At 40.2% G+C, this 275291-nt stretch overlaps 8 protein-coding genes across 23 annotated transcripts; 5 read left to right on the top strand and 3 right to left on the bottom strand.

The window, feature by feature from the left end:
- The first annotated feature begins 147088 nt into the window (after positions 1 to 147088).
- On the top strand, positions 147089 to 148493 carry C1QTNF4 (C1q and TNF related 4). Its single transcript, XM_063293337.1, has one exon. The coding sequence runs from the start codon at positions 147089 to 147091 to the stop codon at positions 148208 to 148210; it is 1122 nt and encodes a 373-aa protein (XP_063149407.1). The 3' UTR covers positions 148211 to 148493.
- Positions 148494 to 150404: 1911 nt separating this feature from the next.
- On the bottom strand, positions 150405 to 156971 carry FAM180B (family with sequence similarity 180 member B). 3 transcript variants are annotated; one of them, XM_063289760.1, is made up of 4 exons: positions 155513 to 155806; positions 154914 to 155106; positions 152149 to 152216; positions 150405 to 150928 (listed from the first exon to the last, which is right to left on the bottom strand). In XM_063289760.1, the coding sequence occupies exons 2-4, from the start codon at positions 154999 to 155001 to the stop codon at positions 150479 to 150481; spliced, it is 606 nt and encodes a 201-aa protein (XP_063145830.1). In that variant the 5' UTR covers positions 155002 to 155106; positions 155513 to 155806; the 3' UTR covers positions 150405 to 150478. The 3 variants fall into 3 exon arrangements, 1 of the variants encoding a protein (XP_063145830.1); XR_010066883.1 differs by lacking the exons at positions 150405 to 150928; positions 152149 to 152216 and adding exons at positions 153302 to 154804; positions 156347 to 156971 and having other exon boundaries at positions 155513 to 155621; XR_010066882.1 differs by lacking the exons at positions 150405 to 150928; positions 152149 to 152216 and adding an exon at positions 153302 to 154804 and having other exon boundaries at positions 155513 to 155860.
- A 3138-nt stretch (positions 156972 to 160109) lies between these two features.
- On the bottom strand, positions 160110 to 173393 carry NDUFS3 (NADH:ubiquinone oxidoreductase core subunit S3). Its single transcript, XM_063289758.1, has 7 exons — positions 173255 to 173393; positions 172326 to 172391; positions 170958 to 171055; positions 169286 to 169435; positions 164100 to 164225; positions 161537 to 161656; positions 160110 to 160363 (listed from the first exon to the last, which is right to left on the bottom strand). The coding sequence occupies exons 1-7, from the start codon at positions 173295 to 173297 to the stop codon at positions 160190 to 160192; spliced, it is 777 nt and encodes a 258-aa protein (XP_063145828.1). The 5' UTR covers positions 173298 to 173393; the 3' UTR covers positions 160110 to 160189.
- A 96-nt stretch (positions 173394 to 173489) lies between these two features.
- On the top strand, positions 173490 to 181810 carry KBTBD4 (kelch repeat and BTB domain containing 4). The gene is made up of 4 exons (XM_063289744.1): positions 173490 to 173633; positions 175089 to 175733; positions 179559 to 179665; positions 180321 to 181810. Exons 1-4 carry the CDS (start codon positions 173615 to 173617, stop codon positions 181179 to 181181), a joined length of 1632 nt encoding a protein of 543 aa, XP_063145814.1. The 5' UTR covers positions 173490 to 173614; the 3' UTR covers positions 181182 to 181810.
- Positions 181811 to 181943: 133 nt separating this feature from the next.
- Positions 181944 to 185589, bottom strand: PTPMT1 (protein tyrosine phosphatase mitochondrial 1). Its single transcript, XM_063289759.1, has 4 exons — positions 185198 to 185589; positions 183807 to 183887; positions 182477 to 182668; positions 181944 to 182252 (listed from the first exon to the last, which is right to left on the bottom strand). Exons 1-4 carry the CDS (start codon positions 185432 to 185434, stop codon positions 182013 to 182015), a joined length of 750 nt encoding a protein of 249 aa, XP_063145829.1. The 5' UTR covers positions 185435 to 185589; the 3' UTR covers positions 181944 to 182012.
- A 72-nt stretch (positions 185590 to 185661) lies between these two features.
- Positions 185662 to 234317, top strand: CELF1 (CUGBP Elav-like family member 1). 12 transcript variants are annotated; one of them, XM_063289752.1, is made up of 18 exons: positions 195865 to 195957; positions 198961 to 198991; positions 199186 to 199226; positions 199793 to 199852; positions 200621 to 200734; positions 210055 to 210242; positions 211178 to 211260; positions 211970 to 212018; positions 214054 to 214185; positions 214391 to 214470; positions 215206 to 215367; positions 216132 to 216213; positions 218655 to 218783; positions 220302 to 220412; positions 220564 to 220749; positions 221761 to 221904; positions 226307 to 226474; positions 231433 to 234317. In XM_063289752.1, exons 5-17 carry the CDS (start codon positions 200664 to 200666, stop codon positions 226432 to 226434), a joined length of 1545 nt encoding a protein of 514 aa, XP_063145822.1. In that variant the 5' UTR covers positions 195865 to 195957; positions 198961 to 198991; positions 199186 to 199226; positions 199793 to 199852; positions 200621 to 200663; the 3' UTR covers positions 226435 to 226474; positions 231433 to 234317. The 12 variants fall into 12 exon arrangements, with proteins under 12 accessions (XP_063145827.1, XP_063145817.1, XP_063145816.1 ...); XM_063289756.1 differs by having other exon boundaries at positions 195866 to 195957; positions 216144 to 216213; XM_063289755.1 differs by having other exon boundaries at positions 195866 to 195957; positions 216144 to 216213; positions 220299 to 220412.
- Positions 234318 to 239524: 5207 nt separating this feature from the next.
- RAPSN (receptor associated protein of the synapse) lies at positions 239525 to 259585 on the top strand. 3 transcript variants are annotated; one of them, XM_063289742.1, is made up of 9 exons: positions 239525 to 239617; positions 240838 to 241061; positions 246572 to 246895; positions 248966 to 249124; positions 249788 to 249886; positions 249962 to 250084; positions 251731 to 251784; positions 252728 to 252927; positions 258465 to 259585. In XM_063289742.1, exons 2-9 carry the CDS (start codon positions 240846 to 240848, stop codon positions 258535 to 258537), a joined length of 1248 nt encoding a protein of 415 aa, XP_063145812.1. In that variant the 5' UTR covers positions 239525 to 239617; positions 240838 to 240845; the 3' UTR covers positions 258538 to 259585. The 3 variants fall into 3 exon arrangements, with proteins under 3 accessions (XP_063145812.1, XP_063145811.1, XP_063145813.1); XM_063289741.1 differs by having other exon boundaries at positions 246557 to 246895; XM_063289743.1 differs by lacking the exons at positions 239525 to 239617; positions 240838 to 241061 and adding an exon at positions 244907 to 245057 and having other exon boundaries at positions 246557 to 246895.
- A 5068-nt stretch (positions 259586 to 264653) lies between these two features.
- Positions 264654 to 274949, top strand: PSMC3 (proteasome 26S subunit, ATPase 3). Its single transcript, XM_063289740.1, has 12 exons — positions 264654 to 264813; positions 264988 to 265068; positions 266606 to 266731; positions 267936 to 268040; positions 268811 to 268873; positions 269674 to 269811; positions 269979 to 270122; positions 271367 to 271515; positions 273453 to 273549; positions 273913 to 274058; positions 274503 to 274584; positions 274715 to 274949. The coding sequence occupies exons 1-12, from the start codon at positions 264787 to 264789 to the stop codon at positions 274823 to 274825; spliced, it is 1269 nt and encodes a 422-aa protein (XP_063145810.1). The 5' UTR covers positions 264654 to 264786; the 3' UTR covers positions 274826 to 274949.
- Positions 274950 to 275291: the final 342 nt, after the last annotated feature.

The following is a 275291-nucleotide window of genomic DNA, read 5'->3' as shown; positions in this document are numbered from 1 at the left end:
GTTCCTGCACAGCTGGAGGCAACACGTGCTTTCTGGCAGTGAGCAAAACGGGCGGGGATCGCGCAGCAACTCTACTGGAGGGGAATATGAAGGGAGTTGCCGGTTATCCCCGTTCTCCATGCGGGTGTGACTTGTTTTGATACTGGCCACAATGTGTAGCCACCATACGTGGTACCCTTTGACTGAGTTGTCTAACCCCCTTCTAAAACTGTCCAAGTTGTCAGTGTCTTGCGGTGGTAACTTCTACAGTTTAACGTATACAAGGAAAGCAGGGCTTGCTTTGGAAAGGTACATCCTTCCTGGAGGAAGTATTTCTATCCTGCTCATCTGGTCATCAACAAACAAAAATGCAAAACATAAAAGTACAATAGAGAAAAAAACAGTTTTTTTAATGGAGAACTGTATATTGAATTTTTTCCTCAAAAGGAAGCTTTTCGTTAATGGCTGAAAGGTGGTTTAGTGAGGAAATGAGGCAGAACTAGCTCCAGAACTAGTCATAGAGAAAATATCTTTTTTTTTCCTGTATCTAAATGGATCTCTGGAGCCAATGAGATCTACGCTGTGGCTTCTAAGATGATCCCAATACAGTGGCAGATTAATCTGGAGAAGTCGTCTTTTTTTTTCAGAATCTTGTCCTAACCATTCAGAAAATTAACCGTCAACAGCAGCACTTTGAATTGTACTTGGGATAAAAGGAAGCCAGTGCAGGTGTTTCAGCAGGGATCCTTCTGTATTCTCTAAATAACCCTGTTAACAATATTTGTTTGTTTGTTTGTTAGATTTCTTGGCTGCTGCACTCCCAAGACTCCATAGTTTGTAGCAGTGTTTCTCCACCATGGCAACTTTAAGACTTCAGTAGGCTTTTGTAGCTAAATATAGGCCACATTTGCATTACAGGTGACTTGTAAGTAAATCCTGTATCATTTCGTGGGTTGTGTATTGTGTTTTTACGGTTTTTAATTAGGTAAGACACCCAAAGTCACTGTGTGTGAGTTCGGCAGCCATATAAATTTGTTAAATAAATACATAAATAAATTTCCTCTCCCCTCCCCTTACACCAACACCAAGCCAGGCACCATTAAACTCAATCACATGCTTATTTTTTGCAATTGATATTATTGACTGTATTGTATTCAACTACTGTCTTTGTTATACTCTTCCTGACTATGGGAGCAACGCTGTTCCTTCTTTGTTTTTTGTGCCCTGAGTAGTAAGCAGTATAAACTTCTGGCCTGAAGTGTCCTATCCCAATCCATCTTAATTTGCTGATGCCTAAGATGTGAATGCATAGTTGTTTCATTTCATCTTTCACTGTGTTGAGCTTTTCTGTGTTCATGCTTCTTATGTTCCATGTTTGTTTATTCATTTATTAAATTTTGCCACCACCCATCTACCCTCAAAGGGGGGACTCTGGGCAGTTTACAATAAAGATAAAAACATTAAAATACCATAAACATAAATAGATATAAAATACAAATATAATATTGAGCATAAATACAGTATAAAATCCAGATGACGATGATAGTTATAGTATCTCTCATGTATATCTAAAGGGCCATTTTAGGACGCTAACTATCTCTAGGGGTGATTACTTCCCTTCCCACCCCAAGTGAGGTGGCAAAACCAGGTCTTCAGTTGTTTTCAGAAGGCCACAACAGATGGAATCTGTCTTATTCTGGGGGAAGGATGTTCCAGAGGGTGGGAGCCACTGCAGAGAATACTATACTACTATAATTCTGTCTTCTCAGCTTCAGATTTTCTTTTCCTGCATGGCACCATCAGCAATTAGACATCCCAAAGGCTTTAATCTAACTGCATCATAAACCATTAGCACTCTGAAAGATCCTTAGCTCTTTCTCAGTAGCATGTTGAGTGCTATCATCAGGCACTACATTGTCATTTATCATTGTCTTCTCCCACTCAGAACGAAATAATACCTTTGCGGTTGTCACTAAAGTCATCATCCACCTCCAGCAGGGATGACCTTCATCCCTTGGATGGCCCCACTGGGAGTATATACTCTTAGCATACACTCACAGCATTCTTTACTTCTCTTTCCAGAAACATCTGCCCTCATCTTGCCTGCCATGATGTGGCAGTGCGGCAGGACTTGAGGAGGACTCTTCAATTACTGGTTTCCGTTGTATTTATATAGAAAATTGCCATATTGATAGAGATGCAGTGGGTTTAACACTTAAATATATCTTTGGATAGTGTCATATATTTGTTCCATTTTGGGAGGAAGTTATTACATGTATTAATTCAACTCTGAGATAAGATTTACTCTTCTCAAATGTTCACATTCTTTTTAACTGTATTGTTGCATGGAAATTGATATCAGGACAAAGAAACTAGATTCTCTGTGCCCAGCTTCTAGCTAAAAGATTCATTCTTCAGTGTTGGAAATATAAACATGTGGTCCCAACTACTCAATTATCTGCAGAGTTGATGTTATGAAGATAGACAAACATGTAATTTTGGTTTCTCTCATTTTTTCCAATCCATAATTTGCCCTGTTTCTGTCTCTGTTTGAAAGTTTTATGCATTTCAAAAGAATGAAAAGAAATGATGTAGCTCAAGGATGCTATTTGATTCTGCTGAAAGTAAACTAGATGCACCTTATGGAATGAAAATATTGCAAAATTCTCAAGTTGACCGTTTTTTCCCAACAAAACTGACACATAATTTTGTCAGGTACTCTTTGCATTATTAAATGGAAAAAAAAGTATAACATAAGGCCAAGTTTGGGCTTTACTGAGTCCTTCTATATGCTTCCTGAACATTTCAAATGTTTATTTTACAAAGTGACAGCAAGCATCTTTCTGTCTGGAGTTAATGACTATAGAACAGTTTTGACTATTTTTTCAATTTGTTTTCAACTGACACACCCACTCCAAGTTCTTCTGTGTTTCTACAACACATGAGAAACTCAAGAATGGGCCTGATTTTCAATTTGGTTCCACTAAAATGTATTGGACTACAATAGCATTGTTCTCAGCCAACTTGGCCAAAGGATGTTTATGTCCTATGATTTTTTTAAAAAAATACATTCTGATTGCTGTTGTTTTTAGACTAGATGATCAGCCACTTAAAGCTAAACCTTGGATGGATGTGAAAGTGCAGCCCAATGAACCAGTAATATTAACTGGCTCAGCAAATTCTGATGACAACAGAATTGTGAATGATGAATGGACTCTTCTTTCTGGTGATCCCTCAGTGGTAATGGAGGTAAGGCACATCAACTATCTACTAAGATTCCCTCATGTAGCACTTTTTAAATCCCCACTTAAGGTAGACTTTTAAAATCTACCACTTAAGGTAGACGTAAGAAAAAAATTAAACTTCAAATTGTTATTAAGATAACAAAGATTATAAAATAGTTGATGATTTTTTTAATTCTCTGGAATCAGCATGTCCTTTTAGTAGAGAATGTGATACACTTGAGATAAGGATGTTATTCTCTGATAGTACATTCCATCCATCTAACAGGTAAAGCTATCTTTACCCTTCCAGGTCCTTTTGGATCTCTCAGCAGGATCCGATACCACTGATCATGGACTACCTGCAAGGTATTGAGAATTTGAGGGCATTACAGTATGCTTTTGTGGTTTCACTTGTTTCTGAATCTACAGGACCAGGCAGTGGGTAAAGAGACCAGGCAGTGGCTGTGGGCTCTCACCTGTAGGTCCTGCAGGGCTGTATTCTCTCTCTCTGCTGTTTAACATCTATATGAAACTACTAAGAGGTGGTCTGTCAGTTCAGATACCACTAGTGAAATACCATTGGTATATTGATACACCCAGCCGTACATTTCTACCGTGGGCTGAACCAGAGTGCCTTGGCAGATAGATTTAATAATTCGCACCTTCTGTCATCTTTTCATTCTTTTTCACTTTTGGCTTTTTCTTTGTTTTCTTTTTTCTTTTCATTCTCTTCTTCACTTTATAATAGTTCTTGTTAGTTCTTAATCTTTTTTTTAAATTATATATAAAAAAGAAAGTTTAATGCAATATAGACACATTTCTCCTAATACACACATTTAAGTTGACTGGTTGCCTAATATGTGTGCTAATTCTCTTTTTGAATCTTTTTCCTTTTTCTGTGTCTATGCTGGACGCATTTTTAAAATCATTAAAGTATAAACAGTGAAGGATAACTGCATTATGGCTCAATTTATTAAGGAAGGGCAAATCTGGGAAGCTGCTATCAGAAGGAAGACTGAACTAAATGTTCTCCCATCCCTCTCCACCTGAAATCCCACCACAACATAAGATATATATCTTCAGCATAACCAAAAACACAAGTATAATACTGTTCTATCTTCTTTAATATTTTGTGGATTTTATCCATGTTGAAATTTTGGAAGCAGAAATTAAGGACCACCTTCACCAGCCCCTCTCCCATTCTGAGATTAGATTGATAGTAATGGGTTTGTCTTTTTGTTAGTGATGCCTTGCTTTTGAAGTGTTTTCCCAAGGGTGGTTTGTTCAGTCTCTACTTTATATTCTGTTTGGCAACAAATAATTTGTTTTTGGTTTTGTTTTGGTTTTTTAATTTTCCTAGGCACATTCCCATCATAACTGAGTTTTATCCTGCTGCTATCCTGTTTTTGCTATTTCAGTTTGCTCTAAATTGGTTTAAAACTTTTCCTTGTCATTTATTGATTTTATTATTTTGATATCATCAGTGAGCCATCCTAAGACAGAAATAATGAAGGGTATTTTTCCTGTTAGAGTAGAAACTGACCACTTCCAATAAAAATACTTTTCAAGTTGATTTTGTATGACTTTTCTTATGCACCAATATAAATGTCTTGAGAGTCATCTTCTCAACAAATAGTTTAGACAATTTGGACAAAACAAATAGAACCAGGAAGCAGCCCTAATATCAACATCATAAGATAATTTCCTGAGTTTTAGAGATCTATTCTCACTGACACTGTGAGCTGCCATTTTTAATTTCTTGCCTACTTATGGCTCAGTCTTAACAAAGGTATTCCCTCTCTGTATTCTAATGGCACTAAGTAATTTTTGTTTTAGATCAGAAAAAACTATAAAAGCTTTCCTTCAGTTCTGTTTTTAAAGCTGCTCTGATTGTGTTTCAGATATTCCAGAAAAGAAATTCTGGTGATGTTTGAGGCTCCATGTACTAATTTAAAACGAAACAGACAAACGTATAGGACATGGAAATGAACACAGGTAATCTTAGCTGGAAGCATCACCGCCTGCGATTATAGTAAAGGCTCTCTGGTGAAATTGTCTCACCCAAGGGAAGTGCGTCTACCTTTAGTTACTACTGATTTTCCCAATGTAAAATCAGGTTACTAAATCAATGCCAAGGAGCCAAAGACTGCTTTTTGAGGATAATAAAGTTGTTTGAAAAATAACAGTTTGTTTTCCTTCATATTGTGTGTATGGGTATCAGAGAGGATTCCATGAAAGGCTGAAATTCACAATATAAAATATCTGTTAAAAAATTATTATCGAGCAGATGAATTATGTGAATCCCAAAAAGGTAACTCATTATGGGGATATTGTATATTACTACATATTTCAATTAATTTGTAAGTTAATGATGAGCATCAATGGCTAGTGCCAATATCAAAATTCGACACTTTCCAGTTTACCCTGATTTTGTTCCAACTTAAAGATTTTGCTAACATATAATTAAATCTTTACTGTATAAACAGATTTGTCCTACCATTTCCACAGGTGAAAATCATGTAGCATATGAATCTTCAAAGATTAGTCATAAAAATAACTGATTGCATGGATATGTTTGCTCTGGGAATTGTCAGGGCCAGACCATCACCAGCAATCTGGTATGCAGTCTGGCATGCAAGCCAATCAGGAGCAACAATGATGATGCTATCCATTCAATTGTGACCAATTCTTGACAATTCTATGGGTCAGCTCTCTCCACATTTTCTGATCCTGTATGGCTTCTTTTACTTGTTTTATGCTCTGGCTGCCATCAGCTTTGATGGTGTCAAGCCACTGTGTTTTTTGGTGGCCTTGTTTCCTTCTACCACTGACCATTCCAAGCATAACTGCCTTTTCCAGGGAGTTTGAACACATGACATGGCCAAAAAAAGTAAGGCGGGAATTTGTGATTTTGCCCACCAGCAATATGTCTGGTTTTATACACTCCAGTACTTGCTTGTCACTTTTGCTGACCAAGGAATGTGCAAGATTCTCCAACACCACAGCTCAAACAAGTCGATTTTCCTCCTGTCTAGTTTTTTCATGGTCCAACTTTCACAACCATAGGTAGCTATGGGAAACACAACAGTACGATTAATCTGCATTTAGTTGCCAGGCTGATGTCCTTGCTTTTCCATACTCAATTCATGCTCATCACTGCTGTGCAATCTAGTGCAATTTGACACTCTATTTCTGGACTACATTCACTGCTTTGATCAATCTGCAATCCTAGGAAAGTGAATTCTTGCACACATTCAGTCTCTTCACCATAAAAATTCATAATCAGTTTGGCCTAGTGGTTAAGGTTCTGGACTAGAGACCAGGAGTTCATGAGTTCTAGTCCCGCCTTAGGCGTAAAAGCCGGCTGGGTGACCTTGGGTCAGTCACTTTCTCTCAGCCGAACTCAGTGCAATGTAGACTAGCCGCCTCATGGTGCACCCTGGGCAACATGACTTGTCATGGCTAAATAGTCTACGCATCTGGCTGCTGGACCTCACAACGATTTCCCAGCAATTAAAAAGCAGCATGAACACTGAACTGCTATGCCATATGATTAAAAAAAACCCATCAATTGTTATTTTGACATTTCCATTCTTCACAGTGGTCATGCGATAGGTTGAAGCTAATTATCATGGCCAAAAAACCAAAGAACAAACTATCTAACCTGTATTACCCAAAACTTTGGAGAATATATGAAAGGACTGTGCCTGATATCCTGAAACTCTTTGGAGGGTAGGCTATTTAATCAATGGCTACTGATACAGAGTGAAATGTTTTCTGTTCCCATCTGGCACCAATGGGAGGAGAATTCTTTGTACCACAACTGTGGCTAACATAACGTTGTGTCATTGATATAGATAAGGTAAAGTATTGAAAAATTACAGGATATATCATATGTATACTCTCCGATGCTCCTGACTCTAATTTTCACTACTGATAAATGGATATAGACTTCTGAACTATTTCTCAGGATTCCTCTTCTGGCATCAATTTTGTATAGCTTCAGGCATCAGCCTATAAGCTTGTTCGTTAAAATGTTTAAACGTGGATGATTTTAGAAAAGTCAACAGCTTTACTTGATTTACTGCTTCTATTATTTTATTTCTTTTGGCTTAAATATAGTTTTATTGTTGTACGTCTTGTTGATGTAAAGGCCATTACACTCCATATAAACTCCCAAGTGGCTAATAAAATGAGCATTAAGGCCCATTTCCAGAAGGATGAAAGAAAGAATATTTAGCATAAAACTTACTTGGGTATCCAACATGATAGGCAATTAAGAATACTAGAGCTATAGTCTGGTATAGACATAGACTCATCTAAAATTCTTTAAAGCAGCTGCATATTTCTTGGGATTGCATAGGAAAACATGCAGATGCCTTCAAGAGTTGCAGACAGGTGCTACATTTGTGTCCCTGTGTGCTCTGAAAATCTTTTTGGCCTAGAATGTGAAATGCTGCATAGCCCTAAAAAATACGCAACAGGAAGGGGATAGAATAATGATTGGAGCTATGTTTTTGCTAACATTTTTCACAAAGTTACCCCAAAATATGAATATTGAAGCTGAGAAGGGGAACCTGTTCATCTCCAGTTATTATTAGACTACCCATCCCATCATTAAAACAAATCATTCCTGAGAACGGATTATGCTGACTGGGGCTGATAGGTATTGTAGCCCAGCAGTACAATACCCATCAGCCTATAGATCCCCCTGTCATTACCACCCAGACTGAAGGATCTAATCTTCGCCAGGTTCTAGATGTGTGAATATTAGGCATAGCCAACACTCAAAAGCAGCAGTTATCCATTACACTTTTTTGTTTGTTTTTTTAAAGAAACATTAATTGTATGACTCCCTTTAGGCAAATTTAGATAGTAACAGCAGGATGCTTAAACTTTTATTACCATGTATTTTTGTATGCAGCTCTGTTCTCCTGTTTTAGGTTATATTGCGGTGCCTACCTTGAATGCTTATGTCTACATGAGGAGGAAACAGCAAAGTGTTGATATCTAGGATGGGTGCCAAGAGAATTCACTGGAATCTTTGCTATCTAAAACTTGTTTACACCTTTTGTAAAAGCTTGCACGTTCAAGACAAAACTAGTCTGTATAACTGTATCCCTCCTGCCAAAATTGCCCTTGATGTTCCTCCTCAGTCTTCATTTGCTTGTGTTAGTTTCTCTGCGTTTGTGCTCACATCAGGAGCTGGCAACCATTTTGGCAAATGTGCTATAAGTGGAGTTCAAAATATAAGAAGGAGCTACACTAGTATACACTGCTGTAAATAGCACAAATTCTTCCTCTGCATGCTTTGCAGGGCTGTTGAGACAAGAAGAGACAACAGCACAATATTACAAAGGCAGGCAATACCCAGACTGGTTATATGTAATAGCCAGGCCTACATGACTTCCTGCTCACCCCAAGAATGACAAATATTGAAGCCAAATTCTGTACTAAGGCTTACTAAGAGTGAACCCTTGAGGGGAAAAGACCCATCTATAGCCCCAAAATCTATTCTCTCTTACCACTAATTTATTTATTTCGTGTCCAGATCAAACTTTGCTCTGCCAAAATGTAGCCACCACCACAGTTTTGTCATTAGCTTGCTGTAGGTCATTGACAGTACAAGGCTCCAGCAATAATCGGCACACCATCAGATGCGCCGGGTCTTGGATTTCTCCACATTCACATAATATATTAGCCAGCAACCTCCACTTAAATAGATTTGTCTTACACTTTGGTACCCCCACCCTCATCCTATTCATTGTCCTCCAAACTGTATGCAGGAGAGTGCTTCCTGTGGCCATTTCTTCCTTTGGTAGAATTCTTACATTGGTGAGCTCATTCCTCCATTTACTTATTTGATTCTGTTCTTTGAGCCCCTCTGGGGTTTTAGTTCTTGCCATAAAGCTCTTACTTCCCTTCTAATCTTAGGTAGAGCAATGCCTACATGGGGATATAATTTATTAATAGGCATAGGTTTGAGGCATCCCATCACTATGCACATTGCCTCCTTCACAGCGATATCTACTTGCTTCGCATGTGCCGATGTGTTCCATACTGGTGCCGCATATTTGGCAGTAGAGACTAATCTATCGCTAATGATGTATGGCTTTTGCTTATTTTGAGAGCTTCATTCTCACAATTCACCTTCATTTTCTTGTTTGTAGTACGCACTGTGGTTTGGGAGATTTTTTAAAAAGTTTTTTAAAAGAAGTATGCAGCCTTAAGGGCCATGGAGTTCTGATTTTTGTTAATCAGCCCACTAATTTTTCTACTTAATATGCTGCAACTGTGTAGTTCAAATGTAAATGTAGAGATTCATCCACAGAATAGCTATGGACGTACATAAGTGTACATAACTCTGGACTTTGGACAGAATACAAAGATAAAAACTGATGAAAAGCAGGTAAAAAAGAAGAATAGGAAGAATGCTTATCATTATATAATAATAAACAAATGTTTATTGTTTACTATCAGTATTACTTTATCATAAGGTAGATAATAAAACTGTAGACAGTACTACAACGGTGTTAAAAATAAATACCTAGGCAATTACTGTATATGGTATATAAAACATAACGATCAGGTAAATCAGGGGCTTCATAAAAGAAAGATAAAGAATGGCAAATCTCTTTACTACAAAACAGTCACTGCCAATTGGTAAAAAGCTCAAGCAGCATACAACATGTATTGATTCTTCTGATAGATTAATCCTGTATGTTCAGAACTGCAACCATCCAATTTGTAATATGCTAGGCAGGATGGTGGGCACTGGATTTCTAATACAATATTTTATCAGCATTCATAACAGGGAACCATTGCATGTTATTAGTCGTTTGATTGCTGCCTCAGTAGGAAATATATTCTCCTCCCCTTCATGTGAATTCATGAAGAACTCATTTGAGGTATGCTAGCATATAAAATAAAGGCAACAAAAAACATTGAGGAGGAATACTTTGTACTGCTGAAGCATAGTATTGCTAAGTAATTATGAAGAGAAAGATAAATAAAAGATATTGAGAAGGCCAAGTTCTGACGGATTAGGGCTCTGCATCAGATTACCGCAGCAATAATTTATAGCCAGTGTTTTCTTCTCCAGAGCTGACAATAACAGAATGGTATATTGGCATTCTTCAGAATTACAGCCCATGGGTGTGGTTGTGCCTGGAAACTGGAGTCATCATTCTTAGTGTAATCAAGTAAAAACTTACTACATATTAACAGATGCTTGTAAACTGGTATCATCCAGGTGTACTACAGCTCTCAGCAGTTTATTTCAGCTATGCTGGCTGGGAATTCGAGGAGTTCATTTCCAAGATTCTGAGAGAAGCAGCTTGGAGAAGGTCAGGGTAACCATGTCTAATTTAGCAAGAAAAAATTTAGGCTTATGGAAGCATGCATTGTTATTTACAAATCAGTATTCATGGCACTACTATTGTCCTCTATGCTGTCTACCTGCCAGGAACGCATGTGCAAACAGAACCTTGGCTTCAGTCCTGGCCTGCAGATTTGACCTGGTCCATTATCTAAACTACTTGCATCAATATCCTAAAATGGGACAGTGTGACAATCCAGTTCACAGCTACACACAGCAGAACTCACTGATAAGGTGGATACAGAGCACAAGGCTCTGTAGCCCTTAAGCCAATCTGACAATGCTTCAGCCATTCAGGGTCAGTCCAAAATCAGATGGCACTTTAGGCAAAGAGTACCTTTGGCACTCTCCTCAGGGCTTCAGTTTATGAATAGTGCATTTATAATTGCATATATAGCTCATTTCATGACTTTGCTGAAGACGGTGCATGCATGATATAGCCCTTCCAAGCAAGACAGTAAAAGAGCATATAGCATTCTAATCACTGTATAACATGCATGCCACACACTATTTGCTTGAGTAGGCAGTGGTGTTGTTTTTTTAATTCCTTGGGTCACCTGCCTCTTGATACAATCTAGTAGTAAAGCCAGAAAATGAGACTTCCCTGCTATCCTGACAAGGAAGAGAATAGTGAGACCAGCTCATTTTACTGCATGATTATCATCACCATTCCTGGACCAGAGAGAGGATTCCAAGACTGACATCCAAAATCCAGTGCCCATTTTGGAATTTGTTCTTATTGTTATTCAGCTACTAGTATTCTCTGATTATAGTTTCAGTTGAACAATACACCAGCAGTTTTTTTCAAAAACGAGTCTACATGAGTGCATTATCAAGCAGCAGAGTGATGACAGATGAAATTAAACACCCTGTCATGAATGTAAAAAAAAAAACTAATTTGCAAAGTTGTCAGAATTCTGCTCCCAGTCTGTGCAGATGATACAGAAGGCAAGGATGTCTGATTTCAGAACAGGCGATAATAATCCTGAAGTGTCTTCATTTTGGAACTATTTGTTAGCCATTTCCTCCACCAAAACACCCTTGTTACATAACCATGGCTGGGATACTTAAATATAATCATTTCAGACAAAATGCTTTCATGTATTCCTAGATTGCTACAATTAGTGTTACTGTAATGGATCCTTTCCCAGCCAGGCACCCTCCAGTTACATTGGGAAAATAATCCCTAGAATCTCACATCTAAAGGGCTCCAGATTGATGAGCTCTTCTATGATGAAATCATTTTATTTGAACTTTGAAAATATCTGGGGTTAAATTTTGCTGGGTTTTACTTAAGCATTACCAAATTGGATATTTTTATAATAATAAATGCTACGGGCTTTTCCTCAGGAGCGATAGGATGTGTATATGGTTACCGTTTTTCGTTCCTTATAACAAGCTGACATAATAGACTGCAAGACAGTGATGGACTCAAAATCATCCAGGGGGCTTCATGGGTGGAACAAGGTGGAACCTTGGTTTTTCTATTCTTTAAGAACAATATCTTAGCAATTGCACTATACTAATATAATGCAATAGATGTACATATATTGCATGCTTGTATATTGGAAGTTTATATTACTTTCCTTTTTTCTGTCAAGAAAAAGGAATTTAAACTATCTCCAGATGTTAAACCACTGTAAACTACATCTATTCTATTTATATCTCCTATTTCCTTGAGAGTTGGAGAACAAGGTTGTGTACATATTTATTACACAAGTTGCATCATGATCCTTGATGGGAACTGATGAATATGAAGCTAATCAGTTACTTCATTCTAGGAGTGATATTTGCAAGCTATAAGGGTGTGGTACAATCAAGCAAACCAATTTGACACCTAAACTTGTTGGGTGGATCTGAAATCACTGCAAACTATAATGGCACTTTTTTTCTTTCTCTTTTGCATTATTCTGGCCAGCAAGTACTAATAAAAGGCAATGTAGCTGACAAAAGAAGTGCTACTTTATTTGACTGATTGGGTTTGTTGAATCACAGCAGAGGCTACTATTCAACAATTTTTGGTCTGTGCATTGGGGCTTGATTGCTTCGGCTACTTTCCCCTGCTGTCCAGTTGATCAGCGACCAGTTGAGTGATGAGAAATAACTGATCAGTAGTCTTTGGCAGAATCATAGGGTGGGGATCAGGGTTTAAGCTCTGTACTTCCAAACTGTTTCAAAATCACATAGCAAATATCTTTTCTGCCTACTTCCGAATGCCAAGAGAATGCAGAGAACTCTGAGTCAATCAATGCTCTTTATTATTATTTTTTTATTTTAAAATTTTGCCACTGCCCATCTCCCCCCCACAAGAGGGACTCTGGGCAGTTAGCTGATCAATAACAAAGCACGAAAATAATTATTCAGTCCGTATTTCATTCCCTGGGTTAGGAAGAAATCTAGGGAAGCAAGAATCTCCTCTCCCCAAAAAAGATAAGTAACACCTCTTTCCCCATACATGAGGGATGGTATTTTGGGAGGGAGAAGGGGAGGGCTTAAGATGCCCTGACTTTTTGATATCATTCCTTTCTTGCATTTATCAAACTTTGAAGATTAAACAAAAATATATTAATTTTGTAGCCAGGCATTTCCTTCAGTATCTCTAAGCCATGGAGTGTGAGAGAGGCTCCAAGGATAACAGAATGGTCCTTGGGTGATGGAGAGGCAAGAGGAAAATATTAATGTTTGCTTGATCCCAGGATGTGGGACAAGGTGGGAGTTCCCACCAATGAGAACCTAAGCCACCCACAAGCTCTATTTAGGTGAGAAAAAAATCAAACATTGCTTGGGTTTGAAATAAATCAGCCCAAGTGTAGAAAAAAACCCAATTCAGCTCTTTTTAAAAAAAGGCAATGTTCTACAGTAAGGTAGCACCAAAATCACCTTCAAACTGACTCAAATGTTCAAAAATACATAGTTTTCTCATGCTTTTCATAGTGATTTAAACTTAGAAAAGTTGGGTCAATTTTCTTAAAATTGTCATTTTGGGAAGGAGGAGATATTCTTACATTGTACTGTGCATGACTTCTTCTCTGTGACTTCTGAAAATGCCATGTACCCTTCACTGAATATGAAAGGGCTTATGTGCTGTGACAAAAAGGGCTGATGTGCTGTGCTCTGTCTTCTGATACAGCTTAGTTGCATTTCTTGAAGCAAGTGGAAAATTGAGTAGGTCAAGTTGTACTGTTTGTTTCCCAATTCATATTCAAACCTCGTATTGTTTCTGAATACACTCTGAACTCAGCTTAAGCTAATAAATAATATTCTACAGCACTGGCATCAATAACAGAGGTTAATGAAGTATTTGACAAAGTAATGGTCTCCCTCAAGAGGCTATCTTTCCCTGATCTTGGAAAGATAAATAAGTGAATGAGTTTAAATCTTTATACAAAGAATATGTCATTGCTCACCAGTAAGGAAACTAGTACTTTCAAAGCTCCATAATGTGTTTGGGCAAAAGATCACCTAAACTATTTGAAGAACGTTTCTTTAAAAACAAAACAAAAACTTAATATTACTTGAATTCTTAATAGCCCTATAAAATATCATGCAAGTTAGAGTCTTCAATCAATAATAACATAAAACCATAATTCAGATTTTTAGGTTGTGTATGTGTGTGTGTGTGTGTACAGAATGTGGGTGTGTACATATACTGTATGTGTGTGTATGTGTGTACTGTGTGTATATATATATATATATATATATATATAGAGAGAGAGAGAGAGAGAGAGAGCCTTGTGTGGCGCAGAGTGCTAGGCAGCAGTGTGTGTGTGTGTGTGTATACTATGTGTGTGTGTATATACATATACACACACACTCATACACATATATTTATACACACAGGATGTATGTATGTGTGTGTGTGTGTATATGTATATACACACACACATAGTATACACACACACACACACATATACACATTGTCAGACTCCTCGACCAAATGTCAATACAACATCTGATCGAACTCGCTTCCATTTTGAAGAAATCCAGAAACCCGTGTCAGCAGACTGCTAGTCACCAGCAGGGAGGGGGAATGAGATTGAAGTGTGAATTATATTGTTTAGGTTAGATGCCCCTTGCCAAGGTCAACAGGCAGAAACCGTTCAAGCCATCTGCTGGTACCAGGGTGGGGTGCATGCCTAGGCAGGGAGTGGGGGGGTGAGAATCAGAGGTTTGTGATTTTAAACTGTAGAATGTGTGGGAAACGGCCATTCACAACCTTTTCCTTGTATCAGAACGCTTTGCTTCATTAAACAGTTAATTGAGCCCAAGTCTCTAGACTGTCTTTGAGTGAATGCCTGTGCATGCTGGTCATTACACACATACTCCTAAGCTGGGAGAGTGGCTCCAACAGATCCCAGGAATAATATCAAAGCTGTCTGTCCAGAAGGGTGCAGTGCTAGGAACAGCTAAGATACTGTACAGAACCCTCAAACTCCCAGGCCTCTGGTAGAGGACCCGAGGTTGAGGAACTCACAAAGGGGTGATAAGGGATTTTTTTTTAAATAAAAACCTCTTATATAATGTTCTGTAAATTCTGTGTGCTTTATCTAATATTTTGGTGAGGTAACTCTCTAATAAAAAAGTTTTTATAATAACAGAATAAAAATGATGTCCAATTCAATCTCAATTTGAAGGTAAAAGGAACCAGATGTTTTTTGGTGCTGAATATATGTCAAGTGTGCTGGTATATTCCTTTGCTATTGATTTTGCTTGTCCTCTCCAAGTAAGGTCTGATTTATGGCTTATTTAGAATTGTATACTAACTGGGAATCTCTTAACAGGTTACAGTCAACAAACAAAAACAATTTTTTTAGGAGAAGAACAAATCTTGGATTCCACTTTGTACATAATGTTATACCATGGACAAGAACACTAGGCGTATCATTATTTATTTACTTACTTACTTACTTACTTTCTATCCTGCCTTTATTATTTTTATAAATAACTCAAGGCGGCGAATATACCTAACACTCCTTCCTCCTCCTATTTTCCCCACAACAACAACCCTGTGATGTGTGAAGATCAACATTTTCAACCAGGATTCAGTAACATGACACTGTAATGGTTGCCTATCCTAAAATACTCTCAGACTCACAAGCAAGAGCTTAACAAAATCTGGTTTATTTAAGAATAGTATGCAAGTACAAAGAAAGCTGAGAATGAGAAAAGCATGCCAAATGCAAACTAAAAAACCCTCGGTACAAACGAGATCCCTCCCCCCGTAGAATCTTCCCAGGCTCACAATCCCAGGTGCTCCTAACGGCTCCTGATGGTGCGGTGGAAAAGTCCTTGAGCTGAGCACATAACCCAAACACATTCCATTAAAATGAACATAGATACAGAGCTTGGCACCAGGTCAGCAACATGGCATGTGAAACATTATGATGCACAGTGCACATTGGAACAGTGAACATGACATACCGCCCCCCCAAAAAAAAATTCTAAGCAGAAGGCTTCAAAGGGTAAGCTAAGTGGAAACGGTTTACTAAATTAGGAGCATTGATGTGGCGAGCAGGCACCCACTCAGGGTAGGGAAAGTGTTTCCAGCGGATAAGATATTGGAGAGTGCCTCGAAGCTTGCGAGAATCAACAACCTCCTTGACTTCAAAGTGTTGTTGCCCGTCAATCATGATAGGAGCAGGAGGAGGAGGCTGGGGATGCCAGTGGGAAGACTGGTGGACAGGCTTGAGTAAGCTGCAATGAAAAACAGGGTACAAGCATTTCAAATTGTGAGGCAAGTCCAACTTAACAGTAATCAGGTTAACAAGTCCAACAATGGGGAAAGGACCAATGAATTTGGGAGCCAGTTTTTTGGAGGGTTGTGGGGACTTTATGAACTTGGTAGAAAAGTAAACCTGATCCCCAATTTTGAAATCATGTTGCACAGACCGGTGTTTATCGGCTTGGAACTTGTAAGCAGCCTGGGCATCAGCCAAAGCCTGTTTAATTACCAGCCAGGAATCGGCAAGCTGAACAGCCCAGTCAGAGGCAGAACAAGACTGGGGAGGGGCTTGTGGAAGCTCAGGGATGGGAACAAAGTCGTGCCCAGAAACTATACAAAAAGGGGTCTGTCCAGTGCTCTGATGGACAGCATTGTTGTAAGCCACCTCAGTGAAGGGCAACAAATCAACCCAATTGTCCTGATGGTAATTTATGTATGCTCTAAGGAATTGTTCAAGTGTAGAGTTCAAAACCTCTGCAGATCCATCAGTCTGGGGATGCAAAGATGTGGACAACGCCTGTTTGGTGCCAATCAATTTTAAAAATGACTTCCAGAACTGGGAAGTGAACTGTGTCCCGCAGTCGGTCACCAAATGGGAGGGGCAACCGTGGAGACGGTAGATGTGGACGAGAAACAGGCGGGCCAATTGTGGGGCTGACAGGATGGAAGCACACGGAATGAAATGGGCTTGTTTGGAGAAAAAATATTTTACAATCCAGATGACAGTTTTTTTCTGACTGGGTGGTAGGTCCACGATAAAATCCATAGAGATCTCCTCCCAGGGATGGGATGGGCTGGCCACTGGCTGCAGAAGTCCCTGTGGCTTTCCCCCTTTACGTTTTGACATGGCACAAACAGGACAGGAAGCAACATAGTCTTTCACATCACGCCTTAAGGTTGGCCACCAAAATTGACGCCTAACCAAATGCAAGGTTTTGACGAAACCAAAGTGCTCAGCAAGTTTGTCATCATGGGAATGCTGCAAAACATCAGCCCTCAAAGCTTCAGGCACATAAAGGCGGTGTTCCACCCACGCCAGACCATTTTCAAAAGAAACATTGTTTCTATTAGCTAGCAACCAAGTGTCAGACTTCAGTGCCTGGAGAAAGTTCTTCTGTAACTGACAAGGAACTTGCATTTTCCGCCTCCCAGACGGGGCTGGGGGCAGGGTTGCTTGCGCATGGGTCTGGCTCCGGGTGACAGCAACCAAGCCCAGTTGTGGTTCAGTGAGAACAGTCCCCACTATATCTGACACGTGTTCAGAGTCCTGAGGGAGACATGACAAAGCATCGGCCAGAAAGTTTTTCTTCCCCGGAATAAACTTTAATTGGAAGTTAAAGTGACTGAAAAATTGAGCCCAGTGAATTTGTTTAGGACTGAGACGCCAGGGGGTGCGGAGGGCTTCTACATTCCTGTGATCTGTCCAAACCTCGAAAGGGCATTTAGTGCCTTCCAGGAGGTGATGCCAGGCTTCCAAAGCGGCCTATACAGCAAAAGCCTCCTTCTCCCAAACATGCCACCAGCGTTCAGTTTCAGAAAATTTTCTGGACAGATACGCGCAGGGTTTTAGGTGATTGTCGGAGTCCCTTTGTAATAATATAGCCCCAATTGAAAAGTCAGAAGCATCAACTTGGACTACAAAGGGGCGTTCAGTATCCGGGTGCTGTAAAATAGGCTTAGCAGTGAAAAGGGTTTTTAACCTCTCAAATGCTGTCTGGCATTCCGGTGTCCAATTCAGCACTGCCCCAGGATTTTTTACCTTGCGTGTCTCCCCCAAACCCTTGGTGCGTAGCAAGTCAGTGAGTGGTAGAGCAATTTCAGCAAACCCCTGGATAAAGTGGCGATAATCGTTACTGAACCCCAAAAATCTTTGTAGTTGCTGCCGGGTGCGGGGGCATTCCCAATTTAAAATCACCTGAATTTTTTCAGGATCCATCTCAATGCCCTTGTCAGATACCCTATAGCCTAGATAGTCAAGATGTGCTTTGTGAAATTCACATTTAGAAAGCTTTGCATAGAGTTTAGCATCTCTAAGCTTGCTTAACACCTGTTTGAGGAGGCGTTCATGCTCCTCCTTGGTTTCAGTGTAAATGAGAACATCGTCTAAGTAAACCAGGACCCCTTTAAACAAATGATCATGCAACACCTCGTTAATCAATTGCATGAAGACTCCTAGGCTAACCCAAAAGGGAGGACTTTGTACTGAAATGAACCCAATGGGCAATTAAAAGCAGTTTTCCACTCGTCCCCTGCTCGTATGCGGATGTGAAAATAAGCTTCGCGAAGGTCGAGTTTGGAGAAAATTTTACCCATTGACAAATGGGCTAACATGTCTTTCAATAGAGGCAGGGGATATTTGTTGCAGACTGAGATGGAATTTAACCCCCATTAGTCTGTACAGAGTCTAAGCATGCCATCCTTCTTTTCCCAGAAAAGGACAGGGGCCCCAACCGGGGAATTTGCAGGTTCAATAAACCCTCTTGACAGATTTTTGTCAATAAAGTCCCGCAATGCTGCTAGCTCCTTCTGGGTCATTGGATAGATTTTCGGCTTGGGCAATTGAGCGTTGGGGACCAACTCTATTGCACAGTCAGTCTTTCGATGGGGGGGCAGCTGGTCCGCTTCCACTTCCCCAAAGATGTCTGCAAAGTCTCGGTATAGGTCGGGCAAGCCTTCTAAGTGTGGTAAGCTGGGGCGCGGTGTGGCGATCGTAGCTCTCCCCACCCCCACACATAAAGGTCTCTCCACTGTAGGAACTTGGTAAAACTCATCCTTAAAAGTGACAGTCTGGTGCTCCCAATTTATATATGGGCTGCGCCAAGTTAACCAGGGAATTCCCAGAACTACCATGGGATTGCCCACAGGCGCCACAATAAATTTTAAAGCCTCCTTGTGGCTGCCCATTTGCATCGCTACATTTCCAGTGAAATGAGTTGCTGGACCCCCACCCACCGTTGACCCATCTAGCTGGGTGAAGATCAAATGCTGCTGGAGAGGAAAGCTAGGCAAGTCCAATGCAGAAACCAGATCAGGGTGGATGAGACACCTTGAACACCCAGAGTCAACGAGAGCCCAGACTTCTGTAGTCCTAGTGTGGGAGCCCAACTTCACTTTCACTGCTAGAGTGAGGCAGTCAGCACTCACCATAGCGTCTTCGTGCCCATCCTCCTCCACCTGCCCGCAGGTGCTTTTCAGGGCAGGTGGCTGGCGTTTCCCGCCGGCTCTGTAGAGGCAACCTCAGCCTCTTCTGAGAAGTAAATCTCTTCTTCGATGTTGGTAGCCCCCTTGGCCACTGTCATCCGTCGCGATGGGGGGGGGCGATTTGGTCGGTGCTGTAGTCACTCGATCTCCAACCCTGGTTTTTGGGCAGTCTGCGGCTCGATGTCCGACCTTTCCACATCAGATACACTGGCCTCGTGTGTAGCGTCGCTGCCTCTCCTCATCCCATGTTCGGTAGCCTGATGGGGTAGCTGTTGCCCCGGTTCAGGGTCCTTGCATCGCAGTTGGTGGTCTCTCGTGCCTTCTGGCTTGCATGTAGGTGCGTTGAGCATGCTCTGCCTTCCCGGCCAGACAGATCCAGTCGTGCAACGACTCTGGGTTGTCTCTGCAGAGCGCCCATTTTAAGACGTCCCAATTGAGTCCATCTTTGAACCTTTCTACTAAGGTTGACTGAGACCAATCGGGGACCTTGCCTGCCAAGGCTTTAAATTCCGTGGCATAGTCAGCTACTGACCTGGGGCCCTGGATGAGATCCTTTAGTGCCTCTTTGGCTCTTGTCTTGGCCAGAGGATCCTCAAAATGCAGCTTTAATGCCAACAAGAAGTCTTCAAAGGACTCGAGCTCAGGGGCATCAGCCTCCGTTAATTGGACATACCAGTCCGCCGCTCTGCCTTTTAGCTTGGTGGCCACTGCCGTTATCTCAGTCTTTTCAGAAGGGAAGCATGGCCCGAATTGCTCCATGTAGCTCTTCGCATTAGTTAGGAAAAAGGATAGTTTGGTGGGATCCCCATCAAATTTGACAGAAAAGTCCTTCACTGCCCCTCCTGCTGGAGCAGAGCCGGCGGCAGGTCGAGTGGTGGGATCCCAGGTCACGGTAGTGGTTCCTCTTTGGGACGGAGATCCATCCCGGAGTCGTCTGCGGCCCCGGTCTGCCGGTGGTTCGGGGGGGGAGGATGGGTGATGGTTGCATGAAGCTAGGACTTCCATCGGATCTCGCCTGGCCGCCCATCGCCAAAGACAGGTTTTTTAGCAGATACTCCACCGATTCTATTTTCGCCTCCAATACTCTCAGCCTCTCAGGGGTTTGAGATTCCTCCCTCTGTCACACGCCAGGTTGCCTCCCCGTTGCTACCGTGGTAGATTCCACCTCTGGGGTCAGCGGGAAACGGTGCTTCCACGATGCCTGGGATGTCCCTGGCTGGGGCTCTCCCATCGTATCCCAGGTGATCAGCTCCTCGGGCGGTCCTCTTTGTGCCGGTTGCTCTGGCTCTCCCCCATCGCTAAATCCCCCCAGCTCAGGGCTGGAACTCGACTCCTTCGGGTAATATGAAAGTTCGGGGGGCGGGCTTGGCTCTCCACTCCGAATTGTCAACTCGGGTATTGGGTTAGTCGACTCCTCGAGCTCCCCAGACGCTAGTTTCAACTCTGCCATCGCTAACTGTTTCCCTCACAAGAATTTATCTCGGTAAGAGCTAGCGGTGTACTTTGGAGATTCTCAGCTTTATGTAATGGTTGCCTATCCTAAAATACTCTCAGACTCACAAGCAAGAGCTTAACAAAATCTGGTTTATTTAAGAATAGTATGCAAGTACAAAGAAAGCTGAGAATGAGAAAAGCGCACCAAATGCAAACTAAAAAACGAGATCCCTCCCCCCGTAGAATCTTCCCAGACTCACAATCCCAAGTGCTCCTAATGGCTCCTGATGGTGCAGTGGACAAGTCCTTGAGCTGAGCACATAACCCAAACACATTCCATTGAAATGAACATAGATACAGAGCTTGGCACCAGGTCAGCAACATGGCATGTGAAACGTTACGATGTACAGTGCACATTGGAACAGTGAACATGACAGACACCCACAATATTGCTAGATAGCACTCACAGAACCCCAACATTAATTTTTTAAATAACATTTAAAAGGCCCAGATCTCAAAAGATTTCTAGTACTCCCCTTGGAAGGAAATAACCAAAATCCAGCAAGATCTTGGGGATGAGTTCTATGCTTATTTTTTTGGTGCCCTCACAGAGAGATATTACCAACAAAACAGGTTAAAGGAGATTAACAATAGAGGATAGAAATAATATGAAAAAACAGCTTGTTGTCTTAGGTAATTCTGGCTTTGCATGTACTTGTCCAAAATAATAAAATATAAAAATGTTGAACTCTTCCCAGTGCTTGTGGAATTATTCGTATGCATAGTGTAAATGTTTACTTCATTAGTTGCCTTGCTATTTTGAAGTATATTAAGCTCTGAAAGTCTTCTTTTGTAAAATGGTAATAGAATTTATTTCCATTTGCAGTAGCTAGTTTAAATCTAATATAAACTTCATTGGCTCTATTTCAATTTTGATATGTGAATTTCTTCTTGTCTTTTTCAACAAAAAGTCAAGAGAACATTGCAACACTGTTTGTTCATTTGCAGATTCTTGAAATGTATATAAGATAAAAACTTGCTTAGAGGTTAATTAATTGTGGGCATTAGCCAAAAGTGAAAATGTTTTAATGAAATCGAAGCAGGCTACCATGCTGTTGTAATTGTTTTCTAATGTTACAGAGAAATTGCTTGGCCAAATTATCTAAAGGTTCTTCAGATCATTTACTGCAAAATTCTGCCGAGCTACAGAGAAAATTGAGGAATCAATGAACATTAAAGATGAACTACAAAGGCTTATGAACATTTAAAACTCAGGACTGAAATAAGCTTAAGTGTAATTTAATCCTTTTATTTAAAACTTGATTGAGGATTATGGGAATAGTAATTTCACATATATAGAAGGGTCCAGGTTAGGGAAGGCTTCATAATGAACAAACTAATGAACTTAGATTAGAGAGAACAGGGTTCAAACTTCTGAGCAAGCATGAATTTACACAGATGGCCTTTAGCAGTTATATGGTCTTTTTAGCTTAATTTACCTTGTGACTTGGAGAAAATGTCATAATCTTATTTAGCTTGGATTAATGCAACAGGAATTAAAGGGGGAGAAAAAAAATCCTTAAAATTATCAAGCAAATCAGAATGCCACAGATGGGTAAGGGAATTGTGATGTTTGATCAATAATGTCATTTTCTAGCTCCATTTCAGTCTGACTTCTGGACTGGCTTTGGAACAGAAGCTGCTTTGGTCACCCACTATGATCTTTCCTTGCATGCAAAGGCTTCATGCAGCCCATAGGGGCCTATCCCAGCTTTTTTTTCCCCTTCAAACTGATATATAAGCTGCAACCATGTATGGCAAGAATATCGTATCATCAATTATGCATGCTCTAGGATTGCAATCCATTGGACGTGGGTTAAAGGCAGTATGGAAATTTCAAACTGTCAAAAATGAGCTGCAAGGTAACTAACTATGACTGGACCAATGAGGCCAGCACTTTGTCAGCTATACTGGCAGCTTGTCTATTTTCAGGTCCCAGTGAAGATCCCATTGCCGTAATGTATTGTTTCTATAAGGCAGTTGTAAGTGATTGTGACTCAGCAAATGCACAAATATAAATTAACTTCTTGGCTTTTCACCAGAAGGTTTGCTTCTTAGCTATTCCTGTTCATCTGTGTCCTTCAGGCCTTGATCATAAAAGTTTATCTTGAGAAGACTTGGATGCTTCAGGCTTCTTTCATATTTGAGGAAGCAATAAACTTCACAGTGTTGACTTCCAAAGACCTGAGTGGTTTGGGGTCAAAGTATCTCAAGATTACTTTCTTCCATCTGCCTGGGCTCATCCTCCAAGGCTGTGCTCTGGGTACCATAGCCATTTGAAGTGGTGTGGGAGCCTTTCAATTACAGAATGCCCTTCCCAGGCAGAGACATTATTTCCATGCATTTCTGTAGTGTGGTAATCAGTTGCTTGTTAAGTCCCCCACTCTGTAATGGGCCAGTGTGTTATATATCTTATTTATGTTATCTATTTCTTAATTGCATTTAATTGTTCATTGATTTTCTGCTTTTCATATTATTTCTGGAACATTTAAAGAGTTCAGTAACTTCATGATCTTTCTAGACAACTTCAGTTACTAGAAGACTAAGTAATAACTGATTGGCATTAGGGAAAAAGCATTCAGAAACTTAGGTCAGTCCTCTATATTATGAGCTATACACTGGGATTTTAAAAAAACCCTAGAAATGTCATGAAGCCAGATTTTTTTGAATAAAAATCAGCACCATTGTGTTCATTTAGTGTTCATATTTAACTGTCTAGGCTGTACAGACACAAGTAGGCTTATCAGGGCTGTGAGAAAAATCCTAGAGAACCTTTTCACATGCTGTCGTATGCATGTTGAAAAGAGGTGGTATGTGCATTGGCAACACAAGCTGAGTTGACCGGGGACCCATCTCCAGCTGACTAGTCACTGTATGGTGCTCATGGCAGTGTGTGTGTTTGTGTGTATGTATGTGTGTATGTGTATGTGTGTGTGTATGTAGGTATATGTATATGTATGTATGTATGTATGTATATGTATGTGTGTGTGTGTGTGTGTGTATAAATACAATTTATTCCCCACCCATCTCACTCAGAGAGCAACTCTGGGTGGTTTACATAAAATAGGAATAAAACACTAGTTAAAATACAATAAAGCAGTAAAACAATAAAACAGTACAATAAAATAATAAAATAAAATAATTATAATGGTGAGGTACAAATTAAATAAATACCAGCAATCAGAACATAAAAATGTTTTACCAGATTGAAGAAAATTATCCACTCACTATGGTATGCAGCACTTGGGTTTTATTCCAAAGGGTGCTTTGGAGCACATCCTTCAGGGAGAACTACATGGATTAGGAGTGGAAGGAAGGGTATTATGGTGCTTACAGTAGTTTTCCTTTCTCTCAACTCAGTTCCAGTTGGTGTTGGCAGGGCAGAGGGGGGAGAGGGCAAGCCTTCAGACCTTTACTTGTGGGGTACCTTGGGGTTCAACTGTCTCAACTCTTCCGTTTAACATCTACATGAAATTGCTGGGTGAGGTAACCTGTTGGCACAGGGTCCAATATGATCAGTATGCTGATGATGGTTATACAACTCATGCATTGGCCAACAAAGCAATGCTCTCAAGGTCTTGTCCTAATGACTAGTAGCTATAAAGATCTGGATAGGGAGGAACAGGCTAAAACTCAACCCTGATAAGATGGAGTAGCTGTCAGTTATCAACTCCCCTGTAATCAGAGATATGTCATCTTTAGTTCTGGATAGGATTGGGCTACTTCATACAATACTGGTGCGCAATTTGAGGGTCATTCTGGATTCTCAGCTCCAGCATGAAGATCAGGTAGCAGCTGTAGCCAGGACAGTCTTTAACTATGTCTGTGGCATGAATTCCACTCTTTTCTGGCCCAGGACTTTCTTCTCACAGTCACTAATGCCTTAATCTCCTCATATTTGAATTATTGCAATGTACTCTACGTGGAGTTACCTGTGAAGATCACTTTGGAATGTATTTGGTCCAGAATGCAGTTTCATAGGCAGTTATGGGCATGCCTTGGCATGCCCATGTGATACCTCTGCTGTACAAGCTGCACTGGTGAGCTCTTAGATACAGTTCAGTGTGCTGATGGCAAAGTATTAAGCCCATCATAGCACAGAGGCTGGTTACCTGAGGTACTGCCTTTCTCACACTGTTTCTGCCCATCCTATAAGATCCAGTAGAATGGGCATGATCCAGGTCTCATCCTTGAAACAATGTCATCTAATGAGTGCTAAAAAGCATTGTCATGGCACCTGGCCTCTGGTCCTGGGATGAGGTCTTGTTTTTCTTGGATGTTCTTCATGCTGAAGTCTTATCTCTGGTTTCTTGGGAGGTGGGGGTTGATTATTGGCTGATTTCTTGTAATCACCCAGAGTTCGTTGAGTTGGGCAGTTCTTTAAATTTGATTAAATTAGTAAACAATCATAAATGCAGCACCTATCTGGAACTTGAAGCCACATGTTTTCCCAGGCTCACAAGACATACCTGGACTTTAGCTGCCAGTTATCAGGTATTTAGAAAGCATCCCTCTGCATAAGTAGGATCTTATTCACATTTACTCACAAGGAGGGCTGTTTCTTTGTCTAGTACTATATTTTCAGCCTGCACCCTCTGATGCCTGTATTTCCTGCAGCTGGATAATGCTTCCTCTAATCTTGTCAAAGGGCTCAGGAACTTCCACAAGGGTGGTTAACAACACCAAAATAGTGGGAGCAACCAGGCAATCTAAGCACCATTCCTTTTTAACATGTGTTAAACATTTAATATTGCACAGACATAAAAAAGGGCTGGGCATCTATCACCCAGTTGTGCCCACCGTTTTGAACTGTTGACCATCCCTGCAGACACCCCACACAAAAGGCCAGATTTGGAACTATGCCTCGGAATGGGTCTAGGATGCCCCTCAGGTTGAGAACCTTGCAGAACCAGATATTTTTGCAAGATGCTAACCCTTGTCCTCTGATGAGAATTTCTCCAGGTCAACATATTACCTTGCCTCTGTGATGATGCTGATTATCTTCCCTTCATATTATCATGTCTACCATCTCCTTCCTAATAGGACCACCCCATAGCTAAATGGCCTTCAGAGGAGAAGAATTCTGTCCTGATGCTAGGGCCTTTAGAGGTCAAGCAGACTCAGATAAATCTGGTATCTCTCCCCAAACATCACCCAGGGCAATGCTCCACTCAAAATGCCTGGATGGGTCTATTGTATACACTCCAGACACATCAAGATTGTATCCCAAATTCCAGGAACACAGGTAAGAGTACATGCCCAAAGCTGGAGACACACTAAGCAGGTGGCAGCATAATGGTTATCTCTAAATCTTAATCATGAAAAGAAATACGATTTGGATCATGACCTTATTATTACTATGATTATGATTATGATTACTTACTAATACCACTTCTAATGAAAAGCCAAGAATAGGTGAGGCAGAAAATTGCCTATAAAGTGGCTCAGCTGGAGTCTAGCCATTGCTAAAGCAATATTTTTCTTATTATACTCTATACTGGACACTACTTCTACTAATCTAAATTTGTATCCTTGACTCCCCCCAAGACTACTCTGAAGAGAGGGGTTTTGATTCACATAGCAGGGTTGATAAAATCAGAGTTCACACTTACTAGAGCTGGAGAAAAAAAGAATAACGGGGCTTGAAATGCTACAATTAGGGATCACATGTAGTTTAGCTAGGCCATTTCTGCTTCCCACAACTGTAGTAAATAGATACTGTACATCAGTGCTGGAAATACTGCTTTACCAATAATAGGAGTATGTGAGGAAAACGTATCATGATATATTAGTGATGGCTGAGTAGTCTGAGTGAATATCTACAAAAACCCACTGTTCCTGCAGAATATTGTGTTTTTCTTTAAAAGAACAAATTGAACCAATATAATGTATTTATAACTGCTGTGAAGAATACTGGAAGCTACTTCTTTGTATCTTTTTACTTTCTTTTCTATTTTTCTTCAACTTTTTTCCTTTTCTTGCACTTTTCTCTTTCTTTTTGCTTTCTTTCTTTTTCTTTTTTCTTCCGTACTTTATATTAGTTTGTATCTTCTTTTTTAATAGTTTCAATAAAAATCATTGTATGTATGTATGTATGTATGTATTCCCTTCTCACCTCTATGGGTATGGGCCTTCCTCAACCTCGGGTCCTCTACCAGAGGCCTGGGAGTTTGAGGGTTCTGGGCAGTATCTTAGCTGTTCCTAGCACTGCACTCTTCTGGACAGAGAGCTCTGATGTTGTTCCTGGGATCTGTTGGAGCCACTCTCCCAGCTTGGGGGTCACAGCCCCAAGTGCCCCTACCATCACCAGGACCACTTTGGCCTTCACTTTCCTCATCCTCTCTAATTCTTCCTTCAGGCCCTGGTACTTCTCCAGCTTCTCATATTCCTTCTTCCTGATGTTGCTGTCACTTGGCACTGCTACATCTATCACCACAGCTGTCTTCTGGTCCTTGTCTACTACCACAATGTCTGGTTGATTGGCCAGTACCTGCCTGTCTGTCTGGATCTGGAAGTCCCACAGGATCTTAGCCCTGTCATTCTCCACAACCTTCTATGAACCTTGGGTCCTGTCTAGTGTGGTAGAGCCCTGCTTCTATGGATCTGGTGCTTAGTGCCTGTTCTTGTGCTGCTATGATCAGTGCCTCAATGCTGTCTTTTAGTCCAGCCCTTTCCAGCCACTGGCAGGATTTCCCAATGTCAGCCACTTCAGCTGTCTTTTGATGGTACATCCCACACAGGGTCTTGTCTTGCCATGGCACTTCCTCTGCTTGATCTTCCTTCCATACCTGCTGCTGCCTCAGGCATTCTCTCAACAGCTCATCTTTAGGTGCCATTAACAAATGGTACCTATAACAATATGCCCATCTTCTTAGGAGGCTCCTGCATCTGGCAGACATAATATACACTTGGTCATGGATGAGTCACACTATTGCTGATCAATCGGGTAGCGTCCTTCAAAGAGTTCTTTCATGCTGGGAATAAGCTGAGATGAAGTCACCTTCTCCCCCCAAACCTCAAACTTGCAACACAGGTGCAATAGGGACCACGTCAAAGAATTACTGTCCAGATGGGTGTATGTCTCTCCAAGCTGTTTAACATTTCTCACTTCCTATTCTTAATATTACATAAGAGACTCCACTGGGCCATTCCTTGGACCCATTTGGACAGAAGGCTGTGTTCTGTTTTTCAGCAAAGATAGTGCCAGAACTGGCTTCTCTGCAGAGAACTCCTTTCCACTGAAACTAGGCAGATGTTCTTCTAATTGCTTGCTTAAATGTCAATGTGTTTGTCTTGGACCTTGATTCGCATATACAGTTCCATGCAAAAGTTCAGGTGCATCAGATCAAATTTATGTTTCAATGAATCCCTCAGTGAAAAGAAGCTGACAAAACCTCTACATGGTACTAAGTTAAACATGAGATCTTTCTGCAGATTTCTTTCTGCAGTAGTTTACAGATTCAAAATGTGAAGGTAGTAAATATTGTAGGTATAAAAGCTCCACCTACAGTCAGCACCCTATAAAACTTCCCTCAACAGAAATAAGATCTTCCAAAGATTTCCTATAGCCAGCTAGAAGTTTTTCTAATCTTGCTTTTGGAATTTTTTCCTCCCACTCTTCCTTGTAGAGTGTTGCATCTATACAGATGTTACCTTTGACATCTCTTGTCTTGGTGACCTATTCAAAGAAGGGTCAGCATGAGCTCTGGTAGAGACATCTCAGATTCCCACCCTTAAATGGCAGGGAAGGCTCTGCATTTGAATGTGGGAAGAACCCTCTTTGCAGTCCCAGACTCTGAAGGGCAGCCCATCTTGCAAAGTCACAGATGGCAGAGGAGAGCAGGGACAAATACTGGGATGCAGGAAGCTCCACCACATGTGTAGCCTTGCACCAGTTGGAGCCCTCATATGTTCCCCAGCATCTACAAAGAGGACTTTCCCGATGACAATAAATGAAGCAAATATCCTACTCCATCTGGGTTCTGTGGATATTTTCCCCCGCAGCTGCCTCAGGCAGAACAGAGCATTCCATTGCGGATCACAGATATATAAATAATAATGATGTGCATATACATAATATGCATGTATATGTACACGTGGCAATGTATACGGTGGCAAGGAGTGCACCATTGGGAGAAGAGGTTACGGATAGATCATCATGGGGAAAATCAATCTAGGTGGTTACTAGGAGCCAAAAACAACTTGACGGCACATAATCCTTCAATCAATCGCATCATATGCATAGATAAATAATCACCTTGTCTCTCTATGTAAGTAGTATCCAGAGAAAGAATACGTACATACATACATAGTAAAGGTAAAGGTTTCCCTTGACATGAAGTCCAGTCATGTCCAACTCTAGGGGGCAGTGCTCATCTCCGTTTCAAAGCCAAAGAGCCGGCATTTGTCCATAGACACTTCCATGGTCATGTGGCCAGCATGACTAAACGGAACGCCGTTACCTGCCCACCGAAGCGGTACCTATTAATCTACTCACATTTGCATGTTTTCGAACTGCTAGGTTGGCAGAAGCTGGGACTAGCAACGGGAGCTCACCCCGTCACGCGGATTCGAACCACCGACCTTCCGATCGGCAAGCTCAGCAGCTCAGCGGTTTAACCTACAGTGCCACCACGTCCCTTACATACATACATACATACATAATCATTGCTACCCCAAATCAAGTTGCCTGGGTCTTACAGAGTTTCTCAACCAGGGTTCCGTGAGAGGTCACTAGGGGTTCCCTGGGAGATCACGATTTATTTAAAACATTATTTCAAATTCAGGCAACTTCACATTAAAGAAGTAAGTTTCATTCTTTATTTCAAGTTGAAGAACACTGTTAATGCATATGTACAGGCCTGCACGTGAAATGAATATAATAACTTTGTAACTTCTGGGCTATATTTGAGCCTGAATGTGCAGGGGTTCCCTGAGGCCTGAAAAATATTTCAAGGGTTTCTCCAGGATCAAAACGTTGAGAAAGGCTGGAAAGTTAGTCAATTTATTTTGGCATTTATGTGTGCTTCATTCTGGGAATAAGAATAATCCAAATCAATGACTAAGCAGTTGTTGCACTTTCATGACAGCCAATTGATTGAGAGAAGCTATCTAGCCATTTACTTTCCTGAATTTTTTTTTATCTTAGAATGACCATCTTCAAACAAATATTTCACTTCCAGTTGCAGAGATCCAAAGAAACTACTGGGACCTTATATCTTTCACTTTCATTAATGCACCAGGTGCCTACTCCACCTGGTAGTTAAGCCCCAGAAGAAAAAGAACATGATTTTTTATCCAAGCATTTAACAGTAGTTGATTTAATGAAGTAATGGTGTTTTGTTCTGCTTTCCCCTGTCACATATTTGCTGTTATTTTCAATCATATTCCATTTGTTAGTTTCTACTTTAGATGGAATATTTTGTTTTTATGACAGTGTTATTTTAAAATAATAGATGTCTTGAGGATTAAACTTATTTTAAATACACATGTTTGATAGCTTTTCATATATGAATAGGTATAATAGTTACATGAAACAGCAGGTGATTTTGTATTTGCAATGTCCATTCACTATGAAAAATAATGCTTTAGGCTGAACATAAGAAGGCCTCTGCTAGATCGGGTCAAAGACCTATCTAGTTCTGCATTTTTTTGTACTAAAACCAAGTAGAGAAAAAAATACTCTGAAAAAGCAATATGAGACATAATACAGAAAATGCAAAGACAGCAACATATTCCACTGCTGAAAAATGTTGATTGTATAAGAAATTCCTTCAGTTTGGAATTCTAAGTACTTTGTGAAAAAACAGTATAAATGTAGGAGTGTGAGAGTTTACAGAGACAGCATAGATTAGCCTTTCCCAATCTGGCACCTTCCATGTATAGTCCCAGGTATAGTCCTATATAGGGGCAGTCCAGTGTATACAATTCAGCTTTCATGGGCATAGAAAATGGCCACAGCTCAAACTTCCATGAGAATAGGAATAACAGAGATTCTGAAACCTACTAACACTATAGATAATACTTCCAGTCCTGCATCATTCGTATTTTTACTTCTGAAAATAAAGTTATAATTTAGATAGTTATTTGATTTTGAAAGTGCTGTCTCACACTGGGGTATTATTATCTGTGTACCCATAGGCTACATCCATCTCCCCAAAGTCTTGAGTGAATTTCCAGAGACCTTTCTAAAGATTACTCCAAAATTTATTTTTTAATGTGGTCAAATAGAAAAAAATAAACAAACACATGGAAAGGAATCGTATTATCTGAATTCAATCCATTTAAATTAAGTTCATTCATTTGAATGTAGTCTTTGTCTAGCGTGTCACTCAAATGCCCACTGCAGACCTCAGTTCCAAACTGTTTGTGAAACTGTCATTTTTTTTCCCCTTATTATTAACAGTGGAAAAACTAATGATCATTTATTGCAGATAAAGGAATAAAATAAGACATGTATTTCCGGTAGATAATGTCCTTGATACAAAGCCATTTTCTATAGTTCAGAAGTAAGTACTGGTACCTTCACCTTTGAAGACCTTCTTGGAGCTGGCAGTTTTGCATAATGAAACAGAGCAAAATGCATTTGCTTGACCTACATGGGGTCTCAGTTGAAAGTTTAGCAGCATGAGAAAGAGAAAAAAGCAGCCGTATTCTATTGCAGTTACAATGATCAAATTTTATGACCACATTACAGCCTGACTCTCTTTATGAAAGGAAGGAAAGAGGCCACGTTTGAAGTACACAATCATTCATGAAAAGAATATCTGCTCAATCAAGTCTGGAGTTGACCATAATGTCGAAGGGGAGATAAGCCAACGAAACAGATCAAAAATGGTCAGAGAGAATAACAGCTGCAGAGCAGATGAGAGACAATGAATTCAATCATAGGTAAGGATATAAACCACATGTACCACAATAGTGAAAAAACAATACATATTAAGAATTAACTGCAACCTGGTACTTTATGAGAGATTAAGGAAAAGTTCAACTAGGAAATTGTACAGGGGAGAGAATTGGTAAAACTGAACGTAGGGGAGAAAAGGTGGTAGGATATAGCAAAGTCGCTTCTCTCACCTCAGAGATCCTCCTCCCCTGCAGCCCTCATATCCTCCAATCTGCTCTGGGATATTGGGGGCCCTGCTATATATAATTAATGGGGTGAATAAATGGTACTAACCAGAAAGGTAACGATGATGGTGTGTGGAATTGACTTAGGAGGTTGCCCACCAGAATGGCCACAGATATAGCCCCAGCTGGTCTACAGGCAGTGGTCTTGGCTTTAAATGAATATATTTCCCCTTAAGTGAGAGCCAAAAGAGGGTAGGGGAATAATGCCCCAGGTAAGAGCACAGGAAACAGTAAGGTTTTCTTCCCCAGGAGTGAGAGTCCTAGTGCGAGTGGAAGCAAGGTAGGCAGGCACCTGCTAAAAGGCAGCTCAGGGTGGGGAGTTGAGGCAAAGTAAAATTCCAGAGGAGACACTGAGGATGGTGACAAAGGGGATGCTCTGTGTGTATGATATTTGGCCACCCAGAACAGAAGGAGACTTAGGGAAGGCTAGAGATCACGCCAGGTAGATTGTTCAATGAAGGAAAGCTCTAGACGGGCCATTAGAGAAGAAGAGGAGATGGAAATTTGATGCCAATCAAATTTAGCCTATCTGCATCTTCCCAGGGTCCTAAACGTCACATAAGTGGGAACCTTGGCCTCAAGCTAGTGTTGTCAAGCCAGTGTCTGATCCACCATGCTTCTCCTTGATTTAATTATGGAGGACAGGCTAGATATAGCTTGTATCACCAGGATTTGGTTGGGTGAGAATGGAGTATTTATTTATTTATCTATCAAACTTTATCATTGCCCATCTCTCCCACAGGGGGGAGTTCCTCTGTCCAAAATCTATATTGGTGGAGAAGGAGAGATGGAACCCTTGAGCACTTCAATGTGTGTTGCCTTAGGGCATGGACTCTCACCCCCTTTAACATCCCAGCAGTGATGAACTTGCATCAGAGATAGCAACACTGGCTGCATTTGCAGGAGCTGAGGCTTGCTCTCAGAGCCAGCATGCTGAGAGAGATCGATCTTCTTGCAGCAGCTCATGGCTCAGCTCATGTCTGTTACTACTACCATTCAACAGAATAGAGGAGTAGATTGCAGTCACTTATACATGGCAGCATTTAGCTAACCTGAAGTAGATTCTGAAGCTAAGCAGAGTTGAGGTTACTCTCTGGATGGGAGACCACCGGCTAACGCCAAGTCTGTAAGCTGGACTAAGAAGTAAAGAAAAAAAAGGCTCAGAAGAAAGCAGTAACAAATCATTTCTGCACTGTTGTGAAGACAACTATATGATTGCATCTATGCAGTCATAATGTATGGAGCTCAACTGAAGGGTACCTACTTTAGTATATGTACTGATTGATGTTTGCTTCATGCAGATAAAGAAAATTGATGAAGGTTTATGATGAAATGTGATCTGTTTGCTTTGTATTGTGAAATTGTTTTCAAACATACAGAGTTTTTCTTGAAAAATGGAGGAGGAAAAGCATTTGTTTCCTAAACTAAACTTGGTGCTGCTATTTCCATTCAGCCACAACATTTTGAATATTTTATAAGACAGAACACTGGCCAAAGCGACAACAGCCATTTCCCCACCCTGGTGATGATAATTTTTATAGTGGGGGCACTGTTTGAAACTAATCCTGAGTGACCCTCTCTTCCCCAGGCTTCATTCTATTCTTCAATTAGCCACAGTGAGAAAGAACTGTGTCCTGAGGGCATTAGCATGTTTAATTTCTACAACACACTGGGAAGTTAGTTGCTGTGAGACAACTGGAACTGACACAAATCAAGAGAAGGAGTCCAATTAATCCCATAATTAAAACCAATAGCATAACATAGAAATGGATGGAAATGATGGTCCACTTCTTCTTCCAACAGGCATTCAGGAGGTCTACTTAAATCAGGTCTGGCAGCAAAAATCCACACACATCCCATGGAATCAGATGTCTAGTTTGGGCCTAAACACCTCACTAGTGCAGTGTTTGTTGCTGGGAGGCCTGCTTTTAACTCCAAGGACACACAACTCTGCCACATCACACAGTCTTTGAAACAAGGAAGACATTAAATCTAAATGGTCTCCACTTTGGGTGTGGCATATTCAAGTTTGACTGTGAGCTCAGCAACAGTATGACCATCCTGGTTCTTAACCATGGTCTCCTCCTGACTTGATCAGAAGACAATGTGAGGGAATGCTCGGAGCAATGTTTCTGCTCTTCTCCTTCCACAAATGCAAAAGCAGACATGGAACTCGCAACTTGAGAGCATATATGAAGACACCTAGAAGAAAGGAATATAAGAAGGTGCTTTACACCAGTTCATACTTTTTGTCCAAGTGATGAGCAGCAGCTCTCCACCTCAAGCAAAGTTCTTTCTCTGCCTGCTGTCTGTCCTTGTGACATTATCGATGTTTCTACAGAGCTGTGGGAGCAATTCCTACCTTCCTCCATGTTCACCCCACAGTGAATTTGGAATGATAGCGGAAGTTTCAGAACCCTTCTTAACTTGGAGAAGATTGCTCAAGGAACTTAGGAGGTAAATAAAAAGGGATCTTAACTGAGGACCTTAGAACCCAAATTTTTAAAGAAACTGGGCCCATATGGAAAGATAAACTCCAGATTTCCCCTCCCCCACACACATTTCCCTTGACTACTATTTTATATGTGCTTCCATAGGCATGAGCTTCAGCGAAAACCACAGAAATTTCTTCCAAATCCAGAGTTAAAAATATTCATGTAAGATTTATCAATTCAATTGCTGTGATTTTGTTCAAAAACTGTAACAAATTGTCACTCCAATCAGCTATGGTTAACCTACATGCCAGAAATGTAATGAATGGTTCTTCAGGAAAAGAAATTGCCCTATTTTCTAGAAACCCAGCTTTTAGGTATGAACACATCAAGCTTTATAAGTAGAATAAAATAGATGGTGAGTCAAGAGCCTTGAACTTTAAAGTTGAAAATTGCTTTGGCAATTCAAGAGGTAGTTGGTTTTGCAGGGGGTAGGTGGGAAGAGACATTGTCCCAAACAATCTTGCAATGTGGTGTGGGTAGAGGGTTGAATTTTGATTAACCATGGACATGAGCCATAGTAGACTGAACTTATTCAAACTCTTTACATTTTGTGAAAAGAAGAATGTCCAAACCAGTGTCCTGGCCAAATTCCATTGCCCACCTACACAGATTGGCAGCTACAGAGAAATGCATTGTGTTGTTGAAACTGTAGGGAGCCAAAAGAGCATGGGCAAATTAAATCACTGCATGAACAAAGGCTTTTGTCTTAAGCTTTCTCCATGAGAAATGAAAGATCCCTTTTGAAAAGAGTGACACCAGTGGAAAGCTTCTACACTACAAATTCAGGACACACTCCTTTGAACTATAGATCAAGGTGTTTTTACTCATCTCTTCCTGTTCAAAAAGAGAGATAGAGATAGATATGAAGGAAAAAGATCTATTAGGGAAGATAAGCAACTTGACTTGCAGGGTGGGGAGATCACCTCTGAACAAATCAGAGGTTTTGACAAGCAGGATTAAACTCCTTGTAGGAGATAGGACTTGATTAACCATCTTAAAAATTAAGTCAAGGAGCTGGCAACCAGCAAGAACTCTTTGAAAAATAGCAGTAACTTTGTCTGACTGGCTTAGCTTAATTAAGTAGAAAAAAGATTGATAAGTAATTTGTTGGAAAAGAACATTATGGATACAGCTAAATGAAAAAGGTCTTTTACCTGCAATTGTCAAGATGCTTGTTTTCTCTTTCCAGATGCCTTACATTAGTCCATAGGTAAACAGATGTGATTAGATGTTGCAGTCACTTTAGCAATGTGCCATAGTAAAGAAGTAGCTGAATCTAGCACCAATTTGTTAGTACCTCTGGATTCTTTCAGCTTCAGTATGCTTAATTTACCTGATTTCCTTAATCCTTATCATATAGGGAAGATTCAAGCAAGAGTACATATCAGATAGCAGATTCAGCTAAAAACCTGACCTGCATGAGTGTATTTGTATATGGTTACACTGTTGGTTGTTTGACTTTTTATGCCACCAATTATGCAAAACTTGCAATCATTTGTAATAGAACTACAACAAAAATCAGAATTAAAATAGGATGTTTATGCTTCTTTTATTTTGGAATGAGATTTTTTTTTTAGGTTGAGTTGGAGCGAACTGTAAAGTCACACCTGGTAACCAGATCCTCTAGCCAAGTATCTCAAACGGCTTAGATACACCAGCATGAACACAGCCAGTGTTCACACATTATAGTAATGAGATGTGCGTGGTTTGGGCTTGTGTGTTGTATGAACCCAGTCATTATCATTTCTACAACATGGTTTATGGCACAGCATGTTGTGCAACTCTAGTGGTGGCTTAGCAAGATATGCAGATCAGACTGACCATCTTGCATTTCATTTCATGACGTTTTGCCCTTCCTCTTGACAATATCTAACACATGAAAGCTGGCTGGGTGACCTGGGGCCAGTCACTCCCCCTCGGCCCAACTGACCTCACAGGGTGGTTGTTGTAGGGAAAATAGGAGGAGGAAGGAGTATCAGGTATGTTCCCCACCTTGAGTTATTTATAAAAAAATAATAAAGGTGGGAAAGAAAATAAATAAATAAAAATAAAATTCCCACTATAGAAACCTGAAGCTAATTTTCTATAAGAGCAAAGACTGCAGCTTTGAACGGCACCATTAATATCATGTCCTTGAGCTGATCACAAAGATTTAAGTGTGATGGGGAGTTAAATGAGGGACGGTGTCATTGTTCCGACCAGTGCTCTCAATCAAGAGATAGAGAGAAAACGCATCATTAGTTTCCATTCTTTTCCCCTCTCTCACCTTTTAGGCTGATGAGAATGGGAGGATATGGCTGGCACAAATGGGTCATCTCTTATTTCTGTAATTAAGATATGCATACAACTTGAATTTCTTCATATTATTCAACAAACTGCTTCTGAAATCGAGGGAGAGGGAAATCAGAAGTTATTTTGAAACAACAGACACAGTGGCAACAGATGCCATTCTTCTGTACAAAGAAGCATTTGTTTGCTTCTGTGATTTTGTGATTTTAGTTCACATCCTTGCTGCTGTTGTGCTAGGTGGGCATTGCTGTTCTTGCCCCCTGATCCTAAGTAAGATCCTGGGCATGCACACTGCACTAAGCCACAAGGTGGCTTGTCTGTGGCTGAGATTATAAACCACGTTTATGGCAAGGATGCCCAATTTTTTCCAGGGCCAAACTACACTTCTGAGCAGTGTGTTGGAGGCTAGTTGATGGAGCCAGGACAAAAATTTTGTTTAATTTCATTTACACTGAAAATTAAGTAAAATGCAGTATAGTTAATATAACAACCTTTTATTGATGTACTGGATAATTTTGTCTTTTCACACATTAAACATTATAATTTGGTAATAACTTGGGGGGGCACATTCAGTCTCACCAAACTCTTTGGAATTGATATTGGTATCTTCTAAAAGGGCACTGCATGTGGCCATGTAGCTCACATGGGGTAGCCTTGGTATATGCTTAGTATGTTGTACGAAACCAATCAATTATGATTGATTAAAAACATGATTAAGTACCCCACAGTTTAGCATAATATGTGACCCATCCACAAAATGTCCAACTGCTTAAAAAATTGGCTTACTCTATATGAAGCCTTTTTAGTTAGATCATGAAGTAACAATTGATTTTAAAACTCAGTATTTCACTGTTGCAGCACTTAGCCAACCTTGGCTCATCTCCAGAAAACTAAGCCGCCCAGAGTCACTTGTTGAGATCAGCAGCTATAGAAAATAAATAAATAAATAAATAAATAAATAAATAAATAAATAAGCAAGCAAGCAAGCAAGCAAGCAAGCAAGCAAGCAAGCAAGCAGGGCCAGACATGATTAACATTTTGGATGAGAGGCCACCAGGAAATCTCAGGACAGACTACATGGGGAAGGGGAAAAATCACAGAACCTAACAGTAGAAAACCAGTATTTCCATACTGTTGCTGCCAAGAAATTGCACGGTTTTATCTATGTGGCCGCCAGGTGTTAACCTCAGCTCCCCCCGGAAGCATTTTGAGGAAAACATACTCTGCGAAGTACATGGCCTAGGCTGAAGTTCAGCAACACTGTACCAGCCTGGAGAGCCCCAGTCAGTCTCACCAAACTCTTTGGAATTGATATTGGTATCTTCTAAAATTGTGTTCTCTGTGGCTACAGTTCTTCTGAAAGCCTCATGTTCTGTCTTAATTAAGTACTTGGTTCTTCCAAATACCCAGCAAAAACATACATCAAAATGCATACATAACTCTTTGCTGTCCTGGTTTTTCAGCCCAAATATGACAACAATACTCTTCTTCCAACAAAGAGAGGAATAGAAATAATTATAGAAAGATCAGGAACTAACACTTCCTAAAGTGTTTCTTCAAAGAGCAGTTTGGCCCTGTCCCCATCCAAGCTGGAAAGAAGAATGAGTAACCATTTGCAGGGAGAGGCTCACGGTTTGAGAGGACTTCCTGCGGCCTTGAAGCAGCACGCTCTGCCAGGCATGGCCATGCTTGGGTGGAGAGTATGTGGACATGAACAGGCCCACCAGATTGGCAGTGGAAATATCAAGAGCACCACTAGATGGCAGCAAAGGGGAGGGTTTTCAGTACATGTGATCCCAGCTAATGGCCTCCTGGATTTTTGTAGCCAAATTCTGGTAGCCCTAATTAAGGCTTTATACCTTAAAAGTATAGTTAGATACTAAAAATAATGTACTTTTACAGGTTATTCTCATATGCAGCGGCTTATGTTGAGTTTAACTCCTGCAGCCGTTGACCATGTCTCTGTCTTGTCTTTTGGACCTGGTGGTTTACTTTGTTTCTTGGAATCTCTGCATTGCATGAACCTTGTCTCTGCCTTTCCCTTCAAATCCAGGTCACTGAAAGCAACCATATGCTTTCATAGGGACTAAATTAGTTTAATAGCCTTGCCTTGCAAATTATCTGTTTGTTTTATTCATTTAAGCATAGTGGTAAAGCCAGTGACCTAGGATAGGAGTGTTACAAGTAGACTTATGTTGCAACAGTAATACAGTTGCGCAAACCAGCAGTAGAGGCAAAAAAGGGCTTGCCAAGGGAAGATCATCAGTAAGATAAGTTGCTATGATTAGCCAGTGTTGACACAATGGCCGGGTTTCACACATCACCCAAGTAAATTGTAGCTGCTGACCCAACCAACTACTGGTAGACAATGATTTGGCTATCTAAATAGATGCTGACTCAACCAATTGAACTGGTTTAGTAGACCATGATTTGGCTATCTATGAATTAGTGGAAGGCTACCATATCTCGGCTGCAAAAACCTGGGCAATCACTATATGGCAATCATTTTTTGCAGCAGAGGTATGGAAGCTTGAGGTTAGTGTGTTTGCAAATTACTACTCACTTGGTGTTAAGCATGTTTTATTGAATAACCTACAATGGCTCAATTCATATATCATGTTAAGCTAAACTCCAGCAAACTCCATTTATGCTTACAGCAATATGTGAACTCAGTCAAGGTTCTTCTCCTTGTGAATCATTTTATTTTGAATCATTTACAAGCACTAGGGGCTGAGTAGCACTCTAAATATCCCAGGAATAGAGACTTTGGGGCAGAATGCAGGGAGAGGTTCTCCGGTATACATCTATCAAAATGCATGAAGTGGTTCAAGAAGACTGCCACATAGCCCCCATTAATTTAAATGGATCTTGCATGAGAAAAAAATTCTCCCTAGATTGCAGCCTCAGGATTTAATTTCTTCTTTGTGATTGAAATGTTTGAGGATAGTAGGTGGCGATGTGCCAGCAACCCAGAAAATACAAAGCAGATCTGCCTAGAGTGCTAATCTGAAATTGTGCTTGGTTAAGTTTTACCTGTCATTTGCCTGAGCAGAGGCAGCCATGGAAGGTGTTCAGCACTGCTGGGTTGGTCTTTCACAGTAGATGTTTAATTAGCTGGTATCACCTAGATTTGCAGATTTTTGCCCTTGAACTGCATCACTGTTATTTGGGGGCTGAATAATATCTAGCTCTAAGCAGCCATAATTGCTAATTAGCACTCAGCTTTTTCCTTCTAACCCGGTAGTAAAATGCAACAAAAATAAATTATAACAGCAATTATGATTTCCCCTCCTAATGGATCTTTACTTGTATATGCCATTTTTTTCCTTAAAAATCTCTCCTTGATACAGAGTATAAATTTTATCAAGAATATAATTAGTAGTATTCTGAATGGCAACATACATTAATAAAAATGCTTTGCATGATCTATGTTTCTTGTTCTATAAATCAGATAGCATAGAAGATGAAACATACAGAAAATAATATACAGAGAGACAAATGTATGCACATATACTGAACATACTCTCTGACTGGTTTCTTCCTGTCAGTCGGATGTGGCAGCACCAAATTGCCATATTATGTATATTGTCTGCCATTCTTTGGATAGAAGACAGTGGTCAACAGCTTAGGACAAACTGACCAGTTTCACGTGACTATTATTCTGGAAGGGAACAATATCACCAAAAGAGGCTGAAAGAATGCTATGCCAAATATTAACATTTTGGCTGTGAATCTGCAGCTAAGTATTTTTCATCTCAGCTCATGGTGATTTCACCAAACATGTGACCGTATTGTGAAGCCAGTCCAGAGTAAAGGCAATGTTTCTTGCCTTCATTCTGAACTGACATCATGAAGAGACCAGGAAACCACATCAGCTGGGTTGCATTCTAATAGCATCACCTCTTCTGATAACTTGGGTGGTTGCACTCAACATAGTATAAATATCGCTGGGAGAGGTTCTTTGTCCCTTCAGTATTAGTGGAGCTCAGTTGTATTGCACGCTGACAATATGTGCATCTGCAAGCATATAATAGCACTATTCTCACTAGAGACTCCATATCACAATAACCAATGTAATGAAAACAATTTTAGTAGCTGTGTCTGCTTTTCTCATGCAACAGTCACTATCTTGTTCCAGAACACATTCAGGCCACATCAGACACAGTCATGAATAATTTGTGCCATTAGTTTTCTTTGAAATGCATATAATTTTCTTGATCACTGTGCATATTTTAAAGGAAAGGGTTGTGATCTAAATACCTTTCTGCCCTTCGTACCTGTTTCAATATATGCACATATTGTATCCTACTAGTGAAACATGGGAACAAAAACCTTATATCATTAGCATTCACAAGTAATGATGAGAAACCTTTCAAAAATCTTCAAACTGCCAGTTATAAATAGGACTGTGGATTATGATGAAATAAGGAAGCCCTGACGATGGTATCATGCAGCCCTGTCCAACCTGATGCCCTCTTGAGGTTTAGGACAATGACTCCCATCATTCCACACCAGCCTGGGGTGAGGAGAACTGCAGTCTTACACATATGGAGGGCATTATGCTGAACAAAGCAGAATGTCTCCTGTCCCTCAACAAAGAAGAGGAATATAAGAACATCCTTTCATAATCTGATTTTCATATCTATCAACAGTTCCCACAGTGCTCATATGTGATGCCCAGTTGAAATAACAATCCAGTGGTCTCTATGATTTTTTTTCCTTCATAAAGAATTAACAAAAAGCTTGTAGTCTGCAGTGATGCAGCAGAACCTTGAGCCAAAAGCTTTCAACAGGTAAGAAGCTGATCGTATGTACAAGTGCTTCCTGGGAATGCCCAGTAAGCTCTAACACACACAGAGAAAAGCCAGCTATCAAGAGATGGACATTTTCCAAAGATATCACAGAATTCTTAACACCCGTGCCAAATCCAATTAGGTCAAGCCATCAGGAGGACAGGAAAGCTGCTCATACTGGCACTCCATTGACATTATGCCACATTTCCCCCCTTTTCCTCCTCCTGCACCTATGCTGTGTTTTACAATGGCAGCAAAATCTTTCATGCTTGTACTATTCTTGTTTTGGCATTGGGAAGGAATATCACTTGCTTCTCTTGTGACTTGGTGGATCATCCATGACCTGTTCTTTCCAAGTATCAAACAAGCTACAAAAACAGACACTGCTATCACCATTTATCCCAAAGCAAACAAGCACCAAGTATGCCAATCAATAAAGTATTTAGTACATTATTTAATATTATCTTGTCTGGACATTTTTGTCTAGAACATCTTCTTTCCTGACTAAGACTTTTTGCAGCAGCTCTCAAACAGTTCCTTGAGGCTATCTGAGCTAAGAATCACCCATGGCCTATGGTGGCCACCTGGTTATGGACAATACCGTACCTGCTTTTGTGGTCATAGGCAGACTATTCAGGTTATCTATTCTGCTTATGATTTGTTGCAGCAGTTTTGGTGAACAAGCAGTTGCTCAGATATAGCAAGCATAAGGGTCCAGTAAAAAGCTTGTGCTCAGCTTCTGAAGCTCTTCAACCCATCCTTGTTTTTGGTGCCTGTTCATCTGCCTTCTCCAAATATGCAAGCAATTAGAGGACTATGGAGAAGTAGTAATCCTCCCATACTGTATCCTGTGGGAGGTGGTGCAGATTGAGCTGAGAGAAAGGGAACCAACAGTGATGAGGAAGTTGGAACACTCAGGAAAGGGTCCACCAAAACCTAAATAACATTGCAACTCAGCTGTCTCTAGAGCAGTGGTGGGAATCCTACCGACCCAGAATCATTCTACATCATTTGTGAACTGTAGTGTGAAAGGACGGCTATATACCCATTAGGTAAAAAGCGAGGGTTGGATAGTGATTAAGACCCATGGAAATTCACTGGTGACTTCACCTACAGCACAGGGTTGTTCTAGTGGGGATTTTTTTAAGAGAGAGACCTCCACCTTTGCCACCTTGTGAACCTGGAAATAAGGTGGGAAATACGTCCAACAAAAAATAAAAATAAAAATAAAACCATATCCCATCCTTATTTCCCCACAGATACAGTAATATAGAATGTGTGTTTTTACTGATTCTCTGCAGCTTAAAACAGAACAGCATATGCTGTGGGAGAAGATAAAAATGGGAGATGTGTAATGCTGGACTTAACAGTCAGCAGATTGTTCAGCGTGCATGTTTGTGTGTGTTCTTGTTTGTTTAAATAACAGCGTCTGAGCAGGAACAGTGAGAACTTGAAATTTCACCAGCTGTCACTGTCTTGACCCTGCCCAAACTGATTGCCATAAAGAACTACTATCACAAAAAGGAATAGGATTGGGTTGGATTTGCCCCAATTAACATGGAGAAAATGTAGATACTTATAGATAATCTGAAAAGATAGGGAGATTGGAACATATTTCTACAGATGTCTACAAAAAAAAGGTCCAGCCATTTCCTTTTCTTATCTGTATGTAATATGTTTTGAACACTAGAGTTTCTTTTGTCATACTCAATAAGGCTGTGCAAAGCGTGTGAAAAAGAGGCACTTCTCAAAGCACATTGGCACAAATACAGTTATGAAGCAACGTGCACCTCCTATGCACAGAAAATCTTCAGTCAATTTTCAACTCTGATTCATCTGAATACAAGTACAGTAGACTCTCAGTTAACCAGAACTCAAGCAACCGGCACACTCAAGCAACCAGGAAAAAAAACGGTACTCTCAAGCAACCTGCAAAATAAATCTGTATCTCTCTGCTGCCATCTAGTGGGTACTGGGGTTTAATAGTAACTCCATTTTAAATAAATAGAAACTACATTTATCTGGCATCTACCAATCCCCATGAGTGCCGGTTAACTGAGAGTCTACTGTAGTATGATTAGCTGCGAGGAGAGCCCATCTTAGCATAAAGGTTGTCAAGAGTTCATGGAAAAAATCTGTTAAGCAACCCATCCACAGCTTTCTCTGACTATGCAGAGATTAATAGAAAACAGTGTCCAAGAAAGCTAAACCTGTTCCACCCATATCTTCTGTTCTTTGCTACCTGTCCAGACTGTGTGTGCACGTACCGTAAAGTCAGTCCTGACTCCTGGTAACTGCCTGGACAAGTCCCTGAAGTTTCCTTGGCAAGTTTTTTCGGAAGTGGTTTGCCATTGCCTCCTTCCTAGAGAGAGAGAGTGACTGGCCCAAAGCCACCCAGCTGGCTTTGAGCCTAAGACAAGACTAGAGCTCACGGTCTCTCAGTTTCTAGCCTGGCGTCTTTAACCACTACACCAAACTGGCTCCCTGTCCAGACATAGTCTTAAGATAAACAGTATCCCAGGTGAGAACTGCAGTGCCCAACCACCACCTTATAACTTTCTACTGTTAGGATGATGATGATGGCATATGTTACCATTCCAAATGTACTGAGATTAGAACCAATTCTCAGAATTCCCAAGACATCAGTGGGGCAGTAAGTAGAGAAAGCAGATTTATATTATTCAGGCTATTCACTTTACCTCAATTCCCCTCACTTCTAACTAGAATGAAAGAAACTAGAAAATGAAAAAGAAATGTACTTTAAAGCAAACCAGTGGAGATTCATGTTTATACTTACCCCACCCCCACCCCCAAAAAACAATATCTGGGGAAAAAGTATTATTTTTATTTCAACATAGAAAGTACATTCATCACGAAATAGGCCACTATGCTAGCTTAGTAACCATTCAATGCGTACCCTGGGAAGAGCCCAGATTGTTCACTCCTAAGCCTGTCTATAACCTATATTGGAACATAAGCAAAATATACCTAAGGGGGGGATTTTGTGGCACTCTCTTCTAAGAGGGCTATAATGCCATTTATTCTAATGTTCCTTTACAGTACAGGTAGGTATTTGGATTCACTGAATACTATGATACCTGTATTTATATGTAGTACAGTAGACTCAGTTAACTGGAACCCACTCTCAAGCAACCGGCAAGAAATCAAATAAATAATACTTTAAATAAAATGTAATAGTAACTCTCAAGCAACCAGAAACTACATTTATCCAGCATCTACCAATCCCCATGGGTGCTGGTTAACTGAGAGTGTATTAACACACTTGTATAAGTTCAGTATGGGATAAAAATGTAGAATAAAAAATTTGAAAATAAATAAGGAGATGCTGCTGTGACATGTAATGCTCCAGGCCCAATGCTAAACCTATTTACCTATTGTAGAGTCCTTTCAAAAAAGAAGTTAATGAATCCCATTCAAATTACATTCAGCCACATTAACTGATATTGGAAAAAACCAAGATTTTTGTGTAATCTTGACAACTAATGAATATATGGGACCATTAGCTTTCATGTACCAGTGTCCTCCTTGTCATGGAAGTAAATAAAATGCACTCTAGCCCACAAAGTTTACAGCACACTCTATTGGTATTCTTTGAGAGGGCACAAATCCTTTTGCTTTTGTAGGTAACTAAATTCACAATCAAAACTGTGGGAATACTAGCTACTAATCAATAAGTCTTCCACCTTTCCAATACACTTTGAAGTGAAATCTCTCTGCTCCTAGAAAGAAAAGGGCAAGCAACGTAGTGGTCCAATCCATACTAATAAATCATTATTAATTTCCTGATTGAATGGGGTGAGGGTGGAAGGGTCCAAAATGAATAGCTTCAGACTCAAGCAATTTGAACAAAGCCAACCAACATTCTGATTAAGAGGAGTGACTCAGCTGAGCAACATTGGGAGGGAAGGGAGGGAGGGGACAAACTTTTTTCTTGAAGAGGCCACCAAGGAGTGATCTTAATCACAAAAGAAATGGTCTCTTTTAAATCTGTTTCTCCTCTCTGTGGGTAAGTGTGTCAGTATATAAATGCTGAGGAATAAAACCTTCCCTTTCCCCAAGGAAGGCTTATGGCCACCATCCAATGATGTGTCACTTGGACAGAGCAAAAGTGCAACAGAGAAGGACTAGTCTTTGGAAAAAAAGGGAGAACTGCAGTAGAAGGGACCCTAGACACCCAGATGAATAAGGGCAGAGGCAAACAGAGCTGCCAACTTAACAGTGATGAATGTTTTCTCTCTAAACTGTACCTCATAAGGTTTTCAGTGCTTCAGCACCCCAAGCGTACTGCTTTTATTCTTTCCCCAGTGAAACCACCAGTTCCCCAAGGGGTCATGTGAAAAGCTTGACATCTTCTTTATTCTTTCCATGATTTTGCCCATATCTCAAAAACATTTTTCCAACATCAGCATTCAACTTTCCTGACTGCCATCAGTAAGGGTTGTGCCTCTGGGCTTCTGCTCTTCTCTAATCAATGAACAGACACAGTGAAAATACATTTGGAGGCGGAAAAAATTAAATCCAGGTAATTAGGCATTTAGACCTACATTGTGAGCTCATTAAGTATAAACGATGTGATTTGTCAAGGCACCAGGAGCCTAATTAAGGATTTAGGAGGTTAACATCAAGAACAAGTTTTGTTTTAGAGTTTTTTTAAGCCCTGAGCATATTCCTAGTTCTCAGATGTTAAGCCACTGGCACAGGTCTTGCTCTGTTAGCCAGATAATGCAGACACCACATACATGTCCCGCCTACTTGTTGCAGAATGACTGTCAAACTTGGAAATCCCCAATCCAAGGGAGATTTTTTTTATTCATATTAGAACAATTGGCCCTTTCTTTCAAAGAATCCTAACCATTATAAATATCAGTAGGCTGAGCATAAGCAGCTCATGCAAACTGTCTGTTCATGTAGAGACTATGAAATACAATGAAAGAACTCACAAATTAGACATTATACAGGTGGTCCTTGCTTAATGACTACTCATTCAGCAACCATTCAAACTTGTGACAGTGCTGAACAAGTGGTACTTATGACCAGTCCTCAAAGTTCTGGCCATTGCAGCACCCCTGCAGTCATATGACCACGATCTGGGCACTCAGCAACCAGCCCAGATTTCCAACCATCGTAGTGTCCTGTGGTGACATGATCGCCATCTGCAACCTTCCCTGCCAGCTTCCCACAAGCAAAGTCAATGGGGAAGCTGGCAGGAAGTCAGAAGTCACGGTCCTTTCTTAATGACCCACAGTGATTTGTTTAGCAATGGTAACCAGGGACTGCCAGAACTGCCGTCATTAAGTGGCACAGTTACTCGACATTGCACTTTATGACCACATAGCTTAGCGATGGAAATTCTGGTCCTAATTATCATCATTAAGTGAGGACTACCTGTATTACAAATTAAATATCTATAGTGGGAAATGTGTGACTGGGAGTATGGCTTGCTCTCAGAAATTGCTCTACAGTACTCAAGCAAACCGTGGTCTTGTGCAGTTTGTAAATCCAATCTAAGTGGGAAAAAAATTGGCAGCTGAGGAGATTACGGAAAGATGGACAAAAATATAAATTTAGGAATTTAGGAAAGTAAATTAACAGGTATTTGGTTAAAAAGCAATTGATCTGGGATAGAAAGAAACACAGTGAGAAATTAGGAATTAATGATAATGAAAAGTTATTAGTGGGAACACAAAGGAAGTCATGGGATTAAAGGCTGAGAAGGGATGTCAAAAGCTAAGCATAGCTTTTAAAGAGTTTTGCCACTTGATGGAATATTACTTATAATTTTGATCACTTCTTCCTAGATTTTAATGAAAAATCAAAACATGAATATAAATACATATTTATAGAAGAATATATATTTAAAGTTTTTCTTAACTATGTTCTCATCTGGGTGGCTTCTAAATTACTATAGCTCACTTTATATGCTGGCTTGTATTACATTGTCAAGTATGTATCTCAGCAAATCAGTAGTGTGATGTGGCACATTTTTACTTGGGGTGTGGTAATTACAGGAAGTTTAGTTTCTGGGAATTCAGTGGATGATAAAGACTAGACCATCTATCTGATAGTCTCTAAGACCCCCTAGATGTGTCATTTCCATAGGGCACAAATAAAATTTTGTTTGCTACAGTAGACAGGAGAACCAAGACTCCCACATTGGTCTTCTTGCATGTTATTAAGTTGGTTGCACAGGCACAATATTCTATTTCAGTTCTAGTCATTCTGTGATGTGCTCACATTAATATAGGGTTGCACATTACTTTTACTATATAACATCCTCTTTAAGAGCCTGAACACCCACAAGTGTTTGATGGCTTCAATGAAATTTTGTCTGTAAAGAATGGCCCTGATTCTTGAATGATTAGATATAAAACACTAACTCTCATGCCAGAAATTGTGCCTTTTTACTGTCAAAGACACAGCATCTATTTTAAAACTTAATTTTTAGTTTCAGCATCCATGCAATGCTATCTTAAAAATAACAAAATAGAATCATGTATAATTTCTGATCTTTCCCCAATAACTCTAAAAGCATATAAGATCAACCCCTACAAATTCCTTCAACATTTAATCTAGGTTTAACTTGGATTAGCAATCAGCACTGTTTGGGACACCATGAAAGTATTCGTAAGAGGTTATGCATTAGTGAAATTAGATGCATAAATATACAAAATCAATAGATCCAAAAAGCATTATTGCAAAAAAGTTTTATTTGAAGAGTCACATCAAAAGGGGAAAAATAGAGCTGCAGGCACTTTTTAAAAAAGTGACCTTGAACCATTGGAAATCAACTCAATTTAAAAATTTATGGTTATACAAATCAGAGGTTCCAGTTTGGAAATAAGTTTTCAGAACTGCTGTATGGGCACTGGTTTTTTAAAAATGAAGTAATAAATCAAGCATCCAAACAAAAATAACATATAATGGAACAAATTCAGAGATATTAGTACAGCTTTCTGTATATTTTCAAAAGAATTGAACACATAGACAATTGAAGTATGTGAGTAGCTGTACTTAGCCAACCTTGGCTGATTTCAGAAATTAAATAGGATTGGCCCTGGTTATGAATTGGATGGAGAAAGTATTTGGGAATCCCAGGAAGTAAAAAAAAATCCTGGAGGAACAGAATAATAAATTAGTTCTGTACCATGCCAAGAACATGGCATGGATAAGACCATGTCAGTCATCAGAAACTGAGCTTAGCTTTATTTTATTTGACAACTTTATTTTATTTGGCTGTTATGAATGTAAACCCTCTTTCACAGCATGATCACAAAGTCCTTAACAAACAAATCTACAGTAAGTAGAAAACAAAAATGAGTAAACAATTGAAGAATTACAGGACCAAGTAATGCTGGTTTGGACTGTGAAATTCATAAACCGTTCCAGGGAACACTACGCTCACACCCCTTCAACCTGTTTAACCCAACTCTAGAGAGAAAGGGACAGTCCCATAAATATGGATTTATCTACCTTAAGAGTGACCAGTATTTTGTCTAAACTGTTATCCTCTATAATGGTCTGATTCTTTTCTACCAAACCAGACAGGAGCCATTCCCCATAAACATAAACAAAGCTCAATTATTTTTCAGTGTAATTTTTCTAAAGCCACAGTAGCTCTGTTACCACTTGATATTACAAAGCTTTTGATTCAGGGAATGGCCCATTATTATTTATGTTTATTTTCTTAATAAAGTTTTTAGCACTCTCTTTTTCATTTAGCTTCTCAGCGATACTCCCTATCTAGTGCCTTAGTTAAAACAAATGAGATGGAATCAGATAATTTTAAACTAGACAGTGGCACCAGACAAAAATGCTTATTATCCCCAGTCAGTTAACTGTAAGAATGGAAATCCGGGCCACAGTAGTTAGAACTAACCCCCAAATCTAAGCCATTAAAGTTATATGAAAATGTACATGCCATAAATATGTTTGATGATGATGCTCTATTGATCTTACACCATCCAGAAATTATGATGCCTGAAATCAAAAAGAAGTTTTAAAACAATGATGTTTAAAATTGGGACAAAATGAAATAAACCACATCATTAATCACCCAACTTCAGTCATTCAGACAAATATTGACAATAATATAAGGACGGAGCAGAAGAATCTTACAACATATTACAGATTTATTCGAAAAGAGGAGAAGCATAGAAATAAATAAGCTGCTCCAGAAACTTAGATGGAAGTAGAATCACTAGCTTGCCACCCCTAAAAAGGTAAAGGTTTCCCTTGACATTAAGTCCAGTCGTATCTGACTCTAGGGGGCGGTGCTCCTCTCCGTTTCAAAGCCGAAGAGCCGGCGTTTGTCCGAAGACACTTCCACGGTCATGTGGCCAGCAAGACTAAACGGAACGCCATTACCTGCCCGCCGAAGCGGTACCTATTAATCTACTCACATTTGCATGTTTTCGAACTGCTAGGTTGGCAGGAGTTGCCACCCCTACCACCCCAAAAATACATTCACATTCAAACATGACATAAACATGTGGGGCAAAGATGAATCAATAATCCTGCCTTTAAATGCCTTTAACAGAAGTTGATTTCCTGTGTGTACAATTAAAAGTAATCCAAAAGGCATTATTTCAAGACTATAATCCGCTATTAATACATAAAGAAAGAGATGCTTTAAGACAGGTACAAGAAACAGATTTTGGACAGATATATCTGAAGATAGTTGGAATACAGTGTGAAAAAAGCAGCCACTAAAAATAGCATTTGCGTACTTAAAAGAAGTATCTCTGGAAACAATGTACAGATGACACCATACCCCTATTAAATTTAATCACAGTAATCCAAAAGTGTCATTGCTTTGATGGAGAGGCTGCAAGGAAACAGCCATGTATCTTCATAGGTGGTAAACACATGATACAGGTAACTTGTGGGGGAGGGGTATTATTTCAAATGTCGTAGAATGCGCCCTTAGTCCAACATCAATTCTGCTTATTCTAAATGTTTTGCTGAAGTGCGTACCAAAGTATCAAAGACATTTTAGCAATTACAAGGCATAGGAAAACAGGCGCAGAATTTTACAAAACTGGCTGGACAAATTATGCCACTTGTTACTGCAAAAAAAGACCTACCAAAGAAGCACATTCCAAGGACAGCTACAATCCAACATGTCTATTGTGACAAGTTTCCTGTTCTTGTGGCTCACAAAGATACCACACGGCCATGCTTCACAGCAGCAACCATATTTATTCTGGAAGGATTTCATACGTAGCTGGTATATGATTTTAGAAAGGTATGAACTGGTATATGAGCGTGATAGAAACAAGGGTGGTTTGCCAGGATAGAAAGTTATAGAAAGTTACAGAAAATGGTGTTGGAGTAAATTCGAGTAAATCTTTTTCCTTTCCTTTTTTCTCACCTCATGTTTTTAATTTCTTTTGCTTATTACTTATACTGTAGGTCCTATTCAAGGCTATGCATAATATTACTTAACTTGAAAGGTGATCGTATAAAGGATATATATGTATTCGTGCATGTAAGGAAGAATAATGGTACACCTAACAAAAGGAAACAAACAGCAACTAAAGGTTTATTTTATTTTGTATTTTATACATGCTTTGTTATTGCTCAATTTATTAAGAGAACATTATTTTTAAATCATAGCTTCAAAGCACTAACAGCATAAATCTTAGTAATCTGCTTCTCTGTTGCTGAAGGAGAATATGTCAACATTAATATTATAAAATACTTACACCAGAAGTACCAGTGCCAGCCTATCTGGTGCCTCAATCCAGACAACCATTAGAAGTCAGCAAAGAGGCATAGAAAAAACTAGTTATTTATTAAGCTCCTGTGGCTGATAGGAGTTTTGTAGCTCAGATATGGTAGCTCTTAGTAGTACCAACTATACATCCCAAGACTACCTATGTCCTTAACCAGTATTATCAAAACCATTTCTGTATAAGGCAAAATGATCTGGTCATAAGGAATAATTCTTATTGTCTCCTGCTGCAGCATGAATGCTTGTATTGTTATCAAATGTCTAATCAACACACATCCTATTATATGATTACAGTGTTTGGTGGAACAATGAAATAAAGCAAACTGGATGAGAAAAAATGCACTTAAGAATGATTGCTGCAAAAAATTAAGAATGAGATACATATATACATGTTGTGCCTAGAGTCTGACCAGACTGAGTCAGTGTCTAAATTTAACAAATAAATAAAATAAATGAATTGTTGATTAATATCTGTAGAGGGGAAAAGCTATTTGCAAAAAAATGTAGCTAAAGAGTGCAAGAAATATTTAAGATTAAAAGAGGTAAAGAAAATACAGAGCTATTTTGAAGGAAATAGCAAAGGATTCCCAAGTTGTGTTGCAAATGGATGAAGCCTGAAGAAGAAGCCTTCGGCAGAGTGAATGGAATTTAAAAGAAAAGTGATGAAATTATTTGGGGATGAAGAAGTTCCAATCAGTAGCTGAAAGGAGTACTTTAGAGATTGTGTAGGAATAATAGTGATGTGTTTACCCACAACAGAGGAATGGTTGGTGAAGATGACAGGACTAGCAGAGATGGCAAAATTGTTTGCTTAAAGAAAGATAACTACATTATTAGTGACTGAAACACCCTTATGGACTTTTTGCTGAAAAAAGAAAAAAATGAACTGATGATTTATGGATTTGATGCTTAGAAATGGTAGATTATGGAAAGAAGATGTAACCTTAGAGAGAGAGGGTAAAAATGTACTTAATAACTGCTATTAAGAAGGTTGGAAGCCACTTCTTTATTATTCTTTCTTTTCTATCTCTTTTTCACTTTTCTATTCCTTTTCTCTATTTCTCTTATCTTTAACTTAAAATCTGTATTGTTTTTACTCTGTGAAAAAACTTGTTTAATAAAAAGTATACACACACACACACACGTACATACACACACATATATATATATACACACACACATACATACAGTATATATTTTTTATTAATATACTGTGTGAGTGTATTAAAAAGAACAATAGTGATATGTAGAAGAGCAGAATTGAAGCAAATCTATCGGTGTTAGTGCCCAGGAAAAAGGGTCATGTGAATCTTTCCTTCCTCCCATTTCCAATTTTGTTTGACTACATTCTTTAAACCTACCAACCCTTTCTCCAGAACTAATGATTGCTCTGTTGGTTTTGTCCTATAAAGCCCTACATGGCTTGGCATCTAGCCATCTCCAGGACTGCATTCTTCAACAGGAATCAATCCTCCCAACTTAATTATCCCAGGAGAAGCTGTTGTATCTCACTGTTGTGGGGTGAGAGCCCTGAGGCACGGGGCCTGCTTTCCGGTGTCAGCATCTACTCACTGGAGCACCAAACTAGCCCATGTGGTCTGTTTCTTTTGGAACCTGCTGAAGAGCAGAGCTGTTCCCAGGAGCTTTATGAACTGAACAGTTGCCATATGAGTTCCTGTCTTGTTGCTGGTTCTATTCTTGTTGGAGAGGGTCTTCCTTGTGTATAGATTTTTATATGTATATATCTTTACTGAGGATATTTTAGGTTAAGTGTATTTCTTAAGTGCTGGGAGTCCGAGTAGATTATAGTAGGTTATAAGTCAAATGAATAAACAAACATAATTGATTTGTGTTCTTTGAATGACTTTCCCTGAAACGCTTTTTAATTTCTTTTTTCTATCCTTTTTACCATTGTCACATTCAATGATATAACTACCTTTATTACTTCTTCTTCTTCCATAACAAAACTCAGCCCCTTGACGTGATTTTAACCACCTAATATTTATACATCATTAAATGAAAGTTATTTGATGGTGCAGCTGGCCTATTAATGCAGATCATCAAGCAACTCTATTAAGGAGCAGCTAATCAACATAGGCAGCAAAGTTAAGCCATTATAACTTAATCTTCATCAATTCTAATGTCCCAAACTTTACAATCAAGTGAACCTTTCAAATTCACTTATGTTAGCATTCATTTATATTCCATTCCTTCCGTATGAATGGATTCATTACAAATTAATTATATAGATTTTCTAGCATAAAACTCATTTTTTTCTGACAGGAATCTATCTTCTTGGTTTATAAAATATATTATTTTAAAAAATATATAAATCACATAATAGATTGATTCTAACTTTAAGAGTGATCTGCCTCTTCAATGAGTCACTATTCAAAGACTTGTGACCTAGAAAAGAAACCTCTATTCTGGTTATGCCATGTCTGTTCACTCCCCCTACTCACCAAAGACTGATGCACAGTAAGAACAATAGCAGCTTTCATTTATTTGTTGGATTTATGCCCCAAATTTCTACCCATATATACATTCAAGGGTTTAAACATGACATTAAAATTCATACATTAAAAGTAACTGAACAATTAAAAATTTCAGCTTACTATTAGTTTTCTAATGGTAAGGAAATTTTACTATTGGATAAGAATGATGAATCTCCACAGTGTCAGCTGTACTCTTAGGCCATATAATGCATCCACCTTAAGCACCAGGTTGTGTGTGACATGAAAAGGCAGCAAATTGTTAAAAGTAAGGATGAAATACTATCATAATTGTACTGCCTGGCCCCCAAGTTCTGCTGTGTTGCTTCATCATGGGGGATGGGGGTTGGGTCCAGCAAGCGATGAGTGAAGAACATCTGGAATATATACCAAGAGAATATATTCCCAAAAGGGTGGCCTAAGGCATGAAGGTCACCCCAGCTGGCCAGCTAAAGCAAGCAGGAATCTATATTGGACAGTAGCAATATATAAAGATGCTGGAGAGGGATGATCATTTTAGTAACAATGGCAAAGGCATCCATTCATAGTGGCGGGAGAAGGCAATGGTAAACTACTCTTGTATTTTTACCAAGAAAACCACATGGATAGAAAATATAAAATGATTAAGGATATAGTGCCTGATGATGGGCCCCTCAGTGTAATAATTGCCTATTCTAAAACAATATCAGACTCATAAGTAGAAAGTCAAAGATATCTGATTTATTAAAGAACAGCATGCAGGATCACAAAGAAAGCTGAGAATGGTGAAAGCGTGGCAAATTCAAACTAAAAGCCCTCAGTGAAAACAAAACCCCTCCCCCCGTAGAATCTTCCCAAGCTCACAGTCCCAGGTGCTCCTAACGGTTTCTGATGGTCTGCAGGAAAAGGCCTTGAACAGAGCACATAACCCAAACACATTCCATTGTAATGAACACAGATACAGAGCTTGGTACAAGGTTTCACAGAAGCTCCCTCCCAAACAGCAACGCACGTCAGCGCCATGGCATGAGAAACGTTACGATGTTTGAAATACATTGAAACAGTGAACAGGACACTCAGGTCAGATGGCATTCAACATGCTACTGAAGAAGAGCTGAGGATCTTTCAGAGTACTAATGCTGTTTGTGACAGGACTAGATTAAAGCATTTGAGACATCTAATTGCCCTTGGGAACAGCGTCATTCCAGTGCTCCTAAGCTCCCACCCTGATAATGTTCCAAAAGGGGTTTAAAACCTGGCTATTCTCCCAGGGCCTGGGGCTGGGTGGCAGGGGAGCCCCTGTAAAATTTTGTCTGGTATGATTTTGTTTTGTTTTGTATGATCTTTCTGGATGCATACCATCTTATTCTTTTTATTGTTCTGTTTTTTTAACTAGATAAAGCACCCAGTTGTTTGGAGGCTAGATTAATCAACCAATTGATAGAAGATTTTAAATATATAGAACTTATATATGAATATATTTCATTTTCATATATTTTACATGTAGTGTTCATATATTAGAGACCTTTGCACTTGTATTATGGCCCTGAAGTGTTGTATTTCCTAGAAGAATTTTGTTGACTTTCTTACTCTTCCTTTCTAGCAGGCCTTGATAGATAGCTATGCCCATAGAAACAAGGTAAGGTGTACATTCCAAGGATAGCTTCTCCGGAGGAAAGGCATTGTTTAATAATGGTCAAGGCGCCCTAGCAAGGATGGAAGGAAGTCCCTTATATGGAATGATGATAGAGGGAAGGAAGGAAATTCCTAATATGGAATGAGGTTAAGGTGGAGAATGGGTAGCTGAGTAAGGGGTGGTATTCTAAAGGAGGAGTTGAATGGAACGTATATAATGTGCTGTAAGGAGGGGGTCCTAACACCTTGATGTCATTGCTTTTGCTCTTAGGTGAAGAATAAAGAACTTAATTTCATGCAACTGCCTGTCCTTGGTCCCGGCTCAGAAACGAACCTGATAAGGAAATTAAAAAAATTCTAACACAATAAAGTGCTCTATCCACAAAAACACACTATGGGTAAAAATGTTTTGTGATAAAATACCTTTCAAATTGATAATCCAGAAATCGATCTTTTTTTTAAAAAAACTGAATTCATGTTTATTATTATATTGTTGCATTCTTAGTTGATTCCTGGTAGCTTTTTGTCTCTTCCTTGAATTTTCCCCTGCTTTTAATCTCCTCCAAAGTAGAATGATTGTCATAAGACAGTCCCACCAAAAGTCTCAGGATTCAGTGGAATATTAAACATATCCCACTGAATACATTTTCATGGAAGATTTATTTTCACTGAAAGATAATTATATTTTTAACGTTCCTTCAAACCCTGCAAAGATAGTGGATAAAATATAGCTGCATAAGTATTCCCAGCCATCTTTCAGTGCTAAAGGTGGGTAAGACAGATGGATGTCGTTCCCCCCAGCCCCGCCGCCCTGACTATACTGTACTGTAAGGCTGCTAATTGGAAAACGTGATAAACATTAAGTTCCGAAGCAGTTCCGAAGTAGTCCTCTCTTTCAAATATTTATGGTTTGCTTTTTGCATGAAAATGGGATTTTAATTTTTCATGTATTTGGAATTACGTCACCATTTCCTCTTTATGACTTGATCACATTTTGTCGTGAAGTTTGTGAAAATATGAGCAGAGAGACATCCGGTGAGAGATGCAGCCATCATTAGAGATCACAGATGCAGATAACAAAAGATGGTAAAAAAGAAAAAAAGCACAAAAGCAACCACGTATTGTGGCCTGCTGGCTGTTTGACAATCACTACTTTTGAGAGTCTTGACTGAGCAAAAGGACAAAAACAAAGACTTGTTGAGTCCCAGATGGGCTGCTATATTGTTTGAATGCTGTGTTGAGTTTGACTAGTCACAAATTATGCAGGCCTAATTAAAGCAAGCTCTTTCCATAATTAAATGTTGCCATTTAAAACAAAACAGAAATATAATCTGCATAGAAACACCTCTAACTGTGATGGGGAAGACTGCTGCCAGAAAAGGCTTTAAATGTACAGACACTATGCCACAAACAAGGAATTTTATGCGGGGTGGGGGTGGAGGTGGCAATTCCAAACAATATCTTGATTTGAAGCCCACCCTTAATTTTATCATGACTTCTTTCCTCTTACTAGAAAGGAGGTGTTGGAAGGAAATCTTGCCAGGTCCGTTCCGAGCCAGGAATGAAAGTTCTTAGGCGATTGCTTGAACAGAGATAATTTTATTTTCCAAGAGCATGTACAGAGTCTGCTGGTTGGAGGTGGCCTCACTTGTATTTCCCACACAAGCCCTTTATATAGGAGACCTTGGCTGTTGTTATATAAAAATGTTCCCACCCGCTAGGAACTTTTGAGAAAAGTGCAGTTTACCAGAGTTCAGAGAGGAGGTGCTCTGTGGTCAGGTCCCCCTGCCATTCGTGTTTCCTGTTCTGATAGTCCAGGTTCTGTGTGGGGCTGTGGCCTTGTCTACTAGCCTGGGCTGTCCACCTTGGAAGGAATCTTTTGTTATTTGGTTATGGAGATCTGGTTGGCTGTTCACCTGAATGGGCTCTGCTCAATTCTGTGAATGAGCGACCTTTTGTTTTCCAAGGTTTCTGATCAAACCTGAAGGGAATCCTTTGTCTAAACAGTTGGGCTTCCTTTTACATTTTAATCTCTGGCATCCCCTTTTGCACTGAACCCATTCTATTTTGTAACTTTTAACCTTTTACCTTGCTCAAGGGGAAGGTAATATTGGGGGAAGTGTTTTTGGCAGGAAGTGTCCAGGGGGAGAAGAGGCATTTTGAAAATGGCGGTCTGAGAGAGAAGGGAGGGGGTTGTCTTGTACCCTTCCAACAGAGGAAATGATGAACAGCTGGATAATGGTTTGACTGGTAGTAGCCCAAAGATCTTGCCTCTCCATCACACCCTAAACACACACACACACACACCTGGCTTTTCCTGTTATCACCCAGACCCCTTCAGTTCAAATCACCAGGGTGGTATCCTAAGACCACGGGACACGATGCAAACCAGCCTCTTTCTGACAAATGCCTGGACTGGCATCAGAACTATTCTCTGTTGCCCATGAAACCTGGAGGGGTGGAAGATGAATATTTTACATTTTATGACCTTTCTCAGTTAATTATTTAAAAGCAGGACATTAGGACTCTCCTAGGAAGTCCAAAGTGTCAGGGCCATTAATTGTACTAGCAGCAGGCTGGCTTGGAAACATTCTTCGGTTACCCCACTGGTTATGTGGGATGATGAAATGTTGCAAGAACAGAATATGCAGGACACAAAAGACTCTGAAAATTGGTGAGGGACAGATGAGGAAACAGAACAAAGAGATCCACTCTTTTAAAGATTATTTGAGGTCTGGTAAAATTGCTTTAATTAGGAGCCTAGCTGTCATGGAAAGGAGCTATTCAAAGACAATACAGTTGGACTCAGCTGTAGGTTCTGCATAAATCCTGCTTCAAGAACCACAGAATGCCCCTCTGCCTTTACCAACAACCTGATATGCAGGAATAAAGTAGGTGAAACATTCTCCATTCACGTTCGAATAATCTTCCTTTCTGCATTTCAGCTGACTGCTAAAAACATAGGATCCATGAATTGGGGTTGTTGCCTCTTCGTTTTAAATTAACTCCTTTCCTCTCCTTTAATGACATTTTGATTTGCAGATTTTTGCACAGATACTAATTAAATGCTTTGTGATCATGCAATGAAAAGTGGTATACTACAATTACTACCATTATTGTTGTTGTTGTTGTTGTTTTAAAATGTTCACTTTGTAATTTCTGTATATCTGGCTGCACAAAGCAACACAAAATGGTTAAAAGCATACGCTGGTGATCCTAATTAACTGTTTGTTATGTGCTCTTAGTCAAAGATTCAAATTAGACTCGGGCTACCATATCTAGGCTCTGAAATCCAAAGGATTGCTAGATTGTATCAAAGAGATATAGAAATCTCTTGTTTGGATTTTTCCAGATCAGAACAGGTAACCCTACCAAAAGCAGGTAACATTTCATTCAGCACTGCATCATGTTCTGTGGTTCTGTGATACCATCCAGGTGATTTTGACCTATGATGACAAAGGGAGAGAGAAAAGGGGAGATTTGCTCTTTCATGCTCTGTTGATAATTGAATAATCAGCAGACTCTAATTTATACAACCTAGGCAGATTCAGCAAGGAATACTGTTCGAATGTGCAGCTTTTTTATACATTTTCTTTGGTTTTGATTCATCTTTATCGCTCATTCAGTAGAACATGATTTTTCTTCAGCCTGAGCACTTCTTCCTCTTCACCTCTTTTTCATTGGACATCCTTTTATACCTCTAAAACCAAGTTGATTTTTGTCCTCCTTTTTTCCATTGGAGCAGGTACAGATCTAGGATTGATAGACAATAAGGCCATGGCTGGTTTGCACAAGGCACTAAGTTAAAATATGGGTGGCTGGTTTATGTGCAGTGAGAGCCAGTTTGTTATAGTGGTTAAGGCACCAGGCTAGAAACTGGGAGAACATACGTTTTAGTCCTGCCTTAGGCATGAAGCCAGCTGGGCGACTTTGGCCCAGTCATTCTCTCTCAGCCTTAGGGAAAAGGCAGTGGCAAACTACTTCTGCAAAATCTTGCCAAGAAAACTGCAGGAATTAGTCCAGGCAGTTGCCAGGAGTCAACATTAGCTTGAAGGTACACACACACACACACACACGTTTATGTGCAGACCTGGGGCTACCACTTCAGTGCTGCAAAAACCCAGATGACTGCTAGATGGCAGCAGGAATTAAGAGGCCAAGTGCAGTCTCTTCCTTTCTGTTGACACAGGCAGAAACTGAAATTTGACCTTCTTTTTGGCAACAGGTGAGTCTATCCAATCTGGCCTGGAAAAATCCACATGAGAACTTCCTATATCTTTTTGCTGCTCTCTTGTGGCTATCCTGATTTTTGCAGTGCAGAATGGGGACCTGTCATGAGTGCCGTTGAGCTGAAGTCATCAGCGCAATGGCACACATGACAATAGCAAGGAAACAGGGGAAGGGGCTCAAGATAAGTAGCCATCAACTCACAACGACTGAAGGTCAAGAAACAATAGCTAAACGGATCGCGGAGCACACCCAAGCCATTAGCGCTAATACAACGGAGATCGCCCAGCTGACAGCAATCACCGGAGGAATAGAGAAACCGATGATGGGCGATCCCGGAACGCCAGCGGGGCCTCGCAACCCCTCACCCACCGGCAGGTCAGCGTGTTGGACAAAGGGGGGTGACGTGACCGCGAGTGAGGGGGCGCTGACCGGCGCGGGGTATTTAAACCCCGCACCGGCGCGCTCCTGTCACTCTCAGCTTTTTTCCGATGCTGTACCTGCGCTGTGAATAAACCAGAGCCTGTTCCACCGAACCAGTGTCTGAGCATTATTCAGAGGTAGGCAACGCATGACATAAAGCTGAGAGTCATAAACTCAGCCTCGCCGAGCCCCACCGGACGACAACGAGCCGCGGGAGGAATAGACGGCGAGAAGACCAGAAAAATGAAGCCGGAGCGACGCGGACAAGGAGGGCGAGCCGCACGGCGAGAAACAGAGGAGGACCGACCGAGGCCAGAGGCACCGCGGACTCTCGGAGCCATGGACGCCCACCCGACCCGAGCCTCAGCTCCAACCCCAAGGGGAGATGGCGACGGAGGCAACCCGACCGCGGGAGGGAGCAACATACCTTCCGAAACCAGCAGAGGACCCCGCGCCCCACATCGCACCCCAGCAACGGGCGTGGAGCGACAGCCCAACGGCGGTCAGCACGGAGGAGGACGATGGAGACACCCAGCAGACGGCGGAGGAAGCGGACCAATGGCAGAGGGAGATTGAACCCCGCCGGCAACCCACCCCCGCCGACACACCGACGGAGCCGGCCCCAGCGGAGGCGCGGACCGTGGACGAGGAAGCACGAGCTGAACTCGCGACCATGCGGACCCAACTGGAGGAACTCCGGACCATGCTTCAGTCGCTCATGCCCCCCGTGCCGCCCAACGACGTCCCCGCACAGGCCCAAACCCCGAGCGAAGCACCGAACCCCCACGGGCCAAATGAAGGTCAGCAGACGGCCCAGGCGGACGACACCACAGGCCGGGAAGCGAGAGGAAGGGCCGCGCAAAACGCCCGGGCCCCAAAGGACTTCCCCATCTTCTTTGATGGGAACCCCACGAAACTGTCGTTCTTTATAACGAACGCCAGGGAGTTCATGGGGAGGCACGGACACTCCTACGACTCTGAAGCGGACAAAATCGCCGCCGTGGCGATCAAATTACAAGACAGGGCGGCAGACTGGTACGTCCAACTGTACGAGTCCAGCTCCCCCGCCCTCGCCAACTTCCCCGCCTTCATCAATGAGATGAAAAACTACTTCGAAGACCCACTAGCCAAAGTGAGGGCGAAAAGCGCACTCCAAAGACTTAAACAGGGCACACGCACTGTCCCAGACTACGCCCTTGAGTTCAAAGCCCTCGCGGGGAAGGTCAGCGACTGGTCCGAGACCACCCTGCTGGAAATGTTCAAAAGGGGGCTCAACCGCGACGTACTCCAATGGGTCCTCTACCGCAACGACCCAGAAACGCTACACGGGTGGATCCACCTCGCGGGGAAAGCTGAACACGCGCACCACACCTTCCTCATGACAACCACGGAAGACACGAACTATACCTGCAAAAAGGTACCCGCACCACACGTGGGGACGGCCGGCCCCACATACCCAAAGAAGAAATTCAATCGGGAGCCCTGCAGGAGGTGTGGCAAACTAGGGCACAAGACGGCGGATTGCTTCACCAACCGACTGCCGACCAGTGTGCCTAAACCCACCCCGAAAATTAGCCCCAAACCACCTCACCGCCGAATGACCGTAGCCACAGCGACACCAGAGGAAGGCTGGGACGCCTACTGGGGGGAAGAGGACAACGTAGACCCAGACCAGCCGGCGGGAAAAGCTCCCCGCCTGCCCTGAAACGCGTGGCGAGGCAGGCGGTGGGACAACAGCGCGGACCACCTCGACGGAACGGCGAAAGCTCCGTAATAATGGCGGCAATTAAACTCTCTGCCGGTAACGGAGACACCACGGCCGCGGCACTAGTGGACTCGGGGTGCTCAAAAAACCTCATCCACCCCGACTTAGTCGCCAAACTCGACCTCCGCTGCTTCCCCCTCCCCACGCCGTTGGCATTCCACCAGCTGGACGGCTCTACAGCAGGAGGGAAACCAGCTACGATGCAAACCGAGCCGGTCACCCTGCAAATGGGCACTCACACCGAACGCACATCGTTCGTCGTCACTCACATCGGACGGCCCATTGCAGTCCTGGGAATGCCATGGCTCGCGACAAACAACCCGCGGATCAACTGGGAGACCCGCACCTTCACATTTGGCAATGGCGAGTATCGGGCACCAGTTCCAGCGGGCAGAACCAACCCCACTGTGGGACGAGCGGAGGCGACTACACAGGACAACGCCGCTACCATAGCAGACCTACCGGAACAATACGCCGACTTCTCCGAGGTCTTCGGAGAGGCGGAAGCTGACCAACTACCCCCCCCACCGCAAGACGGATTGCCGGATCAACCTGCTGCCCGACGTCCCCTTACGTAGACCGAAGATCTACTTGATGACCCCGAAGGAGATGGCAACCCTCCGGGCGTTCATCGATAAAAACCTAGACAGGGGATTCATAGAGCCAGCATGCTCACCAGTCGGAGCCCCCGTCTTATTCCGGGAGAAGAAAGACGGCACCCTACAGCTCTGCACCGACTACCGGGGCCTAAACGCGGCTTCCTTGTCCAACAAATACCCCTTACCCCTGGTGAAGGACATGCTCGCCCACCTGTCCACGGGCAAAGTCTTTTCCAAATTGGACCTTTGCGAGGCGTACTATCGCATCCGAATCAGGGAGGGGGACGAATGGAAGACTGCGTTCAACTGCCCCCTAGGCGCCTTCCAGTACAAAGTGCTGCCGTTCGGACTCGCGGGGGCCCCTGGGGTGTTTATGCAGCTCATTAATGAGGTACTGCATGAACACCTGTTCAAAGGGGTCCTTGTCTACATAGACGACGTCCTTATCTACACTAAAACGCACGAGGAACATGTGACCCTAGTCAGGCAAGTCCTCGACAAGCTCAGAAGGGCGCAGCTCTATGCCAAACCTACAAAGTGCGAATTTCATAAAGCGCGCCTAGACTACCTGGGGTACCGAATCTCCGGGGACGGCATAGAAATGGACCCCGCAAAAGTCGAGGCGGTGCTAAACTGGGAGCGCCCCCGCAACAGACGCCAACTCCAGAGCTTCCTCGGCTTCGCGAATTTTTACAGGTCATTCGCCCGGGGGTTCGCAGAGATAGCCCTCCCCCTAACGGACCTCCTCAAAACCAAAGGGGTGGGGGACACCCGACGCGCCAAGAACCCGGGCACAGTATTGAATTGGACTCCCGCGTGCCAGACCGCATTCAACAAGCTGAAAGCGCTGTTCACCACGGAGCCAATCCTCGCGCACCCGGACCCAGAACGGCCGTTCGTGGTCCAAGCCGACGCCTCAGACTTCTCCCTGGGGGCCATCCTACTCCAAAAGGACCCCACGGGACTCCTGAAACCATGCGCCTACCTGTCGAGGAAGTTTTCCGAGACAGAAAGGCGATGGCACGTCTGGGAGAAAGAAGCCTTCGCGGTAAAATCGGCGCTAGAAACATGGCGACACCTACTCGAGGGAGCCACCCAACCATTCGAGGTCTGGACCGACCACCGGAACCTCGAGGCCCTCCGAACGCCCAGACGCCTCAGCCCAAAACAGGTCCGATGGGCCCAATTCTTCAGCCGCTTTAATTTCCAGCTGAAGTTCATGCCGGGCAAAAAGAACTTCCTGGCCGACACCCTCTCCCGACTGCCCCAAGACGAAGAGCCCGCCCCAGACACCATTGGGACGGTCCTATCCGCCTCGCAACTGGGGATGGCCGTGACCACCCGAAGCGGCGCTCGGAGACAGCTCGAATCTACGGCGCAACCGACGGCGGGACAACCTGCGACCAGACGAAGCCAACCGCAACTACCAGGGGGAATATGCACGGACATCGCCGCCGCCCTCAAAACCGACCCCTGGTTCCTGGCAAACCCCGACAAGGTAACGATGGCACAGGACCTGGCATGGGGGGAAGGCAGAATCTATGTCCCGGACTCGCAACGCCAAGCGATCTTGCATAGGTCACACGACGCCAAGCAAGCGGGACACTTTGGGTTCCTCAAGACCCTACACCTAACACGGCGTCAATTCTGGTGGCCCGCGCTCAGGCGAGACGTGAAAGCATACGTAGCGTCCTGCCCAACGTGCGCTAGGGCCAAACGGGCACCAGGCAAACCCGCGGGGCTATTACAACGGGTGGCAGAACCCTCCCGCCCATGGGAGGAAATCTCTATGGATTTTATAGTGGACCTCCCACCCAGCCAGAAGAAAACGGCCATTTGGGTGGTGAAGGATTACTTCTCAAAACAGGCCCACTTCATCCCCTGCACGTCGGTCCCGTCCGCACAACAACTAGCCAAACTCTTCCTCATCCACGTGTACAGGCTACACGGATGTCCCGCACGTGTGGTGACCAACAGGGGCACACAGTTCACCTCTAAATTCTGGCGGGCCTTCCTAAAGCTGACGGGGACCCAACAGGCCCTATCCACTGCCTGGCACCCCCAGACGGACGGAGCCACAGAGGTCCTCAATGCCACCCTAGAGCAATTCATACGCTCATATACCAACTATCACCAAGACAACTGGGCTGAACTGCTCCCGTTCGCCGAAGTCGCATACAACAACGCCGTCCACACGAGCACGGGGAAAACTCCGTTCGAGGTAGTCTCGGGGCGCGACTTCATCCCCATACCGGAGCTACCTCAACCCCCGGAACCCCAGGTGGACGCTAGCGACTGGGGACGGAAGATCGCGGAATCATGGCCAATAATCACGGCGGCGCTGAAGGATGCACAGGCAGCCTACAAAGAGCAGGCCGACAAGCACCGGCGCCAACAACCGACGTTCCAGGCGGGGGATATGGTCTACCTATCCACCAAATTCCTAAAGTCACCCCAACCCTCGAAAAAACTGGGGCCTAAGTACATCGGGCCGTTCCGAGTCACGCAAATAGTGAACCCGGTGGCAATACGCTTGGACCTGCCACACAACCTACGGAGACTCCACCCGGTGTTCCACACCAGCCTCCTGAAACCGGCAACCAACTCTCGATGGCACCCAAGCACGCCACAGCCCTCACCGGTGATGATCGACGGGCAACATCACTTTGACGTAAGGGACATACTCGACTCCCGCAAGCAACGAGGAACTCTACACTATTTGGTCAGGTGGAAACACTTCCCCCACCCGGAATGGGTGGCGGCGCACAACGTTAACGCGCCTGACCTGACCCGGGCTTTTCACCGGGCATACCCCGACAAGCCAAAACCAAGGTTAGCAAGCCGTCCCCTGCAAAACCCCTCCCCCGCGCCCCCCCACCTACCGTGCCCCAAGGGAAAGGGCCCCCCCAAGCCCGCGACTTGGGTGGACCTCCCCCCCCGGGACTCACTCCCCCCGCCCCGGGCCCACGAGGCAGTAACAAGCGTTCGCCAGCACCCTCCCCCCGCCCCGGGCCCACGGGGGAGTGGCAAGCAAGTCAACAGGGCAACCTGGGGGCAACGCCCAGGAGCACAAATAACAAAGGCGACGCACTTTGAATAAAAAAGAAGGGCCCTACCTGGAGCTGATAAGCACCCGACCAGCCACGCCTCTCTCCTCGCCGAACTGAGCCAAACAAACAGGGTGTGGCCGGAGCATGCGCACGCCAGGGCGTGACCTGGGCATGCGTACTAAGGACACACCCTGGGAAGGCACGTGGTAGAGGGAGGAGCAAAGGGAGGGGCGAGAACTACTCTGGCGGGAAATTAAAAAAAAAAAAAAAAGTTCCGTTTGACAGCTCCACGAAAAAAAAAAAAAAAAAAACCAGAAAACCGGGCACTATTCGGACAGGGGGCAGTATGTCATGAGTGCCGTTGAGCTGAAGTCATCAGCGCAATGGCACACATGACAATAGCAAGGAAACAGGGGAAGGGGCTCAAGATAAGTAGCCATCAACTCACAACGACTGAAGGTCAAGAAACAATAGCTAAACGGATCGCGGAGCACACCCAAGCCATTAGCGCTAATACAACGGAGATCGCCCAGCTGACAGCAATCACTGGAGGAATAGAAAAACCGATGATGGGCGATCCCGGAACGCCAGCGGGGCCTCGCAACCCCTCACCCACCGGCAGGTCAACGTGTTGGACAAAGGGAGGTGACGTGACCGTGAGTGAGGGGGCGCTGACCGGCGCGGGGTATTTAAACCCCGCACCGGCGCGCTCCTGTCACTCTCAGCTTTTTTCCGATGCTGTACCTGCGCTGTGAATAAACCAGAGCCTGTTCCACCGAACCAGTGTCTGAGCATTATTCAGAGGTAGGCAGCGCATGACAGGACCCTATGCTAACCCAACCAATGTGTGAATTTATGTTTCATGTCTTGTGATACTCCAGGTATTCAGATTAATTGAGTAAACCATGGTGAAGCACACCATGAGATAGCATGATATATGAGCAACAGAACCTAGGTTTCTTCCACCTCATACATCACTGAATAGCCAGGATATTGGAATCTCCCAGTACCATGAGAGGAGAAAGAACTCTTCCCTTTCTTTTCTTTTTAGAATTATCAACTTCTCAGCTAGGCCCTCTAACAGCAGCTTGGTTTGCAGTTATTAGCAAGTAATAATTTTTAACTCTATGCAACAAAATACTTGATTTGCCAGTTTCTGTATCTCAAAGTCTTCATTATACAGTACAGAACTAGGACAGATTATTCATTGCCAGCGCTCCTCACCACTCCCACCAGATTTCTTATTCTTCACAGCATGTGCCAACTTCCATCCCAGTAAAGATGGGGGTTTAAGGATTTTTTCTGGGACCCAAAACAGCATGGTTAGACAATTTGTCTAGAAACTAACAAACCTAGAAACTAGGCATGGAAGAAAAGATCATAATCTGCCACCATACATGGAAGGGATCTGTGGCTAGATTCCAATGCTGCCCTAGGCTAAAATGTGTTCTTGTCATTTGTAGCTCAGAGTGTTGCCAGAACCTAGCCACTGTGTTTGGTTAATGGCTCAGTGACATTTGAGCACCTAAGCTATTGGATTAATTGAGTAAACACTGGTTCTGTTAAATGTGGGTGGGTATATCACACATGCATAGCTTATTAAGTAGAATTTGTGGGCCTGACACATTTGGGCTGCTTTCCTTTCAGTAGGCCTCAACCAACTCACCACTATGACTTTTCCTGCTGGAATGCCACCTTTAACCCTATGGGCATTGTTGAATGATAGCTCTCTGATGCCTACTTAAGTCATTCAATTGCACTTAAAAAAATAAAACAAATCCATGGTCACCTGTCAGTTGAAGGCCAGCCAGTAATGATTAACCATGAATGACGGCTAAATGGAAATTCTATATTCAGATTTCACCAGACGATGAGCAGACATCTCTGAGGGAGATCATAGTTGCATTTTGCATAACTAAGACTAGTGTATCTGGGCTGCAAAAATCCAAATGTCAGCAAAGAGGCCCAGAAAACTCTAATTCTGCCCCTCTTTAGGGATCCACTGGATTTATGCAGCCCAAATTGGGTAGCAAAGCATGGATTGAAAGAGATGTTTTCCAAGGTTCCTTTCAGGCACATCATTCTGGACTAAGAGTTTACCTCTGACTGCCAGAAGTTGGGGACAAACATTAAAGTTTGCTGGGTAGCAGCCTGGCTTGTAAACCAGAGGAGTTATCAAACCAGTTCAGTCCTGGTTAGGGAAACTGATTATTAAACTGACAACCTGAAATTAAGCCAGGAATCCAAATGAAGATTGTTGTTGCATGGCTGGGTGGGATTAAGATATGCTGAGATTTCAAGATCCCAGACTATGAAACATAAAAAGAAAAATTTATTACGGTAATAGAATGGGTAATGAAAAAATAAATAAAATACCATTGAATATTTACATCTATGAATAGACAAATTCAATGAAGATCAACTAAATAAAATGTGCAATTTTTATTTTTCTTATATTTAGTGTATCTGTATTAATGTTTCTTAATTAACATATTTCAAACCTGACTTCATTTTTTAAAAAATCATAAGAACAGAGATCAGAAATTTAATTATAGAGATCAGAACTTATTTAATAGAAATAGCAAAGTAGCTTGTAATAAAATTAATCCTAGTACTCAGAACAAAACATATATCCTGCTATTATCCTATATAAACTTTGTACAGCCTTAAAAGAAAATCTCTTATGACTTCTTACTTAGAAAATAAGAAATGGTAGCCTTTTAATGTAAAGAAAAATGAGAATATGACATAGATCAGTAGTTAATTTTTAAAAAGCAGCTACATTAATCATAAAGCTGCTCTTCACACATCTCATTACATTTAAGTATGATTTCATTACTTTAAAGGAGCATAATAATTGATTATGCTAAATTATAAGATAGAATTTTTTTCATCTTCTTTGCACAGGAACTTTTCTTCCAATGGCTTTTGTCCTCAATGATAACTCATAGTTTTGTTACCACAACAGAGATGAAGTAACAGGTAGGACCAGTCACAGTGAGTGGCACTCAGTATATAAGCTTCTCTCCCATTTTGTGTGATCTTCCATGCCTGCGTAAGGTAGCATTCAGAGTTTTGGGATGGGTGGGAGAGTGGCAAGGAGGGGATTGGCAGAGATAACCTGGGACTGAAGGGACCTGTGAATGGGTTGGTAAGTAGGGTCCCCTTGTCCTTTTGAGGACTGAGTGACAGAATGTGAGGGTGGCCTTGGAAGATGGGGGGGAGGGGTTGTGGAGAGATGCTGCCTAGGGAACAATCAGATAAAAGAGAAAGAGGCCCGCCACAGAAAGGAACTTAGGAAGGTCCCATCTTAAAGTCGCCACATTTGAAAAACACTGATTTAGACTGCCCTTGGAGACAAGGAAACATGGTTTTTTTTTTTCTGTAATGCAACTCAGCAAAATGTCCTGTACTAAACAAATAAATCACACCCCTATTTATCTCTCTCTATACACACACACGCATATATAGTACATATACTGTGTATATATACTGTATAGATATATAGTACATATACTGTAGATGCACATGTGTGTGCACACACACACATGTGCACATGCACAGAGGCTGTGCAGCACTTCAGATTAAAAAACCAAAAGTTTTCTTTCTGGGAAGAGAGCCGTGTTAGCCTCTGGTAGCCAAAAATCAGAAGGAGTCCACTATCACCTTTTCTGACCACCAGTTTTTATTAAGAGGCATACGCTTTTGTGAGCTGCAGTGTATGCCTTTTGAAAAACTTGTGCCTTTTAATAAAATCTGGTAGTCAGAAAAGGTGCCAGCAGGCTCCTCCTAACTTTTGGCTACCGAAGGCAAACAAGTGCTTCAGAGCAGGGGTGTCTGTGGGGTGCGGTGGGGAGCCAGAAAGCCAGGATGGTGGCTAAAACTATGTGATCAAAATCCCACCCTTTTAATGTGTGTTGTGACACACATAAAAAGGGGCAGGGCTTCAATTGCGTTAATGTGGCCACTGTCTTGACTTTGTTGAGACACACACATCCCGCAGACAGCTCTGCTTCAGAGCATGCAGGGCCAGTAGAAGTAGCATATGTGTGCAACTCCTTAACCAAAACATATTTTGGATACATTTGAGGAGTTATGGAAAGCTGCCATGGCCAAGCCACCATGCTCTGAAGCATCTTGTTGCCTTTGAATCCAGCGTGCCGCCCACCTCTACATATACCATAGAAGTGCACCATTGTTCCTTCCTCAGAGAGAGCTGGAACTCTGAAATACCTGACCTCACCCAAGTTTCATGTTTTACATCCTGCCAAACCACAGGATAAACCTGCTGGCTTTCCTTTAACAATAGCTAATGAAAGATTTTTATTTATTACAAAGGCCAAAAGGCACTTCCTCATTCCTCTGCTCCCGTTTGAGATCAGTACGTCCAGAACTGCTGACATATGGGGAGTGAAGCCTCAGTACTAAATTTGTTGATATCCTTCAGAAAGATGACTATCTTTAACACATGACCCAGGGGAAGAGCCAGGGCCGCAACTAGGGTCACCTGGGGCAAACATGGATTCCACGCCCATTTTGGTGCCCCCCAGCACTCATTTTGGTGCCCCCCCAGTGTGGTGCCTGGGGCACATGCCCCGCTTGCCCTCCCATAGTTGCAGCCCCGGGAAGAGCTTCAAGGATTACAGCACAGTTATTTGAAATACTCACTCAACATTTGTGTTACACTGTTTGGTGCTGGAATTAAGGTGTTGGCTAGAAACTGGGAGACCACGAATTCTCTTAGGCCCAAAAGCTGGCTAGGTGACTTTGGGCCAGTCACTCTCTCTCAGCCCAAGCCACTTCATAGGGATGTTGTTGGGGGGAAAATAGGGGGCAGGAGCATTATGTATGTCACCTTGAGTTGGACAAAATAAAGGCAGGATATTGATCTAATCCTCCTCCTCCTCCTCCTCCTTCAAATTGAGGATGAGCAGATGCATGGAGGTTGCTTTAAACCTTGCACTACCACCACCTGCCGTGAACCACCCAGAGTCATTGGGAGTCAGGTGGTACACAGATTTAATGGAGGAGGAAGAGGAAGAGGAGGAAGAAGAAGAGGAAGCAGCCTGTTGTTTACCTTTTTTTCCAGTGGATCACATCCCTTTTTAATCTATTTATAGCCCCACTGGATCCTTGCCATTTCCCAGCAGCTCAATAGAAAATGAGAGGGTAATAATCTTTTTTTTCATGAAGATACTCTGAAATTATTCTTAGGTAATATGCCCTGCATCCTCTGCTCCCCTCCTGCCCCCTCACTCCCATTGCTTCCCTCAAGGAGCCAAGAAGGGATACATCCCAACTGATTTGCGCAAGTAGGAAGGCCGGAGGTTCAGGCAGCCGTTTCAAAGGTCCAGAGCAAAGTCTCTGCTAGCATGATCTCCCACTGGGCTTTTGCTAGGGGAAGGCCCTTGTGAGGACAGACGATTTGGAGAAAGAGGCCAGGCAAGGGATGCTTAACCTTCTCTCCACCCCTTGCTTGTAAGGATTGCCTATTCTAAAACACCATCAGACTCATAAACAGGATCATAAAGATATCTGATTTATTAAAGAATAGTATGCAGGATCACAAAGAAAGCTGAGAATGGAAAAAGCGCGCCAAATGCAAACTAAAAAACCCTCGGTACAAACGAGATCCCTCCCCCCGTAGAATCTTCCCAGGCTCACAATCCCAGGTGCTCCTAACGGCTTCTGATGGTCCACGGGAAACGTCCTTGAGCAGAGCACATAACCCAAACACATTCCATTGAAATGAACATAGATACAGAGCTTGGCACAAGGTTTCACAGCAGCTCCCTCCCAACAGAAACGCGTATCAGCACCACAGCATGTGAAACGTTACGATGTACAGTGCACATTGAAACAGTGAACATGACATTGCTTTCCTGCAGCAGCCCACCCTCCCCCCGGCTTTCCTCTCCTCTTGTGTGAGGGCCCCTGTCCAGGCGCATGCTTGCAAGCTGCAGTCCAGCTTTCATTACCACTGTTAACGGGTGGCAGATTTGCCCGATACTGCTCTCAGGACCTCCATCAACGTTAAACATTAAACCAACCGGTTGATCTTCGCCTCTCTGGCTTCTGCAGGAATGGAAACCCTGGGCCACTGGCTTCCATGCATAATGTGCTAATCGTGGAAGCTATGCAGTCCTGGAAAAGTGCTGTCTCTTGGAGCCTCCCCGAGGACAGAAAGAAAGGAATAAAATGAGGGTGCTGAGAAGGGGAAGTGTGTGTGTGTCATATCTACAAAAGCAAGTCTTGAAGAAAGAAGAATGGGATGATTTGGACAGAAATAAAAGTTCAAGCTGGGGGAACAGAATAAGAGAAACCAAGAGCCTGCAGGGCTGTCGGAATAAATATGGGGTTAAGCTGAGCCGATTGCAAAGAAAAGAGGCAATAAAGATGCTGGGGATTTATGGTAGTTTAGTCCTTGCTTTGGAAGTATTTTTAGTCCTTTTGAGTCTTTTCTATTAAAAAATCAGCTTGGATGTCTTAATCTTAGCAAAGAAAATGCCATATACAATAAATCAGTTCAGAAGAGCAAGCCCATAGCTACAGAGGAGATTTTTTTCCCCCTTAGATTTCTGGAATTTTTTTGACTATTTTAAGCCTTGTATATGATCTATTATTTTCTTGAGACCAAGGTTTAATTTCAAATGTAATATATTTAATAGAGAGCATTGTGTCATAGGCAATTGCAGCTTGTTTATGCTTCCCTTCCCTGTCCCTCTGCCAATACACTCTACAGCATCCCTTTCAAGTTTATAGTCAAATTATAGACTTTAAGTTTGTTACTAGAAGGTAAGTTTGAAAACATAAAACCATTCCGTTGAGTGAGGCATCATGGTTGATTGCTGACAGATCTTTCAGTAACATAGCAATTTCTCTCAACTGGAAACACAACCCCTTCCTTATCTATTTCCTCAGAAGCTCTGCTAAGGCCAAAGGCCAGAAGTGAGTTCTCTCAAGTTCTTCCAAGTTAGGAATTCATTGGAACCAATAATACTTCAAAGGCTAGATGTTTTGTATATAGTGTGTGTGTTTAGGTAGAAGCATGCCACCTGTGTGTGGTTCAACAATGCTGACAATTATGCAAGTTTCTGTTGAGACTGCAAGTACATGCAAGTATATTTTTCCCCTCTACAAAGGCACTTTCCATAAAAGAAAGTGCAGGATAGAATCAAGGAAAGAGATTTAAATCCACCTTCCCATGTGCCATGGACCTAGTCCTGGAACTGTTAAGGGAAAAGACCAGATGTGCTAAAACCACAGTTGCATTTAACATCCTTTTTGTTTTATTTGATTAATAAACAATTACTAATCGAAGCAAATATGTGTAGCTCAGGGCTGAACTGTGGAGTCCTTGGTGCTCTCTGAGACTTGTTGTTTTCTTGCAGACGTTTCATTGCCAGACTAGGCAACATCTTCTGTGCAAAGAGGGAGTGGGCCTTGCTCTCAGTTTCTATACTGTGGCTTGCCCTGCTTGTGTTCGTGGGGGTGTTGTTCTCTCCTTGGGGGTTCCTTGATTGGGTTGTTGTTTGCTGCTTGGTTGATTGCCTGAGTTAATAGTTCCTTGATTAGGGCTTGATTGTGCTGTTTGATGGTTCATCTGGTGTTAATCCTAGTGCTGATTTTTGCATATCTGGGTGTTGATTGCTGGCCAGGGAGCGTACTGGTCTTTTGGCTTTTCTATTGTCTCTTTTGAACAGTATGTAAATGTTGTTTACCTCTATGTGTCTGTTGATGGCTGCTTGGTCTGAGTGCCAGGCTTCCAGGAATTCTCTGGCGTTTTTGGAATTGGCTTGGTTTAGGATGCTCAGTTTCCCAGTTGAAACTATGGTTGAGTCTGTCCATGTGTTGTGAGTTTAAGGAGTTCTCATCATGTCTTCTGACTGCTAGGTGGTGTTCGTGGATGCGCTCTGCTAGTCTTCTGCCTGTCTGTCCTACATAGTGGCTGTTACAGTCTTTGCATTGTATGTTGTAAATAACTCCTGCTTTTCCTTCTTGGGCTATTGGGTCTTTTGGGTTGCTTAATATGTTTTGAAGAGTTTTAGTTGGTTTATGTGCTACGGTGATGCCGTGTGGTTATAACAGTCTTTTGTTGTTTTCTGAGATGTTTTTGATGTATGGCAGTGTTATCCTTTTCATAGTTTCCATTGGTTGGGTTGTAGTGGGATTCAGGATTCTGAACCCGAATCTCCTTGGCAAAGTGCAAAGTGGAACCCAATCAGTTATCCTTCAGAGTTCAAGGTTTTTTAAAACTATGCAGTTCAATTCTTGGCTGGAAAAACTAGCAAAAAGTATAAAAATTCATATTTTAGAATAAAATGCTTCATGCACATTTTTAAAATCAATTAATGTAGAAAAAGGCTGTAACAGATGCAGTACTAAGATGAGAACAGATTGAGCTGCTCCTCCTTAGGAGCAGCAGGTAGGACCTGTAAGAAAGAAGAGGAAATGCCTCTTACATTTGTTGCTATTTGAAGTTTCATTGTATTAAAATAGGAATTTTATTTTTAAAAAAAACATGTTGCCCTATTAACCTGGAACTTCTGTTTAATTAATTAATTACTTGACTAAGCGTTCAGTAAAATTGCTAATAAAACGATCTTGTAAATGTAATCTATTTCATAGGCAATCTTGTCTAGATTACATGTATCTGTCAGACCCAAGAAAAATTCTCCCAGTGAGAAGAATCAAAACAACATTCTTAGGGTACTTCCTGAAAGACAAGATCTAGTACTAGTCACCAGTCTTTGTGCAACAGAATTTTTGCTTTGTTCTGATGTTGTGGAAATGAAAAATATCAGTGGGAAAAGATGGGAGGGTTTCAAATGGAAAATAATACTACCTTGATCCCTAACACAAAATAGGATGAATTGACCAGGTTGATTATACGAGCTGTACCTTGTCTAGATGCACCCTTGGACCATCAGTTTGTAACAGAAATGCTCTAAACCAGTGTCCTAGACAACATTGAGTTCCAATGAGCATCAAATGTGCAAGCTACGGTATTAGGCCTACCATACCTGAGCTGCAAAAATCTGGACAGTGACTGGATGGCACCAGAGAATAACTCTTTCTGGATCTCTTTGGTACTATCTAGTGTTCATCCAGATTTGTGAAACCCAGGTATGAGAGCCTGAATGGCTATGATTTGTGCCGGGTGGGGCCAGAAGTCAGACTCAGGTGAAGGAAGAAGTGATTTCTAATACATGACTGCCCTCTGCTGGGGGGAGCAATTAAAGCCCCTTCACTCAGGATGTTCTCTTTTGCGTTTGCTGGGATTGGAGAAGCAAGTTTAAATCTGATACCTGAAGAGAGGAGGGGAGATCCAGCAAATTGAATCCAAAATCAGAGAGGAAAGCACCAATTTTGTCCCACCTGTACACTGGCTTTGCTATAGCAATTGTACCAAAGTCCTACAAAAAATAAAGATCTAATTGTCTATGTCATATTATTATAAAACAAAGCTGCTGCAGATCCCCTTATCCTTTCAACCAGAAGTCTTTCTCAGTGGTAGGTAAGAGATTTTCTCATCTCCTGAGCTTTGATTACTTCTTTTTTTCATGTACAAAAAATCTCCAAGTATGTTCTTATCTTTATCCTTATCCTTAGTAGTCTATATTTTTTTAAAATAAAGACTGTCTGTCATTTTACAATATATCTATTGATCACCAAGAGTCAACACTGACTGGAAGGCACAAAAAAATCATAATTTAAAATAAGAATTTAAAATTATCAAAATAGTTTTCTGTAGTGTCTTAAAAACAATGCAAAATCTATTTTTTAATTGATCCTACCAGGAGCATCTGCAAGTGTCAAAAAATTCCAGATGTCAGCTACAAAATCAAACCCTATCCCTTTCTTCTATGCATGGAAGATGCAGTGCATGTAAGAGAGGGGCAAGGTTTTCATCATTCCATTCTGCTGTCTAGCCCTTTTTGTCTCCCACCCCCAGCCTTCTGCTGCACAGATGCCCCTGGATCTCACATCGGATTCAGTTTTCTAGCACTTACGCATAATAACTGCAAAACAAAAGCACCTTTTGCACCCTTATCTGATTATCTGCAAGTCCTTTGTTTGCTTAAAAGAAAATTATATTGATTTTTATGCAATTAATTCTTGAGCAAGGTTTTAAGTCTTAGATATCTATTTGGACCAACAATAGCTGTAAAGGCCTGACTGTTTCTCCAGGCGTTAGCAGCCAATTGAGTGAGAGTCCCCTTTTGGTTCTTTTGTTATGTTGCTTGGTTGCCATTTTATATGTTGTATTTATATGTTGTACAGTATATGTTGGATGTATATGGTGGGTTTTGTTTTTTCTGGTTTTGTTTTATTATTTATTTTTCATGCTGTACGTCACCCAGAGCCACATTGTTTGATTTGGGCAGCCTTATAAATCTCAAAAATAAACAAACAAACAAATATAGCATGCTGACTGGTTGTACTTCGCAGGGGACAACCTCATTCTTCCACCCACCAGAACATGATTCTTCTTGTTGCCCCTTAATACCATAAAATGCTAAAATTGTTAATGGGTGCATTCTAAAAAAGAAAAATAAATAGCCAGCTATTTTAGCGGAAAGATGTCAGTTGGTCTTATTGTATGCTTGTCATTATTCTGATTGCAGATAAAACCATGTGAATTCCAAGTGCAAGTGGTCCTTAGAACATGATGTGCTTAGTTGGAATGCAAAGAAATAGCAACTGGGCAGACAAAACATGTGAATAACTACATTTAAAAACCAGACCATATGTGGTAGAATGTTTTAAAGCAATAAATTAGCACAAACTCTATAAATGCATATAATTTCCAGTCTTAACATAAGACCATATTCCACCTTACCTAAAGCAAGCAGGAGCCATCATGTTTGGGGTTGGCTAGTGCCCTAGAGTGCTCATCACATACAAGGACTGAGTTATTATCTGCCATTTGGGATTCTATTTTTATCTATGATTGTTGCTTACTTGTAATTATATTTTGAGGGATTATATTTTTATATATTGTAATTTTATTGTATATTTATTGTTTTATCGATTATTGTTGTAAACCGCAGAGTCCCTCTGGTAGGAGGAGATGGGCTGTGACAAATTTGATGAAAGAAAGAAAGAAAGAAAGAAAGAAAGAAAGAAAGAAAGAAAGAAAGAAAGAAAGAAAGAAAGAAAGGCCAAGATATCAGTATGCAGAGAGAATTCTCAGCATCTCAAAACAGAGAGCAAAGAAGCAGATTTAGCTCCCAACCTCTTTCCATTAGTGCCCCCTATTATTTTACTTTCTGCCCTTAAATGGGATAGTTCCCATTTACACTTAGAAGAATGAAGCAGCATGGCAAAATGTGTCTTTCTGTCAAGTATACATGTCTCATTCTTTCTTCCACTGTCATGTTTCCACTGGAAATATTTTTAATTCATGTGAGAACACATTTTGGCTGCTGAAGATAGGGAAATGCTAGGTGTTTTCATCCTTTTTACAGTTATGTTGTTAATTGTGTTTTATTTATATTATTGCTTATGTTTTATTAACCATTATGCATTAGATTTGACCAAAGTCCAGATCATCAAGTATAGCAGGATCATTCAGGACAGATTTTTATTTCCCTGGAGCAGAGGGGATAAGCCTGAACTATTTTGTTCCACTTCGGGGCTTCTACTAAGCTTCATTCTCAAGAGCTCCATTGTATGCTGAAGATAGTAGTCTAGCAACTAAAGCAAGAACTGACATTATTTAGATAGAACCTGTTGGAATGGAGTTGACAGATGGGGGCATTGGGATCAGGAATTGAGAGATTCGCCCTGAAATCAAAAGGACCCTTCCAAACAGAGTTAGGTGACCTCCATTGGTTGCCCTAATCACAGTGTCTTCCAATGTGGAAGAGCTTCAGACTGAGAGAGACCATTTATTTGAGCATTCACTGCACCACAAGGTTGCTCAGTCTCTTGCCCTTAGCAGTTCTCCGAGGAAGTTTTGCAACTGTGCTAGCTAATTGATCTGGCCTAGTAACCATTTTTGTTTTTTTTAATGAAAAAGATCTGTGAGTTAATCTCAACCCCCAGCAATCAGCTCCACCGCATTCAGGAAGGACATTATAAGAATCACAATAGAATACAACCACTACTTTCATTTGCGGAAAGCCCTTTCAGCCAGTTGGTCTGAAATCTGACAAAGTTGTTCGCTGCTGCAGGGAATATTATTACAGTAAAATTCCTCACATTTTATCCCATAACAAAAAACATTTTTTAATACCTAATACTGGGAGGCAAATAGACCAAGAACGTTTGCTCTGATTTCTGTGAAGGGTGGCATAACTATGCATTTCTTCTCCACCCCCAGGGGCTACCAGATCCTAAGCCTCCCTCCAAACCTACTGCTCAGTTCAGCACTTTTTGGGAAAAGTAAAGGCAAAATTGTAAAGGTGAAATTTGAAATAGCTCTACTGGGTTGAGGTATTAATTGAAACGTATTCCCCCTTATTGTAAGTTAGGACCCAGTTATTTGTGAAGTTCCCCTCTAAACCCAAGAGTACTGAGGCCATTGTGTGTCTTTGAAGGGTTGTAGTGGTCACTTCAAAGCCATTTCCTCATCTTCTGAGCATGCAGGGCCAACAGAAGTTTCTTTAGTCTTCTGTGCCTGCACATACTTGCTGAAAAGGCAGCTCTGAAACTGTACGCCGAGCCCTTTAGAGATATAGCCATCCTGGCAAATCCACACAGTACAAGAGCTTTGTGGTTGAACTCTTTTGACAAGAGATTAGCTGGCTGAGTGAAAAGTCATTAGTTGCTCAAGATTGCAAGCCAAGTGCATTGTACAGTTTGAGTCCCAAAGGTTCTGCAAATATTACTTATTATATCTCAACATTTGCTACAATGCTATAACAAATGCCTCTGAACTGCTTTTCCCCACTGTATCCTGCATACTTAGAGTTCCTGTATTAAGGAAAAGTGCTGTCAATTGCTTCAGTAGAGAACCTCAAAAAGTAAATGTCTTTGCACGTCACATGCCATGTGCATCAAGTTCTTCAAAGATGATTCATTTCCAGACAAAAAATGGCAAATTCCTAACTAAAGATCTGTAAAAGGGTATTTTGTTCCACCCCCATAAAGTTCCTTGCAATATTTAACCCTTCTACTAATTATAATCATGCACATTATCCTAGACAGAAGTAAAACAAAACACAAAAACATAAAATACATCAAGTAGCACTGAACTATAAAGATAAGATTTCTGATATGTGTTAAGGCTCATAACCCATAACACCAGCCTTGTTTTTCATATATCGCTGCATGAATTTTTGTAGAAAGAAGAATGGAATCTTAGAAACACAGTCTCATTTGACTGACAGCTACAACAAGCCCACATCATGGCCTTTCTTGCAGAAAGAGAAGTCATCCCAAGAATATTCTCTGAATACAGTAGATGCTGTCAACATTTCCTATGGCATTAGACCTCGACTCATCTGAAACTGGCTTGGACAATTTAAATTTATGCCTTTTTTTTATCCACCATCAAACACTAAGCCAATGACAACTGTCAAGAATGAGTCTAGTACTATTTGTGAATCTTAAGCTGCTTCTTCAGGCTCAGTTGCAGTTTGCCTGCCTGCCTGCCTGCCTGCCTGCCTGCCTGCCTGCCTGCCTGCCTATCTATCTATCTATCTATCTATCTATCTATCTATCTATCTATCTGTATCTGATCAATTTATATGGCTACCCAACTTGCAAAATATAAGGTAACTGAGACCAACCAACAGTAATTGAATTTCCAGTTATTACAGACAGGCTTATCTAGCACCCTGGCCCAATGCCCAGGGTAAAAGCCAAATCTTCAAGGCCTTCTGGAATACCAATAGAGACAAGGCTGTCCAAATCTCCAGGGGCACTGCAACAGAGATGACACTGTTTTATAGAAGAGATCCAGAAGATACCCAACCTGTTGGATCTCATGGGATGGACAGAGTCAATTGGAGATAGGCAGTCCCACAGGTAATCCAGAACCATGCTACGAAGAGCTTTATAGGTGATAGCCGTCATCTTGAATTGTACCCAGAAGCCTATTAGGAGACAGTGAAGTTTCTGGAGCAGTGGCATTCTATCAGCATTCCATGGTGTGCCCATAACGACCTACAGCACTGCATTCTGGACCAATTGCAGCTTCTGGATGGTCTTAAAGGGAGCCCCATGTAGATATCCCATTGCAATAGTCCAACTGGGAAGTGATCAAGATGTGAGTATAATATAGATCACTGTAATGAATCATGCCCTGTACTGATATATGTATGTCTGTAAATATACCTTTTGCATGTTTGTATGTTTTTGTTCCTTTTTTCCCCAGCTTTATTTTCTTCTTTTATAATTTTGCATATTTTTTTCTTTTTCTTCTTTTTATTTAAATAAAAAAATATAGACAAAAAAAGGTTGTTGGGGGGAAAAAGATGTGAGTGACTATGAGTTCCTGATTTAGGAATGGGTAGACAAGGGACGCGGTGGCGCTGCGGGTTAAACCGCTGAGCTGTCGATCGGAAGGTCGGCGGTTCGAAACCGCGTGGCGGGGTGAGCTCCCGTTGTTAATCCCAGCTCCTGCACACCAAGCAGTTCGAAAACATGCAAATGTGAGTAGATTAATTGGTACCGCTTCGGCGGGAAGGTAACGGCGTTCCGTGAGTCATGCCGGCCACATGACCACAGACGGGTCCTTAGGGACAACGCCGGCTCCAAGGCTTAGAAACGGAGATGAGCACCGCCCCCTAGAGTCGGACACGACTGGACTTTACGTCAAGGGAAACCTTTACCTTTACCTAGACAAGGTGGAATTGTGGAAAAGCCCTCCTGGCTACAGCTGCTACCTGTTCTTCCAGCATGTAATGATTGCCCCAGCCCAAATACTCAGACTCACAAGAGGCTGCTATATAAAATCTGATTTATTAAGGAACTAAAGGCAAATACAGAGAAAGCTGAGAATGAGCAAAAGCGCGCCAAATACAAACTTAAACCCTTGGTGCCAACGTATCCCGCCTCCCTCGTAACAACCCCGCCCGTCACAGGTGCTAGCAATCGTCAGAGCTGCTAGCCTGGGAAAGTAACCTTGAACGCAGTAGATAATGCAAATACATTCCAGAGCAAAGCCAAAAGATAACTACTCCCATCCTCCCAAGAAAGATGAAACACGCATCCAGCTAATGACATGCGAAACGTTACGATGTATCAAAGACATTGAAACAGCGAACATGACATACCGCCCCCCTAAAAATACTCCTAGGGACCCGGCTTAGTGGGATAAGCAGAGTGGAAACGTGCCACTAGGACAGGGGAAGCCACATCTGGTGCAGCGACCCACTCGGGATGAGGGAAATGCTTCCAACGCACTAAGTATTGCAGAGTATTGCGAAGGCGTCTAGAGTCCAAAATTTCTTTAACTTCAAAGTGTTGCTGACCGTCAATCATGATGGGGGTTGGAGGTGGAGGTTGGCGATGCCAGCGGTCAGAAGGAATAGTCGGTTTGAGCAAACTGCAATGAAAAACAGGGTGTAAGCGTTTGAGGTTATGAGGCAAGTCAAGTTTAAAAGTCACAGGGTTAATTTGAGCAGTAATTGGGAAAGGACCCACAAATTTAGGAGCCAGTTTCTTGGAAGGTTGTGAGGACTTTATGAACTTAGTGGAAAGGTAAACCAAGTCTCCAACTTGAAATGCCGGCTGAGGGGCACGCTTCCGGTCAGCATACTGTTTATAATCCAATTGTGCATCGGCTAGTGCTTTTTGAATCATCGGCCAGGAGTCTGCCAGTTGCGTTGCCCAATCACCCGGAGTGGTTGACCCGCCTGGAGGTTGTGGTAGATCCGGGATAGGTACAAAGTCTTTGCCTTGGGCAACACGAAATGGGGTTTGGCCGGTGCTTTGATGAACCGCATTGTTGTAAGCCACTTCAGCAAAAGGGAGGAGGTCTACCCAGTTGTCCTGCTGGTAATTCACAAAAGCTCGAAGGTACTGCTCCAGAGTAGAATTTAAAGCCTCTGTGGCCCCGTCCGTCTGGGGATGCCACGCCGTGGACAGGGCTTGCTTCGTTCCTAACAATTTGAGAAATGCCCGCCAAAATTGTGAGGTAAATTGTGTGCCCCTGTCCGAAATTAAGCGGGAGGGGCATCCGTGTAGCCTGTACACGTGTACCAGAAATAGGCGGGCCAATTGACGTGCCGACGGAATGGACACACAAGGGATGAAGTGGGCTTGTTTTGAGAAATAGTCTTTGACCACCCAAATGACCGTTTTGCGTTGACTGGGTGGTAATTCAACAATAAAGTCCATGGAAATTTCATCCCAGGGGCAAGAAGGGGCAGCCACCGGCTGCAGCAGCCCCTGAGGCTTCCCCACCTTGCGCTTAGACATCGCACAAACAGTGCAGGAGGCAATATAGTCCTTAACATCCTTGCGTAACGTGGGCCACCAGAACTGCCTCCGAACCAGGTGTAAGGTTTTAAGAAACCCGAAGTGACCCGCTAGTTTGTCATCGTGTGAACGTAATAACACCTCTTTCCTTAGGCTTTCAGGGACGTAGAGGCGGTTAGATTTCCAAGCGAAGCCTTGGTCAAAAGTAACATTGTCTTTATTTGCAAGCAACCAAGTATCAGTTTTCAGCTCTTTTAGAAACTTTTGTTGCAACTGGGAAGGAATTGACAAAGCGCTCGGCTGGGCGGCGTCTGCAGCGGGTGGCTGCTGTGCGCACGTTTGACTACGCGTCACAGCCTGCATGCCCAATTGGGGCGCCGTCCACAGGGTGCTAACCACCTCTGGCGCTGCCCCAGAGTCCTGAGGTTGCCTTGACAACGCATCAGCCAGGAAATTCTTTTTCCCCGGAATAAACTTCAATTGAAAATTGAACCGATTAAAAAATTGAGCCCAACGGACTTGTTTTGGGCTTAGTTTTCGAGGGGTGCTAAGAGCCTCCAAATTTTTATGGTCAGTCCACACCTCAAAGGGATGATTCGCCCCCTCTAACAGATGCCGCCAAGCTTCCAACGCGGCTTTTACTGCGAATGCCTCTTTCTCCCATACATGCCAACGTCGCTCAGTCTTGGAGAACTTGCGGGACAGGTAGGCACATGGCTTGAGGCATCCTGTCCCATCTTGTTGCATCAACAATGCCCCAATGGAATAATCGGAGGCATCAGCCTGAACCACAAAAGGTTTTGAGGGATCCGGATGTTGCAAAATGGGCTCTTTGATAAAAGCTGCCTTAAGCCGCTCAAATGCCATTTGACAAGCAGGCGTCCAGCACAACAGCGCCCCTGGATTCTTTACTCTCCGAGTGTCTCCCAAACCCTTGGTTCGGAGCAAGTCGGTTAGTGGCAAGGCAATTTCAGCGAATCCCCTTATGAATAATCTGTAGTAGTTACTGAACCCCAGGAAACTTTGAAGTTGCCTGCGGGTGCGGGGACTTTCCCAGTCCATGATAGCCTGCACCTTGGCAGGGTCCATTTCAATGCCTTTATCTGAAATTCTATACCCCAAATAGTCAATTTGTGTCTGGTGAAATGCACATTTAGACAGTTTGGCATACAATTCTGCTGATCTGAGTTTACTCAGCACCCTTTTCACCAGAGATACATGCTCTTCCATGGTTTCAGTATAAATCAATACATCATCCAAATACACCAATACCCCCTTAAACAGATGCTCATGCAGTACTTCATTGATCAATTGCATAAATACCCCAGGGGCCCCAGCCAAACCAAAAGGTAACACCTTATACTGGAATGCACCCAACGGGCAATTGAAGGCAGTTTTCCACTCATCGCCCTCCTTGATTCGTACACGATAATAGGCTTCTCTTAAATCGAGTTTGGAGAAGATTTTTCCCTTAGCCAGATGTGACAACATGTCCTTGATCAATGGCAGGGGATATTTATTGGAAACTGAGACGGCATTTAATCCGCGGAAATCGGTACAAAGTCTCAATGTCCCATCCTTTTTTGGGCGAAAGAGAACCGGCGCCCCCACCGGTGAATTCGCTGGCTCAATGAATCCGCGTGCCAAATTTTTGTCCACAAAGTCTCTCAACAGAGTCAGTTCCTTTTGTGTCATGGAATAAATCTTTGGCTTGGGCAATTGGGTGTTGGGCACCAGTTCAATGGCACAATCCGTTTTTCGATGAGGGGGCAATTGGTCGGCTTCCTTTTCGCCAAACACATCAGCAAACATCCGGTACTCCGGCGGCAAGCCTTCCAGAGGAGGGGCCGGGAAATGCGGAGTCGCAGCTGCCGCAACCCCCACCATCTCCTCTGGGGTACCCTTTCCTTCTGTCGCTTGGTAAAACCCATCCCTAAATGTGATAGTCCGGTAAACCCAGTTTATTTGGGGATTTTGCTGAACCAACCAGGGCACCCCCAACACCACCAAGGGACCTCCTACTGGAGACACGACAAAAGACAAACCTTCCTGATGGCTGCCCAGCTGCAAGGCTACCCGCCCTGTGAAATGGGTGACCGGTTTGCCCCCTGCCATGGACCCATCCAGCTGTGTAAAGGCGATGGGTCGCTGTAAAGGGAAAGTAGGTAGCTCCAGAGCCGCTACCACATCGGGGTGCATTAGACACCGGGAACACCCTGAATCAATCATGGCCCATACTTCTACAGCCTTGGATTGAGAGCCCAACTTCAACTTCACCGTGAGAATGCGGTAACTGCCACTCACCGATGAAGGCTCGCGCCCTTCTTCCACCACCTGCCCTGCGGCGCCCTTTAAAGCAGGTGGCTGGCGTTTCCCGCCGGCTGCAGTAGTTCGGGCTCACCCTCATCCTCGTAGAACATCACATCGTCTCCCTCGCTTTCAGCCACCACAGCTTTCTGCTTCCTCGGCAGGGCAGGGGACTTCGTCGGCGGCTTGCCGAGCCGTTCCTCTCCCTTTGCCTTCGGGCACGCCGCCACTCGATGCCCCTCCTTACCACATCTCAGACACAGGCCTTTTGCATACCGCTTCTCTTGCTCCTCGTCCCAGGGTCGTTGTCCTGGTCGCCCCCCGGTGCTCGGTGGGCGGCTGGGCTTCACCTCCCGCCCCGATTTGGTGGTCTTTCGATGGGCGAAGATCTCATGGGCATGCTCAGCCCTTCCCGCCAGCTGGATCCATTCGTACAGCATATATGGGTCGTCCCTCCCCAAGGACCAGCGCAGCACCTCTGTGTTCAGGCCGTCCTTGAATAACTCGATGATGGTGGCTTGGGACCAGTCATCCACCTTCCCAGCAAGCGCTTTAAACTCTAGCGCATAATCGGCCACGGATCTTGACCCCTGCTTAAGTTCTTTCAGAGCTCGCTTTGCCCTCTCTTTCGCCAGGGGATCCTCAAAGTGTTGCCTCAATGCCCAGAGAAACTCGTTGAATTTCTCCAGTTCAGGCACTTCCGACTGGCACATCTGGACATACCAGTCTGCTGCCCTCCCTTTCAGTTTGGTGGCAATGGTGATGATCTTTGCCTTTTCCGATTGAAAAAGCGACCCCCATTCTTCCATGTAGGCTTTAGCATTCGTCAGGAAAAATGAGAGTTTGGTCGGGTCCCCATCAAACTTGACAGGGAAGTCTCTCATCCCGCCCCCCGCCGGGCTGCACCCCGCCACCGGGGCTACAGGGGTTTGTGCTTCCCGGGTTCGCGGCGGCGCGGGGCCCTGGGGCGGCCGCACCGGCGATGCTGCTATTTCCATCTGGACCGTCTGGTCCCCCTCGCGCATCTGCGCCGTCCGTCGCCGCTCCGGGGACTGCCGATGGGACGAAGGGGTCGAATGCCGTTGGCTTGATCCTTCCCGGGTTTCTCTCAACGAGGTCACATCAAGACTCAGCTGCTTCAGTATAGTTTCTAACGAGTCCATTTTTGACTCCAGCACTCGGATACGATCTGGGGTGGGGGAGCCCTCCGTTGGCTGCACCTGAACCACGGTGGGGGATAATGGGTATCTCTGCCTCCAGGATGGGCCCCCCGCCACCGTGACATCCCCTTGGGTCTCATCCCAGGTGACCAGCTCACCCGGAGAAGTTACGGTAGTCTCCGGGGCAGTTTTCATGCCCCCGGCTTCACCCTCCGACTCGGAGCTCGCCTCTTCTAGGATGGCTGACAGCTCCCCCCCTTGGGACGGTCGGTCGGGTTGCCTCACGGTCGAGTCCGGTTCCCCTTCTTCCATCATCACGATGTCGGGTTCGGTCATCGCTGGCGCTCTCCCTCACAGGGTTAGACAACTTGTCTTTTCCCGGACAGGGGCCAGCGGAGTTGGGATCTTAGATTCTCAGCTTTATGTAATGATTGCCCCAGCCCAAATACTCAGACTCACAAGAGGCTGCTATATGAAATCTGATTTATTAAGGAACTAAAGGCAAATACAGAGAAAGCTGAGAATGAGCAAAAGCGCGCCAAATACAAACTTAAACCCTTGGTGCCAACGTATCCCGCCTCCCTCATAACAACCCCGCCCGTCACAGGTGCTAGCAATCGTCAGAGCTGCTAGCCTGGGAAAGTAACCTTGAACGCAGTAGATAATGCAAATACATTCCAGAGCAAAGCCAAAAGATAACTACTCCCATCCTCCCAAGAAAGATGAAACACGCATCCAGCTAATGACATGCGAAACGTTACGATGTATCAAAGACATTGAAACGGCGAACATGACACAGCAGGACCCAAAAATTTAAGAGGAGCCCAAACTGTACATCAGTTCTGTCTGGAGGAGCACTACCCAAATCCAGAACTAAAGATGGAAAATTCCTGGATCCAGGAGCTGAAACACACAGAGCTACTCGTAAGTTGAAGTCTGCCTTTTGCCATCCAGACCATCAGCCTCCAGTCACTGGGAAAGAAGCTTGAGGGCATCACTTTGTTGGCAGGGGTGGAAATGTATGGCTGAGTATCATCAGCAGACTGATGATACTTAATCTCATGGCAACAGATGACCTCGCCATTTAAAATATTTATATATGTCCCCTACACATACATCCTACCCTTATTTGAAGTGCAGTTTATTTGAAAACAGAAACGAAAACATACGAACATACAAAACGTATATTGATCTCTTATCAACTCAGTTTGCATACTAATCTCGTTATTCCCAATAAAATTGACTTTTTCTCTGTTTCAGATTAGCTGCTGTCTTATGATTTCTTCCCAGTTGAAAGATAGTAATCTTACCAACACCTGACCATTTGCAACATCTGCCTTTGCTCTGGCCTGTTTGGAAAATATAACCCAGTTCAAAATATATGAAGGAGTAACACCCAATAGAAAACCTAACCTTGGAACCAGCTTCCAGGACATGCAGAATTTGAAAAACAGACTGAATATAATACTAATTTAAATGGAGTAAGTTTACCAAGTGCATGCAACAGTAAGCATTTCACATTAATCGGATATTAAATCATGCTTCATGACAGAATTAGCCACAGTAACCTGACAAATGCTGGCTTGGGAACAATGCAGCAGCAATTAATTAATGCTGTTATCTGATAACTGTAACAATAGGGCACATTTTGTGCCCTTACTGTAAGCAAAATACTTGGTGATCTATAGCCATTGACAGTTGGTTCCAGTTGCCTCTATGGGCACTTTCAGAAGTTCAGCCTTTTTGCCTTCCAATCCCTGTATAGCAGCCTTTCTCAACTTTTTGACCCTGGATGAACCCTTGAAATATTTTCCAGGCCTCAGGGAACCCTTGCACATTCAGGCTCAAATATAGGCCAGAAGTTACAAAATTATTGTATTCGTTTCATGTCTGGGCCTGCATTAACCGTGCTCTTAAACCAGGGTTTCTCAACCAAAGTTCCATGGAACCCTAGGGTTTGGTGAAAGGTCCCCTGGGAGATCACAATTTATTTAAAAATATTATTTCAAATTCTGGCAACTTCACATTAAAGAGGTAAATTTCATTCTTTATTTTTAGTTTAAGAACACTGTGAATGCCTGTAATACAGGCCTACCCATTAAAAAAATACAGTAATTTTGTAACTTCTGGCCTATATTTGAGCCTGAATGTGCAGGGGTTCCCCGAGGCCTGAAAAATATTCCAAGGATTTCTTCAGGGTCAAAAGGTCGAGAAAGGCTGTCGTAAACTAAAAATAAAGAATGAAACTTACCTCTTTAATGTGAAGTTGCCTGAATTTGAAATATTTTTTTAAAATAAATCGTGATCTCCCAGGGAACCCCTAGGGATCTCTCATGGAAGCCTAGGCTTCCACGGAACCCTGGCTGAGAAACCCTGCCATATAGTGTCTAAGATTAATCTGGACTGTTTTAATTCTTTCCAAATACGTCCCTTGCCTTTCCTTTCTTGCAATTTTTATGTGTACAGTATTCATCCACACAAAAGAAATTAATCCCAATTAATTAGCAATAGATTAGCTGGGACTCCCTGTTTTTTCCAAGCAAAAGGAAAATGTCCCCCTTCCCTTCAGGAAGGACAAGGGAGTGGCCAAGCTTTTGGTGAGTTGTTTCTGGTTTTTGTTTGTTTGTTTCCTTGGTTTGTCAGTTTTGGAGAGGGCCACTGCCTTGAAAGTTGCCCATCCACAGTTGCCCATCCACACACACAAAGGGGCTACATTAAAACTGTACACAGCTACAAGCTCCTGGTCATGGTATTATTCAGTCACCAGGGAATTCATCTTACATGCAAACAGAAAGACATCTTTCTCTATTAACCTCCTGCATTAGTCATTTTCTCTGGAATTATTTCAAAGTAAGTATAAAAATGATATAAAACTTACATTTATATTATAATACATCCCAATGTTTTCTGTGCATTTTCTCTTTTTCACTTTTAATGCACTGCTGTCCTTTCCAGAATAAATCAGCAAAGCTCAGTTGAGGCATCTGGCAGAAAAACGATTTGTAAAGTTTTGCCTTTGCCCATTGTTTTCCTGGTTTGCATCATTGCTATTCTGCCTCGCAAGATCCCTTTCCGAGGCTACTTTCACAAACCCAGAATTTTCCATTAAAATCCCCTACCCATTCATTTGCTTGATTAACTATTAGGAAAACTATTTCTGATTTAGAAAAAGCTTTCAGTGCTTTGCAGCACATTCTTCTGCATATAGCTAGCAACACCTATGCAAAGTCTAGTTTTGGATTGGTAATAAAATGAAATTTGCAATATGTACTCTGAATAATTGTTCCCACACTAATATATCCCACTTGAAGAATCTATTTCTCCAGTTGTTGAAACAGGGTGCGTAGCCACCCACTTGGAAAGAAAGATTCCTCTAAGCTGATCTTTATCGGGACACATATGCCCATAGGTCCATGTGTAGGTGTGAGCGGTGATGCATGGTCACAAGGGGCAAACTATAAGTCACCATTTAAAGTTTATCTCTTTGTCTTGGAGCCATAAGACAAACAGGGAAAGATATTCTCTATCATCTCTTGAGCCTCCTAAGATGATCTACCACTCCAGTTGACTATTGTCTTATTTCTTTCTTGCCTTCAGCTACCCACCATTTTTATTGTTCAAGTACTCGTCTGGAGCCTATGTGGGCCCCAGTGTGCTTCTTGAAAATAAGGATCATACTAGAGGCTGATGATTTGCCCCATGCTAGCTTCCCATTTTTTAAAAAATGAATCTTTAACAAACAAAGAAAGCAACCACTGCCAGGTGCGTCCATAGGGAAAATCTTAGGACTTGAACTGCAGAGCTCATGGCTATACAGCATATCTGGTCTAACTGCAGATCTCATGGTTTATACATCTGGTATAACTTGTGAACTTTCTTGCTTCTTCCTTAACCCCAATTTTTAAGAATTTATTTTCTGAAAAAGAGTTCTGGAGAATTTTTTTCTTGTTTTGATTGGTCCTAGTAAGCATGCTATCCAGGCTTTTTAAAAAATTAATCAATCACATAGGACAGGGAAGCTCTTTGGTCCCAGGTTGCTTCCCATCTTCGGTATGACAGATGTTTGAGGGCACTGTGAAAATGTTTAATCATGGCTCATGGATGTCAGTGTCAGTGGTTGCTCTCTGGATGTAGAATCTACTCGGCTGCCCAATGATGCGAGTGCTGATAAGTGGGCCTGCAAATGCAATTGTCATTGGGAACATTTATGTTCTCAACCTTCTTATGGCTCATCTCTTCAGTTATGGTCATGCTGAGCATATTCAGATTCTCATCTGCCCAATTATGCACCAGCATATTCCTAATTACAGGGCCCAGCTGGTCTCAGATTTTCATCTCTCCCAGACTGAAGCTGGGGTCAAGGTACCAGGCAGCAGCCCGTGAATTTAAAACAAATGATGCCTTAGAGATATAGCAATAAACCCAATAAAAGTGCAAATGTAAAGTGCTTCTAACAGAAACATCTTTTTAGAAACTGCGTATGTTGGAAACAGCTCAAACTGATCTCCACCATTTCATAATGGTTGAAGCAACATACAGAATTTACACTATCTGTGAGCACTTGCTAACAATCTGTCCTTCTGTGGCTATTTCCTTTTATTCACAAATCTACTTGAGATTCATACCACAGCATTTGTTATATTGGTGATATTGGAAAGTTGCACAGTTAGCCTGTTGTGAGAAGTTTATTATGTGAATACAAGAATTTCAGCTTTGGATCATTCTAGCTTTTTAAGGGGCCGTGCATGAAGAGTCACATTTTTCTGACATCTCTGGACCTTCAACAGAAAAAGGGTGAGAAGGTTGAACTGATTCAGCTGCCAGTGACCTGCTTCATTCCCCAGGTAGATTGATTGTCTCAGAGGAAATTGCCACTTCAACGCCCCAAATTCAAAAACCGTACAGCAAAAGAGATGACAACCATTTCCAGTGGCGTCCATCTATTGGGTGCTTTCCTATACATCTCTGCACACATAAAACTAGGATATCAGGGAGAAAGTTCTTCATTCTAATATCTCATTTTCTTTGTACAGGGACAACAGTTATGGAAAAAACCTCAGTCGTGAATGTTTCCATCTGCAAGAAACCTCGACCGCTGTTTCTGTGAATAAGCTTGCAGAACCATGTACGATACAATAAGCATTGTACACCTTGCCCATCATTGGGGAAGACTATTTTTAGGACCAAAGATCTTCCCCATCTACCTCCAAAGAACAACCACACCAAAGAGATTGAGCTCTGACAATTTCCCATGGTGAGGCTCTATGAGACCAAGAGAAAAATCTGCTTGCCTTTTGTAACATGCCCCTCACCTGAAATCTATTTTCGTATGCTGAACACATCCATTTGAAGCAGTTCTGGCACACAATGGACATTTGATATATTCACACATTGTGTACATACTGCTATGTATAGCAGCCTGAACAGGGGTAGGGATAGTTCAAGGCTTTGGAAAAGGTTTTTAAATTTGTTAGAGACACTGGCTGAGATTCTCTGGAAGACCTTGTAATCTATTATCTCTTCTTTTGGAAAAGAAGGTAGGTTCAGTCTGTATTAATAGCAGCTCAACCAATTATTTCAGTACCCCCTAAATCTATTTCCTATATTAGAAAATAAAGAAGTGTGTTCAACATCCACAGAACCAGAAAGAAATGGCTCACAAACCTTTGCGATCTATTATTCAGATTGTCCATTGAAGGCTGAAATTTCTTCCTTTCATGCACGATTCATGCAGGAACTGAAGAGAAGACCTCTCTAACCCAACCATTTCTGCAGGCTTTCCAAACTCCTCTGGAGCAGCTGAGCTTTCCAACTGAAGTTCTACATATTTCCACACACAACTCCAATATATTCTGTCAAGTTATGTAATGGTAGCTTGAAAACAATAATTTTATAAAAATACAGCTTTGTATTAAGACCTTTATTAATTCAGATCAAAACATTGAATCACTCCCTTTCACTGCTTCCAAAGTCTCCTTGATTAAGAGGGTGATCCTAACACATACTTACACGTATCAAAACGCAAGTGTTAAGGCAGCCAGCTCGCAGGCTCTTCCATCCCCTCTGGAGCCTCGTTCTCTCTTCCTTGGCCAGACTTACCTTCTAAAATATTCTGAGAGCAACCTGCCCAGCCCAACTTGGTGGAAGTTGGACTGTGACAGTGTTCTTCAATGGCTTGCTTTGCCCTTGATATAAGAGCTTTTGCATCTGACCGAACATTGCCCATCTTTTGCTTTGCACAGCAAGCTATAGTATTGATCTTGAAATAATTAAGAAAAGCAGGCACACTCCTGACGTCTTGCTGCTAAGACAGATCTCTGTGGCCACCTGTTTATGTATCTGATTTTATCTCTATCCATGAAACAGTTTTACATACTAAAATTCTCAGCAGCTTTTTTCTTGGCAGTTGAATGCATCCTTATTATTTCTTGTTTACTTTCTTAGGAAGAGTATCCTAACTGAATGCAGAAGGTACAATCTGACTGGAGAGCTGCCATCTGCAAGGTTGGGGCCAGCTGTGTTCCAGAAGGTCAAGGAGAGCCGTGGGGCAAGGGGAACAAAGCTACACTAAACTATTAAAGAGGAAAAAATTAGCATTATCTTTGCTTTCTACCTATAGCTTTCTCCATTTCTTTTTCCTTAGCAACATACAGGGAACAATAAGCAGACATGAGAGAGATGTAGCTCCAGGCACCACCTGACATAATTATTTTTAGATCAAACTCAGCTCAGTGCTGTGGCCCTTTTTACTACTGCTTGCCTAACAACATGTCAATTTTGGTTTAAGAGGCAATGCTACAAGAGATGATTTTCTGTGAGCCCAAAACATACATCTATATGCTGCTGTGGCAAGGTCTCTTGTCATACTGCTAGGTCACTATACATAGCATGATTGCTAGCATAGCATCTTACAAGACTGAAAACATAAACATTACATTATCATTAGGGAAACTGGCAACAGTTTGTACACATTCCAGTCTGATGGTTACAACCCTTTCTGGAGAGGGATGGGCTGGCCACTGTAATCTCTCTGCTGGTAAGGTCCTGCTTGGATTACTGAAGTGCGCTCTACCCTAATATATGACTCAGATATTTCAGCTAGTGTAAAATGTGACAACAAGCTAGTACCCACAACACCCTTCACAGTGACCATGAAAAGCCAGTCCCAAAAGAACAGCATTGGCCGCTTACATAATACCAGTCAGACTTCTTCAAGGTTTTAGTAATTACATTTAAGCCCATTATATTGAAGACCGCAAAACTTGAGGAAGTTTCTCTCCCAATCTGTACCTACCCAAATCCCAAGATCCTCAGTGAGACCCTCCTTAGCATCCCACTGCTGGAAGAGGAGCATTATATGGGAAGGCAAGAGAAGACCTTCTTTGATGGTTTTCATGGATTGTAACAAGCCACAAAATTTTCATTCTGGGTGGATAGGGATGAGTGTGATAGCCACACCCTCTTGATATCTATAGCTTATACACCAGAAAGTAGCCATCTATAGTAGTTTCATTTACTTGGGGCCCACAATTATGTGCTGAGTATTCATGGATGTAAAAGGGTTTCCACTGCAGATAGTGACCCTCTATATATATGGACAGTGATATAAGACAGGTAGGGTTAGCACACTCACCTCTACATTTTATTTTTTTAAAAATTAAAATTAAAATTTTTATTTTTTAATTAAATTTAAAAAAATAAAAAATTAATTTTACAATTAATGTGACACCAGATTTCCCTAATGCATGAAAAGGGTTATAGTGAATAATGAATATAAAGCAATAACTAGTCTGAAATAAACAATTTTGATTGACTTATTTATTGAATTATCCACTTCTAACATGTACTTCCAATACATCAAATCTCAAATCCAGAATTGAATTTGAAAGACTGTCATGGTCCCCAATCAAATGTTCCCAGAACATCTGATTGGACTTGCATGCATGAATGAAGTCAACATGTGTTGGACCTTGTGAGTCAGTAGAGGGGAGGGGAACAGTCAGGAGTGAGAAGACCTCATGCTTGGGCTATTTCTCGCATCCAAGGTCAACTGGTTGAGCCATTGCAGACACCTGCAAGAGACTGGCATGAACTGAGGGAAAGGGGGGATGCATACCAGAGCAAGGGAGAGGGAATCTTGTACTCATGGGGCTGTTTAAGTTATAGGAAGCTCAGGAATATTCATTCGCAACTTTTTCGCTATTCTATACACTTCTTCCATTAAAAGATTTCTACTGTATTTATGTATGAATTTGATTGAATGGTAATAGAATGTTGCAGTCATCACAAAGACTCCATAAGTGAATCCAAGTTGAACCAGGGCTCTTCCAAAGTGAACCAAATACGAACCCTCTAAACTTTGTTAATGATTCAAAGATTCAAGAGGACTCTCCTTCCAAAGGAAGTAGTCTCTGACAGAGTTAGAAATGTCAGATAAACAATCTCTAAACAATCCACATTCAACCCCAGGAAATTTTATGGTTGTATGAAGATAGAAGCAGGATTCAGTGACAAAATAAAGAATGTGAACTGGAATTAAAGAACTGTGAATTCAGACATTTGAGCAAACCAGAAAAGCAGAGTCACAGTTGAATTCCAATTCACAGAAATTCCAAGAGGTAAGTATCAAGGCAGTACAATAATAGTTGGAACAAAACAAAGATCATCTTCTCAACAACTTGTTGTATGGAAGACAGAGGCATTTACAATCAGAACTTCTCATGGCTACTCCTCCATTCCAACTGAAAAGACACAACACTGAAGAGTTTTGCTTTTGGTTGTCAAGTTCTGTTGGTAGAGGCTTCATGTTGCATCTGAGCATGTAAAAGTCGCATTCCTAAGGAACTCGGGGAACTCCAATTCTCGTCTTAAATGCAAGATCAGCTAAGCTAACAACATCAACTGTTTTCAAAATGAGCATTGATGGCATTATCTCTTTCTCCTCCTCAACTGATTCAGGACAGGGTCAGTTTGATAAGTAGATAGTTACTAGCTTCACATATCACACTGTTCTCAGCTTTGCATGATGTGGGACCAAAGTAATTACAATTTTCATGTCTTGGCATTATGTATGCACCGGGTCACTATGGTTTGTTCAATGAATCATGGTTAAAGCACACCATGATCTAGTAAAGTACATGAATTAAACTATAATATCTGCAAAAGTTGGTTTTTCATCCAGCTCTCTAAGTAAGACAAACTATAGAATAAGGCATGGGGATGGGGTTTTGTTTGGTGGTGGACATTTTGATCTTCTAGTTACAATATATGGTTTTATCAAGACTTTCAAGTCATAGGATTTCTGGACGACATAGGCAGATGATTTGTGAGTTCAAAAACAATAAACATGCAAACAAGGTAAAAACTGAAAATTTTAGCCAAAAGAATAACTTTAACTGCAAAACATAAAATACACAGGAAATGTTATCAGGCTAGACAATAAAGCAAGATATGGCAACATTCAATAGAGGCTTATTAAAAGGTAAAGGTTTCCCTTGACATAAAGTCCAGTCGAATCCGACTCTAGGGGGCGGTGCTCATCTCCGTTTCTAAGCCTTGGAGCCGGCGTTGTCATAGACACTTCCGGGTCATGTGGCCAGCATGACTCACGGAACGCCGTTACCTTCCCGCCGAAGCGGTACCTATTGATCTACTCACATTTGCATGTTTTCGAACTGCTAGGTTGGCAGGAGCTGGGATTAACAACGGGAGCTCACCCCGCCGCGCGGTTTCGAACTGCCGACCTTCCGATCGGCAGCTCAGCGGTTTAACCCGCAGCGCCACCGCTTATTAATACAGAACAAAATCTCACATCCATCAGAATCTCTGGTCCTCATCAAAGGCAGTTAAGGAAGTTATCCAGATTATTCCAGCTAGCGTATAACACCTTTCCTTGGCACGCCCATGCTGAAGCTCCCCCCAGGTAGGTTTCTGAAAGCTTATATACTCTTCTAGTGCAATTACTCATCCTTCTAATTACATACATTTACTGTTTAGACTAGTGGCCCTGTAGTTACCAAAAATTTATGTGAGACACTTCCAGCTCGGCCATCCCATTATGCCTTCCCTAGTTGGTTGCTGGCCTTGACAAAGCACTTCTAAATGAAAGAGATAGTATTCTTGAGCTCAGCTGCATGAGAAAACTTCCAGTTAAGTGGGGAGGATGGTTGATGTCTATGTCCCAATAGAAGAGAATACATGTAGCTCAGGGTTAAACTGTGGAGTCCTTAGTGCTCCCTGAGTTTAGTTGTTTGCTTGCAGACATTTCATTACCCAACTAGGTAACATCATCAGTGCTAGTGAGTGTGGTGTTTGCTCCCTGCTTACATACAATAGTACAGTAGTCATAGTAACAAAAAAACCAGAAGACATCCTCTCCAGTAGCCCAGATAAGCAGGGATTAACACCAGGCAAACAACCAAGCAGAAAACAATACCCTAATCAAGGAGCTGCCAAAACTAAAAACTCTAAAAATGCTCAAGGTAGAAAGGTATGTTTTCAGCCCCCTCTCAAATTGTAAATGCCTCATGGGGGTGGTGGGGGAGGAGGTGTTAATTAGGCATAGACAAGACAAGTGGGGTGGACTGGCTGGGTTATAGCAGTCTGAGATGGCTTGCTGAGTCTGTCAAATGTCAGATGAACAGGCTCAGGGCATTTTGTGTAACAGCAGCCTTTGTTGCCTGAACCCACCCCCCAAATGTAGTTTAATACCACCCTCCCTGCCTTTTCGTGGTCAATCACTGTGAAAATGACCCACAGCATAAGATGGCCATAGCTAAGAAACATAAAAAAATTCAGTAGGATAGGAAGAAGAGGGTATTTTTTTAAACACTCCCTTTGTCATCCAATTATTGTTTATTTGGCGTTTTGTGTGAAATGCACATATCATAGAGATTTCCCTCAGCATCAAGCCTGAACCACTGAGAAGGACGTGCAGTAGCAAGAGTTATGAAAACTGGAAGACAATATAAGGCTTTTTGTTTGTTTTGTGCCCAATGCAGAGAAATTGCAATAGGCAGGAAGAGATGTGGGATGGGAGCAGAAGCACAGGTCTTGATTTTCCAAGTGAACATCCAATATATGGAGCTTTTTTTTAAAAAAAACCTTATTTTTATATGGAGAACTAGCAATATTTTACATATATTGCTATACAATACCTGTGTAGTGTTACTATGGAAGATGATTGCAGCGGCGAGGAGGGTTAGCTCCATTTTTCTTTGTGTTTTTCTGTATGAAATGGCATCTCTTTGATAGGTCATTGGGCACAGGACAGCTAGGCAAAGCTTTAGCCTTCCCCCAAATACATGGGCCTCAGTGGAGTCTTTGGTGCTCTCTGAGCCTAGTTGTTTGCTTGCAGACATTTCAGCAGACTAGGTAACATCATCAGTGCTAGGGAGTGTGGGGTTTGCTCCCTGTTTATATACAGTGGCTTGCCCTGCCAGTGTTGATGGGGGTGTGGTTTTCTCCTTGGCAGCCAGTCCACCCCACTTGTCTTGTCTATGCCTAATTAACACCTTCTCCCCCACCACCCCCATGAGGCATTTACAATTTGAGAGGGGGCTGAAAACATACCTTTCTACCTTGAGCATTTTTAGAGTTTTTAGTGCTTAGATTTAACATTAGTTAAGGATTAGAAATGGAATTAGAACTTGATGAATTGTAGACGTATTCCTGTAATCTGTCCGGAGCTATCAGAGCCAATAGGAAAAAAAAATATCCGTAGCTCAGGGTTGAACTGTGGAGTCCTTGGTGCTCTCTGAGCTTGGTTGTTTGCTTGCAGACATTTCACTACCCAACTAGGTAACATCATCAGTAGTACTAGTGAGTGTGGTGTTTGCTCCCAGTTTATATACAGTGGCTTGCCCTGCCAGTGTTGGTGGGGGTGTGGTTTCCTCTTTGGTGGTTCCTTGATTAGGGTATTGTTTTCTGCCTAATTGTTTGTCTGGTGTTGATTTCTCCTTATCTGAGTGTTGGTTGCTGAGGGGATGTAGTCTAGTCTTTTTGTTTGCCTCCTAGGTTTTTCATTGTCTCTTTTGAATGGTATATAAATGTGGTTTATCTCTGTCTGTCTATTGATGGCTGATTTGTCTGAAATGCCAAGCTTCCAGGAATTCCCTGCATTTTTTGGATTTGGCTTGATCTAAAATGCTAATGGTTTCCCCGTTGAAACTGTGGTTGAGTCTGTCCATGTGTTGTGAGGTTAAGGAGTTTTTGTCATGTCTTCTGCCCACTCACTCACAAGGACTGTAACAGCCACCATGTAGGATAGACAGGTAGAAGACTAGTAGACTCTAACTCTCTTGAGGAGGCTCTGATGCTAGGAAAGGTGGAAGGAAAGAGAAGAAGAGGACAACCAGCAGCATGGTGGATGGACTCAGTTACAGTGATGATGGATGCCCCATTAGAAGACCTGAACAAAAGACCAGATTAGGGACAGATCATCATGGAGAAAATCTATCTTGTGGTCACTAAGAGTTGACACCAACTTGATGGCACGCAATCATAATCAAAGGATGGAAATAAACAAATGGATAACAAAGATTATAATATTTCTACTGGTGATTTTGGCTCATTTGGATAAACAAATTGTAAAGTGCTGCTTTTGAATTCACAGAAGTGCTATTGTTTGTTCTAAGATAATGAAATGTTAAGGGCTCAATCTTCCTTTATGGGTTCTTAAAACTGTTAGTTGAACTTAGGTTAGTTCTGATTCTTGATATGGCAGGAGTCCAATTGGTATAGCTTATCCTCTTTATCCTATCTGCTGAGAACCAATTTGGAAAACTGTAATTGCAGAAAGGGAATTTATAAATAAGCTTGATTTTAATAGTAGTTGAAATAATGGTAGTCATATGAACCAATGCTGTCTAGTATATTAATGTATACTGTGCATTTTAAACTCTGCAAGAAAATATTGTCATAGGAAGCAGTCGTGTGCCTTTTCTGAATCTGTTCAGGATCCATCAAAAGGCCATTATTTTTTTTACTCCAGTCTTTTATCTTTGTCAAACATGATTCTGGCTTCATCCCATGCTGGCTTGAAAGAGTGCAGTTTTCCATGCAGTGGCTGGGTTGTCCAAAGAATGAGCACACAGCTTTTATGACACCTGAAACAAGACTGAGAATCAATGAAAATGCTAAGTGAAGCTTTTGTCTGCTGAGACACTAGAAATAGCCCAAGAAAGAAGGAAAGCAAAAGGCAACAGTGATAGGGGGAGATATGCCCAATTAAATGCAAAATTCCAGAGGTTAGCCAGAAGAGATAAGGAATTATTTTTAAACAAGCAATGCGTGGAAGTGGAAGAAGACAATAGAACAGGAAGGACAAGAGACCTCTTCCAGAAAATTAGAAACATTGGAGGTAAATTCCAGGCCAAAATGGGTATGATCAAAAACAAAGATGGCAAGGACCTAACAGAAGAAGAAGAGATCAAGAAAAGGTGGCAAGAATATACAGAAAACCTGTATAGGAAGGATAACAATATCGGGGATAGCTTTGACGGTGTGGTCGGTGAGCTAGAGCCAGACATCCTGAGGAGTGAGGTTGAGTGGGCCTTAAGAAGCATTGCTAATAACAAGGCAACAGGAGACGACGGCATCCCAGCTGAACTGTTCAAAATCTTGCAAGATGATGCTGTCAAGGTAATGCATGCTATATGCCAGCAAATTTGGAAAACACAAGAATGGCCATCAGATTGGAAAAAATCAACTTATATCCCCATACCAAAAAAGGGAAACACTAAAGAATGTTCAAACTATCGAACAGTGGCACTCATTTCACATGCCAGTAAGGTAATGCTCAAGATCCTGCAAGGTAGACTTCAGCAGTTCATGGAGCGAGAATTGCCAGATGTACAAGCTGGGTTTAGAAAAGGCAGAGGAACTAGAGACCAAATTGCCAATATCCGCTGGATAATGGAAAAAGCCAGGGAGTTTCAGAAAAACATCTATTTCTGTTTTATTGACTATTCTAAAGCCTTTGACTGTGTGGACCATAACAAATTGTGGCAAGTTCTTAGTGGTATGGGGATACCAAGTCATCTTGTATGCCTCCTGAAGAATCTGTATAACGACCAAGTAGCAACAGTAAGAACAGACCACGGAACAACAGACTGGTTTAAGATTGGGAAAGGAGTACGGCAGGGCTGTATACTCTCACCCTACCTATTCAACTTGTATGCAGAACACATCATGCGACAAGCTGGCCTTGAGGAATCCAAGGCTGGAGTTAAAATCTCTGGAAGAAACATTAACAATCTCAGATATGCAGATGATACCACTTTGATGGCTGAAAGTGAAGAGGAACTGAGGAGCCTTATGATGAAGGTGAAAGAAGAAAGTGCAAAAGCTGGCTTGCAGCTAAACCTCAAAAAAACCAAGATTATGGCAACCAGCTTGATTGATAACTGGCAAATAGAGGGAGAAAATGTAGAAGCAGTGAAAGACTTTGTATTCCTAGGTGCGAAGATTACTGCAGATGCTGACTGCAGTCAGGAAATCAGAAGACGCTTAATCCTTGGAAGAAGAGCAATGACAAATCTCGATAAAATAGTTAAGAGCAGAGACATCACACTGACAACAAAGGCCCGCATAGTTAAAGCAATGGTGTTCCCTGTAGTAACATATGGCTGCGAGAGCTGGACCATAAGGAAGGCTGAGCGAAGGAAGATCGATGCTTTTGAACTGAGGTGTTGGAGGAAAATTCTGAGAGTGCCTTGGACTGCAAGAAGATCCAACCAGTCCATCCTCCAGGAAATAAAGCCAGACTGCTCACTTGAGGGAATGATATTAAAGGCAAAACTGAAATACTTTGGCCACATAATGAGAAGACAGGACACCCTGGAGAAGATGCTGATGCTAGGGAGAGTGGAAGGCAAAAGGAAGAGGGGCCGACCAAGGGCAAGATGGATGGATGATATTCTAGAGGTGACGGACTCGTCCCTGGGGGAGCTGGGGGTGTTGACGACCGACAGGAAGCTCTGGCGTGGGCTGGTCCATGAAGTCACGAAGAGTCGGAAGCGACTAAACGAATAAACAACAACATGAAGCTGAAAATACTAACTCTTTGTGAAATGCATGACAGTCGTGGTGGGGTTGAACTCCTACCCACTGGTGTGGGTAGGGGAGAGAAGCACAGATTCCCCTGGCAGGATGTGAGACAAAAGCCTGAGCCCATAGGGTAAGGATATTTTAATGATGGTTTCAGAGTAACAAAAAGTCTACTTAAGACGACCTTTCATTCATGATCTTTCAACAAGGCTAGTCTGCTATCCATCTGTTGAAGCTAAGCTATTCTTAGCATTTTGCTTCTGTTCTCTTGGATGTGACTTCTGCCGCAGAACAAATGTAATCATTTTTGCTTTTTAAAAACAAAAGTGGCAGGTAGTTTCTCTCTCAAGCATTTGTGATCACATTAATATGCACATTTCACGCATCATGAAGGCTGTCTATAAATTTCACAACTTCACCCAAACATGACAGGCCTTTTTCTTTTGTTGAAATAATTGCTTTAATTCAAATCCATGGAAGGCAGCTCTGCATTAAGACCCATTTGGGTGATACTTGAGAGAGCAGAGTAGAAATGCCAAAGTTTGTGTTTTGTCACTTCTGTGGCCTATCCGAGGCTGGATTCACACTATAGAACTTACCTATTTTTTTCTTTTTTCTTTTCTTTTCTTTTTAATTGCTATCTCACAAGGTCCAAATTCTCTTGAGATTTTTATAATCTCACTCTGAAGTCTCAGGAGATTTTAGCCAATTTTTAAAATGTGTGTGTGTATGATCTATCACAATGACACCCTTTGAAAAAGCAGCCAATTCCCACGCTAGCCAATAGATAGTTTACTTATGACTTATTGAATAACAACAAACAGTTCAGTTCTCCCAAAGGTTAAGCCATAAACTATGGTTTACAAACCAGGATGGCTGTGTTCACAAAGCACACTATGCCCAAAAGAAATACCACTGAGATACCCATTTTTTTCAAGGTCAGAAGCAAAGATCCCAGAACCAACAAGAGACAGGTGGAAAGCATCCCTCCTGCCCAAAATAAAATGCCTTCAAGCATGTTACATTGTAAGAGAGGCAGGGGAGAGGAAAGATGCAAGACTTAACCTGAATTCCCATATAAACAGGGCTTGTGTTTGATACTTAGCAGTCACTGGAATTCTTTTGTAGCAGCTTCATTAGGTTTTCTGTAATCAGCCTACGTAGGTGTACTCTCTGGGTCCTTGAATGCCTGTTTGTGCCTTTTTCCAGTCTGGCTTGTCAGTTATGGTCTGTACCATAACTTAGTGTAGAGTGTTGACCAGACCAAAATGGTGGCAAACTCACTTCTCTCTCAGCCTCAGACTCCTTGACTGCAATATGAGAGAAAATAATATCAGCTGATGTTGTAGCAACCTTCCCCAAACTGCTTTACAGCTCTGTAGATTGCAATTAGCGAATGTATACTTAGAAGCCCTCTACATGGTAGTAATAGTACTATGCAGGCCATGCATGGATACTTGCCTTAAGACTTCCCTGTGCTACAATGAGCATAAGTATGCATGCTGGTTTTTTAAAATATTGCCATTCTGCATGTTAAAACAATGATGCAGAATAGGAAATGGTTGTGCACAAAGTGCTCACCATGCTCAATGATTGTTTTGGTTTACAAATCCAATTTCAACCAAGCTTTCTCTTATGGTTCTTACTAGAAAGGCAAAAACCGTAACAGTTTACATGTTGTAAAGTGAGCCAATTTTTTGTTTCTACAGGAAAGTTGATTTTCAGAACAATTCCACAGAGCCACCATTTTTCCCAGCCAGAATCATACACGTGCCCCACCATGGGTGTCCTCACTAAGGGCTGCTGAAGAATCTCATGTGTTGGCTAGAGCATTGGAGGTGAAGCATTCTCTCTGTGTGTGTGAGATCCCTCAGCAAAGATTAGTGAAGCAGGATTTATAACTATAATAGAGGAGACACATTGACGGGAAATGCCTGATACAGATAGGCAAACCCTAGCACCTAGCTAACTAAACCTTTCCAGAAGGAGAATCAAAGGGCAGGTGCTTTGGGAGAGAAGGGCTGAAGGAAATGCCTCAGATTAGCGGTCTCTTAGTCAGAGTGAGAGCCAGTTTGGTCCAGTGGTTAAGGCACCAGGCTAGAGATCGGGAGTTCTAGTCCCGCCTTAGGCACAAAGCCAGCTGGGTAACCCTGGGCCAGTCACTCTCTCTCAGCCCAAGGAAGGAGGCAATGACAAACCACTTCCAAAAAGCCTTGCCAAGAAAACTGCAGGCACTGGTCCAGCCAGCCTCCGAGAATCAGACATGATTGAATGGATTTAAAAAAAAAAAAGACAAGGAGCAGGCAGAGAGACAGACAAAATGGGAAGGGGTAAAATGGTGCTATATAAGTGATCGTTAACTGAGCTTCTTCACTTAGTGCATCATGAAAACACAACCAAGGTTCAGTGCTGAGCACACTTATGGTCTAAGTTTCACTGAAATCAGTAGGATTTACCTCGAAATAGGCTCAAGCTGCAAGGTTCACATGTTAAATATGGTGTTATAATACAATAAAACATTGATTCAGTGGATTATGGATCCAGTGGACATTTTTGTTGAGACTTCACCCCAAATGATGGGGAAAAAATATTTTGTTTCTGAAGCAGTCTGGAGCATTGATATCATTTATATCATTTCAATCAACTTACATCATTTGTGTTATTATGTAATGGACAGTTTTATGCCATTTGCATTAACATGAATTGCACACTTATGCAAATAGAGTAGATTGGTGCAAATGATGTAATTTCAAATTTAACAAACATTCAGAGTTAACAGACACCCTTTTCTCCCCAAATGTACCATTAAAACTAGATATTACTTGTATTTTGTGATCTATCATTCCAATAAAATTCAATGCGGGTATTGTTATATACTTAATTTATATTCTAAAATCCTGTAATTTTAAATATATACAACTACTATGTAATTTCACTGTGAGATCTTTAAATTTAAATGGCAGCATTTCAAGGACACATTCCAATTAGGAAACTTATTCCAATTTTTTATTATAACATTCTGTCCCATTTAGCCTCCTTCTTCTGCCATGAAATTTTATCAGGTAGGCAAGAATATGCAATGTTTTTATGATTGTTCCATTTGCTATATAACTTCAATCTTGTATTTATTATTGAATTAGCTACACTTACTTTGATCTTTTCTTTCAGATCCTCTGCATGGAGGACATACATAAGAATCATGCAGATATATTTCTAATAGATTCTGTAGTGTCCTACAGTAACAATCTGCAGCGTCAGGTACTGTACCAGGATATCTGATTTATTCATATATAATCTCCTTAATGGAAGTGCATTATCGTCCATTCAGAAGTTGGTGATGGAGTAGCGAATAAACAGAGATCAACTTATTTTATTAAGAAAAAGAACTTCTTTAACTGTTGTAGGACCAAGAGGATTTTTTTATTTTTTTAATCATCTAATGCTTCCTACACCAGTACAAAACACATCTTTTGTAAGAAATCCTTCATTATTTTTAAAATTTATTAAGAATGTTTCAAACATGGTTATTTGTATTAAGTCAAATAAATAAATAGTGCATGACTGGAGTTACAGATGGAGATAGAGATGGGAGAGATACTTTTTTATCGAATAAATAAAAATCAAGACATCAACCACAGAGTAGAGAAGAGAAATAAATCAGGAACAACAACAACAAAATTAACCTTGAGAGTATATGTGAACATGTATGTTCTTAAGAAGAAATACAAACCTACCTTGTAAGCATTCTTATTCATTATTTCTACCCAGAATATTTGAAAAGAAACATTTTAATATAGATAATACATGGTGTCCAGAACTAGAATAAATGAATAGGATATCTCAGTGCTATTGTGTTAATTTTACAGTTGGAACAAACCTGGCGGCTATCTATAGGAATCAGTTTCTTAATCTGTATCAAGTTTGTATGTCTTAAGAAATGGAAGTAATAAGCAGGATTTATTAGGAAAAGCTGCTGGGTGATTTTTCCACTTTCTTCAAAACCTTCTAACCAAAAAGATTAATCTCATGTGCTTTATCACCCACCAGTAATTCTTGATGAATTGCCAGTATGGATTTAAAAGGAAATCTATACCACAAAGGATTCCAGTGAGATTCATCAAAGTCAGATCTCAAATTATCCTCCCAGAAGTTTTTTTCAAGAATTTCAAGAGAACTGCTATTTTTAATATAAGAGTTGCATACCATATTGATTGGAAATACTATCACTAATAGACTTAGCAGTTCAGTTTGAGCAACAACCCATACCGCAGTTAGTGACCAGGATATGTGAACCCAGTATGCAACACTGAAATATCTCACTATTTTAATTCCAGATGCACAATCTTATCGCAATCTTATATCTTGACTTAAATTGTCAGTTCACTAATAGCAGTTATCTTACATTCTTCACGAAAAATTATCAATGTTACAGGCAGCATAACTGAATTTAACCTACATTTTACTCTTCAATTCAATAATACTTATGTGATTTCTTTTTCTTTTTTCAAGGACAGTTAGGAATATAGTGAAAAAAACAAAATCAGAGGTTTTTCCTCAGTGCAGTAAATAAAGCTTACTGCTTTATTAGTAATTAGTACAGAACAAACTTGATGGAATTCAGAAGAAAAAATACAGGAAATCTTGTTGATTGCAAGATTTTCCCCTAGGAAATCTATCAAAGGATTAACCATCACTAGACACTGTTTCAGTTCAGACATGTCTGTGGGCAAAATATACAAAAAACACCACAAATTAAAATTTACCATACAACGTCTCCATCTTATGGATATTTTAGGAAATGCAATTCATACAGAAACCATAGCATTTACAGTAAGATAAAATTCCACAGACCTGCTTAACATATATGGAGATGATTCTTTCCCACCATCATTACTGTAGAAAGTATTGTTAAAAATAAACAATACATAATGTACTACTTTAAGCCTGAATATATAATTGCATACTGAATCTACGATTTTGCAATTTTAGTCATATTTCTATTAGCCACGGTTTCTGTAAGTTACAACCAGTTACGTTGCAGCATCTAGCCATGAATCATCTCAAAACGGTTAAGCAGGCAAGGGCATCTATGGGGCGGGGGGGGCAGGGGAGGTTTAACAGTGTCAAAATGGTGGGCACAACTGGAAGATCAAAGCCCCGCTCTTTTTTCAATGGGTGCAATGCCCAAAGTGGTGGGGCTTCGATCTCCCAGTCATACCCCCGTTTTAAGACGATGTCTCCCCACCCATGGGCAGGCACACCTGTAAGCAGAATGAGGCCTAGCTAGCTCTTGGATGGGAGACCTCAAGAAATGGAGGCTACACGGGGAAGTTGGGGAAAAAATATCCTGAAAAAAGGCAGTGGCAAAGGCCTTGTGGCCCAGAAAAATGCTGACTGTCAATAAGTTCCACTAAAATCTTCACCTCCAGAGTGATCATGTTGAATCGGAAGGATTCAACAGTAGACATAGAAATATAAAGATTTCATAACATCCATTACCTTTATCCCACCAACATACAGTGTATTGACACACACTCAGAATACAAGACAAGACAAGACAAGACAAGACAAATTCAGTCCTCTATTTTCCAACAGGCAACTTCCCACAAAGCACACTGCCCCATTTAAAGGGGGATGGAGAGATAAAATTTCAAAGGCTCATTGTGTGATTGCATCAAAACCTGCTGTTCAAACTGAAACCAGTAAGTGTATGATCCATGTGAAAGACCTATAACATTCCAAAATATCTCTCTGGAGTTAATTCTATGAAGGGTCAGGAGTGTGGGAATAAGTCACGTTTAAAGTCATTTGGGAGTTTATCACCCCTCCTTCAAAAAAAGCTTTATGAATAGTAGTGCTTTAGAACAATTATTAGTTTAAGTAACATTGTACATAGTTAAAGAAGATGTATTTATACTTCATCAGCCCTTGAATGCAGCTTATAAAGTGCCTTCATAATGATAGAAGGTAGACCTGTTAAGTCTGCAGGAAAAGTCATATTAGTAGTACTTAATTACATTTATTAAATTAAATTAAATTCAGTTTTTAGCCTGAAACTGTCCATTTCTTTATATTGATCCTGCCCATTTTCTGGAGTGGGTCTGTCAGCTGCTGATCATTCGAGCATTCACACAATCACAGTCAAGAGGCTGGGATTCTTTTAACTGTTTTAATGAAGCGTAATGAACGGTACAGAAGGCAAGCTGAGAATAAAGATTTCCCGCTCAAACCTCACTTAAAAACTACATTCTCTTAGTTAGTCCCCTTTCCCATGAAACCATGTCACACACCCCCTCCCATCCAGATGGTATTCCTGGCATATCTCAACCCCATGTCCTTGATGTCCTCCATAGCCATAATAAACCACTTCACACTCCAACTTCACACCCCCTCCCATCTGGCGACATGGATTCCATTCCTTTGAGAAGGAAATGATGATAGATGCCCCAATAACGGTTTCTGTGGAACCTTTGATTGGGCAGATCTAACAGGTCCCTATCACATCAAAGGCCTTCTATTCAAAAAGAGTGTACATTCCTGCTTTCTATCAGTTCTTGGCAGATGCAAGGAAAATATGCTATATTTCTTTGCCTTTCCATCCAAGGTTCTTGTACGTAGCAAGGCCCAATAGGCTTCCCCAAATGTGGGTCAGATAGGAAGACCTAATATTGTTCTTCAGAACAAGGAACCAGACCAGACATTATTTTGGCACTGAGGGTTGCATTAGAATCAACCAGTGGACAAGCCTGTATTTCTGAGAAGGAATCTGTTCTACATTCTGGAAAATTAAAAGAATAAAGATCAGATTTCAAAATCAAGAGCATCACTTCCTTTCTATATAGAACCTTTTAAACTAAATCTAATTTTTGCTCTATTTTAGTGACAAGAAAATTATATAAAATCCACTGGATAGGTCAAAGGGTCAATCTGCTCAACCTAACTGTGTCCCACAGTGGCCAAGTAGCTGCATATCGAATGCTTGCATTATGGACCAGAAGGCGATAACCTTCTTTTGTTGTTGCTTCCCAGCAGCTGGTATTCTAGGTACAGTATGTGATCCAAAAGGAAGTAATGCTGAACACAATACAATCACCATCAAAGCTTGATGGTCCTTTTCACACCATGTGTTTAGCTGGATCAAGCAAGGGTAGGATGTCATGTTAGCAGTCAAACTCATAGAAGACTAGATTTAGAAGGCGATGGTTTAAAGGGCACTGGAGTCAGCCCATGACATCCAAACCCAGCCTGACAAATATTAAATACATAATATATAATATATATTAATATATCTTACTTTTCTGTCCAACAGGTCAATGATTTAGTTCTGTGATTATGTTGAATCAGAATAATTACATCTTACTTCTTGTTTAAGAAGGACCAGATGCTCACTTCACACTAAGCTGTTAGCTCACATCACACTAAGCTTTTGTGGGTCCATACAACTCTGGAGTACCATGATTATGCTATATGCCTGGATAAAAACAAGATCTAAGATAGGGCAACGTAGGGTGAGGTTTAAAATTCATTTTGGTATATCTCTGGCTTATAGAAAAGCTAGAAAATAAAATAGTTTTCTTTTTCAATTGAGGTTGCTATGGCAATTGGATTACCTTGTTAATGTTAAGTAATGTCATTTTTTGTGATTCACTGCATATTTTTAGCCATTTCTTTTTTTTTTTCCCCCTGTTACCAACAACTGTTGGCCAGGTTACAGAATGAAGGAGGGAGGAAAAGAGAAAGAATCTGGAACTATGTTTCTCAGACAGTTACACAAATTAATCACGTAAAAAAATTAGCTCAATAAATTGCAAAATTACTGTTGAAGGCTTCAATCTTATATGTACTTACCTTGTAATAAGACTCATTAAACTAAGTGCAGCTTACTTCAAAATAGGCATACATAGCTTTGTTCTGTAAGAGCTTGTTTTGCAAAAACACAAGAGCCTTTAAAGATTTCATTCATTATATATGTGCTTCAACCTTAGCTGAATGTCCTGGCTGCTAAGAATAATAGTTTTAAAGAATGGCCTTCTGCCTGCCCCTGATAAACAGAACTGTTAGAGAAGATTGGCTATGGCACTTCCATAGCTATCAGGACTCTCAGTTCTAGAGGAAGAGAAAACGACGGGACTCAGTATGTAAATATAATATTTTCCCCAATTATTTATGCCTTAAAGAGCTGGATTGGACAATCAGTGGCCCCATAGCCCATCTGGAGCACAGGATTATGCCCTGGCAATCCAATTTTACTTCCAAAAATGAGAAATTAACCTGAATTAGTAAAAACAATAGACATACCATATCTAGGCTGCAATAATCCAGATAATCGCCACATGGCAGCGAACAGTTGATATATAGTGTAGCTTTTTTCTGTCATCTACAGGTCTCTTGAATTTCTGCAATCCGGATCTTCTAATTATGATACTGAAGAAGAGCTGTGTTATTGAGGCAGTACGTCTCAGTGTCATTGGCTCAAGTAGTACATTGCGCTAAGCCATAATGTGAGTTGGTTTAGCTTAGCATGTCATATATATTCAGTCATCATGACTTGTAAACCATGGTTTATGGCTTCACATATTGGGTGAACCCAGCCAAAGATGATTTGTTCAATAAACCAGGGGTAAACTTTGTATAATGTGATATTCAAACCAAGTCTGTTATCTTGCATTTCATAAACTTTTGTTTCATACCTTTATAACATCTAACAAATCCCGTACTACTGTATCTTTCTTGAAGTGTCTAATAGAATGCAAGAAGCTATTTTTTTACAAAATACATTTAAGTTAATTTCCTACAAAATCTTAGAATGATTTTTCACTATGCCATTATGCATATTACAGAGCTTTGAACTTAATATATAGTAAATAAGTCATTGTCCTGACCAGCACTTTCAAATTATGGTTTATTCAATAAGCAAGAATTAAAGAAACAGCTTGGTATGAACTTCAAACCCATCCCTTGACACTCACAGCCTTTACTATGTATCAGACAGTATGAAAAACAAATGCTTAGGAAATAAGCCAATACATTTAGATGTATAACTATCTTCCATCTTCACCCAATCCCAACCCCCTCCCTTCATTTCAGAACAGCAAGTCCCTCTTTAAAACTGCTCTGCAGGCACAGCACTGGTATAGTGGCAGGAAGTGGGGACAAAACACCAATTGGATGTCATCACACAAACCCTACAACCTACATATTTGTATCTGATGTGGAGACAAAGGTTCAAAGGATGGGCTTGCATTATGCTTGACACATGTTTTGTCATTTGACTGTCATTGTGACTAGTAGCAAATGTCTATGTCTGTAGGGAAGAGCTAGAAATTATTACTATATCCTATTTATAGAGATGTTTCTACCTCCTATTTATAGGAGTGTTTCAATTCTTGATGGATTTGGATTTTCCAGAAACAATTCCCTAACTGTCCAGTAGATGGTGGATAGTCATCACAAATGCTTCTCAGTTTGACTTTAGAAGAGTTTTTTTTAAAAGCTTTTCTAAATGTGCAACTAAATTTTACTTTCATACTGTATATGCTTTTAGTGACGCAATTGGTGAACTGTTTTTCATTACCTGCATTTTAAACTATGAGCAATTTTATCAAATATTTCATTTAAGACTGAAACTACAATTCCCAGAATTTTGAGCCAGCGCCATCTGGGAAAAAAGACAGGATATAAATTGAACAGATCATCATTATCACTATTGTTGCCATCATCATCATCCAGCATAACAAGCTAAATAAATGATTTCACATAATCTGATCCTGTGAGATGTAATACCTTGAGTCATAACATCTCAGCGTACAATAGAGATGTATCAATAGGTATCAGCAGACATCTACAAACCCAGCAAAACCATTTTTAAGAGAACAGCTGAGAAGTTCACTAACTGTGCTACCAAAGCCACAGAGCAGGTGGTTGGCTGATAAGAGAGGGACACTCCTTTTCTGTGAGATTCTCCACTCAAAATGGCATGAAGCAGCTCTCCAAGAATTTGGCCAGAAGATTCTGTTTCCAAAGATACTTTAACTTGAAATGTCACAGATTTAATTTTAGATATTGTGTGATGCATGTTCCATCATTAAAACATATAGCTCCATGAAAAACATTTTTAAAACACTTCCTGGGCTGTAATATCATTTGGAAAACAGCTATAGCATTAGAATGTACAATATTTCTCTTCTGCTTTCATCAAATGCACACAATTTGCTGAGCCTCAGTATGGTTAACTTAGTTTATTGTATAAATCTCTATTTTCACATAGGATGTTGATTGTGTATCCATACACAATAAGTGCAATAAGACAAACTCCAGCTGTATATTAGTTTGGCCCAATATGCAAAACAGTTTTTCTACTCCACCCAGAAAGCCTTCACAAATGGGTTATTGTAGCCAGAAAAAGGCTTGTGATTTTTGTTTCTTCTTGTTTTATCTTGTTTCAGTTGCCAAAGTTGCTTGAATGTTTTCTTTTTTTGAAGAATGTGTCTGGTGAATCTTTAAATGCCGGAGTTGCCTTCCCACTGAGGAACCATCTGGCTAGGGTTACTAGGTATCTGAACAGGCAAAGGAGGACACAGACAGTTGGAAAGGAGGACAAAGGGGGGGAAAGGAGGACACACTAACTGTTTAGCTTTCTTGGACTCTGCAACAAAAATTACAGCAAAAAGCTGGAAAGAAAATGTACTTAGGACTACATGTTCATGAAATTACTTTTGCCAGCATCAGAAAGACTGATTTTTCAATCGCAATATTTTTCGAACAAACCTTTATTTTCAAGGACATATGCTAGCGATGATATAGAATTAACAACAATGTGCTTTTCAGATTTCACCATAGAAACGTATAATTGAGTCATGTGATCTACAGACTACAGTGATCATGGATTTGAAGGGCCTGGATTGAAACCAATTGCTGGAATCAGGAAATAAATTAAATAACATAAATCTAGGCTGTCGAGTCTGTCAACAGATGAGAAAAAGAAAGAAGCAGACAGTTTGCAAGGTCATAATACACAAAAGTTTGAATGTCTACTGTGGTGAAAACAGTCCAAAAAAACCCCCCCCAAGACACTCAAAAAGCCAGACAATATTTGATTTTATTAAGGCTATGCCTGCCAGATGAAGGACATGAAGACAAAAAGAAGGTTGTGTCCTCCTTTTGCCAGACATTTGGTAACCCTACATCTGGCAGGGGATTTTGACTATTAACCCTGGCTGACCATCAGATCTTTCTGACAAGTCAATTGCTTCAGGAACATAGATTTCAATTCTTGGTATTCTCTTATATTCTGTCTTATTATTTGGCCCTCTCCTAGTTTTCCTTTAGCCTGCCTCCTGATCCATTATTTGATCCACTAGTCCTCCCTATTTGTTGGCCACACAGCTTCTGTTTCTTAGCTCTTCCTCCCTTTATTGTTGTCTTTAAAGTAGTTCTGACAACTACAGAGCAAAGCATCAGCCTTAAAAATGTTCTACTGCACTATGTTATGTTTTGATCCCCACCTCCTACAAACTTGGCAATTTTTTATTTAAAGGCATGGTTGTTGGGGGAATCCAATCTGCCATCTGGTTCAAAGAATCTATAATGGACTACACTCACTGAGTTCAGCATAGAGGGTGATCATAAATGACATTTTACAAAACAGAATTGTGAAAACTAAGGAAAACGAAAATATCCATCACAAGAGGACATGGAAATATACATAGAAATTGTGCATTAATCCAGGGGGCCATACAAAAATTCAAAGATGTCTATAATGTGCACAAAATGTAACCAGATTCATTTATCTGCCAAAACAACACCTAGATTTTATATGCAGACATTCGTGAGTAAGAGTTGCTGCATATGCAGAAACACACAGCAGGAGGAGTGAGGAAGCTAAGTGAATGAAATTATGATGTCCTTGTGCTTCAGTGACCATTGTCGTCATAATACAGCAGAAAATTATAAAGGAGATCTGAAAAAGTCTCTGCAAAGGTAGAAATGGCTGCAGAACATATGTGCACTGTAGACTTACATAACTGGAAAATGTATTGCATAACTAGAAAATTGATTATAAATAACTGGTAATTTATCCTGAGTTCAAATTGCTGCATGTTTCCATAATGTGAACATATCGCTAAATAGGATCTGAAAAAATATTACTCCATTTGAATGGTTTGCCACATAAAATCTGCAATTGGTTTCCCACATCATCTTAAGCATGATTTATTTAATCATGAGTTATTAAATGAGCCAGGGTTATGCAGTGCTGTAGTTTGGATTCCAAATAATTGTTTAAGTTTCCGTGGGAGTACAAATACAGCAACATTCTGCAACTCTTTAAAGTAGCCATATGTTCACGGCTGCTTTAAAGAGTTGTAGACCTGTGCTACTTTTGCCCTCCTGCATACTCAGAAGCAATTTTTACAAATTATTTCTGAAATGCTGCATAGCAGTAGAATAAACTGCAATTATCTGCTTTCGTGCACATGCTAAACCATGAACCATACTTTACAAAACGAAATGACTGGATTCACACAGCTAATGACTGCTAACTGTTGCTGGTTGAAGAGTTGCAGAACTGGACCAGTTTTAGAAAGAGTACACTTCTGGATATCAGTTGCTAGAAAGCAGTTAGAGGCCACTCTGGAAAACTCACTTCTGAAATAGGCTGAGTTTTATTCTTCCTATGTTCTTATGCAATATTAGAATTGATTAATGTTGGGTTTTGAGACTTTGGGCCAGCAGTGAGGAGTATACAGCCCATGGTCAGGTCTGGCCTTGTCAACCCTTGAGGTAGTCCAGACAAGCACCAACCATGAGTACTAACACTACCTTTATTGTAAGATTATAGTAACAGAAACTTGCAAGTCTGAAAGTACCTCTCCCCTCCCTTACTTTTACTTTCTCAAAAACTAGGGGGGGTCCCCTATGAGATGCTTTCTCCACCCCCACCCCTCCTTCAGACTCAGATTTCATTTATCAGACTGTTGTCTAGGTTGTGGCTCTTCCTCCTGTCTCCCAAGGTCATTCCCACATACCATTATAGTACTTCTAGGTCTCCCCATCCAGTTTGCCTAGCCACACCACACCCAGGTCTCACCTCACTGTGTCTGTTTTTTTTACTGGCCCCCTTTTGGAAGTGTTCCTGCAATGGAGAAAGGCACCTGCTTCCTCCATCTTCAGATCCCTTTCATTCCCCTGTGTGTGCAGAGAGAAGAAGAAAGAAAAGGTGGGATGAGGTGAAGAGAAAATGTGGCTAAAAAGCCATTTTCAATAGTGAGCCCACAAAAGAAAATATCCATACTGGATCCATTGAACCCAGGTCAACAAGGACCATGTCTAGTGCAATGGCCCTTGGCATGTTGATAAATGGTGTACAGGACTGAGCTAGTCCTATTAGGTAACCAGGGTAATAGTATTGCCAACAACAGCACAAATCTAACAAAAGATCATCCAAAGAATGAAATTTATGAACAGCAACATCACATTTTATTAACTTCTGAAACAGATGAGGAAAGACACAGAGGAAAAGAATGAAGAACGTCAGCTCTCTGGCAGACAGACGGGACTGAAAGGAAAAAGTATTGAAGATATGAAAAATTCAGAGTCTAGGGAAAGACTTCCACCATTGAAAAAGACAAGTGGGGAAAAAAAGTTCTGAAATACACAAGTTTGATTGTAGAAAATATTGAAACAAACCCATTGGCTGAAACTAATTCATAGCACAGCAGCAATGATAATAGCAGACTTGGGATACAATGCTGTTAAACAGAAGCAACAAAATCAGTCACCAAACATTCATCTGGGAAAAAAAGACCACTAAATTACAACCTGATACCAACAATTTGAAGAATTTGAAGGAAAGAAGATTGAAAAATAATAAGATTAAGGAAAGTTTACAAATATAATTTTGGCAGAAGAATTAAAACAGTGAGTCATGACTATTTCAAACAAATGTGAATAATGAAAGTAGAAGCAGTCTGGACAAAATCAGCAGTTTTGAACAAACCAGCATTTGTTTTATAAAGCATTGCTAGGAAATACTACAAACATTACCCTAATAAAGATGAAATATTAAAATCTTGGAGTGACATCTGAGATAATAAAAAAACCATAATAAAGATGCAAAATGGATAAAAGAAATTGAGAAGAACATTGGCTCAGTCAAAATGGATGATACAGTCATAACATCAGAAAATATTTTTAGAAAAGAAACAAAGAAGGTTAAGAACTGTAGCACACCAGGAACAGATGAAGTACATGGATTTTGGCTTAAAAATCTAATGATTCTCTATGAAAGTTTGGCTACTCAGTTTAATGAAATATTACAAATTGGAAAAGCTGCCGAATGGATTATAACTGGTAGAACAATTTTAATGTAAAAGACAGAAACAAAGGTGTAATTGCAAGCAATTGCAAGCCAACAGTGCTTGCCCACAGTGTTCTAATATATATTGCTAACTAATATATTAGCAAATGATATTTCAAGAAGGTACCTGCTGAAAATCACAAGAAACAAAAGATCAGTTGCTGATTGATAAAATAATACTAAAACAAACTCCAAGCAAAGAAAAGTCAACTTGCAAATGGTGTCATGTTCCCGTTCCGATGTTTATGGTTCCTCGTAATGTTTCACATGTCATAGCTGCAGTTGCATGCCTGCCTGGCATGGTTTGGAATCAAAAGACATTTGATTCTCTCCCACATAGTTGGATACAGAAATGGATACAGTTTGGAAATATTTGGCGTTAGTGCAAACATCCAGAATTTTGTAAAATAAGCTATGGAAAGAAGGAAAACAATTTTGGTGGTAAATGGTGAAAAAACTGGAAATGTAAACATCAGGAGGGGTGTGTTTAAAGGGGATTCATAGTCTCCATTGCTTGTTGCTATTTCAGTGATATTCCTCATATCCTAAATAAAACAAACTAAGATGTGAACTGTCAAAGCAAAGTGGAAAAATATCCCACTTGTTACACATGGATGATTTGAAACTATATGGATTTTTTAAGAAACTGAAATTGGATCCTTACTTAATACCATAAGGGTAATAATATCAAAATGGAATTTGGATCTGACAAATGCTCAGCATAAATGCAATAAAAAATGAGCAAAATGAAGGAGTATAGTTTGAAAATGGGAATCTGGTAAAATCTTTGCCTGTAGAAGAAAACTAAAAATATTTAGGAACACTTAAATCAGATAGCATCTTACACTGTGAAGTTAAAAAAACTACACAATTCAGAATATTTAAAATGAGTACAAAAAATATCTAAATTCAAAGTTAAATGGTGGAAATACAATTAAAGCCATAAACACTCAACTGGTAGACATAATCAGAGACCATATAGTAGACCAGACACAGCTTGAACTGGACAATTTAGATCAGGAAACCCAAAAAATGATGACATCGCATCATGCATTCCATCCATGGAGTGATGCTCAACTATACTTAGCACAAAAAGGTCAGAGGCTATAGTTTACTGCAAATAAAACAGACAGAAAACAAGAAATAAGGATCAAATTATTATATCAAGGCAACAAAGATAAAAGCACTCATTGAAGTCTGCAAAGAAAACATCTTAGAAGTAGCAGAAGCAAAAAAAAAAATGAATATAGAAGTGATCAGTAAAATTGTTTAGAAAATTGGAGAAGTAAATCATTACAAAAGAAATTAGAAACAAAGTGGATAACACCAGGAATTGGCAATGTTTACAAGCTGGCACCATCAAGAAAGAAACAGAAGGATTGATTTTTGCATCTCAAGAGCAAGCATTACATACAAACATAATGAAATCAAGGATTCAACATGTATCAAACAGCAGCAAATGCAGACTTTTTAAAGAAAAAGATGAAACCATGAATTGCAATTTCCATTAATTATGTGATCCATGGTCTCATCTTTTTCATCTTTTTCTTTACAAAAGCTGCATTTGCTGCTGTTTGATACATGGTGAATTGCTCAGACTGACTATAAACAAGGTCATGACAGAGTAGCCACTGTGATCCATTGGCATCAGTGCAAAAACTATAATTTCCAAATTTCCTGAATATGGCACAATCACAAAATTGAGAAAGTTGCTGAAAACTATGTTAACAGTTTATCAGATTTTCACATGCAAACTGATAATCACCTAGAACACATCAGATATAAAAATAATTGAAAAGAAATAATTTTGTAGATGTGGCAATACCCAGGGACAGCAGAATAGAGGGGAAAGGATTGGAAAAATGATATAATATAGAGGTCTAACAATCAAAACAGGTAGATTTTGGTAAAGATCTAGCAAAGTCAGTCTCTGTAGTCACTGATACATTAGGCAGCGCAACAAACAGATTAAACAAATGTTTTACAAGAACTCTATCAACTGTGGATTTGCAAAAAAAACAACCACCACTTTATCAGGCACATATTATATCTTACAAAATTAAGCCAGGAACCTTGGATTCCCAGCTGGAACTCTAAATTCCAGAAAACACCAGTCAAAGTTGTGATTCCTTTTGTTTTTTCTATGTACTGTGTTATTCCTTGATGAACAAAACCAAATAATGATTATGATGATAATGGATATAGTTAATGAAGCTTCTGTTTATTGTAAAAAAAAAAATTCACATAATAGAAGCGAAAGAGTATTTCTTGGCTGATATAATGGGATCCAGAGTGCGTACATGTAGTGCTTGCTTTTGCTATGAACATCAGGTGCTGATCTCCAGAGAAGTATAATGAACAGAATGTCAACCAAATTGATTCAAGCAATAACAAAGGCATCTCAGTCTGACAGAGACTGAAAGGGGTCACTTAGCTGCAAAGAAGCTGATATGTAAAGGAAGTCTCATGCTTCTTCTTTTGCTACAAAAAGCATTGGTAACAGTGGTGAAGCATTCATGATTCAGTAAAAGACTGCTTTCAGATGAAATTCACACCTAATTGATCTTACATGATTTTGAGAAAGCTAAACAGGATTGGAGCTGGTTAGTTCTTGGGTGGGTAACTACCAGAAAATTGCAGGGCTACAGATTCATCTGGGAAGTTGAAATCACATCCTGGATGAAAGCAATGGCAAATCACTTATGTACTGTTGCCGATCTATGAAGTCAGCAGGTATCAAAACTGACCAAAAGAAGACTTTTTTTTTCTTCATATGAGACTCTTTCCATATCTGAAAATTTTCAGAACTGAACAAACCAGTCATAAGCCATATTGTTTGAATTCTGTAAACATCTTGGGAGGAAGAGAGGAGAATGAAATTCAGTGTTGTTTTTCAATGATTTTGGAAGTTGAGTTGGACAGTCAATGGTTGCTCAGTCCAATCAAATATAGGACTGTGCCCTAATGTTCTTAGCTAGTTTCCAGAAACTAACCTGGATTTGCCAGAACTCTCAGCATGCTATATCTGGGCTGCAAAAAATCCAGACAGTCACTTGAATTAGCTTTATGTATCTGCTGCTGCCACTTTGCGATCACCTGGATTTTTGCAGTTCAGATATGGTAGTGGAACTCAGAATTTATTTTTATTTGGATATTGGAAAATTATTGTGTAACATTAGAAGAATTCGTAGTTAGTTACAAGAAAGTATGAATGCAATCCAAGTTACTATAGAATATGTGCACAAAATGTTAATCTAGAGAAACGGAGAATCAATAAGCAATATAGTTATCTTCCCGTTCAGGTGCTACAGCAATGTAAATGGTCAATAAATCATCCCCAAGGCTGGCACAGATAGTGACATACTGTAGAAAAAGCTTAGTTTTTCAGCTATAGTGATTGAAGAAAGAAAGAAGATACTACTTTTAATTCTCCATTCAATGGGTACAAATTATAATTTCAGCAGCTGCTGCTAAGATACCTCAAAGCATTATTCAGGTCAGGTTCCCAGGTTCTTTTTCAATTCAAGAGCTGCAAGTTGGGCCAAAACAATCAGCAAAGGTCCTTCTTCTTCTTGTTAGGAGACAATATTCTCCTACAATATATTTATTCTGTGCACATGAAGCATTCTCCTTCTTCTGTGTAATAAAAGATGGTATCGTTACCCTGGCTGGAAGTGGCAGAAACATGCACAAAACCAAGGAAAATCTATATGAAGTTGGGTGGGAAGATAGAAAAGGAGGATATGACACTGCCTGTTATTGTTATCATTGCTACTATTCAATAATTGTCCCAGAAAGGAAAGCCAGAATGTTAGGTATCATTAATAAATGAATTGGCAGCACCGGAAAAGTTCTATGAATGCTGACTGGATAAAGAATAAATAGAGAACTGGAAGTCCTAATTTTCTGTAAACCAAAAGGAAAGCAAAGTACAAGAAGATCAGCTCTATCTCAACTGTACAGAGGTGCCAGTTTAGAGGGACTGAATCATTCATTCATATATGCTACCTTCCATTATGGCATGTAAGGGAACCAACAGAAAACAAGCCAATCAAAAGAATAAATACAAAGAATAAATTAATTAAAAGACATTTCAAAATGGAACATAATACTATGATTATAAACATAAAACATAAGTAATACTATAATAACATATTACTGCTTGCTGGCTATATAATTCCATAATTATATATTTTTAAAAATCTAAAGCAATAACATAAAAATATTTTTAATGGTTGGCAATTACCAATTGCCAAGTTGCTGAAATGTCACCGTTTCTCCTTTCCATGGCCAATTTCTCAGCTAGATTCAAACGTAGACAGCAATGCATGTAGCAAAACAAGATATCTGAATCTGTAAGAACAACATGTTCTTTGTTCCACTGGGTGTCCATGTAGCAGATGACATGACTAAAAGAATGACATTCTGAAAATGTTAAGTAAGGTTTTAATGTATAGGTTGTTTTTAATCAAAAAGTGCCTGGTGACAAGGATATTCTATGACTTGTTGCCTGCAAAACCGCATGGGGAAAATACATTTGTATTTAACTATTCTGATCAAATCCACCCGAATCCAAAGCTAAGAAATTCCTGGGAGGTAGTAATAACAGAACGTTGTTTTTAAAAAGCAACAACGATCACTCTAGCACCAGAGACATTATGGCATGAACTTCTGGGGAGGAGCATCTAGTTCATCAAATGCTGAAAAAGAAGATTCATTTGACCTGATAATCGGCCTTATTAGAAAGTAGGAAAGTAAGTATTTTGCCCCCCTCCCCCTCAGAACTCTGTCTAAGAATAGGTTTCCTGGGAGAACATGCGTAAAGCAGGATAATCAAAAAAGGGTTGTTTTGAATCCTTTGGATCAGGTGTTATGCAACATGTATAGATAGAACACATACAGAGACTATGGCAGCCATTCACAAGCAGCCTTGGATCTGCCTGGTCTCATGATATCATTTTTTTTTTAGATTTTTTATCCTGCCTGTATTCTTTTTATAAATAACTCAAGGCGGTGAACATACCTAATGCTCCTTCCTCCTCCTATTTTCCCCACATCAACAACCCTGTGAGGTGAGTTGGGCTGAGAGAGAGGGACTGGCCCAAGGTCACCCAGCCGGCTTTTGTGCCTCAGGCGGGACTAGAACTCACAGTCTCCTGGTTTCTAGCCTGGAGCCTTAACCACTAGACCAAACTGGCTCTAAATTGGTCTGGAAAACTGAGCTGAATTATTTCTGGCACTTCCCATTTATTAGGAACCTGAGTAAAGCTGGTTTTCCCTCTTGCAGGACTGCAGCTCTGCCGAACCTTTTGTCAGGCCAATTCCTCTTAGCAGATACCCTTGCTTCATTCTGCCTCCCAGGCCTTAGCAACATCATTATTTTTCCTCCTGATTTCTCCCCTAGAGCTTCAGGATCTTGTTCGCGAAGCTTGTCTATAAGCATTGCTTACAATGCATTTCCCCCTTTCCAGTTATCTCAATAATTTGCAACTATGGTTACAATAGTGGGGAAAGCTCCTGGTTTCAGAAATGCTGGCTTGTTGTCATTCCACGTTTGTAGCTTGTAAGAGGCTTCTAATCGCAACAGAGGAATGAGAGCATCCGCACATGGCAAGCACATTTTTTTCTCTCTCTTTTTCAACGAGTAACCAGACTGTCATACCACAGTCATCCTCAGATGGTGAAGAGGACCAAAATGAGGCAATCAGTGAGTTAGACAGACACAGAGAGTCCTTTTCCTAGCAACTGACTCTGGCCCCTGTGATTCAGAATGGGGTGGACTCTCATCCACCTAGCCTGCAAGAGCAGTGTCATCTCTCCAGCTCCATGTAAAGAGATGGAAGAGTGCTTGGCTGCACAGGGAAACTTCTGGCATAGACAGGTTTGCTAAGGAGCAGCTGGGTGCTGGAAATCAGGACTGAGAGTGCCAGCTATGTTCAGGTGAAGGCTGAATACTTTCTATATTTAATGTCCCATCTGTGTGTCTAGGATTAGAACAACTTTCCATGGCCAACCAATTCTATATGCCATATACTTTGCTATGAACCATGCTGCATCTGGTCTGTCTAGCAAAGTTTGTGAGGCACCTCAGTCTTAGTGGAAAGCTGCCTTATCCCATCAGCTTTAGCTACCAAAAGGAACTCCATTCTCCCTGAACTCAGGCTGTGTTGATTTCCTTTATATTGCCTCAACAAGGCTGGGGTCTTAAGGATGTTTTGGTGTCAACCCAGTGTTGTTGAGACAATATAAAGCCTGTCCTCATTTTGGTTATATTAGTATAAAGATGGTTAGATTGCTCTCAAAGACACTATAGGTTACTAGTGTGGAATGTATTTATGCTCCTGTCTTTATCTACTGAATTTCTGATATTAATATTGCTAATTACTAGTATGAACCTGTGAGGGCCACACAAATGCCCACACAATATAGAAGGGGGCTATCAGCTTATTTTAATTCTGTTTTGTTTCAAGAAATAGGAATGGGATTTTTGTTCTTCCAGGAACTATGATGCTCATGATGCGGTTGGATGAGTATTTATTTACCTATTTTAATTTTTTTGCATTCTCCTATTGGTCTACTGGATGGCGACTACTGATTGGCTCACAGTATTCCTTGTTTGTTCCCAATGTTTTGAGGTCAATAGAAGTGAGGTCTACCAGAGATCATCTTCAGAATGGCTTGTAAGGGAAATGGTGTGGTAGAGAAGTGCTCTTAAAGTAGCTTACAGTCATTCCATCTTCCCAGGGAACAGAAAGTTTGCAAGTACCTTACCATAATTTTGTATACATATATATTGCTAATGCTTCCAGCCACACAAAATTTCCCAGAGGATAGGGGGCAGAGGGGAATCTACAGTATACATCCATAAAGCTCTTTCCCATTCTCTATAGTCAACGTCTCACCTAAGCCGCACTTTCTGCTTGGCCCAGCATAAGAATAGGTCCCCTACTGTTTTGGAAAGGCAGCTACTGAAGACATCACAAATAGATGTATCTTTGGGTACAGTTTGATGACTCTACACTTGGATATTTTGCCCAGATTTGTCATAGGCTTTCCCCCAAGAAGCAGATGTCTCTATGTATGTTACAAGCAAACCCCCTGTGGATTTTTGAGCCCAGGAAGGCAGTCTGTTACTACAAACACTATTTTTTCACCTTTTTGAATTGGGTTGGCATTAACAGGCCAGCTTTTGCATCCTCATCTCTCACCTTCAATAGGAAAGGAGGTAGGAAGAAAAGGGAAAATAAGATTGTCTTCTGATGGAATCTTTCTGTGTCTGAACAACTGATTGGCTTGGTTTATAATTTGTCCTTATTATACTTATTGTACTTATCTCATAATCAATTTATTCTGAGATTGTGCATTTTTTATCACTCATGATAAAGGTATAATAAGAAGGTAGGATAAAAATTAAATAAATAAATTTAAATATGCAGTTCTGATTTGAAGTAGGTTCAAATAATAACAAAAAAGGAAAGTTTCCATTCAGGCAAGCTAACCTCTTGAGGACATAATAGACTTGTAGATTCCATGCAGCTTTCTCTGCAGTTGTATGGAAGTGGTTTGTCACTGTCCTCTTCCTTGATCTTTTCAGATATAGCCCTGGGATTCCTGGTAGTCTCCTATCCAAGTACTAACCAGGTCTGAACCTGTTTAGCTTCTCATCCTAGACAAGGTCAGGCATTTGCTGCCATCAGCTGAAGCTATTTAAGAAATAGGTGAGGTTAGTAAGAGTTTTCAATGAATAGTTCCAAATCCAATAAGATAACTATGACATATAAGAGGGGTAGTGGTGGGGGTTAAACTATTAGTCCAAACATTTTATAGTTAGATGGCAAAATCCAATATTGGAATAGTCCACACATTGTACTAAGCCCTAATGTGGTGTCTTTGGCTTTGACATGTGAACCCAATCACTGTATTATGTATTTTGTAAGAGGATTCCCCTGAGTCTCTTACCCTTGAAGAATCTCTCCCAAAACATCTTCCCTAAGTGTTCCCATCTCTCTGGTACCCATTTTGAAGTCACCAGGAGTGCTCATGGAGGATACTAAGTTTGTCCACAAATACTACAAAGCGTTTTGTTCAGCAACACATGTGATTCCAGTATCATATAGTTAGCTTGAATCCAAATATCTTTATATTATTCCCACAAAGTAGACAAAAGGATCCACACTGATAGCCCTACTTATCTGTGGGAGTTCCATTTTAACCTAACCTACAACTTCAGTTAATGAAACTGCAGATAACAAGACTGAGAGTCTATGGGAATTGAAGTGTGATTTTTCAGAGCACTGGAAAATGTCTAAAAAAAATCAAAAATATAGGGTGAAAGCAAAAAAAAAAAAAAAAGGATAGAGCCCAGCACTGTACCTCGGCCACTTCAGAATTTCTGCTACCCCACTCTCCAGCAATGCCTTCTAGCTCCTCCAATAATGTGGTATTGTGAGGTTTCCCCGACCTCCTTCCCTAATCTTTGTATCACCCTGTGGTCCACCACTGCTATTTCTGCTGCCAGGCTGATGTTGTGCAGATTGTAGATGTGCTTAAATCTTTCAAATCAGCCCTTACTGACCTGAAAACCATACTGAAGCCCTTTAGATGTTCCTTCTGATTGATTACCTCCTGCCACAAACTGCTTGTAGAACCACAATGCTTTCTCAGAAAGTCCTAGTTTGGTTTCTGAATTTAATTCTCTATCTGTAGGCTGAGAGCTTTTCCCATTCATTTCATGTGGGGATTACTTGAATGGAATACCCTTGAAATATGCCACCACCACATTCACACTGATACTTGCTTTTCTTTTATTATGGAAGCAATAGTGGATTCACTGATGCTGTAATGGCATGCAATGGATGTCACATTGTTTTACAAACCAACATATCCAGCAACTTCACTTTCCTACTCTAGTTCAACACTCTGCAAGAGTATTTGCTACTTCTCTTAGCAGAGCTCTCTGCTGGGCACTTGCTCTACCTGTGGAGGAAATAAAATTTTCCCACAGGAAGAGGATGAACATATAAGTTCAGAACTATATGCCTAAGCTCATGGGGGTGCAAAGCCCTTTACTACAAATAATGAAGTCTGGTCTACAGTATATTTACCAACTGCAGATATGCAAAAATGTGGGTAATATTGAAAGTCACTTCTGCTAAGCTATAATTATACATAGATAGATAGATAGATAGATAGATAGATAGATAGATAGATAGATAGATAGATAGATGGATAGAGATAGATTACATGCCATCAAGTCATTGTTGACTCTTAGCAACCACATATATTTTCTCCATGACAAGAAAATCAGGTCCTTCAGCTCTTCCACCGGCACCCCCATCACCACAGTAATTGAGTCCATCCATCTTGCTGCTGGCCGTCCTCTTCTTCTCTTTCTTTCCACCTTTCCCTGCATTAGAGCCTTCTCCAGAGAGCTAGGTCTTTGCATAATGTGTTCAAAATAGGACAATTTGAGCCTCATCATCTGTGCCTTGAGTGAGAACTCTGATCTGTTTGATGATCCATTTGTTTGTTTTCTTGGCTGTCAGTAGCATTCTCAGGAGTCTTCTCCAACACTAAAGGTCAAAAGGGTCAATAGTCTTCCTACCTTACTTCTTCAAAGTTCAACTTTCACTTCCATAGAGTGTCACAGGGAATGCCATGGCTTGCACAGTTCTGATCTTTGTAGGTATAGACACATCACAGCATTTGAATATCTGAATATCTTCCTAAGGCCTCCACTGGGCATAGATTTATACATACAGACCTATGCCCAATCTTCAAAGATTACTCTACATGGATACTTTAAACCTGGATGGTGGCCATTTAGCTGTCCAACTGCTGATGGAGATTAACCAAAAGCTGTGTAGCTTTTGTTTGGATTTGTGTGGCTAAAATGAAGCCATGAGGAGGACTGGCTTTATTGGACCTGGTAATGAGTTTAATTCATCTAATTCACATAGTTACGTCACATTTCAGGTTGCTTCCTTCATTTTAAAGGAGAGGACAAATCTTCACAAGAAAAAGCATGTTCATCCCACTGTACTCCTTCCAAGGAAATAAAAGGAACAGAGATTTGAATAGAAGAATACCACATATACTTTGGAGCAGCTGTATAAAAAAAGAATGTCTAAATAAAGGCTTTGCTTTTATCTTCTCAGAAACTCTTAGATGTGCATGGTCTAAAAATTTAAATTAGTCAGGGAAACATGTTATTACACCCAAAGGAACCTAATTAGAATTGTCCAATGTTCTAACCACTGACTAAGTATAATTAATTTAGAATCCAGATTTAGCCAGCTGTCATTTTAAACATACACTGAAGTTAATAACAGATATAATTGGGGAGGCAAATTATTTTTATACACATGTTCTGTATAAATTATGTGCATTGGTTGTGATACTTCTACTGTTGTTGCTTACTGATCGCTGCTAAGGCAGACGCAGCACAGCAGAAAAGACTCTCTTTTGAGTACAATTGAAACACTAGCTAGCACAGCTATATGCAGAGTGATCTGGTCAAACACACCAAGCTCAGTTGCATAGAATAATGACTGTTAGCTAGGAGGTATAAAAGGCAAGCTCAAACAACACTGCTCAAGTAGCCCCCAAGGGCCAGGCAAAGGAGAAGCAAAATTCAGTTGCATTTTGGAAGGAGAGCTGGACCAAGTATGACATGATGGAAAAGACAGAACTGACCAGAGGCAGAGAGCTCCTGCATCCAGATTGCTATGTGTCAAGTTCAAGAATAAAGATACACAACACACACTCACACACACATGCACACACATATGTATATCCATGTTTTAAATCTGTAATGGCATGCAAGAATTTCAGAAAAAGAAGTGTGATCCTTAAGCCTTGTTATTACGAACTAGGTTCCCAATCTCTTGCAGGGCTGCTGAAATAAATAAGAATGAATGAATCCATTTTTTTAAGCACAAACAATTTCAAGCTGGATAATGTGAGAAGTAGATGCAACTTGGGCTTGTGGTTTAGGGCAGATAACATCAGCTAGATGTGGCTTGGAAAAGTTCCTTCCATGTTGGTCATAGTAAACATATCCTTAATTTCCAGCCTTTATTCATCCAAACAGTTCCAACTTGATACAGCTAGTGATCCATCTTGCTATATGTTTAATAGGAGATTAGATAGATAGATAGATAGATAGATAGATAGATAGATAGATAGATAGATAGATAGATAGATAGATAGATAGGCTGACCGACCGACCGACCGACCGACCTACAATAAAATGATCAGTGATACTGATAAAAATGTTCTGTTGGATAAAGCCAATTTCCATCATCTAATCAGAACAGCAATCCATAGATTCAACAAATGAAAAATAGAATTAATTGTATGAATGAAAGATGGAGGTAACTTTTACGTGTCAGGTATACATGTGGACATATAGTTGTTGTTGATGATGATTCTATTTTTCTTTTCAGAGGAGCCCAGAGAAGGATGCAAAAATTATAATGAGGTTCTATGTGTTACTTGTGTTTTTCCAGAGGGAAGTCTGGTTTTGCTGCAGATGTCACCTCAAAATGCTTGGTTGAACAGGTGTGCTTTCAGACTAGTCATATAAAATAAGACAGCATGGCTAGCTGTGGTTCTCTCAGAAGAAAACTCCAGAGGCATAACATACTATTTTCATAGGATATGACTTCTTAGCCAGAACAGAAAACCTAAAACAAAGGTAAGAGTCATGTAAGAACATACTGTTAGCCCAACAAGGTAGATCAGACCAAGAAACCAATGTCATATTGTAACAACCAAAATAACAGGATCTTGCAAGTGTGAATGTGCTTTCCCCTTCCTCACTTTATATTTGTGTAAACTAGGGAAGCGCTTGTCTGAGATGTTTTCTCACATTATTTTTTTTGGTGTGGGCTCAAGCTCCTCTTATCTGATGCCTTGGTAGCATCTCTTCCTCCTGTCCTTCAAGGCCATTCCCTATTCCCTTTACACATACAAAGAATTTTGCTGGAGCAAGCCACGTGCCCATCTAGTCCAGCACTCTGTGTCACCCAGTGGCCAACTAGATTCATTTGGGAAGCTGGATTGGGGGGCAATTGCTGCCTATGAGAAAGGAAATAGTAAACAGCCATCCATGATAGTAACCAATCATCTTGTCAGTCCTGAATCCCCACCCCCATTTAGTTTCTAACAGTGTTAGAGAGGAAGGAAGATTCTCTCCATGTAATCTCTGCCATGTATGTTTTTATATACCTCAGTCATGTCTCCCATTATCCACCCTCTTTCCAAGCTAAAAAGCACCAATTAAGTTAGATGTGATAGAATGCTTCTTCACTGATTCAAAGCTTTCTTGATTAGCACTATCAGCTGAAGTGCAACATTCCCATCTTGTTCAGTTAAGTTAAAAGAAAACTGCATTATGTTACTTTCTCATTTTGCACAAGAAAAGTGTGTGGCTCCACAAGTACCAGAAAGCTCAAGACCAGCCAATATGTAGTGCCATCACATCCAAGACTTTGGGGTATATGGAATGGTGCAAAGCTGTTTTAGAGGGCACAGTTCATTCCCTGATGCATTTCTACCACTTTTGGCCAGGACAGACATACTGCACTGTGATTAGCAGTGCTGTGCACATACAAATAGCTTAAGCTAGATGAGATAAACTCCATCACAACCAGAATGGTATCCTGGATATGTAAGGTGGCTGGAAGATAATTATGGGATGCTACATCTCAGATTTGTGTTTAATTGTTTCACTGTACATTGTAGAAAAGCAATAATTTTTCTTATGTACTTGAGGGTGAAGTACAAGCTCATCTATCATTTTTTATTCAACAGTGCTTCCTGGTTCCACCACAGTTGTTCACCAAAAGGGCTGCCTCTGCACAAGGTGGAAACTCAAATGTGTTGGGCTAATTTGGTTCAAAGTGTCCTGTGGATGCAACAGCAGCCACTGACAAACACCAATATTAGTGCTGTGAGAAGAATTTCCCACATCGCATTTCCACTGGGTTAAGTCACAAAGCTTGTTCCAGAGGTGTTTGAGAGGTGAATGGAGAAGTGAAAGCAACTCCAACTTCCTCCAAGGTAAGCCTGCCGGTGGCTTGGCTCGTGGGAACTCTCCATCCATGCTTCATCACGGATAGCCGCTTTGTGGCTGGGGGCAAAAGTCAGGATAATGGTCACCCATCCCTTGTGCATTTGAGAAGCAGAAATTCAGCGTCCCCATCTCTGCACCTTCCAGCTAGAGAGAGCTGCACCTGTTGGCTTTTTGCATAGACACGGTCTGCCGCAGGGGAGAAGGAAGAACCAAAGCGGGTTCGTCGCACCGTCGGAAAGAACCTCCCGCCCGGGGTTAACGTCTCCGAGAAGTGTAACGTGTAGCCGCGTCCGCTCTGGAAGGCGCGCTCCCCGCCCCGCCGCCGTTCCACCTCCGCTCCCTCTCCGGGCAGGCTCCACCTTCGGTCACCGGTCTTGCGCCGGAGCCCCCGCGCGACTGCGCTCCCTGCGCCCATTCCCGCCCGCCCCTCACAGCGACAGCGCCTCCGGAACACTGGCAGTGCGGGAGAGGCGGCAGCAAGGGCTCCAGGTGGCGGTGGCGACAGCAGCAGCGGCGGCGACGGCGGCGTTAGCAGCGGCAGCAGTCCTCCAACCGGCCCTCCAGTCCCTGTAGCGCGTGAAAACGGCGCCTTCGGCAGCAGGTAAGCAGAACCCAGCCCCGCCGCAGCAGCGCCCCGGGCCCCCCGAGTCCAATGCCTGATCCTGAGCACGGAAAAAAAGAGAAAGAAAAGGCAGCCCCTCCACTCCGGGCTCTTTTCCGGAGCTCTTCTTCCCCCCCCCCCTTCTTTCTCCCCTTTTTCCTCCCTCCCCATTGGTCTCTTCCTCGGATGACTTGTGTGTGTGTGTGTGTGTGTGTGTGTGTGTATGTAGGATTGCCTAGAATGTGGGGTTCTCAGAAGCATTATCCTTCTAAGGGGAGGGGAGCGTCCCATTATGGAGAAAAGAAAGGGGGGTTCCTGGGAAATCGGGGCAGATGGGATTACCGGTTTGATGCATAATTTATTTTTATGGAGCTTTGTTCTGTCTGGAACTGGGTCTAGATGAAGCCTGTGGATTTAAGCCCCATGCAGAACCAGTCAGAGCGGAAGAAATCAGGGGTCTTTCTCTCTTTCTTTCTTCTCATATCAAAAAATATATGTCTGGTCTTTAGGTCAGCTTCATCTACTCACTCCAGGGCCTTATAGGTAACCCTTCCCCTGGTGCCCCCTTTGCCCCCTCCTCTTTCTCATTCTTGTTTGCAAGCTGCCTGATCAAAATGTCAAAAAGAAAGGATGATTTAGAGTTATGGATGCCAAAGGGAGATGGGGGCAGGGGAGCGGGGGAGCGGGGAACAGCTTCCCATACCTTTACCTTTCTCTGGGAGGAAAGGTAGATATTGTGGACTAGCAATGAGTTCAATAGAACTAAAGAGCCTTTCTTCAACACTGGAAGCATATCTTATATCTAAGATTCTTGGCAACTCAAGAACCCCCAGACTACTGTCTGCAACACCAGCACTGGACGCCACCTGTTCCTTAGCCTTTTCCGCCTGCCTTTTTCTTGCGTGGGGCTAGGCTTTGTAACAGGAGACAGGTTGGACATCCCAGGGAATGAAGGAACACTGAAGCTATCTGGAGGGAGGAGGAGACATTTCAGTTCATTTGTGGCACAAGATTACCACATTCAGTCCTGGAGCTAAAACCTAATCATCCAAAGCATCAATTTTTCAAGCCGATAAGGAGCCACAAAAGGTGATGTTTCTTACTGAATTCACCAGCATGCTATATTTTTGCAAAAGGGTTGTTTTCAGATAAAACCGTTGGTCAAATAGGGCCATCATTTTTGCCAGGACCTCTTCCCCAGCTCTCTCAAAGTTCCTAGGAACATGGGTCAGCTTCTCCTGGGTGTGGGGGTGGGGCGATTATCCAGCACGTTTTTCCTGAGCTTTTGAACAGCCAAATGATTAGGAAGTTGTGCTCTGACCTCTGTATTTATGCAGGAATTGAATGTGTTTTGCTTCAATTATTCATTTTGATGCTACAGTAATTTCTGGCAGCTTCTCTTCTCCCAGGATTTAACGTATAACCAGAGGCTTACATCTTCTGTTTTTGAGGATATCATCCCATTAAGCCACACGGTAACTGTCTTTGTTGCAGTGCTTGTTATGAGAGAAAGAAGGGCAAACAAGAACCAGAACATAAACCTGGACCTAGACGGGTCTCTGGACTGCTCTGTATTTCACTGTGAGGCTGTCTGAAAGCCGCTCCTAAGTTTACCTTTGACGTTCAAGGGGAAAGCAGACGCAGGGGTCCTTAAGAATCAGTCCTTAGCATATATAATTTATTTTAATAATATTGGGGGGAAAAAGATCCAGAACCTCTCAGACCTGGTCCTGTCCAACTCAAATATTTTCGGGTTTCATGAACCAGAATAACAAACTGGTATTTTGGAATTCAGAACATACTGAGTACTCTCACCAGTTACTTCATTCAGTTCCCTCAAATACAATCCATACAATCTGGATTACATAATCGTTAAACCAGTAACCTGTCACTTCCTCATCCAGCATTCATTCACCATTTGTGTTTTGTTTCTATAATAATAGCATCCAGTTTCAGTAGCCTGAATTAATAGGCAACATAATCAGTAGATGCAGAACTACTCAACTTCTATGGTTCAACCCATTTAAGTTTTGTGTCTTAGCCCTTCTTGGTAAATAAAATGTGATGGAGTGGAAGGAGGGGGTGAGGGATAAGGATCAAAATAGGGAGAGATGAAGAGCTAGAGCTGTCTCTGTCAAGGTGAATAATACTAAAACTGGACAAGTCATCCAAAATAGAACATCTGAAAAGCATCTCTCTCTCTCTCTCTCTCTCTCTCTGACAGCAAAAATAATCATAATAAATTAAGCAACTAATGGCTTTCTGTCTTTTTGTAACACTCAGAATCAGTTCCCTGAAAATACTGTTTCATTTGCCCAACTATAGGGTCACCTTGACTTGGGAATAACACTGCAAAAAATCATCAGTGGAGATATGGTAGAACGTGGCTTACACAATGAAGTTGCATTTATCAACCATTAAAGAAGGATCATGTTGTTTTTTCTTGGCCTTTCTAGACAATTTAGGCTGGGATTGTACTGGAAATAATATTACCATCTTAGTATTAAGATTTATGATATACAAGAAAGGGAGAACCAAGGGAGAAAAAAATCCCAGATAGACCATTGAGAGTGATATTTATAACTCACAGAATGGCTTTGGTCGTTGTGATGTCACAGGTATCGCCCAATAGCTGCCTCAAATACAGCACAATCGCCCTCTGTGCATTCTTCGCCCTTGCAGTGATTGTGAGATAGCACTTCCTCTGTAATGTAATATTTTTATGCAGCTTGCATTTAGTGTCTTTTTTCCCCTGAAACAGAATTGCACATTATACATATTAAAAAGTGTTGCTTGGATCATGTACCCCAATTACTGATGATGACTGACTGATCACATTTATACATTACTGCAGTCCTCTTGCAATTTACAAGAAAAATACACAATAAATAAAATACAATAACAAATACACAAATGAAAGGTCTGCCAACCAATCGAAAACAATAAAATTAATTCACAAAGCCAAACTATAACACAACCAAGATGGAATCCTGGCTCAGACACCCTGTGGAAGAGCTCAGTTTTGAGCTGCCTCCAGAATGTAACCAGACTTGGAGGCTGTTCCAAAGAACTAGTTTCCGAAAAGCAGCACCACTGATCCCTGGCCCCCCTCACCTCCCCAAAGTGAGGAATTCCTCCTCAATTGATTGAATTGGCCAGTTCCAGGGGGAGAATGTGGTTCTGAGATAACTTAATGCCAAGCTTTGTAGGGCTTTACAAGTTAGCACCAGCACTTTAATTAATTGAAAATTTATTGGTAACCCCTACAGGGCCTGCAGCACGGTGGTTATGTGTTTCCACCAATGAATGTCAGGACACAAGCCACTGCACTCAGAACCAACCGCAGCCTCCGAGCGGTCTTTAAAGAAAATGCCGTGTTAAAACGCACAGCGGTAATCTAAGCAGCTTGCGACAAGGACGTAAGTCCCCATAGCAAGGTCCTTCAGTCAAGGTAGGACTGCAGTTGATGCATTGGCCAAAGCTGGGCAAAGCCCTCCCCTGACTGTAGCCTCCACCTGCTGCTCTAGCAGGAGCCTGAGTCCAAATGGACCCCCAGGTCGTGGCCTTGCACCTCTCCATCAAGAGACCACTGGAGCAGACAGAACCATGATGAGCAAACAGGAACTCCATCTTGCTAAGGTTCAATTTAAGCCTGTTCTCTCCTGTCCAGACCCTCACAGTCTCCAGGCACTGGGACAAGATTTCAACACCATCGCCATTCTGGCCTGAGATAGTTACGCAGGACTGGGTATCATCAGCTTATTGCTGGTACCAAACCCCAAACCACTAGATGATTTCTTCCAATGTCTTCAAGTAAATGCTAAATAGGAAGCGAGAAAGGTCTGAGCAGAGAAGAAGGGAGAAGACCCACGTGAGAATACAGGCCCTCAAACAGGGTCTGTGTCACCCGGGGCAAACATAGATTCTGCACCCCTCCCCTGTGGGTTGGTGACGGAGGTGCTAGCCACCCTCCCAGCGCAGCACCCGGGGCACGTACCCCACTTCCCCCCCCCCCAGTTGCAGCCCTGCGAGAATAGTCACTGAGCTGATCTCCTCCTCCCCTAACTGGAACCGCCTACTAAGGATGGAGCAGAACCACTACAGCACAGTGCCCACAATCCCAATCCTGAAAGAGCCCAGAAAGATACCATGGCCGATGATGATGATGATGATGATGATGATGATGATGATGATGATAAGAATAGCAGCAGCAACAACCTGGCAAGAATATAACCACTGACCACATGTTTCCAAACCTTTCTCTACTACTTTAAGGACTGCTCTGTGTGTCTGTATGAAAGCTGAGATTCTTAGGAAATCTCATAGTCAAGAACTTCCTTTCAAAACAGAAAAAAAAATCCTTGCCCCATTTCTCTCTCTCTCTCTCTCTCTCTCTCTCTCTCTCTTTCTTTTTTATTCGTACACATATTTGGGCAATCAACACTGGAGTTCTGTATTAAAGACAAAACATCTTGTTCCAGTTTGTGTGTAATATTCACAGTAAATTTAATATTTACCTTCCATTGTTGTTCCCTTTGTTGCATATCAATTGTCCTGTTTAAATTCTGCAAAAATATAATTATATAATCTTTGACTTGTTCAATTTCTGAACAATTCCTTTGGAACTTTACTACTTATTTGGAGATATTGGAACCAATGAGGTGTTTCTGAACATTCCAAGACAACAGTCTCAAAATATTTTTTTTTTTTAAGATTAGAGATTAAATCTTGCAATCTATATGAATTATTATCTCTCGACTGATTTTTTATACATTCACCTTCATGAAATAAACAATACTTTTTATAAGAACTTTATTAAATTTCAAACAGAGATAAAAGCTACAGAAAAACAAAAAACTACAAAGAATAAGAAAAAAGAAAAAACTAAAAATGTGTGAAAACACAAGAGAAAAAATTTTTTTTAGAGTTACAAAAAGAGGTGACTTCCAACTTTTAACAGTAAGGACATACAACAATTTTCCATAATTAATCCCTTACTCTATATTAAACCAAAATCACATTATTTCTATAAATCATTCCACTGGCACATTATAAAAATCACTAAATACAGTTGCTCCATCCCTTTATATTAAAAGAAAAAAAGTATGTATGTATGTATGTATATCCACATCCTAATTAACTACCCCCTCAAGGATAACATTTATTTAATTATTTCTTTCCTACTACTATTCTACACATTCCTGTCTACTATAATAAAGATCAAACTAAAAACCATAAAATTGTCTACTATTATACTTGATAATACAACAATTTTAATAATCTTAATCATATTAAACCCAAACCCAAATAATAAATTTATACCTTAGTAATCTTAATCCAAAACATTAAAGATAGATGAAATCAGCAAAACCCTAAAAGCAGTCCAAAGAGATATTCTTACACCCTTATCCCACTTCAAAATAGACCAAAGCATTTACATGTCCCCACAATGCGCACAGAGCCTTTTTCTTACAGAAATCAAACAGCCCAACTGCCCACCTCAAAAATTCCAACTTCTCTTCAGGAAATCTCCCATACATAATAACCCCTTCTTTTTTCATGGCATTCCATTTATAGCTTAATTTCACTTATGGCTTGCTACTCAATCTCTCCCTTTGATTTTTTCAACTTGACTATCCAGTCTCCATCCAGCATTTCAAAAGAGATCAAAGAGACATTTCTGTCACTGTTAAATTCTTCAGTTTCATCCACAACATCCCCATCCAAGTGACACATTTTAAAGCTCATGTTTTCCACAATGTCTTGAATGCCTTGCATAAAAACTTGGTAAGAATCAGAAAGAATCTGTTTGAAATCTCAGTAGAAGTCAGAGAAAGTTTGTTTAAGATCCTCCATGCCTCGAGCAGTAGATTATGGCACCCCCTAGGAGCTTAACCAGTGAAAGTCAAGGATATGAAAGAGTTACAGAGTATGTTTATACAAGTTAAAGTGATAAGCAGACAGTTCCCCAGGGAAAGTAGAAGCAGAACATTGAAAGTTCAAAACAGCCGATTTAACATGTAGGAAAATGCTAGTATCTTCAAATTTAGTACAAAAATAATAACAGGGAGACAATTATTTACTCTCAATCCTTCTTAATATTTGGATGGAAAACAAGCCAAAACTTAAAAAGAATTTTTAAAAAATTAATCCCAAAAATAACGATAAGCACCAAGAGACCCAGCTTCTCCTTGCTGTAGAAAGTCTCTCTTAAGGTATGCGTACTTAAAAGAAATATAAATTGGGTGATCTGGAAATGGGGTGGCCGGTCTTAATGTCCCTTTAAGGCTACAGCACGGCTTGGAAAATGGTGACGTCCCAGCCTCCCAGTTACTCTTAGCAGTCAAGCACGAACTCTGTGATCCTCTGGCTGCAGGCAGCCATCCGGAGGACAGATGGGGTGATTCCAAGTGTTTTCCTTTCCTGGAAAAACACTCCTGGGCTTCAGGAAAAACCTGCCTGAGGCCAAAAAAACTGCCACGTTGTCAGTTCTGCCTGCTGAGCCCGCAGGCACAGCTGTTCAGTCCTCCATGTCCCCATCGGAAGTCTCCATGAAATAATACTGAAGCAAGAAGCTAAGCACCTTCTTCTTCTATAGTTAGCCCATATTTTAAGTGCATTATTTTTAATTGAGTAATAGCTTATAGACTGGACACTTCTCTTGGTATCCAACCAAAAACATTTATGCAAGCCTTCTGGGAATCCTGCTTCTTAAATACAGGTAATATGACCCAATCTGTGATTCAGGTTAAACAACTTGATAATCTAGTCTGAGATTTGTCTGGAATGGTCCACCATCTTGTCCTGGGCTGGGAGTTGGACTAGAAGACCCCCAAGGTCCCTTCCAGGCCTACAATACTATTCTCTATGTTATTCCATATTAGTGGCACTTAGGAATCAATGCATCTCATAAGGCAGAACTTTAGTCATACCTACCATCCAATTCTTATGCTTCTTCTCCTAAATCAACTTTATAGGCATTGCACCATTATTTTCAATCCAAGAAGCTAAAATCTGAACTCAGCATTGCTGTCTTGTTCTTTGTAAACTGAAATAGCTCCAAACAAATGGCATTTCATGTGTTATTACTTGATTTGAATTTAGCCAGTGCTGGAAATGTTCAGAACCTTCCCCAATATGATACCCACTGAATTGTTGGGTCTACAATGTACATAATTCCCCGCCAGCTTGACTGTTGGCTATATTGGCTGGAAAATTGCAGAATTGCAGATCCACATTTATCTATAAGGAACCATGTTAAAGAAGCCTGTTCTGTATGAACCAAAGCTGACTTAACGTGGCAAGCAGTCATTAGATTCCACCTGTTCGGATTAGATCTTCACCCGTTTCACTTCTGCATTCTTGTATTATAATAATTAGAAGAACAAAAAGGGATATGATAAGGGGCATGGATAAAGGCATTGCTTATGTAAGTATTCTACATCTGCTTGGTGATGTATTATCACAACTACCAGGTGTCACATTATTTGCAAGCAGAGTTAGCATACCAACACTGCATTTGGCCAGGTTACTGATCACTGCCGTGGTAAGAATGGGCCATCTACCAGGGAGCTGTATTTATAGGGTGAATATGGAAGGTCCACATCAGCACAGACTACTCATGCCCACTCTCATATTTGGACCTGCTTCCTCTGCCTTTTAGATTTCCTGAGGAATTCTACAGTTCACCAGATTCCTTGCAGAAGTTAAGCTAAGATTATATGAATAAGAAGCATATTGCTGTCTAAAAGCTTGATCTTGTGGCTTGTTCTATAGCAACCTATCCACTTAATAGAAGAAATAACCAGGAACATCCTCCTCCCATCTTACACTCCAAAAGTGATTTCTCCATTTACGAGGCCCTTGAAAGGACCACAGAAGGTGGTGGACACTCACTAAAGACAATGATCCAGCTTTCTCATTCCTGCACTGTGTGCGTGGTAATTCCTGGCAGTGTGGCCCAAGGATCCACATGCAGCAAAATCTTGTCCCATTGGGGGTCAGGATGCAAACCTTATAGCAGGATCAGAGGCATCATTGGCAAGACAAGTAAAACTCTTCCTATTACCACAAGTCTGTAGGATGGGAACTTGAAATACCAGTACTGCAGCACAAGGGTCCTGAGATTTGCTTAATTCGTTAAGCTTGCCTCATACCAATATTCATACTGTCCAGCATTTTTTTTCCTTTTTACATTCAGCCATGTAAAATATACTACTAAGAATGCCCCAGGTCTACTGATGTATGTATTTTCTTCAGTTGCATGTTCAGTTCCAACATTTTTACTGTCACACCTATCCTGTATAAGTTCATCCCTTTTGCGCTAATGAGTAAAGAACAAGAAAGAAAATTCTTGCTGTGTCTGATCAAAGGATTGAGGCTTCCAGTAGGAATAACTCAGCCAGGAAAAGGAAATGATCACTATATTAAAGCATCTGAGAGATTTGCAAAAACATGGGGGGGTAGTGTTTTTTCACTTTCATCATTGTATTATACACATCCACACATACTTCTTAACACCACCAACAGCCCTTGAGAAATGTGAGAACACCTTTTTTAGGTCACAACTGTTGATTAGATCTCAGTGGGCAAAGAGAGACCGGATGCTGACCATAGGAAAATCGGTGGCTGAGCATCCATGCAGCCTGCGACAGCATTCCTAGATGAAAAGGGAGAGTTACAATTCCCATTCTCTTTGGGCTACCTAATCCAGTTAGTAAAGATGATAAAGAAATGCATGAGGTTTGTATGTTCATATGAGTGTTCTTGTCCCGTTATGAACCCATGCAATTATGCTTGGGAATTGTCTCTTTGGATGTTGTGCTACAGTTTCCCTGGGGGATAGGGATACTGTATAAATTCATGAACTAATAAGAGTAACAAATGAAAGTGTATTATTTATTTATTTATTTATTTGATTTTTATCCCGCCTTTATTATTTTTATAAATAACTCAAGGCGGCGAACATACCTAGTACTCCTTCCTCCTCCTATTTTCCCCACAACAGCAACTCTGTGAGGTGGGTTGGGCTGGGAGAGAGTGACTGGCCCAAGGTCACCCAGCCGGCTTTCAGGCCTAAGGTGGGACTAGAACTCACAGAGTTTTTAGCGCAGCACCTTAAGTACTGTCAAAACATCAGCATGAAAATGTATACCATTTTCCTTTAAATTCTCAAACTGATGCATAAATGGAACATGCTGCATTTAAATTTGAAAAAAATTAAAAACAAAAAAATCTGAAATGGATTGATTTATCTATTAAAATTTATAAAGGCTATTGTTGTTACAAAATCATCAGAAAGACAATGCAGTTAAGGATGAATCACTCAATTGGTTTATTTTTATTCTTATAGAAAAAGAAACCAATCCCATAAATCATATGATTTTACCTATTTTGTATCTCTGGATTGAATCTGTGGCTAATCTGACCCCAATGATCCTGTGGAATCCACAGCTTAATTCCTAACTGTATTCTGTTCTGTAGTATAGGGAACAATATAGGGGAGATGGTACAGTAAGTGAATTCATCAAAAAGGACAGTGAATTTGTACTACTGAGATCTGAATCTGAAACTTTCCAAAACCATAAATCTGTCTTAAAAGGGACTTTTCTTAGAGTTGACTTATAGTCTAATTATTGGCATGAACTGAGTAAGAATTATAAAGCAAGCTGGACTGGTGCTATTCTTGAAGTGATAAATGTTAAATCGTATGAAGGGGTAGCCTGATTTTCTCTAACTGGAAAATTACTAAGGAAGGGTGATGATTGACAACAGCATGTGAAGTTGAGAAGGCTCACTGGAAAGTTTGGAGAAAGAGGGAGCATTGTATGACACAGATAAGTTGCTGAAGGAAGTACTTTGATCTAGAAAGCATATAATTTGTCTTTAGTCTGATGGTTATCAGAGGGCATAGGAGGAATGTCACTGGAGCAGGAAAAATTGTCTGCTAGTGTGTTAGTATCAACAAGACCTGTGAAATCATTTAAATGTGAAAACCTCTGAATTTTGTGTCCCCAGCCAAGACAGATTTCATGGCAATTAGCTGGGTATTGTGCCCTACACATGCTGTGTACGAAGTCTTAAAAGACCAGGGAATGTATGATTAACGGCCACTTTCTGCGCATTTACAAAGCAACTTTTTAAGAAGGATTCTGGATAAACAGATTTTTTTAAAGTAATTTTGCTATTGAAAGGAAAGAGAGTTGAGCTGTTCAACAGGTAGCCTGGTTTGGAATTTCTTGAGCTCATATATGCCATTCAGTTTGCTATTATGTTTCATTGGGAAGCAGAAGCCAGAGAATCAAAGTTAGTCTCTCTCATGAATGAAAAGCAAAATATGAAATGCTCTTCCCTCAAGAAGATAGTATCAAAATTATCTTTACTGTCTAAATCAAAGTCTTGGCTTAGTAGAGCCATATTTCATAACAGGAAGCAAAATTAACCAGGCCCATAAGAAGGCATACACAACATTATTGTTGAGAAGAAGTTGCTGAGGTCCTCTGAGTAAACCTGGAAGACTGACTACTAAAAGTGGTGTCACTAGGAGAAACATGAGTCAGTGAGAATACGTGTGGTTTAGTGGGGACTGATCGGTTTGGTATCATGAAGAGAATTCAAGCTTAACCATTTTTATTCATCCACCTACATGGGGAATCAGTTTGGTATAATAGATAAAGCTCCAGGCTAGAAACCAGGAGACTGTGAGTTCTAGTCCCACCTTAGGCACAAAGCCATCTAGGTGACTTTGAGCCAGTCACTTTCTCTCAGTTCTAAGAATAAGGCAATGGCAAACCACTTCCAAAAATCTTGCCAAGAGAAGTGATTGGACCTGTCCAGGCAGTTGCCAGAAATCAGTAATGACTTGAAAGCACACACACATGCATGCACACACAGACACACACAAAACACCCAACCTACTTTACAAAACTTTGACATGGAAACAGAACGGTTCTTGTTTAAAAGGCTTGATCATTGAAGCATCGTTACACTATATTAAAATAAGGGAAGACAGACTAGGAAAACAATTGGTCTGTCTTTGTTGTATTTTGGAACACGCATCTCAAAATATCAGATATTCTGACAACTTATTTTCCTGTTATAAACAGTTCCTGTTCAAACAAAACCAACTAATAACAAAATATGGGCTTTGAGAGGTTGCCATGGAATGTAATAACTTCTAAGATCTGGAAATCTCATTAGTGGATGACGATGAGCAAGTTCCTGTCTCGCCATTTATATCACTCCAATTGGCTGCTCTCAGGTTCCTGGGAAAAGAGGAACATATAAATGTGATAAATAACATTAGTCACTTTAAGATAAAAATGTTTTTCATTATATGAAAAAGAAAAGAGTATTCTATAGGAAGATGTCGAATCCCAAGCAGCGCACAGATGCTGCCGAGTTATTTGCCAGGCACTCAAAAGAAGCAATGCTGTAGCACAGACCCAGGAAAATATGCCCTTTGGATTAAATTATGTAGAATAGTTTTCACATAGTGCATTTTGGATATTGTAGTCTGCACCCCTTGAACAACAGCATCTGGGGAAAGAAAATGTTGTGGAAACAGCACAGGAAGAGTTAATGATCGATATCTCAATCTTAATACAGTACCTGATCAAATTAGTAGTCCCCACCATAACTATATTTCATTATTTTAAAAAAGTAACCACAAAATCCAAACTAATCTAATTTGACCTTGAATGGCCTTATCAGTTCTGAGCGTATTTGGAGAAGACAGATTTGCTTATGTTGCAAGGATCAAAATTTACATCTATACAGAGGATTCGGCAAGTCCCAATGGTGATCGTGAGTGGGCTAGACCCAGTGGATTGGTGAGATCACTGCCCTAAGTTTCATTCCTTGTGCTAAACATCTGTACCTCTTGGCAGAGAGACTTTGCGCGCACGCACACACACACACACACACCCATCTCTGTGTTCTTCACTAAGCAACCATTTGATCTGAATACAGTCACAACAGCCTTTAGAATTCTAGAAAAATCTCTGTCATTGAGCAGAAGAGGCCTTCCAGCTTAGACTGTCAGTCCAATTATGAGACTAGCATTTCTGAAACTATGTCTGCTGGTCTTCAGGGCAAAGAAACAAGGCATTGTTAATGCTGACCCTTTATAGTGCTGTGACAAACAAGTGAGACCTGCAACCAAATCTTGGAGTATGGAATGCCCCACTATCTTCAGGAGACCAGCAGTAGCATTTCATTTTTCTTCTGTTTTCTGCCCTCTATCCACCAAGGGAGTCCACAGGGTATGTTAAACAAGAAACAAAAAAACAAGATGGCAGCCACAATGGTGTGATTGAAGCTTCACCCATTTTTTATGTCCCTTATGGACACTCCGCTACCCACTCTGCTCTTCATTTCTCATCCTCTCCAGCTGTGTTCTCAGTCCCCACTGACCTGCTTCAACAAGGTGTCTGCCCTGGATTCCCTCCCACCCCAATTTTTATTTGTTTGTTTTACCCTAAGTCTGCTGATATCTCCTTGTTGTGTTATTTGGGCTACATAGAGACCTGCATTTGAATACTTGAGATCATGATTAGTAACAATAATTGGCCTTGTGGATATAATCTGAGTTATCAATTAAAGCAATAAATGAAACCTGATATGTTTTGTCAGTCAAACATTCCTGGTAACCTTACACCGCCTGTCCTCCTCAGATGGGAGGTTTGGAGAGTTGTAGGTCTAATACAGCTACAAGAAGCCAGGTTTGGGAATGCTAGGAGTTACAGTCCCAGTGTGCCTGGCCTTTGCTTTCAATGATGAGCTCATGAAAAGTATTCTGCTAGCCAGATGCTCCCATCAGCAGAAATGGGGAAGAATGTGTTTCTTCCTGCACTGCCCTCCAAAAATCTTCTCCAGAATCTTCCTATTGTGGAACTTTATGGAAATGTCTGGAATTGCAGGAGACTACAGGGGGAGAAGGAATTGTCCAAAAATCTTCCCGCATTTTACCAGCAAGATTTCTCTGTTGAATTTGAAACCTTCCATGATTAGAAGGAAGCTTCTATTAATGAAAGCTGAAGCCTGAACCCAACCCTAGCTGAAACTCAGCATCAGTGATACCATAACTATGTCTTGGGCTATAGAACTGGAACTTAAGTCATGTAATTCACACATTTTATTCTTTGAAGTTTGTCATATCTTTGGCACAACTACAAATTAGAAAATGTTTGCAGCCCTAATAAGACATAGGAAAGGAAAGTGTGATGGTTTTCTTCAAACAGCTTGTTGCTCTGAGTGCTGTAAAATCCTGAAGAGGTTTAACAAAAGCTCCCTGAGTACAGAGAGTTTTATTTTGTTTAGATTTCTTTTGAATTCTCATAAGAGAGATAAGTCATTCCTTTGCTAGCATTAGCATTTCCCATCAGATAAATGATGTTCCGGAAGAGTTAAAGATCATCTGGTACCAGAAGGAACAGCTGAGAATTTCTGCCATGATTAAGCACTGAGAAAATGTCTAATATGAAGAGAGGGTCCCTCTGGGACCAGAAAGCTGCTGAGCAACTGCTGGAATAATTTGTACTGAATGCACAAAACAAGCTGAAGTTAAGGCATTAGACTTCAACCCTTTAGACCGCTCATTGAGGATTTGCTCACTCAGCTATGGCATATTAACCTTGAAATCCCATGTAGATTATTATTATAATGCATAAATGGTATGGATTACTCCTGCTTTGGGACTTTTCAGCAAAGATATGAGAAGCCTCCCCCAAACAAAGCTTTGTGCTATGGTGCTACATAGATTAGTGACAGAGGGTCATTGGCTTCTGATGAAGTAGTCATTAGACCACAAAAGCTTATGCCATAATAAATTAATTAATCTTCAGGATGCAGCAAGAGAGTTTATGTTTGTGGCTAACCCTCTGGAAACAGTCAGTGGATAAAACTACTGTATACATCCTTCAAACCATGTTAGTTCTTACTGCTTTCAGGCTGAACTTAAATCAGAAGGAATCTGATAGTACTTTTTCCAACTAACAAATTTAATTAAAAGGCTTAAGCTTCCATGAGGTGCAGCTCATGTCATCAGATGCCTGGAGTAATATTAAAACTTTTAACCTCTCAGGACACTTTATTACAGATCTCTGTAATAACCTCTCGGGACACTCTATTACAGTGACCATTTTGGAAAAATGAGACTTTAACAGCACAATGGAGCAAGAGATTGCTGAACCTGCATACATCAAAAGGCTTTCAGGCTAACTCAGAAAGTCTCAACAAACACAAAAAGATTTTAACACATTACAATTGTTATTTGATAAGGTATTGGTAATCTGTCTCCCATGTACCCTGCATCTGCATAGCTGACCCATCTTCTCCCTTGCTTCCCCCACCTTATCCCAATTTAAATCCTACATCAATTAAGTCAGTGCATGCATCTGATGAAGCAAGCTGCAGTTCACAAACGCTCATTCCTTTTAATGATATGTCAATCTGTAAAGGTGCTACTTAGGCTCCTTCTGAATTTTGGCTACCATGGACTAAACACAGCTCTCCTCCTATAATGTCTGATTGGCCTTAAGTGAACGACGAATCATTCTGATTTTTAAGGCAAAGTTGAACAGCCTGAGCCAAGTTCACAAGAGGTTTCTCACATTTCTAGTAAGGGCCCCAGAGCCTATTTCAACCGCACAACTCAGTTTTAGCAACATTGTTTCTATCCACTTTAGGCCTGAAATATAAAAAGCAGGCAGGCAGGGGAAAGGGGGACAGGTAGCTTGGCATATTATTTATTTATTTTTATTACACAGATTTATAAGGCCACCCAACTCACACACGGTGACTCTGGGCGGCTTATAGAATTATGCTGTTGTGATCCTGGATATCACAGTTTTAACTAATGGACATTGCATTTCATTTTTGTTTATTATTTAATTTAATCAACTTAGGCTCTGCCTGATTGCAGAACAACTTGGGGAGGTTCACAACATAACAAACAGAATAAAATACAATATGAATAAGGAGAAACAGAAACAAGATAAATGGAGAACAAGTGAAAAAAATTAAGAAAATGGCAAATCCAGCCAAAAAGACAGAAAACATGTACTGATACACCCTGCAAGGGGCTAGTCTAGGACCTGGGAGAAAAGCCAGGTCTTTAAGGCCCTCTGTAACGCCATCAGGGTGGGAGGCACCCTGATTTTAGGGAACCTCATTCCAGAGGGCAGGCACCATAACAGAGAAGGCACACTTCCTGGTCTCAAAAACAATACTGTTTAACTGAAGTGGGCCAAGCCTCCTGTCTATGAAAGAGTGTCATCTGGAGGACCCAGGAAGAGAGGCTTTTCTGCTGTGGCACCCACCCTTTGGAACATCCTTCCCCCAGAACGTAGATGGCTCAGGCCCTCCTGGCCTTTAGGAGGGCCCTGAAGACATGGCTCTGCAGCCCTGTGATGGGGAGCCCTTACAGTGGCTATGATGAGCTGATGTAAGGGTAGATTCTGGCACTGATCATGATTATTTTTGTTTTAAAATGATTATTGATGGTTTTATATTTGTATATCTTTTTTTACCTTGCCTTTATTGGATTGTTATTTTTACCTGTTGTGAGCTGACATCTTTGACTCTGGACAGGGTAACCCTCCCCAACACAGATCTGGTGTGCAATTTGGGAGTCCTCTTGGACTCACAACTCCTGATGGAAAAGCAAGCGGCAGACGTGGCCAAGGGGTCCTTTGCACAAATCCATCTTGTGCACCAATTGGGCCCATTCCAATTGCACCTTAGTCACCTCCTATTTGGGTTACTGCAACATGTTCTACATGGGGCTGCCCTTGAAAACCATCTGGAAGCTGCAACTGGTCCAGAATGCAGCGGCACATGCAGTTTGGGTGCCTTGTGGTGTAACACCACTGCTGCATGAGCTGCGCTGGCTTCCTGTTGCTTTTCAGGTACAATTCAAGGTGCTGGTTATCACCTTTAAAGCCCTACATGGCACAGGGCCAGGTTACTTGTGGGACCGCTTCTCCCTGAGTGTGTCTGCCTGTCCTAGGTTAAATAGGGTGAGCACGTTCCAGAGATCCGAGGGATCCCTACCTTTTAAGCCTTCCAGAGGGCTGGGAAGACCTGGCTCTTCCCCCAAGCATTGGGTTAGGATGGGGGTTGAGCTGCGAGGATGATTGGTCTGGCGCCTGGGGGAAGGGTATTTTTTTTAACTATGTTTCTAATGGATTGTTGTGAGCTGCCTAGAGTTATCGTATGACATAGGCGGCCATATAGGTCCTCTAAATAAATAAATCATCTGATACTAGTTATCTGCACCTTGAATGATTTATGGAATACTCAACACATGGCATATGAGTGAACCAAAGAGAAAATGGTTTCATGCCGCTGCTAAACACAGGCCTGGCAGGCTATTCATTGTACATCCCTTTGATGATTCATATAATTGAGATATTTGCAGCTGTCCTTAAACATTACAAAGAATGAGGTCTATTAAGTACATCCAGCTAGAAAGTGCCTGGATTTTCTAAGGCAACTTACCAAATTTGGAGATGTATGTATAATAGTCTGTCTAGCCATTCTGGTCAACATCTTGTCATATCACTTATTGATTTGATTAACCAGACATCTGCACTGACAAGATATCAATTTAAAACATTAGGAAAAGCTCCATTTTTCTGCAGCTGCAAAATACACTGGATGTCACCTGCAGTTTTAATATGACTTGTAATGTTTTGCTTCATTTGGCTTCCAGGTCATTAAGAATATAGCCACAAGTTGAATCACATATGGGAATTCTCTAATTGTTTCTGCTGCTTCAAATAGCCATCTTTTAACATCTGCTAGGAGATAAGTTGAATTCATAAATAAAGTTCATAGAAACCTCATCATTGTCAACCCTAGTGCTGTCTCTGGATGAGGAGGCACTAATTGTGAAAGAGCAGGTTGCAGTTTAGGAGTTCTTCTAGACCAGTGTTTCTCAAACTTGGCAACTTTAAGAAATGCCTGGTAGGAATTAGGCTGCCCCAGTTTCCCATAAGATTAGAAAACCTACGGCTCTGAGTTTCTCTCAGATCTGATAGAGAACAGGAGAGTTCTGTCCTTTAGTGAGCCGTCATATACACCATTTATCAAAGAAATACTGCCACCCTCCAGTGAACACTTTCCAAAGAAACTGAAACCTGAGCAAGTATTATTACCTCTGAATTTCTCTCTGCTTAGATGTAGGATGAGTGCATACAGCAGTAGCATGTCTGCAATACCATCTTTCTGCCTTAGACATTATTTGGCTCCGATGAAACAGTCTTCTGAATTTGTAGACTGCTGTTGGCAATAGGCCAGCTTTGAAGTGACAGGGAGAGACAGAGGGCAGACAAGAGATCCCAGCCACCAGGCTTTCTGGCTGAGTGATGTTTTAATGAGCATGGGAGAGGAAGGACAGTGAACAGAGCTTCGTGTCTTTGCAATGACTGACAGGCTTGTTCTCAGATTGAAAGTGACCGTGGATCGTGTTTTGTCCTCTTGCCCTCAGAATCATAAATACTGGAGCAGGAAAAATGCATCAGGTGTTATCTTGTGTTATCTTCCCCTTGATCTGCCATTGTGATTCACGGCAATCATAGAGTTTGGATCTCTTATTTTGACATGTTTTGCTTTATGATAGGAATATTTTTTCCCTTTGCATTTTTACGCACAGAGACACAGACGACTTTTATGAGATTTCTCCAAATCATCCCTACTGTTACTGCTGGCAATGAAATGGTCTCTTTTAGGCCAACTTGGTGGGGGTTGGTGGGAGGCAGAAAGTGGAAATTTCAGTTCTGTATTCTTTAATCTTGCCAAAATAATAAGGACAAAGGATCAGTGTCTGAATATTCAAGCTGTTTGGCTAGATGATCTTAAGAGCTTTTGCCTAGACAGATAAAGGATATGGAATCTCATGTTTTTTAAAAACAATGATAATAGTAAAAAGAACAACACACAGCTCTTAATATTTGCTGAGAACTGAAACACAAGGAGATAATAATGGTAAATTACATGGGGAAAAAAAGAATTAAGAATGTTTTTAGAAGCTGAACTATAAGACTCAATTGGGTTACTGCAGCAACAGAATTTTGTTACAAAATCAGTATCTAAAGTGCTTGTCTTAGCTTGTCTTACGTTGTCAATAGCGAAGTCCAGACCTAGCTTCCCCTCCCCTCCCCAAACTAACACTGCCTAAGAATTACATTTGAATAAAGACAAATGGTTAAGCCATACTACGTTCCGCAGATCAACAGGTATTCCTGCAGGTTTGAGTACTAACAGTGACAGTTATGCTGAAAGAACCCTACATTCAGATATACTCTTTGATGCTCTGGCTTCTGCATGTTTACGCAGTATTGTATCCAGTTGTGTTTTCAATATAAAATGCTTATTCCTATTGTGCTTCCAGTCAAGAGCTGATATCAGATGTAGCAGTGCCTGGATTTCAAATATCTGTTGGCTATATAAAAGTAGGTCCAATTTTAAGACTCAACTCAAAAGGCAGTTTTTAAATATTAAATTGTCACCCTCCCTTTTTTTTTTTTTAGATATGATGACCCAGCGGAAAGCTCACATTTCCTTTGGCCTTCTCTTCCAATTGGCCTGCTCCTTTGTGTATGGCTTCCCTGCTGATTCTGGAACTGAATTCCGGTCTGCCTTCTCGGTTGCTAGGACCAGCAGCATGGAGGGAAGCACTGAGATGGTGATCACCTTTGATAAAGTCTATGTAAACATAGGGGATGACTTTGACCCCAAAGCTGGACTCTTTCGATGTCGTATCCCTGGAGCCTATTACTTCTCTTTCACTGTTGGAAAGTACCCTAAGAAAAATTTATCAGTCATGCTAATGAGAAATAAGAATGAAGTGCAAGCAATTGTATATGATGAACATCACCGTAAAGAGCGAAAAGTGGCCAGCCAGAGTGCCATGCTGCAATTGGACTATGGTGACACTGTGTGGCTACGTTTACATGGGGATCCAAAGTACGCCCTGTATAGCAATGTGGGCCCCTATACAACTTTCAATGGGTATCTCATTTATCCAGACACCTCTAGCTATTTTCAGAATGCAGTAGGATCCCCAGAGCTAGGAAAAGAACCTTCACGGCCTCCCTCTCATGTCATTCAGCAGCTTTCCATCAACCAAAACCAAGTCTCAGAAAGACTCCTGCTTTCTGATGAGCCAGTTAGACCACAGGATCCTCGCTCTGCGTTTTCAGCTGCCCGTTCTGAAAGCCTCCTAGGATCGGATGAAAAGCAAACCCAGCATGAGCCAATCACATTTGATACAGAGTTTGTGAATATTGGGAACGACTTCAATTTTTCAAATGGCATCTTTACGTGCCGTGTTCCAGGTGCCTACTATTTCTCATTTACCATTGGCAAGATGCCTTTCAAAACAATGTCAGTAAAACTGATGAAGAACCACAACGAAGTTCAGGCTATGATCTACGATGATAACCACTCCAAAAGGCGAGAGATGCAGAGCCAGAGCATTATGCTTCCTTTACAATCTGGTGACACTGTCTGGCTCTACAGTCACCAGCATGATGGCTATGGTGCCTATAGCAATCATGGCAAATACATAACCTTCACTGGCTTCCTCGTCTATCCAGAGACTAAGACAAAATCCCCTTCAGATTCCAACATGTCTCCAGGGTCAAATCTCTAAATGTGCATATACAACAGGCATAAGAGCAGTCAAGATGCCGCAAACTCTTGTGCAGGTCCTGGACAAATGTCACTCTTCATATGACAAGTTGCAAGCATGCTATTATACGTCCAGTGCATTCCTTATGGACATGTTCCTTGTGTTTCCTGCCTGCAGAGCCATTGTTGTTTCTCTCATTCATCCATAAAATGACATTCATGAGTAGGTGTGTTTTCTTCATTATTACTGTTAGACTTAAGCCTAAAGCATGAGACAGTTCAGGGAGTAAAAATAATAGGCGGAGTTAAATTTGCAGAAGTGCTGGAAAGGGTTATAAAAGGCTCCCTCTACAGTACATTTGAGAATTGGTAACATTCTGTTCCACTGCTGACAAGCATCACAAGAGAGGGACGGATATAATGGAACAACGAATGCAATAAAAGCCTGAAACAAAAAGGACTGTGTGTATTTGTACATTTGATGTTGCAATATCCAAATCTTTCCATTCACAGAAAAGGATCCCAAGTGTGAGAAGTGTAGTATGTTTGTGGTGCGCCTCCAGTAATTGAAGAATCACTTGGTTTTTGATCAGTTAAAAAGTACTGAATATTTTAAACAAATTTGAGTATTGTCAAATTATTGCAGGGAGTCTAAGTTAATCAACAAAGCTATTCACCATTTAGTATTAAAAGGAAATAGTACCCTAGAGATTTCTGTATGTCTTTTCCATCTAATGCAGAAACACAGCAGACCCAAAACAGTATTTTTTAAAAAAAAAAAATCCAACAAATGTACTCCAACTAGGTCAGTGATTAAAACTGATTCCACCTGATAAATCAACTATGGATATTTTTAGTGGATTAATCTACCAGTTAAAGTTCCTCACCTGTGTGTTTGCATGTTTATGGGCTGTTCAAATGATAATATTTTTGCACTGCACTTTTGGGCTATCGCAAAAGGAGTCCAATAGAAAAGTTATATGCCTCCAAAGGAAGTAACATACACACACGTGGATCTGTCTATGACTGTGTACAACGGTAGAAGCGCAATAGCTGTAACAAATGAAAAGGATCAGTTTGTTGAGTTCTTCTATGGTACGTTCCTCAGTAGATCATGAATAAATGCTGGAGCATTTGCATACTTTATTCTGTCCGGAAAGGAATTGTTTTGGGGAGAGGGTAGAACTGGAGATCCAGGCATCTGTTCTAACCAGTTTTGTATACATGCAATAATGAGCAATCGAGTTAAGGCTGCAAGATAAAAATATTTCTTAGTTATGATCATACAGTCATGAGCTTGTAAATTTGTATTTTAAAATATCGCATAGCCTTTAGAGTTTACAGTTTCCAGGGTAAACATACGTAATATCCTCACCTCATTTATATGTTTACATGCTTTATTATAATCCCATGCTACTGATTTAAAACCACATTCTTAACAACCGATTCAAAGGTTTGCTCCCCAAAAGGTTTGATGTCACATTCAATTATAATACTCATCACTCTCTTTTTGCCATAAAAAGTACTTATCATAAACAAATTGGATAATCAGCATTTTAAATTGTCTGATGAACCCCCCATCCCTTTCCTTCAAATGTCCTAGGTGTTCTCTGTTCCTTTTTTTGCAGATCCTGTGTTTGTAATTGTAAGGCTTTCTACCAGTGCAACAACATAACAGAAAGAAAATGAAGAAATGTTGTTGCTTGAGCACTGCTTGCTCAAAAGCATCCTGCTAAGTAGACAATTATTCCTACAATGATAAGATCTTCCTTTTAACACACATTGGCTTTCTTATCATTTATGCTACATGAGAAGACAATTTGTGTTCTTCGACAGCCGTTAGTGAGGAGGGGCATATAGTCCTATTTTCACCTGAAACCTAATCCCAGTGAGAAAAATCATCTTTGAATGGGGCACCCTAGAGAGAGAGAGAGAGAGGGAGAGTAGTGTCAGAGCTCCTAGATCAACCTTCTCCAATTTGGTGTTCTCCATATATGACAGGACTATAAGTCCCAGAGTTCTTTGTCAGGATAGTCATGGCTGGGAGTTGTAAGTCCTAGAACATCTCAAGGTACTAGGGAAAGGCTCTCCTAAGCCAGATACATAGATACATAAAAGAACAAAGAACTGTCTACAGAACTAGAGAAAACAAAGCAGGAAGGTAGCTACTTTGGTCCATGCAGAGTCTCAGATAATGTTATAGAGATCAAAGAACCTCAAATGTATTTCTGCATTTTAATTTGCATATCATGGGGTGGAAGACACAAGTTTTGCCCTTTATGCATGAAAATCAGTTTCCTTGAGTTATAACTGAGCTGGGCTGATAGAATTTTTTCAGTGCACTAACAGAGACAGGCATTTCCTGCCAAGGTTGGGAGGCTAAGCGTTGAACAGAATCCATCAGTTCCTGAGAACAGAATTGTTTGCAGAGCTCACGGATGATTTCGGTGACCAGCTGAGAGAAAAGGTTGATCCACAGGTTTTTATCCAGGCCTTGGATGATCCGAATCTGGTAAGCAGTAAAGACAGCAGTGAAAACAAGCTGCTCAAATTCCTCTGGAGTGATAGGGGTGGCAGACTGAGAGAAGTGATCCAGGTATTCTTCGATTCCTGCTGGATTTTTGGGAACTTTATGCTGAAAGAACCAGAGTACGCGCTTTGCAGGACGCAGGGTGGCCAATTCTTCATCTTCTATCTCGATGGTCTCATTTGCTGTAATTTCAATCCCTCCCCAAAGTAACTGAAAAAGAGGAAGTAAGAGGGGGTAGCAGAGACTTTTTCGAGTCTCTAAATTTGGGCTTGGATGATACTCAGTGCCGAACAACTATGCAACTTACAGCCTGCATTCAGATATCACACTGAGCTAAACCATGCCAAGTGAAGCTCATTGTTCTGAAGGACAAAAACTGCTAACTGGCTTAGGCAATGCTGAAACCAAGCAATGTGGTCAAAGATGAATATTGATTGCCCATTAAGAAATACTTTGTGTATGTATTTAAAATACCTAGGTATCACTTCTCATTTTAAAAATCCCAACATTCACAGTAATTATCAAAATATAAAACAATAACAGGAATGAAGAACAGAGTTTTTAAAAAAGGCCATGGAAAGACAAATATTAGGAGGCATTACCTATCCCTTTGGATTCTTCCCCTTCAGTAGCAAAGCCAGCTATTTCAGCCTAATATGCAGAAATAACTCCAGGATGCCATCTTGTGGCTCTTTTATAAAAGTGTGCCACTGGCCCAACCATTAAAATGCATTTCACCTATCCTTTTGCTGGCAGGAAAATGACGCAGAACAAGTTAACAAAAGGGATGGGTGGATTTCCTTAGCTTTGTCTCCCTTCACAGCAGGCATTGCCTGCTGACAGCAAAAGCATCAACCACTCCCCTTAATGTGGAATGGGGTGGGTGGGGCAAGCATGAGTGGTACTTTGAAGGGGGTGGGGGGGAGGAGTTTTAGCCACCTATCAACCTATCTAACAGCTCGCAGGCCTGTGATCAGCCAACTTCACTGTTTATGAACCTTGATCTAATGCAGGAGGGAGCTGGATTTAAAGCAGGAGGGAGCTCTCCCAATAGTTTGGCAGTTATCCCATCGGAAACTTTGATGCCTTAATTAAAATAACAATTAACCTGAGATCCCTACCAATACAGAACTTCAATAAGCCCAGTCCTGTGAAGCAAAATGATTCCTGTAAAAAACAAAACAAAAGAACAAAAAAAACAAATGAACAATCACATTCTGCAGAACTAGAAGAGGAGGAAAAATCACTTGAACAGTAATAGAGACTTGAGAATCCAGTGATGTCAGCATATGATTTGGAGGCAAAAATCCACAGACACTTACTAGAGAATGATAAGAAGGTCCCAAGAGCAACTAGAATAACCCCACATTAGAGAACAGTACTGGGTTTTCTCATTTTTCTGCTAAAGAGATGGGTTTTGCTTATGATACCTCTAATACAATCTCGGCGTTCTCTTCTACATCTTTATCTGCAAAGTTCTCGAGATGAAATTGCTCATCTGGAAATAGGAATAGAAAATAAATTTTAAAAATTAACTACAGGGATTAAGAAATAATATCCTTTGACCAATCTCCTTCCTATCTGCAGCAATTTCTGATTTCCTTTTATTGTTTAGGGATTTAAATAAACTGAAATAAGTTCTAACAAAAACTTAAAGCAATGTTATAATCCGTCAAAGTCCCAAATCACTCCCATTCACTCTGTCTTTTGTTATGTCATTGTTGTATGCAGCTAGTTGTCTAATGGGAAGATACAAACTAAAAGAAGTAAGAGCACATAAGTTGTGAGTGACATCACAGAAGTATGGAAGCTTCATTGGTTGGCAGTTGCTCTATCCGATGCTCTGACTGAGATAATTATGGATACTGTTAATTGGAAAAAATATAAGCATCCTGAAAGACACAGATTCCTTTAAGCAGTTGGTCTGTTCTGAGATCAAGGAGTTTCTAATTTCATGCTCTTGTATATTGTTTAATCTTTGTGTCATCAATTACAGTACCCATTGATTTTATGTATTGTATGTAAACAATTTTAATTGCTTCTGCACTTGATGTTCTTGCTCCTCTTTTGTACTTCATTGTTAGAACACATAGTTACATCTATGCAAATGATTTTGTAACCCATATAGATGACATAAAGTTTGCAGCATGTTATCTTTCCCATAGCTTCCAGTATCACTGTCCCTAATTTCCGGCTGCTTGCTGAAGTTGAAAGAAGTGGCACCAAGTCACATTCTGAAAGCATCACTGCAACTCTGTGCAAGATGTGGCATACAAAACCAGGTACAGGTAGTCCTCGCTTAGCAATCATTGGGACTGGCAACTCAGTTGCTAAGCGCCACAGAAAATCATGTGACTGTGACAGGCTTATGACCTCACTTCCTCTTCAGTCATTAAGCAAAGCACCTCAGTCACTAAGTGAAAAATCACATGACACAACTTACAATTTTACTTCTGCCTTCTCTATTAACTCTGCTTGTTGCAAGCCGGTTGTGAAGCACACAAATGGCAATCATATGACTGAGGGACACTGCAACAGTCGTAAATGTGAGGATTGGTTGCAAAGTTTTTTTTTTAAGCACTATTGTAACTTCAAAAGATCACTGCATGAGGCAGTCAGTACCATACTACCAGTATGGACAAAATCACTGAAAAGCCCCAGACACTTCCTTTTGGAAGTGGAGGGTCCTATCATTTTTGGAATAGGAGTTTAAAGGACAGTTAACTGCACAATTGCTGATGGGGGAAAATTATTTCTAACATTCTTCTTCTAAGTGAAGCTAACAGATATACACAACAGATATGAACTCTTTTATTTCTTTGACTGTTTATAGAAAAATATGGCAATCAAGATTTCATTCTAAAGTCATGCACTTCAGGAAAACAAAGAAAATCACATGGATGCCACTTAATAACTAAATCATGCAATTTTGCTTAAAGAAATCTATGCTTCCTCTCCAGTTGCAGGCTTTTCTTTGATCAAAGACAGATGTCTACAATTTTGAGTGACATTTGGTTTGGGGCTCCATATATTTTCCCCTAATACATAATTGAAGATGGTTTTGAGGCTCAAAAACTATGTTTTTGATATTCTGATAAAATAACATTGAATAATTCTGTGTGGAGGTACACCAGATCCTGATAGCTATCATCTCAGGCAAGCCTGCAAAACTTTTAAAAAGAAAGTTGTCACTGGAAAGTATTTCTTCGCCTCTAAGAGCCAAATGACATATTAAATAAAGTTCCTGAAATCCAAAATGACTAATTTTTAGAGTTCCTCTTGCGCTCTTCATCTGTCCCAGATATAACTATAGTTACTTCATATTCCATATCCCATTTATGATGAAACCAAATTCTGTATAATAATTCAGCTATCATTATTTCTGAAAGGGAAGTGAACTGCAACTCAAATGTGATTTTAAAAAGGGAGTAGCAGCCAAACAAAAGCTGTTAGAAGTTGTATGTGGAAATAGACCATTGCAGGAAAATATTCTCATAAAACATCTACTTCTACCAAACCTCTCAGACATTCTGAGATCATTCCCAGATGATAACATATTTTTCAAGGAAAAATCTGTCCATGCTTATTCTAGTTATTACAGGAAAGTAAGTGCCACTAAGATTATATATGAAAAATATTTGAGGTTTTACTCTACTTAAAGTCAAAGGGCTGCATTTTAATCTCTAGTCTGACACTTTCAGGCATTCATAGCTTTACAAAAAGCAGCAAAACCACGCATGCAGATTCTCCTGTCACCTCTTCATTAAATCTGCAAGTTGTGGAAACCTTTATCGGTTGAATTTGCTCTACAAATAGTAAAAGCCCAGTGGCTCTCCTGTAAGAAGAATAACAGACTTTGCAAATATTCTTGCATTTGTTTCAATCTATTAAGGTTGCTTGGGGTTATATGGCAGAACCCTACAATTTTCTACACAGCTGCACATAATAGTGAGCTTTCATGCGTACCGTTAAACCCTCCAGTAAGAGGAATGCAGGATTCTCTGCGCTTGCCAAACTTCTCTCATCTATACAAGTTACTGAAGGAACAGCAACACTTCTGGGAGTTTTATCATAATAGCCTTTATCCTGGATGAGACATCCATGAACTACAGTCAGCCCCTTGAACCAGAATTAAATTAAGGATATCAGGCTATATTGGCAAGGCAATCTTCTCCAGGACAGATGCATTTCCTACCTGTCTGGCTCTGGGATCCAGCAATCATAAAGAGAAGCAGTACTGCCCAGACAGAAGGTCCAAAAAGTAGCTGGAGACTGTGGGCCATGTCGGGAAGAATCCTTGTCCCTTCTGCTGTTTACCGCAAATTCTTCCCCCTCTTTTCAATCCCAGAGGCCACTGCTGGAATAGTTTCTTCCCTCCAGTTCCAGTGCTGGGAAGAGAGTGCAGTTGACTTCTGTTCCTAAAAGGTAGTTTCCATCACAGTGCAAATGCTCAAAGCTCTCTGCCAACACAAGTCCCATTTATTTCCCACTTGGAGCACCAGGCTGTTCCTTATTTTGTTTCTGGCACTTCATTCTAAGTTTCTGACTTATTTTTTTCCTTGGGAAGGACACTAGGTTTTTTGCTCTTAAAGGGAAGTGCATGCTCTAGAAACTAAGGGTTCATATTAAATATTTAAAACAGACATAGTCATAACAAACCCTTTTTCAAAAGCCAAAGATGCTTCTTCAAAACAGGAGTAACAGGCAACAGCTTGCATTGCTCTGCTTCAACTATTCCTTTTCCTTTTAACATTTGCTTTCCAGCAGTTTAATAGAAGAGCGATCCTTACATACCAAGGGAGGGTGGAGCTGGCAAATCCATGCAGGCTCCGTTTCACAGCATCCAGCACACATATTTCACTGGAAAGACAAGTCGCTTCTCCTCTCCAAATCCACAGCAGTGCTCCTGAAGAAGGCAACTTGGTCACAAAAGACACCCCTCCCCACCAACTTCTTCCATCAGCTGACTACTAACACACAAAAGAAGCTGGATACACTTTTTGAGAAGATCCTATAAGGAGATTCAGAAACCATCTATTCATAGGGTGGGATAGCAGTTGATTTTTCAGAATTTCAACACAAGAAGATTATGAGAGATTGAAGCCTTGTAATTCTGCAGCTAGAGTGAACTGAAAGGATAAAAGGTATGTACTAAGGTCTGGTGGCTACAAGATGGACAGCACAGTCATACCCGTTTCAGTAGAACTGAGATGCAAAAATGGAGGCTCCAGGGTCTCACGGGACTCTCAGAAGCAGAGCTTTCCAAACTTTTCATGTTGGTGACACACTAACACACTGCAGGTGCGGCCGCGTCACCGGAAGTCATGCAGAATCAGCTGTTTTGACCCGATTATGCATACTGCACATGCGCAGTACCTGTATGATTCCTTGACCGCGCAACACATCTACACACTGCAGCCGACACACTAATGTGTCACGACACAGTTTGGAAAGCTCTGCTCAGAAGGTTTGGAGTGACCCCCCCAAAACTTCTAAAGTTGTTACCAAAGTGTAGGCTTAAGAGGCTTGAAGGGGGAAATCACTAAATACAGTATGTTATTGGAGAGTAATCATATAAACTCTGTTTAAATAAATGTAGATGTTAATTCAGATTCAACTATAACCCACTTACTCCTTTTGGGGTTATGACCTCAGCAGGCCATTCAAAGCCAAGTGTGGCCTCAGGGCAGGATGAGCCCTGTTTCCTCCACCACAGTGCTGACCAGCTGTGCCAGATTCAATACAGGCTAGAAATGTTCAAAGGGGATATTTAAGTGGGATTTTTCCCACTTGCCCAAACCTTCCCTTGCTTTGCATTAGAAAACACAGGTGTCCTCTTCACACTGTAGTTTGAAAACTCACATCTTTACCAAGAAACCTAAATTCCATAAGCATTTTTGCTGATTTTAACATTTCTGGGGGAAAAAAATTACCTAGCACAGGGGTTACGACTTTCCCGCTACAGTTGAGATAGTTTACTTTCCTACAGTCTCCATACTAAACTGTATACCAAAGGGTGCATAATACAATGACTGAAACAGTCAACAGTACTATCACCCAGACTTCGACCCTTTCATATTTTCTAACCAGCTGAAGAGAGTCAGACAATATTCCATTCTCTTCTGCACTGCTTGAGGGGAATTGATGGTGCTATTTCCAAATCCAAGTGGTACAATTGAATGTTCTTTGCCTAGGAATTGAGACAAATCGTGTACTTCTTCAAAACAGAATGCAGAAACCTTTAGTCTAAATGGAAGAAATGGGCAGCCTGGGTCCCAAAATGCTAGTGTGCCTAGTCCCCCCTCCCCCCACCCCCCAGTTCACAAAGTAGTGATCTGCAGAAAACATTTTGGGGGAGGTGGGAGGAAAAGGGAAGCAAAATCTTCCCCTCAACCAAATAGCTGAAAGCTTTGCGTTTCCTCTTCCATTACAGAAGTCACAGAAATACCATGCTCTCTAACAGCTGTCCTGTGAGGAAAAAGGAAGTCTCAGCCCTTTATTTTTCCCCCAAGCAACACAGAATAAAGTCACCGAGTTTCTACTATTAATGGTAACCAAAAATGCAGCAGTTTTACTTTTGGTGAGATATACAAGGGTGGGAAGGGGGGTGTGTGTGTGAGGAAGAAATGCATGTGTGGGTATACCTGTGCTCCCCAGAGCCTGGACTGCATCTGGGCTGCCCTCTGGATAAAACATTTGCCCATACCTATTGTACAGATTGCTCACATGGTAATCATTTTGGTTTATCATTTAAATCCACTTTAGTCATTCCTGATATTCTGAAAGGGGGCCCATCTCACTTTATTAAAAATAATATATTGCAGTCCGTTTATCTTTAATGCTTTCACTACCGATGAAAACGGAAGGGAGGAAAATCTGCTTCACATGCAAAACTGAAAACATACTGTAAAAAGTGTTCCCCAACCCCAATCCTTCCAGATGTATTAAATCATACCTACTGTTACTCAAGATGGCAGGAATTAAGGGAGGCACGCATTATTCTCCTACCACATCTGGGGAGCAAAAGGATGTGGAAGCCTGTTCCACATCATCTACAAAAGGGGAAAAAGATTGAAAGAGATTCATGCACCCCAGTCCCTTAAAAACAAAGCTTACGGTATTCATGATTGATCATTTCCACATCCGATCAGCTTAAGTTGCTTCACATTTTGCTCTGAACTTGGCATGACTTCCGTTGTTTCCCAGAAATCCTACATGCTGCTGCAGATTTCTAACATTTAATGCTCATTAAATATTAACATAACTTAAAACATCTGCATTCCAGACACTGGCTTGGGCTCCATATCCTAGTGGTAAGGAACACTTAATTATTTGAGGTCAAACTAAATCCTTATTGAAATTAAAGAGACTGCAATACATTATTTTTAATGAAGTGAGATGGGCCCCCTTTCAGAATATCAGGAACGACTAAGGTGGATTTAAGTGATAAACCAAAATGATCACCATGTGAGCAATCTGTACAATAGGTATGGGCTTTTAATTATTTGAGGTCAAATTAAATCATTTGCTTGTGGAAATTTTCAGCTTCCAGTCCATTGTCTGCTACTTTATCATAACATCCTTCTCTCGGTGTAACTTTCTAAACTCACTATACTCAGCATACTCTATCAGAATGTTTTGGATTGGTTGTGTTCCAAACAAACAACGCTTGGAATACCCTAAATATCCTGTGTTCCGCATGGCAGAAAATTTGAAACGTTTCAAGCGTTCCACCAGACAGAATAAAGAAAACAAACCAACTGTTGTTTTGTTTTTCATTCCAAATCTATATAGTGGAAAGGATGCTAATCCAGACCCTGCCATCAGGCCTACAGAAAAAATGGTGGAGGAAGTGATTATTTTAAAAACAAATGAAATTATTTTTACATTCTTATAGGAAACAATGGAAGCAAAGCTTTAAGCGCCTGGTTCCCAGCCTGCCTGCATAAACGTCCAGTGACTCAGCAAAGAGCAACACGTAGCATTATTCACTTGAACAGAGTCCATGAGCAGCAGCAAAAAGGGAAAAAAAAATAACTTATTTGGCTATTGACTTCAAACTTTTTTCTCTCTTCTTAATGAAGAATTATAGACACAGTTCTGTTCTTGGCAATCTGGCAGCAATACCCAACAACAAAAAAGCAATATGGCCTCAACATTTTAGCATACAGATTCAAAGTACATCAGCAAGAGCAAGTATACATTGCCGTTTACAAGTTACAACCTAAAAACTAGAGAAGCATCATTAGCAACGTTCATGCCCAGCGCAGTCCATCAATCACAAGTTGCAGCATCTGGCTGCAGCCAAGATCAGTCTTCAGCAGTGGTCACGCTTGGGACTGGTCGTCCAAAACTGCAGACACAACTCCCTGCTTGCAACAGGCAAGCCGATGACTAGAACGAGCACCATCTGTCTCTAACCACTTATTTTTCCCATTCCCTCATCTCACCCTATTCTTTGCCAACAGAAGCATAGATGGAACTAGTTTGTCTTATTTTTCTGGCTTTGCTGGAAAAAAAAATAAGAACCAAGCTTATTGCAACTTACAGAACAAGTCACAGGACTTAAAACTCTCAAAACGCTTGGAACAGCCCCATCTTGTCTCAAGCTAAGAGCAGAAGCAGCGTGTTTTCTTCCAAGTTTAAGGCGACGATGTCAAACCACGAAACTGTTCCCAACTTGAAGCACTTGGAGCAACCATTTCAAGCTTGGAATCCCTTGCACATTTGAAAAAGGCATATATGAGCTGGCAGATGGAGGGAATCTCACTCATGACTTCCCATATTTCTCAGTATCATACAGACACTGAAACCCAAGGAGGGCTATTCTGATTAATGTTCCAAATAGTGGTGGCTGCATGATCGCAGCTATAATTCAGAATGACACACAGTCCTAATGGCCCAATTAAATGATGCAGGTCCCAACTTTCTAGCTATAGAAACTGATCTGTGATAGCTTTTTATCAAAAGTGTGAAAACATAAGTCATAAAATGTAGTGTGTGTGTGTATGAACATGCACATGCACATGTCTCTCTGCTTCTGGACGATTAATGGTCGCAAATCCTTGAAGATCTTCTCACCCACTCTTTGCCTGGAAGTGTTTTTTGCTCTCCCAGAGAGAAGCTCAGCTCACTGCTCTCATTATATACTAATTTGCCTTTTACTCCTTTCCTTCTCTCCCACCGTTTTCCTCCAACACATCCCCACCTGGAATCCCTCAGGCTCTTCTGCAGAGCCAGTGATTTACAGGCTGGCTGAGAAAAATCAGTTAGCAATTCATTTCACTTTATAGATGTTTCACAACCAATCTGAAAGCTCCATTTCTCCCATACATCGGACAAGCAAAAGCTTCACACCAAGGCAATACATCGGACAAGCAAAAGCCTCACACCAAGTTTTATTTCTATTTATTATATATACACACATAATTGTGCAGAGAGGTAGAAAATGTACCCATTTCCCTCCCCTTTTCACTGCTGTTTCTCATCTCCTTTCTTCTCTCCTGCTTCGACCTTCAAGGTTTGAGGAGCCTGGCGATACGCAGGAAAAGCCTCCCAAGGGCTGTTCAGATCAAATTTGCGGAACTCCTGAGACAATTCCACTGGCTCAGCGACTACTCGCTTCACCTCATCATCATACCTGACCTAATAATGGAGAAAGAGTGTTGAAATGAGAGAAGGGGGTAGACCAGTGTTTCTCAACCATGGCAACTTAAAGATGTGTGGACTTCAACTCCCAGAATTCCACAGCCATCCATGCTGGCTGGGAAATTCTGGGAGTTGAAGTCCACACATCTTCAAGTTGCCACGGTTGAGAAACACTGGGGTAGACTATCTAGGTTGGCTGTAAAAGAGGCATCTGGATTTTTGCAAGTCATTTTTCCCCCTCACACATGTAGTGGATTGTTACTCAGTACTGAAATGTCATCTTTGCCAATAAAACCTCCCCTCGCTGTCTTTTAGAGGAATGCTACTGCAGATCTGCATTCTCAGTCCTCAGCTTCACATCCCCAACAATGAATGAATTCCCATTTGTAACCTCAGTCTAGAAGTAGAATATGACTAGAATCTGTGCAAACTCACAGAAGATCAGGTTGTTCAAAGCTATTTATCTCGATAGCTATTTCCTAATTGGCAAATCAAAAGCTGGATAAATACCAGCTACTAGAGAGCAACAACAGAAGAGGGCTATCACTCCCCTTTTTTATACCTGTGAGCTTCCTGAATGCATCTGGTTGGCCCCTGGGTGACCCAGAATGCAGGACCCAGTGGGCTCCTCTTGGTTTATGTTGGTGGTTATGACTGAAAAGGTAGAGGAGACCAGAAGCCAGTTCCACTCAGTGCAGTGTTCAGGAAGATAAAGGAAGGTGGTAAGATGGACTGATTTGCTCAAAGTCTCTTCAGGAAATAATTTCATTCTTGCATTTTATACCCTGAATTTGCCTGCAAGCTGTTCTTCAAAGGGCTGATGACAGATCCCATATACAGGGGAGGCCATTTTCTCCTCAGATCCAATTTGCTGGCTCTGCTTTTGAATGGAAAATTGGTGAGGAAGGGGAAATCTCTGATGGAGCAAGCACTGCTGCTACCATTCAGTAGCTTCCAACCCAGATGGACAATGAGGGATGCTAGAATTAATCAGACACAGATTTCCCACTCCTGGATTAGGCCTTTCCTGCTTGCTCTCCTGTCTTCCTCACAAAAGAATTCCATGGGAAGCCCAGTTTTCCATTCCTCAAAATAAAAAGAGTCATATTATGGATGTTCAGTGTGTCAGGAAATGACTCTGTAATTTGTTATCTTCTCTACAAATATTACCTCCACATATCCAGAGAGGGGAAAATCTTTCCTGAAAGGATGACCTTCGAACCCATAATCTGTAAGGATTCGCCTCAGATCTGGGTGGTTGGCAAAGAATACTCCAAACATATCCCAGACCTAGAAAAATGGAAATCAAGTAAGTGAACAGCTCAGTATGTTGACTTTTTAAAAAAAAATTATCCCATCTTTATTATTTTTATAAATAACTCAAGGCAAGAAACATACCTAATACTCCTTCTTCCTCCTGTTTTCCCCACAACAGCAACCCTGTGAGGTGAGTTGGGCTGAGAGAGAGTGACTGGCCCAAGGTCACCCAGCTGGCTTTCATGCCTAAGGCGGGACTAGAACTCAGTCTCCTGGTTTCTAGGCCAGCACCTTAACCACTAGACCAAACTGGCTCTAACTTTAGATTCCAGCTCATTAGTCTGATTCCCATGACCTGGTTCATGATCTCCTAAACATGAAGCATTAGCTATTAACTTCTAGGAATGCAGGCAGCTGATAGAGACAACTGGAACTTAACAAACGATGGAGATCTAGGAAAGTGTCAGTTGTTTTGCTGAAGTAAATCACTAGGGGTGCACACAAAATGGGGAAAATGTTTTGTTTTGGAATTGGAACAAACCAGATCAGTCTGTTTGGCAGAATCAAAATCCAGAAAAAAACACTGCTTATTATGGGTTTCAGATGAAACAAAATCTAGATGGGTTGCATAAGCCAAGGCTGGTGGATGTCACCCCTTCCCTCAGCAACTCCTGACATGGTACATTCCACCAACCTGCCTCAGCCCCTCTCCATCTTCCCAGCACCTTCTATTCCTCCCTTCCCCTCCACTGATGCTGTCAGGGTCCCAGCATGGTGTGTCCCATCAGCTCACTTTCCCCCATTTTCCTTCTTTTCCCTGAGACACCGATGTCCTTGACTTTTTCCCCCACTCCCCACCCTTCACTCTGCCAACATTTCTGCCTGGAACAGAGCAGCCCTGTTTTGTTCCATTCATAGAAATAAGCCATCCCAAACCAGCTATTCCATGCACCACATGGCTCAGCCATGGAACTATTTGTACATTCCTTTATAGAAAGCCAGGTTGGTGAAGCGGTGAATGTGCTGGCCTAGAAACCAGATGGCTGTGAGTTCTTGTCTTTCCTTAGGCATGAAAGCCGGCTGGGTGACTTTGGGCCAGTCACTCTCTCTCAGCACAATCCACCTCACAGGGTTGTTGCTGTGGGGAAAACAGGAGGCAGGAGTATTAGGTATGTTCACCGCCTTGAGTTATATATAAAAATAGGTGGGATAAAAATCTAATAATAATAATCCATTTAAATCACCCTACAATATCAGCAACATGCTAAACAGCATGCAAATAATAAAAGCAAAAGTAGCTCTGCTTTCAACAAAGAATCTGTAAAAAGGGGAAGACAACATCTCCAGTATGAAGTGTGGTAATTTACAAACAACCAAATACAAATACAAATGACAGATGACTTTAACTATCTGCTGAACAGCAACTGGACCAACTTCTGTTGATGAAAATCAAAATTCAGATAAATCTTTATTTCATTCAATGGGACTATTCCATACTGATACATTAAAGATGTATCATTAAACATTAAAAGTTCATTTTGTATTTTAAAAAGTGAGCCATTTCAAAAGGTCAGGCTCAAACTGAGGGGGCATGTTTGAAGATGAATGGAATCTAAGTGCGATGTTAAACATTCCATGTTTTTCTTCCTTTTTCCTAAACCCTAAGTACACTAAACATGGTTTTATAAAATATGTACTTACATGTAAGCACTATTATCTATTCTTGTCATATTTTTTTTAAAGATTTCCCTGCATAACATGACCATTTCTCGATCCCCAAACCAGTAAACACAAATCCTGCACATCTGGAAAGATTTAAGTTACAGCCATCAAATATGGCCCATCACAGCTAATCTTGGCATGCCATCCATCTATGATGCTAGAAAAATACTTTCCTTTTGCAACCTTAACAAAGATTGGCTCTGTAATACAAAAAAGATCTTGCTTATTTGAATTGTGAATTACACAGTTCACTCTTGGTTTAAGTCAGCATACAACTCTTCATTTTCCATTTTTTTTCATTTTCATTTCATTCACCCCAAATCTTACCATTAATATATTTGCTTGTCAAAAGGGGGAATAAGCATTTTGGAAAACCAAAGTTTTATTCAATCCATATTTTATAATGCCATTTCTAATATACAATCAGCATCTCTGAGAAAGCATTCCACAGTATAGAAGCACTAGTACATTCCTGGCAATAAGAACATCTGCATGTGTGAAAAAAACAGGAGGAATGAACATTTCATCACTTCCTAAAAGATCAACAAGTCTTCTAGGTTGCAAGAGTCAGAATGGCTGACCTACAAATAAAGAATGGTATCACAGAAGTCATGATGTACAGAAGTACTATTGGGGCCTTTTAAGCAATTTTGGGGTCAGTGGCTCAGCTATTCTCAAATGTGTTAAAAAACAGCGGTGGGGACAGGAACCAACCCCATACCAGCTTTCCAGTGTTACCATCCCTACTGCTTACCTCTCTTTCATACCAATTTGCCCCTTCATATATTGGTACAATAGACTCAATTGGTGTCAATTCATCAGTGTATGTTTTCACACGAATTCGGGAATTGTAGTGTAGAGATAAGAAATTGTAGACAATCTATGACAAAAAAGGAAAAAAACGTGATGTGGACAGATTTACATATTGTAAACAAGAAGAAAGAATTAAGGTGATGGATTAAAAGATGCTTGCCCAGCAAACTCATGGGATAACAAAATCAAAATCAGTATGACAATACCAAAAGGTGGAGGAAAAAACGGGGAGGAAATGGGATAAATCTCAACAAGGACAACATCTGCACAGTTTACATTAAGCCCAATGCAGGTCAATATTAAGCTTTTCTTCAGGGACATCATTAATTTGGGAACAAAATATCACTTTTTATGACATAAGCTCAATCAAGCTTTTGAATTAATTAAGCATTTTATATACTGCTGCCTTCCAAGAAAGTTCAGGCAAAAGGTAAGTCCTCGCACTGGAGCTTGAGATCTCTGTACATCATATATTACAAATGGAATCCCAATGAGTTCCTAGGTAAAGATAATACACATTACGCTGACTTGTATTCAAAAGTTTCTTCTTCAACAGAAAAACTTTGGATACAGCCTATTTTCAAGCCATCTCAAAATATACACATTTTGAATAATGTTTATTAATAACAGATTGAACAGTCAATACAGTTATTACAATAGGATGTTCAAATATTCATGAATATAATACTTTCCAACTTCTAAGAAAGGAAGATTGTATAATGGGATTCTGGAAAAGTAAGTTAGTCTACCATGAATTTAACAGTGTTCCACCTGTGAAATCATTATGAGTTGGTTTATATTATCCTTCAAACTTGGAGTAACTGTCTGTCATGTTCACCGTTTCAATGTGCTTGGTACATCGTAACGTTTCGCATGTCATTAGCCAGATGCGTGTTTCGCCTCTGAAGGGAGGACGGTTACTGCTTGGGGAATACTTATCTCTTGGCTGCAGGCTTGGAATGTGTTTGGGTTATCTCATGTGTTCAAGGTTGCTTTCCCAGGCTAGAGGAAAGACGGTTACAGGCACCTGGGATGGGTGGTGGTGCCTCTGCTAGTAGGGAGGCGGGATTACGTTTGCAGTCGAGGATTTTTAGTTTGTATTTGGCGCGCTTTCTGTCATTCTCAGCTTTCTCTGTATTTGCCTTAGTTCCTAAATAAATCAGATTTCATTTAGCAACTTCTTGTGAGACTGAGTGTTTGGGCTAGGTAACCATTACACTGTCCAGGCTTCATAACAGGCTCAGATAGAAAACCCACACACAAGATTAGATCAATAACTTTTGAATCTAGAAGCATCTGGAAACCCAAGACAGATAGACAGACAGACAGACAGACAGACAGACATACATACACACACGTCCCAAGGATCAAATTCTGCTCCATTTCCTCTGAGCCAATTAACATTGGGCTGATCTTTTCTTGACCCTGAAGCAATCTGATCCTTGTTTACAAGCAACATTATCTGGCTGAGAATCAAGGGTTCTTGTTTCACCAGCTTCCACCCTGACAGTAACAGTTTGATACGCCCACATCCAAAATGGGATGGAAGACAGGTCTTACTTCTCTGATATAAAAATTTTACAAAATGGTGTTTTGTACTGTCTCTCCGATTGACTTAGCTTTTTTTTACTTTAGCTAAAAAAACTGCTAGATACTGTAGGAGAAACATGGTTTCACAAAACTCCACTCATCTTGATAATGCCAGAAAAGGAGAGAATGAGAGGAGAAAAACAGGAGATCTTATCAATCCTATAATGTAAGAATTGAAGAGAAAAAAATCATTTATGCAACAAAGCATTGAAAAAACTCCTATGTGCAGCTTGGATTTTCAGTGGAGTCAGCATTTTCACATGTCAAAGACGGAGTAAACTAAACTGCTTACAGAAACAGCAGTTCCTCCAGACAATAGGAAGGGGGAGAAAGTGAGGTTGCGCCTGAATACTGTTCTGAAAAGGTTTTCTTTTATTGTTTAGAACTGTCTATACATAATGCCATTTAGTTAAAAACTCATTCATCAAAGCCTGCAATAAAGTCAGTTGCTTAGTTGCCACTGAGTCAAGCTCAATTTTTGAGGAGTATGTAAACAAATGCTGACCAACTTTAGTAATAACCTGCAACTTTTCCAAGGACATTCCAATAATCCATCTACATTATCAGTTGTTTTCTATTTCTATCAACCTTGTCAACCATAAATGTTTTTTCTAGTTATCAATGGAAGAAGTGAGTTTTGCTTGCTGATCATTACCTCAAGGGAACAATCGACCTTTAAGTGTCTAGTTTTTTTGTCACTCCATGGTACTCTTAGTAACTTCCTCCAAATCTATCATTTTAAGGCATCTACCTCCTTTCTCTTGCTCACTCCTTGACCAACGTTCATAGCTATTCCTTTCCATTGCTTTAACTATCTGGATCTTCATTGCCACTGAAATGTCCTTAACTTTCATGTTTTTATCAAAGTTTGTCCTTATCTTCCTTTCTAGAGGTAATATTGCCTCCAGTAAGAAAACAAAACTATCTATTGCTTTCAATCAATGGTAAGTTCATTAAAGATGCAGGAAGACATTACTATTGTCTTTTTAATATTTAACATTCATTTTCCATTTTTTCCATTCACAACTATCTCTCCTAAGTATTTTTTGGCTAACAAAGTGGTGCCATTTGCATATATTTCCAACTGTTAGCATTTTAAACTGTAATTTTAATTGTAGCCATAATCTCTTTCAACCCTGCCATTCTTATATTCACTGCATAAATTACATATTATGGAGACAATATGCATCCTTGGCCTACCTTCCTCCCTATTCTGAACCATTTTGTTTCTCCAAAATGAATTGTGATTATAAAGACCCCCTAGAATAAATATTGGAGGTTCTGGCACACCTTAATACATTCCACATTCTGGCATGACCTACACAAAGGCCTTGCTGTAGTCAATGAAGCAAAGACCTCTTCCTTGCATTCTCTTATTCTCTCCATTATCCATCTTGTATTGGCTATGTGATTGCATGTCTCTCTGTCTTTTTTGAAACTTGCTTATTTATTTGGCATTTCTGTTTTCATATACGCTTCTATAGATGAAAACCTTGTTTATGTCACAAATGGGTAATTTTCTCATTTTTTTACCTCTTCTTTCTTTGGTACAAGTACATATGCCAATGTACCAAACTTCCTTTCTTTGCAGTGATTATCCACATGCTTTTATCCAGGAAATAAAATTTTTAGCGGACAAGGAAAACACTTTCTTACACTACTGCCTACCCCCACCCTAACACTGAAGATAAAAAAATAGCTTAACTAGTTCAGAACAATTTAAGTATCTATCTCTCTTTCTCTCTACAGTACTTTGCAACAGGCTCTTATTTTTACCTGCAATGTCTTCAAAGGGAAAGAGAAAGAGCCCCCATTCAGCCGAAGAAAGAAACAAGAAGCAAAGGAAAGCCATCAATCTCAATTTGAATGAAGATCATCAAAGCATATGATGCCAGGAAGATGAATATTATTGAACAAGGAGGGGGACTGGCCCATTCCACCATCTCCACTATTTTGAAGGATAAGGAAAGGATTAGAGAGGTGATCAAAGGATCACCAGGAACTAAAGCAGTTATGCTGCCCGTTTATTACCAGTCTGATCAGAAGGCTTGGATGACACAAGTCCTCTTCAAGGATTGGTGTATGAATTGTTTCATGCCCCAAGTAAAGGAATATTGCTTGCAAAAGAGAATTCCTTTTAAAATTCTCCCCTGCATCTTGTGATCTCCACCCAGATGTAAAGGTAGTTTATCTACCCAAAAACACCTCCCCTTTCCTACAGCCTATGGACCAGGGAACTATCGCAACATACAAGGTGTACTATTTACGTGCAATGTTTGTCGAAGCCATAGACGCCAAGGAGAATAAGAGGGTGACATTGCATGAGTTTTGGAAAGGCTACAGTATCCTCCACTGCATCAAAAACATCACAGCAGCATGGCAAGATGTCATTGTGAAATGCTTGCAAGGGATTTGGAAAAAGCATTTAAACTGTTTAGCTCTTCTTGTAAATATTGTTTGTTGAAAGATTTGAAATGTTGAAAGATTTGACCATAACAAATTTTGACCATAACAAAGATTTGGATTAAATTGCCACTGGGACTTGCAACTTCCTGCTGGCTTCCCCATTGACTTGGTTGTGGGAAGCCGGCAGGAAGTTGCCTTGCCTAATGACCGTGAGATTCGGTTAATGACAGCAACTGGGACTGCAGGGACTGCAAGCCCTCTTATCCCTAAAATTCCAGTTTAATGTACTTTCTTTCCACTTTGGCAATTCAAATTTTCCTTGGGTCATGTTTTTCACATTTCATGTTCTGATTATATGTGTCCTTGTAAAACCAGGACCGGACTTCCTTGAGGCTTTGGTCTGATTGGGTTTTCACCTTCAGTTCTACTTGTGGGGGTTCTGTGCTCTTTCCAAGTAATAACTGGAATGATAGCCTGCCTTGTTATAGAGTTATTGTGATGCTAACTTACAATAACAAATGCAACCCTGCAAGATATTGCATTACGGTGATTAAGCACATTCCAAAGTACTTTCAGCTAGATAAGAATTGAACATTTCATCACTGAACATATGCCGTGTGAGCTGAATCGTAAACGCTGACAACTGCATCTAAGAAAGTTTATACAAGCAAATCATAAGTACATTGAAGCTAATGTTTTTTTCAACTATAGTCAAATGAAGCTTCTTATAATACCTTCTGGTGAGGAGGGAAAACCAGCCTTCCCAAGACAATTCTTCACAACCAAGGAACTTTCTTGTAATTTAAGCCCCAGCCTTATTTTAAATGTTTTCTTACATCATATGGTACATGTTAAGTATGATAAATATTTCTGCACTGGTGGCAATTTCTATCTACAGAAGGTGAAGAAAGCATATTTGTCCCAATATGACAATCTACTGATAGGACATGAGGAGTTCAGTTAGCATGAAGCCACGGGGATCATAGGTATGTGAATAAGATAGAAGAATATCTTCACGTTTTCTGAATAGACAAGCTATACAACCACTAACTATACCTTAATCTTAATAGCCTTCGGAATAAAGTTCTCTTAGAATTCTACTGGCAATACGTATTGAAAAGCAGATCTTACTTCAAAACGGTATTGTCGAGTTGGAACATCAACTGCTGTCAGATCAACTATGGATTTGAACTGGGCATTTGTGTGATCTTTTAGAAAAGATATCACGGGAAGGATTCCATCTGGATGAATTAAAATTTCCAGTTCATTGAAACATGTTATCTGGCAGAGAAGGAAACAGTAATATGTTAAAGGGATCAGACTCTTATGAAAACTGCAATGCTAAGCAGGCTCATTTAGTACTAGTCTTTTATTTCAGTCACTGAACAGCAAAATTTACATTCGGTCTTAAAATTAAAGCCATCCCATTATGCCAATAATTTAACCTACGTACTGTGAGAATAACTTGGGTCTAAGGTGCTAGGACAAATATAGAAATGTAATACCAATACCATTAAGGTTTTAGAGATGATAGACAGACAGACAGAATTTTATAATCAATGATAAATAGCACTATATAAATCTATGTAAGAGGTATGCTATTATATAAAACTACATAAAAGGCTAATAATGACTAAATACGAATGGCTGGACAGTGTATCAAATCACTAAATTACTAAAATCTACAGGTATTTCAGACTGAATATTAATGGTATGACTGAAATACCATGGTGCAGAAATTTGCAGAAAAGGGATGACGGAGAATCTAAAGACTGAATGGGCATTGCCTTAATCATCCCAACAGCTCCAATACCTAAGAATATAACTTGTGGCAAATAGATGTAACATACTGTATAAAATAACATTTTTTTTAAAAAAAGTAAAATTAGCTAACTGCAGCAATAACTGTTATTGGCCATTTGTAGGTGGCATTTACACATAATGTAATGACGTTTTGCTACTTTTAAAGACATAGAGTTATCTTGATTGTCTGATAGTAAATAGAATGCCCTGGAAATTTAGTTAAAAGAGGGATATTCAGCTGGTGACAAATGTCCCTGTAAATCTGACAATAAAGAAGAACATGGGCTGTGGTTTCTATCACACCCATGCTGCAAGGACAACAATTCAAAATAAATTCTTTTATGTTTCCTTTCCAAAACAGCTGTGGGGAGGTCATTAAAAAGGGCTAAAGCCCTCCTAAATTTAGGGGTCATCATTTGGTATAAAGCTGGTTTGGGAGCTTAAATTTGATTACTTATACATATATCCCGTGAGATGGCAGCAGTTTCTACTTGACCTTCTATGTCTAAAATCCTCTGTCTTAAGGCTACTTTGGCTTGATCTAGCCCTACTGGTAAAATAGCATCACTGGAAAAGCCATGATTGTTTAACGTCCTTTGGATTACTTTTTCCCAGGAGGATTTGAAATTATCTGTCAGTATTAGGTGGACCAGTCCAACAGGGTTGTGGAGTAATTTCAGCCAGTAAGTAAAAATATTTATCCAAAGATTGGATTGATTCCTATTTCCCGCTGAAGTACTGCATTCAGGACACAGTGGGTAGCTCATTTAAGTGTTACTTATAGCGAAAGATTTCTTAATTATGAAAAGGCAGGATAGAAATGATATCAATAAACATAAAAATGGTTGGATTGTGAGGACTGAAAGCAAATTAATCTTAGGTTGCATAATTGCAGCAGAAAGAATTTTATGGTACGTTTTTAAATTCTCTTTAGCACACACTTTCATCCAAAAGTGAGCTGGCATTTCCTAGTACAAGACAAATAATTGGCAAAACCCACCTGGACTTGTTGAACATACTTAGGCAGAATCTCAGCAACATATTCTCCAAAGACAGACAGCCGTTTCTGTGTTATTTCATCCTTTGGTCTAATGGTGACTAAAAATAAAGTTCAGAATGGTAAGTTATGAAAATAATAGCTGTTGTGGCCAAAACCTGGCTTACCTAAAGCAACCAAATCACTCTGAAGATACAACATAATTTTATTTGCATGCATACAAGCGATAATACAGTATATACTGGACCCCAGCAAAGCTCTGATACTTTGCTGAGCGGCCATGAGCAAAAGCAGAACCAGAGCTTATATACCTTTGGCCCACTACATTGTAAAGGCAAGACAAAGAAAAAGGCAGACACAAAGGAAATTACAGCGTGACATTGGAATATTTTCGATAAACCCATCCATGTGACCTTATTATTATTTATACCTTCCTACTAGGTCAGCATGCTAGCCATGCTATCTTTGAGATATGGTCAGTGAAAAGAAACAGTTTGGTTTAGTGGGCCACAGGTTCCTGTCTCAGTCTTCTCCCTGTCACCACACAGGGTCACTTCAGCTACTGTTTGGTAAGATAACTACTGTCACCCTCAATGAGCCAAGCTTAGAAGGGTTTTTACTGTAAAATGTTTCAACATTTATTTGTAAACAGGAAACAGAATACAAATTTATTTATTTGCATTACGTGTACATCGCCACAATCACCAAACTCTGGGCAGTTTACAATATTACATGTAAACATGGTTTAAAACAACTTCAATCCAATATGTTTCTGAAAAAATAGTAATTCGGTTGTGCTAGAATTTTATCTGAGCATGTTTTATCCCCTCCAGTCCTTTACAGCCTGCAGAAACTGCTTCAAGATATTTTAAATTAAAAAAAAAAACAATATTGAAAAGAACAGCTGAAAAGACAGACAATCAAACAACAATTCGATTTTTTTTCTGCTGAGATATTCTGGACATAAAAGCCACTAAAGCACTCCTCAAAAAACACATTTAAACTTGACCACGAATTATGACATGCCTTACATATAATATAAGGCCTTGCCAAGATTAGATGTCAAATGCACTAACAAAAAGGAAGGAAGGAACCAGTGGTTCCAATTTAGGATGTCCAGATATTGTTGGATTACGAATTCCACAATCCCTAGCAATAATGAAAGGAATTATAGTCCAGCAGTATCTTGACATTTAGGATTAGGGAAGCACTGTAGTGTTAGCAGATCTTAAGTATGAATTAGATACAATATTCTAGAATCCCTCTAGCTACTCACAAAACCAATATCCTAGAGGCACTGGAATAGACTGTTGACCTAGCAAAACTGTCCATACTGAAGTGCTGGTTGAATATTAAGTAAATCAGACTTACGCTTAGTTTCAGCAGCATCATTTCCTTGAAACCGAGTCTGCAATAGCACTGCAGGGCGCCCAACAGCTACAAAATTGAAGAACAGTCTATAAAATTGTCTATAATTCTGTATTCTAATAAACAAATAATCAAAAATATTTAACCTATGTAACTGTAATCACAATTGCTGGAGGTGGACCAAAGCTAATTATCCATTGGATAATCCACAGGAAATCCCTGAACAGATGATGCTACTGAGAAGTTTTCTTCAAAACGATTGCTATAACTAAGGTTTGCTTCATACTTTACAGATTCACAGACAGAAGTATTCTTATGTAGAAATTCTTGTCTATGGAGCAAGGACTATACATGTGGGATTCAAATGAATTTTCATGTAAATATTTCTATGGAGAGATGTTTTAATATACTAAGTAGCTCTGTTAAAATTGTTCACTCGGAAAAACAGAATAAAATCACAGCGCTCCAAAATAAGTTTTCATTTTAGTGTGGTAAAAACACGTGAACCGTGATTTGTCCATTTATTTGAGATAGACAGATTAAATTCCAAGCAATGATTAAAACGGTGGACTAATACAGGTTTAGGAATCCTAGAGTAGTAGAAATCAATAAAACAAGGAAGCGTTTAAGTTCATACTCATAAGAGAAAGACCTATTTGTTCTCACTGCAGTAATGTAATTGTTCATGTCTCTTCACAGAATCAAGGGAATTGTAGTTTTGTGAGGGAGTTACAAAGACTCCGTTAGCGATCCCTAACCTCCTTAGGGAACTACAATACCCAGCAATACTTGAGAGAAAAAAAGAAATGTATGTCCTCCAGTAATAGCAATCGACGCCCCTCCCCCAACAGTACAGGTGACCAACATTGTCCCACCAAGCTAAGAGAAACTTCGCCCACTCTTCCCAACAGTCAGGCAGTTAGCAAGATCACCTCTCAGCCCGACCCGAGCTAGCCCTCGGACTGCCGCCAGCATCACACCGTCTCAGAAGCCCAACTCACAGCCAGGAGATTTTCAAGGACTTCAATACTGGTCCATCATGCGCTTGCGCAGCTTTCAGGGTCCTCTGATTGGCCCGAGGGAGCGGAAGCATCGCGACCAGCCTGTGGGAGCTTCACCGCAGAAAGCCAATCACGCGCCAGACGGTCAAAATGATCCGGAAATGAAAGTAGCGCGCGGCTCGGACGATCGCTGGAGCTGGCTTCCGGGAATGCTCATCCCGAAGTCGGAAGGCGCAGTTCCTCTTGCTGTGCCTCAGAGCCGATCCCTCCGTGCAATCCCGAGACGGCGGAATGAAGGGAGGAGTCGCAAGTAAGAGCTGCCGTTGGCCGAAGCCGGGGCGTTTCTTTGCCCCGGGGCATTCCTGCCTGTTGCGGGGGCGGGAAGGTTCGGTAGCCGTCCGCAGGTGGGAGGGGCGGCTCTTGCTGGCCCCGGGAAGAGGCTCCGCCGCTGCGAAGCCGCCTTCAGGCGTCTCGGTCCAGTTCCGCGGGAGAGCCGTTAGCAGCCCCTCTCGCGCAGCGTCGGAATGCTGAAGGCAAACTCCGGGCGAGATTGAGTTCGATCCAAGCTTTCTGCTCGAATGGCTGAGAAATGGGATTGGCTGCCGCTGCTCAATTAGGGGAGGAAATCACTCGGACCAGCCTGATTTCATGGCCTTAGTTGTGGGTGTCTGTGTTTATGTACGCGTATACACACAGCCGTCAGAACGAAAGTAGTCAATTCCTGCAACCTTATTAAGCGTCCTGTATTTTGGAGATCGTGAGTTCTTAGGCTCTTATTTCTAAGTGACCATGCTTCGGATTGGATCGTTTCTGATCCGTCCAATACTTTATTATCCTCTCATTCCTGTTTCCTTCTTAGAAATAACCTGTTTCTTCATGGTCTACTTCGTATAGTACAGTATAAGAGAAAAAGGAATGTCTTTAAAATCTAGATACATTTTAGGCTACTTCAACCAATCACAGCCTTCCTGGTTTGAGTACTATGTAACATTAAGGTGTGTTTGCTCAACACATTAAAGTATGCTTCATTGGATTTGCACCATTTGCTGAGCTGCGAAGTACCCAACCATGTTTTAGCCCACTATGGATGTAGCTTAAATATGTTTATAGTTATAATTATTTCTGCACATATTTGGCAGATTGCAGACTAGCACCTTTGAAGCATAATTTATTTTGAGACTGTTTATTCAAGGAGGTTTAGCATACATTATTATATGCATAGCATTCAGCATCTCTTGGACTTGATTTTGTATTGAACTTTATAGACTGAAAATGTAACTGGAATCTCTCTAATGTGATAGAATTATGAAAAAAATACAAATTTCCTACCAGTTATGTGAACCTACTAAGAACATACTTGGCTGAGTACATTGTTTCATTCTGGTATTTACTTATTTTCTACTTTTAGGTTTTTTTAAAAAAAAACTTAAAAAGCACTAAAGCACATGGGAAGTACATTTAACATGTAAAATATGGTCCTCACTGATTACCTACTACCAAACAACTGGTTTATCTTTTGAGATCTTATAAATAAAGTGTACTGTATTACATACTGCTTAAAAAAAAATTGATTCTGTGCTGTAGTTGCCTGGGGTAAGAAACTGCAGAAATCAGTATCCAATCATTAATTCTTGTTCTTGCATAGTAAGATACAGATCTTTCCAAACTGTAAGTTTTTTGTATATTTTATTGAATGTTTAAAATTAGATTGCTTTATCTAAGATACAAAATACCAGAAGAATTCCCAATGTCTGTTCCATTTCAGATTACTGGAGGTCAAATCACCGTAACAACATGGACTCATTGGAGGAGACAGGAGGTTCCTCAACAGGGGACACTGGAAATTCCTCAACTGAGGAAAATTACTTTGTGAATTACACTTTCACTGATCGTTCACATTCGGGCCGTGTGGCTGAAGGAATTATGAAGTTGTGCCTTGAAGAGGAGCTCTTTGCTGATGTCACCATTTCTGTAGAAGGCAAAGAATTTCAACTGCACCGGCTAGTTCTTTCAGCTCAAAGCTGTTTTTTTCGTTCTATGTTCACTTCCAACCTTAAGGAGGCACATAACCGCATCATTGAGTTACAAGATGTTAGTGAGAGTGTCTTTCAACTTGTGGTGGACTATATTTATCACGGAACCGTGAAGTTAAGGGCAGATTATTTGCAGGAAACCTATGAGGCAGCAGATATGTACCAGCTAACTGCTCTCTTTGAGGAGTGTTCTCGTTTCTTGGCTCGAACAGTGCAAATGAGAAATTGTTTGCAGATTATGTGGTTGGCTGATCAGCATAGTGATGTGGAGCTCTACACAGCGGCCAAACATTGTGCTAAGTCATACTTAGCACAGCTTCAGGAAACAGAGGAGTTTCTGCACCTTCCTCTTCGTTTCCTGACAGACATTGTCTCAGGTAAGTCACTTAATAAGATCTGTGGTGGTAATGACGTTGGCTTTTGAACTCCACATTTTTAGTATCATATTTATTACTTTGATCCATGACCCAATTCAAGTTTACCTCAGGCCCTGTTTTGGGACAGATAACGCTTTGTTTAAACTGACACACAATCTATACAAAGTCAGGAGAAACACCTCCATGTTGCTTCCCCTGCACTTTGTATCAGCTTTCAGTGTAATCAACAACTGTATTTTCTGGAACATTTGCTCTGGATGAGACTTGGAAATATTGGTTAGGTTCACACATTGCACACAGCCATGTGATCTTTGGGGGATAGTACAATATGTGACTCTAGTCATTGTGGTTTTGTGTTAAGTGTGAACTGGGCAACTCTTTCTTATTCAGTGAACTATGCTTTAAGAATTCCAGTTTTGCACAAAGTTTGAACTCTGTTTTAAGGAGGTTCTTAAAAATAGAGGTGCATCCTAAAGTAGATGAGGTAGAATTTTTCTTGAAAAAATAAACCACCTTACAGTTTTGACTCTGGCTACTCAAGTGACAGCTGAACTATGAATGGTGTACTAGATAACCCTTTTCTAAAGAAGACATATTTCTGTGTTGATTGTCTAGTTGCAGTGCAACTGGGTAAGTCAAATGCATTCTGTATAGAACTTTCTTTGAATCTTCACTGTTCAACAATTCACTGCTCAGGATGATTAGAGCCTGGTGTTGCTCTCTTGTTATTTCCAGGCCCAGTTCAAAAGGGCTTTCGAAGAAGCAGATCATCTGGACCTGTTTCAGTCAGATTTCAGGCCAGGTTATATTACTGAGATGATGTTGATTGTGCTGGCAAGATCAGGAAGCGGGTAGTGTATCAGTCAGAACTATCTCTCAGTGGCTTTCAATACCCTAGAACAGAGTTTCTCAACCAGGGTTCCATGAGAGGTCACTACAAGTTCCCTGGGAGATCACGATTTATTTAAAAATTTATTTCAAATTCGGGCAATTTCACATTAAAGAGTTAAGTTTCATTTTTACTTGTAGTTTAAGACCACTGTTAATGCATATATACAGGCATACACATGAAATGAATATAATAATTTTGTAACTTGAGGCCTATATTTGAGCCTGAATGTGCAGGGTTCCCCGAGGCCTGAAAAATATTTTGAGGGTTCCTCCAGGGTGAAAAGGTTGAGAGAGGCTGGCCTACAACCAGGATGTTAGTGGAGCCTAACATGTGCATATTGTTATGTGGTCAGGGATATTTTTACATGGGCCTCAACTATATTTTTAAAACTATTTTATTTGTTCTGTTTTCAGAACAGTGTCTGTTCACTGCAGAGTTCTACTGATTAGATAGATAGCCATATAAATCTATCTATTAACTAAATAAAGGTGCTGTTATGACTTTTATAACCTTATATGATTTAGGGTTCTGTTATCCTCACATTAAGACCATCATATAAGCCTCTGGTCAATTGTAAACTGAGGAGCTGAATGTCAGAGGATTTTTCTGTTACTGTGTCTGAAGTTTGGAACTGTCTGCTGTGTGGGAGGTTCATTTTACCTTTTCATTGGCTTAAGTAAAATTTTATGCAGTCTTCCATATAAGAATGTTTTTGGGACATGAATAGCTGAACTACACGGTTTTACCTTCTCTAGCATCATTCTGTGTAATTATTTTTTTAATGTTGGTTTGTTATTTTTATTTATTTTTATTTTTAATCAAAGAGAATACTGTATGTGTAGCTCAAGGTTGAACTGTGGAATCCTTGGCTCTCTCTGAGCTTGGTTGTTGGCTTGCAGACGTTTGATTACCCAACAAGGTAACATCATCAGTGCAAATAATGTAGGATTTGCTTCCTGTTTATATACAGTAGTTGCCCTGCTAATTTTGGTGGGAGTGTGGGCAAACTCCACACTTACTCACACAGATGTTACCTAGTTGGGTAATGAAATGTCTGCAAGCCAACAACCAAGCCCAGAGAGCTCTGAGGACTCTATTTTTCTTTTTATTGTGTTTAATTTTTATTAGCTATATGAAACATCACTACAAATATGGCATATAAGCATTGTAATAAAATATTATATGCAAAAATCTAATGGAAGCTGGGGCGTTAGAAGTTTTCAAAAGCATCATAAAGTAGATGAAAACTAAATGTATTGATTCTTAAATATGTGTAGCTTATTTTAATAACCAGGCTACTATGGAAACAGTATCAAATGTCTCTAAAGAAGCTTTCAGTTAACAGCTAGAGGAGACTTGAAATAATAACATATCCATTAAACTTTAGGAACTGCAACTATCTGAGTTGGGAAGAAATAAGAAAAAAATGAGATTTTAAAGCAGCACATTCTCTGAAGACAGCTATTCAAAGGAATTATTCTTATGTTATCAGTGCTAATTTGTCTGGATATCTAGTTGAACTGCATACATTAGATTTTATCCAACTGTCTCTTCTGCCCAGTAGAATCAACATAACTAATAGAATAAATTGTTCAGTCATCAAAGCTCCTTCTGTGCCTTCCCAAAGCTTCATTTTGCTCTAAATGGCTGAAGGATGCCTTGAACAGATTTGGTGGTAGGAAAAGAGTGGTTCTATTAATGCAAGAATAATCCTTGTAGAGGAGTGGGTGACCATGGAAAATACGGTAACCCAGCTGTTCAATGATTGTTAGATTGAAATAGATTTAAAGACAGAAAGTTGATCTTTCTGCAATCTTAAAAGAGGTCTAGGAAGTGAATGAATGGTAGAGAGTTTAGTGATAATCAGGTCAGAGGTCAATTACCAGTTATGCAATATGCTTTTTTCCCTCTACATAGCATGTTAAGTACTCACATATTTATATTTCATAAAATAGTGTAAATTGGCACATTACAGACTGAATTTCTCCATGTTACAATCAATAACAGCACATGAATTTATAGCAAGTATGCAGCATTTAAAGTTTTCCTTTTATCTAGCTTAGTGACTCCCTTCTTAAACTGAAATCTTACTACTTACTGCTGGCTTTTTTTTTTTTTTAATCCTTTCAGTCATGTTTGATTCTTGGAGACTGCCTGGACAAGTCCCTGCAGTTTTCTTGGCTAGGTTTTTCAGACCTGGTTTGCCATTGCCTCCTTCCTAGGGCTGAGAGAAAGTGACTGGCTCAAAGTCACCCAGCTGGCTTTGTCCCTAAGGCAAGACTAGAACTCATGGCCTCCTGGTTTCTAGCCCAGTGCCTTAACAGCTACACCAAACTGGCTCTTTCTGCTGACTTTGATTTATAGCCATTGATTTTCTTAGTTGTAATTAGGTCTGCCAAACAAAACAGGCTTTTCTACAGAAGCAATAACCTGCTATACTGATGATTAAGAAGCTGAGTACTGGGACTATATCTAACAGTTGATCTGATTACACTTGCATTACAGTGTATTGCATTATAGTACACTGAAATTGCATAATATTTATGAATTCCTTTAAAAGATTTTTAATATTCCTAAATATGGCATCATCTTGTAATATGTTAGAATTTTATTAATTGCAGCAAATAGGTATGAAACTCAGATTATCCAATCAAAATAAAAGTCTATCTGATATTTGAACAGGAGTGCAAGGAGAAGATAATCTGCTTCTTTAGCTAGTGTTGAGTCACATTTCCCAGGTAAGTCACACATTCATTTGGTAGTCTTGGGAAGTAAAGCACATTCTTCTTGCTTCTAGGGTTTTGTAAAATAGGAACTATAGCATTCAAAGGCAGGTCAATCTTGTAAGTTGGAAAAGAATCTGAAGAGATTACTTGTTCTGGCCATTTTACAAGAGTTTGTTTGTTTTTTGGTTTACCTCTGAAATCATACAGATGGGGTCCCATGTTCTCAGAATCCTGCAGCTGCAATAGAAACCTGGATTGGCTTCAATAAAGAAGAGCGGGCAGGTTTCTTAGAGCTACTGCAGTCAAGCTTAAAGGTAGAGTCAAGTGCTCCCCACATCTCATAACATCTGCCCACCCAATAAGATTGAGTTCAGCAGACTCTGTCTGTGTATCTTTGCTCAGGAATTGCAAACTGCAGGAGAACAGTCAACCACTGCCCCTTTTCAATCACTGCCCCTCTCCTTTGGAGTAATATTCACCGAAACAAACATTTCCATTCTCCTTCAGCTTTTAATACTTGGTGGTTCTGGTTGGGCTGGAACAGTATGGATAGTCCCTCTAAAGTATGACAAGTATTTTAATCTTGGTTGGTTTGATTGTTATTTCCAGTCCTAGACACATGATTTTATGGTTTCTTTTGGCTTTAATCTGAGTTTATGGAATTGTACACAACTCAGAGTCGGTTCTGACTGAAGTGGCTTATTATTGTTGAAGTGGTTATATGTATGGTCATAGTCCCCTTATTTCATTGTTTGAAATAAAAGGGCCATAAAAGACTGACCCTTCATTGGACTATAAAAGGCCAAAGCTAAGAGATGTGGGAAATTTTAATAGAAAAAGGTTCTCATGTATATCGTAAAATCCCAAGCCTAATTTGCTTGCGGCTTGTCTTTTTGGGGATTTGTAACTACCATGTTTCCTTTTGATTGTATTTATGCAGGGCTAATACAAGTTCCTTTTGTTCCTTAGGAAATTGGAGAGAATGTTCATATCTATCTCATTGGAAAGGAGTCCTCTCGTACACACTCCCTCGCTGTCTCACTGCACTGCGCTGATGATGACTCCATCAGTGTAAGTGGTCAGAACAGCTTATGTCACCAGATCACTGCAGCCTGCAAGCATGGCAGTGACCTCTATGTCGTTGGAGGATCCATCCCACGGCGCATGTGGAAGTGTAACAACACCACAGTAGACTGGGAATGGTGTGCTCCCCTGCCCCGAGACAGGCTTCAACACACTCTGGTTTCTGTGCTCCACAAGGATGCAATCTATTCATTGGGTGGCAAAACACTGCAGGACATCCTCTCGAATGCCATCATATACTACAAAGTAAAAGACAATGTGTGGACAGAAACAAGCCAGCTGGAAGTAGCAGTGTCTGGGGCTGCAGGTGTGAATCTCAATGGTGTCATTTACTTGTTGGGTGGTGAAGAGAATGATGCTGATTTTTTTACTAAACCCTCTCGGCTGATTCAGTGCTATGACACCAATACAGAGAAGTGCTATGTGAAGCCTTATGTGTTACCCTTTGCAGGGTGCATGCATGCTGCTGTGTACAAGGACCTGGTGTTCATAGTAGCACAGGGAGATTCTCTTTTGTGCTACAATCCTCTGCTGGATAGCTTCACTCGGCTCTGCTTGGCAGATGCCTGGAGTTCAGTACCATCCCCTTGGAAAATTGCCAGTTGCAATGGTAACATTTACATCTTCCGAGACTGTTACAAAAAGGGAGACGCCAGCACTTTCAAACTCAATCCAGCCACCTCTGTGGTATCTGTCACCCGTGGCCTCAAAGTGCTACTAACAAATTTGCAGTTTGTGTTGGCTTGAAAGCTGGGATATTTCAGTGCCTGGACGATGGAGACATCACATTCAATAGGTCAGAGAGATGCAAAGATCCCTATAGCTCTGTCATCTTGAGGCTGATCATAGTATTTTACAGAGGTTTTCTCCTTCCTTTTCACAAGTATCAGCATCCTAGCTGTACACTTATTTTCACTAGCACTTAGTGAATCTGGGTTGTGGCTGAATTGTTAGCACTGCTTCCCCTTCTGGTCAGCTTCTTGCTCCCAAAGCCAAGGCCTGAACCCATTCCTAGCAGCAGTCCTAAGTAGCTGAACTCTTTTTATGGCCATCTGGAGCTAGAGCACTTGCAACAATTTTTCAAACGTATCTCTCCAATAAGTGATTTCTTGTAAAGTCCTTCTTATTAGAACTGCAGAAGACACCTACTGAGCTGGAATTACTTTAAGTAATACATACTACAGATTTCTTGTTTTTCTAGGACAAGAGGGGGTCTATTGCTATTGCCCAATGCATTTCCACCTGATATGAATAGCAAAATTGCCCTTGATGCCATTGAACTGAGTCCTTACCCTGATACTAGGTGTCAACCCCCCTTATTGATACTGTAAGAACTTTGGGAATAAATCTCAATAAAGGCCTTTACTGGAACAGCACTATGATTTCATAATACCTTATATTTGAGAGAGAAAAGCATTATCAAGAAGTCCCATGTGTCTACTCTAAAGTAATCAAGCAGCAGAGACAGTATAACAGGCAAAGCACGCTCACCTATTGATTGGAAAACAGCAGTAATTAAAACTTTTATTCTACCACTGCAGAAACGAACTGACTGATAACTTGCTCCTAAATAATACATTAGGAACCAGCTGTTTTCAGAGGGGAAACTTGAATATCTTTTGGTGGCTTTGTCTCTCTCTGTTTATTCTGTGATGGTTGGTGTTTTGCATCTGTCGGCTTCTGCTGTAGTGCAAGATTTCCATCAGTTACAGACTTATGAAAGTCCTCTAATAACTCCAGCTGTTTACGACGGACAATGATATGAGGACGAATCTTAGCAATGACTTCAATTGCTTCCTGAGGCGTCCACTGGTGGACCTACAGAGGCCACAAAATCCAAATGTAACATCTATTTACTAGTTCAGAAACTACAGTAGTATATTCCAGCATTATAATTGGGAAGCATCTAGCAGAAAAAGTTCTGTAAGTCCCTTCCATTTAAGTGAATCCCAAATTTTTCTTTTCATGTCTTGAACGGTTGATTCCTGATCAGCTATTTTGCCACACCATTTTTGACCTGTTCATTAAAAAAAAATTCTTACCTGAATTAAATAAGCAGCAACCATGGTAGCACTGCGAAAGCGTCCAGCTTTGCAATGCACATAGACACTGTTTCCATGTTCACGATGTTTCAGTACAAACTTGACACCTTTCTGGAGATTTTCCAGTGAGGGGATTCCAGTCAAGTCCACAGTGCTAAGACGCATTTGTTCTACACCCATTGCCTCCCATTCCTGTAATTAACCCAAAAATAAGAATCATAATGAAGGAGAAACTTAACTGTAAGAGAACTATTGGATGGATAGCAGGAAAGATCCATCTAGAACAGCAAGTGACTATTTTAGCATAATTTATGAAATCTAAAAGGGTCATTGCGGAAGACTTCAAAAAAGGAGCTAACAAGAAATAAGGCTGGAGCATTAGATGATAGCATGAAGGTAACTATTAGAAGTGAGTGAGTACAGTATCGTAAATTAAGACAGTAATCAGATCAGGACCTTAAAAGCGAAAAGTCTTGGATCAGTAAAAGTCCTGCCTAATCCTGAATGTGGCAGCCAGCCAGATTAATTGGGAACCTAACAGCAGTAGACACACAGCTACTGCTGCTACCAAGCATCTGGTATTTTAAGGGATGCTGCCTTTGACTGAGAAGGCACTATAATACAATTATATTGGTACTTAATTTCAGTGAATGCAGGTGGACAAAAGGAAATTCCACATCATGCATGATTTATATGCCTCTATCATGTTTTCTAAGCAAAAAAGCCCCTAGTGTTTTAATTCTTCCTTGCAGTAAGTTTTATGTAGTAAGTTGTTCTTTTATGCACTTTGTTTAGAATTTAAGTGACCAGAAGTACATACAGTATTCCAGGTATAGCTGCACTCAGCATTGATTATTTTAGTCCCTTTCTAATGAGTGTTAGCATAGAATTTGTTTTTACAATAGCCACACACTGGGTTGACATTTTCACTGAGTTACCTCTTACAACTCCAATTTTTTTTCCTGCCAATTCAGACCTCATCAGTATATGTGAAGTTGAGGGATTTTCTTTGCCCTTGATTGCCTTCAGCATGTCAAACTTAATTTGCCCCACCTTGGAGAAATCCTTTTGGATTCCTTTTGATTTTCCTATCCTTAATTATTTATCATTTACAAACCTCTACCAGAGAAGAATAATCAAGCCTTGGGTGTTGTGCAAACAGGTCAGGTACACAGTGTTGCTATTTCAAACATGTTAAGCTATTAAACTATATTGTTTCATTCCTCTTAAAGAGCTGGTGCTCTGTACTTGAGTTCATATTTTGTTGAACTGTGGCTGTCAGTTGCATCCCTCTTAGTGATATACTGGTGGTGATGTGAGCGGAACTCACCTCTGGAGAGCAACATAGGAAGCGAGTCTCATACTCTTCATTCATGGTGAGCACTCCCCGGATGTTCTCTTCTTCTACCAGCTGCAAGAAGAATCAATTCACAACAAGTCCAAATATGCTAAATGTGGTTTATTTTAACATCCAACCTGCATTCTCCACATGTAGTGATAACAATTCCCAGAATTCTTAACCAATCTCCAAACTGACTAGGAATTTGGCAAATTGCAGTGCTAAAAATCTGTAAGGCATCAGGCTGAAGAAGGCTTAAGCTAGCCCATTCTCTTACTCCACTGAAGAGATAAGGATACTCTAGAGTCAAGCTCAACCTCTGCTGACTACATGGATATATCCATGCAAGGTTTTTTGCCAACAGTATGGAAGTGGCTTACAACTGCCTTTTTCTTGGAATCTTTGTTCATCTTTCAGTTTAGCCTACACCTTGGAATTCTTTAGCAGTCTCCCATCCAAATACTAACCACGCCCAATCCAACTGCCCAGCTCAGGCAGGTATTACTATCCTCTTAAGACTTCTCTCTCCCTATGGCTATAAAAACTAATGCAGCCTGAAGAGATAGGCAATAGGAGGTCAGACATCTTTTAAAAGTATGCTTTTGGTTGGGCAGCCTTTTCAATAAATATGAGTGAACTGAGATGTCTATTAAGGCAGTAAAACAGTTCCTACCCAAATTGAGCATCTTAGAGGTGGTACCCTTTATGGCATGGAAGAACGCTTATGGTAGGAGAGCTGGATGGGGACAGCACCATCACAGCGAGAGAAACTGCTCAGAAGGAATCTGCCTTGGCATCCCTCTCTCGCTCTTTAGATGAAGCAATAAAAACTAGGTTTCTCTTTAACACTGCCACTCCGCACAGAGGTAATGCGGCAATATACTGCACAGGGAAAGACTTTCAAACCAAACTCGTTCCTGACTGCTGTTCACCTTCCGGTCTCTGGCGTACGGAGTAAACGTATTTAATCCCCTCTCCATCGTTATTTCATTTTCGCGAACTCTTGCACTTTTCCACCACACCATTCGCATCAGGGTGTTGTAAGTTTCACCAGTCTTCAGAAGTGAGCCGCGCTCAGTTCAAAGGAACTTACTTCCAGCCCCCCATAGCAAATGGCACCCGGCAGCCGTTTACATTTCTGAACTGCAGAAAAGCGCACGGCAGCATCGTGCTATTTAGGCGGCGGGCAACAAGGCTGGCGGAAGAACTTCCGAAATACTTTCCCACGAAACGCCCAAGGGACCTGGAAGCCTGTGGGAAAAGGACGCCTCCTTCTCACTTCCCGACCGGCTAAGGGAGGCAACTCCGTTGCCTCCCTTAGCCTGTCACTCGGGTGGCCTCCGCGGGGCAGCCACGGAGCCCCGTGGACTCTCGTTTCGTACCTGGCGGCAGCGTCCCCGCAGAGGAAGGGCGCCCAAGACAACGGCGCGGTCGATGCGGCTGAACCATGGCCGTTGCGAGCCAGGCAGCTGCTCCCGCACCAGCGTGTACAAGAGGGTCGGGTAGTAAAAGAGGCGGGCAGCCCCAGGGCCCAACGCGGTGGAGATCACCATCGCCAGATCGGCCAGCGCCTCCCAGGACCGTCGAGGTGGGCGTGAAGACTCTTTAGGGCAGCTCATGACACGCAGGGGAGAAGGGATGCGGGCACAAGCATCTTGGCGACGCGGCTGACAGCATCAGCCTCCCGCAGAGACGGGAACCCTGCGCCGCAGGCAAGAGGGACTAGATGAGCGCGCTCATTCGTAAACGCAGGCGGGGGAGAGAGAGAAGTACCGCGCGTGCGCCTTCCTCTGCTTTTGCTCGTCTCTCCAGCTTCTCGATGGTCTCTCCCGGAAGTGCCGCCATCTTGCGAAACCGGCCTGAGGCGGAGGGAGGCGAGCGAGCGCGGGCGGATCCCCTGGGGCAGGCGAGGGCGGTGGCCGCCAGGAGGAGCCCAGGAAGGGCAGGGAAGGGACAGCGCGCAGCCGACGGTGAGTGCGCTCGGTCCACAATGTGGGTGGCTTATGTGACTGGTCCTCTCCGTTTAAGAATACTCTTCTTCTTTCTCTTTAGTTGGGCCTCGCTACTATCAGAACCGCTTGGCTTGGCTTTCCCTTGCCGGGGTGGGGGTTGGGAGTAGTGGGGGGAGCAGCTGGTAACTTGCCCCTTTCTCCCCACCACGATCTAAGCGTCGGGGCTTTAAAAACGACGCCCACCCGCCTAGCTGCGCGGGGTGCTCTCCTTGTACCTAGTTCGTGTGTGTCCCAAGCCCGCTAGGAGGAGAAGGGCATAGGGAGCGCCCGAGGGAAGGCTGCTTTCTCATCTTATGGTTGTGGTGAAACAAACGCCAAGCCAGGCGCTCTGTCGGGTGGGCTGGGCTGTCTCCGGGGGAGGGACGCATCGCAGGGATTCGGGGCATTGCAAGTTTGCGTCGTCGCCATCCCAGGGGTAGGGGGCGGGGCTCGTCTGTTGGTGCCGCTGTAGGACTTGACGCGCAGGATTTCTTCTCTCCCGTTAGAAAGCTCTCCTTCACTGTAAAGCAGTTCAGTCTCCCTACCCCGCGGCGGTAAGGGATCTCTTGGCAGTTGGTTTTGGTAAAATGACCCTGAATAGTGATGGAATGGAGAGATGTATTCCTAGCCTTTGCATAGAGCCCGGATGGGTGCAAGAGGAGGAGGTCGGAATCCCTTGGAGGTTGGGCACGTGGTACGGTGGAAATGACGATTTCCCGGCTCCCGTGAAACTTCGCGTTGATTTATAATAGAAACCTTCGGGTTCTCCCCTGGGAATTTGGCTCGGTCAGACTAGGGTGATACAAGCAATGGGATCCTCTGCTTTGAGCGACAGAGTAGTCAGAACAGAATACAGTCACTTAAGTATGAGACAGATGAGGAAACGCTAAGAAACAAGTGCAAGAGGAACCCTTTTTTTTAAAGAAAAGAAAAGGTCATGTTTGCTTATTTAATTACATTTAGAGGCTGCCAGATTCCAGAAAACTCTGGGCAGCTTGCCTGGTAAAATAAGGCCACTAAAAACGATAAAAATGGGTAAAAATCATGAAAGAAGTCCTGAATGTCTGAAAGGAAAAACACAAAACACCCCAAATACCCCAGAGATGTTAAAATAAAGGCCATGAATAACCTGTTTATTTTGATCTGGTACAGTATTCAGATGATGGGCTAATTACTTTATGATTACAGTAAGAAAGATGTATGTCCTTGAAATACTTTTGTTCAAGAGAATATTTAATGCACCAACGTGTTTCTTGGTCTCATATTCCCTTGTACTTTTCCACTGGTTGAAGCAACTTGCTAGAATACTTTATCTTGATGTAGAAGAGAAGGTGCTATGGACATACCATACTCTGCACAGTTTTATGTAATCTTGTACTATTTACAGTTTATTAGAATTTGCATAAATTGAATAATATTTCAAATACTTTTGGAATACATTTTGTCACATATAAGGACTTAATATTTATAGCAATTAAATATTATATATTGACATCTCCTTGTCTTATGTTGACTGTAATAAAGTGCAGTTACAGATTAAAAGAAAAACCAGATGTTATTTCAATGTTGAAAACTGTTGAATGTTATCAAGCCCCAGTAAAACCATTCGGTTTTTATTTGTCCTTAGGAATAAAACCAACTTGACGTCCCAAAGGAATGTTTTGTCAGTAGGTATATTGGAAGGGAGTTTTCATTTAGCCTTTTATAATTCTGGGACATATCCCAGAATCCAGAAACTTCATTTGGTGCAGAAGGCAGCAGTGTAGACAATTATGGGTGTATCTCTATGCCCATGTAATACCTTTGCTCTGCAAGCTGCACTGGCTTCTAGTTTGCTTCCAGGTGCAATTCAAGGTGCTAGTTACATATGAAGCCCTACATGGCCACCTTACTCCCATAGTTTCCAACCATCCATTAGGTTAGGCAGGAGGGGCATACCTCTGGGTCCCATCTATTAGGGATTGCTGTCTAGTGGGACCCAGGGAACATGCTTTTTCCATAGCTGCACCTGCCCTCTGGAGCACCAAACTGTCCAGGGTTTGGCTGGCCTGGACTCTCCATGCTTTTTGGAAAGCCTTGAAGAGCTGACTGTTTTCCCAGGCACAAGGGCCAGGAGAGTAATTGAGCTGATGTTATTGGCGAATGGTGTTTTCTGGAGCCATGTCGTTGGGTTGGTTAAGAATGGTATTTTTTAATTTTTTAAAATATATGTTGTGTTTTAATTCTTGTTAGTTGCTCTGAGTTGCATTGGTGAGATGGGTGTCCCTATAAATAAATATAGCACAGCCCCTGAGGAACATAGATTATAGGTAGACTCATTTGGGAGGAAGTAGTCTTAAAAATACCTTGGCTCAACAGTGAACCATTTAGGCCTTTGTAGGTTAAAACCAGAACTCTGATTGGATTTTTTAAACACTACATTAATTGCTTTTTAAAAATCTAAATCAAGGTATCAGTTTTCCTGAATAGGGTACAATTATTTCTTTGTAGGAACCTTTTTCTGCTCTCAAATCATAAAGCATTTTGCTAGTATTTTACTATAATACGTTACATTGAGATGGTGTAACTTTCTCTTCTCTAATTCTTTTCTAGAGGGCTTAAGTTTTTCCACCAAATATTAATTAATTTGCAGGTTTCTGTTGATAAAAAACTGTTGCAGCTTTTTACTATAACTATTTTGCAGAGCCTTGCATTTCGTGTTTTTTTAGTAGAAGATATGCCACACTTACTAGCAATTTGTTGACCAATTTAGGAGTCACAAAAAAGGGGCCTGGGAGTCTCACGTGATCCATGGGTTGCTCGCTTCTCAACTAAAACAGGAGGACTCTAGGACTCATTTCTTCTCTTACTCACTAGTGTGGCTGTGAAGCTTTAATTTAATTAATTACAGTTTGTCAGATAGTTCAGATCCCAAAACTATAGTTTGCATGTAACAAGCCAGTTTCAGATTCTTAACTATGAAACTTAAGAAACCATACTTAAAGTTCAGTTTTTGGAAATAGACGGCAAAAACTAATTTCCTCAGAATCATGCTGACAGAGGAGACAAGCAAAAAAAGACGGGTTTGCTGTTGGTCAAGTCCATCATGATAAACATGGTTAATATCTGAGCTGCTCTAATGACTAAGTTCTGATACATTTTTAACAGTGCAACTCTTAAGCTTTTCTTTTTAATATCAGCAGTATTGCTTTGAAGATTCATAGTTTATCATTCCTTGTTGACGGTCTTGGTCAGTACATTGAGCACTGAAGTCTTCAGAAGGAATTCATTAATACTTTTTCTTTCTCTGTCTCAGTATCTCAGAGAAGATTGGAATATATTCTGATTTAATTTTGTCTTAACAAAAGTGTTTTTGGAACACTCTAGTAGAAGGAAGTAGCTGGGTTCATACATCACAGTGTGCTATGCTTAGCCTTAGTTTATTAAGCAATTATAGTGTCCACGTTAATTTTATGAGATACTGAGCCATAAACAGTAGCTGAGTTCATATTGTATGCTAAGCCAGCTACCAAACCCCCCATGCAATGTAGAAGTGGAACCCAGCCAAACTTGTCTTCCTGGCCATCAAGTTGACCTAGTGGCACAGGCTAAGGAAATATTTCAAGTTCACCATCCAGTTCGAAATAATAAATTCAAAATGTTAGAACTTTTGGTCAAATGTGTAATATTTAGCGTATCTATCCCAAAAGTATTAAAATATCCAAGGTGGCTAAGAACATACTTTTTTATACTATTGATTTTACTGATTATAACTTTGATGGGAAACAGCAACTAAAAAGCACCATGTTTAAAACAGCATCATATTATAAAAAAAATGATCAACCAGTCTAACTTCAACACTAAAAATACCCAGAAAGGGCAAGCAATGTGACAGGATGAGATTAAACCAACTTTTAATAGTCTGAATACTTGCTGATTTTTGCGAGTGGCAGAAAACTGGGAAAGAATGGGCAAGCCTGTCTAAGCACAGACGCTTCTTCCTGGTTCTAGCCAAAAAGATGTATGTTTGGGAACACACAGGTGCTTATTAGTTTTTATAATCTAGTTCCAAATCATACCAAATGGCTGCCAACTGAGACTTGAATGTCAGGATATCTTGGTAACAGCATGTTGAAAAATGACACTGGTTGTATTCATACAGCAGAAATCAAACTGCATTATGGTTTATTGCAGTGTGTGGACACGGACACAGTTATGTAAAAACTTGCCCAAGAAAATCATATTGGATTTGATATTTGTATAGAATTGAGAATGGTATTTTTCTGAACAACAAAGTTTGCATTAACAGACTGATATTATTGGCTACAATCTTTTAAAATCAAAATCAGACAAATTCATCTTTGGAATTATAAATAAAAGATTTTATGAATTGAACTTTAGAAGACATACTCCTTACCCCAAAAGAATTTAGCATAAGTTCCAAAAGCTATACTGTTATTCTGAGTCAGATAGATTGTATCTGAAAAAAGTAACAGATACTTACTCCAGAGCAGTATTTGGAGAGTACTTTGTCTGTTTCTCTTTTATGCTTTTTCTTTTAATAAGCATTTCCAAAATCTTAAAACTGTAGATACTTTGGCTTGAATGTATAATTTAGAATCCAAATGATAGATGTGCATATGCACAAATATGCCATATATTTATTATTTTATTATTTATTTATTTATTCTAATTTTGTTAACGCCCATCTCCCCCAAAAGAGGGACTCTGGGTGGCTAAATATCAAATGGTATTTTACATATCAAATGGTATTTTCAGTTCACTGCTGCTGTTCATTGATATTATATTGTGTGTTACACAGTTAGAATGCAGGGAGGTTAAAGTGCTCTCTACAACCTTATATTTTTAGAGGTTTAAAATACATATGCTTATTTTTTATTCATATAATGCCAAATATAGTAATGCTATTGCTTACCCCAAATCTAAATGCAAATGTTTATGAGTTTTTGAAGCCAAGAGAGGCCATAATGGGAAAGTTACTATCTTGCAAGATTTATAGACTGTAGTATAATTCATAGAATAAGCAATAGCTGTCTGCTTTTTAAGTGAGTAGAAATGTTTTCTTTAATTTTTGCTACATTACTGTGTATGTGCATGTCAGAAATAGGTGTTTATAATGCTTTGTACTGCAAATTGGCATTTCAAATTCATTTAACCCAGGTTGATCCAATGTTTGCCTTTGCAGCCTGAGGCTTGGTCATTTCTTGCCTGCTGTCATGTGTAGCTCTGGATGCAAAGATAGGGGTAATCCAATATGTATGCTTGGAATGAAAGCTGATTGGTAGGTTCACGAAAGGATCTTTGTCCTGTGTAAAATGTGATACCACAGAGCGCATAATGTCCCTGGCAGACATTAAAGCATGTAGAATCTGGTCCTTTCCATATACACTTGTCCTTTATATATATTTTTGGAACTGTAACAAATGCTACAGAATTGGAACTGTTTTTTGTTAAAAATTAAACTAACGTGAAGTTTCTTTTATTATTTTCTCAGGTATCTAGATGAGATTACTGATGGTATCTTGGTATTTCTTTCTCCAGACATAGTTCATTCCATTCCATTTATACTTACAACTATCTGAGCAGATCTTGCTTGATTTAAGTTATCTACTGTTGTCATGAGAAGTTATCCTGGTTCCTTAAATGTTTGGTCTCAGTTGAGTCTCACGTGCTAAAAATGTCCTAACTCTATCAGTTTAAAAGAAAGTGGGTGATGTATGACCCTTTAGATACTCCTGAGTTTCATCTTCCAGCAGTGTGGCCAGCATGGCCAGTAATGAGAGATTCTGCGATGGCCAGTTTTTCAATCTCTAGTTTAAAACTTTTCTTTAAAACACAAATTCTAGGCTTACCAAACTGTGTAATTCTGTCGGCTTCTGCTTCACTCATTTTCATGGTCATTTGCTTCTACTTTTTCCAGAGCAGAACCAACCCTTTGGAAAGCAAAGAAGGAACCAATTATTGTGGCATATACTATGCAGCATTTTGAAGCAGCGGCATAGCAGATACCCCTCTATTTTAATTTTGTTAAATGTTTTTTCTCAGATCACTATTGATGCTATCCCTAAGTAGTTTATCATAAATGTATTACTAAATAGCTGTTTCTTGTTAGTGTATGCCAAGCTTTTCTTAATATCTGGCTCCTTTGCTTATTTTTTTTTCCTTTGTCCTGGAAGATAAAATCCCCATGGCACCATCATTAAACTATCTAGTGCCTCAGCAATTCTTGTCATATTGCTATTACGGGCTAGTGAAGGCAGTTTCCTGGAATTCGTCAGTCATCTTATTCCATGTTTGTATGTTACTGATATTGCATCTAGACAGGGCCTTGTATGTCCTGTTTGAACATTTCAGAAGCCTATCTCCTTTGAATTGAATTTGGAATACGGGTGAGCTTAATTTTTTATTTAGTTATTTAATTTCTATAGCTGCCCATCTCAACAAGTGACTCTTTCATTCTGCTGTCCTACACCTGTGTTTGGTATTTGGTGTTTATTGGTTATGTAAACTGAACTTTTCTTTCACTGAGCATGCTAGGCTAGATTTTAATTCTCAACATTTTCAAAATGCAATGTAGCTCTTTTAATTTATATTGCATGAATTTGCATTACAAGGCATTTTGGAGATTCATTATCCTACCCTACCCAGGCTCAGCAAACAACAAATGGAAACATTTTGAAAGGGAGGAAGAAAATCAATAATGAACTGTAAAACAACAGCCATATCATAGCACTCAGAACAGCCAGGATTCTGGAAACAGTGCTGGTTGAAACAGCCAAATTTTGTTTCAATCTGAGAACAGCTTTCCTCTGAGTTCTTTCACACATTCACATTTAGAGGAGGTAGTCAACTTTGTTTTTAATTGGATTTTGTAGCTGCAGAAACAGCAAGAGAAATGGATGCTGCTGCTTCTGCTTTCTAGGCAGAGTGCAAAGTGATACCCATGTTCTTTTTGTCACACAGCAGTGCTTTCCTTTCCATTGCAGGTAGTCCTCAATTAACGATCATTCATTCAGTGACCATTCGAAGTTACAGCAATGCTGAATGAATGGTACTTATGCCCGGTTCCCAAAGTTACAGCCCTTGCAGCACCCCTGCAGTCACATGATCAAAATTTGGGTGTTTGGCAGCCTCCCCACACTTAAGACTGTAGGGGCACTTCAACTCCCCCATCTGCTTATCTTCCCCCCCCCCCCCCATATCTGCCCTTTTGGCTGCCCTGCACAGCAGCACTCCTCAGCGGCAGTGGCTCTGGGGCTAAAGTAGAGGCTGAGGGCCTTCAGCAGTCTCAGCCTGCTGCTCCCCACCCCCGGCCTCTACTTCAGCCCCAGCGCCGCTGGTGTTGGCAAGGATTGCTGCCTCAAGCCCTATGCCATGGCCAGGGCCTCAGCGCAAAGCCCCAGCTGCCCCTGTCACCCTGAGTTCTGCCAGCCCTGCCACCCCCAGCTGACCTTTGCCATCTTCCTCCTCCTGCTGCTGACGAGGCATGCCCGGCCTGGCCCTATGTGAGGCAGCTGCTGGCCATGCCAGGTCTTCTTCCCACACCCTTGTCCAAATCACATGTGGCCTTCTTGCAATGCTCTGGAAGGCTTCTGAGGGCTTCTGAAAACTCGCAAGAAGACTGCACCTGCCCTTCTCCAAGTCGTGCGGTGCCTTCTCATGATGTTTCAGAAGGCCTCAGAAGCCTTCTAGAGCATCGCAAGAAGGCCATGCATGATTTGGAGAAGCATGTGATAGGCAGTTGCTTTGGGTCAGTGAATGCATTTGAAATTTTGAAGGCATGTTGTTGACACTCAAGCTAACCAGGGGTTATCTATTCACCGAAGAGCTGCTAAGCTAAACAAAGCAGGTCACTGAACACTTTCTTTTCAAATGGCTAAATCAAAACAGTCTAGTGCTACAGAAGTTTAATACACCCTTATTTTGGTGAAGAGAGAATGAATTAAAAAAAATGCATCATCCCAAATTGGCAATTAGTTATTTATCTTCAGTGCTACACACTGCCCATTACTGTGCTATAGGCAGTAATTTGCATAGAGTGTTTTGAAATTATAATGTAAAGAGATTAATATCACATAGGGAAGGGAGCTTTACTGATACCAAGGAGTGTCTAAAACACATTGCGTACTTCTGCCCTACAATCTCAGTAGTAATTATAGCTAGTTCAGATCCCATCTTTATAGGTATGAAGTTAAGATGTGCTTCGGGTAATATCAGTTTGCACTTACCTTCATCTGTTGTTCTCTCAATCACTAGGTTTAATATTTGGTAGAGCCCAAATAAAATTTCTACTGTCATAGAAAAAGGCTCACCGATTGATTAATCTTGCTATAAATTACAAAGGCGAAAATGCAGGATTGCATTGGCATGGTTTACCATGCTCTTAAACTGTTAGAAGAAACATCTTTATCCATGGAGATGACCATATACATGGCTTAATTTGGTTCACTTTGTCCTTGATTAAACAGAAAGTTAGGAGACTTGTTTCTGGGGTGCCAGAGGTCTTGGACAAAAAGTTGTAGGTGCTGTACTTTTAAGCCTTGTATCAATTTTCAGAGAACCAGTGTGATGTAATGATTAAGGAGTTGAATTAGGACTGGGGAAAGTGAGATTCAGGTTTACGCACAGCCAAGGTAGCTTTGGTCTGTGGGTAGCTTTGAGTGAGTCAGTCCCTCTCAGCCCAACTTGCCTATAGGGTTTCATTGTCGGGGGCAAAATGGGCAGAGGGAATAGCATGTAATCTATCTATATCTATTTATATTCCTAGATTGTGATTTTAGGTTTATATGTTTTTATTACCTTTTATTGTAAACTGCCCAGAGTCCCCTGTTGGGGGAGATGGGTGGCAATATTAAATACATACGTACGTACGTACATACGTACATACTGTTCTGAGCTCCTGCAGAAAAGGCGGGTTACAAACAAATTACCTGAACAAGCAACATTGCTATTGTAGGCTGAATTTAACTTAAAAATTTATGCTGCTTTTAATATGGGGTCAGGTTAATGGTCCATCTAGCCCATTTTTGTTGACATTGATTGGCAGACACTTTCCATCTTTCAGGCAGGATCTTTTATATTGCTATTTAAAGATGCCTGGGATTAAATCTGGGACCTTCTGCAATCATAGTCTGTGCTTTATCATTGAGCTACATCCCCTTCTGTTTGAAATCCTAAAAAACGTTTTAAAGTTTGTAAATTTAAACCTTTTCAGATACTGTGGCAGATGGTGAAATCTGCAGGGAAGATGGCTTGAGGACCCTTCAGGAAGACCTCTGTGTCTTTGTAGCCTTGTCTTATTTCCTGCTTTGGGACAACAGCTTGATAGTCCCTGTTGCCACCACCTATCCACCTCCTAAACCCAGTGTGTGAGAAAGATAGGACGTTCATGCCCTGTGCTATCATTCTGGCAATTAAAAAGTCAAAATGCAAAAATTAAAATAATTTCATTAGTGCCACTTCTTCACTATGTAGGATAGAGGCATGGGGACAGGATTCACCCTTTCCTACTGACCTTTGTGAGCTAAGCCAATTTTACAAAGCATGAGCAAAATTAAACCTTTTAAAGGAAAAATAAAATATAAACAAAACAAAAAACATTTTAACTTTAAGTAGTAAGATGTAAATATTCATTGCTGAAATAAATTGCCAAGCTGCCCAGATCAGTTTATACAAAAACTGGCAAATTGTTAAAAAATAAAAATTCAAAATAAAATAGTGTTCTGGTTAGACCACAATATCATGCTTTTCTGTTAAAAATGGAGGGCTCTATGCCCAATGTTTCCATAAAGAGACTGGCAAGGTTTCAAATTATTGTTAAAGATCGCAAGAAATTCATACCTATCTATCTCTCTTCACGCAGTCAGCCTGAAGTATAGATAAAAGGTGAAATAAACCTCCAAATATCATAGCCTGTATGCAGTTGTGATATCCAGCACCATGGGAAAAAAAATAGAAATAAAAAACCCGACACAAATTCCTGGCTAGACACCTTTACTATTTACCACAGAAATAGCAGGTTTCTGAAGCAAATGTATCTCTACCTCAGTTTCCTCGGTTTCCAGCTTCTAGCAAATTACAAACTATTACTCAGAGACTGATGAAGAGATGGAAAACCTTGCTCTTTTCCAGCCACAGTCCACAGACTTCTGGTGAGTTCTTCATTGTACAAGGATCAACCTTTTGTGTTTATAGCAGAGGGAGAGGCTCAGGTAATGTGGCTCTGCACATGATTAAGAGCCATGTGTCACATGCGGGGATGTATGTTGTATGACTGAGCCTGCAAGCTGGCAAGCAGCATACAGTCAGAACAGATACATTCTGAGTATGAAAGGCTGTAATCCTTCTATTAAATAGTTTTATATGTTTTATTAAAACTTATGTATCCTATACCTCTTAGTAGCATACGGGCAGCAGTATATTGGCTTTCAAGGCAGTTTCTAGATTAGTAATTCTATCTTGAATAAAATAATGTGAGCATATTTGAAGTATAACTATATGGCATACTAGCCAAAATGTGCAACAAGTGGTATTGTTTTTAATATTTTCAGAGAGTGCTGTATGTAGCATGAATACGACAAATAATTTAGAGGGCTACATGTTCTTTGTCTCAGTAAAATGTATTATGAGAAAGTCTTGATTGACCAAAGCTATAATAGGTGGGTAAGAACTGTTGCCCTGTCTGGTAATGGCCATGCATATGGAAGATTGAGACTTGGAATGTAAGAAAAATAAATGGAAAAGGACATGGATTAATAAAGAAAGAAAAAGGAAGGAAGCCAGTGTCAGCCTTACAAGGTAGACCAGACAGGAAACATGACCAGATAAGCTAATTCTATTTTACTGTAAAGCTACATTAACAGAATCTAGCAAGTCTCAAAGTACAATTCTCCCACTGTCTCCTTTACAGCCCAAAAAAACTAGGGAGGGTCCCTTCTGAGCCTCGTGCCCCACCCGCTATCCAGCTGCTAGCTATGCTTTCTCTTATCTGACCGTTCCCTAGGCAGCATCTCCCAAAGTCTGTCCCACATACCATTACATCCAGATATATGAAACCAAAATAAATTAAAAAAATGTAATAGATATATAATAAAAGTGGTCTGATCTTGTGGAGTGGAATTGATAATTACATGCAGGGAAGTGAAGATGTGTATTTAATTATGAATGAGAAGGCTAAAATATATGTCAGAACATATGATTGATAGCAGCTAGGTTGTGGGTCTGCATGAAAGTAGGAATTCATAGGTTGCATGTTTTTAAGGGAGAGTAAATTATGTTAATGGAAGAACCAGGGATCAATTCTGATAAGTGTTTAAAAAATAGACAATCCATTTTCCTATTCTCTTTCAAAATAAGCAACATTATGCAAAGCCCTGAAATGAGTAAGAATTACTAAGCCAAAAAAATTAAAGGCTCAAGATCAAAAAAAGAAAAGGAAACATAGTTAAAAGCTAGTTTATATCAATGCCATTTACTCTACTTTTCATATTTTTCTGTTATGGCTGCCAAAACATGTCATGCACAAGCTGTTCTGGGTATAGAGCAGATAGTCTTGGGTGGTCTGTATTTGGATTGAAATGCATGTTCTGGGCAGAAGTGTTTCCAGTAAAGGGTGTGATAGTGGTAAGGAAAAGAAAGACCTTAGAAGATCAGTAGGAACGTTGCTGTGCAGGTCATATGGGAGAGGAGTGGAAAGAGATACAAGATTTACCAGCTTTGCCCAATCAAAAAATGTGCAATAACCTCAAATTCATATATGCATGGTGTATGAACACCAACCTGAGTACAAAGCTATCCTGTAAGTGACCAGAAGGATGGATGGAAACAAATTAAGAGAGTACAGAAAAAGTGATTGGGCCTTTCAGAGACCCAGAAATGAACAAGAAGAGTGATTCTTTGATGGGCATTAGATTTTTTTAAAAAATCTCAATTTCGAGGACAAGGATTAGGCATAAGACTTTTTGTGTGTATACATAGAAATGAACATGTCTAAATCCTGATTAATTTGATTGTTTCTGATGAACAATTGAATTATGAACAAGTTTCTTCCCCACTGACTTTGGTTGTGGGAAGCTGGCAGGAAGTTGCCTCGCCTAACAACTATGGGATTCAGTTAACAACAGCAACTGGGAATGCAGGGATTGCCGTCGCTAAGCAGTGCGGTTGTGTTTTACAACTGCATTGCTTAGCGATGAAAATTCTGGTTCTGATTGCTGTCGTAAGTCAAGGAGTTCCTGTACAACAACGTTTATATGAAGGAGCTTTGCATGCATATTTTGCTAAATCTCAGTTCTTATTAAGATTATGCTTATGTTGAAGATTTATATATAGTCCACCATCCAGTTTCTCTCAGTGTCCAACCAGAGGTCTTTGGGAAGTTGACAAGAAGAATTTGGAGTTGCTTAATTAAGCTGAATTATAGGAAATTCAGGAGCAGTTTTTTTCAGCAGGAGATGGTTAACCTATAGAATTTGCTACGATAGGATGATAACCACCTAGAGCATGGCTTTAAAAGGGCACTAGATTTCTACTAGCAGTTATCTTGGCATTTTCTGAAATATTTCTGCAATAAATAGGAGGAGGAAAGAGTATTAGGTATGTTTGCCACTTTGAGTTATTTATAAAAATAATAAAGGCAGGATAGAAAAATAAATTAAATTTAAATTTAAAATATTAGAGGTCACTGTGCCATTGGATATCAATTAGAGAGGGGCATGAGGGAAAGTGCTATTATATTCATATTCTGCTTGTGAATTTAACATATTGTATATATTTGGGTATAAGCCCATCCACATGTAAACTGACCCTTGAATTTTAACCAAAATGCTGTGAAAAATGTGCCACCCATGGATAAGCCAACCCTCAAAATTTTTGCATTATTTTAATTTTCACAATTGGCTTATCCATGGGTGGCGCATTTTTCATGGTATTTTGGTTAAAAATTCAAGGGTCCACTTATCTGAGGATGGGATTATCTATGAGTATATACGGGACATACAGGTACTTTTTAAAAAGTATTACCATATGTACTCATGGATAAGCCCATCTGCAGATAAACCAAACCCAATTTTTGGGGTGTATTTTGGCACCTAAAATTCTCAGATTATCCACAAGTAAGCATGTGATAGGCTTTTCTCTCTTATGCCCTTTTATAGGGGCATTCTCTGTCTTCTCATCTATGTAGAGGTAGGTAGAAAATTTGTGTTGTTCTCCAGATTATTGGATTCACAGTTAATAATTCTTCCTCATTTGTGAGATTGATGGGAGATAGAGTAAAGCTACATTTGAAAACTGTAGTTAATATATTTATAAGAGTTAATATGTGAGTGAGGTAAAGCTAATATGTTTTAACATCTTGGTGTTTGCCATGTTAAATGCAGATGTTTATTGATTTTCCCAAGGGAAAAAAGAAGAAAATAATGTGAGTATAATTTTTGCCCTAATATGTTGTAGAGTAAAATTGTTACTGAATCAGCAAATATAACCCATCATGGTGTTGTCCAGAATCAGTAAACATAATACGCAAATGTAAACTAACAAATATATTTGAACGAGATAGAGATCGATACATTAAATGTGTATGACAATCAATTAGGGGGGGGGAAAGTATAGAACTATCTATATCCTTGAATGTTCTAATGAATGTGAGTTTAAAAAACTGAAATTTTGCAGGGGTTTAAAATTAGACTGTCATAGGTGGAGTACATGACATATTTTGATAGAATTGTGTGTGTGTGCATGTCTCTGTGTATCTATCTTGTGGTGGCATAGGGAAGTTGTAAGCGGATATAAGACAGGCACTTATGGCTGTTGTTGCTAGGAAGCCTTTTATGTAGAACATTTTATGGCATGTTTTTATTTTGCTAGTATCTACTTAGCTTAGTTGCTACATGATAAATAAGGACAATTATATACTCGAATAATTATTTGCAGACAGGTTACATAGATTTATTCAGCAGCATTTTTAGAGCTGCATTGTTTTTACAGGAGTAAATACTGAATCTGAAGTAGAGCTTGCATCTTGAGAAGCAAAATTCAGTATGCAAAGTAATGATTTTAACATAATATTAGTATTGTGTATTTCTATGGAGGAAAAATTATACTTGTGATTTGTTTATATTTTGAAGAATGTTCCAGAAGTTCCTGAATTTCTTTTAACAATGATTTGGGAATCTGGCAATTATATGTAGTCAGGATATCTCTCTTCTATAGTTACACATTCAGGACAGAAATAAACTAGTATTGTTTAGGGCTTACTTAGAAATAAATAGCAAGTATGGTGAGGCTATTACATATACTTTGAGCCTGGATCAAATCAGCATGCACTATTTTATAATATTACCTTGCCTCATATCAGGACCACAGTGTAATGAGTAATGCACCAGGAACTCAGTGTATTTTGATTCAAAAACTGTTCCATTTAAATGGAATATTAACTATCATTTTTTGAATAGAGATCTTGATTGGAACTATGAAGTAAGTTAGTGTTCCTTCTGCTCTATTGCACACAAACAACTTTGTGGATCTGACACTGTTTATCTAACAGTGCACTCAATACTGCTTGAGTAGGGAAAATCGCACAAAACAAGTCCAGTGCCTCAGCATTTTCATTGTATACTGAGCTGGGTCTCTTCATATGGTCACATCCCCTTTTTAATCCTGGTCCTCATGTTTCTTTCCCAGTCCAGCCTGTTTTTGTGGTGTCTGTTGCTGGTCTTCCTGAGCTTATGTTTTTGTGGTTTGAATGTTTTTCTATGTGGCTCAGTGTGTTAAGACCTGCAGAACTTAAGTGGTGGTATTCAATTGGTTCGACAGGACAGTGATCTAGCATTAGTGGTTTGTGGTAAGCAGAGAAGTGATGGCTGCTTTTAAGTTGGATTTCCTCCCAGAAATGATGGTGGATCATTGCTCCTTGAATGCCAGCCCAATGTAAGTATTTTGTTTTTAAAGTCATCTACATTGATACTGATTGCTTTGAGTTTGTTATTTTGAAGGGTTTGGGGGTGGGGGGGTTGCTCAATGAATAAAAAAGCAAATAGATGTATTTAAATTATAAAAGAGAGCCTGAAATATATTTAGTTAGATTAGTATTGGGCAAAATAGCCAACTGTTCCATAGTGGGCTCATTCTAGAGAGATACTTTTTATTTGTAAATACTGTATATAGCTAATAGTAATAAAGCTGTATATTGGCATGTCTTTATAATCTAGGAAATAATGCCCTAAATACATGTAAAATTTTATGGCTTGATACTTGGCACATTAAATACACAATTTTATGTACTATATTTCTTCACACTTTGCTATATTTTAAACCCCCCCAAAATTGTAAGAATTAATTATTATGGGAAATATAGTTGCCAGAGCATTTCAGTTGTCTATGATTTATTATTGAAGTATTCACTTCATTGGAATAAACTGGCTTCAGGTAAGTGGGCAAAATACGTTGACTTGTTTTATTTGTCTTCAGATAAACTCTCAGTATGCTTTATGTAAAGTACATTAGGGCTCCTCTGCCTTTATCAACACACAACACCTTCTCTGAATTAGTTAGATTTGCATAATAGAAACTGACTAAACAATATACTTCCCAGTATATTGGAAGTTTTGGTTGTTTATGTCCATAGAACTTTATAGAATATAAGAGATCAAGTCCCGTACTCAGATACCTTGAGGAATCTTAATTCAGTGAAAGAAAAAGAAACACTATGGGAAGGGGAGGAGGAATTGGAATTAGAGATATGTAGGAAATAATACATTACTTCAGCTGGAAGTACTTAAAATGGATGACAACAGACATGGGAGCATATTTATCAACACATACATCCTAAATAAATTGTCTATGAGACGGTACACAACAATTTGTGGATGTATTTAGTTTTATTCGACAATGGTTTAGGCAAAAATCCCCAGGTATGCATTTTTGTTAAGCTGTCAGTATTGATTGTATGTATCACAGTCATTCTGTGAAAGCAAAGGTCATTGATTTAACTGAAATACCTAAACTTTATGTTTAAGATCAACTGTAATGGCTTCTCTATTTGTCTGGTGGAGCTTATCCCCTATCTTGATTAAAATAAGCAAGATGCAATTTTTTTCTTTGAATTTATTTTTTCAGCTTTAACAAAAAAGTAAATATTTTTCAGTTGAAGAATTTGAAGCTTGAAGTACAAGAACACATAATAGTACATTAAATATGTTTGTTGGGTTTCAAAAATCAGGCATAAGGTGATAACAGCCACTAGAAAAAAATATTGAAAGAAAGTAGCAGTAAAATTATATTTCAAAGCTCACTTGAATTATTCTTGCTGTTTTTTACTCCTGATGGTCAATAAAGGTGTAGATGTTGGCACTTCCTAGGAGACTATGTTGCTTATTCCTTAGATAATTAAAAAATGTTCTATATACATGTCCTATTTTAGTTCTAAACCTCAAATACGAAATATATATTGAAGGGGAAGGAAGATCATGTACAATATAAAAAAGATTTAAAAAGAACACTTAAGCAATTTCTGCTTAAACTCTTAACCTTTGCAGGCTTTTGTTAGTTTAAGTATTAATGTCAGGGAAATTGTTAGCTAAAATTATTCTCAAAATGCTTCTAATTACTTAAAATTTAGCATATTTTATTACTTTGAGGTAGCCATTTAAAGCAGTTATGAAAACCAGCTTGAGCCCCAAAGCTGGATCAAGTCCTTTCCTTCTTATAGACTGAACAATGTCACTGAACCTGGAATATAAACACTACCCTTGATTCTCATTCAGACACTTACTTCTAGAGTATCTCTTCCCAGAGAGCTCACACTTGAAGCGGTATCTTTGGGAATGGTCTAAGATGGATGTAGCACCAAGCAGCCAGTACTTGAAGGCATTTCTTGCTGTCATGCTCTATGTCTTTCTATCAGACTCAGCCTGTCATGTATATTTAAGGGGAAAAGCCTGGCAAGGTGGGAGCAGTGGAGTAACACTACTCTGAAACGTTCTCCTGGGGTGGTGTACAAGAGGCTCTCAGTGAGGCTCTGATAGCTAGATGGATGGCTTTGGTGGGTCACATTAGGTCCACGAAGTGAAGGTTCTTCTATCTGGACTTTAATGAGAGTGAGTACATAAATGAAGAATCTTTCACCAGTTTGTTCAATATAAAAAATAACACCTCACTGTTTTTTATATATAGAACAGATATATATCCAAATCTCATTTGGAATTTGAGATTTGTGGTACAGTGGAGTTCATAAATAACATGGTTTTCAGCTAAACCTGTCGAAGCACATAATAGAAATGGAAGCTGAGTTGAGAACTGTTAAGAAAGAGAGAATGAATATTGTATACCCAATTCAAATTTAATTATTTATATCTCCAAGAAGAATAAGATAGGGATTTTTTTTTAAGTCTTTTATTGATTGAAAAGTATAAATGCATTAAGGAGACAGCTGTCATTGAAAGCAGTGCAACCCACAATGAGTACTTTATCTATAGTATCTATGGCAGCTTAGCATCTTGCTAGTAGCAGCATTCTGGGGAAAAAATCCATTTAGTAGAGCCTTATTTTGATTGTCTTGAGGTAACTTTTATTGAAATATATCTATTTCATCATTTCTACCAATTACAAAGTTTATGAATTAAAAAATGGGTGGCTGTCCACATTTGATGAAGGGATATATGCCCATATACAGTTCATGCTCCTGTACTCTATCTCTCAGAAGTTTTTTTATATCATCCAAAAGGAGAAAATCACATAGGTGTAGTCATTCTACATGCTGTAGGGTCACCACAAGGACTTAGGTTCATGGCTGAGAGGCAGATGTGTGCAGGCCATGTATGATTTGTAATCCAGATGCTTAAATGCTGTGAGAGTAATTAAGATCTCAGAATAAATGAAACAATATGTCCATGCTAGAAGCAACATCTATTGAGATTTTTATATAGAATTCCCCAAAGTGGAAGAAACTGCATCTCTTAGTAACCAACCTTGTTTACCATTTGTGTTTGGTATTCCGAACAGCATCTCTCTCTGAAATTACAACTGGCATGCCAGCCAGTTGATTGCCTATTATTTTATCATAAACAGACATTTCATGAGGCATACCAATGTGGATTCTGTGATTTTTCATTTTATATCTGTAGGCTAAAATCTAGAGTTCCTAGTTTAACGCCAAAGATGACAACCTCATATTTACAGTAATTATATTTTAAAAATAATTTATTATGTTTATTGGAACTCAATTTGGCTTGCATTGGTAGTCCTTTATGTGCCCTTAAGCATTTCTCTGGAGGTTTAGAGAATCCTCTAGATTAAAACAGTTTTTGCCAGTGGTCATTCTGGCTGGAATTTAATCAGCACCAATACAACTGCGGGGTGTACAGGTAGTCCTCGAGTTATGATGGCAATTGGGACCGGAATTTCCAATGCTAAGCAATGCAGTTTTAAAGCATAATGTCACGTGACGGCATCACTTAGCAACGGCAACTTCCTGTCAGCTTCCAACAACCAAAGTTAGTGGGGTAGCCAGCAGAAAGTTGCAAGTCCCAGGCGGCTCACAAGCAAGCCAGCAGGCAAGTAAGTGGCTGCTGCCAGATGGGAGAGGGAGCAAGGGTGGCTGGGGAGATGTGGCGCGAGCGTGGCAGAGCTTGGGTTGGCTGCTGCCAGGTGGGCGAGGGTGCACAGGTGGCCAGGGAGGGTGTGCAAGTGGCTGGGGAGGCACGGTGTGAGTGCAGCGAGGCTCGGGACATGTGCACGAGGGTGCACAAGTGGCCGGGGAGGCGCAGCGCAAGCACAGCATGGCTCAGGGTGTGTGGGAGGCGTGGGTGCAGTGGGACTTGGGTTGCCTGCTGCTGGATGGGAGAAGGTGCGCAAGTGGCTGGGGTGTGAGCGCAGTGAGGCTTGGGGAGGGTGCGCAAGGGTGTGTGGGTGGCCAGCAATGCACAGCTTGAATGCAGAGGAGCTAGGGGAGGGTGCACTGGTGATGGAGACTTACTCGAGCAACTTATGATCTTCCCTGCTGGCCTCCCCTTTGATTTTTCTTGTGGGAAGTCAGCAGGGTTGCAAATTGCAATCACATGACCACGGGATGCTGCAACTGTCATACATGTGAGTTGGTTGCCAAGTGCCTAGAGCACGATCACATGGCCGCAGGGTGCTGGGACAGCTGGAACTTCGAGGACCGGTTGTAACCACCACTTGTTCAGCACTGTCATAAGTTCGAATGGTCACTGAATGAGTGGTTCTTAACCGAGGACTACCTGTATAAAAGTATGGAAGATCCTTTTCTCATTTCCTCCAGCAGAAATTTTATGTATTCATTCATTCAGTTTATATGTCATATCTAGCATATTAGAAGTGTTACATTGTTTAGATGTGCCTAGTTAAGGTCCTTTCTCGTACCTTCATCAATTGGGCCTTCCTATCATTCAACCATCGAGAAAGGCGTTACAGTTTATGGTATATTATGAGGTTTTGGAAGAAAGTTGCCTTTAATATTTGGGCCCTAAGCCCTTTAGGCCTAATGAATGGATATTCACACCACTTGTAAAATAGGTTCATTATCATTATTAACAAAAAAAAAGAATTGTTTTTCCATAGAATTAGAAGTCATCTAGTCCAACTCCCTTCTCAGTGCAGAATCCACTAAACCATCTCTAACAGATTACCATCTAGTTTATGTCTGAAAACCTCCAGCAAAGGGAAACTTATCATTTTCTTGTGGCAGTCTGTTCTGTTGACTGACAGCTCATACAATCAAGAAACTCTTCCTGAATCTAGCCAGAACCTACTTCCTTAAGGTTTTTAACCCAGTGGTTCTAGTCCTGGCTTTTGGGGCAATAGAAAATAAGACTATCTTGTCTTCTGTGTTACAATTCTTCAGATATTTGAAAGCTGTTATCGTTTCCTGTTCCCCCACCCCCCGGTCATCTCTTCTGTAGGCTGAATATAGCCAGATCCTTTAACTATTCCTTGTAGGTCTTGATTTCCAGACACTTGACCATCTTAGTTGTCTTTGAACTTGCTTCTATTTGTCACTGTCCTTAAAAAAAAAACTTTGATGACTTAGAACTAGACAGAGTATTACAAATGGGGTCTGGCCAAGGCAGAGTAGAATGGAACAATCAAGTCCCATGATCTGGAGTCTGTGCTGTTGTTAATGCCCCCCTTCCTTTTTAGCAAATGCATTGCACTGCTATCTCATGTTTAATTTGTGATTGACAAGGACACCCAGATTCTTTTCACATATACTACTACCAAAGTGTCTCCCCCATCCCATATTTGTACCTTTCATTTTTCCTGCCACATGTAGAACTTCACTTCCTCTTAAATTCCATTCTGTTCATTTCAGCCCATTACCTGATGCTTTCTAGACTTCTCTGAATCTTCTATCCTCTAAAGTATTAGCCATCTTTCCCAGCTTTGTATCACACTTAATTAGTATCCCCTTAACTCTCTTATGTAAGTAATTGATCAAAGCGTTAAACAGCACAGGGCTCAGGACATAGCCTTGTAACAGTCCACTTGGTACTACACTCCAAGGTGAAGTGGAACCATTAATGAGTGCTCTTTGGATTCAGTCCTTTAGCCAATTATGAGTCCATTTAAGAGTAGTATCATCTCAGCTATATCTTACCATTTTTTAAGGAAAGCATCATGAGATAGTTTGTCAAGAGCTTTACTGAGGTCAATGGACATTATGTCTAAGACATTCCCCTGATCTGCTAAGCTAGTAGCTCTATCAAAGAAGGAGATAAGGATAGTGTGGCATGATATGTTTGCAACAAATGCAGGCTTACTCCTGTTAATTAGAGCATGCCCATTAAAAGAAAGCCAGTTTGGTCTAGTGGTTAAGGTGCTGGGCTAGAAGCCAGGAGATGGTGAGTTCTAGTCCTGCCTTAGGCATGAAAACTGGCTGGGTGACCTTGGGCCAGTCACTTTCTCTCAGCCCAACTCGCCTCATAGGGTTGTTGTTGTGAGGAAGATAGGAGGAAGGAGTATTATGTATGATCGCCGCCTTGAGTTATTTATAAAAAAATAATAAAGTTAGGATAAAAATAAAAATCCTATTTAATAATCTGTTAGAAGACCGTTATAGATGAAACTACTGACAGGTCTGTAGTTTCCCAGGTCCTCTTTTTCTTTGTTTTTAAGGATGGGGTTGACACTTGCTGTCCTAGTCTTTCAGGGCCTTGCCTGTCTTCCAGATTGTGAAAGATTACTGAGAGTGTTTTTGTGATCCCCTCCACTACTTCCCTCAGTACCCTATGATGCAATCTATTTTGTCCTGGAGACTTGAATTTATTTAAATTAGCTAAATGCTCTTTTACTTTCTCCTTGTCTAACCTAAGCTTCAGTTCCCTCCTTCCTTCCCACGTCATATTAATGACCAGCTAGAGCTATATTTCCCTTCTGGAAGACATTTGGCATAAAATAGTTAAAAAGTTCCACCTCTTCACCATCACTCATTATCAGTAAACCGGTTTCTCCTTGCAATGGACCTGCATCCACTTTGATTTTCCATTTATTTCTAACCAGTCTCAGCTCATTCTGAGATTTAGCCTTTCTGACATAGTTCCTTTAGTCCATTCCTATAACGGAAGAAAAAAATAAGGAGAGTACTTCATTTTATCTTTCATTATAACTTCCTCTTTCCATTTTCTATATGTGTCCCTTTTTCTCTTCAAGATTTTAGAGTTTAGCAGCATAAATAATGTAACCTGTTGATAATACTTTTGCTTTGTTGAAGTTAATGCTTTGCACATGCTTGTTTTTAAGTGATTAGTAATCATTCTTAACCTTTTTAAGTTTCAGTTTTCAATATTTTTCCATTATTGTAGAATTACAATGCCATATTTTAAATCCAGTTGTCTTCTGGAATTAAATATGACTTTCTTTTTCCTGAATTTCTATTCAGTTTTAGTATGTTGTTCCATTAGAAAAGTGTGATTTAAATAGAAAGAAGTATAAGATTCATGAGGTGAGGTAAGTAATTGGAACATTTGCCTTGATACTACCTAGTTTAGTTATTTAGTTCAGCAGGAAAAAAATTATTCCCATTATCTTCTGTGAAAGCCAGGGCCTGCAACTTTGCCCGGTCCAGAGATGGTGGCCATGAGCCTCCTGCTTTGAACAGCAGCCAGTTTAGAGGCTCAGTGGATGCTGCCCCTCTCTATGTTACATTGATGTACCCCTCTCCTAGGCTCAGCTGCCAGTTGCTCTGGAGTGATCATTCCATTGTACCATTCCAGTAGCATGAAAAGCATCACAGATTTATGATAAATGATTCCTGAAATTACTGTATTTTTATTTATTTGTTTGTTTTTATTAACTGGAATCTTGGTCCTTGTTTTTTAAGCCTTGTTAATATCTTTATTGGTGAAGCTGAGATCCCAGGAGGTTATATTCTAGTGTAGTAGTATTATAAGCATCCTATAAGTAGGTGGACTGCATGCTACATCTTCTACCCCACCTATCCCCTCAAAAAGGATTATGACTAGGATATATATTGAAGCTGAGAAAATGAAGTTAAGGAAGAGGAAGCAGTTCATCTAATGTATTACAGAGGAGATGGACCATGATTTCATTATGAAACCCAAGGCACAACCCTGGGCTTAATAATGCTGCTAAAGTATCATCCACCCATTGAGCACATTTGGCTGCAGTCTTCAGCAGGCACAGAGCAGTTAATGTATATAATGTATGACTAAAAAATTGTGCACCGCCCAGAGTTCTTACAGACTTGGGCATCCTTATAGAGAAAGAGATAAATTGAGGTAATGGGGATATCCCCTTAATCCTATTTCTCTCATATACAAACCCCACTACAAGATACTTTAAACCAATTTCTCTTCTGATTGTAAGAAATTAGAATTGGTAAGCGTTTTATTTTGGCCTAATAAGCCTTCTCTCTTTAGTTCCCCAGAGCTTCTGGCTTCAAAGATACATGTGTCCTTAAAATCTTACCATACTATATAGAGAGCCAGTTTGGTGTAGTGGTTAAGGTGCTGGCCTAAAAATCAGGAGTCTGTAAGTTCTAGGCCTGCCTTAGACATGAAAGCCCGCTGGGTCACTTTCTGTCAGCCCAACCCACCTCACAGATTTGTTGTGGGGAAAATAGAAGGCAGGAGTATTAGGTTCACCGCCTTGAGTTGACAATAGACAGACAGATAGAATAAAAATATAATAATAATAATCTACCAGATTTGTGTTTTTGGTTTTCGACTAATTAGCTGTTTTTTTTCCCTCTCTCTCTTGTGCATGCATAGGTACTGGGCTGCTTTCTATGGTTCCCCTTTAGGTTTCTTTTTTGAAATAAGTCTTTTGTAACTTTTAGGATTCACTTAAGCACATTGATAGCTTTAGCTTCAATTAGGTCAGCACTCATATTTTGAGCATGTAGGAAGGCAATCTTTCTATACTTTGTATTTGATAGTTTTTCTTACTAAGATAATTAGATTGAAAGAATATCAGTTCTTTGGTACATTTTGCCAGATCAGATGTTCTTTCAGGATGGATCTGATTTAAATCAGTTTTCAAGAAGACTCAGCTTGATGATTTAAATCACAATTTATTCACTAGTGTGAAAGATCCAACATTAATTTCTAGTAAAAGTTCATTCTTATGGTTTGATATAACCTGCATAATTATTCTTCAGTGTCCAGAGGCAGTTTCATTTCTAGAAGTACAAGTATATAAAGCAATTATACAGTAAGCTTTTTCAGATGAACTTACATTAAAAAATGGAATGATGAATTGAGTACCAAAAAAGCAGATATATACTTTTAAAATCATTGAGTTGAACAGCTCTAGTTTAGTTAATTGTTTTGAATATTTGAAATATATTTTTGCCATGATGTGCTAGAATAACGATCACTGATTTTTAAAATATACTATTCCATCAAATCAAATTATTTATTCATTGACTTTCTTTGCACTTTTAGAGAGAGCTAAATTATTTCAAAGTATTATCTGCCCTACTCTTATTTCTATTCAAATGATTATTTATCCTTAAAAGTTTTCATTTATAAGATGCTAAATAAAATTAAAAACCGTCAAACGTATTTGGGGGAAGGCAGTGAGTCATCAGTCAACCAATTTTTTTTTAATAGAAAAAGATTATCCTGAACGTTTTTCCTCTGAATATTTCAAATTTGCTAGTTAATATTTAAATACATGGAGTTTTAGCCATTTTTATACATCAAATAAAAGACTGACCAGAACCTTGCAAGTGAAATCACTTACCAGATGTTTCTCATTGGCTCATATAGCTCAAAGAAAATGAATGGCACATTGGATCATCCTGACCAACCAGACCTAGATGCCATCAAGATGTTTGTGGGCCAAGTCCCACGGAGTTGGTCTGAAAAAGACTTGCGAGATCTATTTGAACAGTATGGTGCTGTCTATGAAATTAATGTCCTGCGAGACAGAAGCCAAAACCCTCCTCAGAGCAAAGGTGAGAGCCTTTTTTTTCCCCCAACAGGAAGTGTTGGTTCTGAAATTATATGCTTTAAACTCAGTAAAAAAAATGCTTGAAACAGTTCACTCACCACATTATTGTATTAAAATATTATGTGAATCATAAATGAGGCATGTGAGAAATATTTCAATAGTAGATGAGTTTTTATTGGGCCAGTTTTATATTCTAGGAATTATAATTTGGCCGTCTCATGCAGTAGAATGAATGAAATAGTAGAATCCTGTGTCACTTCAGATTGTGGGCAGGGGGTGTTGGAGTAGGGGTAATGCTGGGGAAAAAAACTTAGAAAAATATAGTAAGCCATCTTGCTCTGCTTTTTGCTTGCAGAATGTTTGCTTTTTTCCCCCAACAAAAGATACAATCAGAAGAAATAAGACCAATAAACATGTAACATATTAAATATGCTGTCTGATCCAGAAGGGATCCATCTGCAGAACAAGTTTATTCCCCCATCCCCTGAAGCATCAAGAATTATTTTATTATTCAGAAAGATATTGAAACAGTTGTAGCATAAGAAACTGCATGAGAGAGAGTGAATTAATAAAGATCTCCTTCCTCCAACAAAATTATCCACTTTGTGTAGGGTACCTCTGGATCTAATCTAGATTGTTTAAACACTGTCTATGATTAGATATCTTCGATATCACACATTCCACCAGAAATGAACTTCTAGTTAGTTGAGATTCTTGAAATAGATGGCTTCCAGCCTTATAAAAAATTGTTATGGTCACCTGAAGGCTACATCTGGAATATGTTGCTAAGTTAAAGCATTCAAAATGTGTATTATGTGACTCAAAAAAGTTCAGAATTGGGTTGCTAGAAACGTTCAGACTTACATGCTTAACTGATGAAGTAATTTAGGCTTGAGACATAGCTTTTAATATGTGTTACAGCATTTGTTTATTTCATAGGGTGCTGTTTTGTTACATTTTATACCCGTAAAGCTGCACTAGAAGCACAGAATGCTCTTCATAACATGAAGATCCTCCCAGGGGTATGACAAATTATATTATTTCTTGTTAATTTACTCTGTATCAGCAAATTCTCATTGGAAGTACTACATTTTCCCTAGTGGGTTATATGGCATCCCTTGTCCTACTGTTACAGAATAAGTCATCTATTTGTTCTGAGTGATATTTTTACAAATAGAATTATAAGTCCCTGACTATAACATCATTTATTTATTTATTCATTCGGTTTATATTGCCGCCCATCTCAAACTAGTGATTCTGGGCAGCTATCAACAATAAAAACAGTCATAATATAAAACAATAAAAACAATAACAAAATTTAAATATAAATATAAATACAGCCAAGTGATCTTGAAAGCCATGGTGTTAACATAACCATGAAACGGGGCCCTTCCCACACTTTTTTAAAACATCTTTCAAATTAATATGGTGTTATTTTGTGTATGAGTGATTGGTGATATTTTATAGGATGCGCACAACACACAGCATTTTTCAAGATTGAAATGCCCCATTTCACTTACTAAACCAATAGCTCCAAACCTTACTAGAAGTGATTTGAGGACAAAAAAAGCTAGTTCAAATTCAGAATACTTCAGGAATGGACAGAAAGGGTCATTCTAAGCTTGAAATGATTGTTTCGAACTGGAAACATTTTGAATTTGAAGTGTTTTGCATATTCCAAATAGTTTACTTTGGAAAATGTAATTTTCCTCCATTGCTTTCTTATCACAGATGCACCATCCCATTCAAATGAAGCCAGCCGACAGTGAAAAGAATAATGGTGAGTGTGTGTAAAAAGCTTTTTACAATCAAATTTTTTTAAAAAAATTAATCTATAATGTGAAAAGTCCCTAGTTCTAGTTTAGAAAATAGTAGCCAGTTTCTTCCATGTGAGATTACCATCCATCTCATATCAAATAGGTTACCGAGCCATGCACGTACACTTCAAGGGTAAGAAAATCTATCTCAAGGGGTTGATTGATTGTCCTCTCTCCTAATGACCACCTTCAACTCAGTATTTTACTTTCATTGCTGTGGCAAAGAAAACACTTCCTAGGAATAGAAACCTGTGTGCATATAAACTGTTTCAGTGCAGTTAGAAGAATTGGGATGAATTTAAATAGTAGTTTTTAGAATAGGTTCTGAATAATGTTGTACAAAATGTTGCAAATCTGAAATGCCCCATTTCAAGATAGAAACCGCTGTTTTGCATTAAAACCAGGTTATTTGAGTCTTTGGAAATATCCTAAGATGGCTGAAATGTCCCATTTTGACATGACATGGTTATTTCAAATTCAACATTAGCATTTTGAATTTGAAATGTTTTTCACCCCAATAGCCTTGAACAAATAGAAAAGTTAATTAAAAAGAAAGGGATGAAAAGTAACATTGCATACGTGCATCAAACTCAAATGAACTCAGATCATGCAAGGCTTTGGGGAATTGGGAACAAATTTTAATCTACTTGTGGGAAGTTTAATGGCCCCACTTCTGAACTTCCATGAAGTTCAGATCCTGGTCTTTTTCTCCAGAGGTCAACCATGCACAAATGAGAAATGGCCCAGCAGCTGCCCAAAAAACAAAAGCCTTTTGTTAAATGGGTAAAAAATTCCATGGTCAGGAAGGAAGGAGTGGTGTTAGATTCAATGAATAGATAGGTCTATCTTCAGATAAGAGTGATTTGTGTAATCAGGTTACCCAGTATCAGTATCTTATGGGACAAAAAGACCTTGAGAGTTGAGAAAGGGCTTTACTAATTACTCCACTTCATTGTTGCCAGCCTCTCATACTGAGTATTATGATTATTATAATTTGTGAATGATATGAGCTATCTTATCTCACCAAACAACTGGGTTGAGTTTGTTCATTTGTTATATTGATTTATGTGGCTGTCCACTCACTATATGCATTCAGGACAGCTAACAAAGAAGTTAAAACCAGCAAATAGTAAGCCAGCAAATGAAAACATGTTGCACCAAAAGACAGTTCATGCATTCAGACAATTATAACAGTCTTACATTACCTTCTGATCAGTGCCTGAAGGAAGAGCTAAGACTTCAAGGCTGTTTGAAAGGCAGGCATGGTTGGTCCATCCAGATTTTAAAGGGAAAAAAGGTAATCCATTACACTTATGCTTTTGCCTCCAAAGATTGGTATTAAAGAAGAGGCAACATCATTCCTTACAAATTCTTACTCACTTTGCATAGAACCCTCAACATATCTATCTGAAATTTGGCCTTGGTGTGTTCTATCGCATTATTGTTGCAACATTCATTGCATTCTATGCCAAAACTGCAAGTTACAGGCACTTAAAAAAATAATTTTAAAGGCGCTCAGAACCCAACATTGCCATTATGAATTACATCCTCTCACAGCATTCTATCTCTCTTTCCAGTTTTGTGCTATTCTGTTGAAAAGCAAAATAAGAAATCCAAACATTTGTATTTCGCATTCAAAAGAAGGCAGCTTCAAGTTTGAAACACTTCCAATAATGTTGGAAGGAACTGTTTCAAACTCAAAACATTTATTTCCAGTTCAATGCTTTTTGCACACTGCTCTCCTGTTGGCCTGTGGGACAATAGAATAGATTTTCTGCATCTTGCTCTAGACTGAAAATTCTAGATTTAAATTGTAGATTTGCAGAATGTAGAGGGAGGGTAAAGATCAAAGTATTGTGATATGACATTGTTCTTTACTTTGGAGACAACTTACTGGTAAATTTTGCTGGATTGTACTGTAAATCAAGGGTAACTTACCCAGTCAGATAAATAGTCAAGCCACTTTCTTCACTTTTGTTGTTGTTTTTCCCTTAGCAGTGGAAGATAGGAAACTATTCATTGGGATGATCTCAAAGAAGTGCAATGAAAATGATATCAGAGTGATGTTTTCCTCCTTTGGTCAGATTGAAGAATGCAGAATTCTACGGGGTCCTGATGGCTTAAGCCGAGGTACAGACAGACCTGTTTGCAACTGATGGTTTCTCCTTCAGACCTCTCTCCCTCCTCCTCAACCCCTATTCTCCCCAATGTGCACACACAAGCACACCCCTTGTATTTAATTGGGAAGCTTTAGAAATCTGCAAGATGTCCCTTCTGTTCAGCTTTTATTGCTTGGATAAACTGCTGGTTAATTTTGATTGTATTCCTTTCTTAGGTTGTGCTTTTGTGACTTTTACAACAAGAGCGATGGCACAAACAGCAATCAAAGCAATGCATCAAGCGCAGACCATGGAGGTAAAAATGCCAATTTTGAGAGACTTTAATGTTTGCAGCTCAGTATTGCTAATTGTTTTCCGTGCACAATTTAAAGTGCTAGTTTTAACTTTTAAAGCCCTAAACCATTTAGGGCCTAGCTATCTGATTATTTTATTGACAATCAACGTAAACCTGTCCAGCTATTAAAGTCAACAGGAAAGGCCCTCTTAAAGATACCTTCACTTGAGATTCTTTTCATATTTTGCTTCCAAGCTATAGAATGCACTTGGCCTCTCTCTTTGCAGTATTACCAAAGGAATTAATACTCCCCTTCTCAGCCAGCCATTCTAGTTTGTATTTAAAATCCCTTAAAAATCTCATAGAAGCAGTTAAATCACTATAAAACTGTTTTTATTAGATTTTAAGGGTTTTTAAAATTGTATTTATAACGTCTATAGGTGGTAATAACATCCAAATCATAATACATAAATGTTTGGTTTCAGCTTTCCAGTTACTGTGCTAACATCCCTTGGTTTATACCCCCTGTATGGCACATACCCACATTTCTCTCCAGTTGTATGTAAAATAGGAAAGATATATCTTGTATAATATAGGAAAGGATCTGCATTGGAATTCTGGAATGTGACAGGTTGCTTTAAAAAGAAGACACAGTTTCTGAATGTGTGTTCTTTTTAAAGCAAGAATTTAAAGAATGTAAATTGTTAGGATTTTGGAAAGATGACAGAAACTCTAGCTGTGTGAATTGTATTGCAGGGATGCTCTTCTCCCATCGTAGTGAAATTTGCAGATACTCAGAAAGATAAAGAACAGAAACGAATCGCACAACAACTCCAGCAACAGATGCAACAGATTAGCGCTGCCTCTGTTTGGGGAAACTTGGCTGGACTGAACACACTTGGACCCCAGTACTTGGCAGTGAGTGTACTTGACAGTTTCTGTTCAGAATCATTTTCTAAACAGTGTACACACGTTTCTTGTTTGCAAGTATTCTCATTTTGAGGCTCTATTGTAAGCTCAAAATATTTTTAGTAGTAGCGGTAATTACCGATGATTGAAACACATTACACATTGAAGTGTTGCCATGTAATAGGATTTCTGTGCTTATGTTGGTGAGGAGGAAAGTAGCACCTAGTTGAGGACTTAATGGACTGTCTTGTAGAACTTTCATTTATGGAGTAAATAGAAATGAAGGTTTATTTTTCTGTTTACTACAGTACCAGTACACGGTACCCTACCAACTTGCATAGCACCCTGCCATATATACATATATGTGCGGACATTACAGTTGCCTGTGGATTTGCACTCATAGCCATCTTCCCTTGCTTTTCTTTACCCTGCCTCCTCCCAGAATACATTTGGGGTATCTGAGTGGGGAGGAGTCGGCAGATGATGTTTCACCAGCGTTAGAAACCATCCAACAGTTAGATCATTGGTGGCACACTAGCCATGAGTTAAGGGAGAATGTTTCACCTGGAATTGCATGGGAAATTGGATTTTTCCTTTTCTAATAGCGTTCTTCTTGATATGGGATTGCTGCTGCTTTGTGTATATTGGTGATATGTGTGGTCAGCAAGAATTGTGCTTGTAACGGCATTCTGGCTGTGGTGTAGTGCAGTGTCTCCCAGAAGTGGAGCCAGCCCTCATTCTCACTCTTGTTCTGTTTTTGGTGTAATGTCTAGCTTTATTTACAGCTCCTTCAGCAGACAGCAGCTGCTTCCTCTGGGAATTTGAACACACTGGGCAACCTTCACCCAATGGGAGGTGAGTTTCTTTCTCTTCTTTCCTCTTGGGATCTGACAGACAGGTTCGGTATCAAAGTGAAAAATGATTGGTGTGCTGTGATATACAGTATTAATATTAGTGAAGACAGATCTTGGTTGCCTGTACAAGAAAAGAGCTCAGGCACAGATAGTATCAACCCCAAGAGCTTTTAACTTGAGTATGAATATGAAATAGCTGATCTTTTCACAAAGACACGCAACTTCTCTTTAAAATTGGCTATTTTCCATTGTGTGGGAACAGGTGCCAATCTGACCTCACTATTTAAAAAGGAATCAAGGAACACTAAATGAAAATTATGAGCCAGTTAATTTAACATCTGTTCTTGAAAGTATTGTTAGAATTTTAAAAAAAACCACATAGAAGACGACTTACTGAAAAGGAGCCAGCATGGCTTTCAGAAAGATTAGTGTTTTTCACTGATTTTCTAGACTTTTTGAGGATGTCAGCAAGCATGTGGACAAGGCTGATCCCATAGGTACCGTATACTTGGATTACCAAAAAGCCTTTGATATGGAATTATTGTGAACATGTTTATGAGTAGTAAAAAGGGATTTTGAAGAGCTCCAAAGGGAGCTCTCAATAGTGGAAGAATGGGCTTCAAAATGGCAAATGCAATTCAGTGTAAGTATAAAATGATGTACATTGGCACAAAAATCCAGACTTCACCTGTACATTAATGGGTTTCAAGCTGGCAGAGACTGACCAGAAAAGGGATCTTGGAATTACAGTGGAGAACTCGATAAAAATTGAGACCCAGTTTGGTCTAGTGGTTAGGGCAACGGGCTAGAAACCAGGAGACGGAGAGTTCTAGTCCTGCCTTAGGCATGAAAGCCGGCTGGGTGACCTTGGGCCAGTCACTCTCTCTCAGCCCAACTCACCTCACAGGGCTGTTGTGGGGAAAACAGGAGGAGGAAGGAGTATTAGGTATGTTTGCCACTTTGAGTTTTTATAAAAATAATAAAGGGATAGAAAATAAATAAATAAAATCTCAGTCCAACATGAGCTGCTGTTAAAAAACAGAGTGATTCCATGCATGGAATCATTAGGAAGAAGATTGAAAATAGAACTACTGGTACAATAATGTTCTTACACAAATTTACAGTGAGGCCATACTTGGAGTATGGGTAATAGTTCTGGTCACCACATCTTACAGAGTTAGATAAAGTGCAAAACAGAGCAATCAAGATGATTAAAAGGTTGGAGATGGAAGCAGTTAGAGTTCTTTAGCTTGGAACAAAAGGGATGAGGGGCGATGAGGAGGAGGTATGTACCTCCCTCATATCGCCCTTATATATGACTATGGCATTCATGGCATTTTATCTATGTCATGAATGCCATAGTCATTCATGGCATTGATAAAATGGATAGTAATAATTTTTTTCAGCCTCTCTCACTGTCTTAGGACTTAGGGTCATCATCGAAACTAAACAAAGGGAGATTCAGAATTGACAGAAGGAAAGATTTTCTTAAATAGCACAAAGTTAAACTCAAATTTGCTGTTATGGTAGGGGAATTATCCATTGAGAGTAGCTGTTTTGTTAACAAAAGAAGTTAATTAATTACCATCTTTGCTCTTGGATGACCTGTGCAGTACACACATTAACTCCTGGCAACCTAACATGATTTCTACATGAAACATACTGCTTCAGTATGCACATCATGTGTCAAGACATACTTTTCTTTTCTTTTACTATGCTGGTATATCTGGTGCTTTGTCCGATCAATTTTTTATCTTGATAAAACTTAATTTGGTTTTGAAGGAAGGATCATTTTTCTATCTGTCCAAGTTTCCATAATTTAGCATTGTCCTGATGTTCAATAATTAACTCTGTAGAATATTTAAAAATATTTTGAACAATTAAATTCTTACACTATGGAAGAATCAAAGCTGTATTGATAAGCTTTTAATTTGAAAGAACAATTGGGAGATGAGGGTAATAGAAAAGAAGGTACTTTGAGACAACTTGAACAGGAAGAATAAAACGTATAACATGAAATAATGTATTCCATGAGTTGATAGCCTTATCAGTTATGGAATGAGAAAACAGTTTTTTTTTAATGATGACTACAAAGAGAGAGAGAGAGAGATGGGAAGACAAGCAAGTTTCGGCCCCACTTTGACGTTACAAAGTACTTTCCATTGGTTTGGGAATAGTTAAAAAAAGCAGAGCTAGAGGCAGCTAGTCTCATTGATGGATTGTCCCCTTTTCCATTCTTGCCTTCTGGCTAATGTTGTCTAAGCTGGTGATATTCCATGTGTAAAACATGAGATGGAGTTCTTGTTCAATCTGGGTTTGTGATTCTAAGTCTGTTGGATTTCATTTTGCACCAAAACCCATTTCTGATTGATGCTGCTGCTGCATCTACCAGTGATCTGATGGTTAATGGTATGGAAACTGACAAACTGCATTGTGTTGCAGGGTTGAATGCAATGCAATTGCAGAATCTAGCTGCATTAGCAGCTGCAGCTAGCGCAGCTCAGAACACCCCAAGTGGAACAACTGCACTCAACTCTTCCAACAGTCCATTAAGTGTGCTCACCAGTTCAGGTAAGGGAGTTGTTTGTTTGTTTGCTATTTATTTAACCTGTTTTTGCCCCCTTCATACATAACAATAGAACCAGTTAACATGATTTAATTGTTAAACCCTGTTCTTTATGAAGATAAATAATTAATTATGACACCCCAAAACATGTGTGCATGATTGAGAAAAATAACAAGGTATCTGGTGCCTCTAATTTGCTGAGTAGGCATGTGTTTTTGCTGTGTAATGTACATGTATGTGTATACATGCATTCATATTCAGAGAGAGACACAGAAAACTTAAACTGCACAAGAGGATATTTATTGTTAGTAAGTATAATTGATCCATTTGTCCATTTGTTCAGTGAACATCACAGTTTGTACGAAATGTTCCACTACATTCTCTGGGATTTCCTTTGCAGATATGATTTTTGAAAATTGAGAGAGAATTTGGAGAACTTTGGCCTTACAGTGACATTACTTGTACATTATACTAAGTCATGGCTTGCTTTACCATGCCTTTTGAACAAACCAGTCCATCTTACAGATGAGTGTAGTAATAATGGTTTCTTTCTCATTTTAGTAGTTCCTACCTTGCACATCTGAGAACTGTACGGGGCAGAAAAACTTCTCAAGAATAATCCATAAAATCACAAATGAGGCACTTATAGAAGTTTTCACATCATAAATCACAGCAAGCCAAAGCAAAATAAACAAGGGATGGTTTATTTCTAGTCTCATTCGCATACCATGGTAGATGAAAAGCAAGCCACACAATTGCTTAGCTTGATGTTAGAAAGATTCTTTTATTTCTGTTGAATGGAATTAAATGATAGTAATTTTAGATATGGAGGAAAGTAAATGGAAACTTAAGGAAACCACTAGAATTTAAAATTAAACCTGCCTCTGCTTGACTCACCTCTTGCACCTCTCCTCCTCAGATTTTGTCGCCATACTAAGGTATGATACCAGAGTATGGTATGTATACGTATATATGGAACACAGTCAGTCACTGAGCTATCAATATTTTGACATGGCAAAAGAGAAAGAATATTGTGGCCTGGGTCATTCTGCTTAGACACTAATAAATTCACTTGAGAGTTTGCAAAGGGCAAATGATTCCAGCTCTCTGGATAAGCAGGACATTGGATATATCACAGAGATGTTCCAGAAGTTTTGCTTCCATTGCAATTTTCATCTAGGCAAAAAACAACAGGATTCCTTCTGAATATTGGTAGAAACTCCTGCGATTTCCTACTTGACTCATACTTCATGCAAATGAAAAGAGACCTATTTTAGAAGCTAGAGGATGCAGAGTTAAAGACTGGTGATGACTGTTCACTGAAACTTTCTTTTGGGAAAATAGACGAGAGAGAGAGAGAGAGGAAAGCTTATCCTGCTTTCCCTGGCCACTTTCCACCCGTCTTTGATATTTTAGAAGTATCCTGAATGTGCCTTATTTAAGCCTTTCAGAGATAGTGGTAAGTCATTTTGGTATTGTTGGAAGTTGTTGCTGATGTTTTAACTCTCTCATTTTAATAGCAGGTTCATCACCCAGTTCCAGTAGCAGTTCCTCAGTAAACCCAATGGCTTCTCTTGGAGCACTGCAAACACTGGCAGGGGCTACTGCTGGCCTGAATGTTGGCTCTTTAGCAGGCAAGTTCAATGCATTGCAAGAAAAAAATCACTCTGAAGAATCCATCTGCTTTGCTTGCTTCAAAGCCAGGTCCCAATTTCCCTTACTTGATAAATTACCTTACTTGAAAGCCTTGTTGAAAAATGACATTTATTCCATTTTTCTGCACAGGAATGGCAGCCTTAAATGGAGGGCTAGGCAGCGGTGGCCTTTCAAATGGCACAGGGAGTACAATGGAGGCCCTAACTCAGGCATACTCTGGGATTCAGCAATATGCTGCTGCTGCATTGCCCTCACTCTATAACCAGGGTCTTTTAACACAGCAGAGTATTGGTGCAGCAGGAAGTCAGAAGGAAGGTAGGTAGGAGGCAATGTTCAGAAGGTTTGTTCTAGAGATAGTGTTGTACTGAGCTGTATGTGTCATGCTGTACCCAAAACATTCTTCTCCAGTGATATAGAATCAGAGGTTTTGGATAAAATACGGGATTTTAAAACATTTTATAGCGTATTTTACAGACATTTTTACAGAATATTGTGACTACTCTGAAACATCTAATTCTAAAATTCTGTTTAGTTGTATCTTTCACTCAACAAAGAAATGCATTACATTTTTAAAATCAATATATACAGTATTTTATTTTTAACATGTAGTCATATCTTTGGAACCATCATTACTAATTTTTTATTTATGAGAAAGTACTTAGTGGTTTTTGCATACAGTATCCTTAATCTCTGTCGTTGTTTTGCAAGTTATTTGGGTTTTGTGAAAGGCTGTCTAATGGGTTTTTGGCTGATGTAAGCTTTGAAGTAGTGCTGCTACTTCTTGGATCACATTGTCTCACAGATCATATATTCATTGCAGTTGCATCAGATTGAAAACACATGAAAACCCTGCTGAAACATTAAGATGAAGGTGTGGGCTTTAAAGTGGAGGCAGTGATGGCTCTCTGCAGCCTGGCCCCATCCCTGTGTTGGACTGTATTGAGCCTATACAGCCTTATCATCAACTTTAAAGCATCGCAACTTCCTGAACTGGGCTAGAATTTATCACGCCTATGTATTTAACTATCAAGATTTGTTTCAGTATTTCTGGTCTTTGACTGTAACTACAAATAATGATCCTTTAATTATTTTGTGTATCTTTTAGTCTTACTCTGTTGCTGCCTGTTGAGTTCTTATTAAAATATGAGTGCTAAGTATCATTTTTAACATTGTTAGTTGTTGCTTTCTGGCAGGAGACAGATTTTTCATTAACAGTGTAATTTTTGGCAGTTGGTTAAACATGTTTTTACTTTTCCTTTAATTCTCTGCATTAAAATCCAAGAAGTTCTGCTTGTTTTAATTTCTTTATAAATGGATATTTTAAAGGTCCAGAGGGAGCCAATCTGTTCATCTACCATCTTCCCCAGGAGTTTGGGGACCAAGACCTCCTGCAGATGTTCATGCCTTTTGGGAACGTTGTCTCTGCCAAGGTTTTCATTGACAAGCAGACCAATCTGAGCAAATGTTTTGGTATGTTCTGTTACATATTTTTTTGTAAAAGAATACTCATATCAAAACAGTTGTTTGGAGAATTTGTCCCATCATCTTCCTCTAATTCTTTTTCTCATCTTCTGTCAGAAAAGTACAACCAACTGATGTATAATGAGCTGGTACAGGAACTTTTCTTGTGAAACATTTAAGTCAGTTAAGCTTAAATGGGGTACCCATTTGTTTGTGCAAGCAAGTTATATGTAAGCAAAACATAGGAAAATAAGCAACATGACACTAAATTATTCTAAATAAGCCTAGTTTAAAAACTGCCCAAGGCTCTATGAAAAATGAAGCATTGTTCCTTAAGCAGAAAGCTGACTTACATATTATAGACAAAATTATGTTAGCCTCATTGTTCACCCAGTCTCTTTTAGGGAGGGTGGATCTAGAAACCCATCTACAGGGCCGTGCTGAGGAGTTCCCTCGGCATCTGGAGGATAAAATCACTCGGATTCATTCCAAGTTGGATGCCAGGCATGGTACAGGGTCTGGGGAGATGCCTGGGAATCGTACTTGTCCAGTTATCTGGGAACAGTTTGATCTTGTTGGGCCCAAGGAAGTGGACAGGGTTCTTGGATCTGTAAACACCACCACTTGCCAACTAGATCCCTGTCCCTCCTGGCTGGTGAAGGCAGCTCGGGAGGTGAAGGGTGTTGGGTCCAGGCGATGGTGAATTTATCTTTGGGGTAGGGAGTGTTTCCAGTGGCCTTTAAAGAGGCGCTGGTGTGCCCCCTCCTCAAGAAACCATCACTACAATTTTTGTCCAGTCTCCCACCTCCCCTTTTTGGGGAAGGTGGTTGAGAATGTGGCAGTGCAGAGGATCCTGGATGAAACGGATTATCTGGACCCTTTTCAGTCAGGCTTCAGTCCCAGATATGGGACGGAAACAGCCTTGGTTGCACTTATGGATGATCTCTGGCAGGAGCAGGATGGAGGCAGTGCATCCATCCATGCTCTCCTTGACCTCTCAGCAGCTTTCAGTACCATCAACCATGGTATCCTTTTGGGTTGGCTCAGGGAGTTGGGGGTGGGTGGCATAGTGTTGCGCTGGTTCACCTCCTTCCTCCAGGGCCAGTCCCAATTGGTGTTGATAGGGAGCATCCCTTGGCCCCTCCTTTGTGGGGTGCTGCAGGGGTTGGTGATCTCTCTGCTCCTTTTTAACATCTACAGGAAACCGCTGGGTGAGATCATCTGCCACCATGGGGGGAGGTATCGTCAGTATGCTGATGATACTCAACTATACACCTCCATCCTGGGTGACATAAATGATGCTGTTGCCACCCTTTCGTGGTGCCTGGAGGCTGTAAGAGTTTGGATGGGGAACAACAGGCTTCGCCTGAACCCTGGCAAGACAGAGTGGCTGCAGGTTGGGGGCTCCCACGTATCCAGGAACTTACCATCTTTGGTTCTGGATGGGGTTGCACTGCCCCAGACAGACCCGGTGCAGAGCCTGGGGGTTCTTCTGGACTCACGACCCTTGCTCGAAGAGCAGGTGGCAGTCGTGGCCAGGGGAGCCTTTGCACTACTTTGTGTTGTCCACCAACTACGCCCCTTCCTGGATCAGGAGGCCCTCCAATCAATCACTCATGCCCTGGTCATCTCCCATATAGACTATTGCAATGCACTGTACATAGGGCTACAAGGGAGAGCCCAGGGCCTCCAAGCCTATGGGCCCAAAGCAGCCACTTTTCCTGCTTTGACTATTAACTATTGTGGTCTGTTAGACCACCATAGCTTGTAAAGAGGATTGGTTTCTTCTTTGTGGCATTTTTGACTATTAATGTATTCTAGTTCTAAATAGGTAACAGTACAAGGAGGTGAAGGACTGCAGGCCTGATATAGAATAAGATGATCAGCTTGTCTTTCATATACAGTGATGGGCGGAATTTGCAGGATATGGCCCTGCATTTATCTTTTCTTTGGACACATGTTATTCATGGGATTTTTTAATCTCCATTCCTGTGATGTGTGGGTTATTTCTGTCAGTGATCAGTATGTTGCTATTTGCAAATGATTAACATGCTCTTACACAAATGTATGAATAATCTGTTGTGTATTTACTAATACACAAAAGTACATACAGTGCTAAATTATAAAATGTAGCTTGGCTTCAGAAATAATCTTCAAAGTAAGAATGCCACTTTTGCTTGCACAAATCAGGCCTTCCAAATTCTTCTAATTCCTCCATCTTGCTGCCACCCACAACACATCACTTTGCAGCATGTAGAGCATCCTTTGATCTAGCAGAACTGCAGTAAGATGGAGGAGAAAGGATTGTCCATTTCATTTTTGGAGTTTACCTGTTCTTCTCCGAACCATTGATCACAACACAAAGTGCCATGCAGAAGGATCTTAAAATTATTGTTTATAGTACATTATATTGCTGCTGTGTTTAAATTTTTAGATTAATTGGTTGATTCATTATGTGCCATCAAGTTGGGGTTAACTATTAGCAACCATGTAGTTAGACCTTCTCCAGGACGATCTGTCCATAGCCTGGCTTTTCAGGTGTTCCAAAGTTACAATTTTTTCCTGAAAAGGAGTACGTACACAGAAAAGAACTCATCCTTACCAGCCTGTAAGGTACCCACTTCAGTACAACTATACTAAAATTGCTCAGTGCAATTTAAATAAACTTCAGCTGGTGAAGGAAAAGCAGGGAAGGCCTACAATATTTTTCTTTAATCAACCAACAACTAATTAAGCATTTCCTGTTACACTGAGTAAATAACCTCAAAACAACCTGTCAGTCTTTGGTCTTAACCAAACATAGAAACAGCATCCAGCAGTATTTTTAAGCATTTTCCAAACTTAAAACTATTCCCAATATGAATCCACGAAATAAGCACAAGAACAGAAGGAAAATGCCACTAGGACGACTTAGAAAAACATACTAGAGTGAGAATTTTAAGAGATAAAATTAAAATCTCATCTAAAACACTATACACATGCACAGTAGCAAAACAACAAAGGTCAGTAAAAAAATGATTGCATTTGGGAAGGCTGTGACTAGAAAAATACATCTCTAGCATTGAAATGGAAACTAGTCCTAAGGGGCAAGATAAATGCCAGCCTGAAGTATTTCCTAGCTAATTGTGTTTAGTTTTGGAAGGAAAGAAAAAATAGAAAAGTATTTCACAATGTAATTTTGCTAAAGAAGAAATGTGTGGAAAAAGAGAGCAGCCAAGAGTTCTAAACACAATTGCCCAGGTTTAGAGAGGAGATGGAGGGGCAGCAGAAGAGTAGAAATCGGAGCCAGGTTAACTAAAGGAGGCAGCTGAAAAGAATTGTTTGAAATAAACTTTTGAGGAGAGCTTTCCGATGTTAGTGTTAAATTAGGAAGAAAATCCACAGAGAAAAGGAGAAAGTTGCTTAGTTGGAGTAGCAAGTGTTAACATTCTCCCTGGATAGGAAAAAAAATCCTCCAAAATCCTGAAATAAGTGATGGTTCTTTTATCTTTCCTTTCAGGAGTTTGGTCTAGTGGTTAAGGCAGTGGGCTAGAAACCAGGAGTCTCTTGTGAGTTCTAGTCCCCTTAGGCATGAAAAACAGCTGGGTGATCTTGGTCCAGTCACTCTTTCTCAGCCCAACTCATCTCACAGGGTTGCTGTTGTGAGGAAAATAGGAGGAGGAAGGAGTATTAGGTATGTTTGCCGCCTTGAGTTATTTATAAAAATAATAAAGGCGGGATAAAAATAAAAAAAGTATGTTCTTATTTCAGAATGGCCTGTCAGATTGGGGGTGCATTTTTAATGTGTCAGAAAGAAAAAGAAAATTGCTTTTTCTTCTTTCTGGAATGAGGAAAGGATGAAGAACAAACCTGTTGTTTAGCATAGGTATGTAGGCCTCCTTTTGCCAGAGTCTTCAGTCATTCACATTTTTCCAATCAAATACAGGATCACTCAGTCATCATCCTAGACTGGGAATGCACAGCTTTCCCCAGACTGAAACACCCTTGTATTTACATTTAGTTGAAAGTAGAGTTAGTATGATTACTCTTCAGTCATGTATTTAACAATTGTGCTCATTAAAAAATAACAGGTTTGGATGGTATCTGCAATATTCTAGCACTGCTTTTTCAAGACATTATTTAACTTATCAGCGGAAGAATTGGCACTTAGAGGTTATAGTTCTAAAAAGTCTCTAACATCTGCTTGTCTGCTTGAGTCAAGTAGGGAAATTGCTGCCTCAATTGTAATGTTTTCTTAAGTCCTCTTCCATCTCATATGCTTTATCTGTAGATACATTAAGGGTTAATAGTAGTTTTGTATTAAAACTACAAATGCAAGCTATGGTGCTGGTGGTGGTGATAACAAAATACTCAGATATCCCCATCCTTTGTAAACTCTTCACCCATCTTAACTGTGATTTTTCTTCCTTAGGTTTTGTAAGTTATGACAATCCAGTCTCTGCACAAGCTGCCATCCAGTCAATGAATGGATTTCAAATTGGCATGAAGCGACTGAAAGTACAGCTCAAGCGCTCTAAGAATGACAGCAAGCCATATTGAGTGCCCCTCCCCCTGGAACTGGAGTGAGAAGGATCTTCTGGTAAGTTGGGGAGGAGCGCTTAGTGATTCAAAAACTCTCTAAGGCTGTATTTTTACAGTCACGGAAGCTGATTGATACCGTTCTGTCTGGCACATCTTCCCCTGAAGACTCAGCTGCAGCCTCTACTGGGAATTCTGCGGATGGAGGACAACTTTGTGCTTTTGTTTCCAGTGTTTTACTTTGGAGCTTAGGTGCCATATCACTATTTTTTTTAAAAAAAAAGTTTGCTGTGTTTGTAACTGTGTTTTTGAGAAGGACCAATGCCAGCCACCTTGGAGAGGAAAGGAAAATAGTAAGTGCAATTGGAACTGACACTGCATGACTTAGATATGAGGAGACCCAAATGATACTCATGAAAGGGGGAAGCAGGAAGCTGAATCCAAATCATTTGGTGGTTGGTTAATGAACAACCCCCAAGGAGCTTTGCCAAGCTGTTTGCTAGGTTTATTTAGTAAATGCCTTATGTGAGAACTGTATACAGAATCAGTCAGTAGAGTTAGAGATAATAGCTGGGCAAAAATATTCATGTGTTAAAGGAAAAATGCAGTAATTATAATGCTACAATACGTTTGTATAGTGCAATGTGTGTGGTTGCAGCTTATAAAAGTATCCAATGATGTTTTTTGATCAGCTGTTTACACTTTGGACAGAACAACCTTTTTAAAATTAGAGAACATGAATCAGTGTTTCAATTTGTTGGAAACTACACTTGAAGCTAGTTGGCTTAATGCAAATATCTACACCTTAGGCTGTGATCCAGGAATTCCTGGTTTAATTTACAATCTACTACAAATCCAATATCTCATGATAAAATTAGTTCTTCCCCTGTTCTAGAGCTTGTACATAAAGGTGTAACTAGAAACGGTGCTCATAAAGTACAAGTTAAAGCCTCCTTAGTGTTAAACTGACAGATGGTTTTGAAATGAGCTCTTGTTGCTCTGATTTCTGGCATTCTTTTTTGCATACTTTATGCAAGTGTGTGTCAGAATAATACTGTCCCAAAGATTTTTTCCTTGTTGCTTATATAGATTTATTTTTCATAAATATTGACATCTTGTTACAGAGCAGTTTTCCTTTGAGTGTGTGCCAGTACAGAGGACTAAATTCAAAGGGCTGAATCTGCATGGAATTTTGATCTGGTCTAGACATTGTTTGGGCCCAGTGCCTAATAATTCAAAGTCAAATTTCTTCCCCTTGTAATAAACATCTTTTTTTCACATGGGTGTGTCTGCCAAAGTATTAAAGAAATTTTTATATACCCTGTAGAGATGAGACTAAAGGGAATTTTTAACAGTGTGAGTTGAGCCATGGCAAGAAGTTATGTAAAACCTAGTCCTGAGGCCAGGAAAAGTTACTCCTATTGTTAGGAAAGTTTATGGTGTTATATATAGATTCAGTGCACTGCTACTTTCTGAATATGCTCTTTCTCATTTGTTAAAGCATTTTCACAGCGCACCAGTCAGCCCACAGATCTTGTATTTAGAATCTAGACATTTAAGGGAGGATGGAAAAAATAATTTCTGGTTCACATCCACCAGGAAGATCCACAAGTTCATCAAGCTTGAAATGCCATTGTATAAGATAAAACAATAGGAAAACCACTCATTTACTAGGGACTGGGTCCCCTGGTTTACTAAAATTCAGGCATATAATTTGCATAAGCCCATCCATCTGTGATTCAAGTGATTTTTCAGATGAATTTGGAGTCTCATTGCAGATTTATAACTTGATGGATGGTATAGTAACAATTAAACAGCATTTATTAAAAAGCATATACTGTGGTGATAAAAAAGTTGAATGGTCAGATTGCCAAATTTTCCATTTGTGCTGGCATGTGGTATCCTTCTGTGTTGAATTCTTGGGTCTGATTCAGAAGCATATGCATACACTTAGATTAACTGTATACATTTGAAGTTTGTGCACTAGGAGAAGTTGTATCCTGATATTAGGAGGGGGAAGTGTTGGAGTGCTGAGGGTCCCAGAATTGTCAAGGGATTTTTTAAATAAAAATATACTTTCAGGAAAAAAAAAAAGAGGTCATGGTTGGGAGCAGTTGCTCCAGTTGCAACCTGATATAACCAAGAATGTTGTTTCTATTTTTATAGAAGTTTTATACTGCTCCAGGGTGGAGAATATTTATTATCTAAATTATTTCACTGGATAAGACCAGGGTTTTGCATAAATGTGATTGTGTAACACATACATGAACAATGTGCATGACTGAAACTACTGACTTTCAGTGGCCTGTTTGTAACTAGGCAGACTGCTAAATAGGATAAGAATTAATGCTGTGAACCAGTGGAGGAGGAAAGCTGTGCTCTACTTTCACTATAGTCACTCCTCCCAGTACTACTACTCTTTCTCAGTCACTATTACTAGCTTTTCTGAATACTTTGTCGATATTTATTTCATGTCCATATACTTTGTAACTTTTCTGTATGCTTCCATCATGGCCACTATGGGGCAACTTTCCTCCTGTTGAACTAGCAACACAATATTTGCGCTTTGCTTATCCTGTAATATTTTCTTTAATAGGAAGGATCAATGCAAGTGCCCTAACCCCACTGTCAGAATTACCAAAGCAAAAAAATGCAGGTTAAATTCTAAAAATGAGATCTTTGGAATAGATTGGCAGAATTCTTGTGCCTTCAGTGCACTGTTCTGAATGACTTAAGATAGAATGCTTCAACCAGAATACCTGTTTCTCCTCAATATCCCTTGACCTGGCCACAAATGCTTTTCAAAACAAATAATGAAAATTTGTTTCCCAGGGAGATTCTCACTCGGCAAGAAAATTAATCGGACTTATACAAGGATACATATAGATGCCCCTTTGGGGTTTTGCTTCAACATGTCATGCTGTCAGATTTTCTGCATGGCTAGTTACTCTGTCTGCTCCTGCCACCCAGACTTTGGCAGAAAATCACTCTGAAGCAGATCAGATTGGAACATCATGATTTAGTTGATATCATAGTTACTTATATATACATTCTCAGATTAAAATGGTGAGTTTGGTAATATGCAGGCACAAGGCTAGAATTAATAAAGCAAGTTATATTGAAAATTATATTGAATAGACTTTGCATTCATGAAGCAAATATTGCAATGCCAGAGCCTTAGTATTATTGGGAGGGAGGGTGGATGACTCTAAAACAAATTGTCATCATGGTTTTGCATGTGACTTTTTAACTGAGGGGTATGAGTATATATGTATCATGTTAATTCTTGTGAATGAATAGATGTGTACAGGGGTGAAAAAGAAAATCTGTTCAGATTTTTTTTGGTATATTTTATGATAAGAACAATCTGAAGACTGTGATACGTTAATTCAACAAGTTAACTTCTGTAAACTCCTACTCCCAAGCCAAATGCCATCTTTGCTGTTTCCTTAATTCAGACATACTTTGGCAATTGTGTGAACCCAAGAGAAGATATGGCTTCTTTAAGGAGCAGTTGACAGGTAGAGAGGGGTGGCCATGCCAGATCTTTGCCATCTTTGGATCTGAAAACTGCACACCTCTTGGTTGGATCAAAGGGTTGTTGTTTTTTTCTGCCAGTGGGAGCCTTCCTGGGTTCATTAAGGATACTCCAAGGAAGTGATTTTGCTAATGTCCTTCCCTTAGTATTACTATCAGATTCTTCCAGCGAATTCCCCAATCCTCTGAATAGGAACTTTGAAGGGGGGGTATGGAATTATAATGAGAAGGAGAGTTAACAAAGATCACCACCTCCCTTGTTTCAGTTGCAGAAGGGTTACACTAGAACCAAAACTTCAGCTGATGGAAGGATGATTTCTGTTTATGGATCACTCATTCTGATTCCAAGCCAGTGTTGTTGTTGTTGTTTTAACTGAAGTAACTTTAAAATTAAATAACATAGTACAAAAGTACAGAAATAACAAAAGTAAATTGTATCCACACAAATGTATACATAATTTGTATCGTTCAGCTGAAATAGATCTGTGTTTTTAAATCAAAATGTTGTAACATACATTTATTATAATTAGAATGGAAGTGAGGGCAAATCTAAGAACAATACTTTTTCCAGTTATCATATGCTGCTTCAGACATTTGCTTACGAACACTACATTAAGAGAATGCTTAAATGTGTTTGTCCTTGAAATTTAGGTCTCTTGTGTTGTGATCCTGTTAGATATTCTTTCCCTTGGAAAATCTCTTACAAGTCTCTGCAGACAAAAACGCTTCCTTTCAAAACTGGCAGTGGTGACTGTAGAACTTTTGAGAGTCCAGAATTCCTCCTCACATAATCAGAGAGCAGGACTGATTTATTGAAAAGAGTTGCAAAAGAGGGTGGTGGTGGGGTTTTGCAAGTATCATAGTAAAAAGGGCTCAGCTGGGGCAAGTCTTAACTTGCAATCAAGTCTTAATTCTTTCCTTCTGTGGGGCATCAGTTTTACTGATTCAGTAAATGTTTTAATGCCATTTTGATGCCAGAATCTACATACATACATGCTTCTATTGCCTAAGTATACCCCATAGTGGGATGAAGAAAGTATTAGTGCCCAGTGATTTCTCTTTGTCTCCCACCTGTTATATGAACTGTCCTACAATTACATTTTATGAAGTCAGGTTCTACTGGTGGGCGGGGCTACCTTCCCTGGGAAGAGTTACTAGGAACACTGACTCAGGGCTGTGTTGAATGCGCAGCTGTGTGCCGCTAAGTCATAGTCCACTCTGTAGCCACAGTCTAAAGGGAATCCCAGGCCTCTGTTCCATTTAGTTTCTGACAATTTTTGCATTTATTTGGTGTCTTACGCACTTCAACTTTTACTTGTTCATTGTTGGCATGTGCTGCCCTTCCTTGTCAACTCCCCTCCCCAAGAGGTCTCATTGTACAGTGCCCATTCCTGTTTCACTCTCTCTCTTTCTCTCTCTGTTTGGATGTACTGTTCTGTGTAACTCAGTAGGTCTCCTTCTTTCTGGTTTGTTTTTTTCTAGATTCCTGCCGTTTGTTCATCGTTGTGCCTAAAGCATGTCGATGTGGCGTTCAAGTACATCGTCCAAATCCTTGTCTCTTCAGCTTCTCTGATGCTTGAACTCTCACCCTTTGACCTTGTGTTGACTTTTGATGCTGATGTGTATTTTTATTATGTTTGTTTCTTCTTTTTTTCCTTCTTTTTTTTTTTTTTTTTTTTGTGCTGCCAAATTGGTTTTGCTAGAAAGACTGCTGAAGGGGAATATTTAAACTTGCATTTGAATAAAAAAGAATTCTATTTTTCTAGAACTTCATAAGATAACCACTTGATTTTGTGATTCTGATTCTTTATAATTGTCTTCAGAGCAGCCTTGCTAGCAGACCTCGTGGAGTATTTGTATTTCTGTGAACATACAGCCAATCACTTTCTAGGCTTAGTTTTTTCTGTGTGCTTAGTTTCAAAACAAAATCTGTGAAGGAAAAAGTAAAAGATGGAACTCAACGCTTTCAGGAGGCTTCTGGTCATATTTTGCTGAACCTACTTGCCGTGCTTGAGGAGAGAGCATGTGTTCTTTGACTTGAGTAGCTTCAGCAGAAAACACTTGAACTACACTTTTTCCTGATTGTAGCTGCATTTTTGCCCTGGCACTTAACTGCTTTTTCCTTCCTGTGTGATTATCAGCCTTTGTCTGCAGTGAGAATTTAATCAAAGTTGGTGTTGTATTTTGTTAAACCTTTGCATGCTTAGTTTTTTGTAACTACAATCTCCTCAGCAAAATGTGAGTTTTTGTTTTGTTTTGTTTTTATTTTAAAATTTCAAATAATGCCCCTGTAAACGTTCTGCATGTTTCCTGCTGTGTTCTTCACAATCCTGTATATACACACCCTTCACCTCTGTTTTCTATAGTTGGTGCAAAAACTGAGCAATTTGTTAGGTTTCAAAGCTGTCCTTTTTCAGATGCCAGACTTGTGATCGTATGTCATGTAAGGACATCTCCTGTGCATTTAGACTGCTTTACACAGTATCTGCACCTTGCTCTATTATCACAGCTATGGAAAGGTCTCAGGGGGCTTGATTGCACTGTTCAGATGGTCATGGTGGCAGCGGCAGGGATACAAGTTCAACAGAAAGATGTGGGATGTTTGCGTAATACTGCTTCTGAAATCCATTGGAGCTCAAGCTCTTTTGGGGTAGCCTTAATCTGTACCTCTTGTTTAATATGCGACTTGCTTTGTGAAATTTTAACACCGTTAACTCTCAGTGGATGGAGGCTTGACTGCTTTCCAGTTCTTACACTTGAAATAGCATGTCGTGTATATCCCATAGAAGGAATCTGTAAGCCTAGGCCCAGAACTGCTGGCTCTTTCTCCAAGTGACAAGCACAATATAGCAGCGCATTGGCTGTTACCTGAACAGGGTACCAACCCCGGCTCCTTTTCTCAGGGGCCTTAGCTGGGGGAATCTCCGCTGTGGAGAATTTTTTTAAATTTTGTTCTTTAATTGGGTTAGGAGTCATGCAATTTTCTTCGTTTCTCTCTCTCTCTCTTTCTTTTTTTCTTTCTGGCCTGGTGAAGAAATAGGACAGATTATCCTTCTCTGGGAAACATGCTTCAGCTTTGCTGCATACTTGCTCTGCTTTAGAAGCTGAGATACAATCCGGGGCTTCACAGCACCTGCAAGAAAGTCCTGTGGGAGGTGCCTCAGCACAAGGGGCAATGAGGTGGAGAAGCGATGAAGGAATTTTAACAGGAGGAAGGAATGTGAAACAAAACTTTTGGAGAGTAGGAACGTATAAGAGACCTATCTAGGCCATGCGAGGTTTTCGTTCCATTGTTGGGGCAAAAATCAGATCCCAGCTCCATTGCTGGATGGGTAATCTCTCTCCGTACTTGTCAGATAAATAGTTTTTCTCTCAACCTTGTGATCAGCTCTAAGGATGAGAGTGGCTCAAAAGGGGATATAACTACATTATCTTGGGTACAGCTGTGAGATGATTGACCTTAGGCTCACAGTCACAATGCACAGGGGTGTCTGATGGCAAGGAAGTCAAGGCCTTGCAGTGTATTAATTAATTTTGCCAATACATTTCTTTATAATGCGCATACAGTTTCATGAGAAACTCTGGAGAATCCTGTGGAAAAAAAATCTCTGGAGAAAACCAAAATGCCAAACATTAGATGTTCCTTTCCTTTCTTTCCTTTCTTTGATTGTTTTAATTATTCTGTGGTGGTTTTAATGGATTTGAGACAGTAAAGCAGCAGCTGCCTTTTATTTCTAGCTGCTTTTTGTGAATAATTAAAAAAAAAGAAAATTTACATTTTGGAAAAAAAACCTGTGGGCTTTTTTATTGGTACAAACATTGTATTTAACACTAGGGGTTTTGTACAGTTTTTTGCCTTTTCTACGAGAAAACAATGTAAAGTGATTCACAAATGTGACAAGAAAACAAATTGCCACTATGACCAAATGTAGAATCTGTTCTGCAGTTAACAGGATTTAATCAACTCAAAGTCGTGATTCTGTTGTAGCAATGCTTTTCTTTACCCTGTTTGAACTGTTCCTTTTTCTTGTTTGATTTGCAAAACAAAATGTCTTTTTTGTGTGAAATTGTGTTGTACTCTGTAGAAAATTATGGATTTTACTTTAGTGGTTAAAAAAGAAGCACATGTTGCTTTTCTGATCACGGAGTTTGTGTAGTGGATTTAAAAATGAAAGTTTTGTTACAAGTTTGGAATGAGCGAGTATGTATTAAGGAATTTTCTTCCTTTTGTGTGTGGTTTCTTTTCGTCCCACTGGGGAACTTAAAGCTGTTTTAATTGCACAGACACACAGACAAGAAGTCATTTTGTATATGCCAAGTGTGGTATCTCCCTTTGTTTATTTGCTATTAAACTGTTTGAGAAGAAATTTCTGTGTCATCCTTGTATTTACTTACATAAAGCAGGCAAACTGGTATATTGATATCAAGATATAAGAAAAAGGAGTTGCTTAGTTTAAATTTATGCAGAAAGTAGAATAAATTGGTAATATATCATCTTTTCAGTCACTGGAGTGCTGTTCCCCAGACACAGAAGCTCACCATTTTTCCTCAATTTAAATTATTTTCTGATTTTTCAGTTTAAGTGCCATTGCAAAACTTCTATTCCTGGGGTAAATTGGCTGGGCCAGGATCAGTTTTATCAGGGATTTTTTTGGTAGACTAGTGTATGAAATAAAAGCATACACAAGATTTGAGGGATAGTTTATTATACAAAAGTGCTTATTCCATAATTGCTGATTCAGCTTTCTTTCTGTTAAGTTTATCTTATTGTTTAAATCACCTTCGGAAGGCTGCCACATTTTTTAAAGTATAAAAATAAACAATATATGTGGTCTGATAGATTCTTTCTCCTAATTCCTGCAAACATATTTTCCCCTTTAAGTACCATTGCAAAACTTCGATGCTTTCTATTATAAATATTTATATTGAATTATTATAACTATGTTGAATTCATAGACTGTGAGTGTGTATATATAAATATGATTATCTGTACTACAAGCAAACAACTCTGGAGGCCTTCTGTACTTTGACTATATTACAGGATGCAGTTTCCTCAAATTATTACAAAGTCTCAATTTACTGAGAGTAAATATCAGACCAGCTGTTCTCCCTTATAAAAATCCTGGGCCCCAGCTTATTTTTTACTACTATATAAAGGAAGCAAAGTCCTACACCAAAATGATACAAAGATTATGAGGTTTAGGCAGAAATTCATTTAAAAGTCAGGGTGCAAATGTTTGAGAGTTATTTTCCTATATTGATAAAAGGTCTAGCAGTAATCAAAACAATGAACAGATGGAAACTGCCCCGCCTTTGGAAAAAGGGGTCCGATGCATAGAAAGAGCAGGAGAAAAAGGGCTGATAGTTTTGCTGCCTGATATATTGGTGCCCTATTTGATAATAAATATTAATTGGAATTCTTTATAACTTATACCTTCTAATAAGCACTAAATCCTACCATCTAATAAATATTAATAATCACTTGGATTCTTGTTCCTTGGATCAAGTTAAAATGAGAAACATGTTTGTCACTTTTTTGTGGGTCTGTATGAACTATTTCTGCAATATTTTTTTCCTTCTAGAATAACCCCTGTAAGAGATTTTGAAAAGGTTTTAAATGAACATTTAATCAGCTTAATTTCAAATGTATGGTGTGAGTATTCAGTCATTGTTGTGCCCTCTGTTGCACCATTACAAAATTCTGCATCACATATTTTGTGATATATAAAACAGAAAATTGAACAGCTGTTTCAAAGTCATTCATAAGGGTGAGTGAAAAATGGGGAGACACGTGAACGATCAATTTGATATTGGTGAAAGTTGGTTACAAGCATCGTTATATCTCTTATATGTTAATACCAAAGTGAAACCAGTGTCTGAATGAGGCAAGAACTGTATAAGAAAAGCCTCTGCAGTGCTACTTGTTTCCTGTTATTCCCCCTTGATGAAATGCTTAAAAATCTAATCGAACCTCAGATAAACCATTCAACTTGTTAATTATAGACACAGTTCAAGATTTCCTATTGTATTTTTGAATGAAAGGTAATGCTCAGACAAGGCCAGCCTGGGAACAGAAGGCCCTTAAAACTCAGTCTGGTTATTAGATACACCATCATGGTTTTACCAGAGCCCTGATCTAGTAGGCTGTGGCATTCTTGAATTCTAATATAAACAATTTTTGAGAATTAAAAAATTGATTCTACTGAAACCCCAGTAACAGTTTGGTCTAGTGGTTAAGGCACCAGGTTAGAAACCAGGAGACACTGAGTTCCAGTCCTGCCTTAGGCATGAAAGCCGGCTGGGTGACTTGGGGCCAGTCATTCTCTCTCAGCCCAACTCACCTCACAGGGTGGTTGTTGTGGGGAAAATAGGAGGAGGAAAGAGTATTAGATATGTTCGCTGCCTTGAGTTATTTATAAAAATAATAAAGACAATAAAAAATCTAAAAAAAACACTTAAAGTGATTATCACATACTGAGATAAAGCATTTTCCATATGGTTCAACTGGCATTAAGGATTTAGACAGGGATGTACCAGATCCTCTTAGCGATTGGTTCGATACATTTTACAAGTACTTACATAGTGACTAAACTCCAGCTCTTCCCGAAGTTTTTGTTAGGTACAACTGTCATCATGTGTAAGGAGCCATACGGCATTGCAACAATAGCCTGGTCTACACTTGCAGCAAAATGAGATAAGAATGAACTGAACTGCAGGTGAAGGAATTTATGGTTTTTAATTCTTGCCCATATTTAATATAAACTGTTCCAAATTAAATGAACTTGGGTATAATGTTCTGATAGGTAGTTTTTATGGGCACTATCTTTTTTTTTTTAAATACAGAGAAGTATTGAAAACACATTACTCTTTATAATCTGGATATAATCTCATTATGCTGCATGTTTAGAGTAGTTAAACTGTAAGTATTTCCAATTAGATTATGTTAGAATTAAATGTTTCAAGATAGACAAATTTCACATTCCTAATTAGCTCCAGGGGTTGAGCTATATAATGCAAGGGAGTAATAAGGAAGAAATTCTAGAAGAAGATTTTTGCTTCTCTTTAGCCTCAAAAACAAAACATTGTGGTGGTGGTTTTAGAGTTCTGACTTATACAACTTTCATTAACTGTCTTTGCACTTCTCCACAACTACTGATGTTCAATACTGAAAAGGAGCTTGGATTGCCAGCTGACATACAAACCAGCTTGATACACAGAAATAGATTTTTACCATATGCAGGTGAAGTTACTTGATTTCTGCAGGTAAGCTTCTCTTCCAGTACACTGCAGCAAGGGTTAATGAAAAAGTTGAAAATATAGCATTATCACCAATGGTTGGGCATAAACTCAGATCTTACAAATCTGATTTCCATTCTGACTCGACTGGGAATTCTATTTTGCTGTCATGTAAGCCTTCTGTCCCCCAGTATCAATCTCCCCTGTGAAAGTGGGACTGTGGTTTAACAAATTTGGGAGGCTGATTCCAATAAGATGACAAATGTTTGTGTGTATTCAGAAGATTTCTGTGCTGGCCCAGTTAGTCTCTGGCTCACTATAAAAATAGAGAAACACAAAACAGCATTTCAGCATAAAATCCAATAAAGTTAAAATCACAGCAACTGCATAGATACATTGTAGGAATTGTATCTAACAACCTATATTGTAAACCTGGCAGGAGAGGATGGTTTTAACCCTGTTCCTCAAAAAATGGGCAGTTATCCTGTTCTTCCATAGAGCCGGAGCAGCTACTAAAAGGTTGTGCTTCTAAACCTTCATCTCCTCACAACCCCAGGGAAGGGGATCAGAAACATCCCTTTCCTGATCCATCACACAGCATGGGCACACTCAAAGTACATTGTCGTGAAGGGAATAACAATGCAAACCGTAAAAGGTGTTGCAGACCATCACCAGCGTTTCAAATCGTACCTGGAGAGCTTTTGGTAACCAGCGTCATACCACAGCATAGATGTTACTTTGCTAAAATAATTTTCACCCATCAGCCAGTAGACAGCTACATTTTTAAACTATCGCAGTTTCCATATACTTTAAAAGGTAGCCCCAAGTAGAACACAATACAGTAACCTAAGTATGAGGTGATAAGGCTATGAATGACTGTTGTGAAAGCCGCCTATTCCAAAACCAGATGTCAGTGTACCAGATGCAACTTAATGAGGGTACTGCTGGCCATGCTTCTACCAACTTTCAAGCAGGAACCATGAATCCAGGAGAAACCCAGTGCTCCATCTGAGGGAGTATAACCCAATCCAGAACCAATGCTGGAACTGACACAGAGCCAGATGATTTCTGAACCACCTTGTCTTGCTGGGATTTAAATTGAATTTATTTCATCCCACTGAGTCCCTCAGAGCTTCCATATACCAGATTAGGATTTCCACTGGGTCTTCTGCTCTGCCAAGGGTGGAGAAGTAGAGCTGGGTATTACCTGCACTTCAGTGATACTTCACCTCAGACTAACAGATGACCTTTCACAGTAGCTTCATATAAATGTTAAATGGGAAAGAGGCAAGCCCTGCAGTAGCTTAGGCAGAAGTGGTCACGTACTTAACCTCTCATTCCCCCATCATTACTGATAGGGAGATAACATTCTCACCTGTTAGGGAGAAACAGACTCGTCCCTGGGGGAGCTGGGGGTGTTGACAACTGACAGGAAGCTCTGGCGTGGGCTGGTCCATGAAGTCACGAAGAGTCGGAAGCGACTAAACGAATAAACAACAACAGGGAGAAATAGCACCATTGTGACACACTGTCTCAACCCCCCTAACTTCAAAGGTAGTCCAGAAGCATACTGTGATCAAGGGTACAGTACTGAACAGCAATGTGAGACACACAGACTCGAAAAGTTGCACTCCCTCCTGAGTTCCACTGCAGGTCGTCCACAAGAGTGAACAATGCAGTTTTAGGCCCATCTTCAGAAAGGGATTCTGCTTCATCCAGGATCTTCTGTAGTGCAACTCCCCACTCCCCCATATCTTTTCAAGAACTGTCCCAAGAAATGGAAGGTTGGAAACAAGGTGGAAGTTGTCCAACATTGCTGACTCAAGGGATGACTTCTTCAGGAAGAGGTGCACCACAGCCTCCTTCCAGGTGGTTGGTATAACTTCCCTCTTTCTAAGTATTTACTACCCCTAAAGTGCAGTTGCCTGTTCCCGCTGGCAGCTCCAATAAACCAGGAGGGCAAGGATGCAGCCCACAGGCAGCTGAGCTCATACAATGGAAGACTGTCTATTTCCTCAGCATCCACAGGTTCAGAAGAATCCCAGGTGACTTCACAAGACGTTGCCTTAGTCACCTCATTGGATTCTGCTCATGATGTGTCCCACCCTGATGCATATGAGCAATGTTATCCAGAAACTGCCTTGCGAACAAGTCACAGTGACTTGTAAATCTGCTGGTAGATTCAAAAATGCTGTAAGAATATTATTAGTTGCTTTCATCCAAATCCCTTATATTCCACACGTCAATGCTTGTCATAACTCCCTTTCTTTGATTTCTGCTTAGTCCCCTTTTCATTTTCTTCCTTCATGCTTCCATGTTTCATATATTCCTGTAATTTCTGCAAATTCTGTTCCCCAAGGTAAATGGAAGTAGCCGTGAAGCACCAATAAAGTGTCTGAAGCTGGCTTCTCACAGCCTCCTGCATTCTGAAGTAAGTGTCGTTTGAGCCCATAGCACCATTTTCAGAAAAAGCTGACTGCAGTTCAGCCACTGGAATGAATGCTGCTTAAGAAAATGGCATACTTTTATTTCTCTCACATTATCGAGTAAGATCTACCAAGCTAAGGTGGGGCTTTAGGATGAGAACTGGCAGGTGACTTGGCACAGTGAGAAGAACGGCAGAAATACCCTAAACTAGAATCATGGAAATTGAGAAACAGCATTTATCAGCTGTTCCCCTTTCTTCCCCCAAGCCTTGGTTGCCAAGAAACAGCCAGATTTCTTCTCCCTCCTTTCTCAACCCATTCTTTCTTTATCTCTGTCATGGTCTCCCAAAAGTAGTTCCTTAACTAAAAATCTGCTGGTGCTTTCACCTTTCCTTGTAAGGTAGATAGAACAAACTCTTGATTGTTTTGATTGCTCCTTTCTGCGTCTTTATCAGTTTTGCATCTTTATGAGTCATACAGCAACTTTTTTGAAAAGGGATTGTCAAAACTGAAACAAAATATATCAAATGTTTGTTTCTACCCCTTTCTAGTAACTCTCCTGTAGCCCTATTCTGTTATTTGGTTCAAGAAAAGCTATTTCCTTTGCGGCTCTAAAAGTTCAGATCCAATGTCCTTCATTTTGCATATTTATAAAGCCGCCTTTGCCACCGTGGAAGAGCTGGCATGATAAGCTCGCTGAAGAAAGGCTCCGTTTGCCTTTTCTGATGTATTTATAAAGGCAGCGTAGAGGGAAGGAGATTGGCTGCTCTGGCTTGCTTTCTGACCTTGGGGGTTACCAAGTCTGACATTCCTGTGAGATCACATGACCAGGATTGGCAGGCACAGCTGTGCCCAATGGAAAGGAGGGGCCTGGGAGGGGCCATTCCGATTGAATTTCACTCCAGCCACTTAGGCTCTTTCCTTCTTTCCTTGCTGTGCTTTTCTTGTCTTCCACTTCGTTTGTGGGTTGGGTTGTAGAAAGCTCTGATAGGATAGCGGCACCAAGGATGCTATTCTAGAAGATCAGGGTGGTTGCTTTAACATTTGGGTGGGCCCTTCTTCCCATCTCCAGTTGACATTCCTTCAATCTGACCCATCTGAGACTCCGGTGGCCCTGAGCCTTGGCACCATGCAATCCATCCTCCTGTTTTAGCACCAACTTCACTGTAATTGTTTCTTTTAGCCCACCTAGACAGCCACTCTGACAGGTCTGCTCTCCTGACAGGTTGGTATATGCAGCTGTGGAGCACGAAGGAGATGGGACAGGACCAGACAAAGCAGCAGATAGAAAAAGGACTCCAGCTGTATCAGTCCAGTCAGACAGAAAAGGCCCTTCAAGTCTGGTTGCGGGTTTTGGAAAAGAGCACAGACACAGCTGGCCGGTTTCGAGTTCTGGGATGCCTCATCACTGCTCACTCGGAGATGGGCAGGTACAAAGATATGTTAAAGGTAAAACATTCTGATTGGCTGCATGTCCTTTTCTCTTGCTTTGTTACCAAGACGGTGGTGGGTAGAAAAGTGGGGCTTCAAATTATACAGTTCAGCCAGAAGCAAGCTGAAAATGTAGCACTGGTTGGGATTCTTTTAAAATTACAGATATTGAAGCCCAGCGAAATTCTGACATTTGAAAATCATCATTCTGCATTTCCACCTCCAGTCCTAGACCTAATGAGCAATCTAAATGTTTCTCATCTGCAGAATTAAATATGTTGGGAGTTAACAGTGTTAGCCATTTGCACGTGTACCTGGGATTGCTTGGTTTTGCAAAGCTGAGACACAATATGCTGTGGCTCTCCTTTATTTCATAGAATTGTCAGTTGTATAAAATAACTGTAGCTAAACTGTGTGTGTGTGTGCACGCACGTGTGTATTTATACTAAAGTTTATACGGTGATGCTAGTGAAGTTATGTTTTCACATGACACATCTTTAGATTTTTCAGCACTATTTACCTGAATGAAATGTTCTCTTTTTTTTCTGCTCAAATAACTACTTTTAAAATGTGAAGGTTGTCATAGATTCACTGAGAACTTTTTTCTATTAAATCTTGCTTTGGAAGATCTTAAATTCAAGATCTTCTTCCTTTCAGGTAAATACTGTAGTAGAAATATTACATAATTTTCAAAGCTTTCTACATACATTGCCTTGAATCCCAAATTCCTCTCTTCTTAAGGACAATGTCTGTTTGAGGGGTGAGGAGGGTTTTTATAAGGCAATTCAGAGATCCATGGTTAAGATGGATCTCTGCATTATCTTCTGGATGCAACTTTAGATGTTCTGGAAAGCTGGGATGAGAATCCTGTGGGAAATCTACTACAACGAACTACAACCCTGAACTCCCAACACCACTGGTGTTGTAGCTGTAGTTTAGAAACATCCACATATCTCGTTAAAGGTTATATTGGCTGTTAGGAAATTTGTATTGTAAGTAGTTTTAAGAGGCTTATTAAGGGATAGAGACTGATAAGCCTGTGGGCTTTCAACAAAGGTATAGTTCTGTTAATGGGCCCCTTGATGAAAATGTTTAGGAACAGTATTTCTTGCAGATGTAATAGCAACTGTAAGAACAGGATTTTAGTATTTACATCTACATCCAAATGGCATCTACAAACATGAGACAAAAGAAAGATGCACAACTACTTTTGGAAGGACTGATAAGAGATTTCTGAAATGCCACCACTTGTCAATTAGATCCATGTCCCTCCTGGCTGGTGGAAGCAGGTGACGGGTGGGTGGGTTCAGGCGATGGAGAATTCATCCTTGAGGGAGGGAGTGTTTCCGGCTGCCTTTAAAGAGGCACTGGTGCACCCCCTCCTCAAGAAACCATCACTAGGTCCCACTGCACTGGACAATTTTTGTCCAGTCTCCCACCTCTCCATTTTAGGGAAGGTGGTTGAGAAAGTAGCGGCAATGCAGCTCCAGAAGATCCTGGATGAAACGGATTATCTGAACCTTTTCAGTCAGGTTTCAGGCCCGAATATGGGACAGAAACAGCATTGGTCGCACTTCTGGATGATCTCTGGCAGGAGCAGGATGGAGGCAGTGCATCCATCCTCACTGTTCATGACCTCTCAGAGGCTTTCAGTACCATCGACCATGGTATCCTTTTGGGTTGGCTCAGGGAGTTGGGGGTGGGTGGCATAGTCCTGTGCTGGTTCACCTCCTTCCTCCAGGGCCAGTCCCAATCGGTGTTGATAGGGAGCAAGAGATCCAGCCCATGGCCCCTCCTTTGTGAGGTGCTGCAGGGTTCGGTACTCTCTCCGCTCCTTTTTAAATGAACATGAAACCACTGGGTGAGATCATCCACCATCATGGGATGAGGTATTATCAATATGCAGATGACACCCAATTATACATCTCCATTCTGGGTGATTTAAGTGATGCCGTGACCAGCCTGTCTCGGTGCCTGGAGTCTGTAGGGGTCTGGATGTGGAACAACAGGCTTCAGCTGAATCTGGTAAGACGGAGTGGCTGTGGGTTGGGGGGCCCTCTGTATCCAGGAGTTTACCATCTTTGGTTCTGGATGGGGTCACACTGCCCCAGACAGACCAGTGTGGAATCTGGGGGTCCTCCTGGACTCATGACGCCTGCTCAAGGAGCAAGTGGCAGTCGTGGCCAGGAGGGCCTTTGCTCAACTTCATGTTGTACACCAGCTACACCCCTTCCTGGATCGGGAGGCCCTCCAATCAGTCACTCCTGCCCTGGTCATCTCCCGTATAGACTATTGCAATGCACTCTACATAGGGCTACCCTTGAAGAGTATATGGAAGCTACAGCTGGTTCAAAATGTGGGCGCATGAGCAATTTTGGGTGCCCCAAGGCTGGCACATGTAACACCTTTGCTGCGGGAGCTGCATTGGGTCCCAGTTTGCTTCCAAGTCCAATTCAAGCAGTTGGTTATCACCTTTAAAGCCCTGTATGGCATGGGTCCTGGTTACCTGAGGGACCATCTGATCCCCATTATATTGACCCATCCCACCCAGTCAGGCAGAGAAGGCATGTTGCAGACCCCATCTAGGAAAGAATGCAGATTAGTGGGGCCCAGGAAGACAGCCTTCTCTGCCGTCGCCCCTGCCCTATGGAACACTGTACCCCCAGAGGTGAGGCAGGCCCCCACTCTCCTGGCCTTCTGGAAAGGGGTGAAGACCTGGCTCTGCCATCTCGTGTGGGGTGTGAGGAGGGGTAACCAACCCTGGGGGTGGTTAGCACCCTGAAGATATTCCCGGAAATTAAGCACTTTTTAAACATCTACGTTTTGGATTATAATTTTTAAGAATGGTTTTATCGTATTTTTAATTTGTATTTATTTATTTTTTATTGTAAGCCCAGAGTCGCTCTGGGAGTGAGATGGGCGGTGACTAAATTTGAAATATAAGTAAACAAACAAATAAATAAATAATGTTGATCCTTCGGTTTACTAGACTTCTTTTAAACTAACCATGAGAGATCTTGCCTAGAACAAAAGGATTCTATAGAAGAATCTGAGCATTGTTTGAACAGTTGATAGCCAGATGCCAATTAGATGACAGAAAAAACATTGTTTTATAAGGAAGAAGAGGAGGTCATCCATCTATGTGTATTTTGAGGAGGGTTCTGGATTGCAAATTCACATTATCAAGCTAACTTTCAGGCCAGTGTTCAAAATCCTCAACTCTCTTTGTTGGTAGGATGTTACAAAAAGCAGGTTGGGGAGAGGAATAAAAAGACTTAATGTTGACATCAGTAAATCTGCATGTTCATAAAATGTAATGGAGTTCCATAAATTCACAGTAACCTGATGTGCTGATTTGACTGCTCTCAGGGCTGTTAGGATAAAGCCCATGGATGGTCTTTTTGAAAACATAATAGGTAAGAAGATATTCTTGCAGATGCCTTGAAAGGGACTGAGTATATTCAGAGTATCTACAGAAGAGCTTTTGTAAGATTTAAACTGGCAACACAGTAGACAGGTTAAAATGGTAGGAATTGAAGGAAAAATCTATTGGGGCCTGAAATGGATTTTCTGTTTATTATAATTTATTTTTATCCTGATTTCCTCCAAAGACCTCAGGTGAAGTTCATTTTGTGAGCTCCATGGCCAAACATTTCAGTTCGTATCTCCACAATTCTGGTGTAACAGTACTTTCTGTGCTGAATTAGCTCTTTAGTCCATTCTGGCAGACAGTTTTGAATTCATCAGAGACAATTGCTTAGTAGTGCTGTGCAAAGCATTTGAAAGAGGCCCTTTACAAAGCACGTTCCAAAGAATATGGCTAGTTTAACACTTTGCACCCAGGTACCCTGCTAGTACTAACATGTATGCAAAATGCCGGTTTCAAATGCTTTGCACAGCCCTATTGCTCAATAACTGGTTTATATATTTTATCTGTAGGGTTAAGGTACTTGTCAAGGCAGTTGCCACGAATCAACACTGATTGGAAAGCACAAAAAATAAAATAAAAACAAGGTAGCAGCACTAATTGTAGATCACCTTGAGTCCTAAGATAGGAACAGAGCAGCTGGAAGCTGTGATGTGAAAGGAGAAAAAAATGGGATGAGAAGGCCTGTAGGAAAAGATAAAGCTATGGTTTCAGCATGCAACTATATAAGGCCTTACTTTAATATATAAAGGATATCAGAAAAGAGAAGAACTTGCATTTTCTTCTGTGCTATGAGAATAAGAGCTAAATATTACTTCAGAAATACTGTACAACATACTGCTTTTCACATGATTCCCCTCTGGCTTCAAAAAACTGTTCATCAGGGTTAGGAACGTCCAGAAGAAGGGAAAAGGAGCCTTTTCTGAGACTTCTCTATTCAGGACAGCAAGGAGAGACTCCTAAATATCCAGATATTGTGGAAAAAGGCTTGTCTAGTGTGAGAACCAGGGATCTGCAGCCCAGATGCATTTAATCTCTTTCTTGATGATGTGCAGAACCGAAACAGATTAATGAAACGAAGTCACCAGGACTGGCTTTGTACAAGACAGAATTCTGTCTGTAAAAATAAAGAAATCAATAGGAAATAAACGCAAGGAGTTATTTTATGTAATATTATTGCATTACAATAGTTTAGCTGGCTTACACAATTTTCCTTTGATTATCTCTAACCTTCATTTAAGTAAATAGGAAAATAACCATTTCCTTTTCCTTTTTTCTATGGATTTTTAATTTAAAATTGGATGAATTTTTCCAAAAGTAGACAATCACAAGCACGTTCAGATAGGGTACCATATTCCTTAATACTTACCATTTGACTGCTTTCCTGAGCGACTATTTTGCACGTGGCACCATTTGGTGGAGCTTAACTTTCTAGTAAAAAATGAGATAGATCCCGTAAGCCTAAGCCTTGCCTCCCACAGAATAAGTCCAAATTCTCAACTCCAGTCGTGGTGTGAATCATGTGGTTGGCTCTCTTCTGAATTCATTATGGTTATACCCACAGTGGAGGAGGAGTTGGTGAAGATGACAGAACTAGCAGAGATGACAAAATTAACTTGTTTGATCAGAGAAAGATCTGGTCAAAAAGATTGGAAGCTGCTTCTTTATAATCTTTTCTCTTTTTTTTTTTTTTTTCCTCTTTTTATTTATTTATTTATTTATTTTCTATCCTGCCTTTATTATTTTTATAAATAACTCAAGGCACGGAACATACCTAGTACTCCTTCCTCCTCCTGTTTTCCCCACAACAGCAACCCTGTGAGGGGAGTTGGGCTGAGAGAGAGGGACTGGCCCAAGGTCACCCAGCCGGCTTTTGTGCCTCAGGCAGGACTGGAACTCTCAGTTGCCTTAACCACTAGACCAAACTGGCTCTCTATTCCTTCTTATTTTCGTTGTGTCTTTTTAAATAACTGTATTGTTTCTATCTTGTTAAAAAATTATTCAATAAAAATGACATGAATTCATTATGACTGAAGTTTAGGAGCAGACTTGTTGCTTCTTAAACGTTATGTTCTTTTGCTGAAAGTTTGCAGTCATGCAGATTGACACTGCCCGGGAGCTGGAGGACCCTGACTACCTTACCGAGAGCTACCTGAATTTGGCACGGAGCAACGAGAAGCTCTGTGAATTCCCCAAAACCATCTCCTATTGTAAGACCTGCCTGAGCATGCGAGGTACAACACTGGGCCTGCAACTAAACGGCCAAGTCAACCTCAGCATGGGCAATGCCTACCTTGGCCTCAGTGTCTTCCAAAAAGCTTTGGAGTGTTTTGAGAAAGCTCTGAGGTACGCACACAACAATGATGACAAGATGCTCGAGTGTCGTGTTTGTTGTAGTCTAGGAAATTTCTACACACACCTCAAGGTGAGTTTTGCTGAAATGACAGTGGAAGAGAATGTAGTTCAGAAGTTTAAAAAATGTGAATGGAGGAAGAGGAAATGGAGACATTTGTCCAATTATCTGAAGGATTGTACAGATGGTAGACTGAACCTAGAGTGCAGTGGTTTCCCATTGTTTTTTTTCCCTGTGGACCATCACCTTATCATCTGAAGCTTGTGAGGATCATCACATAAATCAGAGCTCAAGTACATGGTGCTTGGGGAAACAATGCCATACATAACTCCTCTAAGATGGTATCTGTGAGATCTCAACATTAAATAAAAAATAATGTTTTGATTAGGTAATGCCTGAAATCTTGCAAGTTCACTTAGTCTCACATTTTGACATCATGATCTAAAATCTTGAGAGGTTTGGGGAAGGATATCAAAATATCATGAGGCTTTGTAATATTGTGAAACTCTGGCCATTATTTTGATGCCTACACAAGGTCCTAGGTCAGTGTTTCTCAACCTTAGCAACTTTAAGATATGTGGACTTCAACTCCCAGAATTTCCCAGCCAGAATCATGTTATCTGTGATCACATACGAAGTATTCTGTGCTAATGCCTATGGATCCATTTATGAGACAAGACCATCAAATAAGTGTAACTTAGTAACCATTACATATTGCTGTATTAAAACTCTTGGAGAGCAAGTATTCCTTATTTCAAGAATGTTTTTGAACAAGAAATTTAAAGCATTTCCCTATTTCTAGGAAAATTCATCACCCTGAACATTAACATTGCTTATTTTAGTGTAAAGTTGGACAAGCTTATTTTTAAAAACATGTTTTACTTATATGTGTGAATATGTAGACCCAAGTTAGGAAAAAAAAGCATCTTTTTTCAAAATTAGTATCCAAAGTAGTCTTTTAAAGAATAACAATGAGCCCAATAGAAGAGAATATATTTAGCTCAGGGTTGAACTGTGGAGTCCTTGGTGCTCTCTGAGCTTGGTTGTCTGCTTGCAGACATTTCATTACCCAACTAGGTAACATCATCAGTGCTAGTAACATCATCAGGAAGCATCATCAGGTAACATCAGGGAGCAAACCCCACACTCACTTGCACTGATGATGTTACCTGGTTGGGTAATGAAACGTCTGCAAGCAGACAACCAAGCTCAGAGAGCACTAAGGACTCCACAATAACAGTGATGTTCAGTGGGGGTGGGATGGGAAGTAAGGCTGGGGATTTTCCTCAGTATCAAGGTGTGTGTTTTTTTCTCTTTGGGAACATTCATAAATGGTTCATAAAAATGCATATGATTGCAATTGAATATACATGTAAAAAGCAACTATTTTATAAATGTTTTTATTAAATAGTCAACTTAGAATCTTTCTTTTAGTTAGATGAAATTGTCAGTATGTTTAAAAATAGAGAATCACTCTAAAGAAAACTAAATTGAATTCACCTAAAACTCCAGATTGTTAGAATGTACAAATGAAAGCTTTGGATAAGGAAGAAAAGAGCAAATTTCCAATGTCTCTCACCAATAGTCATTTTTTAATCTTATTGTGAACTTAAATGAAGCGCAAGGACCTGACTTGTCTTAACAGAGTCTGCAGATACACAGACCATACCTTTACTACTTAGCATTAGTGTTACCCAACTTGTCATACTGAACCCTCACTACACATTTAGAGAATGTGTACATGTATAATGCACATGTGTTTACAGTAATATCACCAGTTCATCTGTTAACTGGAAAAAGGTAATTAATGGGGCAATCCTATATTCCAAGGACTTTACCTTTCCAAAACTCTGTATTGATGCTTCTTATAAAAGCAGGTTGAAACCATGGCTTTTTCTACCGTAATCTTTAAATCAATCAATCAGAGTTACAAGTTGTCATGAACATTATTCCTTACTGGATTTATATCCCACCTTTTTACCATAGAAAAATGGTGCTCAAAATCAAAACAGTTTAAAAGACTTTACAACTGTAAACTTTAAAAGATCGTAGCTTTTACCATTTTTGCAGCCTTTCTGTATCTAATCTCCCCCTTTCACTTCCCCCCCCCTTCCCCTTGCTGCTGCTGCTTCTCTTATCAAGGACTATGAAAAAGCTCTGTTTTTCCCATGCAAGGCAGCAGAGCTGGTGAATGATTATGGAAAGGGCTGGAGTTTAAAGTACCGAGCAATGAGCCAGTTCTACATGGCCGTAGCCTATCGGAAGCTGGGGCGCTTGCCAGATGCTATGGAGTGCTGTGAGGTACAAGCGTGGCTCCTTGGCGGGGTGGGGGAGTCTACTGGGTAAAGTTAAAGAACTTTCCAGTTTGGGGTGGTATGTCAGTTGCGTCATTTTCTGAAGAAGGCAAATTTGGCCACAGTGAGCCATGTTTTTTAGACTACTGCAAGACACCAATTAGTTTCTGGTGTATGTTTTGTTGGCCATATTAGAGCCATCTTGCACAACTGCACCAGCTGCCAATTTCTTTTTATATACAACTCATTCATGGTTATAAAGCCCCAGTGTGGGGCAAAAAAATTGAAAGACAACTTTATCCCCTATAAACACCGGTACATACCACTATCAAAATATGCTATTTTTGTAGGAACACAGGTTCTTTTCTTTGGTAGATGAAAGTGGCTTGAACTGCAAAGGAACCCAATAAAACTCTGAAGCAGTGGTAAAGCATTCTGGCTTTTTGAGGAAGGTCCAAAGCTATTTGCATTCTGCATAACTTATCTCTTCCTTCAACCATTTATTTTGTTGAAACAATTTGGGAGAAGGGATGCTGTCTTTAATGCAGATTGGGAACAGGACAAGACCTCCTTTTCTTCAGTCAGATGCCTGTTTCTTAAAGCAGTCAGCATTTAGAACTTAGGATGCCAAAGAAGTCCAAATTGTGACTCTGCAAGCTTGTCTTACTAGGAGTCAATGAAGATTGCCCTTCAGCATGGAGATCGTCCTTTGCAAGCACAGTGCCTGCTCTGCTTTGCTGATATCCACCGCAGCCATGCAGATGTACAGGTATGACCCTCTCCTATGAAACAGGATGAGAAGGGCAGTATTGGATAGTGACTGACACCTTTGCTTACAACCCAGACAGCTTTTCCCCGCTATGATTCCTCCATGAGCATCATGACTGAGATTGGAAACCGTCTGGGACAAGTCCAGGTGCTACTTGGTGTGGCCAAGTGCTGGCTGATTCAAAAGGAACTTGACAAGGTCAGCAATAGGCTGTAGTACGAAACTGATTAGATTCATTTCCATTTTTATGAGCTACCAGGATGGGCTCCAAAATGAGTGGTGTTTTTTTTCTATGCACAGTCTTTCTGTCCACACAGTAAAATCAACACCTGGTGTGACACAGTTATCTCTAAACAAATAAATAAATAAATGGAGTTGTGCTGGGATTCATCAAGGACTGCCTTAATAAATATGGTTTGCTCACTGTGGTCTAAACATCTAGAAATGATCTATTGAAAGTTGCTTCCCCATAAGATGCGCTGTCCCCAGAGGTATACATGCTGCTTCCCCTCTGACATTGCAGAAGACACTGAAAACAATCCTTTATCAGCGGGCCTTAAGCCCAGAATGAGAAACTGTGGGCCACCCAGCTAGTTTTATGGCTTATGATTGTTTTAATGTGGGTGAGGAAGGGTTTTTTTCCTTAGGTTTTTTATCCCACCTTTATTATTTTTATAAATAACTCAAGGTGGGGAATATACCTAATACTCCTTCCTCCTCCTATTTTCCCCACAACAATAATCCTGTGAGGTGAGTTGGGCTGAGAGAGAGTGACTGGCCCAAAATCACCCAGCCAGCTTTCATTTTTATTAGGGTCATTAACTATGACTTGTACACTGTCCAGAGTCCACTGATAGAATGTATATAAATGTAAATATAAATAGTTAACGTATATTTTTGGTGCCTCCAAATCTTGACTCCTGGCAACTTCATGGACAGGTCTATGCAGTTTTCTTGGAAACATTGTGGAAGTGGTGTGTCATTATCTTCTTCCAGGATGTTTTTCAAGTTCCTGGTCTAGGGCTGAAAGTGACTCACAAAATCACCCATCTGGCTTCTATTCCTGTGAGAGGACTAGAACTCACGGTCTCCCTGCTCCTAGTCCAGTGCCTCTAATCACTACAACAAACTGGTTCTCACTTATGTATATGTATCTATGTATATATCTTTTTATAGAGTATATACATAAATAGTTTTGATTATGCACAGTATTTGGATATTATAAAATAAAGAGAGTAGATGTTTCCTAGTACTTCCTAGACTTCCAGGGATTAGGATAATGCAGTTCTTCCCATCTTGGCAGGTACTGAGTCTCATATCACAGATTCAAGCAACAAGTTCCTCAGAACCACCACATAATTCAGGATGCCATCATACATGCCTTGGCACCTCACCCTTGCCACTTATAAACACTTCATAGCACAGGGTCTGAAGTGAGGGGCCGCCTAGCCATGATAGTTTTTGCCTGTCCCATACAATTAGACCAAGTGGATATACTCCAAATTCCTTTGGTTAAAAAGTGTTATCTATCAGGACCCAGGAAGCATGCTTTTTTTGTTGTTGTAGCATTTGGTCTTTAGAACAGCATCCCCCTGCCCCAAGATTTGCATGGCTCCTACCCTGATGATGTTCAATGCCTCTGAAAACCTGGCTTTTCCTCCAGGCCTGGGGTTAGGATGAGTATCAAGCCCCTATAGGATTTTGTCTGTTTTTTTCTGGATGCACATGGCTTGTATTCTTATTGTTTTATTGTTGTATTATCTTTTAATGTTTGTAAGCTGCCCAGAGTCTTATGGCATTGGGTGGCCTCTAAATCAAATAAATATATGTTCTCCTTTCTACAGGCATTAGAAAGTATCGAGAGGGCTCATGAGCTGGCAGAGGGACTAAGAAACAAAGTAAGTTGTCCTGCATTTTTTTCACTACATTCATGATAAACCATCTGTTCTATTTAATGCGTGGGTATGTATGCATGTCATAATTCTGCCTGATAACAGGCCTCTGAGGTTTTTAAAATGTAATTACACAAGTATTATGCTGAATCAGTAATAACTTACTACTATCATGAGGAAGGGGTGGACAGTGGTGGCCCATATTTGTGTTCCAACCCTTTAGATATTGCTGAGGTTTCTATCAGAAAAACAGCTCTCCATGAGGGTTACATAGCAGAATGGAAAGGTAGTGCCAGATATTTTGAATCTGGGGAGGTTGGGCATCTCTTAATCTGGAATACCTGCAGCTCCTGACTTTTCTGAATGGCAGGGTGTTTAATTATGGCTTTGGAAAGATGATGGTAGAAAATACCACACCTTAACCCAAAGCTCCTCCCCCTGTTGAACCTGTGGTATTTTGGAGTATCAGGGATGTTCACACAAAATCAGGTCTCACACTGGGAAATCCAAACCCTAGGCATTCAATATTGCTAGCGTTATTCATCTGGAACTCTTCAGAAGGGAGTATTTTGCAGAGTATAGAATTAGATAAATATTAAAAAGAAGTGATTGCTGAATGTATAGGATAAAGTGGTCAATGGATGAAATCATCCATTTTTTCCTGGAGTGCTATAGCAATCCAAATAGGAATTGTAAGAAGAACAATTTGGGAAAAGGAGGCAACAGATGGCCAAAGAAAAGGAGGATCTGTCTGACAGTTGGCAAACTTCTGCTAAGTAAAATAAGAGGAAGAAGCATAAGGGGTGAAAAAAGAACATCACATTTCAAAAGCTTAAAAGACACAATGTTTTGGGTATTCAGGAAGTAGGACTGTGTTGGATCCATAAAGTGCCTCCTTTGTAATATCCTTTTCATGTGATTGTTTTTCTCCATCTTCTCTTTTATACAGCTTGGCCTGCTGAAGGTTCACTGCCTGTGTGAAGGGATCTATCGCACGAAGGGTCAGCAGAGGGAACTTCGTAATCATGTAGTGAAGTTCCATGAATGTGTTGAAGAAATGGAACTCTACTGTGGCATGTGTGGTGAATCCATTGGTGACCGCAACCACCAGCTCCAGGCATTGCCCTGCTCCCATGTCTTCCATTTAAAGTAAGGGGCAAAAGGGGTGAATGCAAACCATGTTGGAATAAGAGAAAGCAAAAATCTAAAGACAAAAAAGGGGGATGAAATTCCTCAATGGATGAAACACCAAAGTTCTGTAGTGCCATTCATGGTTTTAAAAATCCTTTCTACCACTCCATTGAAACAATTAACTCCTGAAGGCTTCCTATCTCTGAAGATTTTATCCTTGAAGCTGGGAGACTTTTCCCAAAATTGGTTTTTCATTTACTACTTAGACATTTCTCAAGAAAACATCATTTTATCAGGGTCTTAGCTGGCTTCTAATATCCTTACAATCCAATTTTAATGAGTTCTGATTTAGGCATACTATCTGTTTACTTAGAAGTAAATTTTCGTAGGATACTTACATCGTTCTGAATCTGGGGAACATGTATGAGAGTCAGACTCACAAAACTCATGACCCATCAAGCCAAAACACGGTATTGGCTGTGGCTAACAACTTGCCAGTGGCCCTGTTTATACTGCCTATCCAAGAATAGAAAAATCAGTTATATATTAAGCATGCAGCAGAATGTAACACTTGGTTAGAAGCTGCATTTAACTAGACATCACAAGTTGTCCAGTCCTGTGCTATGCAATGTGACTGAAAGTGTGTTGTAATTATTCCCTTTTTCTCTGGTGCTTTCTCATTCTCTGTCATTTATACATTAGAAAGCTGAGAGCTAGAAAAAAACAAGTTACTATAGGCAATATTATAGTCTCAGGGATGTTAACAAATGTGGCTTTCCATTTAAAACATGCACTTGAAGTAACTTTAATACTATAGCATGCACACTATATGCATATGTAGTATATGTATATATTACATACTATATACTATTCTGAGCTTTTCCCCAAGCACTGGCATTTTTGTTTCCTGCATCACTTGAAAGCTAAGAATGTTCAGGTTTTCAGAAATATTATCAGTAATAGTATTATTTATTACTAATAATAGTAATAGTAGTAATAATAATAGTAGTATTATTTATTACTATTTACATGTAATAAATACCCCTATACATTTCCTCTTCTGGGTGTAGAATCCATGGACATAAGAACTGAATTGGGTTGAGAGATAATCTGAGTGCTTTTCTGTATAGCAGAGCCAGTACAGAACAATAGTTAAGGTGTCCAACTGGACTCAGGGAGACATGGACTCAAGTCCATTAACTGTGGAGCTAATTGGATTCCTTTTGGCCAGTTCCCTTCCTCAGCAATACCTACCATGCAGGGCTCTTCTTAGGATAAAATAAGGGGAGACTTGCCATGTACACACACCAGCTTGAATTTCCTAAGAAAAGGCAGGATCTAAATGTAATATTGTTGTTATTACAACACCCTTCCTACGGTTGCATGCACTCAGCTGACAGAGTAGTCCCATTCCTTCTTGCAAACAAAACAGACGTTCTCATTTTCACTGGCACATCTTTGTACAAAATGAAGCCAGCCTGCTGCCCACTTTTGCTATTCAACTTGCTACATGCATGTTGCAAACAAAGCAAAATATAGAAGTGCCACAAATTGAACACTAATATTTCACTTGCCCACCCCCACCCCATAAAGCTCATGAACAAAGCAGGTAATTGGATCAATGTCTTATCTGGAAGCATCCAGAAAACAGTGATGTAACAGAAGTCAATTAGAGCTAGGTTTTTATTAAGAAACAGATTTTAAAATCTCAGTGGAAAGAGCAATTAAGCTGAGTAGAAGTAAATGTTTTCAGACTGTGAATAATTCAATCCCATCTTATTTATGAATATATGAATTGATAGAAAAAAGTTATTATTGCTGTTAATGAAACTGGTAATTAGGCAGACAAGTAAGAATATTGAAGTTTACCACATAGCAGCACCTAGGGCATATTATAGCACATGCTAGTGGAGTAAGGGAGGGTCTTGATTGATGATCATCTGACTTTGTGCCCTTTAACTGAATTTCCAGTGATGGTTCCCAATTCTCATCTGATTATTATTTGTAGAGGGGGGTCGACTGTGGCTTTATTTGTGCATACTTTGGTAGCTTCACACCTACATTGCTATTATAGTCACATGGCAGATGCCCCCAGGCCCTCTTTCTGTCCATTCATCTTAGTCCAGAACAGTACCATTCAGGTTGTTCTGGACCTTCCAGATGATTCTTGTGTCTCATTATAGCTCAGGGCTCTTTGCTGGCTCCCTATTCAAGCCAGAGTCCAGTTTAACTTCTGGTCTTTGTGTTTAGAGTTCTTGGGTGACAAGCCTGCCAGTATCAGTCTGTCTTTATTTCTCCTGACATTCCTGCCTGCTCCATATGTTCCTCTGAACAAGGCCTCGCTCCAGAGTTGTGGCCTCCAGGTTCCAGTTTTCAGGGGCCTGGCCTTGCAAACTCTCAGATCAGCTCCCTCCTTCCCTTTGTGAAAGTTTGATGGCTTTTAGAGAGGTTTTAAAACCCTTTTTATTTTAATAGTGAGTTAGCATACAGCCTGGTTATCTCACCCTATCTCCTTAGTTTTGGCAGTTCCTACTGTAGGTTAATACTTGTTTTAATTTAATTATAGATGTATACACACTCAGCCCTATTGTTTGAATATGTATGGTGGGTATGTTTCAGTTATTAATCTTTAATGGTTTGGCTATTAAGCTATGGAATAATTTTATTGGATGGACCTTTTAAATTACAGTAGGTTTTCATTTGTACTGTGCATAATAAATACTATGAATTGATAACCTGTGTTACCTATCAATGGAAGTAAATATATAGAATTGTAAAAGCAGAATGTAAATAGATTCCAAATCAACCTGTTTGGATTGAAAGAACTGCTTCAAACAAAATGCCTAAAATTGACAGTGAGAAATAACCTGTTGAGATTTAACTCTGCTACATCATGAGAAGTGATGGGGATGAGGCACGTTGGCAGATCAGATAGGTGATGAAGTACTATGTTTATAATTACGCAGAAGAACTAGAAAAATGTTGATTTATTTATCCTGCTTTTCTTTTTAAATGGAACACTCAACCTGAGTAAAGGAGTAGCTTGGACAGCCGTTTGCTGTCAAGGCCTACATTGCAAGGAAAATAGCAAATGAACTCATGGGTGAGTGCTTTTGGCAACCAGCGTCTGACAGTGAGGCTAACTTTAGAGTGCACTAAATAGCACTGCAAATATTCACAAACAAAATACTTCTGTGAACATGTTGGTTTGGCCATGACAAATAGTGAACAAGCATTTATAAAACACATATTGTTGCAAAGTTGCTCAGCCTTCTTCTGTAAAGAAAACATGATCTACAACAGTTCTGGAAAACTGCAAAGTGAAACAACTATTGCCTTTAAAATGAAGGTCAGACTTGTAGCAAAATGCTCTATGAAGAATGTTCATTACTTAACATGTTAATCATTGTCTGTTGAGAAAAATGAGTGAAGATTAATCCCATTTGGAAGGTCTAGTCCAGGGATAAGGAATCTTCAGCCCATTGTTGGATGTGGCCCCACAGAGACCCTGCCCTATATGAGGAGAAAGTTATGAACAGCCACTCTCTGCCTATCAGTACTGTATCATATTTTAATTCTCAGGAAAATGGGTAGCCACCTCACCATACAGGTGGCTTAACAGGTGGTCAGCAAGAGGATCAAGACATCACCTTAAGGAGCTTAAAGATAATTGGGTACTAGAGGATGTATCCAGCTGCCAGGTTTTCTGTCACCTAAACCAGTTACTCCTTCAGTAAATCTAGTTAAAGAAGATACTGTGAGAATCTTGATTTTGGTTGTAAATGGCTGCAGAGACATTAATTTTGGCAACACAACTACTCCCCTTAGGGACGGAGGTTAATTTCATGTCATTTACCTAGACCATGGCAACCAAACTACTGGGAACATCACTGACTACTGAACAGGTCACCAATGCCATATTTCAACACTAGCTACAGAAAAAAATGTGCAGATGTTTTGTGCTTGTAACATTTTGCAAACTGCCACCCTTTTTCCCAGGCTCTAAGGAAACTATAACATGTACAAGGAAAAAGTTGTGGTTCTCATTCTCTCTCTATCTCTCCAGAGAAAAATGACTGCCCTGAAGAGGGATTTTTGATCAGGCTTGTGAGCTGCCCAGAATCTCACAAAATGGATGGCATACAAATATTGTAAAATAAAATTAAATAAATATTGTAAAATTTTGTAAAAATAAATATTGTAAATAATAATATTAAATAATAATTAAATATTAAATAATAATCAATAATAAATTAATCAGTGATGGGGGCTTTGAGAAAGGGGAGCTGTTCTCCCTTAAGACCCCTCATAGAGATGTCCTGGAGTGCAATTGAGCCTCTCCAGGCCATATTATGTTCCCATCCTAGTTTAGCTGGTATATGGCTCCAGTGTTACTTTGTTAATTTTTATGTGGTGAGAAAATTTAATGCAAGAAAATGAATTGAATCCAGAGTGCTTTGTTACGAGGTCTCTTTGAAATCAGAACAAATTATTCATAATTCTAATCTTATTGCAATCAAAGACATCAAAATTCATCAAATTTTATTCTCCATTTCAACAGCACATATTGCTGAGCAAACATGCATAGATTTGTGCTAAAGAGCTGGGTTACACCCAGTTAGTTTGGGAACACATAGTGTAATGGATTGTGGAAGAGAGGAAGGAAAGTTCATTATTGCTCATATAACTATTAATTTTTAAAAATGTTTAAGTCTCTAAAAATCTCTAAAAGACCAAATGTTACAGCAATACTTATATATTATCCTCAAAGCACAAAAAAGCAAGTTAAAATGATGCTCATATTATTGGTTCCCTTCTTGAAGTAATCAGGTAATTGTAAAAATGAAACGGTTATCAATGAAGGGGTTTACAGGTAGTCCTTGCTTAATGACCATTTGTTTAGCGATGGTTCGGACTTACAATGGCACTGGAAAAAATGACTTGTGGCCAGTCATCGCATTTACGACTGCTGCAGTGTCCCCATAGTGACATGATCACGATTCAGGTGCTTGGCAACCAGTTCACATTTACGACTTTTACAGCATCCCGCAGTCACATGACCGCCATTTTTGACCTTCCCAGCCAGCTTCCAGCAAACAAAATCAATGGGGAACCGCGATTCGTTTAACTGTGGCTGCAAAAAAGGTAGTAAAATCTGGTCAAATTCACTTAATGACCACTTCGTTTAGCTACCAAAATCCCAGTCCCAATTGTGGTCACTAAGTGAGGACTACCTGTATTCAAATAATTTCAAACTACTGAAGTCCAATTAAATTATAATTGTTTCAATTATCATTGCATGTTTATTTTAATCATGTGTTTTAATTATACTTTTCTATGCTGTATTTCTTTCTAGGAACAGAAAGGCAAGATATCCTTAAAATATTAATATTAAGGAATATATTATGGTATTATTTAAAACACTCACTTCCATGAGAAATGCAGGAAGTCACAGCAGAAAAAGTTGTAACTTTCTCCATCAGGATTTGCAATACAAATTTGAACATTACTCAGACTCCTGCCTAAGATATCCCCTACTGTCTTTTCCACTGCAGGTGCCTGCGAACTAATGGAACACGAGGTTGCCCCAACTGCCGGCGCTCATCAGTTAAACCAGGGTTTGTGTGATCTGCTGATGAATTGATGACTTAAGAAAATTCATCCAGTAGGGGTGAAAAGGCAGACCACTGGAGCAGTTCTGTTACATGGTATGGAGATGAAACCCATCATATCGACATAAGATCTCCTGCAAAATTGGTGGAAAATGTGGACCTAGATCTTTGTCATGACATTTCACACATCTGATTTGTGAATGTCTTCCAGTTCTCTATCATCTCCTTTTTCAAAGCCAGTTACTACAACAAGCCACCTTTGTTCTTTCCAACAACTTGTTAGCTTGGCCTTCCACAATCTCAGTTTTATTTTAATTTTCTGCTTCTTTGGATAGCTTCCTTCAGGGCCAACTCTGACACTCATGCCCCACTTCTTTTTATTCATTCCTCATGGGAAACAAAATGATCCTGCCAACGTAATGCTGTTTCTTGGACTGGCACAGCATTGCTTTCTTGTAGGCATGGTGACGGCTACTCTTTTCCAGACATTGCTTGAATGTTACTTCAACTTAGCATTCTGACTGATATTCTTCATAATTTATATTGGTACCTAACAGCTGTTTATGCTTTAAAACAATTACTAAGCCATTTTTTTTTATTTGCAAAGAACATTTCCCAACTCGATGCTCTCCAAATGAGTTCCAGAATTTCCAGGTAACATGGGAATTCTGGGAGTCAAAGTCCAAATTGTCTGGAGGAAGCCAGATTGGGGAAGCTAATATGTCAGATTCAAGAGACTGTGATGTCCCACCTGCCTCTCAGCAATGTGCCTCTGTTTGTATGTCTCTGTTTTCAGTGTACAGATGTATCCTTGGGGTTCTTCTGAAAGTATCTGATACTCTTGGTTTGCTTATGTTTTTTCACAGAACATTCAATTTCTGTTATGGGACTGAAAAAAAAATGCTTCAATAAGTCCCAGGGAAAGTTTCTTGCATTGTATTCCGTTTCCATCGTCTTGTAATGTTATATAGGCAGTGATCGGTCCAGTCATGGAATTGTCAGCAATATATTTATACTTTCTATAAACTGTTTATACTGGAATAAATAAAGGCCATAGCCTGTAAGTCAGTGTTTCCTCTTTATCTTTTTAAAACTGCGAAAAGAAAAAAAGATTTATATCGACTAAGTAATATATGTGTTACTAGTAACTGTCACCCTGATCAAAAATACAATATCATAACATTCTGTGGAGACGCTATTTTAGGAGTGTGGGAAGAACATTATAAGAAATTCTAAATGTTGGTTGTGGGGGATATATCATGGTTTGTTTCTTAGTCTGGAATGAGTAGTCTGCAGACATTAAAGATAAGGCTCTTTGCAACAATTTTGATTTTTGTTGCCATCTCACTAGTCTAGCTCAGTTCAGCTCATTTTAGTTTTGATAATAATTTGGACTGGTGGGTGGAAAGAAAGATGAAAAACATTCTTGTTTCCATACAATATGGCAAGCTTTGTCTTATTCCTTTGTATTGCTATACAGAAATTCACTGAAAAACATCTTACTGAAAGCACATTTTAAAATCCAAGGTCTACTCTATCATGATGTTACATAAGGAAATAAAGGTGAGACCTTGAAAATGGTCTCTATACAATCAGCAAAACTAAATTCTTACCTTTGCTTATCATGTTGTCCCAAATAAATATTTCTCTAAGTCCTAAGTGGAACTATGCTTGGGATTGCACTATACCAGGAAAACAAATGGAAAATCTTTTTTTTTTCTATCATAATTGCAATGAAAGACTAGTAAACAAGTAGACTTGGGGCACACAAAAGGAAATTTGTTTCATAACTAAGATTTTGTCCTAACAGTCAGAAATCACGCTGAGACGAGGAGTAGGTCTCTAGTGTTTATTACTGCTACATAAAACAGAATCCTAACAAACTGAAGAAGCATGGGAAAAACCCAGACAGATAAACCACAAAAGTTAAGGCGGGTCTGATCTGTGTCTCTTTGAATGGCTGCTTAATTCCTCAGTACTACGCATGCGTTTTCCCCCCTGGATAGAGGCCCCTTCCAGCTCGCCATCAGTACTCATGACAGATTTACCTGTAATGATACAGATTTCCAAGTAATTTATACAAACTTTCTAGTTTGTTTTCTACTTGCATATGTTATGTCAATAAGGCAGTTTTGAGAGGACAACCACAGTAGTAGAAATACCCACACCGTTCTTTCTCATGTCCATATCTCATTCAGGAAAAGAGTCCAGCTGAACCCAAAGAGAAGCATGGATGGCAGTACAGTAGACAGCAGCCAATTCCTTTTACAGGGTGAGGCTACTTTCAAGGGACCTCTCTGGATGTAAGTGGGAGGAGAAATGTTTGGCTGCTGCATTGGAGAAGACAATGGGAAGTCGAGAGAAGTAGTAGTACATAAGGCTGTAGCCTGGGGGTAAAGGGGCTGTGAAGAAGTGGTGAGGTCCAGGGTGGTAGATTCAACAACATAGCAATTTGGTAGTGAAGAGGGGAAGAGTCGCTGGTGAAGAACTTTGACTGTGGAATGCCTAAAAGGATGCCAGCCAAGCCATCATGGAGACCCTGGGAGTGCTGGCCATCTGGAAGATGGCCCAAAAGCACTGTCAGAAAAGGGCCAAGGATGGATGCTTGGGTGCCCAGGGCATCATCAAGACAAAGGCAGGTTTAGAAGCCACGGAGCGCTAGGGAGCCAGAATTGGTCAGAGAACTAGGTGTTGGAGGGATGCAGGCAGAATTCAAGAGGCCAGGTGTTGGAGGAAGGAGTGTGGGAAGAAGACATCAGTGGGGGCTCAAGGGAAGGAAGGGGTTGAATGCCAATGTAAGGGAAATAAGAATGTAGAAGTATGAAATAAAAGCATAAACAAATTCAACCAACTGGGATATAAAGGTCAAAGATGTTCATAGAAGAGAAAAAAGTAAGAATTACAGCTTTAGAAGGGATTACAAATCTAAGAGAATAAAGAAAGAGTTAATAAACTAGGTAAAAGTAAGCTGTAGGTCTGATAAATTAAGCGACGGCATTACTGCAGGGAAATTAAGATAGCAATAAGACTATAGCAGAGAAACGAAGTATAGACATCAAAAATACAAAATTATATTTTTTAGTATAAAGAACAAATGTATGAAAGATGATAGAGAAAGTACGAGCCATGGAGTGAGAGAAAAGTAATGATTAAAGTGTAGCTGAAAAAATACAGTAAAAGTTCAAAGTTTTACTTGGCAGGCTCTTGTCAGTTTGTTGGAAATCCATCCTACTGTGGTTGAGTTGTGGATGAAGATCTTTTAACATTTATAAAGCCACCAGGTTCACTCAACACCAAACTGCCCCTAATAAATAAACTCACTCTTCTACTTCTGATTCTTGATGTCTAAGAATACACAATTACCATTATTGAGAGAGAGAGAGAGAGACCAGAATTCAGCCCCCGCCCATAGAAAGCTTTGCTTCCTTCCTGATGAGCCACCATCTTTGTTTTGCCTAGGTTTGTACCATCCCTGAACCTACAACACCCTTAGTAAGGCTCCCTGATCATGATATAGAGAGCGCAGTCACTTGCAAAAACGTTCTAGTGTATTTTCTAGTTCCATATGTAGGCAGCCATTTTGTTCATTGGACCTGACCATTTTTTTATTACTACTGATGCAATACAATAGAAAAGCAGGTAATGTGCACTAACTGTTCATTCTTTAAGGGAAACACAGTCCCTAATGGGAAATGCATTGATTTTGTGTTATATCTTCAATAAGGAAATTAATGTATTCTTTACATGTCTCCAATTCTGTAAGCAGTAGCAATTCTAAGATAAAACTACCAGATTTTGTGATGTTTCTCACCTAATTAAACAGCTGAAAAGTACTGTATAGAAAACACAGATACCAGTCTAGCGTTCTCCAGATTTATTGGGACTACAGCTCCCAAGACTACTAAAAATACAAGCTTTCTTGATATAGTTCTGTGAAAACATATTTACCCCTCTTATCTGAACTTTCCAGATTTTTGCATGCCTTTGCCACTAAATGCTATCAGCTTCATGTCGACCCTACCGATATAAAAAGGGAATCCGAGTGAACGAAGTTTGGTACTTCTTTCATATATTGCATGAAGTCATCAAATGTGTGATATGCCCATGTGACAGAGTAATCATCCCTTTAGATTCAATAATTAGTTGCATCGTCTTCAGTGGAATAACTGCAACCAGATTCTTCCTGTAATTAGTAATCTTTCCTATACATGCCTGACTTTATCATTCACTACCTCCTATACCAAGTAATAGAAAATTGTTAGTAGTATATATGACCTTGCTCACAGAAAATGTTGGTGGAGAAGGAGATAGTGATCGCAAACAAACTTCTGATACATTTCATAGTGATGAACTGTACCTGAGGAAGGAATCAGTGATTTCAAACAAACTTCTATAGAATTCAGTGTTATGAGTCCCATGATGCAGATGGGCGTGGGAACCTTAACAGTGTGTCATGATTCATCTACAATGGGCGATAGCCTGAGCAGACCTTGCAATGCCTATGCTGTGAATGACCTGCCTGCATTTGCAAGATCGTAGCCTCCCTGCGCTTCTAAATGCCAAACAGCATCTGAGTCTGAATATAGACATCTCTCAGGCATGAGCTTTAACTAAGGAGACCCTCCAGCCTCTCTCTTTTGTAGAGGAAGTGCTTCGTTTTTTTTAAAACTGAAGGCAAAACTCTGGGGGAACAGAACAAACTGTTGTGCCTGAGCTGGGAAAACAAGTGGCAACTATCATCTCTCCCAAAGCTCTGATAAACAGCAAGAATTACCCCACAGAAGCTGTTTTAACTTCTATTTCTTTTGCTGCATCAGTCTAACATTCTTTGTATCTCCGTACAATGGTGTTTTATGACAGCCTGGAATTGTACATTAGGTATGTTCTTGTATTCTCCTTTTTAACATTTTTTGTTGTTGTTTACTCATTCAGTCGCTTCCAACTCTTCGTGACTTCATGGACCAGTCCACACCAGAGCTTCCTGTCAGTCATCTTATTAACATCTTATAATAACCCTAATACTTAGGATGGGAGAATCTATTGCTTACAATAGACCAGCGCCACCTTGTGATCTACTGGGAGCATTAGATTTTTTAGTGGATTTTTTAAAAAACCAAGTTATATCTACCTCCTCCAGTATCAAAGGCTTTGTATTTTAAGGTGAAAATAAGGTTTTATGGTTTACTTTTTTAAACTTTTTAATTTTATCTCTGGTAAGATTGCTCTAACTCACAAAAGTGGGGAATGGGTGAAACCTCTAGTTACACGTCTTCACGCTATAATGCCAAGAGATTCCATTACAGGAGTTATTTCGTTTTTACCCTTTCATTGCCAGTAAGGCATTGCAGTGATAAGGACCCACTCCCTCCTCTGAAGTTAAGGGAGGAGAGGCTTCCTGGAGATAATGGTGGTAACCGGAACTCCCAAGCCAGGGAGGCAGAGAAGGGTGTGCGGCCTCAGAGGTCTTCTGCGGCGCTCTTCCCGCTGTGTTGCTGCAACTTATTCCATCTTGTGCGTCTGTGTGAAATACATGTGTCCAATCAGCAAAGTTGATACCACAAAACATTTCTTGGCTTTGAAGGCGTCATAAACAGATTCTGATTTATGCTGCAACAGCTATCTGTTCGGTCATTTAATAAGACAACAAGCAACGCCAAATTAAATTGAGGGTATTCTTAGTCTAAGTCAATGTTTTGCAACTTTGAGTTGTGTGGACTTCAAACTCCCAGAATTCCCCAGCTAGCCTCCCAACCCCTTTCGTAAAGGAATATATTTAATAAACGTTCCACTTGGTTATGGAAGGAAAGAAATTAAAAACTATGATTCAAATTGCAGAACTCACTGAAGGTGCATCGTCATGCCCGTGGTCCCCTCACATGGATCTCAGGGCATGCTGTTTTCCCCGTGCACCGCGAAAACCGGCATGTGTGACTCGGTATTATTTTTATCTATTGACTCAAGTCGGGCTTCCGCTCCCGCCCCTGACTAAGATGGCGGCATCAGCGCCGCGGAACTGAGAAAACGCCATCACTCAGCAAATTTGGGCGTGATCACGTAATCAGGAAAACTGCCGTAGTTCGGCAGATTCGACAGTTAGGTCAAACTAACTAACTACCGAAAAGGGCGACGAAGGCCAACGTGGTGACGGGGTTCACCGAAAGCCGTTGGTTTTCACGGCAGAGAAGATCGCCGTTGACACGTTTTTTGTCCGGCGTGTGGAATCGGCTGCCCAGAACGCAAAGGTCAGGTGTTCTTCTGAGGAAAAATGGCGTCAGTCTGGGATGAGGCGGAGGTAAATGAAGCCAGGGACGGGATTCTTGCCGACAGCGAGGGGCCGGTGGGCAGTAATAGCAGTAGTGTGATCGGGGCTTGCAGAAGTTCCCTAAGGAAGTGCCCTGGCTGGGAAGGGCCGCGATTGGCAGAGCCTCCGTGTTGCCTTTAGCCATGACTGGGTATTTTTTTCTAGGATGGCATCGGGGAAGAGGTGCTGAAGATGTCCACGGAAGAGATCGTCCAGCGTACCCGCCTGCTGGATAGTGAGATCAAGGTAGGCTTAGCTGGGGTTCCCGCCCTTGGGGGCATGGGCTTAAAGTTTCCTTTCTTGCCAAGGTGCCTACAAATTGTATGGTGTCTTTGCGATTCGGGGCGTCTGAGAGTTTAATTTTTTTCCCACTGCAAGGCTACACTTAGCATGCCTTTCTTTTGTCCTGCTTTTGTAGAGAGAATGCTGACAGTGAAAAGCGAATGTTTTAAAAACAGACTGAAACAAAAGCGTTCACAGCGGCTCTTTAAAAGTGGCCAGCCGCAGCCCCCCTGAATCTCTAGGGCAATGTTTCTTAACCTTGGCAACTTTAAGATGTGTAGACTTCAACTCCTAGAATATCCCAGCCAGCGTGCTGTCTGGAGAATTCTGAGAGTTGAAGTCCACACATCTTAAGTTGCCAACGTGGAGAAACACTGCTCTACAGCAAGCCAGCTGGGCTCTTGTTCTGTAATCATGGTGCTAGTTCTTAAGCAGGTTTATTTGAGAGAAAGAGTGTCTTAATTACAGCTTGATTACAGGCAGATTTAGGCTTTAAAGAGTAAGGCTGCAGGGAGGTAAGCAATAGCATGTAGCCCAGGTGAGAGAGCAAAAGATTCAGTCTGGTAAGTGATAGAAATGGCAACTAGGAGATGGCCTGACCCTCCTGGAGGTAGCCAAGAGATATGAAGGCAGATTGGAGAGCTTCTCTCTCCAGCTTACCTCTGGTGTGGCCCCTGCTGTAATTTGAGAGCTCTTTTGCACACTAGCTATTGTTGGGCCACACCATGGTCTCTAGAAAACTGCATTAGGATTATGGCAGGCCTGCACAACTCCTAGACGAGAAAGGGCCACATTGATAAATTAAAAATAATTGCTGGCTGCAAAGGAATAACTGGTGCACCAGTCAGCTATTTGGTGGCTAGCGAAAGGGGAGCAGCGCTGGAGCTGGTGGTGGCAGTGAGGTTTGGAAGCACTCAGCAGCCCGTTTCTCAGGGCAGCACCAGATTTATTACTTTTTAAAAGTGCTTGGTGGGCCGTGTGTTGTGCAGGCCTGGATTATGGGTTGCACATCTCTGGTGTGATCTGTGCTCTACTGTTTAAAAGTCAGCCTTGCAACCCAATTCTAAATTTGTTCACTGAGCAAACAGGTACAAAGCTTAAGTTGGCTCATGGAAAGTTGACCCATTTTGGTGTGTCCCTACAAGCTGTGTCTCCTGTCTTTAGGCTACATTGTACGTGTGTTGTGGGTATGGAATAAAATGGCCTTTATTTTGTATTGCCCTTATTATCACATAAATGTATGATAGCCATATACTGCTCCTCATGCAGTTTTCACAGGGTGCACCACATTTTTAAGATAATTGCTGATTCAGTTTCTCCTGAGAGAGTGATTTCTACAAAACTGATTACCTCTGTTAAGACTAAGTAATTTTGCTGTTTCCTTTTCTCTTTGGTTCATTTAGTTCCTAGCATTTTCCCCATTTTCATTGCCTCTTCTTCCAGATTTTCAGGGAATAACTCTAATGATTATTTTTTAAAAATAATTGCTCTGGGTTTTCAGATCATGAAGAGTGAAGTACTGAGAGTAACTCATGAGCTACAAGCAATGAAAGACAAGATCAAAGAAAACAGCGAAAAGATCAAAGTGAATAAAACTCTGCCGTACCTTGTGTCCAATGTCATAGAGGTATGTTTCTTATAGTAAAATATATAGCCTATAGTATCTATGAGTATTTATAATTTTTGTGTGAGTAGATTCCTGCAGAAAAGAATAGGAAATGGGGCAGGCAAAGACAGGATTATTATAACTTGGTCCTTTTTAATCATCTGACTTGATATTCTTTCTTGGTATGATTTCTCAGCAGCAGTCCACAACACACTTGTGAAAGGGTATAATGAACCTTATTTCAGAGTAAACATGAATAGATCTGTGCCGTTTATATTTCCCTGTGATAACGGGAAAGACAAGCACACAGATAAATCCACAGTGCTTGGCAAAAACAGCAGTATGCAGTTTTTTCTGTTTTTAAATTGTTCCTTATTTGTTATTACTGTATTATCAATTATTCTGAGGACTCTTTGGCTCAGTAGGCTAGTATTAATAGGCTAAGTGATTTGTGATTGTTCTTTGGTTGTCCTTATTCATTTCAAATATTTTTACATTTGTTTTTTTAGGATAAAATTTTCTCCAGGCAGGTTGTATGGTAAATACAGTACAGTAATAAGCATCAGGATTATTAAAATTAGGATGACAGTATAAGGAACATTCCACGCAAAATAATGATTACAATCAAATCATCGGGAATCCTGTTTTTAAAAAAGGAAGTCAGGAAAATGTTGGGAGAAATGATTCTTGAGGCATTCCATGGGATGACAGTTGACGATAAATTGCAGATACATGAGTCAAATTCATTTCCTTCTATCTTGCTAACCTGGCTGTTTTCAGAGATAGGCAAAAGATTCCATTGTATATCTTGCAGTACAAGTAGGCTGGTATAGGTGAAGTTGATTCTGTAAGCATCCCTCTTTCAGGAAGTAACAGGATTACTGGTATAATTTGGTTCTCAGGTTAAAATAAGCAATCTGATACCTGATACCAGCTAGAATATGTAATGATAACTAGATTATTTTATTTATTTATAGTTTATTTATCCACATTTCAGTAAGGTCCCTGCTTTCCTCAACAAAAATAGCCGTCACTTTTTGAGTGGTGGGTTTGTGACGTTTTGAAGGCCTTGCGGAAGGACTCTGGCGTTAGTGCTGACTAAATGTCTAGTGCCTTCTTCCACTGCTGTGTATAACTAGTATGTATAAGACAGGAATACAGGTTGTGATAGCATTATATGCTTGACCAATAAGCTGTGTGACTGATGATCTATTTGCTTCTTTAGCTGCTGGATGTTGATCCCAATGACCAGGAAGAAGATGGAGCAAACATTGACCTTGATTCACAAAGGAAGGGCAAGTGCGCTGTCATCAAAACCTCTACTCGACAGGTGAAAGCAGCAGGATAGCAAAGTGCTTTTAATTATACAAATGTATGAAGTTGGCTTATATTGAGTAAGATTCAGCTCAATATGGACTATTACTTTTGGCACTGGCTCTCAACAATGTGTGCTGCTTGACATCCTTTTCACTAAAGATGCCTAGAATTGAATATAACTTCTTGAAGTTGGGAAAAATAGTTGAGTGATGGTCCTATATAGTTTGATTCTGTGAATCTTGTGACAATCAAAATTAATCTTCTCCAACTGGATGCCCTCCAGATATGCAGACTTTCAACTTCCACATTTCTCAATAACAGCCATGCTTGAGAATTCTGAAGTTGTTCACGTATGTAGAGGAAGTCCAGCTTGGAAAAGGCTGGTCAGGATCATGGTGCAATCTGTTAAGAGCCTGCCTTTTTCATGTTCCCACTCAAGGATGTGTTTAAAATGTGTGAATTCAGGCATTTTTGAGATTGAGTTTTTAAAGTGAAATGTTCTTCTGCTTTGGTTTCTGTCATGGTTTTAAGATTGTATGCTAGATGTAGAATATGTTTTAATCCTTTTGTGCCTCTTTGCATAAAAAGGCAGAATATGCATGTTGAAGTAAATAATATAATTAAGATAAACTATTTTGTTCTTAACAAGTATCTGCAATTTCAACCTAAGATATCCTACATCTAAAGTAAAAATCACTGATGGTTCACAAAATGAGATATGTGAACAATTCTGATAAGGTTTAGGTCAAGCTGAGAACATTTTTGTTGCCTTTTATTCATCAGACATACTTTCTGCCTGTGATTGGGTTAGTAGATGCTGAAAAGCTAAAGCCTGGAGATCTAGTGGTGAGTAGTTACTATGTTAGGTAAGAATGAATAACCAAACATACTTTGTTTTTTAAAAACAAAGCAACTCCATAGATAACCCCAACTCTCCCATGACTTTCACAATATTTGTGAAAGTTTATAATATACAAATAATATTCAATATTGGTAAGTTTGGTTGTTAATTCCAGTTAATCCTTATGACTATGCAGTATTTATTCAATCCTTAGTAGGCCTCTCTTACAATGTGGTTGGGAAGTATTTTATGCTGATCAGTAGTTTTGTCTGTGGCAGATAAATGAATTCAGAGTACAAATGCCTATGGTTCTTTAACAGAAGAACAGCCTAATATTGTTTTAATGGTATATTAACTTATTTTCTCTAAACCTGAATCTTGGTGTATTTAATTTCTGCTGTAGTTTAAATTACCATTCTGTATTGTCACCATCTACCACTATTGCTTTTCTCCATCTCAGAGCTGTTTAGTGCCTTAAAATAACAAAGAGCTTACTTCTTCTTTCTTATTTTAATAGAATAAATTAAATTGATACAGCAGTGCTCATCACATTTAATGTTCTGAAATAATAGCTTTAAGGGCAAATTTAATGTATCCTAAGTACTGAGAATAATTATTTTTGTCCTTTTTTTCCTCCCCTGCTTTTTCATGTTACTATGCAGTGAATCTGTTTCATTTATAATAATAGTAGAGGTAGATTTCTCTCCTCCACCCTCCAATAACTGCATGAGTTGGGTATGAGAAAAATGGGGTGGGGGGGAGAGGTAGAATTAAAAAGAGCCACTGTGTGGATTTCTTTCTGCAGGGAGTGAACAAAGACTCCTACCTGATTCTGGAAACCTTGCCTACAGAATACGACTCAAGGGTGAAAGCCATGGAAGTGGATGAGAGACCTACAGAACAGTACAGTGATATTGGAGGGCTAGATAAACAAATCCAAGAGGTAACAAAATCTTACTAATTCCATTTCTTTGGCTTAATGTGTACACAGCATTGAAAACATTTTAGGTGCTTTATAAATGTTGACCTGTCCTGGAATCAAGGTTATTGAGCCAGTGGGGATTCAGCAGTTAAGAAAATGGTTTCATTTACCTCTTTTTGTGTTTACAGCTGGTAGAAGCTATTGTTCTGCCAATGAATCATAAAGAGAAATTTGAAAACCTGGGTATCCAACCTCCTAAAGGGGTGCTTATGTATGGGCCTCCAGGAACAGGAAAGACTCTCTTGGCCAGAGCTTGTGCTGCACAGACAAAGGTAAGACCAATATGCTTGCTGATGGCTTCTCAGAATTTAGGGAATGCCTCAGTCTTTTCTTATTGTACTGACAAGGAGCCCATTCTCCTAACTGTATGACAAGGAGAGGTTGTACTGACAAGGAGCCCATTCCCCTAATTTTTATTTAGTATTTACACAATTCTGTTTCTTTGATAGGTTTTTAATAGCTCTGTTGTGGTCTTTGAAAATTTATTTTCTGCATTTCTCTTGGAGTTTGTGTTGTTGTGTGTGTGTGATCCTGAGGATCAAGAGTGGAATTTCAGAAGAGCTTTGCCATTGAGAGAGAGATCAAAAAATCACGCCAGCAACTTCAACAAATATAAACTGTATTTACAAAACAGAGAGTAAAAGCATTTTTACAGTTCTGCCTCTCTCCACACAGGGAGATAAAACTTTTTTCAAGCGGGACACAGAAGCTGCATCTGAATAGCAAAAGAAGCAGGAGCAGGAGAGAGAGAGCACTGAGGGAACAAAAGATTCACCTTTATCTAGGCTACTGACAATTAGTTACCATAGTAACTATTAGCATATCAATTTGGAAGACAAAGGATTGACTTCTTGACCCAGCCAACACTCAGACTTTTTGGCTCCAGCAAGAAAAACTACACCCACTAGAACTGTTCGCTTGTTATGCTTCTTAAATCCTATACTATATAAAAAATGAAATAACAACACTTTGGTCTCCAACACTTTAAAAGGGGTATGGAGAAGCTGAAGTGGGTTTAGAGGAGAGATATCAAGATGATAAGGAGCCTAGAAACCAAGCTCTGTGGTTAAAGTGGTTCCTTTAAAGTGGTTAAAGGAACTGGGCATGATTACTTGCAGAAGAGAAGAGTAAAGGGGTAGGTGTTAGCCATCAACAAAGGACATGTGCCAAAAAAAAAAATACCGGCCTGTTTTCTGTTTGAATTGAAAGCAAGACAGGAACCAACCTGAGAATATTAGGAGGACTTTCTTTATAGTTAGACCTATTAAGCAATCAAAAGATTTGCTTAGAATAGTGGTAGACTCCCTCTTGCTGTACATTTTCATTTGGGAGCTGAATGGTCACTTGTGATTTAGTGATTCCCACATTGAACATGGGGCAGAACTAGATTGCTCCTACGTTCTGTAATTCTAGATTGCAAAATGCTATCTTTAATATCACTTCTGTTGCTGACCAGAGTACTACACTATGGCAGAACATTCAGAGTATACACATGTCTCTTGTCTTTTTTTTTTAGGCTACATTCTTGAAGCTAGCTGGTCCACAGTTGGTGCAGATGTTTATTGGTGATGGAGCCAAGTTGGTCCGAGATGCCTTTGCATTGGCCAAGGAGAAAGCACCTTCTATCATTTTTATTGATGAACTTGATGCCATTGGCACAAAGAGGTAAGAGCTGGATTTTCAGTCTACAAGTTCTGTGTTAGAGCCAGCATTCTTCACATGTTCCAAGTATGGCAATGGTGTTTCTCTGGAGATTGGTTCTTAATTAGTATGACCCTGACTCTTCAAGAATATATATTGTGCTTTTTTTTTTTTGCTCTAACCTAGAACTAGCATGTGGTAGGGAACAAATTTCAGAGGATTATGTATGCTATATGCTGGCTGCTGTAATAGTAGGACTGGGCAATAATTGGGAGATTCTTTGTTTATAAAATGCAGTGTGAGATTTGTAGTAAAGTCCTGCAGTTTGGAGTGCCCCTGTTGAATAGCCACCTCTTATGACCCATTACAAGACAGTCCATTCCGTTACTGCCATATTCATTTTTAATCAGTCAGCGTTCTATGGCTTCGAACATGTTCAAACCACATTGGGATGTTTTTGGACTTCTTTCTCACTTAGCTTCTTTCCCTTCAATTTATATTATACTTCTGCAATTCTTAGGGTTTCCTCTAGCCTGCTAGTATATTCTCTTGTGTAGGTTCTATCATTTTGGAGTCACACAAAGACAATGAGTTCCTTATTAGTATATAATGTCATAGCAAATTACATCTTTTATGAGCAGTAGATACATATCTCTAAACCCATGCAAATTTGTTTTTGAGGAAATGGGTCTTATAATGCATAAGTTGGACATGTGTAAATCAAAGAATGCTGTTGATCAGGAAAGCAGCTAATCAAGGAATAATTTTCCTCTTTAAAAATCAAGCTTGTAGCTTAGAAGTTCTCTTAGATCCCATCTTATTTCTGGTTTGCTTATGGTGGCTGAGGCCAGGTGTGTTTTTGCACAGTTCTGTCTTAAACACCAGGTGTGTCTGCTCCTGGGTAAGTCAGATCCACCTTGGTGTTGAATGCTTTATAGGCTAGAAAACTGCAGTGTCATATATGTGGGACACACTTTAGTAAGGCTCTATAGATTTCAGTTTGTTCAGAATTGTTAGCCAGGTGGATGGTTATCCCTGGGAGCATGTGATTCCTGTTTTATAATAGCTGCTTTATAAAGACTCTTTTGGCTTCCAGCCCATTTCTAGGCACCAATTGAAGTGCTGATGGATACTTTTGAACATTCTTAATATCTGGTTCCAAGATATTTGAAAAAGCTTAGTTTCCTGCATGCTTCTTAATGTATTCTTTCTGTTTGTCCTGATGATGGCTGAGATGAGGCTACATGAGAGAGGGCCAAATCACTTTTATCTTGAGGAGCTTCTTTAGCTCTTTTTTCTTGGCTTTTCACTGCAGGGATCTGTCATGTAGGTTTGAAGCTGCTTTTAGTATCTCTTTTTAAAATGGGTTTTATTGGTTGTTGATCTTTGCTGCTCTCTTCAAATTTGGTATGTTTTAATGCTCTAGGATGGAAGAGCAGCATACAGAAAGGGACTGAAGCAATTAAGAGCCATTTCATTTTGCCCTCTGTTCTACAGCAGTACAACATGGAAATTGAGATACATGGCCCCTTGTAACATCTCTTTTGAGGTGGAGGAAGGCAATATTATTTTTTTTAACTTTTTTTTAACTTTACTTTTTTTCCTTATAGTTGCCAAGTATAATTCTAAAGGTACATTGGCAACAAGTTGTGCAAAATTAACTCTATTTAGCCCAGTGGATACCAACTAAAGAACAAAACTCTATGACCTCAGCTAGCTCATTTCATGGAAGGCACAATAGATTAAATCCCCTGCCTCAGTTGGTCTATTAATGCTGGTATAGGAAAAACAATGTTTACATAATAACATGTTATGCTAAGCCATAGGAGAATGATTTTTCATTGATTATTACTTCATCAAAGTAATGTTTTAATTAAGTCTGTACATATCTATGAAAAGGTAGAAAGAAGATTTCTACAGAAAATGGGTAATAAAAAAGAAAAGTTTGCTTTTCCCACCAGATTTGACAGTGAAAAAGCTGGTGATCGTGAAGTACAGAGGACCATGTTGGAACTGCTTAATCAGCTTGATGGGTTTCAACCCAACACACAAGTCAAGGTAACGTTTTGCCCCTTTGTTAATATGGGAAGCAGTTCTGTGACCAAATAATATTTGTAAGCAGAGATTATAGAGTCGCTTTAGAAATCAGATTGGTAACAGAGCTCAAGGTTTTTAATGGCTTTGAGTCATTATTTTTAAAACATTTTTACTAGCCTCTGAACTGCAGAATGAACAGGGCTAGAACATTGACCTTTTTTTGTAGAGAGGGGGCTTGTTTGAAGTGAAAACCAGTACTATATCAGTATTTGACCTCGGGGCTACACGCAAGCTTTGGGCTGCCCACACCCATTGCAATAATTTATTAATCTTGGGATATAGAATCTGTGTCTGCACAACTATAGAGTGATGTTCTTTATCCAGGTAATTGCTGCAACCAACCGTGTTGATATCCTAGATCCTGCTTTACTACGCTCAGGGCGGCTAGACCGCAAGATTGAATTCCCAATGCCCAATGAAGAGGCCAGAGCCAGGATTATGCAGATCCATTCACGCAAAATGAATGTCAGGTATTAAAGAAGGGGAAAGTAATTTGAATGAAGTTGGCTGAACTATGAATTAGGAAATCATTTTTACTCAGTGCAGGCCATAATTAAGTAGTTGCTGACAGTATGCCATTAACTAAAAACCAGTACACTATTTCAGACTCTTAGCTATTTTGTGAAAAGCAAGTTTCTAATCCGTATGACTGTGAAGGTTGTTTGTGTGAGTTATATCTAATAAAACCTGAGGAGCCACAGCAGAGTTTGAATATTATTTTCAATGGTTAGGTCGGGCCTTTATTTCTTGTCCTTCTCTGTATCTAGGAAAATGAGAACAAAGTATGTGGAATGAAATAGAGCAAATTGGTATGGTTTATATGGATTGAACAGTTTGGATTATGTTCAGCATTAAGTTTTACATCTTTCCTGTGGAGTTTTTTGTTTAAAAAAATTGAACTCCTTTCTCTGCAGTCCTGACGTGAATTACGAAGAGCTGGCACGATGCACAGATGACTTCAATGGGGCACAGTGCAAGGCTGTGTGTGTGGAAGCGGTAAGTAGGTTTGGCCAGTTTCCATTGGAAGTCAATTTTTTTCCTAACTGCTGAACTTAGGAGTTGTAGTGTCTTAAGTTAGCTATATTGCATGTTTGCTGAATTCTTTTTTCCCCCCTTCTTGGGTCAGGGGATGATTGCCCTCCGGCATGGAGCAACGGAGCTTACCCATGAAGATTACATGGAAGGAATTTTGGAGGTGCAGGCCAAGAAAAAAGCCAATCTGCAATATTATGCCTGATTTTTGCTCCTAAATTGGATATTGAAGCCTTGTGCAAAGGCCAATGTCATAACATTTGCAACTGAATTGTGTGAACTCCTTTCACTCATGAGAAAAATAAATTAATAAAAAGTGTTTCCTCTGACTGAGGCTGCTGTTGTATATGGTTGGAGATGGAGAACAAATGTTAATTCTGTGGGATATTCATGTATATGAAGCATCTCTCATTAATCTCTCAAAACACCAACATGAGCCCAACCCACCCAGACTTGTTATCTCTTGCTTTTGTGCTTGAATCTTTGGTAAGCTTTCACAATTTGTCTTTAGTTGTTAACAATCAGTGCTTCAGTTCTTGCCTATGTACATTTTGAAGGCACCTATACAGCATTTTGACTAAAGACAGATCCTTTACACAATTCAGTACAAAGTTACTGTATATTTCTTTGACTTAAAGAACCAAGATCACTTCGACTCTGAGGTAAAAAAA

The sequence above is a fragment of the Candoia aspera genome, chromosome 1, assembly GCF_035149785.1.
Source record: "Candoia aspera isolate rCanAsp1 chromosome 1, rCanAsp1.hap2, whole genome shotgun sequence".
Lineage (NCBI taxonomy): Eukaryota > Metazoa > Chordata > Lepidosauria > Squamata > Boidae > Candoia > Candoia aspera.
The sequence above is the reverse complement of the archived record's forward strand: the minus strand, read 5'-3'. Positions and strand labels throughout refer to the sequence as shown.

What these genes read in the sequence shown, in the direction of transcription:
- C1QTNF4 (XM_063293337.1), top strand. Translation starts at nt 147,089, where the DNA reads ATGATGACCCAGCGGAAAGCTCACATTTCCTTTGGCCTTCTCTTCCAA.
- FAM180B (XM_063289760.1), bottom strand. Translation starts at nt 155,001, where the DNA reads ATGGCCCACAGTCTCCAGCTACTTTTTGGACCTTCTGTCTGGGCAGTA. An exon ending in TGGATCCCAGAGCCAGACAG is followed by an intron (nt 152,217 to 154,913) that starts GTAGGAAATGCA and finishes TCCTATTTCCAG; the next exon opens with ATGAGCAATTTCATCTCGAG. An exon ending in ACGCCGAGATTGTATTAGAG is followed by an intron (nt 150,929 to 152,148) that starts GTATCATAAGCA and finishes CCTCTTTTTCAG; the next exon opens with TTACTTTGGGGAGGGATTGA.
- NDUFS3 (XM_063289758.1), bottom strand. Translation starts at nt 173,297, where the DNA reads ATGCTGGCGGCAGTCCGAGGGCTAGCTCGGGTCGGGCTGAGAG. An exon ending in TGATGCTGCTGAAACTAAGC is followed by an intron (nt 171,056 to 172,325) that starts GTAAGTCTGATT and finishes CTTTATTTTTAG; the next exon opens with TCACCATTAGACCAAAGGAT. An exon ending in CTCGACAATACCGTTTTGAA is followed by an intron (nt 164,226 to 169,285) that starts GTAAGATCTGCT and finishes TTTTTGTCATAG; the next exon opens with ATTGTCTACAATTTCTTATC.
- KBTBD4 (XM_063289744.1), top strand. An exon ending in CCTGACAGACATTGTCTCAG is followed by an intron (nt 175,734 to 179,558) that starts GTAAGTCACTTA and finishes GAAATCATACAG; the next exon opens with ATGGGGTCCCATGTTCTCAG. An exon ending in TACTGCAGTCAAGCTTAAAG is followed by an intron (nt 179,666 to 180,320) that starts GTAGAGTCAAGT and finishes TTTGTTCCTTAG; the next exon opens with GAAATTGGAGAGAATGTTCA.
- PTPMT1 (XM_063289759.1), bottom strand. Translation starts at nt 185,434, where the DNA reads ATGAGCTGCCCTAAAGAGTCTTCACGCCCACCTCGACGGTCCTGGGAG. An exon ending in TCCTATGTTGCTCTCCAGAG is followed by an intron (nt 182,669 to 183,806) that starts GTGAGTTCCGCT and finishes GGTTAATTACAG; the next exon opens with GAATGGGAGGCAATGGGTGT. An exon ending in TTGCTGCTTATTTAATTCAG is followed by an intron (nt 182,253 to 182,476) that starts GTAAGAATTTTT and finishes TGGCCTCTGTAG; the next exon opens with GTCCACCAGTGGACGCCTCA.
- CELF1 (XM_063289747.1), top strand. Translation starts at nt 200,664, where the DNA reads ATGGCTGCTTTTAAGTTGGATTTCCTCCCAGAAATGATGGTGGATCAT. An exon ending in TCCTTGAATGCCAGCCCAAT is followed by an intron (nt 200,735 to 210,054) that starts GTAAGTATTTTG and finishes TGGCTCATATAG; the next exon opens with CTCAAAGAAAATGAATGGCA. An exon ending in GAATGTTGGCTCTTTAGCAG is followed by an intron (nt 220,413 to 220,563) that starts GCAAGTTCAATG and finishes TTTTCTGCACAG; the next exon opens with GAATGGCAGCCTTAAATGGA.
- RAPSN (XM_063289741.1), top strand. Translation starts at nt 240,846, where the DNA reads ATGCAGCTGTGGAGCACGAAGGAGATGGGACAGGACCAGACAAAGCAG. An exon ending in TTCAAAAGGAACTTGACAAG is followed by an intron (nt 250,085 to 251,730) that starts GTCAGCAATAGG and finishes TCCTTTCTACAG; the next exon opens with GCATTAGAAAGTATCGAGAG. An exon ending in TCCCATGTCTTCCATTTAAA is followed by an intron (nt 252,928 to 258,464) that starts GTAAGGGGCAAA and finishes TTTCCACTGCAG; the next exon opens with GTGCCTGCGAACTAATGGAA.
- PSMC3 (XM_063289740.1), top strand. Translation starts at nt 264,787, where the DNA reads ATGGCGTCAGTCTGGGATGAGGCGGAG. An exon ending in TTGTGTCCAATGTCATAGAG is followed by an intron (nt 266,732 to 267,935) that starts GTATGTTTCTTA and finishes TTGCTTCTTTAG; the next exon opens with CTGCTGGATGTTGATCCCAA. An exon ending in GATGCCATTGGCACAAAGAG is followed by an intron (nt 271,516 to 273,452) that starts GTAAGAGCTGGA and finishes TTTTCCCACCAG; the next exon opens with ATTTGACAGTGAAAAAGCTG.